Genomic DNA, 288358 nt, shown 5'->3' on the forward strand with positions numbered 1-288358 from the left:
ACTTCTGCTGGGTCGTGGCTGCTGAGTGAGAGGGATAATTTTTGTATGAGTCTATGCATTGTTATTTGTTAAAATCCTTCATAGTGTAACTTTAATCAAATGCTGCAAGTTCATAAACACAAAACACAAATCATGCTTTAGTTGTTATGAGCAGATATTGTATTGCAATAGACTGCAAAAACAACAACAACAACAACATATGAATCATTTCAGTAAACCTTCTGCAGATACATTTTGCATGGACAATGTGTGATTTAGAATTATAACATTTTTCTCTTTACATGTATTTGCTGTTGTAGATTAGCATAAATCAGGGCTGCCCAAAATGGGGCCTGCAGACCAAATTTGGTCTCCCATAAGGTTCAATTTTGACTGCCAGATATTTCTCGTGAAAGAAAACAACAAAGAACTTCATGAAAATTGTTGTTTATTTTCTTTTTTCTGTTGTTTATTTCTGTTTTGGATCCCTGCCTAATTATTAATTATTTTTGTGATCTGAGCATGGCAGGCTGTGACACCTTGTGCAGGAAGTTAGTCAATTAACAGAACTTGGGCTCCAAGTGACATTTTGCATTTTAATAATACAAAGCAACAGGTGTTTGTGAATGGCCCTTATCCCACCATTAAGTTTCAGTTTTGGCCCCTCAAGGAAAAACGTTTGGGCAAGTTTATTGCCTGGTATCAATGTAATATGTTAGGGTTAACTGTTTGACCCCTAACACATACAATCTTGTGCCTGAGCTTCAGCAACCATTTATAAATTAACTTTTTGCTTCAACAACAATAAACCAATGGGATGATTGACCCTGCCTGTGCAGCCCACACAGCAACACAGAAGCACAATTGTTCCAACAATTACAAAAGAGAACTGGAAGCTAAAAATACAGTATAGTTATCCACACATCCACTATATAACTATTACTTGTGTTAGTCAGAACACAGACTTTTCATCTGATAGAGGTCAGTATTTGCTTTGATGTGCAGTTTATGTCACATTACTTTTCCACGGCTCCTGGTGTCTTTATGGTTAATCAACACTGCACTCCTCGGTCAAATTAAAGCAGCATCAAAGTGTTTGAAGATCCAAACACCTACTTTATTTTTCTGGACAATCCTTTAAAGGCTTTTTGTTTTGTTGCTCACATAAGTATGTAATATCTCATTTAATTAGCAGTGTAAGCCCTCTGACAAACAGGCATATGGTCCTCGCTCTCCCACGGCCTTGGCCGAGGAATGAATATGCATATCCTGGGACCTGAGTAGCTTGTTACCCTGGAATGAATTCTACACAAGCCTAATCCCTGATCTATTATTTACCCCTTGACCAAACATGCAAGTGGGGCTTCCAGACGCTTGACTTGATAGAAATGACTGCCCAGGGATTCAGCTGCCTGCCTCCCTCAGCCCAGTGGAGGAACCAGGCTGAGCTGAGGCAGGCTGCAGTCACTCTGAGGAGCGCGGTATGTCTCTCTCTCTCTCTGCTCTCTCACACACACACACACACACACACACTCATGCACACAGACACAAACACACACACACGCACACACACACGCACATTCCTCCCTCCTTCAACTCTTCACTCTTGAGATGTCTCAGTCAAATGTTGAGCAAATCCTCATAAAAACAAGTGCACAATGAAACTTTAATGAGCGCGCCCACTTCTGAGGGATCTGAGGGACACAACTTAGGAAATCAGTGTCACATCCCTGCAGTGCACACACAAACCACACGCTATTTCCAACTCAAGTGTACTGGCGAGGTCAGAGAAAGTGAAAAGAGTGAAAGTTTGCCTAAAATGAAATGCACACTCCCTCAAAAGTTAAAAGACGACAGGAAATTCAGAAACATTTGAATTTATTTAGTATTATTTATTGATTTTCTTACAGTTGATATTGTTCAAAATACACACTTTATAGTGTACTAAAATACATATTGTTTTAATTACAGTATATCTGAGGAAAAATATCAGACTCATTGCTGCTTTTCATCACAGCTGTATTGCGCCTCTCTTTGCCGATTTCTTATCTTTCTGCTGAGTTTTTTTTCCCCGCACATTTATGTCGCACAGAGATGCGACTTTTCCTCCAGACAGAATATCGTTAATCAACTCATCTAGCACAGAAAGCCTGCGGACGCTCAGTCACTCGGGTTACAGTCACACACGGCGTGTAAAACACTGGTCTGAATTCACAGCAGCCACCTTCTCCTCAGCCCGGACCGTCCGCAGGCAGCTCTCCTCTCCTCGGCGCACTGCGCTGACTCTGCAGAAGGAAATCATCGGGGGAGTGTAAAGAAGAAGAAGGCGTTTTTTTTTGCGTTTTTCTCAGGGTAGGACAAGCTGTTACAACCCAGCTTCTGGCTGTCAGAGATCCCCACTGTCTCCTTGGCTTCTTCAGTTTACGCTTTGGGGAAAAAGAGAAGAGGGCACCGAGTGTCGTGGTCGTGCGTTCCTCCTCTCCGTGAGACCGACCGACGCGTCTCCAAACGTCTTGACGCGCGTTTTTCTCCAGCGAGGAGACGGAGGATAAAAAAAGAGCGACCGTTTCCTCGTGTTTGTACCCAAAACTGTTATTAAACGGCGATGATAACTTTGTGAAAAGGAAACACCGACAGCAGAATCACCTCAGACAGCAAACAGCAGCACTGAAGAGGAGAAAGTTCCCCACTTGAGGGCGAAATCAGACTTTTTTGAGGACGCCAAGTTTGAAAAGTGCCAGCAGCCCCGGGGTCTGTCAGATACAACATGCAGCAATGGTAAATATGCATTTTCTACTTGTGCTTACTTAACTTATTCAGATGAAACACACCACTTTCCAGAAATTATAGAAGTGGTAACTTTTTAAAAACTTCTCCGCCGCTGGCATGGCATCTAAACTCATCAGAGCAGATAAAAAGTTACAGCCAAGACTTCCTGAGCAATTCTTAAAGTTTTTACAGTTTAATAATTTCCACACTTGTTTCTGATTCATATGACTCATCTGCTTGATTTGTTCATATGTCTGTATTTAAAAGAAAATGAGTTTCTTCTGCTTATTTTGATCCTCTTCTTTGTTTTTCCTTCCATCTTTGTCTCATAAAATCAATAGTAAGCATTGTAACATTTGTGAGCCATAATCAGAAATGAAACTTAATATATGTGACATCCGAAGTAAGTTAGAGAAATATGACTTCACTCAATATAATTTTATAGTTTTCGTCACGCTATGAGTGTTTCTCAATTCCCTGCTCCCCACAGACGCATTAAAAACTTTTACTTGACGTCTTTAAGGGCAAATCGTTAACTCCAGGTACAGTGTAAAGACATTTTTAATTGTTTTGTTAATTGTTTAAATGGTATTTATGTCTTAAGGCACTTTTTGCTACCTGTACATTTGGGCCTTCATATTTACAAACTCATACAAACTAGTGTCTACTATAATTCAGTGTAATTTAGTGTCGTCAGGCAGCAAACACACGTTTAAACGGAGCTGATAAAAAACAAGTGTTATGGGTGTTTACTTATATAAATGTGAGCACACTTCATTTCATAGCTGGCAGCAACATTCCTCAAGTTATTTTTTAGGCCTAAAATCCTTCTGCTGAAAATCCTGCTTCACCTTTTCTGCAGAAAATAAAACATCATGCACCACAAGAAGGAATTTCTTGTGGTGCATGATGTTTTATTTTCTTCTGCAGCATTTTTATTGATTTCTCGAAATATTCCCTGTCTTGTTCCAGTTGATTTTCGGACAGTTTGTGGAAGTCTTTATCAGATATATTGGTCTGTTTGCTCCAGTGCAAAGAAAAGCTTTAGGTCATTTTAAATTGTTGCTTTTAATAATGCTACTAATTAGAGTTGAACAAGGCTGTAATCTGACAGTCAAGGCTTTTTTGTTTTTTGCTTAGCACACTTGCCTTTCAAGCTGCAATGATTAATCGATTAGTTGTCAAGTGTTAAATTAATCGACAACTATTCTGATAACAAATTAATTAGTTTGAGTAATTTTTTTAAATGAAAAATGTGCAAATTGTCTGATTCCAGCTTCTCAAATGTGAATAGTGTCTTGTTTCTTTAATCCTCTGTGAAGGTAAACTGAATATCTTTGTGTCGTGGACAAAACAAGACGTCTGAGGATGTCATCTTGGGCTTTGAGAAACACTTATCAACATTTTTTCACCATTTTCTCACATTTTATGGACCAAACAGCTAATCAATTACTGGAGAAAACGATCAACAGATTGATCAAAAATGAAAATATAGTTGAAGCCCGACTTGTCTATGCATCCCTGTGCTACAATAACTCTAAAAGGACAACTCGGGGCCAACCTGTGACAGTGAAACACAAGCAGAAGTACAGCGAGGCATTTCATGTCAGTGTAAGACATTTCAGCGTGGACGTATCTGACTGCTTCAGGAGAGACAGGCGAGAAGGAGGGAGAAGAGAAAAAGAGAAACAGCGAAAGAGAGATTGAGATGAATGGCCTCACTTAAAAGCAGCACAAAAGTACCTTCACACTTTCATCAGTGAGATGTGTGTAAGATTAATGTGTAGCGCAGTATTTTTGGCCTGGTCTGAGAAGTGTGTGTCAGGGATGTTTCATGAGCCTGAGCTGGTGCTGCTGCAACTCCAGTGAAGAATGCCAATTTACATTCCTGGAGTGTCATTTCATTACTTTTATCTCCATGCTGCTTTATCCCTGCCAGACCAGTCAGGGAACTGCGCAATTCAAATTTCCTTTACCGCACAAGTCACACAAGTTAACATGTTGGTATTCCTTCTGTCCATGTGTTTCAGTCCCTCTTGTGTGTCAGATAATTATACCGTTTTTGCATTTCCAGAGTTGCTGCAGGAAAAGACATAAACCAAAAAAATATCAGTCCCTCTAGGAAGTTGGAACAATTAAGGCAAATTCAACCAATCCCTGTGAATTCTGCATGACCTTGCAATTGTGTCCAATCCCCACAACTTTTCCACAAATTTGACTTGCTTCCTGTGAGTATCACCAATCACCTCAGTCCCCCGCACAAATGTCATACATGTACATCTGTATGAACTGACTCAATTGACTGAATTGATTAATTATTATTTTTGTGATATTCTTTTCTTCTGTCATAGTCACTGAAAAGAACACAAGATTTGCAATTTTTACTGACATTTATCAATGCTCTGTGCACCTCCATATTTTGTAATTTTTTGCTTGCTGTTTTAATTGAGTTTGAGCTCCAAAGATATTTTGCTTCTTTAAGGAATACAAACACAGGTGCACTTTTTTCATTTGCAAATAAAGCATATTTTGCAAGAATTGTTTTTCACAAAAAATATACGAAAATATGCAAAAAAGCAACTTTTATGATGTAATATTCACTTGCACCTGCGATTTAATTGCAAATATACTGAAAAACATTGCAACATGCATCAAGCTTTTTTAGAGCAGCTGCTGTGAAATCAGGTATTTTAAGCTGCAGCAATCCTAAAAAAGCCTGCAAAATCCTGAAGGGACTGAAATAGAGAGAAAAAACAATAAAACAGACATCAAAATAGGGCTGAGGGATAGAGACACACACAATATTTTTGACCAGATACCTCCATATCAGTACTTATATTGCACTAATATTGGGATTACTATTGGTGCTTTCATAAAATGTTAACACAACGTGATATTTGATAAATAATCATGAGTACTGTGGATGACTAAGTGAATAAAGGCAAATCATAAAACAGCGTGAACAGGCTGATAAGTTTAGAAAATCACCTTACTGTGATGCAGCCTTTAAAACCAGGAAAAGACAACACTTAAGCCATATCACAATGTAACAATTTCTAAAAACTAAGACAACGTCTCCATGTAATAATATCGATAAATATCAACATGTTTCTTAGCACTACATCAAAACTCCATAAAATAATGGAGAAAATGTGGAGGTAAATGTCCTCGTTATGCAGTGAGTAGACGCTCCGGTTCATTCTACAGCGCTGCTACGTGAGGTTAAAGAAAAAGTTAAAGTTGTCAGCGAGGCTGCAGCTAGGTCGTGATTCCTCTGGGTCTGTGGGAATCAGAGAGGGGAGAATGTGTGAGAGTGTGTGTGCGGGGTGGGAGCCACTGGTTAGTCGGTTCAATAATCTGCTGGACAGGTAGGCCTGTGACGCCCCCCTTAGAGAGGCTGCTAATGAAGAGAAAGGCTGCTTAGTGGTGCTCCGCTCTGACCCCACCAACCCTCCCTGTCCCCCCTGCTGGCTTCGTCTGATTACTGCTCACATCGAGAACTCTTTCCTCCTCTTCTCCCCTCAACTCCATCCTCTCTATTTGCTCCGGTTCTCTTACTTTCTCACTCCCAGCCTCTTTATTTGAAAAGAATGGGTGCTAAGTGTGTAAAGGATCTTCTGATAACTCATTTTTTGCATTTATATATTTTCTGCTCTGAGTTCTTGGTTCTTTCCATTTGTGCACTTAATTATTTTCATATTATGTGCAATTAATTTATGGACATAATAGCTATTTGACCTTAATGTTCAGGCCTATTTTAATTTTAGTCATGAAAAGGCTGCGCTCTTATGTTAAAGAGACAGTTCACATAGTTTTCCTCTTACCTGTTGTACTTTTATCCATCTACAGTAGATTTCTTTGGTGTGAGTTTCTGAGGTCTGGAGATATCAGTTCTGGAAATGTCTGCCTTCACTTGAATATAATGGAATCAGGTGACACTTGGCTTGTGGCGCTCAAAGCGCCAGAAATTTGCAGAAATCAAGACCTGGTCATTTCCAATACTCTGCCCCCTCTGACTACTGGTGGTACTGCTCTGTTTCATCCATATCCAAAAGGTTTCAAATAATGTGCGGAAAAATGGACGAAATTAATGATTAACGACTATGGACAGAGGGGTCCGTCCGTATCTGTATGTGTGTTTAACATTTAGCGTAAATGAGCCACTAATGTTTACATCCTGCACCGTCACAAGCCTCTCCTCCATGAGTGGATGCACGCTTACGTCTGTATGAGAAAGAGGGCAGTTCCAACTTGAAACTGCTCACAAGGTCTGTGCATTATTTTGAGTAACCAGAACATGACTTCTGGAAAAACACGTTGCTGTTGAGTGCCATCTGGCTCATCTAGTTTATATTGTCCTTCCAAATATAGTTTCTTAATATAATTCCAATATAGGCAGACATCTCCACAGCCAATATCTCAAAAACTAAGCAACTAACACCAAACCAATCTAGATGAATGAGCAGCATTATAAGTAGGAGGAAATGTATGCATTTATGATTTTGGGGTGAACTGTCCCTTTAAGATGTGTGTATGACTATTCACATCATCCACATGTTGAAATCATAGTATCTGTAGATTTTTATCCCTGTTATCATTTCTGAGAAACAAGTGATGCACCATGTTGAATATTTTGAATGCAACACTGTCAGCTGCCTTCAGTTTGATTGGTCAGTTGCGTCCATGTTGGAATTGAAACTTCAAAGAAATTGAGCTTGGTCTGAAAAAATAAAAGCTGCAGCATTGCTCAGTAAAACTCTGTTGATGTGAAAGCTTGCATTGGCTGGATACAGGTTTTTAAAACACCATTCAATTGCAAAATAATTGCGGGTTGGGAAAAAAAGTCTGGTGTGAAAAGGCCTTAATACATAAAAGGAAACACACTGAGGTTTCTGTGATGCCTCAACAACACAAAAGCAACATTCGTGCAGTGGTTTTATTTATCCAGGAGTGGGTCACTGCTGTACTGATATGGCTCTGTCCTCAGCCACAATAATCTCTTGAGTGATTGATAGTGTGTCTTGGCTGTGACAGAAAAGGTAATATTTTGAGAGGGGGGAGTGGGGTCATATACCTAGTGGTGGCTTGAGATGGAAATCTTTGAACAAGACACTGTAACCTAAGCTGCAGGCTGTAGCGACTAAACAGAGACACTGTGAAATGTTAAAACAAATTGGATCGCGGGACTCCTAATTTAATAAAGAGCACAGTGTGAGACATACTTGATTTAAAACAATATACATATAGTGGACATAATTACATTTTTGTACCTCAGCACACAAAGTGAGAAACTAAATCTTCACACACTTACAATCATGAAAACTCCAATTTCCTCCGAATACATTATGAGATTTGGTCTGTGATCCTGTGATTCTTGAGTCTTAAAAAAAGAGAAATAAACAGCAGACAGTAATGAATAGGGTTAACAGCTGTTATGACACGAGCATTTAAGATGTGTTTAGTCTTGTACTACCACACAGACTGATATCTCTAAGAGTTTTTAATCTGCTAAATGATAGTATTGTCTTGGTGGTGAGGAGGCAGATCACACTCGGAGATGGCAAGTTAATCAGATTAAAATCAGACTCTGCGCTACAAGCTGTGTTTAAACTGTAAGCTGATACTTGTACTTACATGTGTTCAATTTTTTGTGCCATTTTTTTTTCTACAGGCTTCATTTCACATGCTAGTCCAAACACTATTCCTTAAGGAAGGAATCAGGAAAACTTTGGTCTTAGTACATGAACACACCCAGTGTGTGCAGAAGCCACACACACTCCCTCGGTCTTTATTTGTTCAAAGTGAGAAATGATAGAACACATTTTGCAGCCTTTAGAAATACACCCTCTGCTGCATTTTTCTGTCTTCTGAGACGCAGCCATGATTCTTATGTTTTCAGCTGTAATTTGGGGTGGCCTTAATTAATTCTGTCCAGAACTAATTACCGGGAACTGTGTAACATAAACACTTCAGTGTCACTGGGTGGCAACTGTCCGATCGGGAGGGAAATTACATTTCACTTGTAATCCATACATTCTTCAGCAGGGCCAGAGTATAATTCATGTCGACGCTATAGAAATACCAGAGACGCCGGACCTGCGTAACGAACAGGAGTATAGTTGTAACCAAATGGCTCAGCTGGGAGGTATAGGGTTATGTGGTATAATTTATATTTTATAGCTCCCTCCTGCACTGACTGCACTCCAGAATAAAGTTGTTCGATTTTGTTCCATGAACAGTGAGTGAGAAAATCTGGGATTTCGCTTGTGATGGAAACTCCAGGCACCACTTTGTTCCTTGCTTTCTTCTTGTATTTTTTATTTTCCTGTTGAGTCTCATTTCTTGCTTTCAGATAAAAAGACACCAAACTGCTGCTGTTTCTATACATAGTATACTATATGTGGATGTTTGTATGAAATTTTTTTGTGGGTGTGTGCATTAGTGGCCCATGCCCCAGTGACTCAAAAGGCATGGAAAGATCTCCTCGGGCCATACAGAGTGATTTGATTAAAGGAGAATAATTTGCCCTAAAGGTGTCTTTTCTCTTCCCTCCAAAAAAGCTGGCGGAAGAAATCTGATATGACAAGATAAGTGGTGGCTCATGAAAAATTCCTGAGGACTGAGACGTAGCACGTTGACTTTGGAATTATTGCCCTGAATGTTTAGTTTTTTGCTCGTAACTGTGCCTGACAATGTTATTTTTACCTGAATAGCCTTTGAACTGATTCCTCGGGTTCTCAGTCCAGATTTCTCTCATTTAAAACCTGTTTATGTACCATCAAAAAGAAAGGACAAAGTCAACTTCACACTTCATTCCACACATTTTCTTCTTCATGCTTCTTTGACAGAACGCCAAAGAACTCCTTAATGGCATAGCACCACATGTACCGCAATGTCTGTTCAATAAGAAAAATGTTGATGGTTGCTTGAGGAACCATAACAGTAGTTTTGTATCTTACATAGGCTTCATACCTTTAACAGGGTCGGGAGGCTTGTCCATTACTGAATTTACATGTACTGGTTCGGCCAGTCAGGATAAGCTCTTCCTCCAACTCCTAGTGTTGGGCGATATGTTAAAATTTTGCAACTGGTCACCATCCCCCCAACAATTGGTGGTGTGTGTTTTTATGTGTGTGTGTGTGTGTGTGTGTGTGTGTGTGTGTGTGTGTGTGTGTGTGTAAGTTTTTGTGTGAGTTTGCTGCGTTATGTATGTTATGTACTATGGCTGGGTATTGTTTAAAAAGATATACCAATATCAGGACCCTTAAAGTGATATGGATACAAATGGATATGGATACTTCATTTGATACCCTCTTTCTCTGATTGGCTGCAAGTAAAACCATACAAATAGTTGATTTTTTTTCCAGATCTGGGTACAAAAAGAATTAAATGCAGGTATTGTACTGGAGAAGTCTCGATACTACTTGGTCGTAATGTATCGAATACCAATATCCAGCTCTATTATGTACATTTGTTAGGTCAAATAAATAAAATAAACTCATCAAGTGTCAAGAAAGGAGGGCTGCCCCCGACTAAAGATTTTTCTAATCAACCAGAAGTTGGTTGATTAGAAAATAGGCCACTAGTCACTTAATGTTCATGATATTAATGTAATTATTTAAATATATATTTTTGAGGCATAAAGGCAGCTGTCTATTAAATGCTCACAGCAAAAGTGGTAATAATTCTGAATGTGATAGAACCACCATCATGAAGACTGAATACTTTGTTAACTCAGTATCGCCTCACACAAGTCTCAAAACAAGGACATAAATAACTTTCAATCACACAAACAAATACTAGCAGGCTTATCAACGTGATAGATGATGCATGCTTACAAATTAACTCACAAAATGCTACTTCTCAACTGCTTCCCGTTTCCTGTGTCCACCTGTTGGAGTCCTGGTCGGAGCTGCTCTAACGTTAAATCACCTTGGTGCTATTTTCCCTGCTGTCAAACTGACCTTTGCCAGTCTCTAAAACTGTATTCCAGTCTAGTGTGACTGCTACCTGAGCTAACTAGCTACAGTACAGTGACTGTGGTGTTACAAGAGAAAAGATCCATGTTACGAAAAAATGGCAAGGCGTAGCTTGAGGTGTTTTTTTTTTTTCTTTTCTTTTTCTTTCTAACAGATAAATGAAAATTTGGTCCACTAAGACTCTTTGACTCCAACTCTATACTCAGTTTTGTCACTGCAGATGACGTTTAGACATTTGTCTAAAGCTCGACATGGGACCTTTTCTGGTCCAGGTTCTGAATACCATACATGCTTTGTGCTCTTCACTCCAAACCTTTATATCCGTGATTATAATAGGTGGTGTGACAACCCTGTCTTCTTGCAATTGCCTCTGAAAAGCAGCCTTTGGTGGGGGTTGTGAGGATTGTTATAAGATCAGTTTGCATTGCCTTGCTTGCTCCATCCTGCTGTAGTTGGTGCTTAAGGTCATAATTTTGTGTCCTGTTGATGTTACAGCCAAGAGTAAAACATCTGGGTTAGGCCTTTTTGAGACTTATATAGGGCTTTTCCATTGTCATTCTTGGCTGTGCTAAGTCAAGCCATGGCACGTTGATTTGCATTTCCATTACCAGTTATAACCATCTACAGCATTGGGCCAGAGCATGTCTGACAAGCCTCCAAGCGGGTTGCAGTGACGTCTCATAAACCACAGCCAACCCAAGATGACCTCTTTCTAACTGAATACCTGTGGTATGAAGTTTAATTTCTCATTTATACTTTTGGCAGTCTGCTTTATTTTGTGTATATAGGAGTTTTGGAAGGTTACTGCTGATGAAGGTATTTTAAAGCTTTTAAATAACACAGTAATGGGGGACTTTTATTGTGAATAATTTGTCAGAAATGAATTGTGTTTATCCACTGTTTTACACCCGCTCACTCAAGACAAGCGTGTCATCAGTATAAAGATACACCTCCTATCCTTGTTTTAATGAAAATGATAATCCCTGCTGTGCTGGGCCGATGCGCCGTGGCAAAACGAGTCAAACCAACCCAGCATATGCTTATGGAAAAGGGGCTACAGTCCATTACATAGAAACTCCTGTGTGAAAGAAAGTTTCACAGAGTTGTTGCAAGTTAGTTCATCGTGCGCAGGTGGGACCACCAAACCTTGCTACCATGTCTCTTAGTGAGTTGTTAACTTTGTGAATACCGAATACCATGGCCATTTAAACAGTCAGTACCAGGATGTATTGGTAAGTTTGTCCTGAATGAAAAGCATTAAATGAAAATTTCATCATGCTATTTTACAAGAGAGATTTGGCAAGCTTATAGAGCCCAGTAGTGCTCATAGAACAGTGAGCACAAGGGTTACAAGAGCAACAAGGATTATGATGTCTTACCTTTATTTTATCCCAACAAATTGCATAAACCGTACTTGAATTACAGCATACATATCTTTAAGGATACCATATAATTTTAGATTCTGCCGTCCAGTCGGTCATTAGTGATTTCAGTATAGTAGTAGAGGGGACTATTTCAAACTGAGTTGTCATTTACAGAGAATATTTTTTTCCCTGTTAAGTTACTATTGCTGATAACGAAGTTTTCCCCCAAGTCTTTCATTGCTGCTAAATGATGATTCAGTGTGCTCCAATACTCAAGATTTGATTGAGGGCTGGCAGGGTTAACCAAGTGAGCATGGGGACACTCCTGTAATTTCATAAATGCGTCACGCTTGAGCAATGTGAGGCTAGCTCAAATATTCTGAACATGAAATGACATTGTGTACTTAGTGGATGGCATCTTTCCCATTTGACTTCCATGAAGACACACCTTTTTCCAAAGTGAAGAATGGTAAAAATGAACAGACACTGTTCAATGAAGTCGTTACGAGAACAGAAATTTAACACAAATGACCCAAGGGAGATTTGAACCACTCAGAAATGTTCATGGAGAAATTTATGGCACTGTAGGTTATATTCTTTTACTGTTTCATTTTGTTATTACATAATAGACAGGGAATAGAGGTGTCTTAGCATTTCGTAATAAATCCAACCATTGTGAAACTTCATATATTCAATTTGTCATTTGTTCCCCAAAGTTATTAAATTTCATGGGTGGAACAGGAAAATTTCTATCACTCAAGATGCATTCAAGTGCTCAGTGACTGGGTTTGTTTCTGTTTGACACTTCTAGTGTACATTTTAAAGTCATATTCATGTTGTGATGCTTTATCAAAGGCAAAAGGTAACTGAGGACAGTTGTTTGGATTCTGTGTAAGAAAGTATACAGTATACAGGTAATAAATCAAAGTTTAATCTGCATGTTTTTGTATTACTTTCCCACTAGTCTGACTCACGGGAAGCAGACTATTAGAATAAGCCTGCCACTGGCCGGCTATTTCAATCTCCCATTTGCTATCTGTCTGTTACTGTTTTAAAAGTCCCTGTCGCTACCAGAAACAACAATAACAACAACTACCCAAACCAGCAACCTCCATGCTGAAAAGGGCAAGCTACCCAAACCCTAACCTGGTGGCTAACAGCATGAACATATACAAACTAGCAGCTGTTACCTTTTCTTTTGTCGGCATGTAGCCCCTTTAAAGTAAGGGCTCGCTTACCAATGTGCAAATGTTCCACCAAACCAAGTCATTCACTATTTCGTAAGGACACCTTCACTGCAGTCACAGTTGTCCTGGGCTTAGCACCACTCAAGACAATTGCGATTGGTTTAAAGAAATATAAATGAGACAAAGCATTTTTCGCCTTATTTCAGAACGATAATGGGTTTAGCCACACTTTCCCCAGCACCAGCATTGTACAAAAACAAAGTGCAGTGATAGGCCTTGCTATGCAAAACTACTTTCCAAATTACGGCATGTCTACAGAGGAGGTGTTTCAGTTGCTTAGATGCGGTGTAAATTTGGATAGCTGTACATGTAACTAGTTATTTGGCAAATAATATTACGTGGTTATGTAGCATGATAGGTCTTCCATAAGTTATGGGACTTTTTAACTTTTGTGGTACAGCAGTATGGTAATTTGAACACCACCGTGCCGATTTAGCACATGTTCCTGATATACAAAGGGGTTGACTGAGGAGAAAATGTGACCAAGTTGTAACCCTGCTGCACACTCACACCTGTATGAAGCCAGCTGGCCAGTCTATTGCAGGATCAAAGAGCACAGGGCATTTTTTCCTGGCTCACAGGTCCACTGGCCCTCTATAAAATCTCCTGTTAGTCTAAATAGCCAGGTGACTGCTGACAGACAGCATTAATTTAGATATTCCTCTGAATGATACCAAGAGCAGTTGCTTAGACTGTTGCTCTTTTTTAAAAATGAATTTCTCTAATTGTTATGATAAAACACCCTCAACAATCAAGCAGCAACATCATATTGAACACAGTATTAAACAGGTCTGGGCTATATAGTAGCTCTGACTATCAACTGAACAGGGAGTCTGTTAATCTTAGATATGACTTTTGAGATAGATGTTTCTTACCAGTTTTATATTTGTTTCTTGTCCTGTAGGAATGCAGCAGTCAACTTTATGGTCCACATCTGGTTTTTGTTGAGCTCTCAGGTTGGGGAGTTAGTATCTGAGCGTGGGTAACATTAATCTGTGTGTTCATATTGACGTAACCAATGTGTAAATCCCATATAAGTTGGGTCAAGAGGGAGCAGTAGTCACCTTGTGCTTTATCTGACAATTTATTCTAATCTGAACATATTGATAATGTTTGAGACACAGTTGTAACCTTGTGGGCTGAATGTATAATCTAGCCTTGATTACCAAGTCTTACTGCAGAGTCTGGACTCTTTATCCTTGTATGAATTATATCATTAATTTTGGATATGACTTTTAAAAAATCAGTTAAGTGCTTTGCGTGTGTGTTCAGTTACATTGTGAATATTCTCATGTATTTGTGTGCCCAAGGTTAAGGCTCCAACATCAGTCATTTCAGTAAATACCCCAAAATGACATTTGTTTAGGTTTAAGGAACAAAGCCCTAGTAAGCCATAATAATTATGATTCTCGTCAGTCGGAAGAAAAGGAGAAAGTTGGGTGAAGTTTTTATAGAGCCACATAAGGAGGAGGTTGTAGTGGTTTCCATGGGAGACTGATGTTCACTTCCTGTCTCCTACTGACAGTCAACATTGGTTTCTTTTAACCAAGACAAACCCAAACCACAGTGTAAGTACCAAGTACCCATTTTAACCCAAACCATGCTCCCTAACCCTAACCAACTTGTATTGGTGCCTAAACCTAACCAAACCTGAACCATACTGTCGTTGCATCATAAAAATATATTCTGGATTTTTGAAGGCATTAAGAACTGATGTCCTGCTGATCAGGGCGTCAGATCGGAGCACACTGATATATGTATGTATTGTTGATATCAAAACAATTCTTGGTAATGTAACAGATATGCAAATGTTATGCACTTGCTGAGAGCCAGGGAGGTCAACCTTTTGAAGCCTCTGGGAATTGGACTTGAAATAGTAAAAATATGCATGACATCAAAGTTTAGTTACTCATTAAGCATCTACAACAATCTGAATGAAAATACATGTTGATAATTACTGGTAGATCACATTTTGATTGATATCTCCCTTAATGGCACAAAGCTAAGCAATGCACTGCTATGGACAGAGTCAGCAGCTATCATATTGAAATCCACCAAACTTCTGTGACAAAAACGGTAATTGTGCGTGGTACCACAGGAGTTCCTGGAGTAACGCTGCCTCGACTGGATCCAAACTAATGTTACTTGCTGTGGATCAAGGCATCGGTAGACCAGCACCTCATATGCTCTGTGAGGTAAGGTTTTTGACAACTGCTTCAGTACCTCGTTGTTTGGTTGGCTTGGACTCAAAGACACAAATTAAATGGGAGCAGAGAGGTTTTTCTTGGACCCAGGCCACACGAGCCAGGCCACACGGGCTGCATGGTCACCAAACCTGCACTTTGGCGCCCATATTAACAGGCTAAAGGCAGCCACACAGCTCATGTGAGCATGTGGTTCAAAAATCATCATCATGTGGTCATCTGGAGCAACGCCTCCAGTTATCTTCATCCTCCATGCATCTGGCTAGCTCACCTGTACTTTCCACTCCTGTGTCTTTCTTTAGTGTCCATGTATGTTAATGTGGGACACGCTTGTGACCAATGTCCATGTTCTGGCTCCCACAGCACCAGTTTGCTGTCCTCTCACTCACCCTTGGTAGCCCTCCTTACAAAATCTTGATGGTGATGTACACAGTGAAAATAATCTGTTGATGGTTACTGTATATCAACATTAGCAACATGACACCTCTCACTATAATGTCAATCTGTGTCACAGACATGAAAAAAATCAGGTGAGGGGCAGCATTTTCCTGGTGCGCTCTCTTTTTCTTTCTTTCTTTTCTCTTTCTCTCTCCATCCTTCGCTTTCTCTTTGAACATGTGGATTAAATCACACTGTTTTCTGGTTACAACTCCTTTCTTCTTTTCACAACTCTTCTGAAAACTCAATGTAAAAAGATAGGGCTCCCAGTAGCAGCACCGCAGCAGAGATGCTGTATGTGTGGTACCACAGGCATGCGAGCTGCAGTTCAGTGAGGTAGCATCACTTACAGGTTTACGCAGCCAGTGTGGCCTGAGCGTGAGTGAGACACCTGATGTTGTGGATTTTTTAATGATTGGTTTGATTATTTCAAATTTGGGAAAAAAGTAAATTAAGACCCTGAATTACATAGTTAAGAAGGCTGTTGTGGCTTTGAGCATTTTAAACAGCAGAAACTGTTATTTAAGCTATATGACCACTACACACCTGCTACCAGCCAAAGACACCACAGATATACATCCATTTTCTTTGAGTCTCGACCTCAATGTGTGGCAGGAACACATGGATTAACTCTGTAGAACTGATTTGATGCAATCTAATAGAGACTTCCTCCTTCAGTCTGATGCCACATATTAAACCTGACCGTGACATTTACTTAACTCTATCAGTGTCTGAATCTACGTCACAGTCTCCAAGGGATATATGCAGCTTTAATTGATTATGCTTCATCTATTGACTCTACTGTGCCATGCGATGCATCACCACACACCTGGATGACATGCTAGAAGTCCTACCCTGTGATTGGTGGTGACAAAGTTGCTATTTACGGCGCTAATCATAGTAATTAAGCAGTCTAAGGATGATGGGATTTTGTGTGTTTGCTTGCATCTTAGTTCACTTTTCCTGTTTGAGGGAAATTTAATGCCTGTGAACTGTGTGCGAAGGCCACATCTGTATGAGTGTGTGTATGACTGCATCTGTGTGTGTTTTTGGAGCTGAGGGTTAATCTGCTGACAGGTAGTGTGTTAGGAGGGGGACAGTGGCGCTTTTGAGACAGACACAAGAGACGAGTCTCAGAGAGAGGCAGAGAGAAAGAGGGCCTCTTTCATGTGACTCCGCATTCCACCAAGGCACAGGCAGGCAGAGGCACAAGACGAGACATGCGTCCCCCCTCGTCACTCCCTCTGCCTCCTCCCTCGCTGCACCCGCTCCCCCGCCCCTCCCCATCCAGCCTCCACCCCTCCCCTCTGCCAGTGACCTTAACATTTATCAAAGAACCCCATGCTGGAATTCTTCTTCAGCATCTGTGTCCTGGTGGGGGAGTCAGACACACACACACACACACACACACACACACACACACACACACACACACACACACACACACACATAGGCGTTACTTTAAAAATGCTTTCTGATACAGTTATTAATTACCTGCTAAAACATGTAGTCAGTAAGCTAATCTTACTTACATCAATACCTAATATGCTGTTCCTTTTGTTTAACTTAATATAATGTTTTATGACTAATAGCAATAATTTCAAATGTACATCATCCCCACAGTCCCAAAATATTACAGCAGCAGCAGCAGCAGTAGTTGTAGTAGCATTCAAAGCTAGCTAGCTAACTGGATTTCTTTGAAGCTAATGATATCAGTTGGTCTTTGTTGCAAATGTTAGTGTCTGGTCTTTTGTAGCTAATGGTAGTGAGTGGTCTGTGTAGCTAATGTTAAATGTTGTTTTGTGTGGCTAACATAAGCATTTGGTCTGTATAGCTAACTTTAGCAGTTGGTCTGTGTCGCTAATGTTAGCGGTTGGTATGTGTAGCTAATGTCTTTGTCTGATGACGGTATTTTCACAGCTGAAGGCAGAACTGTCACCGTACTGAGATGTTAAACTATTCTGATTTAAAGACAAAATAATGTTGAAATTTCCACTTTGCACAAACTTTCTTTTACTAGGGGCCATAATGAATTGACTGTAAGATTAGCTAGTTTCACTGAGACCAGAGTAGTGTTGTGAGACTGGTGTTGTAATGTGTGTGCCATGTGCACGGAAGCATATCGTTTTTTATTTTAAATGTATTTTAAAATGTCTTGCTTATAGTCCCCCCCCCTTTTACTAAATGCATCTGTAATCTGATTACATATTTTCATCTGTAACTCTAAAGGAATAGAGTTCCCTTTTTTGTATCTTAATGATGTAATACTGTTACATGTCGTCTGTTACTCCCCAAGCCTGCACACATAACACACACATAAAAGTGCACACACACACACCGTGTCGCAGACCAATCTGTTTTGAATATTGTGGCACTGCGGAGGGGCTGTCCTTGTTGTTCCCTGAGCTGAGGAGGCTGGCCTCGAGACACTCACACACAGAGACATGGACACATGCTTGCACACACACACACACACACACACACTCTCCTCCTTCTTGTTTCTTTATTGTACCTCCTGTCACTTTGTCCTATTCATTTAACCTTTCATTAGAGCCAGCAGACAGCCCTGTGTGTGTCTGCACAGCTTCAGGAACAATGCCAAAAAAGCCCCACTGTCACAGTTATTAGATTCCTCTGGCCCCCTTTTACCCCGGCAACTCAATATTGAGAGAGGGAGGCAGGGTGAGGGTGGGAGGTGGAGAAGAGAAGAAAAGGGGGTGCCACCCAGCTCCTGTGGCGAAGGATCCTCTTGACTTGTCAAGGACATGTGCCACATGTTGATAGTAGACAGGTCTCAGACAGAACAAGGAAGGGAATGTGAGAGAGACAGAGAGAGGAGGAGAGGACAGGCGTGGTGTGACTGTCTTGTGCTGTGGCAGGCAGCACCCTGGAGGAGTTTGACTGAAAACACAAACAGTTTGTGGAGGAATTCTGTTTTTAATGGGCAGCCAGGAGGGGCAGTCCAGTCCCCAAGGAAGGACAGACAGACCGACCCCCCCACTCCCTCTCTCCAGCTTCTTCCTCCTCTGTCTGTCTCACTATGTCCTCTCTCCTGCAGACAGAGCCATGTGACGAAAATCATCGTTTTATGACCCTAGTTCAAAGTGCGTGTTGAGCTCTAAACTTAACTAAATGTTGACTAGCTGACTATCCTAATAGTAAAACAACACTCAGAAAACAGTCAGGATTGAGCACCAGTTATTAATTGATCGTATTAATATTGTCTGAAAAGAGAGACATTTTTATGTGTGTATGAAGAGCCACTTTAAGTCGTGTGACTTAAGTGACACTTTGTGGTGTGCATTATGAACAGTGCACATTATTCTTCAAGACATCACAACAACTTACTATACGCTTCACAATTGCAGACCAAACAGGAGTAAAAGAGTTGAAAATACTATAAACTCTGTGCAACACATTAGTTTAATACTCTATATTAAATTATTGTTAAATTGCACTGTCCCTGTCAAATAAAATATCAATACATTTTTTTAAAATCACAAAGCCTGTGGGTAAACAACATAGTTTACCCAAGCTTTATGATGGTTTTAGCAAATCTTAGTGCAGAGACACAACATCTATTGTTTCATTGTGAGAATTTTAGAAAGCAATATATGATGCAAAAGTTAACACTTATAATAATTAGAGGCATTTTCTTTGTGTATGAGGAGCTACATTTATGTGCTGGACCAGGGTCGCAGGGAAGTGGTGGACCAGACTGGGGATCACATCCTGATTCCCAACTGTGGTTAGGTTTAGGCAGCAAAATAACTTCAGTTACAAGGTTGTGAATAGGGATTGAAATTGATAAGATTTTATTGTAACTATGCCATTATCAATTCTGCTTACAGGTCTGATTCTTTTTCGATTACCTTATTGATTCCTGATCAGTCTTAGCTGAGCTCGCTGTAGCCTGTCTGTCATCATCTAAAATGGAACCAATGAGAGAAAGTTTGTATCACTTTTCTGGTCTTCCAAGGAGAAACTGGTGATTGGTCCGACATATCCCAGTCCACTGCTTAACTGGGACTCAGGCTGGACTACTCCCAAATGGGAGGGATCATGGATGCGCCGTGCATCGTCCCAAAATGATCATTGTTATTGCAAACCGCCGCTCAGCAGATCAGATTAATCCACTGTTCTCATGTGAACGTCCAGGTTCCATCTCCACATCTGTTGTCCTTCCTTAAAATGTAAAAAAATCCATTAAATAAATGCCAAAGTAACATGTGATGCACAAAATCCTGAATGCTGTGGCCTGTTGGCCAGGGGTGAAGGTTTGACCTGGCTGCTGTCCTTCAGTGTTATTTCCTTTCCTTTTCTTTTAAAAGTGTAACACCACCTGCCAAATGTCAGTGGCTTGTTGCTTTGTGGTTTGCACACAGCACTTCAGTCTGCGGCCCTTTTATGGATTAACTGGGGCGTTTCCATATGCTCCTTTCATGGCACGCACATCTAATTTAAGATTAAAAATGATTCATCGACATACTCAGATTGGTAAGAACTGATTTCACGTTTCATGAATTTTCGTATTTTCCTCACTACTTTGTTTAAGAATTAATATAAGAGAGAAAAAAGAGAAAACTTTCAAACTTTCATGAGGCACTGCAGACTGTCTGTATTCAAACCATGATTTTTCCCTGACTATAACCAAGCTCTGCAAGTACATAATTATTAAACATTTTAACAATGCTGTAGTCACTACAAGTGGATATTCAGTTGCAAGACTGGACATTTTGTATTGGATAACATCTCTGTGACTTGCCGGGTGTGTTAATTACAAACATTTCCTCATTATGTCAGTAGAAAGCTTGAATCAGATGACATTATTTATTTTGTTCAAAACTTATTTGCTGTGGCAAATTAGTTGTATATAAACATAATTTCTAGAAGGCCGGGCTGGAATGAAAGATATTCATCAACTTTCTGGTTTACTGTAATTTTTTATTTAACCTGGTTCAGGTAATTTTTCCCATCTCGAGGCCATCAATTTCACACATTCTATTTGCACAGCCTCTTCTAGATGAATTTGATCAAGTTTTGAACTCAAATTAAATTTTATGTAAAAATGTACCAAAAGTGCGTCCATTTCAGGTTAACGGTTGAAATTTGTACGTGTGGGTGAGGAAACCGTGCTGCGTCTGTGGAAACTCTCAGGAGAGCCCAGTGCAGTCCAGTGGAGCTTGGTGTTAAGGTCGGTCCAGCCCAGTCAGCAGACAGTGGACAGTGATGCTCCTCCAGTAATACATTAGCTGAAATGAATCAAGGCCTGGAGTGGAAAGGCATTGGTCACTCTGGTGGGGGGGCAATGAATCGCTCACCTGTCATTAGAGATTGAGCCAGTTGCACACACACACATGAACACACACACACACACACTTTCCCCCTGCCCTGAAGACAGAGGGCCAGAAACACAGCAACAGTCTGAACCCTGACCATCAGGCAGCAGTCTTGATGAAGTCCATCTCTCACTTCTGTCACCCCTCTGCTCCCCCTCTCCTCCCCCCTCTGAGGCCACCGCTCGCTCTGTGTGACTGACTCTTTATTATCCTCACCCCGTCACTTAGTTAGAGTGGTGACCAGCAGTCTGTCTCCCCTCTGTCCTCTCTGTCATCCCCTTTTCCCGCCCTCTTCCTCTGCCTGGAGGCTGTCGATCCACCTGTCTGCCCCACATCGCTCTAATTCTCTGATTGGACTCTCCCTTTCCTCTCTCAGGGCTATAATTGATGGTGGTGTTATTGTGTCCATTTCTCTGGCCCTAAAGCTGTTCCTCCAGGTCAGCACTACTCTACCATTTAAGACATGCTGGGAATGGGGAAGACAGTGAAAACCCCCTTTTTTTGGTCTCTGTGTGTGTGCATGTTCCAGTATGCGTGCAAAACCAGGGTTGTCCGTTTAAGCAATCAGAGTAAACCTGATTGGTTTTCAAACTGTTCTTCAAAATTCAAAACAATCTTGACATTCAGGTTTGAACTATTTTGTCATTTTGAAATATAAGGGACAATATTTCCACAGAACTCCATGTTCTTTCTCAAGTGTAGTGTTTGCCCTTGGCCGCCATAGAAATGCACACAGTGGCTGTGATTGTGTTCTTTGTTTGGTGGTCCTTTCTTGTAGCATATTTCAAACTGAATTTTAAACTATTTTGCAAAGTAATTACAGAGTGTGGTGTGAAGTAGTTGTCAAAGTAAGGGGGAAAAAAGACTCTACTTGTTAAGAAGTTTTAATTCTGATTCTTTATTATTTTCTTACTTGTCACAATAATCAAGGTCCTCTTGCTCAAAATTCATTTGTATTTTAATTTTTTCACTTCATGTTATCTCAATTGAAGCTATCTTGATGTGTAGTTCTTGAAAGGGAAGCTCTTGAAAGGTTAAGTAGGACTTCAGCCTGAATGATTTGGTACAAATGTATTCACATTTACCAACCCGACTTTTTTTCCATAGCTTCCTTTTGCGACGTATATCCAGATTCCAGTAGCAGTGCTTGGTAAAAGAAAAGATGTAGAGTTTGTTTTACTCAATAAGCTCTTTCTTTCTCTTTCTGTCTCTCTTTGTCCCTGTCTCTGTCTTTCTCTCTTCCTCGCCCTCTCTCTCTCACTCTAGCCCCCAGTCCCTCCCCAGCATGGGCCTTGTATTTATTACCCTCTAAGTAATCACTTTGCTTTCTCTTTTGATAGACTGTTATTGCTCTAACTAGCCGAGGTCCCTATAGGTATTTGGAGGCTTTCCAGTTTTATTAGACAAAGGCCTCATTATTCAAGGCCAGCATTAAGACTACCATTAGATCCATTTGCCCCCTAGTCACATGTATCCAGTTGCAGCCAATTCATATTATAGCCCCTGCACACTTAGTATTTACAACACAAACATACTCATTCCCTCTTGTCAAAGTTAAATATAGACGATATTGAGAAAGCGTTGCCACTTTGTGAAACGTAGCTGTGAAGCTGTGTCTCTGCTCGTCTCCACTTTAATAGAGTTTTTGCACACTTTTCATAAATGACACAGTCAACATCAACGTATGGAAACTTGTAACTTTTCAAATAACTTTAAATATAAAGTTTACACACACGTTTACACCACACAAATACCTGTCTAAATATGCAAAAGAAAAAAAGTTTCCTGTGACAATTATGTTATTTTTAAGAATGGTGGAAAAAAGATGGAAATAATGGTTTGAATAAAATTTCCGCTCCTTCACGCAGGAAGCAAACCCTGTTCTCCCATGTTTGACCCGTGCAACACAGACTCTGTCTCTCCTCATACTGCATTTGTCATTTTCTTACTATGTTTAACTTTAACCCAAACCGTGATCTATCCTAAACCTAACAAGTATTTTTGTCACGTAACCTTAACCAAGTAGTTGTGGTGCCTAAACCAAACTGAACCTAACCAAGTAGCTTTTATGCCAAGTGGGCACACTGGTGCACCAATGGACAAGCTCCATTCTAATCATGTTTTCAGCATGGGATTGGTGGTTGACATTTTAGAGGCTGCATTGCGAGGAGACATGCTGTTCATTTATATGGTGTGCTACTGAATGGAGCATGTCATAACCTAACATAGTGTTGATTAAAGACATGTTTTCCCTTTTTTAAACTAGCCCATTAGTGATCTCTTTACAACATTGAACATTTGATACTACTCACTGTGTAGTTACATCTGTATTCCACTTGGAAAGTGGAAACTAGCAAGTGTGGCTAATGGACAGCTCGCACTACATGCTTGAACAGTGCACATGCATGGCCTTACCAGTTAGTTTTTATTTTAGCACTGATATTAACAGAGTAGAGCAGCCACACATACTGCGGCCGCAGCCACGCTTCATCTAGAGATTCTGAGGCTTGCCTGTTTTTTCCACATGATGCGCGCACTTCTCAGCAAAAATACACAGTGAAAATGATCTATTGACAGTCACATCAATATTATATCAGCAAGATGACAACTATCACTACAGCTTCATTGTCTATATCTGTAGAATATGGCAGACATGAAAAAATGGATGAAGGGCCGTGTTTTTCTTTTTCTTTCTCGTTTTTCACTTTCTCTCTCCCTCCTCTTTCTGAACAAGGGTGGAAATCACTGATTGTCTTGTGTTTACAGCTTTTTTCTTCTCTTCAAAACTCTTTTGCAAACTCATTGTAGAAGGACAGGGCTTTCAGCAGCTGTCCTGCAACAGAAACGCTGACTGTGTGGACACCAAAGGCGTTTGAGCTGCAGGAGTTCAACAAGGTAGCTGTCACGCACAGCTGCACACATGTAGTGTGAAACAGCTGTAATTAGCTTCCACTCTGAAAGCCTAGCTTGCTACCATTAGCACTAATTCTCATTAGGTGCCATTTTTTTGGTCATGTTATATCAATGCCATATTTCCTGCAACATATATTTCTGAGAATTTCGAGGTATTGCATTTAAAAAGTTGTGGAACAGCAGAATTTTGAAAAAAAAGCTTTTCATGCTACTTTTTGCCTTTTTAGAAAAAAGGTTTTATGTGCTATAATAGGAGATGGAAACACATTTTTGGAAAAATTTCAGATGTGATGAACATTTCACACACAACAGATGAGCTGTTTCCACTAGGATAGTCTCCTTGTCGCTCCCATGTTTTTTTTTCAGTGTTTGACTGGTGATCCTTTAATTATGGCATCTCGTTGTAGCCTCTTCTTCTGCACTTCTATAATGGCTTTTCACCTGGAGAATTAGTGCAACATACTTCTTATCCTGGCGAAACAACTCCTAATAATTGCAGTAGTGGATGGAAACAAACCAGTTTAATCAAAAATTGGTTTAAATATCCTATACATTTGGATAGAAACATGGTTATTGGCAGCTTCCACACACACATATTGGAAGGAAGAGTGCTAGCTAACGTTAGTCACTCACTTTCATGGGTGGCCAACTTAAGTTGTTAAAAAACATTTTTAGTGCAGCACCGAATCAAATACTTGGAGCACCCTGGAGAACTTTAATGTTCAAGGTTTGTAGTGCAGTTTGATTGTATTGTATTGTAGTTACATGTGCTTGTATCATTTTGTCCATCACACTCATATTAAAAAGAGTAGGCTAAATAATAGAAGCACCTTCCTGAATGTAGCCACAGAGTTCAATAGCACCACAAACTACATCCTCTAAAATGATCATTAAGTTGAATCAACACCTCTCCAAACTAAAACTGAACATTAAAACCCTCATGAAGGGAGAATACTGCAGGATTCTTGTCAATAAAAAAAGCTGAAAAGCCCATACACTGAAGATCACACATAAGCATCAAACACTCATCAGTCTAAAGTTGAGAGCAGACTGACTGAACACATGTTGTGTTGGCTCTTTCATGGTCCACACAAGTTTCTATTGTGACTTCCTCTTCAGACAGGCAGCACACCCTCCACCCGGGGGATCCCAAACATAAACAAACAAACAGACGCTCAACTTGTGGCAGAGACGCAAAGAGATTTAAGGTGCCCCAGTTTTGATTTCTTCCATTTCTTTGTTGCAGCTTTTTAATTTCTTTGTAGCCACCTGTGTCTCCAATATGGTGCTCATCCCTCCTAATCGATGGCCCCTTATTGGGTTTCTGCGTTTGGTCAAATATCTCATCGCTCTCTGGCCCCTCAGGCAACAGGATCCAAACTAATAAGAAATCTCCTCAGTCTCTCGGGTTGGGTCTACAGATGAAAAAAATGATTAGTGCAGAGATAGTATGTATCTGTGACCGAAACCAGATTTTCAACAAGTTTGCCAAGTTAAAACTAAAGCTTCCAAGAAAGAAGTTGACATGTTGACTGGTCTTGAAGAGGATGTTAGCCCATGTGAACACTGAGCTGATCTAATTTGAAAGAATAGCTTTTCTTCCAGGATTTCTGTCCAAACAAAGGGGCTTTCACACAAACTAATGTGCTTTTCAAAAATGTTCTTGTAGAGTAGACTAATCTGAAAATGCTGGTGGTGTGGATGGCAAAAAAAAAAAAAAAAAAAAAGAAAAAACAGATCCGCACAACGAGACGTTCCTGATAGAATGATTTATCGTAGGATTTTTTTTCAAGCTCACAAACTGTCACTTCCTACTTAATTCCCCAAACACTAATGTATATCTATGAAGCCAGCTTTCTCTGGCTTCTAAGTGCTAATCATGAATGTCACTGTTGAATGTGTAAAATAGTAATTTTTATTAATGATCTAAGTACAGGACTGCAGGAATCACCTTAATTGACATTTATAAGCTACAAACAAATCACCATTATATTCTTGTTCAGTTGTCTGACAACAGTAACAGAAAGTACATAAGTTGTGTTTGGCTGGATCAGAACAGAAAATAAGTTAATTCAACTTTATTTATATAGCCTAAAATCACAAATGACAAATTTGCCTTTAAGGGTGGTGTTGACAGAGAGGAGGAAGCAACAGAACTCAGGTTTAACATCTTGACAGCAAGGAAACTGCTCTGTGACTCAATTTTTTTGCAGGATTTAATTTTTACAAGCAAGAAAGTTGGTAAGAAGAAGAAGAAGAAGCTATTTTCCTTTCATTGTATTTCAGTTTGGACTGAGAACTTTCTCAAAACATCCTGAAAACGCAAGCCACGATTTCAGTCCCACCCATAAAATCCTGAACACAAAACTGGTTAAAAAAAAACAAAAACAAACAAAAAACAGTTTTAAAAATGCTCTGACTCCAGAGTTCATATAGTTCGCAGTCTTTGCCAGCCCATTCTCATTCCCAACTTGTCACATACCAATGATTTGTCAACGCCCCTCGGCGACTCAGACAGACGTGCAAAGTACCTGCTAGTGGCTGAACGTGACCCACTGGGCTTTTCAAGTGGCGTCAGTGTAAACCCATCTGTGGCTATATAACATGCACCGGTTTTGACATAGAATAAAGAGGGACAAAAGTCTGCACATGGAGGAGGTGGGGTGAATGGATGGCTCAAACACGCACAAGACATTTACCCAGGAGACTGGAGGTCATGTCCCATGTGATACCAAAACAGTGTTAAAAGTTATACGTTACATCACGCTACAGTTGTCACATGACTTACATGTTGCAAGTCACTTCAGGTTCATCACTTTCATCATGTGCCTTTTGTCTTGCAAGCGACTTCACTGACATCTCAAGAAGAATCCTTTGTGCCTAAACCTAACCAAACTGCAGCCTTTTCACAGCGTTAAGCACATTTTAAAAAGCCGTTCTGCATGTGTCCAATACAGCTGCTGATGGTATGGGAGCTGGGATAGGAACGCGCTGTCTTTTCACATGTCTAATGTGTTTCGTCAAAAAATCTCTATTTTCTTCACACAGACTTTAGTGTCCCAGACTTGGAGCAATTTGGCTTCAGATGCTTTGGCCTCAGTGTGGTCGCAGACAGCCGTGTTCGTGTTTTTTGCAGCTACTGTTTTACAGGTGGCACTTCTGACTGTAGACTACCTGAAAAAGTTGACAGACCTGTGTGTTAATACTTGTGTAAAGAACACCAAGGACATGATATAGGTGGATACAATGATCTGTCTGAAGGTGCTGGTACTTTCCACCGACTAAATAGACTGTAGTCATCAGAACTACTGAACAAGTCTACCCTAAACTCTCGACTTTAACCTTGATCTAATCTTTTTTCAAACTCCTAAAATGAAACTCCTCAAGAGAACTTCCATAAAGAATAATGTCTGGTTAAGTGTCCTTACTCTTAAAGCCTCAAACTCACAAATATTCTCTCACAAAGACAGACACGCAGTAACACACACACACACACACACACACACACACGTACGCACACACAGACAGGCTCTCAGACACACAGCAGGAAATAAAAGGTCTGTTTAGAGGGAGAGAACAATGCATTAATGTACTACAGTAAGACAACATTTATAGTATCTGAACCTATTTTTATCTGCACAATACACATATCTCTCCTGTATGTATACAGATAAATAGAGTGTGTGTATGACCCAGAGAGAGAGAGAGAGAGAGAGAGAAAGAGAGAGGGAGGGGAGAGTGTGTGCAGAGCGAAAGGAGGAGAGAGAGTGCCACTTTGGAGTAAAGCTGTCATTACTCCGGCTGGCGCACTCCCTCATAAATACTGATAATGAGATGTTTTCAGCAGCCTAATCATTTGCCAATGTAGCAGTAGGTAATGTGAGAGGAACACTCTCTTTCTTCTACTTCTGTCTGCAGATGACACTCCAGTTTCTGTTTAGTCATTACCAAAGCTCGCCTTATAGAGTGGAACAATAGAAAAGAATGGATTTTCTTGTATTGCCCTGTGCTTACTGCAGAAAAAAAAAGAAAAAGAAAAAAGTTGTGCAGGAGCAACGCAACAACCAGAAAACTCTCCCTCTTGACAGTTTTTACAGGAAAAATGCAGTTGTAATTTACACTTCATCTCATACATTTTTCCTCGCCTAAGAAACTGCAGCTTTAGAGATTTGATCAAATACTTAAAACATTCAAGTCATTTTACCAACCCAGTTTAACTTTTGTTCATCTAGGAGAGCTTTACTGTGGAACCTCATGACACCAGTCCAGCAACAATCTGTGGCCTGTTTCATGCTGCAATTTGCAACGCTTTTTACTTTCAGTCATTTTGGCATGTTTCACTAATCAAACGCCAAACTTGTGACCAATCCATGAACCCTATTGGATTCGGAATCCATCTGCAATTTGTAATCGACAATCACACTGTAAAAATAAAACTTGATAGTACTCACAACTTCAACACAACTGTCTTCACTAAAATTTCAAATTCTGAATCAAACCCAAACTCTTAAGTGTTGAAATAAACAAATAAAAAGTTCACGGGGGGCTGGAGCCTATCCCAGCTGACATTGGGCGAGAGGCGGGGTTCACCCTGAACAAGTCACCAGTTCATCGCATAGAGACAGACAACCACTCACACTCACATTCACACCTACGGCCAATTTAGAGTCTACCTAGCATGCATGTCTTTGGACTGTGGGAGGAAGCTGGAGAACCTGAAGAGAACCCACGCAGACACAAGGAGAACATGCAAACTCCACACAGAAAGGCCCTGCCCCAGCCAGCTGGGGGATTTGAACTCAGGACCTTCTTGCTGTGAGGCGGCAGTGCTAACCACTGCTCCACCGTGCCGCCCGAGATAGTTTACCTTTTTCTTAATAAAAACCTTTGAGTTTCAGAAAAAAAACAAATTTGTGTTTCAAAAATTGTTGAGTAAATTCAATAAAGTTACAACAAATGGTTAATAAATGTACGATTTTAATGGCAACCATTATACACAAATAATGACAATTTGGCTTCACAGATCACTGTGAACAATTTTTGAAATATAGATTTGTTTTGGTTTATAAATCTCAAAGATTTAAGTTTATCTAAACAAGAACAGTTTGACTAAAAACTACAAAATTTAGTGAAGCGAGTTTTCTCAACTTGAAACGTGGACGCTCTGACTAGCAGCTTTACTGGACACGTTCAGACATGTTTGATCCACCAGAGTCAGAGGACACAGACAAGATGGTATGTTTTTTTTCTCCTGTGTCAGTTTGTTGGAACTGAAGTGAGCTGAAGTGAACTGCTGGGCTGATATATATTTATTATTTTCCTTTACATGGACGTCAAGAGACCAACGATGTCAGGCACATTTGTCACAGAGGAGAGAAATTTGAATATCTATGTAAAAACCTTGTCCTCCTTAAAGCACAAGCAATGTTGCATTCATTTTTTTGTTTGAGTGAGTGTCTCTGTGTATTCAGAGTGTCTGTCTCATCATTTGTACCAGCAGGTTGACTGTGTGATGTCCTAAAACAGTTTGGGAGTTTCCCTCTCCAGGATGGCCACATGAAGGGCCTCAAACAACCCCACTGCTCTTGCCCCCTGGCTCAGAGTGAAGTGAGATCTCTGGAGGCATACCCAGGAAAAAATAAACAAGAAAATGTCTTTGAAAAGCAGCCATTGACACTCCACTATATATATCTTTCCTATGGGCCATCACTCTAATGGATGTTCCCTAAGAAGCTCTATGAAAGCACTGTACGGCATGTCATCTTCCGCTGCCTATCTTCCACTGGCCATTAACCAGCATCCTTGATCATTTTAATAGTCCCTCCATACTGCCTCTCTCCGACTCCACAGTGATTGGACAAACACTGGTGTCCCTAGTGATACAAGAGGAATACATTGAGGAGCTATTGTGGTTTTCCACGGCCTCGCTGTGTATTGTTTACTGGGTCTGCTTGATTGCCCTCTGTCCAAATCAGAGGGTACAGGCAGGCAGGGCAGGGGTCTACAGGGACGCACTGTGTTGTGGACTGTCCCAACGTGCTAAGAATATTCACTCAACCCATGGCTCTGAGGGGGAACCCATCCATAGCTCAGTAAACACACACAAACACACACATAGTGGGAGTCATCCATTTGTGCACCAGGGACCATATGGCTGTGCATAAATGTTGGAGTGTGTGTTTGAGAGCGTGTGTGGTAGGAAGCCATGTCTGTCTCCACGTCACAGATAATTACCCCCTGTGTGACTTTGCTTTTCACAGTGGGGAAATACAGCAGACCCTCCTCATTGAAAGTGGCACGTACAGCTCCAACACGAACCATATGCTATTTAAAATGAACTACTAGCCAGATATGGGCAAAGTTTTAATATATACATACATATTTTCCTCTGGTCTCGCCTTTTCTTTGCTTTATTTTTTAATTACCCTTTTCATTTCTGACCATAGCTCTAGGTCACGTAGCTCATTGTTAGTGGCAGCCATTTCCATGAAAATAGAAAAAAGGGCTGATTTTCTCTATTGTAATCTTCACCCACCTCTGATTTTTATCTGTTAATCCCTCATAATTAAGCTAATTAGACACTCTATCTTTGTACAATTGCACCTCATTGGCCAGATAGTGGGAATATTCCAAGAGCAAGGTTACATCTCTGAGTTAGAATTCAATAAATGCTAAAAGCCAACGCAGTCATTCAAGCTTTAAATACTTGTAGTAGATGGAATTTTTTTTCTCTCTTTAATCTGCTGTGCAGTTATTTTCAGAGGCCGTGTGTGTGTGTGTGTGTGTGTGTGTGTTTTGAAGCTTCGTGGAATTCATCTTTCATGGTCGTGGTTTCAGAGCAGGTCTGGTCCTCAAGGCTGCCGTGGCTAACCTTGCTAACAAGGAGTGTAACATTAGCATGTCTTATCAGAGCAAAGCACAGTAAGCAAAATATGCGTTCTTTATAACAAAATGAAAGAAAAGGTAAGATTGAAGCAAGCTTAAACCATTTTGCCTTTTACAAAGCTGTGGTTTGACTTTATTAAAGAGGAAGATGGTCTATATTATGTTTTTTGACAGAGGAAAGATCAGAAATGTCGCTTTGTATCAGTGTTTATCTAGTTTTGACAGTGTGGTCTTTTGGATCAATTAACCCAAAAAAAGAGACAGCTAATGCTAGCATGACCCGCCCTCACCCTCCATTCTTGCAGCCAGTAGAAAAGCTGTTAATGACTCAGCAGTACATGAACAAAAAGTAATGTCAAGTGGGAATCACTGCTAATGTTAGACAGCTGAGCTAACTAGCTTCTGCTCTCTGAGTGGAATACAAACGTAACGGCACAGTGAGTCCTCTCAATGTCAAATGTTGTAAAGAGATGGATGTCTTAGATGCTAATATAATGAGATAACACATTACAAGCTGTGCAAGTGGTATGAAATGGTAGTCTATACATTTCCTGTCTCCTGATAAGAAGTGTTGGAAGTATTGTGAATGTCATGTGGATGGATGATGGATGAATGCAGTAAAAATGTATTTTGCCACTTATTTTTATCTGCTCGCTTAATTTGCTTAATAGCAAATCTGTGTCACTGTAACTCATGAGAGAGTGTTGCTGAGACAGAGACAGGTCTACAACAACAACGTTAATTTTCTCCTGATTTGTCTGTCTGAAAAATACATAGATATATAATGAGGAACCTGGATACGGCATCGCCTCTCAGCCTTGCTTCCAACCAGTTCCTACCAGTGGCCAACCGCAGTATTACAGCAAAAATTCCCTTGAAGCCTAAAAAAACATTTCCCCCCATAAGCCACCACTGTAAAAGAGACATCTTGAACTGCAAGCAAGGTCAGTAATGACTCTTTCGATGTTGAAGTTTTGATCTATCAAAGTTTTATAATTGTAAAACTCTCCTGGAGATGAGAAAAGTAATATGAAGACCTGTGATGTCATCACACTCATCAACTCTGCACATATTCAGTGGGCCACCGGAAGCTAGAAACGCCAGGTGAGCAATTCTTGTTGGATTGAACAGGTACCTTCTTAGCCTCCAGTATCCTGTACATAAAACATCAATGGAAACCCGTTGGAGTGACCAGACTCAGAACCTGCTGCTAGGGTCCTAAAGGGGTGAGATAATGGCAAAACCGATGTGACAGAGATACAGGAAATGACTCTAAAGTGTGTCGTCTTGGATTCTGAACCCTCTCTGGCGAAACATAAACAAAACTGAGTGTGGGAGCTGCAAATGACTCAGAAGGGTGATGTTAGTGTGCAGTACTGACTAGTGGGAATAACTGCTAATATTAGCAAGCTAGGAATCCACTGTCTAAGTGGATGCTAGTCTTCCTAGCCTGTTAGCTCCTAATTTCAGAGTGGACTTCAGAGAGTCCCCCCAAATCTTGAATGTTGTAAAGGGACAGATGGCTTACAATGATAGTAGTCCATAATCAATTCTATGTGAAATTATTTAAAAGGGGAAAAGACATCAACACTGAAATCTTAGGAAAGCCTACAGTGGCCTGAAAACTCAGATTTCAGATGAAGTTTCAAATGAAAGCATTCTTATGAGTATTATATTTTATTTCTGCCATATTCTGCCAGTAGATTCTTGTAAATCTTACACCCTGGAGAAAAGATACATGACAGTGACATGTAAGGAGCGACCATGATGCTGTCATGTGGTCCTGAAGCTGAGTGAAATAAGATTTGATTATCACAGAAAGATGTTAGGAGAATTCAATCTGTATGTTTGTTTGTGCGTGTAAAAGTTTTGACCCTGTCTCTGAGGGCTGCGGTGACTTGATGTTGTTTAGACTCATCTCTCTGCCTTTCTCCCCCTGGAGACCTGTCTTTGTAGCCATCCCAGCATCCTGTTCACTGCTCCGCTGCATCCATATCGCACTAATGATCATGGGAGTGGACAGCTGCTTAATGCAGTAGTGTCATCAGTGCTGCTTTCTGATAGCAGCTCCATTGCACTTGACGGGACTCAAATGTATCTGCTGCACACGAGCCCCCCACATTAAGCGGATCGACTAATGTGATTTTGGAACACCTCAGTAAAGGTGTATTAGATGTGTGCCATATCATAGCAGCAGTTTATGATTACACGACACATCACATTAAGAGTGCATGATTACAGACAGGGTTCTTATCATTTTTCACCGCTCGTAATGGTGTCAAAATTTCTATGTGTGGCTCTCTGGAATTACATTATGAACATGTCATAAATTATGATTATATTGTAGCAACAGTGGGGACCGTTCTGTTTATTTTTCCATCATCAGAAATAGGAATTTTCTCACAAAAGCTGCAGTTATTCCCTTTTCCTCCCTCCGCGCTTGACATACTCATGGTTTGGTGACTACTTGGCGACCCATCACGCACTCGAGGGGTGCCCTCTCGGCCAGTAATGGTCACCTGACCGCAGTGTATGCAGTTATCCAATCATGCGCTCTCTCTCTCTCTCTCTCACACTCCGCTGGAGCGCTCCTGTCCGGTGCAGCTAAAACAACAGCAGAGCAGTTGGAATAATACGACACAGTACAAGTTTCATAACAGTGTGGAAGGAAAGGTACGCCCGCTCAAGGTGAACATGTGGGATCTTAACATGTGGCTGTTTTGTGTGCCAAACATTTTTACTGTGTTCTAAACTTAACTTTAAAGGGTCACTTCACTCAAATCACCAAAACGTATTTCTCCTTTACCTCTGGTGATATCTGGTCATGCATATAGTTTTCAGCTTCAGTTTTATTATTATTCTGCAGGAGATTTGGCTTGCAGGCCGGCATTAAAAATACAGGTCACAGGAATACACTGATGACTGTTCTTCACAAAGGTTCTGGGCAGTATATCAGAAAAAAAAATCACAATATAATGTTTCATTTCAGTTGATATCAATAATTACTGATCATTTTAATGACCTATTTTTAATAAAGACCGGCACAAAAAAGGTTGAATTTAATTACTTCATCTATCAATGCACACAGGGCTTTATAGACTTTAAAAAAACTGCCATACTGCTGAGCTGAGTTGTCCTTTTTATTAACAATTTCCCCACCATCTGTACTCATTTTCTCAGTCTTCTTTGTGTTGTTTTATCATATATCAGTGGTGCAACTGAACAGCACACTTGTTAAATAACTTGCTGTTTGGGGGTCACTTGTTGCACACTCCATTATCAAGGGATATGATTGGCTGTTTATGAACCAGGGCACATTTCTTAGGGGCTTTCATAGCGGTTTGCATTCAGTGCATTTAAGCAAAATTACTGAACAATTTTCTTATTGCTGCTGATGAAGTGTATATCGCCGATGCATCACTGTTTTTTTACTGCCCAGGCTTAACTTAAGTAACTTTGTTGGAAACCTTGATCATCTTTGTCAGCCTGTTTTTATTTACCAGATGCAACCAAACCAAGCCACTATACAATAAGACAACAACAAAGCACTGTTAAAAATCATAAGAGCATCGTACACCTGAAAAAAAAAAAAAAAACATTCAAAGAACAAATACTGCCTGACCTTTTTACAGACAGTGTCAGTATTTGAGTCAAAACAAAACTTGTTATATATAAAAATAGTTTTATTTGCCTAAGCTTTAAGATATCTGTTGCCACCCCAATATTATGGCAAGATCTCACAGACCCTAAACACACAAGTCAGTGTCTGACAGCTTTGGTCAATAGAGACTGAGGAGAATCTCCATTTCCCACTTTCATTGCTAAAACTGCATGGACACAATGAAGAGTTTTTTAAAACCCTCCATTGCCAAACCAACCCAAAGTCTTTCAGGTGACTGTTCATATCAGGGCAGTGACATCATGAGTTTACTTTATGTAAAAATACAGAATCATGAAAGACCCCCTGCACACTGTCTAACTTGCAATATTAGAATTATATGCAACATTTGGGTTCATCAGAGAAAACAGTTTTTGACAATGAAAAGCCACCTTGAATACAGATGGCTATTTAAGATGGCTTCTCATTGTCACAAACCATTTGCCTGATGAAGGTCTAGTATGGAAATGCTGCAAATAAATGCAACTTTTTGGTCCTTTCGTCCCTCTCCTACACACCGTCACATCAAATAGATGTGCAAAGTGTACTTTTGCTCTGTGCAAAAGAAAGCGTCTTATTAAAACTATTGATGGTGCCTCTTATGGATTATCCAGCATGTGAGGGACACTATTTTTGGAAAGAGATGCTACTTTAAGGCAATTTTTCTGTGGTTCAAACAACAACAAAACAACAAAACAAAAACCCATCCAGCTCCATTATATTGGGGTAGCGGCAAAAATCTAAAAAACAGGGCAAACCCGAACCTCAACCACAAATACCTGCACTGTTACACAAGAGGTCAGTGAGAAAAAATATATATATACTGTAAATACTTTTAGTAATTTGGGTGAAGCTACCCTTTAAATCTGTCAGTGCCTAAATGGGAGAGATTATATGTATTTATGTGAAGAGATCAGGGGATGGACCACCACATCTCCTCACTCATCTCAGCTTTGTGTCTGTCTCTCGTTTATTGGTGCCTGTCTTTCCTTCTCTTCTCCTCTCTTTCCTTTCTCTCCGTCTCTCCTCCCATCCTCCCTTCTTACAGTTCATATTTCAGTTTGCTCCCAGGAGCTCGCAGGTCTGTGCCAGACGGAAATTCGCTGAGGCTGCAGGAGCCCCCTTGGAGGCCACATGGAGGAGGGACAGGAGGGGAACAATCAGGCCCAGTCCTCCCTCTCGTTCTCTCCCATGTACTTTTTCCTCCCATTCCCTCTTCTTTTTTTTTTTTTTTCCTTTTTTCTCCCTTACTCTCGTTTCCTCTCCCTGCCGTCTCTCGCTGTCTCCTCTGTATCCAGCCTGCCAGGCTACACAGGTCCTCAGGGTGACTTGCTCTTGGCTCGGGTCCCTCAGCACAGAGCCCTCTCCTCTCCTCCTTCACCCACTCCTCCTCCTTTTTGCTCCTGTCCCCCCCCCTCCTCCTCTCCCTCCACTCTCCTCCTTCCTTCTCCAGCTCTCTCCCCGGGGGGAAGACGGTGAGGCCATCCAGTCCTGAGCTGTCCATCAGCGAGGGTGTTTACTTGCAGCGTGACAGGCCGACACATCTGGAGCGCATATTCACTAGTGTTCACACTCTTTCTCCCTCTCACTCTTTGCTGGCCTTCCATATATCCCAATGCTGCCACCAGACACATTCCTCCGGCTCATTTCAGGGCCCTTTGTCGTCGTTATGGCGAGCCCACCTCTGACTTTCATAAACTCACTAGGAGCACGCACAAACACACACACGCAGACACGCACACACGGAGATTTGTTTTCATCCATTTTTCCTCTTTCTTTCACCCCTCCAGTGGTTTTTCAGTTGCATGACAGAAATTGGAGTTAACCACCAGCAGGGGTGGGCTGAGGGGGCGGGCAGAGCAGTGATGGGGATGGGGGGCAAAAGTCAGCCTTCTCTCATCCACTCTACCTCTTCCTCCTCTATCTGTATCCCTATCACTTTGTCGTCTCCTTTTCTTTTTTCCTCCTTTCAGTGAGTGCAAACTAATTACAGCAGCTCCTCCGCTTCTTTTTGGAAACCCATGACTACTGCTCTAATGAAGTGACACTCTTTCTTCATCCCGTGTCTCTCTCACTCATTCGTCTCCCACCCACCCACCCTGCATCCCACCCACCCGCCCACCCTGTCTGTTTTCCCAACATTCCTGTGCTGGTGTGTGACTGTGATGGCTTGTCATCTCGCAGGAATGTCCTGCTCTCCCACCTCGTCCCCCCGATTTGGCGTGAAGCATTTGCTCCTGGTTTCCGACTCTGCACATGTACACACACACACACACACACACACACTTGAAATGCTAGCTTTTAAAAAAAAAATGTGTTCATGCAGATGGTGTCCATTGGGCTGCATACCTACCCTTGGCGCATGGCCACAACAAGCACAGCCATTCTCAGATAGTCCCCAGCTTGTTTTTCAACTGTAGAAAGTGTGCACAAAGTTATTTTATCTTATGTTGCCTGTGGTAAAAAGAGCCATTTACTCTCCATGGTAAACCCGAGGAATTCTCTTGATTACACTGATGACCAAATACGGCCCACCAGAGCGGTTTTTAAGGAAAAACATTTGTTTCATGCAGCTTTATATGTGCACAATATATCCACAAAAACACAATTTGCAGCTCATAAACCAGAGCCAGGCAGCATCTTGCAGAATTAATTCTGAACAGCAAGATTGGCTAAGTCTAGCAAATGTTGAGAATTTAGTTTTTTTTTTAATACACTGCACATAGCTCCAGTTCTACATATATCAAATAGCAGAGGTGTGGACTTTGATGACTTCAGACTCAACTTAACAAAATCAAAACTTGCAACTCAACTTGGGCTTTCATGGTCTGGTCGCTGTTGCTAGCTTTCTGTTGTAAGGACTCCATCTTGTTTCTCTTTTGTGACCGAAACAACCTCGTCACGGAGCTCAGATGCCAGCGAGTAGTTTTTCATGCAAATGTAATTTTTTCAGTGAGTCAAACAAGGACTGCAGTTGTCCCAATTTCATAGTGCTGGCCACCTCTCTAGGCTGTGGGGCTTTGGTGCAGCCAGCAACTATTGTGTCTATTATCTGTGTAGAAGCTGACATTATTGGTTGCAACATAAAAAAAAAAAAAGTGCTTAATACTTTGAATATGTCATGTAAAGTATCCACTCAATAAATGTCACAAATTGTGCCAGTAAATCAAAGATGGTCACAACATCTCAACAGGTGAGGGAGCACATCTGCCATCTTTGCAAGTTTTTACTTAGAAGTTAACAAAATTACTTGTGATTTCACTTGGACTTGAACCTTTTGACTTAAAAATATTCAATACCTTCTCTCAAGCCCAAAGTTTAAAAAATATGTCATTTAAAAAGTGTGCCACAAATCAATTAATTGTTCTAATTAATGCCCTTAATTTTTTAGCAAGTTGACACTTAATTCCCCAGATCCACTTTGTTTCAACCAATCCACCAGCATCTAATCAAGTTTTAGGAGAGAACCATGGAGAAGTAATGTTTTGTTAGTGAGCTCCATACCAAACATAATCTTCTTCGCTTACAAAAACTATAAAAAAAAAAGTAACTACAAAATGCAAAACATGCAGGTAGAAAATTACAGACAGTGATGCAACAACTCCAACTTCATTCAACATTTGAAGTTGCCCAAAGAACGGTAAATCAATGCTATGTTGTTAAAATGGCATTGCATTATGACTTGTTTAGGACAAAGTTTAGGACTTGCGACTTGACTTGGAAATTGCCTGTTTTGATTTTGGACTATACACTGTGCGATTCTGTGTGATGATGAACGTGGAAGAAACGTGACAATATCATTGGATATGACTCCAAACTGATGGTCCTGTATTGCACAGCCATTCTCACGGTCTTTGATTAAAGAAAGCCTTTCACAACATTTTGACAGTGTCAGAAATTCATCAGAAACCGTCTCACAATATGACCACTGCTACAACCTCGTCATGACAGTATCCCCATTCTCCTCTTCTTCTTTGGATTGTTTTCTATACACATAAATATCTCTATTGCAAGGCCTCGATTCTTGCGTAGGTTCATTGTTAACCAGCAGCAGGAGAGATGACACATGCTGATGATGTTTTCTGGTATACTGATTGTGTCATAGCCTAGGATTCAGTAGGTGATGTTAATGTTTTACCCAAGCTTATTGTCACACAATGTGGCTTGCAGTTTACTAATCTCAGTCAGTACCATTAGGACTTGAGTGCAAAGACTTGAGATTTACGTGTGGCAAAACAATGACTTGATCCCGCCTTTGTCAAATAGAAGAGATTCTGTAATATGAAGCACATGTGACATTAAGACAAGTTTCAGCTAGTAGAGGGACACATAATGACTTTCCTCATTCAAGCATGTTTTATACTCTTCTGTCTACATATGGTAAGGACTTATCAGAGGCCTAATGGCACACAGAAACATGCTACACTCAATGACCCGAGGGAGCACTTTCAATGGAAGGCAATAAGGGATAATATTGCACGTACATTTCTATTTATGTGTGCGTGTGAGCGCACGCGACATAGTCTCCTGATTGGCATCATCCTCTGGAACAAGTCTGGCTCCTTCTAGATCCGGTTGACGTCTGTGCATGTGTGTGATTATTTGTGTGTGTGTGATTATTTGTCTGTGTGTGTGTGTGTGTGTGTGTGTGTGTGAGTGAATGTGTAGGAGATATCACCAGGCTCTCATGTTTATTCAGCTCAACGCCTGGATGACCAGGACTTATCCGCTGTCCTGATTACCCTGCCTGGCCTGCCACCATTAATCCTTCAGAGACCTCAGGCCCCTTAAACAGCCCTATCTTACACACACACACAGACACACACACACACACACACACACACGCAGAAACACACAGAAAAAGCCACACATGCATTCTCTGTATATACATCAAGGACACATTGTGTTACTCATATACATATACATGGAATTAAACTCTACTATTCTCACTTTTCTCCTTCTTTCCTGTTTTATCAGGGTTGTCCTCAGGGCAGAGTGTCTGCGTCTTTGTGTATGTGTGAGTTTGTGTGTACGCTCTGTCATTTGGGCCTCCAGGAACCTTCCAGGCATCTCTCTAGGTCCCTAGTCCCTTTAATTCCCATTGAATTGTATGTGTGTGCGCACGCACGCGCGCGCGTGTGTGTGTGTGTGTGTGAGGGAGAAGAGATTCAGTCTAATTTGTGCCACAGTATTTTCTTTATCAGCTCTTGTAAGTCTCTGTGAAGGCCCACATAATTATATTTTATGTTGAGTAAAAATCACTGTATTGTAGCTCTTTTCCCATAACAACCATATTTTTCTTAGGAGACACAAGGTTTTTCTGGTAAGGGGCCTGTTGGAGCAAACCAAGTGTACAAGCATGTGTCTGCTATTGTGTTATATGTGTGTGTGAGTTTGCATACATGTGTATTCAGGACACCAGGGTTCTTTTCAGCAATAGTCATCGGGCCAAGACATAATATTGACCATGGCTGTGTTCCCTTTTCTGGTTTTGCCCATAATAAATGATGCAGATTAGAAAAGTAGAAACACATTGGGCTGATAAGTAGCCTTTGGAGCTCGCCTGCCATGCCATTGAGAAGGAATGGTGGGAGGAAAGCAGGGAGGGGGCTCTCTTTTCTCACTTCGCCTCAATTTTAAAGTATTGCAGTGACTCAAGGGCAGAGACGCTGTGTGTGTCTGTGTGTGCGTGTGTGTGAAGTTTTAACTGTGGTCTGTGTACGTTTAGAGCGAGCGGGTGGTGAGGGTGTTTGGACTCTAAAGGAATGACGATGGTGTGTGTTGCCAAGTCCCATTTGAATATATACACAGTAGGGAACCCTCTCATTATAAACAGAAGCTCATACTCGTGGGTGTGCGTGCACATAAAAACACACATGCACCCGCGCAAAAACACACACAAAGGATGGGGACAAATCACTGGAACTACACTATGAGAAATAAGGGTTCCAAAGAGGTCTTCCCGAAGAGCTGAGGTTCTGTCCAGAACTTGTGAAGAACCCTTTGTTGAAGAAAGGGTTTCTTAAGGGTTCTTTGTCAGACTAAGAGCTCCATTAAGAACACCTTTCATCCAAGGAAACCCTTTTCAGAAGGAAGATTCTTCCAAAAATTACTGAAACCCTTGAAGGACTCTTTTATGCTTTTTCGCCTCTTTCATCCTGAAAAGTTGGTACCCAGTTGGAACCAAAAAATAACAGGTTTTACAAACCAAAATGTAACATTCAATAGTTTGTTGTGCATTGTAAAATATCATCTGTTGATGACATCTGTGATTACAGTGGTTCCGCTCAAAGCTAGGGCTGTGACGATAACCACATTTTGAGGCCTTCCATGGGATTGAGCTCATTACTGTCGTCATCACAAATGTTATTTTATCTCATGTTGAGATTAGTGCATTGATCTATTAATACCTCCATGGATCAGCGCTGTCACACACAAGACAGGAACACAGTGTCTGAACAGACTTAACCCAAGGCATCACAGGATTGCCAGAGGGTGGCTAACAACATGCTAACAACAACAACAATTATCACTGAAGACATTCAGTGTTGGATTTAATATTATGGATTTATATTACCACGTCTCAAAAAAAGATACTGCAGTTCAAGGCTACATTACAAAACTTCTTAATCTCACCAGACCTGACATTTGGCTTCACGTTAGCGTTTCCTGTTCAGTTTACTTCGGGGCTAATCCCCTTCACTTTTCCAGCAGTTAGGAAACAAAAGACGAAACTCTTCTGGATCTTGAGAAGCTGTGGCCTTTATTAATTGACACACTGTAACCTCTGCTGTACATTTGCTGCCAGACCGACAACTTTAATTTTCAGTTTCTGCAATGAGCGGCGCCATCACTCGCCTGCTGCTCGCTCTACCTCACTTACACGCCGCACACACATTATGCAATGACCTATTCCTTAGAGGAGCCGAGCCACTTTTCTGACAGTATGTGTCAATCAAGTGCAATAAAACCGGAAATATGTTGCTTTGTCACTGTGGTAAGAAAAAGTCCACACCATTACAGACCTGCTCAAAACTAGTGGAAACCCAAGCTGGTTCACTTGTCACTCAGTAGAACTCCCTGGGAGGGTACTTGTTAGCCCCCTTAGAGGGTGGAGAGGTTCTGGATAGAACCTTACAGAGAGATATAGCTGGTCACAGATGGATCTAGGCATAACCCTTCATGTTGGGTCCTAGGTAGAACTCTCTGAAAAAGGTTCCAATGAGGATCTTTGTAAAAAGGTTCTACCAGGAGCCAAACAGGGTTCTCCTGTAGGGCCAAGCCAAAACACCCTTGATGGCTCTAGTTAGCACCTTTATTTCTAAGAGTGTAGTACAGCTGGAATAAGAGCATGGCTAATTCATGTCTTCAGGAAACCAAAGCTAACACTGTAAACTCTGTGTGTGTGTGTGTGTGTGTGTGTGTGTGTGTGTGTGTGTGTGTGTGTGTGTGTGTGCGTGTGTGTGTGTATTTGTTTTAATGTGACTCTGCTTGCCATTTCATTAATGGTCTCCATGAGTAGAAACGCCTGTTGACACACAGTATTATCTGTTCACTCTTTGTCTCTTTCTACCTTAACACCTCATTCCCTTCTTTCTGTTTCATTTATATTGGGAGGGACCACTTGACCACCTGAGCAGACACACACGCACACACACACACACACACACACACACACACACACACACACACACACACACACACACACACATACACTTACACACTCAGACACAGTGAGTCGTCTCCTCTGACTCTTTCCCCTCCTCTGACATTGCTCCCTCACTCCCCTCCTGTCCCTGTCTTCTCCTTTTTCCCATAACAAATAACAGCGCAGAATTCCCCTCACTTCTCTCCTGGGGAATTTTCATTACCGCCCAGTCCCCCTGCCCAGAAGGACTCCCCGCCTTGAACTGTTCAACAGCTGTGGTGTGGACACTCTCTTCCAAAACAGGCCCACTGTTCACAAACACCCGCCGGACTCAGGGTGGGGACTCTGTGTCAACCTCCACAGCTCCAGAGACCGAGCTTCCCTCTCATGTGGCCCACCCCAGGGCCCCCTCGCCTGGGGAGAGAGAGGCCTGACGCTGGGCCCTCACCTCTCCTTGTGTTGGATTAAGAACAGCTTTCAGTGGGCCTGATGTGTACGGGAGAGGAAAGATAACAGACAACTTGGGTTTTATTTTTGAAGTTTTGGTCATCATTTTTGCCCATGTTCTGTCACTAAACTCCTCCCCCAAACAGGGCTTGTCCAATCACAGTTTAGCAAATGCAACTATGCACAACAAATCTGTAAAACTTTGGATTTCTCCTCATGTTGAAGAGGTGTGAAAAAGTGTAAGGAGAGTTACTGAACAGTGTGATTATCCGCTGATTTTCCGGCCTACGTGCAGCGTAAGCCTCAGTGTCTTAGCACAGGATCCATGAAACTCTGGCAAGATTTATATTCGTTGTTTCTTTATTGTGCACATTGTACAAACTAATTATGTTTTATAATGTGACAACGCTGTGGTTAAAATTGGTGTAGGTATAGTGACAGAAAACACTTGGTTAGGGATAGGAAAAGATCATGGTTTGGGTTAAAATCGTTTAAGATCTTTTGAAGGTCTGTGGTTTCCCTCAAGACACGACTCTTACATTTTTAAGACCACTTATAAGGCTACAAGATTCTTGTTTTAAAATGGGAAATGGTTTGTGGGAGAAATTAAGAAGTCAGACAGCCCTTTCAACTAACTCAAAGAGCATATGTTAGCTTAATTAGCTAGCAAACTACAGCTGAAAAAATCAGCTAGCTGCAATTATCATTTCTGTAAACTGACGGTGGGCACAAATGAGAAGCCTGATTTAGTCTTTCTTTTTGTCTTTCTTGTGTTTGCATTGTTTCAAAAACTTAATGAATGGATTTGAGATGAATGGTAAAACAGGAAGCTTGACAGGCCTAGCAAAAGTAACAAAGTGGGGTGGGGCTTAGGGTCAGTTACTGAAGTCTAGAAAAACAGGGAGGGCAAGCATAATGAGTGGTCAGGTTTTAACCCGGCCAAATCTTGGTTTTCAAACCTGAGGTTCGTTGTTTGCTGTGGTCTGATTCTGGGACTAATTGGATTGGATTGTTGAGTTTGCCCTTTGGTTTGTTTGTGTTCACATGGCAACACTGAAGAGTGGTCCAAAAATGGTAAACAAATGCCAAGCACAAGCAAGCTGTTATCTCATTGGTCAGAAATATTACCGAGAAGATTTGCCTCAAAATACATCCTCCTCTTCCTTTTTTCCTTCTTCATTGTGGAGCATGTGTGTCTTGTGTATTGTTTTTATGACATTTGTTAGGTAATATACCAGTGTTACTTAAATGAACAAAATATTCAGTTCATATCAGAATCCTGATGCATCTCATCAGAAGATGTGTCCCCTCAACAGTTTGCTGTTGGACACTGGCTTTGACGGGTGCATATAATCACACATTCACATGACAATTGTTCTTCAAACCGCACATTAGGTAACCTTGATTACGTTGTCTTTAATCATCAGGAAATGTGTGAGCCAGTTGTTTGGTATGTTAGGGTCAATTGAATTGTGACTGCAAACTTCTCCAGTTTGTGTGGAGGCAAGCCGAGACCATCCTCTCTAGGCGATATTGGCTCACTTGTTTTGCACCACATGCGAGTGCGTTTGCTGTGTTCGCATATGCCCAAACGAACCAAACCCTAGTGATTAAGTTGCTGAGTGCAATAATGCAATATAATTATCACTGATAGGGATGATGGGCAGATTCCAGATAACATAATACAGACCCAAGTCAATAAACCCGATAGATAGATAGATAGATAGATAGATAGATAGATAGATAGATAGATAGATAGATAGATAGATAGAGTCTCTGCCCTTAGCAAGAGTAAGGCGAGGTGCTGTAATCAAAGGCGATTACTCATCGCATGCTGTGACGCCCCACAGTCAAATGCAAAGCAGCTTAAATTAAAACACACTTCATTTGAATAGATGAAAACTACACGGGAGATGAGTCGCCTTGTATCCCCGCCTGGCGACATTTATTTCCGTCGGATCAGCACAACGTGATTTGCTGGCTGGAGGGGTTTTCATAGAGGTGGCAGTGTGTTTGTTGGCTTGTCTCAGAACTCTCTCTCTCTCTCTGTGTGTGTGTGTGTGTGTGTGTGTGTGTGTGTGTGTGTGTGTGTGTGTGTGTGTGTGTGTCTGTAGCTCCTATCTCAAGTCGTCTTTGGAAGAAGTTAGGAATACTTGGCAGCAATGACAGTGGAAGTCCCCAGCACTTGGCCACAGCTCTGCATGTGTGTGTATGTGTGTGTTTGTGTCCGTGCACGAAGGAAACGGCCCATTTGAATGTACTGGAGCTGAGATGGGATCAGTGTGTGGGAGGTATTTTGTTCATATACCAAAAATGAGATTATTAGGGAGCAGACAATGCTTGACCACAGCAGGAACACAGCATGTTCCCATCTTACATCAGTGTCACAGTTCATTTGTGTACTTTAAGGGATAGTTCACTGCAAAATGGAAATTCAGTCATTGTTTTAAACTTCTCTTCTCACTGCGTCAGTCAAATTTCACTGAAGCTTTAGGAAACAAAAATAAATGAAGACTAAGTTACATCCCACTATTCAACTTTCTCTAGAATTCTCTACAAAATATAAACATTCAAAGCAACCCAAAGAATAACACAATTACCAAGGAGGGATATTGAGAAACTAATACTGTCTTTTTTTTTTAAATCCTACAGTGTAACTGTTTGGCTGAACACACGTTTGGATTATGAGGTGTTTGATTCATTTTTATGTATTTTGGATCTGTGAAACGATACAGCCCTTATCTGATAGCTTTAGAAAAGCTTGAGAAAGAAGTGCAACATTTCACTCAAATTCCAGAAAATTCTCAAAAGATAAAGTTAAATGATGCATGTTTCTACCCACTGCTATTATGGAAATATTAAGAATCGGGTGTATTGAAATTAACAGCTAGAGGGACTAATTCTCCGGTTGGGTGCCATTAAACTATTGCAGAAGACACAGTGAGATGACATAATTAAAAGTACACCAGTCAAATCTCAAACTGTGTGAAATGGATGAATATATTGAATTTGTTTATTTCACATTGAAATTTGAGAAACGTTAGTGTCCTCATCACTGAAAACAGATCTGATGTTTCCATCTGCTACCAATTTTAGTCTTTTTTTAGTGACATGTTTGTAAACGCACCATTCAGGTCCCTGTTCAATGAACAACAGAGAGATGGATCAGAGAAATACAACATTATTTTCTGATTGTTTCACAGCAGTTACAACCAAAAGCGAAGAATAAATACACTCACACCTCTGCGCAAAGCTGAATTTTGTGTGAATGCAGCTGAATTGAATTTTTAATCCTGTCATTGTGTCCTCAGTCTGCTCCGCCTGTGTATGTGTGTGTGCATCTCTCTCTACAGCTCTCACAGACTGAGAGCAGAGGACAGAGACAGAGGCACCAATATAACCACTGGCTGCTACATTTTAGTCCTGACATCACAACCTGCTAGCTGAGACTGGCTGGGGGCTACACATCACGGCCAAACAGGCTGATGCACAGAAACGTCTTGAACACAGCAAAATATAATAAAATAATAAAATGCAGGCAAAGGGCAAGGTCTCTGCTGATACAAACGCCACCACGCACTCCTAGTGTGTTATAAGTGATGATTGAGATGCATTATTGTTATATGAGTCTACATTGTTTTATAAGAAGATCCTGCATTGTGTGCCTTTAAGTCACATGCTTAAAGTGCACTGGGATTTATTAGTTATGTCTGTTTCTATTGTTATTAGTCTCTTTTCCACCTCAGCCAATTGTTAAAACATTTGAAATATTTTGACTTTCTCTCAAATTTTGTTTCCACTCTTTATTTTAAAAATGAACAAATTGAAAAGCACATCAAAACAAGTGGACAGACACGCACTTACAGACTGACATATTATAATCATGATGCCTATAAAAGCAAACATTAGGCAATAGTGTGTGGAAGCCGGAGTCAGTTTGAAATTATAATAATAAACCTTTCTTAATTACACAGGTTATTTAGGAGAAATACTTTTAAAAAATGGTCAGTTTTTAGACCAGTACAATACTGCAGGTCTTTCTGAAGGATCAAGACAATTTTCTCAACCATATTTCTTCAAGAGTGCATCCTAAAACATACTTTTTTAGCATAGAGCTTTCCATTTGGACACAATCCTGTTTCTCTCAGCCCAGTTATCATTTGAGCGAATCAGTCTGAGGTGTCCGTGTACAGGACGCTCTCTGAAGCCAGTGGGAGGTGCAGCCGTGTAGTGAGGTGGTTTATTTGGCTAGGAGACACCTGGCCTGACTGGAGGAGCTCGAAACACTGTAAGGCTGCTGCTCCTGACCTCCCCCTCCTCCTCCCCCTCCTCCTCCTCCTCCTCCTCCTCCTCCTCCTCCTCCCTCTCTCTCCCTCTGTACTCTTCCCTTCTCTCCTGTGGACTGTTTTGCTGCTGTCCCCCCGTCTGTCCACATTCCATTCACCAGGATACCTCTCCATCCTGTCCCAGAGGAGTGTGTCCGTCTTTGTGTGTGTGTACGTGAGTGTGTGTGTGTGTGTGTGTCGAAGGAGGTGGCCTACAGGCCTTGCCTCTGGTCACTTTATTAAAGTGTGTTTTAATTTACTCCTGTGCTCCTGTGAGCCCCTGCATCCTGACACACACACACACACACACACACACACACACACACACACACACACACACACAGAGCAGCCCCTCCTGAGACATGGCTTATTAACTCCGCTCCTGTCTGTCAGAGAGTTGGTGGGGGGGCCGATACTTCCGAACCACATTCCTCAGTGTGGTTTTAAAATCCTTTTAATGCAGTCACATAGTGAGACACACACTGTCGCACAGACAGACAACACACAACTTAAACATACATATAGCCTCATGGCAGAGATAGAAGATAACTAAGTACAAATACTTTGTTACTGTATATAAGCAGATTTTTCAGGTATCTGTACTTTACTTGAGTAATTTATTACTTTTACTCCATATATTTTAACACAAAAATCTGTTGATTCCTTACATTTACAAAATTGGTGTGAAGGAACTAATTTTGCATCATTGCATGCTGCCTTCATAACATGAACACCAATTTCAACCTAAATGAGAAGCACAATTACACACAGAAAATAGGATTTCTTGGTCTATCCATTAAAGATATCACACACAGCATACAAAACAATACAAAAAAGACATAACAAGACAAACGACATAAGACAAAAACAACATAAAAAACGCAACAACACAAAAAAGACGTAACAAGACGAAAAAAAAGTACCAAGACGAAAAAGATGTAACAAGGCGAAAACAACATAAAAGACGAAACAATACAAAAAAGATACAACATGACGAAAAAGATGCAACAAGACAATAACTAACAATAAAATAAGTAACAAATCCAGAAAAGACATAACAAAACAAGCACAAAAAACCCATACAAGACAGAAACGACACGAATGACTTAACAAGACAAAAATAATGTAAGCGATGTAACATAAAAAGAAAGACGTAACAAGATGAAAAAAGACACAAATGACATAAAAGATGTGCTGAGATGAAAATTAAGTAAAAAACGTAAGAAGACGAAATAGACCAAAGAAAAGTTGAGGTTCAGTTTGCTTTGCACAGAAACAGCCAGTAGAAACGTCCTTCAGAGAGCTACTTTTTACTTATTACTTTTAAACTTTGACTACTTTTCATAATGTGTACTTTTTTACTTTTACTTTAGTAAAGAAGTTAAATCACTTCTTCTACTTTTACCAGAGTGTTTTTTCCACACAAGTACCTGTACTTAAGTAAAAAATGTGTGTACTTTTGCCACCTCCGCTTCATGGTGTTATGCACAGACACACATGAACCATAAACACACAGACATGTAGAGTTATATGACTCTCCATGGAGTCTTTGCCGGGTCAGACCTGCAGCTCAGCCAGCAGCAGCGGGGCTACATTTGTTATCCTAACAATTAACATGGTGATAATTGGCTAAATACCACTTAGCAATAATCACTATGTTTGGCAGCATAATTACTCCAAAATCAGATTTACTCAGCTTCAGAGGTTTAATAAAAAGCATATGGCCTCAGAGGACTTAGAAGAAACTGATCAAATAATTCTTTATTTTTTTTCAAGTATTTCGTGATTGACAAAGTTTCATCTTGACCTGCATATATCTACAGAACCGTATATCTCTATTTCCCATTTCTTCCATAATTTATGTGTCTCACAGCCCGCCCCCCGTACATTATTTCCTGAGTCTCTCCTCTGTCTCCGTATTAAATATGGAGGGAGGAGCTGGAGCCTGTCTCAAAGGAAGGCAGAGGAGTCATGTTGGGCTATCCTAAGGTCCTGGTGTGTGATGCTGGGGCCTCGGGCCCTCAACCTAGTCTCACAGCAGAGGCTTCAGGGAACAGCCAGAGGGGATTTTCTGTATACGTTTGCAGCTGTGTGCCTGTATGTGTGTGTGTGTGTGTGTGTGTGACAGTGTTCCTCTATCTACCAGTAGACCTAAGCAGCATAAAATAGGATGCGTGCGGTGCATGGTTTTATGTGTGTTTATCTGTGTATGCACATGAGTGTGTGTCACCATGGCGATGTGTGTGTCCTTCGCTGAATGTAGAGTGACTGAACGGGCCTGCTTTACATGTGTCACTTGTGAGTAGCTTGTGAAAAATGTATTAAGAGTGTGGAAGGAAGGGCCAGCTGGGGTAAGAAAGGACCGGGGGAGTGAGATAGAGGGGGGGAGGCAGGGAGTAAGGGGCACAGCTGTAGGGGATTAATGCCCAGAGTGGAGGAGCAGGAGCCGGAGCCCAGGAATGTTCCCCAGCGCCCCCTCAAGAGGGAGGGAGTGCAAGGAAAAGACAAGGGCACAGGCCTCAGATGTGTCCCGTACTGCACGATCTCTACGTATGGTTGTTGGGAGAAGAAGAGGAGGGGGCGGTATTTCATCCTTGTCAGTCTTATCCAGGGTCTTAATCTACCCCTGGCCACCTCCACCTCCACTTCCACCCACTCCTCCTCAGGCACTTTGGCAGCCCCAGTTCACAAGACTCCTCTCTCTGTGGCGTTCCTCCCTGCCTGCTTTCTGTGTCACATTCTTTGTCTTGTGAGCGCTGTGATTTATGGACGGACACAGGAAGCAGTGTGTGCGTGTAATTGCACGGTTACGGTCAAGAGTTAGGAGAGGGGCATCTATCAGACTTCCCCGAGCCTGTCACTAAAATATTGATCAATTTTTTCCTCTTATGATCGCTTTGCTGTGTTAACCGCAGCCTGAATGGCAGCTGAAAGCTATGAGGACCTTAAGAAATGATAAACAGAAATTTAACAGGGTAAATCCTCAAGCCAGAAAGTCTCTTTTGAAACTGTTGAGAGACTCATTGGAAGCCTTTAATTCGTGTGATCGTAAACTCAGAACTGTGTTCAGCAGAGGTGTGGACTCAAGTCATATGACTTGGACTCCAGTCAAACTCAAATCACAAGTTTGATGATTTCATGACATGAAAAAATCCCCAAAGACCGAAGAGTAAAAAGTATGTTATATAAAAGTGTGCCATGACTCAGTTCATTTTCTGAATCAGCTGACATTAACGCTATTCATTCTCAGCAAGTTGAACCTTAATTCCCCAGATCCACTTTGTTTGAACCAATCTGACAGCATCCAATCAAGTTGCAGGAGAGAACTATGAAGAACTAATGTAACATTACTGAACTCCTGTTAGAAAAAAAATGATACCATAGAGAATTTTGTTCATGTACAAAAACATGCAGAAAATTACAGAGGAACTGCAACAACTTATAACTCTGTTCAACATTTAAAGTAGGGTGAGGCGATATATGTAGTCTTACACCCCCCGTCTCAACTGGGAGATGTGAACCAGCCATGAGTTTGCTACATTATGTTCACTACATCCAATAAAAAAACAAAATCAACTGTAAAAATGTCAAGAAAGGAAATATTCTCACACCAATTTTTCCTATTAAACATATAAACACAAGTGAACACTTTCTAAATTCAAGTTTCTCTCTTTTACTGAACTAACACCTTATTGTCTTGTTAATGCATCATAAAACAAAAAAACTGTCTTGATTAGTATTTGGATCATTTTAATCATCACCAACTCTGGTTTGATCGAAATAAATCAATAATTCACAGAGATGTGAAAATCAGACTCTACAGGCTGCTTTCCTCTCACTCATACTTCGGCTCAGTGGGTGTGTACTGTGCTGCTAAATGAGCATTGAGGTCCCCCGGAGCAGCGGTGCCCATTAAACTAGCTATATAAAATTACAAAAAAAGACAACCGGCAAAGCTAGCCAATGGTAATAAATTTGTCCAGTCACACAACCCTGATTTGAAGTTGCACAAAGAATAATAAGAACAGAATCTGTTAAAAGGACAGATCACATTTGTTTGTGTGAGTTTGGAGCGCAGGTTTTGGAAATATTGGCTGTAGAGATATTGGCATCCTCTCCAGTATAATGGAACTAAATGGCACTGGGACTGTGGTGTTTCAAGCACCAAAAAATTCATAACCATGGTCTCTTTCCATAAATCATGAACCTGTTACTCAAGATAATCCACATAACTTGTTGTGAGCAGCATGTGGGAACTACTTTCTTTCTATTCTAAAGTAGTTACGGTAGATTTTACTGCAGAAAACTGGCAGTTCCTACGTGAAACTGCTCACAACAAAGTCCGTGGATTATCTTTAGCAACTGGGTCATGATTTTTGGAAAGAGACCATGTATTTTTTGTGGGCACCACAAGCTGAGTGCCACTGAGTCCCATTACATTTGAAAGGAGGTGGACATCTTTACAGCCGATATCTCCAAAGCTCCACAACTCACACCAAGAAAATCAAGATATTCAAAGGAAAAATATGGATTTTTGACTGTGGGGATTAACAATCCCTTTAAAATGACATTATTTTGGTGAAAAGTGAATTGTGATTTCTGAGTCAAAACTTTCAGTTTAGGACTTCAGACTTGACTTGGGATTTGTCAGTCTTGACTTGGGACTTGAGTGCAATGACATGGTCCTAACTCTGGTATTCAGTCAGGTCTGCATTTGAACTTTTCACTCCCACTTGGAGGACTTTGGTTTAGTTTATTGTGGTGTTGTGGCAGAATTGGTCTCCTCCTCTGTATCTGTGCCCTCCACCTTCTCTTATTCCCAGCAGTCCCCTCTTTGTTTCTTTGCGGACTCTAGAGCCGTCGTCACTCCATCCGAACTCCTGGTGTTGACAGTAGTCAGAGCGAACCCGCTCATTTCCCCGTGACGTGTTCAATGGGGCTGCACTGATCCCCACTGACGACTCTGAAGAGGTGACCGCGGCGATGGAATGGAGTGCCTGTCGTCGTGACGATAAACCTGTCCGTCCATCCTGCTGCTTGCTCACCCGTGTCTCTCTTCCTCCCATTTGGAAACCACTCCACCTGGTTCGGACAATTACCCCACGTCCACTCGTCTCGCCGTCGCTGCCTTAACTCGTCTTCCAGCCACTTAAGTTGTGATGGACTAAAAGGGATGCTTCAGCCACCGCCTGGCCCCGGCACTGTTATTAGACGCTCAGAGTTTTGTTGACAGCCCATAAAAAAATCTGTACCCTCTCATTGTGTGTCTGTATGTGTAAAAGTGTGCTAAAAACCATACTCCGCCTCAATGGAATTTACCACAACTGCTGGGTGTCAGTCCATTAATGTCTCTGCATGTGTTTAAGCCCTCTGGATCTGTCCTGTTGATAACCACTTCCCATTGAAATTATTCACACAACAGAAAGAGAAAGGGAAGCCTCTCTAAGTTGCCATCCCGCCCTGTACACCTTGTCCTGCCACCAAGTACAAGCTCAAACAGTCTGTCTGGAGCAGGGTGGGGTGAGACAGCAGCAGGCCAGCCAACCAGCCAGGAAGGAGCGTGGTCTAACAGGGATACAGGTCTCAACACATCACCTCCCAGTCAGTGACGCTAATGCTAACACTCAATCCTCGCTGCCTCCCAGGACCTGATACACTTCAGGTGCAGAGCACACACTTAAATTTAAACACGCACATTTACGTCAAGGAATATTCTTTCCAATGCGCACACACATAAACACAAAGTTATGCTTCCTCTCACTGTCATTAGCCATGAGAAGGACTTCAAACACCAGGTGATATCATAGCAGCCTGGGAACAAACAGCGCAGTTTCCTTAATCTTCACATGACTTCTCAGCACTTAGCCGATGCTTAATTGCCAGGGAAAGTTTTAACATCTGCTTTTATTCAATAGTCTTTATTGGCATGAGTCACCCTCTGTGCTACTGCCAGCCGCTCTCTACACCCAGCATCATGCATTAAAAAAACAGAGAAGGAAAAACAGGATTTAACCAAAATTCCTGCACACAGAACGACTGATAAATAAATAAGGTACAAGCCAGGCTTTCATGGGCACTTAGTCCTTGGAGGAGCGGGGTTTCATAATTCCAAGGCCATGAAAAAATCAGAGGATAACAAGGGGAGTAAAAGGCTGTGCTGCGATATTTACGGGGTAATCATTAGGGGGAAATGCAATTTGAAGTGGGAGGTTGGAATTTTGGGGTTTTCTTGTTGTTGCTCCTGCAGGGGTAATGCAGTGCTTCTCATATAACCTATTTCTACTAGTCTCACTAACATGTTATTTTTTATAATTATTTGGGGGCATTTTGCCTTTATTATATGGCAGACAGAAGAGTCCTGCATAAATCCAGTTTTGCAAACCCTCCTGCACCCACAGAGCTCAGTACTGGAACTGACCCGATATCCACAACTGTCTCTAAGTGAAATCTGGACCTGACCAGGACCGTTAATATCCCTTCATACGACCCACTGGGCAAATGGTGAAGAGGAATAACACATTCTGATGATCGATTATTGTAATTTAATTCATGCAAAAATTACAGAAATGCTTCAGCCTCTAAAATATGGAGATTTCTTGCTTTCCTTTGTTTATTATTATATTAAACTGAATATCATTGGTAGTCATCCCTTTGGACTTTGAAAAACTTTGAAAAACCGCAATGGACATTTTTCACAATTTTCCGACATTTATAGACAACATCAACATCAACTTTAGTCTTTGTTGTTATTTGATAACTGCTAATAAATAAAACAATTTGCACATGGGCAAGTAGATTTCTGACCCATATGCCCAATGGGGCAAGTGAAAAAAACAAACAAAAAAACATTAACCTTGAACTTTGTATGATTAAACACACATGCACAATCACTCACTTGTGTTCCTCCTGCAGCTGTAGACGTGTTTCCTCAGCGACCAGGTGTCTAGCTTGTGGCTATCAAAAGCCAATGATTTATATTAGTTTTTATAAGCAGCAAAGCCAATGACAATGTTATTCCCACACTAAATGTCTCCCAACCGTGCAACTTCGTTGAAGTGTTGTCAACAATTTAATATTCATCACCACTGGGTATTTTTGCCTTTATTTTGATGTGCTACCTAGCAGGTAGCCTACATTGCTAATGACAGAAAATGAAGAGGAGAGAGACAGGGAATGACAAGGAACAAAGGTCCCCGGCTGGACTTTAATCAGGGAACCAGGGATTCTTACAAATAAAATATATGAAAAGAGCTTCTATGATTTCCATACTTTCAGAGTTCTGCTGAAACCTTCCAAACTTCTCCTGTTCTTGCTTCATATTTAAATAAATTCAATGAAGTGTCCTCAATAACCTTATATAATCCAGCGCCACTTTAAGCAATTCCCCAAAATGTCTGAGTTTCAAACTGTGCAGAAGGCAGCAGCCTGCATGGCCTGATAAACTGTTAATGGTCTGAATGGGAATCAGTAATTACTGTCCCCCATGAAGCTGAAGATAAAATTGTCAGATTCTTTTCTTTAGACACAGTTGAGGGTCCTCTTTCAACTCTTTTTATGTTACTGATACAGGAGCTACACAGTCACTGAAACACTCAAACCTGTGGTTATCTAGAGTTAGTGACATTTTTCTTGTGTTTTCCTGTGTGTGTGTGTGTGTGTGTGTGTGTGTGTGTGTGAATCTGTTGCAGCAGTGGTCAAAGTAGAACCAGGATGTCACCATGACCTGGTCACTATGTGGGATCATGACTGAGGAAGGGAGGGAACATGGCAAGAGAAAGAGAGATTAAATCAGAGAGGTTTAAAGAGCGTATGTAGACACACAAAAAAGATCAAACAAAATATATAGAATGTAGTATATTAAAAAAACAGCCTGTTCTGTATGGTAGGCCTATCAGAGTTTAGTAATGTTACCAACTTTTTATCTAGTTACCCAACATACTGCTATCTTGCCAAGCACATAATCATCTTCCTAAAATGATTTTCTATTTAAACAGAAACATTCTGTTTGTAAAATGTGAACAAGTATGTAAGCTAAGCAGCCAAAGAGTGTTAGGTTTGAAGAAAATTAGTCTGAGGTTACATCATTCCAACACTAGTAATAAGACTGTAGTTCTGCACTGCAACATAAAAAGAATGCTGTGTCTTTATTTCGGCGTTCTTATGCGCGGATCATCAAACTGTGAGGATACGAGCCCTGTCTGGGATATGTAGCTTTGTGATACAAGTTATCACGTATAGCCATCAACAGCATATTAAGGACCCATTAAACAAGAGTTAAATCAAGCCAGCTGGAAACATTACAAAGTCGGCCAGAGACTTATGGAGCTAACATTAGCTCGATTAGCTAGCTAGCTACAGCCAAGCAGCAGCAGGGATGAAAAGTGAAGCCTATGCAGAAGTGCCAAAAGCTGCAGTTCCTTGAGTGGCCACTTGAGGCTGACAAGAGCGCGTCCATCCCCATAGACCCCCCCATATTAAAATGTCCAACTTTATAGCAGAAATAAACATGTTTACAGCCTGGTACAAAAATCAGTTTTGGTCTCTATAGCTACTCTACCCATTCATAACAAGTGTATGAGGGATGAATATTTATACTGTCCAAGGCTACAGCTGACACTTTTATCATGCATGATCAATGAGTAGCCTGATTTTAAATACCACTGTCTGAATTCTAGACCTTTTGTTTTAAAAAATTATTATAAATTTCAGCGGCTAAAATCCCCACAATCCCAAGTTATCAGGGACAAACTCATCTTTAAGATAACATACAGTTAACCATGACATTAATTGGAAGTCAGATCCATCTTGCCGAGAAATATCTGATACATCTGGCAAGCCTGTGATCTGACACTGAGCCAAGGAATTTGTACAGTGAAGAAAAAAAAACAGGGAAAGACTGATAAAGGGAAATGATCTGTGGGGAAAGGTGTTCAGAAAGAGGTAGGGGTGAAAGTGTATTTGGCTGAACAGAAAAAGGGACGAAAGGAGTAAATAGAGGAAAGTTCAAAAAAGAAAAAAAAAGACAGCAAATTGAAGGGTAAAACTGAGAAAAGGAAAAGAAGAAGGAGGAGGTGGAGGCTTTGGGTGGAGTGTTTTTAGGTGTCTTGCTGTAACAGCATGGGTCTCTCCCCTGACACCTCCACAACTTATCATCCCCGCATTCCTGCACAGGGACACTCCCCTGCCCACTGACACCGTGTGTGTGTGTGTGTGTGCCGTTTTAAGTGAAAGGGCACGTTGGCCTCTCTCTCCCAGGACATCTGGCTGCAGAAGAGTTTGTGTAAGACATGTTTATGTATGTGTGTGTGTGTCAGAGTGTGTGTGTGTGTGTGTGTGTGAGGGAGAAAGAAAGAAAGAAAGAAAGAAAGAAAGAAAGGAACACTGTATTGTAAGTGTGTCACAAGCACAATTTCCCCTCAGCACCTCAGTAGGGCCTTAGGTTGTGGCAGAGAGTACAGAAAACATCTCAGGGATTTCCTGCCATTCAAAACAGCCCCTGAGTCCCCTCTCCACTCCAACCTCACATTCTGTCCACCTCCTTGAAGCTCTTGAAGTGAGGGGTGTGGCTGCAGGCTCTCGTTAATTCATTAAGGCATCCAGTCTGTGTGTATGTGTGTGTGTGCGTGTGTGCGTGTGTCCAGAGGAAGCTCTTTGTGAACTTTACTGATTACTGCAGAAGTGATGTGTGTTGTTACAGCAGCTCAGTAGACAATGCAATGTTGTGCAATGACAAAGGTGAAACTACAGCTATCTCTGACAGTTTTTTGTTTTGTTTTTTTTGTCAGAGGAACAGTTACTTCTTCAAATAATAACTGGCTTTCTTAAAAAATAAAGTAATCAATGCTACTACCAAGCAAATAGAAAAAAAAAAACTTTGCCAAAGTTTTTAGATTAGATTTTTAGATTTTGTGATAATAATTTAGAATTTTCTATAAAAAGAACCTTCACTGAGTTGGGGATTATGTTGTTAAGAAATCTCTCAAAATCCCTCAGGTCTTTTTCCAGCTACTGAGCTTTTTGGATCTTAGTAAGTATAAAGTACACAGTCCAGCATTCAGATGAGGAAAATAAGAAAATTAGTAGATTTATGCATTGAAACTGAGAGCTGCAATTTTAATTACACTATTAAAGTTTTCTGGACAAGATGTAGGATACTGTCACAAGCAAATTTATTCAGGTGTAGCTTGTCCATGTCAAAGAAAAAATAAGGAAATCTTTGCTTATGTCTTCATGAATTATCTAAATTAGTTACTTTTTCTGTAAAGATAAATAAATAAATAAATAAATAAATAATTTGAAAAAACAACAAAAAAAACAAAACAAGGTAAGCTTGCTTAGAAGTAGACCTTTCTCTAACTGACCGACTTAACAAAAGAACTGTGGCAGAATCTCAGCAAAAGAAATTCATTTTTTTTCTTATTAATATATATATAATTAAACTTGCAAACACAATATTAGTCAGAAAAACATGAAATCTGGAAATCTCATTTTGAGGAAACATATTTTCTCAAAATCGTCTAGCCCAAGATTACACAAAAGGTTATCTATTTAGAGAAATGCGTAACAGAGTAACCACCCCAAAATGGTCCAAAGTTAGATTATATCAGGCAGCTCTATTAGTCTCCAGCGAGGAAACTCACTTAATTAACTCATACAGACAACAAACAATACAGACAGCGCACACACCAAATAAGTAACACCACAGCTGAAAGGTGCTATTGATCAAGTGTTATAAATCAAGAGTATGATTTATGTGAAAGTGTGTAAAGTCTTATACCTGCATGAAAGTTAAGGGGAATTTATTTTTAGGCATCTGTGACCCTGACAGCTGTGGTGTTTCACCTCCTCTCTCAGACACAGCCTCCTTATTGCCCCTGAGTGTGTACTGCTGTGTTTCTTTGAGACGCTGATTGCCGTCAACATGGTGATCGTACCGTCACCAGAGCCGGAGGGCACAAACGCTCCGATGGAACCGCTCACTGTTGGCACAACAGAGGGCCGGGGGCGGCTCTGTAAAGTTATCTCTTTGAGAGGAAAGCTTGTGTGTGTGTGTGTGTGTGTGTGTGTGTGTGTGTGTGTGTGGTTGTAGCTACAGGGAGTGTGTGTTGTTTTACGAGCGCTCCTTCTCATCTCACCCGCCTATAGCTTTGCTTTTAGACTGTGATTAATAGGAGCTTGAGGAGGCCATCAGAGAAATGCAACTTTGCACAACTATTAAATGTTTGCTGTGCTCGGCAGGAGTGAGCGCAAAACCTCTTCTACTGTAATGTGATCAGTTTGTGTAAAACATCACACAGTAATGTGTTTAAAGGGACAGTTCAGATTATTTGAAGCGGGGTTGTGCGAGCTACTTATGGTTAGTGTGTTGCCTACAGTGGATGCCAGTTAGCAGGACCCCAGTTTGTAGATGCAGAGACGAGCACCAGCATGGATGCTAAGCAATGAACTGGTGTTTACAGGGCCAGCAGCAAAATGTATTTTAGCCACTTAAAGCTACTACAGAGAGTTTGTTTTACTGGTCTCACTTTATTACCTCTGTACCTCTATATGACCTGCATAAGTTAAGAAGACCATCTGCTAGAAGATCAGGTATTTCTTTACAGTTGTCCTTAACGGCTGCCACTGGGTCAGATTCTTTTTCATTCTGATGAAACAAGCCTGTGTTTACATTTTTCCATGCAAAGTTACACTGAGTTGTGTGTTAGCCAGTTAAAAAGAAGCTGCAGGAGATTTTTCCTTTGGCTGTTTTATTTCTGATTTCATTTTTTATGATTATTACAGCGGAAACATTACCACTTTTGTCCACAGGGATCAACAAAATCAACAAAATATTTTTTTTTTCTTGTAGTAGTTTCAAAGAAAGTCCACCTAAAATAATCAGTATCCGTTTAAGTGTACGTTATGTTTATAATATTTTCACCACGTTACTTTGCTGTCAGAAAGCCTTTTCCGATAGCAAACTGCTGTTATATAAGTCAAATATCGCTCTCTACAAACCACCACACAGAACATGGGGGTTGCCGTTCTACCACTGCTTCCATCAATTCATTTGTCTGTATTATTGCTTGTATTGTGTGACTCTGGTGTTTTAAAAAGGCAGTTCAGATTCACAATGACTCAAACAAACTAACGGATCCGGGCAGCGGTAGACAAGCAACTCCTGAGTTTGGTTGGCTTGTAGAGAGCAATATTTGGCTTAAATAAAGCTGGTCTGATGGCAAGGTAAAGTGGTGAAGACATTGTAAATACAGCATACACTTACACTGATACTTTTTTTTTTTGGTGGACCTTCTTTTAAGTGGCTAAAATACCTTTTGTTGCTGCAGGAGCATACTGACCAGCATCTGCAGTAGGTAATACACTGACTAATAAGCACCTTATTCAACCCCACATTAAATAATCCAAACTATCCCTTGAAGCATGTAACATAAGTTGCATTAATATTTTTTAACTGTTTTGTGAACACGAGTTACGCTGGAATGTAGAAAGTTAGCCTCTTGTTCTTACATGAATATGTGAAAACAGACTGGAAGCTGCAGTAGAGCTGCTGGCACTTTGACTAATTTCTGGACATTGTCTTTTCTTACTCAACTCTGGTCTATCCTGTGTGTGTCTCTATGCATGATTTTGTATTTGCAAATGTGCATATGTTTGTGTATATATGAGTGTAAGTGAGTGTGTGTGTGTGTGTGTGTGTGTGTGTGTGTGTGTGTGTGTGTGTGTGTGTGCCAAGCCCTTGTGCCCTCCCCTGTCTCCACGCCTGGATGCTAACCGCTAGTGAAGGCTAGCCAATTATCCCCAATCAAGCTACCCTCTCTGGAACTGGCGCGAGAGGAAGCTCCCACTAGAGCTTATACTAGTCATTATGGGGCACATCCTGACATTAACTTTCTTCTTTTCCTCCTTGACTTCATCTCTCCTTATTCTTTTTCTTCTCTCTTCTCCTTCTTTCTTTCTTTCTTTCTTTGCTCTCTTTCTTCCTTCCTTCCTTGCTTTCTTTCTTTCTCTTTTTTCTCTCACTTTCTCCTAACTGAAGGCCTGATGCAGCCATTTCTGAAGCGAAGCAGCAATCAAACACACAAACTAAAAGCACATGGGTGCTAATTCATGCCTTGCTAATAATGCATTAAGGAAATTTGGAGTTGATGATGGAGGGAAGAAGCGGAGGCCATGCGTGACGTCATCTGCAAAAGAAGAATGTGTGTTTTCATGTGTCAACTTGGAGATGCAGAATGCCTGGTATTGCTTGAAAAAAATGTGTTTGTGTGTGTGTGTGTGTGTGTACCTACAGAGAATAGGGCAGGGAGGCAGGGAATTCTGGGAAATGTCACCCCCACACATACACACTTTTCTCCTCCCCACTAGAGATTGAGAGACAGATTGGACTGAAATCAACTCCTGTAATTTACCAACATAGAGACAGTGATTACCTCTCCTTTTGCCTTTTTTCTACCTATGTGGGAAGTAAATAAGTAGAAGTACTTAGTAAAGTAGATTTTTCAGGCATGTGCACTTTACTTTTGGACTTATTTTTCTGACAACCTTTTACTTTTGCTCAGAAAAAAAAACTTTTCGCTCTACATTTTAGCACCAATATCTCTACTTTCTACTATTTGGTTATTTTTATTTTTGCATTATAGCGTGCTGCCTTGGGACGCAACAAGGCAAAAATGACATAACAACACAAAAACAACGAAACACGACAAAACAACATAAAAGACTTAACAAGATGAAAATGTAATGAAAAGTAAGATGTAAAAGAAGTAATAAGGCCAAACTGATGTAAATAACAGAAGACAAAAATTATGTAACAAGACATAAACAATATAAAAGACATAATAAGGTGAAAACAACATAAAAGGTGTAACAACAAAAACAACATAAAAAACCCCCAAAACTATATAAAAGATGTAAAAAGATAAAAATGCTGTAGAAGACGTAACAAGACAAAAACAAACAACAAGATGAAAATGACAGCTGAGGGCAGCTGAGTGCATTTCATTTCACTTTTACTCGAGTATAGACGTTGAATCAGTACTTCTACTTTTACCAGTCCTTTTTTGCACAAGTATCTGTACTTCCACTTGAGTTAAGATTGTGTGTACTTTTGCCACCCCTGTTTTTTTCCCCACTCTTTTTGGTCTCTCAGACTTTCTAAAATCTTTGCTCCGGGACCTAATTTGCAGTCGTGTTCAGAGCTGCACATGTTTGATGTGAACTGTAGGGTGACATTGCCTTGTCTGCGCTCAGCCAGATCAGCAGGCAGCCGGAGAGAGACCAGGCGAGGTGTGGTGCCTGTAGGTGATCCACTTCATTCTGCTCCTGTCTTGTCGTGACAGGACCGGCATTAAATGGAAGTAGTCAATGACGGAGCAGTGACAGGCCCAACCCTCCCCCTGGGTGCATGTGTGTGTGTGTGTGTGTGTGTGTGTGTGTACAAGCCAGCATACAAGCTTCCATATGCATTTTTCTGTCTCTCATTGGGACAACTGAATGGCACTTGAATGGCACTTTTCCCCACCGCTCATCACGCGGTGGCCATGTTATTTTAATGACAGTTGTAGCAACGTATGTGCAATAAAATGCACTTTCATTTCATTTCCATATATAGTACTTATGTGTCAAAGAGCAGGGGACGTGTGCAAAGCTACACACTGGAGATCAGCTTATCAATCATCTCAATGATCACACCATTTTGACAATTTCCACCACATTTAAATGATATAGAGGGTTACATTTTTGCACCAATCAATGAAAAGGTGAGAGCCATCAACGCAGATGACAGCTGATAAAAACACTTCTGTTTCTATGTGTGCTGTTCAGATGCAGCTTCATACTGACTGTGTGTGTGTGTGTGTGTTGTGCCATGCAGCAAATGTTTGAAGATCAGCTTTTCTCTCAGTACTCTCTCAACTCTTGCACTCTGTCTCTATTTCAAGCCAATTAGGTGTGTCTTTTAGCCGAGATTTGGAGTATAAGTTGAACATCAGCTCCCTTCATCGTTGAAAGGCGCATCTCAAATTAGTGAGCACCACATACACCCCCCCCCCCCCCCCTCCTGCCTAGCCTATCACCATCTTTCCCTCCTTTGCTCCTGTGAAGACACAGAGGCCCCCGGGGCCCTGAAATGTCTCCACATGCTGGAAATTGAATCAAACGGCATCAATCAGGACACTCTTTTTCCTCCCCCTTTCACTCCTTCTTCCTCTCTTCTTTCTTTCCTTTTTTGTCTGTTTGGTGTCTCAGAGCAGTCTGCCAGGGTACATAAACAGCACCACTAGGAAGCACAATTGCATGCAAAGTAAAACGGCAACACTATGAAGCGTTTTTAAGGCTGCCGATGCTTTGAATTAGTGTTCGTTCATCTAAGTCATATTACAGGCAGCACTTGTTTAATTTTAAAGATCCCCTTTGCTCAAAAATATGTTTACTTTATGTTTATGTCCCCTAAAATGTCTGACTTTGTCACCAGAGAGATGTTTTCACATTCCTATAGTGAAGGGGGAATGTCTGTGCAGTTCCCTAAAATCTGAGATTCAAATGTACCCTGGGAAAGCTAGATTTTCTAAGTAACAAATATGAAGACCAATTACTGTAGGACAGGGAAAAAAACCCTAAAAACTCCAGCGCAGAGTGGACCATGCTCGCCAACCCTGAGATCTCAAAAAAGGGAGATTTTCTAAATGAGTTTCATAGACATTTGTTTTCTGCATTCTGATGACTTTTAAAGAATGAAAATAAAAACAAAACAAGTTCACATTTTTTTGCAGACAGGTGCTTGCAGATGGCCTTTAACTGACACTTATTAACACAATGGGATTAAAGCATTCAGCCTCACCTGATCCAATTTCAAGTTTGATTACAATAACAAAGAAAATGTATATTTTACAAATGTTTGAGGGTTAGGCTGCTCTTAGAAAAATCTGTCCCTTTCCTTTAAACCTTTAGTGCGAAGAAGCCAGAAATTTGCTTGAGCAGTTCTCTTTCTGTCTTTCACTCAGTGAGGATGATGAGGCGAGAGTACGGACATTATTCAGGAGAAATGGATGCAGCGAGCACGAGCAGCTCTCTTCTGTGTCATGTGCAGCTGTATTGTTGTCCAGGTGGAAACAGTAGACTTTTAGAGTCGTAGGACTTATACACGGTGTACAGTGCTGATAACAAAAGGAAAAGAAGGTGTGAAAATTGTAACTTTGGGAAAGGGCAAAGAAAAATGTGAATCTCCCTGGAAAACTGGCAGGGAAGGCTGGCAAGTATGAAGTAAACTTGTCAGTAAAGAGTTATCATTAGCTGTGTCAGCCACAGTCAGTTACAAGCTAACAAACAAAATAAACAAACAAAAGATGCTAACTACACTTAGCATTCTGATATGTCTCCTAGTCTCTGATTTTGGTGCACAACACACACCTCATATATTAGTCTGGGTCAGACTGAATCTGTCTGATGTTTTTTTTAAACGCTAGCCATCTTGATGTGCGCCTCTCTTTCACTGGTCAACCAAGTGCAAGCTTGTGCAAGGTTGTGGGTGGGGCGCAATACTCATCCAGAATGAGGCAGAAAGAGTAGTTGTGCTTCCTGCCCCCTTTTCGGATTGTTTTTTTTTTTTCACTTTTTGTGTGGGAAAACCATGTTAAACAAAATATTAATCATAGCAGAGTATTTTTACATACTTTAAAACATGTCTGGAGGGCAACTTTAAGTGTTCTTTCGGCCCAGTGTCTTACAAACGCCATCCCACTGACACACACACACACACACACACACACACGGTGATATTATTATCCTCCTCTTCTGTGGCTCTATGCTGTAAAATGAGTTTGCCCCAACTCCATTAAAACCCGCGCCAGCCTCTCCCCTGACGCTGCCGCCCTATTTGCATGTGCTAGTGAGCCACTCCACGGAACAAAGGATCTCCTCTCTTCCTCCTCTCCTCCTTCACTCCGTCCCACTGGAATGCGCGATAAGTGGGCAGATGACATTCACGGAGAAAGACTGCAATAAAGTGACTCTCCCTCCATCTCCTCCTCTCCCCCTTTCCTCTTCCTCTATCACTCCCTCATCTCTGTGCCACCCCGTCAGAGGCAGAAAGGGGATATTGCGAATGACACGGGCAAATCAGCAGTAAATGGGCGCTAATTTGATTGACATCTGGGCTGCTGTCACTGAGGCGGGCGAGGACAGGCCCAAGCCAGCAGACAGCGAGCGGCGTTTACCCAGTGCACAAAAAGCCAGCTTTCAACTAAATCATTTCTTGTCCGGTGGGCCCTGCCTCCTCGTCCCTGTCTCCCTTTCCTTCGCTCCTCCTGTAACTCCCTCCCCGCCTCCCGCCACCCACCGCCGACCGACTTGCCAGATTCTAATTGCGTGTGTCCTTCCTCTCAGTGCAATTTTCCCATTACCGCCACAAGAGCAGCCGCACAGCTCATCTGAAGCGAGGATGTCTCCGAAATATGTACCTCCAGGTTAACCCTTCGTTAGCTTTACAGCGCAGGCTGCATGGCGGAGAGGGACAGGGTGTTTGTTGTGCTTATGGTTTGGGCTTTGATAAAGAAACTGCATCAGAATGCATTTTTCACAGAAAACAGAGAAATTCCTCTATTTTTGTTTGTTTTATGCAGTTTAATTCATACACTGTAAATCATATTTAGCAGATTCACCTTAGAAACTTAGCAAGTTCCCCTGCGGCCTTAAATATGTGAGTTGACTGAATTTATTTAAAATGATTGGTTCTAAGTTGTCGAATGATCATGTTATGAAATTTAATTTGATGAGTTGAATGAAGTCACAGCAGTGCATTTTTTAACTTATAATGTCAAGTTAAAGGACTTTTAGTCTGAGCAACTCATGTTCAGGGACTGAATTCACAAAGCTTCCTTCTACAAAGAGTTGCATGAAATTCTGAGAAAAGTCTTTTTCTAAGATTTTCCCCTGAAAGTTAAAAGTAGATCCCGGTAAAGATACAAGTTATTCACTGGAACAGGGAAGGGGACTTTTAAGAGGCTTAAGAATTTCTTGAGCAAAGGAGAAAATGGCAGAAGGACAAAGAGGTTGGAGAAATATCCCGCAAATGCTGAAGGACAGTGAGACCACAGATTAAATCATGCAAAGATAATGTTTATGATCAATCTCAATACAGTGAAGCTCAAAATAATACCAATTATAATAATAACGATAAATGTATTTATATATCAGTTTTCTTAAAGATGTTACAAAGTGTTTTACAAAAGAAAAGAAAACCAGACTACACACCAAAAATACCAGCATGATAAATAAACATATAGCAAATCAATATCAGAACTATCTGTATGTGAAAAGGCTACTGTGCAAGTAGGCCTGTGCTTTCAAACATTTTGTAGACTAATTACAGCTTACAACTTATTCAACAGAAATGTTCTTAAATAGTCCTCATAAATAGAGATTCTAGCAGTTTCACTGTCCATCCCACGCCCATTATCTCTGAGAAAGCATTTTTGCTTGTTTTCTGTTTTGGATTAATCGCTTTCTTAAAAAGTTTGAGTCATACCTGGCAACGACACCTCCTCCCTAAAATACAAATTTCTGTCCCGTCCTTGCTCAGAGTTGCTCTGAAAGGCTTCCTAAATCACTCATCTAAGCAAGGGCTCCTTGCTAGATTTTTTAGGCTAAATTAGGAGGTCTCTGAGAATATTCTCAAAATGTCTGTGAATATAGCCCCTGGAGTGATCTGAAAATAAAAACTTTTGACTTATATTGACTTGAGGATAATAAAAATCTATGTATGTATATTAATGAGAAAACAGTTGACTCCACTAAGTTCCTTCATGCTGTTTCACAGTGTAGTTAATACTGGACTGCTATCCCTTGTAAACAATATAAATCAGTTGGAAATGTGCTAAAATAAAACTGACTTCTTTGTTTTCTTCTTTCCATGTGCTTCTGCTGCTGTGTCCTCATCCAAAGGTAAGTTACATTTCAGTAACTTCAACTGCAACTTTCTCAGAGCTCACCACTGTTACATCTCATGCTCGGTGTTGTGCAGCTAAAAGGTGCCAATGTGCATGTTGACTTACATGCCATACACACATTTCATCTCCAGTACCAATCAAAGCATGTTTAATTCAAAGTATCAAGTCTCTCTCTTCTCTTTCTCTGTTTCTTGCTTTATTTATGTGTGTGATGTTGGATTGTGCCAACAGCGATGCCCAGAGCAAACAGCAGAGGCACCCATGGCAATGAAATGCTAATAAGTGCTGTGTCATTTCAACACACGCAATTCTCTGTGGGTGTCTCGTGTGTGTGTGTGCATGCAAAGGCATGGGAATGTGTGTTTGTGTGAGTGTATGTGCATGGGTTCATGCATAAGCTGAATGCCATTGTGTGAGTAAAATAAAATACATAAAGTATAACACATACAGTACATTATTAATTTTCATCTGACACTGACACAAATACACAAAGGCCACATTTTTTAAAAACCAGTCCTCACTCAACATCAGGAGGTTTGTGTGGTTGCATTTGGCACTACTTTGTACTGGTGAGGAGTCATGTTCCTCAGACACAGTAAGTTTGTTTTCTCCTCGTCTATATCTGTTATATTATTTGGTGGCTTACATAAGTGAGAGGAAAGGCAATAGGAAATGTGTCACTGTAAATATACAGTAGCACGACGTAACAAATTCATCACGTTTCGTGTCATCCACATTGCATCTGACTGAAATGTATACTGTACACTTACAGTTCCCATGAAGTCAAAATCAGTGTTTAAATTTTTTTTTTTTTTAATCATTTATGCACTGCACTATGTATCGCCTATATGCCAGTATGTGGGCCAACAATGACAAAAAGTAAGCAAATGGAAAATAGTAAGAAAAAAAAAAAATCTTGATGACTCATCCTGCACAAAGGATCACATTTTCATCACTTTCTTTCTTTTGATGTTGCCAGAACATTTCTGGGGGCTGGGCCTCACTGTACAGAAGCACAACTTCGTAACTTAATTCACTGATTTGTTTGAAACTGGATCATATTTTATGGAGATAATGTTTTCTTGTTTTCCGTCTGATGTCCTCCATCTTACAGAGTTTCCTGATGTATCAGTAGCTTTACTTGTTAGTAAGGAAGATAACTCCTAACTGCTGCTAAGTGTAATTGTTGTGCACCATTAACAGGCAATACAACCAGGCTCAGCAGCCTCCCAGTGGACACTGACCAAACACAGCCTCTTAGACTGACAGGGACTACAGTACCGAGGTGGAGACATGGGTTTACTGATGGAGAGTTAGCTTTACTTGTTGCTAAAATAGCTGACCGCTAACTTCCGATAGCTCAGTTAGCTGTGCTGCTAGCTGACTCAGCCCTTAGGGTGCAAGATGCCAAAGTCATCAAGAAGACCACCTTATTACTGTATTCCCTGTCATCAAACGGGCCTCTGTTGGTCTGGGAGGCTGTTTGGTTCCAGTCCTGCTATTTTCAATGGCATCTCCCAGTCTGGGAAGAATGGGACCGTTCTCTGTTATATATTCATGGACTACTCTGCAAGATGTTTCATGGGAACTTTAAATCATTAGGGGCGCATCAGACTGATTAAAAATTACACAACTCCCTTTTATATAGTTTATTTTTGCTTGTTTGTTTAACTTTGATCATATATTCTTTAATAAATTAATAACAGTTTTCATTGGATTGTGGCAATAATATCAGCAAAGTGCTGACTCTTAACAGCAGCTGTTATTTGCAATAGCTTGTTTGCTTTCTCCCTCTGTTGGTCAAGTTCTTATAGAGCTGTCTGAAGGCAGCAGGTAATGTTTTCAGCATCTAATTTGACTGACATAATTTGTCAAAGTGCAATTATGCACACCAGCTCCACAGATTGAATCAAGCACAAGCACCGGCAGACCGATGCAGAATCACCACTGAAACTTGTGCAGAGAAGTTGGAACATTTTCCCAGCCAGTACGCTGTCAGTCATTAGGAGAGTTGAAGACATTCTAGTACTGCCATGAACATCGTTTTCTCAGGTACATGAAAAACCTAAAGACAATTAAAACTCCTCTCTCAGTTCTACATCACTGACCTTCCTCCCAACCACCTATTCGCACAAATCCACTGTCCACATCACACCTTCCCTCCAACAAATCTGGCAAAAGTAGAAACTGAAGCTTTTTTAATTGTCTGACATTTTTTAGAGACGTTACCTGAAACTAATGAAATCCAAATATTTGTAGATCATAAACAGGATGATTATAGTTTATATACATGGTTACAACACAATTTAATGTAACCTTAATAATCAGTGAGGAAAAAGGGAGCCACCATGTTTTCTGTGCATTACACTTGACTGTGCTTTATTCACAAAAACAGTTTCAAAGACTTGTGGTGGTATGAAAACTCCCTGACTTATTACCTTAGCTAATGGAAATAAAATGCTAATTGCCTGATGCACATTATTATATATAGGCCTGCTTAAATCTACAGTGTATATTTTATTTCTTACAGGGTGAGTCATGCTCACTAAGTTACCTGGATTTTAGATCTTTAAATGACTGATTTTAGATGTATTTGTTTTTGTGGACATACAAATGTCTTTCCAACATGACTTATTTGCTAATAATCGGATACTAGCTGTGTGAAGTACCACAGTATAAATGTTCGATGGAAATGGCAAAATGGCAACAACAACAACAAAAAAAACTTACTCAATTTCTCTAAAGAAAGAGAGAGATAATGTGCTTCATGGAAGATGGAAACATTTTTATGAATAAGTCCTGATGTAGCAAACAGTCATAATTACATAATAATACGTCCATGATTGCTTGACACAGATTTGATGTGACCTTCCTAATTAGCACATGAAACAAAGAGAAATTTTGTATTTGCATCTTGTTTTCTACATAGTTTTTGCCATCTGAGGTTTGACTAATGCTCTTTTAAATTATGTCATCTTGTTGAACCCTCTTCCTCTGAAATGGTATCATGGTTTTCCAACTGGAGGATCAACACCACCTACTGCTTTTGTCACCAACGCCTAAAATCGCATAGCAGTCGTGGATGGAAACAAGCACTCATTTGCTGATACATTTACGTGGAAACAACCCTGGAGAGATGACAGATGTGTACTAGTTTGCTATCACACTTTATTTTTATGTAGTAATACGGTACATGAGTTGTGTGTTCTTGAGAAGTGTGCAGGGAGGAATAGATGGGGACTTTATATATATATTTATATATGTGTATATATATACATGTATATACATATATATATATACATATATATATATATATATATATATATATACACACACATATATATACACACATATATATATGACACAAACACACAAGCCATTAAAGGAATAAAACCATGTTTTCGCTTTGTAAAAACTCTGCTGCTCAGCATATTGAATACTCTGGATTTTTTCATTTCACAAGAGCTGCAGGAGATAAATCGCGGATGTGAGCGGCACACGAGGAAACAGGGTTGTCCATTAGTCAGCTGCTGTGATCGTCTAAAGAAGCCACCCTTGGCCCTTAATGGCTTCTCGGCAATAATTGCTACACTACCTCGTCTGTTCCTTTTCACTATGACGTGACATGCTTTTGCTGCAGCCACTGCTGTACACGTCCACATCGTAGTTATAGTCAAAGCATCTCAGAGGAGCATTGTGCTTTATACATATTGCTCTAATAAAGAGGGTCCACGCAAAGATGGGACTCTGAAATGAAAGGCCTCTGTCTCTTTCCTGCCCTCTACCGCATTTCTTTAGCTCTCTCCTCACCCTCTCCTTTACTCTCTTGGCTGCGAGCTGTATTGATGCAGAAAGTTAGAGGCTCTCAGCGTGTGAAGGGCCACGTTTCTCATGTGTACTCTTCAGATAACACACAAGTGCACCTAATGGTTTGGATATGCTTGATGTTTTGGGGACTCTTCAGGTTTCTTGATAAAGTTCTGACCCTTGTGCCCATTGCCGCACAATGAAACAGCCTACTACTCCAGCAGGTTGTGTCACTATAAGAGTCATTATACTTGATGTGTATGTGTGTCTGTGTTTGTGTGTGCATGTGTGATAGAGAAAGACAGGAAGAGAGAAGGAGAGAGAGGGAGACAGGGATGAATGGAGAGTCTCACAGGTCCTCCAACTCAGCCCAGGTTAATGGAAACCATTATCACACACAGCCACTCTGTCTGTACAATCAGAGCTTCTCTCTCCGAGGGAGGCACTTTGTCACACACTCACGCACACACAAACACACACGCAGAATATATTTGTGCCATATTCTTCAGCCTTCCCTGCTTGTTTAGCTTCCTAATGTACAAGCTGTTCCTCAGCCTGTGCAGGAGAGGCTAATTGTTTTAGCATGTAGCTGCCACTCTTATTTTCAGCGCTAAGGAACACTAGGGGTCATTTTACTGAGATGAGTCAGAAACTGTTAGCTAGCAGGCCTGACTCAAATCTGCCCGCTTTCTCTTTTGTTCTGCTCAGCAGCCTTTTTTTCCAGCTTCCTGAACCTGGAAATGCTTTCATATCAAGCAGCAAATGTGGCCCAACAAACAGTTTTTTCTTTTTAAAAAAGAAAAGAAACAAACGGTGCAGTGACATAGATTTGCCTGCTACATTTGCTGCGAGGCACAAGGCAGCATCAAACATTTAACAGTATGTGAGACACACTTAAAAGAGCCCAACAGTTGTTTGCTGTGAAAAAAATTTGGACAGTTTTGTTCGTCTATATTCGTGCCACTGAGCAAAGGGTGTAAAATACGTAGAGTTCCTTTTGAAAGAGAAACACGCTATCCTCCCACAGTGGCTTGATTGCTGAAGGCACAGAGAGGTGAAATGTCATATCCAGTCTTTCTCTGTATTTGCCACATGCGAATATCTGCATGGCAGTGAATGCGTGTTTCACTGTATAAAGCCACAGTGAAACCAAGACTTCCACAAGTATTGTACAAAAATCTAAGTCAAAATCACACTTTTTTGAGCGGAATGAGCATTGCTCCCTGTTTGATGGCAACAGGAAAGAAATGACAGGAAATAAGCAGCTCAGTCTCACTACAAAGTGTGTAATAGACCCGCGAAAAGTGAAAAGTATACGCATGTATGAAGGTACAGATCCAGCAGGGCATGATAATGACAGTGGCACATGCTAAACATAGTATAAGGAGCAAAAAATTCTACATTGGCAAGAGGGATGCCAGGGGTGGACAGATGGGTAAAGCACAGGACTTCCACACAGGAGACTGAGGTTTGGTTCCTATGTGAGGCCAAAAGTCAATGTAGATGGTTGTCAGGAAGCCATGACGTTCTCCTAAACCAAACTGCAACCGTCACGTCACCCTTTCTCAGCAAAATTTATTTTGAAAGTCTAACAAACAAACAAATGTGACTAAATGTGAACCAACAGGTCTATAACACGCTTTGACGTGTTAGCAGGTTGAAATGAGGGAAGAAAGAGGAGGGGTGACATGGAACAAAAATTCACGGCTAGATTTCACCCTTCGCTGAGCCCCACCCTCCTGAGTTACTGTTTTTACGCCTGCTAAACAATTCCATCCTCGCACTACGTTTATGCGGTTTATGGTGATAACGGTGACAGATTTTCCATCAAAATTGGGAGTAACTGTTGAAACATGAGGTCTGTGATTCCTTAGAGAAGTAAACATGATGATGCCCGTGGATTTTGTCAGCTAAAATAATGACTCACAAGCAGATTTCTTAAGTGTAGCTGGCTGATCTAAGCTGCTGACTCGACTTGAGTCAGCTGAGAAGTCTCCAGCTGTGTTTTAATGTTTCCATCTGACACATTTTAAAACAAGAACTTTGTGAAAGTGTAAATGTAAAGTTACATAGCAGCTGCATACATGATAAAATCTTAATGCTAAAAGACTTGGGCTAAACCTAGCTTACATCTCGCTCGTATCGTAACCATATGTATCGCTCTTCTCAGAGCCTCCTGCACACCGCTACAACATGTAGAGAAATGGAAAGCTTGACAGCTCTAGTTACAGTCGCTAACCTGTGATTGGACAGGTACTGTTTGGAGGTGGGGGTTAGTGAAGGGTTAATTACATGGTCAGAATCTTCAACCTCAATAGGACACCCCAAAATGACACTTACATTTAACACAAATTCCTAAAAATCTGGTCTTACAGCACACCAGTATGATATACACTTCATTCCATTTTCCCAAAAATATATTGTAAAGTTAAAAAAAATGAAGCAGTAATTGTTTATTTAACATTTATGTTTTTAGAAGCCTATAATGAAACCCATTTGCTTGGGATGTGGGACTTACTGGCTAAATATCAGTACTGGCTAATATTCACCTTGTTGACTGCAGTTGGTCCACTGGCAAATAAGATGACATTCACTGCTGGCAATGGCCAATGTTTATCTGTTGTGTCACAATAATTTTGCACATTAATTTTTGGTTATATGCGGTTGGACTCAGACAACAGTAGTTAGCATTCCCAGCTGCTGTTTTGAAGAAGAAGTCACTGTCACACAAACTCTCGTGTGCTGAACAGGGTAACAGGTGTTGTGTTTTTTATAATGAAGATTTCCCTGGAGAAAAAGGAGGGGCTATTCAGTATCAGCCCAGAATTTCACAATCAGCACATCCCTGGCTTTTGCTATTCACCCAACATTGTGGAGGGTTTACTGTCACCATGTTGACAGACTGAATGCAGCTGAGAGACAAGCTATGAGCGAGGCTTACAGACACCAGCTGTAACCTACAGCTCCTGCCTAAGGCCCCCAGAAAGTAAAAAAAAAAAAACAATATATGCAGGGTTGTGGTAATTTGATTATTGGGAAAATATTGAGATTATGCACCACAAAAGAATAATATCAGCTGACATGAAGAGTGTCTTATGACAGGTCCTACTTTATTTTCTTTTCTTGAGGCCCTGTCTTGTCCTTGTGTAGCTCATTTTTACCCATTTGATATTGTTTCAATTTCCTTAAGTCCTTTGTGTTTAATCAAATTACTACACAGCAAAGGTAGGAAGGAGAGAGAGATGGGGGGTTAATTGGGCCCAGCAGCTAATTTTTGCCTCGGGGCCCCGTAGCAGGGTAATCTGGCCATGGCTATGAGAATGAAGTGGCAGCAGAGATTTTTGCTGAAAAGTTGGAAAGATGACATAAAAAAAAAGAGGGTGTTGGAAGACAACACTGATAAGGAGAAACAGTTATGATGATGTATAATACACAACCTGCCACTGCAAACATAAAAACTTTATTATACATCTCAGAGAATCGACAGGAAAAACTCAGTTTCACTCTTTTAAACTGATGAAAGAAAACCGCAATGACAAGTTACATAAGGACTTAAGCTCTCTGTAGCTGTGTGTGTGTGTGTGTGTGTGTGTGTGTGTGTGTGTGTGTGTGTGTATTGTTGAGTACATTCTTGTGCGATTCATTGTCCAGCTCCCTAACTGTAAGCAGCGTGTGTGTTTGTGTATGGACACATGCCACTGTCTCTGTGTTGATCCTGCCTCAATCAGAGAGGAGTTGACCCATCACAAAAGCCACAATACTGCACAGACACACACATACACACACACACACACACACACTGAGCAGTAACCCTACATTCCCCTGTAAACAGTTTACAGTGCCTTCTCTCTCCCTTATGCAGACACAAGCCAAAGCGTCAGTGTTGTGTTCAGCTAATCCTACTGTTTAGGCTTTGTTGGCGGCCTCTAGTTACGACTACGCCTGACCTGAGGGAAGAAGCGTATATGTGTGTGTGTTTGGTTATGTCACATACATTAAGGACCCCCTCTTTAGCTCCCCACCCTGCGCTCGTCTTCATCTATATCACTCTTATAGTTTGTTTGGGTTCTGTCTCTCCTCCTTTGCCCCTCCTCAACCCCATTTGTTTAGCTGAGCTTGTGCTTGTTTTCTTGTCGTTCTCCCCTTGATTGAGGTTGACCCAGCCATCTTCACAACCTCACAATACACACACACACATACACAGAGACGTGTGTGTATAGACACCGTGTGGTTTTGGCTTGCTTTGTGTAGCAACGGCCCAAGGTAGGAAATGCTGTTTAGATTAAGTGCGTTCTGATGTCCTCTCGAGCCGTGTTCCTGCTGGATCACGACCCGTTTGCACCACAAACCTCTCTAACACTACACGCGGAAACACCAGTGGTTTCGGGTTAGGCACAGGACAGTGGAGGTTTCTGTTTTACTAACCTCTCACCACATCCTCTGTGTGACTCTGTGACTTCGACTAAAGGGAAATGCATTATTTTGAGAAAAATGATGCACGTTTTTTTTTTTTTTTTGCGTCTATGCCACTGTTTAATTGTTCGTCCCTTCTTGTAGCTGTATTATTTTATTCCATACATGTAATTTTGTCTTTTTCAGTCTTTGTTTCCAGGTTGCACTGTAAACAGCTCAAATAAAAAGCTTGTTTTTATATACGTGCCGGTTTTGAACCAGATTTTTCATTTGATTTCCTTAGAGGTGCTCACGACTGCCAAACACTGAAGTCCAGCCAACTAGGGCACCTAAATAACAGCTATCAGAAATAAAGAGCTGACATCTGATGCCTGCTCAATGTTTTTATAGTGGAGAAAAGGAAAAATTTTTGTCCATAAAGTTGGTGTGGTCTCCTTGTTTTCTCCCACAATGCAGTCCTTAGCTGTGAATTTTTCCACTTAATCATCTCTGCTTGTAAAGGAGAAAAATATAGATATTTACTAATAGATTGGTTGAAATAATTGACTCTTCGTGTGGTTGTTTTATCCTGAATCTAAAAAATTGACTGCAATTTTTCAGCTAGTTGCCATATTTACTACGTCTTATTTTTTGTATCAAAATAAATCTTGTCAAGCACCAATTTGCATCAGATTATTGAACTTATTTCAAGAAAATGTGTCTTGATTTTTTTCAAATAAGACATTAAATCTATTTTTCAACTAGAGCTGACAAGAAGCAAGTGTGAAAAGTGGATTGCTTGGTTGTCACATTAGTATCCCTGACGTATAACAGAAAAATATATGTTTTTTCTTATTTGAGAAATCAGACCAACCATGGAGAGACAGAAAATATTAAATTGCAGCAGCAGAGAGTGAGATATCCTGACTTTTAGTCCCTGGTACTAGTCAAGGCTGTATCCTACACTTACTATAATGTATCAGACTTGTTACTGACTTGTTCCTGAAAACATGGAGCCCATTAACATGAATCCAACATATTATTAGTAAAGATAAACTGGCCCATTCTTAAGAAAACCCAAAACATTAAATTTATTCAACAGTGACAAGAGGCTACCCATGAATTCTCATGCAATCATGAGAATTAGCTAAACCACTACATCACTATTCATAACAGCAAACTTGTTCGCTATGCATTAATTAAATATATTTGCCAATTACCTGTATTGTTATCTCGAGTGTGCAGACACTCTTGTGTGGGTCTCTGCTCTATCTAAGGGGTCCATGGCCTGAAAAATGTTGAAGATGCCTGGCTTAGAAAATTCTGTTTGAAACAATTACATGAAGCATCACATAAAAGGACCCAGCTTGTATTTACAGCCATGTTTTCATTCATTTTGTAACAGAATGACACTAACCAAGTTTCAAGACCCTTTATCTTCCATTACTACAGTTTTGTTGTCTTTTTTTTAAACTTGTTTTAAGGTCAGATATTGTTACCTTGGTATTGTCAATGTTCTTTTAAATTACAGAATTAAGTTAAAAGTTTGTAAAACAGAATTTTCTGCAGCGAAGGTGAAAAAAGTTCAAGAGCAGATGATGCAAACAAAGAGAGAAAGACGACAGGAACAGAAAAAAAGAAAAGCATTAGAGAAATGAAAAGTTCTTTTGCTGGTGCACACGCTTTTGTGTGTGTGTGTGTGTGTGTGTGTGTGTGTGTGTGTGTTTTGAGGCTGTGTATGAAAAGTGATGTGATGAGATCAGCAAGAAGCTGCAGAGACACCCCCCCCCACCCACCCCACCCTTCTGTCTCAGTGGTCCCAGCATCATTACCGGCACCAGCGTGGTACACTGCCTTATCTACTGTGGCAACTGATACAGTGACAGCCACTTCTCCAAGAAACACACACACACACACACACACACACACACTCTGCTCACAGCACTCACCAATCTACAGCAGGTTTCCCCGTGGGTGCTCTTCAGCCTGCAGCGTGTGTGTGGTGGCAGAGTTATTTTATATATCTGTAATGTTTAATGTTTATGATCCGATAATGAAATATTATGTGACATCTGAGCTTCACTAAAGATCAAGTCAGGAGAGGGCAGTCAAGTCTTTCTGTCTGTTGTTTTGTAATTTACACACACACACACACACACACACACACAAAAACACACCTGCACAGCAGACACACATGCACACTTGTGTTCTGCCACTTCATTGGAAATCTTCAACTAACCCCACGTGCCTTTGATTTGTGAGCTCAGTCGATTCAGTCACACAGGCTCACAGTCATTTAAAATTACTGCTCAGGTGGGAACCATGGATGTACGTGTGTGTGTGTGTGTGTGTGTGTGTGTGTGTGTGTGTGTGTGTGTGTGTGTGTGTGTGTGTGTGTGTGTGCATGAGGCAGCCTTGTGACTTCATTCATTTTAGTGGCTGAAAACGTAGCCCACACCTGTTCAAAGTGCCATGCTAATGTTCCCGAGTGGCCTTAGTCACATTAACGCTTTGAACCTCAAACACACACACTCACCATCCATCTGCTTTTTAAACTCAAGTAGAACCCAGTAAAGTTAAGATTCATTTTTATGTAGTTGGCTCTTTTTCTGCTCAAGTTCAAGGCTCTGTGTTGCTATGTGCTTTTGCACCTGGTAAAATGGTTGTAACTGGTTTAAATGGCAAAACTGATTTCCTCTTTAAATTACTCCAATTCAAAATGTCTCCATCTCCTCTTACCTGCTCCTTCAGTCTCAAATGTCCTGTTAAATTATTATGTTTTATTTCTTTCTCTGTCTCCCTCATTCTCCCTCTTTTCTGTTTGTGTATGACATGATGTAAGTTGATTTATGATATATATGGAGAGCTGGGACATGGAGTTTTTTTCCCCCTTTGTTGTTGACATGAGAGGCAGTGCATGACAGTCTAATGTAGCCACAGCCACATGTGGTTACATATGCCTAATACTGTATGTTTGCTTTTGGCAGCGTAGCAGAGGATGACTATTGTTGCCCCTTTCAGACAGTCCTGTTAATGAGTGTGTGTGGGTTACTACCCCAAAGTTTGGCTCCGGGATGAGTGAAGTAATAATATTTTAAAAGTGACCCAAGGAAAAAGAGGGAAGGGAAACTGAGGCAAAACGCACAAACAAGTTTCTTTTTTATTAACAAATTAAGGTCAGAGAAAACACTGAATGAAGATTAATATAAAATACTAAAAACAATAAGCAAATTAACATTAAAGTCAGACAGTAGACACTAAGGAAGAGAAACACTGAGGAAGACACTAACTGAACAAACAAATAAACAACCCTCCACCAAAAGGGAAGAAGGTTGTCTCTACCAGGGAGGTTAAAACACAGAAAACTCAAAGACAAAAACTTTGAGAAGGGAACAAATTGGCCAAACCTGGCCGACACTAGCAGTGCACTAGCCACACACTAGCCTGCAACCACAGAACTAGACACGCAGACCTACATCTGCCAAATGGCCCACTGGCCCTGTCTTGCTGCTCTTTGCCTGCTTTTTAACACCAGACCTAATTAGTGATTGACTGCAGCTGCTGCCAATCACTGCAGCTGCAGGGAGGGGCGGGACAGTACCTGGATACAAGGAGCACAGGAAGACATACAGACTACTGTGGAGGAATTCTCAAAAAACAAGCAAACAAACAAAAGTTGTTTTTTATACCAAGGTAAAAATGCCTAATTATTAATTGTTTTTCATAGTCCTAGTGCGGTGAATGACACAGGGAAGGACAGATGATGTAAATGAAAAAAAAAAGATTATTGACAACTAAAATGACAACGAAACGTCTGTTCATTATACCCTGACGAATAAAGATGAGACGAAACAGTTGGCTCTGGTCAGGCGGACAATCTAATTAGATCATGGTAATTAATCTCAAAGCAATAATAAATCCAGCAAAGTGCATGACTTATCTTCAACAGCGGCCCGTCAGGTGGGCAGAAAAGAAAAGAAAGTGGAGAGACGAGTCTTTTAACATTCAAACCAAAAGTAAGAGTGTGTTGTTCCCAAATAAGATGGAGTGCTGTGTGGATTAAAGATGTGCCAAAAAACACAAAAGACACCTGAAAACGCACTCGCTGAGCTGAGCAGTAAAGAACAGTAAGATATCAGCTCTTTCTCAAAGATGACCTATGATTTCTCAAACAGACACACACTTCTTCAGTGAACATTTAACATAGTTCGGTATCAGTTTTAGCTCCTTGAGGTTTACACATTTTTACTGTTGATTTATTAAAACAGACTTCAGCAGTTATTAAGAATTATTAAGAATTGTTAAGAATTAGGTATGAATGTTTTCTGACAACACATTATTCTTTGTTTTGTGATAATCACATTAAAATCATTGGACTAGTGAAGACAACATTATTTGATTACGCACAGAATGATGCTTTTAATTATGCTTCTAAAACCTGGAGAATATTTAACATATTAATTGCCTTTTAAATCTTTTACAGTAAATATATTGATTTACACCTGCTGATGTGAACTGTTGCCTAGCAACAGCAGCTGAAGACAGATAAGCACCGGAAAGACAGATGTTGGAAAGAATTTAGGATTTGGTTCTACAGTAGGTGAGACTGGGAAAAGTGCAGCTTCACTGTTGGATGTACAGATGAGGACAAAATTATTAGGCCTCTTTTTTTTTGTTTTAAAGTATTTCGCAAGTGCTGTTAAAAAGAGCAAGGAATTTTTACATCCTAGTTTTATTTTGGATGCTTACAGTATTTTACCTTGCACACAGAAACAAAATTATTTCACACAAACCAAAAATTACCAGGGTCAAAATTATTAGCCCCCCTGATGCTAAATTGTGTATGCTTTTTGCTGGATAGCAGCTTGCAGTTGTTAGTTGTAGTTTTTAACAAGTCTCAGACACGTCTCCTGAAGATTCCCAGTCCGTTCTTCTTTGGCGAATCTCTCAAGCTCCTCCAGATTTGATGGTCTTCTGGCGTGGACCTTGGTCTTCAGTTCACCCGACAGATTTTCAATGAGATTCAAGTCAGGGCTTTGTGGAGGCCAGTCAGTAACGTTCACTTTCGTCTTCTGGAGGTAGTTCTTCACCAGGAGCGCCGTACGTTTTGAGTTGTTGTCGTGTTGGAAGACAAAGCGACAACCCAGACTCAGTTTTTCTGCTTGAGGTTTTCTTTCAAAACCTTCACATATTCTTCTTTCTTCATGATTTCTTCCACCCTGACGAGATTCCAAGGTCCAGACGCACTGAAGCATCCCCACAGCATAATACTCCAACCACCGTGTTTCACTGTGGGGACGGTGCTCTTTGGGTTATACGCCTCTTCCTTCTTTCTCCAAACATAAACAACGTCTGTATGGCCAAAGAGCTCTAGTTTCGTCTCATCTGACCGAAGGACACGCTTCCAGTATGCATAATCTTTCTCCAAGTTGTCCGTAGCATACTTCAGTCTGGCTTGAAGTTGTTTCTTCTGCAGAAGTGGAGTTTTTCTTGGTCTGCAACCTCATTGTCCATTCTTGTGCAGGGCTCTAGTGATTGTCTTCTTTGAGACTACAATTCCCGACTTGGCTAAGTCATTCACTAGTATCTTGGCAGTTGTTCTGGGGTCTTTAGACACATCTCTCACTAGTTTTCTTTCCAGAGTCTTTGAAATCTTCCGCTTCCTACCTCTGCCAGGTTTGTTCTGTACTGTGTGGCTCTGTTTGAATTTCTTGATGATACTTCTCACTCTGGTTCTTGACACTTGGAAACGCTGTGCTAACTTTGTATATCCTCCTGCTTTGTGAGCATCAACAATTCTTTTTCTCAAGTCTAAACTGATTTCTTTTGTTTTTGGCATCATGCTTTCTCAAGTGACAGCTCAAACCCTTACTGAAGTTTTTATACTGTGTGTAAATTGGAAGATAACCCTCAGTTTTAAAGCTTTGAGCTCTACAAAGTTAAAGCACATCATTGCACAACAGTGGTTTGTGCTATGGCTCAATAAAAAGGTCAGTTCTTAAGGGGGATAATAATATTGACCCTGGTAATTTTTGTTTTTCTGAAATAATTCTGTTATTGTGTGCAAACAGAAATAATTGATGCTTTCTAAAGAAAACTAGTATGTACGATTCTGTGTAAACACCTGTAAAGTCTTTTCCATTCTAATGTAATGTGATCTATCTGATTTAGAAAATAACTTAAAACAGATTAATGTGTAAGTAATTCTGCTATGATTTTGGCAAAGGAATTAGAAACTGGTAATTAATAGCTGTTTCTAAAAAGTTACCTCAGTTATCAAAGCCTATTAACCACAACAGGAACTTTAAATTGAACTTTATTATTATCATACTGAAAGAAATTTGGTTTGCAGGCCATTATTATGGATGATTAGGAAGGGAGAATGCAGACCAGTATTGGAGAGACGCTGACCATGAAAAAGTACAGGTTGTGGGAAAAAGTAGCCACAATAAAAAAAAAATAATAATGTCTCAATAATTTACCAGTGTTTCAACATGACAGTCTTTTTCAGGATATTGAAGGACCACATTAAACACACAGGACACAGAAATACACAGGTGACAATGAACAGAAATGTAAAGACAAGGACGGACAGAAGGGTGTATAAAAAATAAATAGCTAACACTGTTCTCTTAACCTGATTGACTCTGTAATACTTTAATTTCAGGATTATTTGGGGCCTTTTGTACTCCCTCATGCCGTTTCTGTGCCTCATCACCTCCTGCAGTAGCTTTGCAGCCTCTGGTTTTCTTTATGACAGATTTCATGAACACACGATTCGCTGGTTAAATAAATGCAAAAGTTTAGTGTACTTTCATGTATCGTAAATTACTGTTTTATTAATTTTCTTTAAATGGTAGATTTTTATGGATAAGTGTCTGCTTTTACATTTTGAACTGTGTGCACGTCCGTATGTGCGTGCGTGTGTGTGTGACCATGGACGGGACCTATATGGAAGCAATTACTGGCAGCGAGGGCCCTCAGACACCCACAGTGCCTCTCACTCTGGGCCAAGCGGAATGTATCTCCCTCCCTCCTCCTCCTCCTCTCCCCCTTTCTCTTTCTGTCTCTCCGTTTCTTTCCCTCTTTCTCCCTCTGTCTTTTTTACTACCTCTCTCTTTCTGCACCTCTCTTTCCCTCTTTCTTTCTCTCTCTGTGGACTAAATTACTTTCATATGAGCCCCAACAAAGGGGCAAGGTGAAACCCTCTTTCTGTTTTTTTTATTGGGAACAAAAACCCCGGACATATTTTAATTCACATCACACATTTCCAATTTGCGCAAACAAGCCCTGAAAATACCAGCGCTAATTAGACTAAACCTAGTGTGTGTGTGTATGTGTGTGTATGTGTGTGTGTGTGTGTGTGTGTGTGTGTGTGTGTGCTTACATGTGTGCATGCTCCATGAAAAGAGAGGCCATCTCCAGTTGCAGTACTGTACCCCCTCTGGGTGCTGCGCTGGTTAGTTAGTATGCGTAGCCAGATCCATGTAGGATATGAGTTTTTGGGGGGTCCCTGCATCATGTGGTTTGGGTAGAAGTGAGCTTCTACGGTGGCCGTGTGAGTGTGACTTCATTTTTTGAAGGTAAGCTTGGTTTTTCAGAATATCCTAATTTAGGATTTAATGCTTAATGAATGAATGAAATGTCTTTGCATATAGGGACATTTACAGGGATACAGTGATTTGTGAATTATAAACATTTATATGTATATATATATATATATATATATATATGTATATAAAACTAACCAGCGCTGAGTCTGTTAGCTTGATGATGCTAACACATAATGAATAATTATAATTGAATAATTCCCATTGATACACTAACAAAAATTAGCATCACAACCACAGTAATATTGTCTTAACAAACGGATACATTTTATTTCACATACTTAACATAAAGTGACATGTTTGCTTGTACATTTAGCCAAATATTTCCTCTGTGGAAACAAACTAATAGCTGCTGACTTCACTTTGCTAACACAATCTACTACTCTGACTTCAACACTCCACACTGCCCAGCTACAGCAACCTCAAAGGCTCAAAACTCAATATTCTGTTCATTTTGACCTCACATTTTATCTTACGTATTATTTTCTTATAGTACCAGATTTATAAGCAGGAACTGTTAAATGTAGAACCTTACTTCAAAAACTATTTTATTTACTGATTCTATATGCTTTAAAGAAATGATGTTGCTGGAGAAAAAAACTGAGAAAGACTGTCGTGATGTCTCAGCCCTATTTATCAACAATGGAATCAATTGGTAGCTTATTTTCAACCTGCTAATTTTAAGTGGGTCCTCCACTCTCCTGCCTCCCTGTCTGCCCACATCCATGTTCCATAAAAAGAGAGGCCATCTCCAGTTGCAGAACTGTACTCTCTTTGGGTGCTGCGCTGGTTAGTTAGTATGCATAGCCAGATCCATATAGGACATTCATTTTTGGGGGGTCCCTGCATCATGTGGTTTGGGTGGCGGCGAGCTTCTATGGTGTCCTCCACATCTACTGTCTGTGTGTGTGTGACTTTGTTTATGAAGGTAAGCTTGGTTTTTCAGGACATCCTAATTTAGAATTTAATGCTTGAAACACCAGAAGAAATTGAATTAGTGGTAAAGGATCCACTGAAAAAGCGAAAGCCACAGATAAACTGGCAGCGAGCAGTGACAGGATTGCAGTTGTCAGGGTCTGGCAAACCGTTGTCACCCCCTCTCTTGTTACAGTAAAGAAAAGCTCAATGGAGGAACACTGTCAGCCCTGCCAGCGGTCTCTCCTCTCCCCTCTGTCTGTGGGAACTGAGAAGTCGGCATTTGCCATGTGTATATCCCTCCAAACTGACTCTAAATGAGATAAATAAGTTCAGACTAAATTGGCAGCTTGCGTCCAAAGTGATTATTCTTCCCTTAATGTCTCCTCATTGGAATGGGAGAAGACTTGGCCTAAACGGGAATACCGCGGGGTGTGGCATGGCGGTCTTTTCCAACACAAAGAAGTGACGAGTGATGGCAGCCAGAGTTTACTTGTCAAGGTTTTTCAACACACACACACCAACACGAACTGCACATGCAGCCTTCTTCTCATGTGCTAACCCCCGTCCTCTTCAAACAGTTTGTCTCTCACTCCACACTCCTCCAAACTTGGCCCGTGACAGGGTCTTGCATTCCCTTCCCATGAGTACTAGCGTGGCTAGTCAGCAGAAGGACCCCAGATTGTGCTGGCTGCGTCGCCGCCTGCCTCGTTTGGGAGCGTGCCTGGACCCTCCGTCTCAGTAACCTTGGTTTGCCCCCTCTGTTTGTGAATTCCTGCCGCTCCAATAGGACCACACTGTCCCCAGCAAAATGCTTTCTGGCAGTGGGCAGCTGGACGGACCGGTGGGAAAGTGAAGTGAAAGCTCAGATTGTCTTTCAGGCAAATAAATAAGGAATGATTGTAGCATTTCACCTAAGTCATTTATGGACAAATATGGGGGGAAAAAAGTTGAGAGCTGGAGATTGTTTGTTATTAATAACACGCTGCCAGGTCAAGAGTCACGAAAAAGTGACGTTTAATGGTGAATAATCTGTCACAATGTTAAATACACATAATTACAAGTTACGAAAAAGACATCTTATCTTATCAGATCTCCAACACTTATCGCCTCGCTCTGATTAAGCTGAACTATGAGTTGTGATTGGTGACACAAGTCCCAGCGGAGGTTGCGATAGGTGTGTCGGATTTCATGCTGTGGTGGTGTTTTGTATCTGCCAACACCCAGACTCTGGAGTGTTTAGCCTTCGCTGTTCGTTCTGCTGTCTAAGGAATTTCACCAACTCAAGTAATTTTTAGTTGTGTCTCTACTTCTCTCCGGTTCTTTGTACTGTTCCTCTCCCTTTCACTCCATTTTGTTTAAAATCATAGTTATTTGCGGTGCGGCGCTGGATAGTTTGTGGTTTTCGGACCGGCTGTATTATTCCAGTATTAGGTATCTAGTCTTTCACCATAATGTTATAAGAGGCTTCCTTGGCTTAAAATATCAGATATCGTATAATGGTATAAACATCAGCATCCTCCCAGCAGTTCTCAAGGTCTCATTTCAATAGAGCCACAGTTTGGAGCTTTGATAACCTATTGAACATTACATTCATTGCTTCACACAACAGAGTCTGTCTACAGGTCTTAATGGGGAGCAATACTGCATATTGCATATAATACTCATATTGTAACTGTATTATTCTAAGGTGTCTAACATCTGGCAAAGGGACTTCTGATGAAAATAAAAATGAAAACAAGACTTTAGCACGAGTGCATTTACACGAGTGCATTATGCATTATGTTTGGATGTTGATTAATGTACATTGTCCATGTTCAAATAAAAAGGTAAATCAAATATATGAAAAAAAGTTGTATAAAGCCTGTCTTGGTTCCACAGGGAGCTGTGTGAAGTCTGATAAATTCTGAAAAACAGTCAGAGGACTACAGGTTTACAGAAATGATTGGTGGTTTGTATTATGTTTGTATAATGTAGGCGTGAACAGCACAGGGAATAAAAAAGACAAAATCTCTGATTCTGCTGCACTGATTCTTTTTTTAAATGGTCCATGTGTCCCCGACAGTTTTTTTTTTTTTTTTTTCAGTGAAATCAGATTTGGCCATTTAATAGGAAAATTTGACTATTTGTTCTGTTTTCAGTCCAGTGCCACACTAAACCCCTCTGTCAGCCTGCATGACTATGTTTTAACAGTAAGACAGATGTTGTAATGTGTTTCTTTATCATGTGTGACATCAGATTTTCACAAAAGAAGACAACGTAAAACTGTGTGTCGTCCTATAGTTCAGGTATAAAATCAGCGCACCATGGAGCTCGCAGACTGCAGCAGCGCTGTGGGTCCCGTGTCCCCTGCCCTCCTCAGTCCTCACTCATTGCACTTTTCTCCTCGCTACTTCATTCTGTGAATTCAGGGTTTATTTTAACCAAACCACAGTTGGTGAATCTTGAAACACTGGAAGACGAGTCAGGATGTTTTTGATGAGTTTTATATTGTTTCTGAAAGGTTTGAATGAAGCCAGTGACAATAAAATTATAGTTTTACAAAGGGACTGTTTAGTTTAGTGAGAGTAATAAAACAGCTGACTGTGGTTAGACAAAAGTTAAACCTTTATATAATGGTGTCAGACACTATCAGACAGAGTAACAGTCTGAGCCTGTCAGTGGCAAAAACAAGCACAAGCAAACAAGCAAGCATCACCTGCCCTGCACAGTCCATGGTGCCCTGCACCACCTGTCCTCTGTTTCTGTCACTCTTCTTTTCTTCCATCACAGTTAGTTTTGTGATTTAGAAACTTGGTTTGTAAGGTTTACAGTCTACCATGCTGTTTCACTGCTCTGTGTGCAATGACGCAACTAAAAAACAAGAGCTGTGGGGCTTTCTTTTTAAACAAATGTGCCACTTGACATAGAAATATATTAATGATTTCTCTTATTTATGAATTCTCCTTGAAATGTTCTCCCTGTACATTTTTGTACGCTTCTATCGTTTTTATCCTGTTAATAAAATACACACTGACTGATGAAAGAACAGAAAAGACTGCTCAAAACTCAAATCTCAGTCAGCTGAGCTTAATTATTAGTCTTGCCAGTGTGATGATTTATTATTTTTCTGAATTTTATATCATTGTATATTGAATATCATTTAATTTTTTCTATTTGAAATATAATATGTTTTCTGGAACATGTTTTAGTCAGGTGTAGTCCCTGGGCAGGTGTTTCCTTTTACCGGTGCAGGGACTTCAGATGGAAATTAACTGCAAGTGAAATCTGAAAGAAATCTTTTTTTTTCTCTCTATTTTAAGCTTTATGTATTTTCCCTGATATAAATAAATTTGATAAACAAAAGACTAAATGATTAATCAATTATTAGCAAATGACTGTCACATTAATCAATAATGAAAACAATCAGTAGACTATTTTCAACCTGCTAATTTTTCACCGGTTCATCTGTTCTCCTTACTGCCTGTCTGCCCACATCCATGTCGGTTCTTCCGCCTGTCTATCTGTTTGCTTGACGGTCCACTGTGTCACAGCGCTACTAATGGCCATTGCTGAGCCAGCCACTTTCTAAATGACACCCTCCTCCGCTCAATACAGCTGCCCTGCAGTTACACACTCACTCCTCTCCCCCTCTTTTTCTTTTCCTCCCTCCAGCCTCCACCACGACACAGTGGCTTCCCTCCCTTGTGTGAAAGCAAAGCAGTTTGTTGTCAATTTTCCTTCAATATTTCCCACTCAACATGCCTCTTGATGAAAGAACCTCGTCTTGTCCGACACACACAAACACACTCGTGCACTTTAATGCATCACATATCGGCGGGTGAATGACTGAGTGACGGTGTACGACTGGAGCATCTCCTCCCTGCTGGCAGCAGCGCCCTCACCAACAGGATGACTTGTCCATTCATCATTCATTCCTCTCCCACTTCTCCATCGTTTTCTCCCTCTTCACATCGCATCCCTTTCTCTCTTTTTAATCATCTTTATCTCGTTGTATATGTGTGTGTCTTTTTGTGTGCGTGTTAGCAGCAGAGGGAGGCATAGCATGTTTCCTCTATTGTAAGCTCTACTAAAGACATATGGAAGCCAAATTGAGTTTGGCCTTAGTTTGACTACAGCAGCCCTGCCAGACTGAATCCTGGATCAAAACATGCCTCATGATCACTCTCATTCTCCACACACATCAGCTCTCCAGCCTCTGCATACCCCAGGTGCCACTTGTGTTTCATGTACACTCTAAGAAATATGGGTTCCAAAGGGTTGAGGTTCTATCCAGAACAATGTGCCTCTGAAGAACCCTTTCAGGGTTAGTCAGAGATTCTTAGAGAGAGGCTAAGAGTTCCTTAAAGAACCCCTTTCGCCAGAATTCTTCTTGTAAGAAAGAGTGAAATCTTTGAAGAACTCTTTCATACCATATAAGGAAATAACTCTTGGTAGAACCCCCTAGGTTGGGTTCTAGATAAAATTTTTGGAATATAATAGGGTCTCAGTTGAACCCAGTGGGTGAGTTCTAGATAAAACCCCTGCGTTAAGAACCCTTTTCACCCAAAGAGCCCTTTTTGGAAAGAATCTTTGGTTCATTGTACCATAATATAAACGGGATCTCGGTAGATCCCTCTGGGTGGGTTCTACGTCAAACCCTTCAAATATAAATGGGTTCTTGGTAGAATTCCCTGGGTGGGTTCCCTTAGAAGGTGGAAAGAATCTGGATAGAACCCTCAGGGAGGGTTCTGGGTGGAACCATTGCACCACAGGATGGTTCTTCTTTGGAATCTCTAAAAGGAGTTCTGTGTGAAACCTCTCACAGATGGATCTAGGTATAACTCTTGGTGTTGGCTTCTAGGTTGGCTTCTCTGTAAAAGGTTCTACCAGGAACCAAAAAGGGTTTTTCCTGTGGGGACAAGCTAAAGAACCATTTAAAGTTCTACTTAGCACCATTACTTCTGAGAGTGTAGCTCAAATGACTTTATTATTTCTCAACCGGACAACAGTGGCACTTGACCGAATGTCTCTCCTCTGCAGTTTGTTCTCTTTCCTCTGACCACACGCGCTCACAGTTCATTGGTTAATCAGCCGGGGGTTCCAGCATCCTAAAAGATGGTGGTGGCAACATTTTGGCACTGGCAGCCCATAACTGGATTGCGGTAATTATTCATTGGGAGAGTGATGCCTTCCAGGGGCTGAAGATTGATTAGGTTTGATATGCGACTTAGTGTAATCTGTCTTTGACCAGGGCTCCTGTCCAAATTGGCAGGAATAATAAAAAGAGAGGAAGTTATTTTTAAAGAGGAGAGGAGAAAGGAGTGAGCAAATGAAGACTGAGGTGGGTGGACGAAGGGAAGAGAGAAAGATTGAGGCATATCCCATGTCGTGTCTCTCACGGTGCCCTTTGCCATACACAAACCATCAATCTGCAAACAACAACAGCGGGACAACAATTTTGTTTACTCTCAAGCTAAATAAAGCCGTTACAACCTTAAAATACAGCGCCTCTTATTGTCAGCATCATTGTGTACTTAGTTCAAAGTGTTAGTTTTCTAAGCACATTTGGGTTTTTTGTTTTTTTTTTTACGCCGTGCTTGTTTTGTCAGCCAGACCAATGCGATCCTCGGTTGTCTCATTTTCCACGACTAAAGTGTGTCTTCAGTTAATCCTCCAGTGTAAGCATGGCAGAACTTAAAAGGCTCTGATTAGGCTGTTGTGTCCCACAGGTTGGCTAGATATAAACTCGTGACACACTCACAGTGCCCATACGTACCCTGGAGACCTCTCTTTGTGTTAATTAAAGGAGTCTCAACTGCAATTAGCAGGCTTTACAATGAGCGTACCCACAGATAGACACGTACATGCACACACACGCACGCACACGCACACACATACTGAAAGAGACACATCCAAACTGTGAACGCATTTATGGGCCCACAAACACTCTTTACAGTTGCTTAAGTATCACTATGCCATCGCATTTTGCTGTTAGGTCAATGACACCAGATTGGCCGTGTTCTCTGCTGCTGGTCACTTTTAAGGTTGTTTTTAGAAGTGGCTTAAATGATCAAATTAAGGCTGAATATAGCAAAAAAAAAAAAATCTTAATTTGCCGTGTTACTGAGACCTAAAATCTTATTCTCTTGCAAACAGGTTAAACTACCAAAAAACCAGAAAAGACTGATGTGAAAAAATAGTTTTTGATCCTAATCTTAATCTTTTCTAGGATCACGTTTAATGTTCTTGATCCTTAAACAGGTCTGCCTTATTGTGTTGTTTTGAAACTGAACTTCTTGGAAACTTGGATTTTGTGTGTAAGATTTACAGGGATTTACTGGCAGAATAGGAATGGTATTTTTTCATTAGTGTATAATCACCTAAAAATACGAAAAGTCGTATTTTCATTGTTTTAGAACAAGCTGTTTATATCTACAGAGAGCACTGGTCCTCTTCCATGTTGTACCACCGTGTTTCTATTAGTTAGTTGTTAACTATTAAAGTAATCGCCAACTTCTGATAATTGACTAAATAAATTGACTCTAAATTTTCAGATTTCAGTTTCTCAAATGTGAATATGTTCTGACAGTAAACTGAATATCAACCTTTTCTGACAAGAAACCGCTGTTATATGAGCCAAATATTGCTGTCTCTACATCAACCAGACTCCACTGGCAAAACAATCATTTTACCTTGTGGAACACAGAAGTTGCTGGTCTGCTGCTGCTTTGATATTGTGTGACTTCAGTGTTTTTGAAGGTTAGTTTGGATTCACCAAAGTCACACAATAACACACGAATAAAAAAGAATCAATCGTGGCAGCAGCAGATCAGCAACGTCCGTCTTCTGCACAGCAAAATACAGTCTAGAATGATATTTGGCTTAAATACTGGTGGTACTTTTCTTGGTTTCCATGCTCCTCTCTGCTTCTCCAAACTTGGGGTGTGCTGATTGCCATCTACTGCAGGTAATACACTGACTGTGGGTAAGTGCTTCATACAACAGAACTTCGAATAATCCAAACCATCCCTTTAGAGATCTGTATTTTTTGTCTTTGTGTAATGAAAACGTGGTTGATATCCCATGTCTTGTGTCCTATTTGTGTGGGGAGGGATTATAACACCACTTCCCACTTGTGTAATTCTGCTATAACCCCACAAACTGAGCAGCTCTGTTCCTCTGCCTGTTTCGATGTAAACATAGATCCTGGGTCCATGGTGACCAAATGGCCCATCATCATGTCTCCTTATGTACCAAATTAGACCAGAGCTGTCCCAGTGTGCTTCAGCCTTGTCTACAGGAAATCAAGGGCAGGTGGAACTTAAGTGAATGAAGCCCCACTTTGGCACATTCTAGCTGGGGAGATGGTGGCAGAAGCAAGGCCCCCCATGGAGAAGACACACACACAGGTGCTGATGTTCACATGGGGGCACAAACTCACAGCAGATAGGTGCTGTCAACTCTGTGGCAATGCTGCTTAGCCACTTCACTCCCATATTTACTTATTTATTGGCAGCAATGGCTGTGATGACAGGGCCACTCACTCTCAGAAAGCCTCCCAGGCTCCACGACGTCCCTTCAAGCAGTAGCGTAAAAATTTTAAGAGCCCCGGGCCTGGTTTGATGATTTTGACGTGAGTTAGCGTGTAGTCGAGTTGTCGGGTGCATTCAGGGGGCTAACCGTTCTAATGCGTTTACCCGCTCGCCTCGTGAGTGTGTCTGTCTGTGTGTGTGTCTCAAAGCGAAGCGAAGTGTCACTTAATAATTTAGTCGTTGGGTTCGTCCCCCTCGCCATCCATCCATCCATTCACAGCCCTTTATGTCTTGCCTCTGGGAATGCTGCGGCCATCCCCCCTGCCTCTCGGGGAGTGATAGAACGAGCAGAGACAGGTGACAGAATCTGGCGTGGTGGTGTGTGAGGACAAAGTGGGAAAGATTGACTGCAAGGGAAAGAGAGGCCGACAGCAGAGTGAACATAAACGCTCAGAAAGAGACGAGAATTAAAGGAGCTGGAGGTGATTTACGAGCGACTGCGAGATAATGAACAGCAGCCACTATTTTGAATCTAAATTTTTACAATGCAGCTTCATTACACAGAGCCTCACGTCTAGTCTGTCATTAAATCTGTCTAACACTCTTACAAATAAGGGTTCTCCCTGAAGGGCCAAGGTTCTACATAGAACTATTTGCTTCTGAGGAGCCCTATTTTTGAAGAAAACCCATTATGAACCCTTTAAAGAACCCTTTTTTAGAATAAAGTTCTTCAAGGACAGTTGAAATACTTGAATATCTCTTTTGTTGGGGGCTCTTGCTAGAACTCTGTAGGTGGTTTCTAGCCAAACCCATAGAATATAGTTTCTCTGTAGAACCTCTTGTGTGTGCTCTAGATGAAATCCTTGGAATAGAAAAAGGTTTTCAGTAGAACCCCCTGGGTAGGTCATAGATAAAACCCTAGAAATATAAAAAGGTTCTTGGTAGAATGCTTTGGGGGTGTTCTAGATGAAGCTCTCAGTTCTCAGTAGGACCCCCTTGGGGGGCTCTTTTTTAGCACCCTTAGAAAATGGAAAGGATCTGGATAAAAACCCATTAGGTGGGTTCTTGATAAATGTAAAAGGGTTCTAAGCACAGCACCCTGAATGTGTTCTAGATAAAACCCTTGGAATAGGAAAAGTTTCTCGGTGGAATGCCCTTGGTGAGTTCTAGATAAAACACTTGGAATATAAAAGGGTTTTCACTAGAATCTCCACTGTGGGTTCAGGGTGTAACAATTACACCATGGAAGGGTTCTTTGTAGAACCTCTTGTGGAGGGTTCTGAGTGGACCCTTTCTGAGATGGTTCCAGATGGAACCTTTATAAAAGGTTCTACCAGGAACCAAAAAGGGTTCTAGTTGGTGCCTTTATTTCTAAGAGTGGATATATTAAAGCAATGCAACACAGACACGCAAAATGGAATATATGCCCAAACACACACACACTCATGAACACACACACAGCTGGGTTTCTGGCGTCTGTGCATGCCAGATGTAGACAGGAGATCTTTCTCTCTCTCATCACTGTTTTCAGACTAATAGGTTCTTGTTCTGCGTGGAAGTGGCTCTAAGGCGAGAGCGGGAACTCAAAGCCCGCACGCCAAACCTGTGGCTACGGCTGTAATAATCAAATAATGTAACTTGGCCACGTGTAAGAATGTGTGTTAATACACGAGAGCTTTCAACAAAGTCTCCCAATGCCAGTGGCCTCCTATATACTTTAATATGACTTGATGTTCACTTAACCCCCCCTCTTCCGCGTAATTGAAACCCGATGGTGGAATAATAATCGTTTCTTCATATTTTTTTCTGCATTCACTAAGCTGATTTTTTTTTTTTTTGTTCTTGCCGGGGCTGTGGGATAGTGTTCAATTACAAGAGGGTTTGGAGGAGGGGAGGGCATTGTGATGAGCACTGGGTTCACTGGAAGAGAAGCTAAAATGACTTTTTAATGCACCGATCGTTCGGTTGACGCAGACAACACGCTGAACTTGAAAAATAAAATATTACTTTTGAAGCTGAACTTTCTACTTTTCTGGACTTCATACACACAGATGAAAAAAGCTAAAGAAAAACAGATAAGAAAGATGTGGTGGGAGTATGAAATTGAAACTTTTTTTGTGATTGAAATTCTCCTTGCTCTGAAGTGAAGGCCCAAACCCAAACTTTGTTGCTTGTTTGCTAAGTGGTTTTACTACCACAGGATGATTTGTGTGACATTTATTTGGGAGTTTTTTTTGGCCAGGCACAGTCACAAGTGTTTGTGTGTTTGTCGTGTTGTTAGCGGTTATGTTCCTTGTCATGTGTGTGCCATAAATAAAGACTCCCCTGGCTAATGTAACCCACATGTTTTTGGTTCCCACCTCCCTCTCGGCTCAGCATTTGTTGTCTGGAGGAGGATTCAGATGGTACACAGGCTCTTTTGGACCACCTCTCCACTTTTGTGAGGTCATTGAATTTGTATTTTTTTTATATCAAAAGCAGCCGTGGACTTCCCTGTTACTCACAAAGGCTAACCGTTATAACGTGTGATTCCCATTACTTCACTACGTCACCACTTAGCAGACACACAGCTGCTTAGTGATGACCTCTCTTGAAACACTTGGACTCTCAGTCATACCCAGACATAAGCATCAGACTGGCAAATCCCTGTTTGTTGCATTTTTTCTCACAAATTATTAAATTCACATGTAGAATATAAAATGACCCTGACTATATGACGACTCCCAGTCTTCAGAAATGTTTGCTATCAGGAGAAGAGAGTCCTCATACTCCAAGCTTTTTCACTTGAAACACTTACATTAAAACAAAATGTACCTCTTATATTCATTTAGCTCACACTCTGCTGTCACACTCTTTGTAGTGGCCTGAATTTTTTCATTCTTCAGACTGTCTCTTTGAGCTCATCATTAAATTCTGTGACACCAGTAATTCTTGGCTGCCTGACAGATGAATCTGTGTCTTTTTGTTTGGTTTTTTTTTTCCAGGAAAGCTTTTGACCAGTTTTCAGCAATTTAGCTACAGTAAAATACGTTTTCTGTTAACACAATGAGGAAATGTACTGTGATGTATGATGTCCACTGACAATAGGGTAGGGTAGGAACAGATTACATGTAATCAGTATCATGTAATCAAAAGTGAGTAACTCTAATCAGCCCAAATTTCAGATTTGAAAAATGTGTAAATACATTATAATTACATTGTCAATGATTACTTGATTACATTTTGATTAGACCTCTTAAAATATGGCAATTTCTAAATTATGACACTTTTTTCATGATAACTAATGCTCTATTAGCTCTATTAAATAGCATGCCTGACATAGATTTTGAATTAATCCCAAAGTATTTAGATTAGGTTGCATTTTTTTGTAATACAATGGATTATGTTACTAATTACAAAAATTGCAATGTAATTTGTATTCAGTAACTGTCTTCATTTCAGAGTAATTTGTCCCAACTCTGACTGACGACGTATTTCATTTGTTTTCCGCCAAAATATCCAGTCTTACAATAAAACACCCACTTGTATTATGTGACTATCACATATAGCTTTTTCATGGCTGTGTTTAGGTACTGACACCACTTCATTAAAATTATGGAAGGATTACGCCTTGGTTTGATACAGAAAACTCTGCAGTGACTTGAAGTATGAGACAGTCCACTGCAGGGTCAAGGTCCTGTACTTTGCACCCCCACCAACGACCCTGACCAGAGGACTGCACAGGTCCTGGAACTGACCCCATACCCGCAATTATCTCACAGGTAAATCCAGACGCCCTCTACATCTCATGAACATAAGTTCCACGATCTGACACGTGACTTAAACACACTCCTGCAGCTGTTGTGTTTCCTTAGCGACAATGTGGGGTTTTTTTGTTTGTTTTTTTTGGCACTTTTTACAAGTAGCAAAGCCACTGACAGCTTTTTCTCATACTCTCTGATCATACCAAATTTCTCAACATCTGACTTGGTCTTCGATGACGTATTGTTTAGAATTCAGTATTCAGCACTGGCTATTTTGCCTTAATGTCATCCATTTTGATGTACTAGCTAGCTAGCAGCTAGCCAACATTGCTGTGAGATCAGTGACGTCCCATAATTTGGCCAGATGTGAATTTAGAGGTCAAGGTTTATGTTGTAGACTTAAACAATAAAAAAAATCCTTCCTGCTGCTTGTCCACATTTAGTTCAGTTTTACCTGTGCCCCTGAATTTCTATAAATATATTTTTTTCCCTGTTACACAACTTTTTCGCAGGTGACCAAGTGGGCACTCACAGATACCCAAGCTGGTACAGGACACCAACCCTGAACTGCACCTGTAATGCTTCATTCACTTTACAAAAAACTCCTCTCAGCATAATCCAGGCAACAATTCTGTCAGCTTCCACAACATACTTGTTAAAAATGTGATGACCAACTCTAAATAAACACTGAGAAAAGCCTTGAGGAGACTCACTAGCTTCACATCATTAAGACTACAAGACTACAACCCACAATGCAACACTCTCTAAAGGAGCAAGTGACAGCACTCTCTCTTTTAAAAAACAAAATACCTGAAGTCTGATTTTTGGGCCTGTGATAATATATTCCCATTTTTCTTCTGTTGTATTTCCTGTCACTATTAAAACAAACAGCAATCCTCAAGCAAACTGTTATGAAGGTCACCGTAACAACCACTGACATAAGCTCTCTTTTATCTGGGCCTCAGCGAGAGGAGAAAGTGTTTCAGTGAGTGTCAGAGGGAGCAGAAAGCTAAAAGAGGTAAAAACATATTAGTGAGGTCAGATGGGAAAAAAAAATCTGAGCGCGAGGGCAAGAGAAGAAGAGAGAAAAAAACAGAATAATGAGAGACAAGAAGTTTGCAAAGAGAAGAGAAGGACTTTGTCAAACTCTCAGTGCTGGTTTCGGTGGAGATCGGGTTGGTGATGGCGGTGGTGAGGGGGTGGGGGGTGGGGGGGCGTACAATGGGGGCGCTGGCAGGGTTGCCACGGCAGCGTTCCGGATGGGCAGGCGGTCTCCTCTCAGGGGGTGAGGGGGGACGTGGGGCTGTCAGGGAGCCTGGCAGGTAGAGACACAACGCCCTGTGACTGGGGGGGAGCACGGGTCAGTGAGAGAGGACAGGAGCGAGGGGATGGAGGCAGGCAGCGGAGGGGTGAGGTGGAGGCCTGTCTGATGAGGTGAGAAGAGGGAGAGGAGAAGGGGAGGGAGACATGAGGGAAGTAAATGAGGGTGGATGAGGAGAAGAGCCGGACATGATTAGAAGAGAATTATCCAAGTGTGAGTGTGGATGACGCTGGAGATTGTGGAGGAAATAACGGGGAGAACAGGCAGAAGGATGAGCTCAGGGTGCCCTGATGTACATGTCTGTGAAATGCCCCGAAACCAAGCAAGTCATGGAACTCAACATCTGCTTTGTCTGTTTCCTCCTCTTCTCCTCTTTCATCCTTTTCCCGCACAATATCCCCACACCTCTACCTTTACTGTGGAGTTGCATGGTAAAGGAGCAATATGTAACAACTGCGCCACAGACGGTGCATTAATTAGGTTGAAATTCTATTTAATATATATTCTATGGATGAAGTGAGTTGTTCTATACAATAACAAACAATCACAAGTTCTACACTGTAAGTTGATCAGCTTGTTATTACTGTCAGTTGTCTGTCAGTGTAAAGCTAAGCCTGTTATCCTGAAAACAAAAAACCCACTGCTCTGAAAAAAACACACTCTGGAGTTGGAGTTCAGTGACAGTCTTACTGGCTGCCAGACTCCATTATATTAATGAAATCTGCTCAATGTAACCATTATAAACATCTACACCTTCTAAAAGATTATTAATGATTTCTCATGACTCATAAATAAACACTCGCTCATTTGGCAAACATCTGGCATTAATTTGAACTAAAATTAATGTGAAATGTGCAAATAATAACAAAAGTTATGGATCAGATTAGAAATTTCAAAGGCAGACACTAGCTGTAGCACTGTTGTCAGAGAAGCAAGTATTTCAACCTAGCATGTTTCTGTCATTTCTGGTGACATATCGTGATATTTAATGATTTATTACAGTCAATTAGTCAGATTTCTCCTTTAAAACTACAGAACTTTTGCTACATTTACACCCAGTCTGTGTACTATTCCAGCATTTCTGAACCCCTGAAACAGATTGGATTGCATTTTAGTCAGGTTTAGATGGAAACAACAGACTTTTAAAAATAACATCATATATGTGGATTGGGTCTTATCAGTCACAATGTATACTTCCCTGATTTGACCCCTTTCTGGAAGAAAATAACAAAACCAGCCTAGTACCAGTGGTTAATTCAACATGGATAACAAATAACAGGCATTGCTGACCTTGTGGTCTATGTGTTACTTGCAGTAACAGTTCCACCACACTATTTGTCCATGCAAAGAAAACTTTGGCATTAATTTTTTGCTGCTGCTCTTCTTTGTTCATTGTGTTTTCTGATATTAAGCAACCAACTGTGGTCAATAATCTGCCCCCTGTTTACACCACAGGCGCGAGCCCAGCGTACATGAATGGTCACGTGATATCCATTTTCAGGTTTTGACTATTTCTGAAATGTGTGAAAGCACTCCTATGGACGGAGTTTGTTTTTGTTTTAAAACAGTTTCAAGTTTGTGTGAGTTAGCATGTAGAATGAAGGCAGTGCATCATCTTACAAAGCAGCTAACTAGGATCCTATAGGCTACACCAGAATTTAAACAATCATTATGATTTTCTCCTTGATGCCATGCGTGAGATTTTCTACTGAAGTCATTGTATAAATGAGGAATACAGTTACAGAACTCTGTTACAGTATTTTAAAGATGCACAAATGAACTTTTCCACCATTCTTCTCTATAGTAAAATTGTCTGCATCATAACCTCCATCTCCCATCGATGGCAGGAACCCAGTGAACGTGTTGTGGAGAACAGCCACTTAGTGTTTAAAGGACCAGTGTGCAGCATTATGTGGCATCTGGTGGCAAGGTTGCAGATTGCAGTCATCCGAATACCGCTTGTCTCAACCCTCCACTTCCAAACATGTAGTAGAAATTACAGTGACCATGAAACTCTGGGCTACTGTAGAAACATGATCAATGGCTCATCACAACAATTCTTATTTCCAGGTGATTTTACACTGATGAAAACATTATATATGATACATTTAGACATTAAAACAACTTATAAATATATACTTCATTCAACTTTGGCTGCAAAACCTGGCAGAAAAATTAGGGTAGCGTGCTCCACTATGGTTGGCGCAGACGCCCCATCCATTTTGAACATAATTGCTTCTCTTCCATGGAGGCTGCCACAGTACAGTACAGTAGTCCAGAAAAGACAGACAAACTTGGAGAGTTTTTCTTTTTTTGGGGGGGGATTTGGCATCCATAGCTAGCCTAGGAAGACTGAAGATTAGCTACCGGCAAAATTTAGAGGAAAAGGTGCCAAGCCATAGACCAAGGCTTTTAGTTGAAGAAACATGAAAACATACAAACTTTATATTTGGTGTATAGATTATATGGTTTTACAACTAGAGAATGTAAAAATCCCATTAGGCCTACAACAGTGACAAATGACAATTCAAATGTTTCTATTTCTTTCCGAAAAACTTTTGTCAAACCTGCAGGGAGCCACTGGAGAGGAGCAAAAGATCCTCACAGAGCTCCAGAACCCCAGGTTGCTGACCCTTTTCCTACATGCTTAGTTGGGGAGGGTGAGGGGAGGGTGAGGAAAGGTGTTTTCAAACTCTAAGTTAGCTGCAATGTGCCACTAAATCCTAGACACCGGTCCTTTGAGTAAAAGACTGATTTACTGATTTCTTTTCATGGGGACTTACAAGCTGCAAAAATATGTTTGGTTTCTTGCAGGCTGAAAACTTAGAAGCTTCTTGCTTCAGGAAAAACAACTACTTGATTAATCAATTACTTTCTCGACAAAAGTCACAGTTTCCAGCTTCCCAAATGTGAATATTTGCTGGTCTGCTTCTTCTTTTAAAAAAGTAAATTGAATGTCTTTTGGTTTTGATGGAAAATTTGAGAAGGCAACCTTGGAATCTTTCGCCATTTCCCGGCATTTTGTAAACCAAACGATGGTCCAAATGACCACGAAAATAATGAGTTGTAGCCCTAGCAATTTTTGGGTGACGAAGAGTCTGTTGTGTTATTGAGATAACCTATTAAAATATGTGTAAGTGTGAGTAGTGGGGTGAAAGTGCATGGCAGAAAATGTAAAGTGAGGGAAGCTGACAGTTCGCTGTTGGATTTACTGTAATTTGGTGAGAGAAAAAGTGGTCTGGTCAGCTCAGTGCCCGCAGGGTCAGAGGTGCTCATGTGCACTGGACATGTGTGTATGTATGTGTGTGTGTGTGTGTGTGTGTGTGTGTGTGTGTGTGTGTGTGTGTGTGTGTGTGTGTGTGCGTGCATGGCTCCACGTGTGCACCAGTCGTTGATAAAATTGTAGTTTTGTCTCCTGACCTTATGTGTGGAGTCTTCCCTTCTTGGAAAAACAAAACTAGCACATGGAGCACTTGATACATAACATGTGTCATTAGGTCATGAATTGCCAAATAGACATTAGCAGATTGTGCTCTCAGCCATTAACCTTTTGCCATTCCAAGTCACCGCAAATATGGTTGAAAATCGTAAATAACTCATAAGACTCGGAGAAGATGCTCCGCTGGCGTTTTTTTCTTCCTCTGATTTTTTCACAAAGGTGCACTTATTAGTGGAGGCCGGATTACAGTGATCAGTGACACAGACAATCATGTGGCTCTCTCTCATCTCTCGCAGACCTTTGGGTGCCCTCATCTGTGTCTCACGACGTCTTTCTTCCCTGTCTCTGTCTCTCCAGTTATCACAAGCGAAGGGCTGTTCCTGTCGGTGTCATATGATGTCTTGTGGCCCCGTAGTGGTTGCAGAACAGTGACAGTTCTATCCCTGTGCCATCTGATCGACACGCCATTCCTTGTCACATGCACACACACTGCCTGCCTGAGCGTGTGTGTGTGAGCATCCTTGTATGACTATAAATCAGGTCACAGACAGTACCAGCCCTCAGCCATGTGCTCCTGCTTATGTCCCTAGTTTACTGTACAAAGGCTGCACTCACTCTTTTGGAAATGCCACTTCCCACCGTGTTAAACCATGATTATCATTGTTTTGGTCTGTTTATTTGAAATAATTTAACCTCGCATGGATGAAAAAAAAGAGATTTCAATCCGGAAAAAAGTTTGGATTACAAAACAGCTGACAGGATGAACTCCTGCAGCACCCTGAAGTGAACTAGTGTTCTCTCACTGCATTCTAGAAGCAAAGAGACTCTCATCAACCTTTTTTTTTTTTTTACTGGCCTTAACCATTTATTCCTGCGGCAGATAATCACCGTCACTGCACAAATTATGTTGTTCCACTCTCCCCTCTCTCTGCCCTCTGCTTTTGTCCTTCCATTTGCCCTTATTTAAGTGTGTAAAAGGCCAATTTGAGTTTTGCTCAGTTGTGATTTCATGAATTCCATGAAAAATTATCCCACCATCCCTCCAAAATAACAGAAAACAGAAAAATAACACAAAAGACATGCACTGTAATAATGACTGGTGGATGCAGATGCAGAGGTCACAAACCTCTGCATCACTGTTGTTTCATACTCACTGTTTTTTCTCACTTTGCATAGAAAATGAAAAGTGTGGTGCTTTGGCTCTCAAGACTTGAGAGCGTAGAAAGGGGAATTGCCTCTCGAGGCTATTTTAACAATCAGGTGCTGTCGCACCCAATTTCTGGGCTATTTGACCCATTAGACGTCAGTGTTTGGGAAACAAACAGGTAGTGCTGAGAGGTTTGATGGGTATAATAATGTGGGCTTACTGATGGAGGGTGCCTTCTAAAAACACACTTGTAGCTTATGGTCGAAGGACAAAAAGTACAACAAGAGATCAAAAATATTTTAAGTCTCACTTTTGCTCTGTGTACTTCTTTTACTCTCTTTTACCCGATCTGGTCTGCAGGCATAAAATACTTTTTAAACTATTAATCTGTATTTCTAATTACAACCTGTGATTTACATAAAAAGATGTAACATTCATCCACAGCAAAATATATTAGCATATTATAGTTATAACACTGTACACAGAACACAGAACTAATGGTAATGTAAGATTAAATTCTATCCAAGTTTTCTGTCTAAAAAACAGTGTAAAAATATAAAAAGTCTGATAAAATGAAGTTAGAACAGGAGAATGCAAACAGAAAAAAGAAATAAGTGAATAAGTATAACAGTTAATAGAATGATGTAATTGCTACAGCTGTCAAAATACATTAAAGAAATTATATGACTTATAATATGTAAATACTACAGATATTCACTTTGTTGGCCTAGATCCACTGATCCAGATTTTACAATTTTCTAAGCCGATGCATCGTCAAGGAAAGAACCAAAGTAAGTAAAGAGAAGAAAGACTTCCTCAAATACTCACATTTTATCATTTCTGAGCCTGTTTTCAGGAATGCTAAATGAAAAATATTTTTACTTCATTCTTTCACAAAGACTCGAGTGACAGAGAAGCGTCAGAGATTCTCTCGGTAACATCAATATACAGACTACGAGTTGAATTGATCATTTAACATGCTGTGGATACTCACAAAGATATTTAAGTGTCGGTGTATCGAGCAGAGGACTTGACACCTGAAAGCTGCATCCATACAGCACAACTTCTACAGACAGATGTGTTGAGTAACTCAGTTAAGTTTTCCTCAGCTGTATGCATAACATGTCGTCTGTGTTTCATTTTATTTATAGTTTGTAAAATGTTATTCTATCTTATATTTCTTGTTTTTGCATATGTGGATCCCAAGTTGGATTCTATCAGTCTTTGTATTTTTGGTTTCCTTTTTTATCTTGTCAGTATTTGGACAAGTGTGTTTTTGTGCATGTTCATGCCAACATGAAGTCAACTCAATTATCTCTTCTAAAATTTGATCATGGACTAATGACATCTTTTATTAGCAATTCAACAGAGGCGGATGAAGTACTCAGATCTTTTACTTAAGTAAAAGTAGTAAAACTACAGTGCAGATATAATTTGTAATTTCACAAATTAAAGTCTTGAATTCAAAATTTTATTTTAATGAAAGAACAAAAGTACTAATGTCAAATTATAGTAAAGTAAATGTACTCAGCATGCAGCATTTTAGAATGATTTACAGCCTATTATAGTGGCAAAGAGGAAAAATATTGAATGAAAGTGATTTATGTTGGGGGAAAATAAATAAAAAGAGTTCCCTGATGCTATCATTCTAACTTGTATTTCAATAAAACTTAAATCTATTTTTATTAGTTGCTTCCAGATTATTGTTAATGATTACATATAATTGTGGGGTTTAGTTCTGAAGGTGGGCATAGCAGGAAAAGTTTGGCAACCATTAGCCTGTTATATTTCTGGCTTATAATTATTGATACATTAATGTTGCAGGTGGTAAATGTGGGGCTAATTTTAATGACATTATGTACTGCTAGTTTATCTTATCTTAAACATACATAATATAATATTTATATATTGATTACATGTTGTGTGTTTATTCTGAATCTGCAAAGCAACTAGAAACTTAAAATGTCTAATAAACACAGTAGAGTAAAAAGTACAATAATACCCTCTGAATTGTAGTGGAGTAGAATAGAATAGGGCTACAACTAACAATTATTTTCATTAATTAACCTGTCCATCATTTTCTCAATTAATCAATTAGTTGTAAAAGCCGTAAAATGCCAGAAAAATGTTGATCACTCTTTCCCAAAGCTGGGATGTCCTCAAATCTCATGCTTTGTCCACAACTCAAAGATATTTCTCGTTTACTTACCAAAGAAACCAGAAAATATTCACATTTGAGAAGCTTAAATCAGAGAATTTGGATATTTTTTTCTTAAAAGAAAATACTCAAAATGATTAATTGATTATCAAAATAGTTGATTAAATTAATAGTTGTCAACAACAATGGAAAGACTCAAGTAAAGCACAAGTACCTCAAAATTATACAGTATAAGTACAGTACTTGAGTAAGTGTTCTTAGTTACTTCACCGCTGCATTTCAGGGATGAAGGGTAACATATTCTTCCAGTTTTGTCTCAGCAAACGTGGGCTTTGCTCTGTAACTCTTCAATCCCTTTCTGACTGCTCGGGTTGTGGGATTGTGCCCCAGACTGAGCGCGTGAGTCGCTGGGGGATAAGGATGCTGTGGCAGAGCTTTAACCTCACGCACACACTCGTATTGATCCGTACAAGCCTCAGTGACTGTTGCTACAGAGCCGGCTGCACTCTGTCATACAGGGATCTCCCTGTCACTGGTCACTGCAACCCATCACACACACCAACATCCAACACACACACACACACATACCCATCAGCCTGTGAGCTAACACGCTGCCACCAATCCTGCCCTCACTCCCCCATCCCCTTTTTTCTTTCCCTCTTTCTCTACCTCACTTTTCCTCTAATGAGTTGCAACACTGATAACGAGCCTGATGATCTTCCATTGATTCGGCTATCACTTGCTTGTCTGGTAATTGATCCGTAGCTGAGCCTCTAGTTAATTATATGGGCTTCGACATGGACCCCTGCCCCGGAGGGAATTCTCAAGTCCTGCACAATAATAGTTTTAATAAAGGAGCCTGAGGATCTCCTGCATTCTTTTTTTCTACCCCTTTCCTGCTGCTTCCCAGCATTTTTCATCTTTCCATTTCCTCTTTCCTCCTTGTTTCCCTCCTAAAACTCTCCATCTCCTCCTTATTTTTACTTCTGTGTCTCCTCTTGTCATCACGGCTATTACCATCGGCAGAGCCGAGGGGGGAAGGAAGGGGAGAAAGATGTGGAGGGAGAGTGAGCAATATTGGCAGAGTCCACTCCTCCCTCCCACAAATAACAGCCATTAACCAGCCAGGTCAGAAGCTGAGCCACCAGTTTGACTTGAAACACTGAGTGCCACTCGACAAACCCACCGACTCGCACATTTACAGACGAGAGAGGAAGAGAGAGTAAAAAGGAACCTCGGCCGCTAAATTGTCACTTAATATAATTAGCCGGAGCCTCGTGCATTACGTTTTCAATCAGTTTTTAAGAGCAGGAGCGTGTGGGTACATGGACAGGAGGTGACACATTACGCCTTTAACGACAAAGCTGTGCGTGGCTTTCTGATGAGGCGCAGGCCACTATGCAAAAGATAAAGGAAGAAAGGGAAGGAGAGGACAAGAGGAAAGGGGAGAGTGTATTAAAAGAAAAAGATGTAGAAATGGAGGAAAAACATCACAGGAGACAAAAGCAAAAGGATTAAGATGTAGGAAGGAGGAAGGTGTAAATTGAGCTCGAGACAAAAGACACAATTGCACACACACTGTAGAAATCTCTTGCACATAACAGTAACGACCAGTGTGATAATCTCAGTAAAGGTTAACAGTATACTGCCATTAGTGCACCGTACAAAAGCCTTTTAACAGGGCGACCAAGCACCTGTCTGCAGCAATTTACCACAAAATCTGAAGTGACTTTATATATCAGAAGCCATTTAATGTAGAAGTTCTCCCTCTGTCCCTTCCTCTTTTGTTCCCTGGCAGCAGAAAGATCACAGTGACATCTCCCTCTCACTGCCGACCGAGGCACCTGGTCTGTCATTTCTCTAATGATGGTGGGGTGAAAAGACGGGGCGGAGGAGAGGAGATGGGAGATTTAAAGGGAAGAGGAGGAGGAGGAGGTTGGGGGGGATGTCTTCATTGTTTGAGATGTGTCCTACGCTGTGTCAAAGGAAGCATAGATCTCCTTCCTCTCTCTTTTTTTTGGTTTTATCCTCCTGTGTGTCTTTTTCTTCGTGTCTGCCTCCCTTTACTCCTCCATCGCTCATTTTATTCCCTTACCTTTGCTGCTGTGGGGACCAATTTGGCTAAAATGGAACCTCTTCCTCATTTTTTTCTTAATTAAAATCTGAGAGCCTCCTCCGCGGGTGGGGAGGGGTGGGGGGGTTTCTGTGTGTGTGTGAGTGTGTGTGTTCATGCGCATGCTGGTGGCAGATTGCCTGCGTTCCATTAGTCTTTCATTAGAGTGGGTGAAAATCAAACAAAGGCATGAGATTTTTGAAAGATATAACAAGTGTATTGATATTTTTTTGTTTATTTTTTCTTGTTTGTTTTACTGCTGCCCTACAAATCAGAAATAGAAGCACTTTCAGCTGTGATCAAAGAAGCTTTCTGTTGAATTCAATTGTGCATTTTCAATTTTTCAAAACAAAGAAACAAATATTTGGTAACAGTCTGCAACCGTGATGCTTTTCTCTTTTTTTAAAAGTTTTACCTTAAAAACTGAGCTCTTTGCTAAGCTATGTGTTTGTGTATTTATACGTGTGGATTTGGACATACATTACTCATGTTGTGAGGGCATATATCATTTACACGCTCACCCAATGCAAGTCCTTATGACATAAATCATTAAATTTTAGGGTGAAGACTTGAGTTAAGGTTAGGGCAAGGTTAGGTTTAAGTTAAGGTTAGGGCAAGGTTAGGATAAGGTTAGGTCTAGGTTCACATTAAGGTTAGGGTTAGGCAAGTAGTCGTTATGGATAGGGTTAGGTCTCCAGGAAATTAACATAAATCAGTGTAATGTCTTCTGAAGTGATGGAAACAAGATTTCCTGTGTGTGTGAATGTGAGTGTTTATATGTGTGTGTGTGTGTGTGTGTGTGTGTGTGTGGCGGGACAGTCTCTCAGGGGAACTTGCAAGAGTTGCTCTGAGATGTGCCGGCCACTCGCAGCGCAAATGGTAATAAGGCAGAGAGGGACAAACGCCTCCCCTCCACCTTCTTCTCCTCCTGCTCTGCGATGGCGCTTATGCCCCCACCTTCCTCCCCCTGAGCAGAGGAGGGGTGTGTGTGTGTGTGTGTGTGTGTGTGTGAGAGGAAGCGTGCAGCGCGATGTCATTGAACATCTCAGAGTGGAGCAGCACAGTTGACTCAGTTGAGCCTGCACCGGCCCCGACACACACACACGCTCGCTTTCCTCTTACACACACACACAGACACTGAGAGAGCCACCGTCTCTCTCTCTCTCTCTCACTCTCACTCTCACTCTCGCTCTCACACACACATACACACGCACACACGCACAGAGGCTCAGGCGCTCAGCTCAGTTCCTCAGCGGCTGCAGCGGAGTACAGAGGAGTCAGAGAGAGAGGAAAAGAGAGAGGACAGGCGGCGCGGCGCGGACGTCGAGAGAGGGACACAATCACAGAGAGGGAGAGAGAGAGAGAGAAAAAGAGAGAGAGAGGGAGAGAGAGAGGAGCGGGAGGCAGGGAGAGCTGGATAGCTGGTGGCTCACTCCCACACCTCATCTTCACTTTGCTGGGACAGGCACAGAATTGATGGTAAGAGACATTCATGCATTTTATTGGATCAACTCTTTGCTTTAAATGGAGCTTTTCAAAGGACTTTTACTTTGAAATTTAGATTTTTTTAAAACTAAAAAAACCCAACATTTTTGAATAGATTTTCTGTGCTTGTCATACATAATGTATTTACATTTCCCATTTAGCTGTTTGCTGTTTTTTGTTCATAATGTGATTTTTTATTTCTTAAGACTTGTTTTTACATTAGAAAAACTATATTAACTACAACTAGATAAACTACATAGATTACACAGAATTCCATAGATTGTTTTTATCTTTATGTGTGCATGTCTTTAGTGTTGACTCCTCTGATGGCAGGTTGTTCAACTTTTTCTTTCTTACTTTTTAAAAATTTTACTCCATACCTGAATGTGGGCATGCATGCATGAAACTAAACATGTGTTTCATTGTGTGTGTTTGTGTGCAAGTGTGTTTGAGTCCATGTCCAAGTTCAAAATGACTGACACATGGATTAAAGCAAAAAAAAAAACAAAAAACTGAGGCCATGGGCAACATCATGCACCCCTCCTTACTAACTCCCATAACCCCCCTCTTTTTTTCACCTTTTACTCAATTCCTGATCACCGTCTCATCAGCCCCCCTCCTCCTCACCTTCATCCTTCTCCTCATCCTTCCTCACCTCCGGTGCTCTGCTCATCTTGCCCTGTCCGAGACGAGGCCCCTGAGGAAATTCACTCTTTTCTCTCTCTTCTTGAGAATTAACTCCACACACACACTCCTCCGCCACACCAGGGCTGCCAAGAGAAACCTCACACACATCAACTCCCTCAACTCCCCTCTCACTGTTCAAGAAGCTGAAAAAAAAAGGCAACAAGACCCCAAAAGAACCCACCTTCACTGACTTTTTTTTTTCTCTTCTCTCCTCCTTCACACTCCCACATCCCTCCTGCCCTCCCTCCCTCTCTGTCTCTCCCTCTCTGTCTAAGTCCAAGGAGGCAGAGTTGGATGTGAGAAGCAGTGAGTGCGACACAGTCCCACAAGAGCCCAGCACAGACCCGGAGCCGCCCAGGCCACCTCCAGCTAAGGCTAACGGACCCACCGGCGTGGCTGGCGTTTGCACGAGCAGCATCATCCCCTCCAGTAGCCACAGTAGCAGCAGCAGCAGCACCACCACCAGCAGCGGCAGTAGAAGTGGTCTGGGTGGTGTTAGCATCGTTAGCAGCAGCAACGCTGAGGGAGCAGGCGAAAGCTCCATGCAGTTCAGCACCAGACCGCCTAGTGCTGAGCAGCCGGGCTTCATGGGGACATGGCAGCAGCAGAGCACTGACAGCAACCTCCTCTACAGAATGTCCCAGCAGGTACGTCAGCTCAGCCTCACCTCCTCATCCTCTCCATCGCTGCCTCCTCTCTCTTCTTTGAACATTTCCAGTCTCATACGAGGACCAAACTTTTATTTTCCTTCTCTTGGACATTTGCTATTGTGATCCTTACTACCTCTTGGTGTGTTTGTGAAAAACAGAGTGTTTGTTTGTGTGTCAGGAGGTGTGTGTGTGTAATTCAGGGGGTAAAGGGGGGTGGTTGCGGGCAGTGTTTTGTTTGTGATATTTCAAATTAAGAGTCTTCACTTGCAATTGCAATTTTGCAACTTTACTCCCACTTTTGGAACATATCAGATTAGATGTAATTGTCTGTGTGTCTTTATGTTTTTGTTTTGTTTTCATTCATGCTGCCTCTGTGTGTGTTCCTTTTAATTTGCCTAATTCAGTCATTTTCTGCTCTATAAAATAAGTAAAAATAACATATTTTGTATATGTGTAAAAAAAACAAAACAAAACATATTTTAAGGCAAAATTTGCACCACATCAGATAATTCACTTATTCCACAATTTGATGGATTATCCCTTGTCCGGACTCGTTACATACATGCTTAAGTCTGCGTAATTGGTGTGTGAGCGGTGTGGAGTTAAAAAGCAAAGCACTAGCAGTGTTTTGGTAACCTCAGTGCCGATAAAGACTCGGGAAGGGGGCACCCCTCTGGGACCGGCTAATTGACTTCATGTGGCCGAGGCAGGAAGCCCCTTGCGCGGCTTTAGAGCAGGAGAGGAGCCGCGAATGAGCGCAGGCAGGCTCGCCTGGAAAAGTCATGATGATAACGGCTGAGGAAAGCCCCACATTTCCTCCCGACATTTCTCGCCTGTTATCGTGGATGTTACACTGAATTTCTCTGTTGTTTAGCAGCTTTTCTTTTTTTTAAAAATTCTTTTCAAGCAGAAGTTAGAACAAGAGAGTTATTTTTAAGGATGAGGGAATTGGTGCTTTCGTCGGATAAATGTCAGGTAAGGAGAGGAAAGAGGAGTAAGAGTTGTGTGTGTTTGTGCGTGTGTGTGTGCGTCCGTTCGCGCGTACGTGTGTATGTGTGTGAGGGGGAGACAGTAAAGATAGAGGATGCTTGTTGGGTTGCAGTTAATCATAGCGGGACCTGCAGGCTCTCCGTACCATGCACACGCTGTTACGCACTCAGGCCACAGCGCTTCTTGCGCAACAGCCTCGCCGCGGCTCTGTCTGTGTTGAGAATGATGAGAAAGTTCTTCTGTCACCTTTACAGCCCGTACAGTTTAGATTTTTTTTTTTTAATCCCAGAGGTCCAATCGTGAAGGTGAAACTGATGTGTTTAGACTAAAACATCCCGATGTAACTTTTGGGAACCTTTTTGTCCCCTTTTCTCTAACCAAAGATTTACACATTTTGCCCGAAATTATTTTTCATGCACATCATAATTTTACAAGCCCCTGTACCTTAAATTCTCCTGCAGAAACGATCGTACAAACTATCGATAAGTGAATTGAAAGAGCCGTTGTCTTCTCTCCTCCTCTCCCGGTGTGAAGCAGGTGGATGCAGGGGCCCCTGCGCTCAGCATCTGCTGGGACCCCACGTTTGCATCCCCAATCCTTCTTACAAATGCGCACCGTTGTTTCAATATAATCAGCTGTGGGACTCGCTGTTATTTATCCTTCCTCGCACCACTTAGAAGACATCTTCCCATGTTTAGTAGGCATGACATAAATTCTCCGAAGGAAGCCTGTTCCTTGACAGACTCGCCTTCTTGGAATCTAACCGATAATGACTTTGTGTTTGCCGAGGCTGGCGCACCCTGGGGTGTTGGTTGGAGGAGAGAAATGCGTTATGGGCTCGTGTTTCAAAAAATCTCCCCTCTCTCTCTTCCTTAAAGATCAACTAGGTGACACGAGGGATGCGGTATTTTATCGTTGTTAGGCCAAATTATATTTTCATCTGATCGATAGAGACGCGCGGTGCGTTCTGGACAGATGCGGCTGTGGTGGTGTTGAGGAGCTGCTGGGCATCAGCAAGCCAAAACATCAGGCTACAATACCTTTGACATTCAGTATAAACCACACACACAAGAAAATTACTTTAGAAATGAGAAGATAACTCTCACACACGAATGTGGCCATTTTACTGCCAAAAATTGAAAAGACAAAAATGATCTGATTGTTTCCAGCAGGTGTCTGGTGATGTCGGTGCATAAACATCACTGAGCGATTAAGTACAGAAAGTAAAACAAAACAAAACAAAAAAATAACGAGGAAATTATGAATCGGGAGATGTGATGTAGAATTTTATTTTCCCTGTCTTTTGAAGGTGTTTATAGCACAATAAAGCCAGGAAAAGGAGCACACCTGCCTCCTTCAGCGTAAAGACATGAACTTAAACAGAACAGAAATCAATTTGAGAACGAATGTCACCACAGAATTTATTGATTTCCTTTTTGATTGACTCCTGTATTCAAGACATTTCCATATATTTAGGGTTTAATTCGGAGTTATTTCAGAATTAATAAATAAATTGATTTCCATATTCACTCAGATATTTGCAACATAATTAAACATTTCCCCTTAAAATATTTGGCTAGAGGTGATACTGATACAAATCTGAGAAATAAATGAAAAATAAATGTGAATTTAATATTTTTGTGATGTTTTATTAAGTTTGCACTTCTACGATTGCATAGTGGAAGTATATCTAAATGCAATCTTTTTTTTATTATTGCGTTTTAACGAAATTAGCAACAGTAGTGATTAAAGCACGTCTGTGAAGCGAATAATTCACACCTTTCATATGAGGCCTTAACAGGCTTTTAATCTTTGAAAAAACTTTTTTCTCCAGCAGATTCACAACCTCATAATCCACGCACCAGTGTCAACAGCAACAAACATGAACAGCAGCATGCAACTTAAATGAAATCAACGAACTGGATTCGATAAATACTGCCTATTTTTTCAGCTTCCTTAATCTTCAGAAATCGGCAAAAAATATATACAAAATACTACAAAAGAGAAGTCTTTCGTAATTGTTTTTATGGAAGGAAAAATGCAAACATTAATTAGGTGGTTGATTTATTTCCCATGCATGCAGACATTAACGCAGTGATAATATTTGGAGCCTTAATTGACCCGCTGCTGCTGCTGTACCATGCGTGCCTCTGAATATCGACCCCTGCAAGTTAAAAAGCCCGCAGTTAAGTGATACTACGAGCCTAATTGGTTCATCAGGGATAATTCCTGCACAATACAGCAGCCGTAGGCCGCGACTGTTTTTCTTTTTTTTCTTTTTATACATTTTCTCCTCCGCTTCAAGTCGGAGGAATGTGGGAGAAAATCTCGTAAAAGGTGCCATATAACCTCCACCTGAGGATCTGATGCTGCCACCCAGGCTCACAGACAGCGGAATAAAAAAAAAAAAGAAAAGAAAATCAGTGTATGTTTTCAATCTAAAACTATCTCTAAAATAGCCTCTTCCTTTTCTTTTTGCAAGGGTGCTGTAACGCGGCTTCCTTTGAAGTGCGACAGGTCGACTATGGGCCGAGACCTGGAAGAGGTACAGTGGCATTAACAGCTTCTGTCTGCTGCCTGCTTCATCTCACACCGAGAATCTGATATACACACACATAAATACAAGGCTTTATAATGTAGAAATTTACATTAGAAAAAATAAATGTAGAATTTGACAAATAATAATAATAATAGTAATAATAATAATGATAATAATAATAATAATAATAATCCTAAGAATAATAATAATGAAATGTAAAGTGTTTGCGTTCTTTAAATTTGACATGCATTTTGCCAGTTTGTAAATTTTTATTTTTATTTGAAATCCACAATCCTGCAGCATTTTCCTTTTCCTCATATCATGCATTTGCAAATTTAAAATCCTGACAAACTTGATCAAAATTAAACTAAAAACTGAGTGAAGGATAAGTGAAGAATTGAAATAAAATCAGTATTTTTATATTTTTTATAAGTAATGTAATTTTTCATTGCTTGACAAAAAAGAAAAAAATGTCAGTTTTTAATTGGAAAGCACCATACAGGCATTTTTGGGATTGATCATACAAATATACAGGTGTAAAAGTTATTTAAAAATAAAATTCCACCTTAAATATCTGCTTTAAATTTCTTACATTTCCATCTTTCTTTCCCTGTTTCTTTCTCTTTTCATGTCTTGCACCATATGTAAATGTTTTGTTTGGATTAACTTAACTTAACTTGATTTTTCCTAATATTCCATTTAATTCGTTAATGCAGTGCAGCCTGTTCAGTCCTGTCTGTGTGTGTTAAAAAGTGACTGCTGTTCTCTAAGGGCATGATGACAGACATATTTGTGGAATAACACGCTCTGCTTTGTTTTGTCTGCACTGGACAAACGAGGTTGATATTATCTTCCTCAGTGCAGATCACACAACGCGCTAATCTGCCCATTAACACACTGATACACTTACAGTGCTGAGCGCGCGTGTGTGTGTGCGTGTTTTTTACACAGTGGGGTACATACAGGCGTGCTGCATGTTGCATATGTGCTGCATATGCATTGCTTCTTCTTACCATTGTGTGGGACTGGGAGGTAGTGATTTGATGCATATGTGTGGAATTATCCACAGTCAGTGAATGTGTGTGTGTCGTTACACTCGACTGTTATTATTTCCATGTCTGTCTTTGATGGGTCGTTGCACACAAAGCATATGGATGCCTATACGCACATGTATCTGGTGTCAAGAAGTGCGTGTGCGCTCGGACACTGATGCATGTGCACGTGTGTGTCAAGGCGTTTATGTCTGTGCTTTTGCCATTTATTTTTCTGAGTGGGTGGCTAAATGCTCATATGCCAGTTGTGTGTGTGTGTGTGTGTGTGTTTGCGTGAGAGGGAGTGAGCGTGTGTGCAGTTTTGTGGGTGTATGTCCTCTCTCCCTCTGCGTGTGTTTCAGTGTGTTTCTGTGTGTTGGCTCCGGCTCCATGTGTGTGTGGGTGCGAGGTGAAGTGTCTCTTGGCTGGCCTTGGCTGGAGAGCTGGAGGAGAGCAGAGGTGAAAGAGGAGATTTGCAGAAAAGACACGCACCACTTCCCCCATTACTACTTTTTCTTTTTCCTCTTCTTCTACTACGTCTCTGTCTCTCACCGCTTCTTCTTCTTTTCCCCACACCTCAATCTCCCCCTTTTTTTTCTCTTCTTCTCAACTAACCTTCCTCACCTAAAACTCTATCTCCACCACCGGTCCTCCACTTGTAAAATCAGACTAGGGATGTATGATATGGTAAAAAAGTTATAATGCAATTATTTTGGCAGATATTGTGATACGATTCACGATTATTAGGAATGATAATTTTTAATTTAAGTCATGATGATGTGACACTTGTTAGAGTCTGCACCAAACAAACATGTTTTCTTACATCTGGAGAACAAGATTTGTAGGTCAGGGCGTCTCTACAGCAGTACACAGCCTCATTGTGATGCTGTTTTGTCACACATTTTACTTCTAACAAAAAAATGCAACTTTTGCAATTGAGATTTTGATAATATTAGAATTGACTGTGCAGCCCTATATCAGATTGTTTGATTTGACAGCTACTGTCTTTATAGAAAGGGCCCTTGAGATTGGACGACTGGGTGTTGCATGCATTTACAGGATTACCACTTATAAGAAGACACAAGAACAAGTGTCAGAGGGAGCATAATGTTTCCTCAATAAGGTGGTCTTGCACCTGATTGGACAACAGATCCCACCTACAGCACCTGTCTCTAACTGCAAACTTGTGGCTGCCTCTCTTTCACCCTTTAATGCAATTATTGCACTGCTACTGGCCACTTTAGAGGGTGCCAGATAACACGAGCAGCGCTGAGAGAGGCCACTGGTGGCACTCAGTTCACGAGTGTCTCTCTCAATCTTTGTGCATATGCAATAATGATGATGTGAGTGTGTCCTGAAGGCAGCATTATTTCTGCTGCGAGAGAGAGAGCACAGAAACGGGAGAGCAAGATTGAGTGGGAAGGTGGCTGCTGCAGCTACGTGTGTATATTTACTGTATACGTGTGTGTGTGTGGGTGTGTGTGTGAGTGTGTGTGTGCGCACTATTAAGAACCCATCGAGTTTGACGGAGTGGGAGGATGTACAAGGTCCCATTCATGCTGTGGTCCCCACTATATTTACTCAGGCACCAACCAGGGAGATATGACGTCCGCAACATTTTTACTGGCTTTCTTAAATCTTTTTTTTTTTCTTTTTGCTCTCATCACCAAGTATGTCCTTTCATTTCTATTGAAACATGAAGATACTTTAAAATAATTTATTTCCTTGTTATTGCCTTTCAATACGTGTTAAGTACACGTCTACAGTATAAGTTTAAGTGGATAAAATCCACATGCATGATTCTAATTCCACCATTTTTCTTTTGCTTTCTTGGAGTATTTCAATGTCAGACTGCTCAGGAAATCCATCAATACGGCTCCTCATGCAGACACCACTTTAAAAGCCTTCAAAAAATTCACTCTCATCTTTATATTATGTGCATGAGCTTGCCAAATAAATAAATAAATAAATAAATAAACAAATAAATAAATAAATTCTGCCCCTCACATGGTCATGATCATGTGTGTCCCGGGTCATACTGTAACCTCTGCAGCCGCGCAGCAATGCCCTGCAGGACCAGTGTTATGGTTAAAGCAGCGACCCTGACTCTATGCGTGTGAGACCCGGGGCAACCGGCGATCAATAAGCATCATGTGAGCATCACTCACGGGTTCCACGTCAGCTGTTTCCTGTTTTTTCCTGAGGAGACAGCCGCACCACCGCCATGGTGAATGCCCGAATAATGGGGAGGATACAGAAACATAGAGACGTTATCATGGAAGTCGAAAGGCTTTCTTTATCATATGTCTGGCAGGGTATGGTGTGTACTGTGCATTTTGTGTGCGTGTGTGTGTGCGTGTGTGCGTGTGTGTTGAGGAACGAAAGAAATGTAAAGCCATCTGCTCTGCTCTTATCACAGGGCTGAGTGGTGAAATCTACTATAGCTGAGTCTTTCCCAGGGACTTCTTTTAGGTCTGTGTGGGCATGTGTAAGTTGTTGTTCTTTATTTACAGTTATTATGAGAGTCGACGAATAATCAATAAAGTTCCGGTAATATGAATAGAAATCTCAGCATGTAGGAGATTCGTGGGGTATTTTAGGCTGCTGTGTTTTGTGACCAAAATATTTATTTTGGTTTTAAATAAATGTAGTGGTCAGTGTGGCTGCTGAATATATGATTTAATAAAGTCAAGCCTTTGGGTGGCATGTGATTAGACCCTCACTGCACTGGGAAAATCAGGTAGAATATTATAAACAGGGCTACAACTAAGGATGACTTTCATTATCAATTAATCTGCTGATTAATCAATTAATTGTTTAGCCAGTAAAAATGCAAAAAAAAAAAAAAAAAAAAATTGAAAAGGGCAAGTCACAATTTCCAAGTTGGCCAAAATTACATCTCTACGTTGCTCCTCCTGTATAACCAACTGTCCAAAAGCTAAAAACTCTTCATTTACGGTGATAAATAACAAAGAAAAGCAGCAAATCCTTACATTTAAGAAGCTGGAACAGCAAATGTTTGACATTTTTGCTTGAAAAATGACTCAAACAATTAATTGAATATCAAAATACTTCGCAAATAATTTTCTTTGGATTAATCGTTTAATCTACTGATTGCCTTCAATCAATTAATAGTTCAGAAAAATCCTTATCACAATTTCCCAGAGCCCAAAGTGACATCGTCAAATAGTGCCCTGTGTGTAACCAGCTGCCCAAAACCCAAAGATTCTTCAAAGTTCTCAAAATTATGAAGCTGGAACCAGAAAATATTTGACATATTTGCTTGAAAAAAAGACTCAAATGATTAATCAATTATCAAAATAGTTGGGCACTAATTTTCTTTTGATTGACTGATCTTTTGCAGAAATAGAAGACATATGTGTTTTGTGTTTTTTTTTAGTGTGATCATAAATATATATTAAGTATATGTATTTTCTCTAGTGTTTTTCCTTTTCTCCTGCTGATGGCTGTTTAAGCAATCAAACACCTTTTTTCACTCAGTTTTTCCTTTTTTCATTGTCTAAATTTCTTTCACGAGTGCAGTTAGTTATTTGTCTTTTGGGTAGTTTCCTGCAGTGGGAAGAAGTCGCCGGTGTGAAGAGGAAGTGTGTGTTTGAAGGGCCAGTCGCTCAGGATGTCACCACCCCGCCACTGGCTAATGAGGGGGACATAAGCAGGGCCAGGGCAGCAACACACACAAACACACACACACACACACACACACACACACACACACGGCAGGAATGCAGCAGCTGTCACCAAGGTCCAGGCAGTTATGAAAGGGTTGAAGTATAATTGTGTCTGCAAGTGTGTGTGTGTGTGTGTGTGTGTGTGTGTGTGTGTGTGTGTGTGTGTGTGTGTGTGTGTGAAGTGGCAGTACCAGGGGTCAGGGGGGTGTTGAGAGCTGGGAGGGGCCTGTGTTTGCTTCGGTGACCCACAGATTGCCACCAGCAGAGAGGATCATCACGTAATTGACTTAAGTGAGAAGTGAAAGAGACATTTTGTCGTATTTTAAGACACGTCTGGCCATATGGCAGAGACATTGTTGTGAGGGGCTGTTCTTTCCCGTCCTGCGTCCAGAGGAAGGTGACATTAGGTGTGACCTGTGCTAAGTGACAGGAACTTTGGGCATACTTTCACCGCGGCTTCTCCCTTTTCCTGTTATTCCTCAACTCCTGTTATTTTGTTTGCCTTGGAGCCGCGCCAGCGCAACGGGCAAAATCGACAGCCTACTATTTTTACATCCGTCTTTAAGGACCCCTGTCTGCCTCGCTCTGCCTGCCAATTTGCCCCATCAGCAGTGGCAGCAGCAGCGGAGAAGAAGAAGAAGAGGCTCTCAAGGCACCGAGCCTTTCATTTTTCTGTTGGCGGTGTGGCTAATGCTGTCATTGTTATTTGAAAAGCACTCAGGCTGAATTGCTATTATTATTGTTAAAACCATCATCATCATCATCAGGCTTATTTATGGTCATGGATAATTATGGTAATTTTGTTCAGGGCTCACAGTTGACTCTGTCTCTTCCCCCCTACTAATCTGACATGTACTGTTTGAGAGTGTGTGTATGTGTGTGTGTGTGTGTGTGTGTGTGTGTGTGTGTGTGTGTGTGTGTGTGTGTGTGTGTGTGCTGTACATTTTGCCGGTAAATTACCAAAGTTGTTGTGCAAAGAAAATGGTTTTCCGACAGTTCATATGTGAGGTGAGGAGAACTTGTTACCTCTCTTAATGCATACGTTGAACTCTGGGGCTTATGTGTGTGAGAGGAAGAAGAGGAGGAGGGAAGCTTTCCCCTCTCTCTATTTTCTGTTTCATTTCTTCCTCTCAAGTCTTTTTCGCTCCCGTGTTTTACCCTCCGTCTATCTCTGTTCTGTTCTGTCTCCAGCTCGCAGTGGAGATTTGATTGCTAGAGGCCCAGGGAGGTTTTTTTAGGGAGGTTCTGGAGAAGGGAGGCTAGTGGTACAGGCTTGTAGCCAATGTACACACACTCAAACACACACACACACACACACACACACAAAGATATTCAGTCCAACAGGCATAGATACCTGCTCTCACACACTCCTATTATGTCTTTTCTGTATACAGATTGTGTAAATTGCTTCCTTACAATGTTGTCATTTTAACCCCTCTGAAAAAGTCTTAACTCATTAGCTACTTTTCCTTGCGAGCAAAGTGTTAAAGCAACATGTGTAAGCATTTGTTTGTGCTCTCTGCTGACTTTGTAAAGATGTTTGCGCTGTTGGATTAATAACATTTAATGGCCACTGTTAAATGCAGCTGCCTTGGCATCCCACAGCTCGTGTTTTTCTGGCAAACCGAGACTCTGGGTGGCTTTTGTTTATGTGAGTATGTGGTGTTTGTGTGTGTGTGTATATGTATATACGCAGTGCAATGAAATGCCACAGTGTGCGTGGGCTGGATGTAGGGCTGAGTAACATATCGATATCGTGATAGGACACTAGATACATCTATCTATATCGTTATTACCAGAGTGTTACAGCTGCTCTATTATTTGTCTTTACACACTCAGTCATTATATCCACATTACTGATGATGATTTATTTCATTCTGTTAATATTTCGGAAAAAGCACCACAAGTCATTCCTACAATATGTTGGAATACTGAGGTAAAATATCATGATATTTGAACAGCCATACTTAATCTACAAAAATGCAGGAAATTCTGTAGGATCATCACATGTGTGCACTTTCTGAGAATGTAATATAATTATGTTATTATTAGATAAGTCTCAATATGATTTATAAACCATATCACCCAGCCCTAGCAGGATGGGAGAGACACTGTGTGTGATGTCCAGGGTTATACATATTGTTGTTGTACATATTGTTTAATTTATTAGCAGTTATCAAATAACAACAGAGGCCAAAGTTGATTGTTATGTTTAATTAAGGTCTGTAACTGAAAAATATCTATACTATATCTCTGAGGTGATGTCTTTAAATGTCTTGTTTTGGACTGACGACACCCAAAGATGTACAGTTTAATATGATAATGAACCCAGAAAAGCATTATTGCATGAAACATTACGTAAATGATTAATCAATTATCAAAACAATTAAAACGTTTAGTTCTTCTTTAGCCCTTGTGTGGCTGGGCACATGAGTTGCTAGATTTACTAGCCTGATGTGGTATTTTACTTGCTATCCTTATTGTTGAGTGCGGTTGTCACTGAGCATCATTTTTCCCTTAAATGTGACACACACACTGCTGAATTGAACCTGTATGCATGTGAGCCGATCACACATCAAGCAGCGTTTCTCTTCACTTTCTAGCAATCTATAACGTCAATTAACTCACAAATGATCTAATTAGCCTACCGCGATACACGTAAATTGGTCTGACCCCTATATCCGCGGCAACCAGCCCGGGATGGGAGGTCACCATGCATGACCTCTGACACCACACATTGTGGGACCTCTTGTGACATTCATTGTGCAATTGAACTGACGGCTTCAGCCCGTGAAAATAGGGGCAAAGTGAGAATTCTTGTAAAGAAAAAGCTCTGCTTTTCAGTGTGTATCAAAAGATTTTGTATTGTTGACACAAACACACACACACAAATACACACGTACACACACACGTATACACTTGCTCTCTCTATGTTGATGTTTTCTCTGTAAATGGCCTGAGCTGCCTCTTCCATTGTCGGGAAACACACTCAGCGATAAGTGCTTTGTTGGAGCACCGTCCACTGTGTGATGTGTGTGACTCTGACTGGCATTTAATATTTCATGGCATTTAATCCATTTGCTATGTTTCCTCCAAATACAGAAAAAAAATCTTCAGCTTTTGTTTCCTTTATCCAGTCCATTACTTCACAGCTTGTTGATCAGTTTAGATTTGTAAAGGCGGACAACGAGGGATTTATCACCTAGATTTACTGCTAGTTTTCTGCACCACCATTAAGCTAATAAATTTAGCATCTTGTTTGTGACTTAAACAGGGCCTTGTGAGGGCAAAGGTGATCCATTGCGCTACCAGATATATAACTCAATAACATAAATAATAAAAAACATCATAAGCAAACGGCTGTGAGATTTATTGCAGGAAAAAGAGAGCACTTAAAGAGCAGTCAAGTTCACAGGATGTAGCGGCAAAGAAAGATAGCGCATTATGACAAAGAAGAGGAAAGGGATCTGACAGCTTCGTGCATCAGTCAGAAGGTGAGGAGGAGGCTCTTCTTTGAGATCAATTGGTAATAGGCTGAAGTCACAGAGGCGATTAGAGGCGTCGACTTGCCTGTGTTGTAAATGCTGTCAGATCTGTTAAAGGAAGCCTAATACCTCTCAGGTTGAAAGCTGTAATAACATCAACTGTAACTGAATCCGCGGGGAAGTGCAAGTGAGACTGCAAGCATGTGTGCGTGCGTGAGTGGAAAAGGAGCGGGACGAAGGCGAAAGTGTGTGTCTAGGTGTGTGCGTGTGTTTGTGTGTATATGGCGTGGTATAAAGCAGCAGCAGCACGCATAAAGGCGAGAGCCGCGGGGTTGCTCCTGGCATTTTTTCGGCCACCAGATGCCTGTCACTGCTTTAAGAAAAAAAGAGCAGGGGATGAGGAGGGGAGAAGGACAAAGAGGAGGGAGGAAGGCGAAGGAGGAGGGGGGGGGTTACCGCTGTTCAAATCATGTCACGTAGCGCTAATTCATCCAGCCTCATTAGAGAGAGGGAAGGGACCAGAGGGCCTCTCTCAGGACAGGGCCCCGGCTCAAACACACACACGCAGCCACACGCAGATATATGCATACACACATTGTCTCAGTTTTTCTCCTTGCACATACTTACACACTCTTCCTCACACACACACACACAGACACGTAGACTTACATACACAGATGACACTGGCACATGGCGCAGTGCGGGGGCAGTTTGGGGAATAGAAAATTGCCTTCTCAGGAAGGCCCCGGCCAATTAAGGACCTGACCGTATTGAATGTCAAGTGTTAATTTGGGCTCCCCACCTCCTTTCCTTCCCTCCAACCCCCCACCCTCACCCTTCAATTTCCCAGCAGTGGAGGGGGTGGTGGTGGGGAGGGGGGGTTGTGTGTGCGTGTGTGTGTCCCAGAGATGAGCAAATACATGTCAAGCCAAAGTTGATTGCCTGCTCCGTATTATGTGTCGCAGGCAAGTGGCAAATGTGCTCCCTCCTTTTAGCCTTTCGCGGACCCCCTGAGGGACGCCGCGATGGAAGGAGGAGGAGAGAGGGAGGATTAACTGTACCACGGTGATAAGAATGGGGGGTTTTACACTGGGGAAGAAGGGAGAGAGAGGAGAGGAGGGAGGAGAGGAGGGGGGAAGTGAAGGGGACAGACAGGGAGAGAAGTAGAAAGAGGGCACAGGGTTTGTTTGATCTCATAGGACTGGGTGGTGACTTTGATAGTCTTTTAATTGCCTTCATTTTCGCAGAGGTGATCTCCCTGGCAGACGCTGTCAGAGAGTAAATAGTTTTAAATAGGGATTTAGTACATTTCTGAAAGTTTTGAGTGACACTTATTTGCCAAAAAGAGCTGTATTAAACAGAGATGGCAAAAGTACACACTTTAGCCATGTTTCAACCCAAAGTACCCAGAACTTTTAGTCTCAGAGAATATTTTTCAAGGAACTTAGAGTTTCCTTCAGCCCGTTACTGTATGCGTTTCCATGGCAGTCACGGTTGTCTAACCTGTGAAGATACAGCAAGTCATTCTACTGATGTATGAAATGGCTGTTTTTACATGCCATTTTTGCACATTTCCACGCAAAGTATCCAGAACTGTTAGTGCCAGGAACTGTTTTTCAAGAACTACAAGGTTCCTTCAGACTGGTGTAGTTCCCACCGGGGTCTGAAGACCCACAAAGATGTGGCAAATAATTAATTTTTGTGACAATTTTTGGGCAGCGACAGGACATTGTTGGTGCATTGGTTGTATTCTAAGTAGTTTGTGTCTGGAATCAAAAGAAGATATTATGATATTATGTAAAAAATAAAAGTAGAAGCACTGATTCAACATCTCTGCTCAAGTAAAAGTGAAAAAGTACAGGCTCAGAAAAGTACTCAAAGTATAAAAGAGAAAGGTAGTCCTCTTATGGGCATTTCCATTGACAGTGTGTTTCTGTGCAAAGCTAACCGAACATCACATTTTCTCCACGGTGGACTCTCCCTCCTTTGATTGTTTTGTCTTATGTTTTTTGTGTCATTTTCATCATGTCATGTATGTTGTGCACCAAGGAAACCTTTCCATGTGTTACTGTCCAAATCCATTTAGGTTGAAATCAGTATTGATGTTGGGAAGGTGGTGCACAATGATGAAAAAAAAATATTAATAATTTAATTCAATTTCAATTCAATTTAAAAGGGCACTTTCTTAGAGAACAGGTCTAGACTATATTCTTTATAAACCCAATAGTCACCACCAAGAGCAAGCACCGAGGTAACTGTGACGAGGAAAAAAATATCTTTTTAAACAGGCAGAAATTCCCCTTAAATGCAGTAAAACTGAAGTAACAATCTGTTTTGAAAATGTAAGGAGTTTAAAGTACAGATATCTGTGTTAAAATTAAAGGGGTAATAGTACACATTTGTCAGAAAAATAAATACTTAAATAAAGTACAGATACCTGAAAAGTCTACTTCACTATATTTGTACTTCATTGCTTCCCACGTCTGCCATTAACTTTATGAGAAACTTTAAATGATGTCAGCACCAACAGCTCTGTAGTACACTCCCAGCCGTTGGCACGGTCCAGGGGCAGACATGGTTGTTTGTGAGTTGGACTGATGGTAAATGCCCACCTCCTTACCTCCATGATCTAATAGACATCCACTTAGTCTTAATGGGCAGATTCCCTTTCTCCTCTCGTGATGACTGTTGCACTCTTTAAAGGTGGAATTGCCTGCTTGTCTTTCCTATCAACCGCCCCTCCACCACTACCACCACCCTCCTCCACCCCTCCTTTAGCCTCCGTATCTCATGTTCACTACCTCTCTCCCAGGATAGAGGGGAGTATTTCTAACAAAATAAATATTAATGCATCGCTCGCATTCACACCACAGCCAATTCTCCTGCTTTAGCCAGCCCTCTGGCTACATCTGTTAGTGAAAGGCCCTTTGTTTTGCATTAACGTTGGGTGTATTTTACGTGAGCATGTGTGACTGAGTTTATCTGTGTGTGTGTGTTTGTGTGTGTCCTGTGATAGTAGTGATGTTGTGAAATTGAATAGAGAGGGTGAGTATTGATCATTTCCCCCTGTGTGTTATTAGTGCCTGCTGCTGCTGACAAAGAGAGCAAGAGCCACCCGCACAAACACAAGCTGACACACGCTCCAACACACACACAGGCCATGTTTACTCAAGAAATACAGTATGTTATTTGCATGTTTTGACAACCGTAATAGATTGCATCAACAGGAAAAAAGTATACTTTCCTGCTACATAATATTTTATGGAAATATCAACATTATTGCCCAGAAGTCGTGGTGGAAACCTGTAAAATTACAGCTCCCGTAGTGTTATGACAGAATGGGTTATGTGTCACTGGCTTATATGCGTCAAGGGTCTTTTCAAATAGAGCCAATTTTTTGCCCCCTCAGCTCACACACACATTTACCTTCTATATTATTACAATCTGTTTTGTCAATCTGCTGTAAGTGATAACACGTTCTGAGTTCACAAAGGTCACGGTGAAGTGTAATTCAATCACTGATCACTGATATCCAAACAGCCATCCGTACAGGCCTCCGGGGCCAGAGGGGAGGGGGAGGGTGTTAAACCCCATTCTAAGTGCTCCGTCTCTGGGTAGATAGTGATGTCTGCGGGGCCTCTGGAGCTCCAGTGGTCAGTCAGGACTTAGAGCTCTGTCAAGCCCTAATTGATCACCCTGACCTGGGGAGCTGAGGACAAAGGAAGCGGGGTGTGGAAAGATGCAATAGATAAGGCTAAAGGGAAAAGAAAAGAAGAAATTGTGCGACCAGTGGCTTAATCTCTCTGGACTGGCCATTTTTCCCCTCTGGATGATAGATATAGTAGGCCTAGTCTGTGACACAGATGGATAATGCAGGCGTCTGGGGTGATAGAGTTATAAATTAACACATTACTGGACCTTAATGTGGACTACTGTGGACGACCACACACCAACATCATCAACCCTCCAGGCGGGCGCACACACACACACACACACACACACACACACACAAACACGCCTACAGTCTCACTGATGCGTCTAGCTGAGCTCAGGGTGCGGATTGTACTCCTCAAGTGGCATTGATTTGTTAAAGTGCTGAATTAGCAGGAGAAGTCCAGCTGCTGGCGCTTCTCTACTTTCTTTCTTTCTGTCTCTTTCCTTTTTTCTGTATTTTACAATTTCGCTGTTTTAACTTCTCCTCCCCTTTCACTCCTTCCGTGTTGCTTCACTCTGCTCGCTCAAATGCTGAATTTCCTTCTCTTTGCAGCACGTTCTCACTCCCATGTTATCAAATACTGACATTCTGTCATCCTCCTCTGTGACTCATACAAATGCACAAGGTTCCTGTAAGTGGCTGTTTGAGACACACCAGGCATAATATAAAAGAGCAAGAAAGTCCACATTTGGAGGAGGTGGAGTTGATGGATGGCTCAAGCAAACACAGGACTTTAACCCAGAAGACCAGAGTTCGTGCCCATATGAAACCAAAATGTTATTTTAAAGTTTTAAGGCACATAATGTTACGTGTGTCATGTACTTTCCTCATGTCATGCCCATCTCCTAGACATTACGCTTATATACAACTACTCTGCAACAACAAATGCACTTCACCGGAAATGTAATGCAACTGAAATATGTTTTCTATTAACATAACGAGGAAATATTGGCAAGTTGCAAAAATTTATTTCATTCTTCCAACACACTATCAAGTCATTGTGACTAAAACATTCTTCACAATCTAACAGTGACTTGAGATGTTTGATTTATTGATTAATATTTAACAGAAAAAAAAATCTTTTCGCAAGCCCTAACTAAATTGTTTTCATTGCCTAAACCTACCTGAAATGACTGTTTCCTTACCTTAACCAAATAATGTCTGTTGATGGAGTCTTGACACGAACTCTGGTGTTAAAATCTCAAATCTCTTTGTTCACCCGCCATTCACCACAACCACCTCCTTGTGAATCCAGTGTGTTATATACTGTTTCAAAAAATTTATCAATATACAAATGCAATTTCTAGGAGACAGGGTTGCTTATGTGACCTTCACCTTGAGACTTGCTTACAAAACATAATGTAACTTAACATCACATAGTGTCACGTGATGTAACGTGATGTAAAGTGACATAATGTGACATAACGTGAGGTGCTTAAAAAACCATACTTTCCTAAAAGAAACCAAGTTGATTTGTCTCCTAATGCTACCCAATCTGTGACTGTTTCACAACGTTAACCATGTTATAAAAGGGTTTCTGGCAGTGTTTCATACAACCACTAAAGGCTCATTTATGCCCCCTTTACGTACAAAAATAGACGTGTCCTTTTCAAACAATGTAACCATCAAAAGTTACAAGCCACCCTGAAGAAGAAGCAGAGTAAAACATTTCCGAAACGATTAATATGGTGACCCTGTGAGGTTGTAATAATATACTTGAGAAAGGGGCAAAAGTGGAGGCAGCATTATAGATGACAGTGGTCTCTGTGGCCATTAAATACATAGCGACATGCGGACGGAGGATTCTTTATACTTGCGTCCACTCTCTCTCTACAATAGACTTGCTCCCCTTTCACCCAACACACCTCTTGCTCGGTCACAAGCGTTCCTTCCAGCGACTTTACTCGCTTCGGTTGTCCTGGCAGATGCCTGTTTCTATTTTCCCCCCTCGTCTGTCTCCAGCTGGAAGGTCTCACCTAAAAGAACAGTTGGTTTTTCTCTCCTACTTCTTGTGGCCCACACAATACTGCCAGCCAAAACTGTTATGTCCCTGATTTTGAGACTGAAGGGGAAGTGGTCTGCGTGTGTGTGTGTGTGTGTGTGTGTGTGTGGCTGGGGATTGGTATTTAATAGCCAGACATACAGAAGAGCTAATATCCAGAGCAGCAGTAGCCTGCACATTGTAAGGCCACACACAGTGACAAGGTCCTGCTCGGCTCACTGTATTTAAAACTCACCCAACTCCTGCAGTGCAAAGCAATGGCTTACACATCTACACGCAAACCGCAGTGAATTCCACTGGTGTAAATGTCATTTAACAACAAATGAGTGCCTCTGGAAACTGAGCGCTGTACAGCAAGGGTCACTGGTCCCTCTGTCTGCTGAGTATGTAGTGCTGTGTTGTACTTGGGCTTATGAGTTGGACAGGCTGTCTGCTTTCTGAGTCCCAGTCAAGGCCGTGAGCCAAGAGGTGCAGATTTGTTAGTGTCTGCTCCATTATCACCCATCACTCTCATGGTTTGTTGTATGTGTGTGAGTGCGTGAGGAAGAAAAAGAGAGAAAGAGACTGTCCCCCTCTCTCCTGCACGCTGTGGTCCAGCCCAAACAGTTACCATCTGGTGACCAGTGACTGACCCTCTTCTCGTCTCACACACACATAGACGTATACACACACACACACACACACACACTGAGTGTCGGACCGCATCCAAGTGATGAGTGAGTGACCACCCGACTCCCCCGCTCCTCCCCTGCCGAGTGTCCGTCTCTGCCAGACCTCCCAGGTCCCTCCCCTCACTGCATATGATTGGTCGATGAAAGGTTGATGGGCGACTGATCTGTCCGCAGCGCCAATAAAATGCTCAATAAAGCAGCGATCCCGGCCCTGACAGGGCTAATAGAAAACGCCTTAAAGGAAAAAGCACCTAAACACACATAGTACACATGGGCCTACACACACACATCATTGTGGCCCAAAATAAGCACATATCTCCTCGCTAGTTTGAAACCACATTGCTGTTTTTGCTTTTCTTGTGTTTGCCTGATTTAGTAAGGCCCCCTCGTGCTACAGTCAGTGGCCTTTTTATTTTATTTCAATGTAATTTTAATATGCCATTTATATTTTGTTCAGTTTGGAGCCTGTTGCATCCATGTTGCTAAAACAATTAGTCAATCAAGTCAAGTTCTGCAGCTAATGGTTTAAAAAAATAACAAAAACAGTAGTTTGACAATGCCGTGAAGTAGGGTGGAATCATGGGACTTGTTGTCTTCACTGTTTAACAACCACAATTGCTGATGAAAACCTGAAATCTGAAAAGACTCAAGCAGAAATCTTGTTCTTGGATAAGATAATGTATTGGAGTTTCATTTACATTACGTTTAGGTACTTTCACTGACTTTGTTCCTCACTCCTGTTTTTTTGGACGTTATGGCAGCTACAGTAGGAAATTCACCAGCACCTCGAATAAATTATGGATTTCTCTAGGTCTGAAGATCACTGGAAACATTTGGGATTGGTTGGGATGTAAGTACACATCTCAACAAAATATATAACATATGTCTTGCAATTTTAGACATTTTAATATGGAAATGTTACATATTATAGCTTTAAATATTTTTCTTTTATGACAGTAAACCCAGTATCTTCAGGTTCTGGATGGTTGGTCAGATAAAATAAGACATTTGAACACAATAACTTGGGTTTTAGGATTTCATATTTTTGCTGACATTTATCTGACATTTTATGGACCAAATGATTAATCAATGAATTAAGAGAGTAAGTGACAAATTGACTGATAATCAGAGATGTTCCAATACCAGTTTTTCCTTCTTGAAACTGATTCTGATACCTTGTCTTTGCATACATACATGCATATACTACTAATCTTGTATAGATGTGATGTGATAAAACATGAACAAATACATGAAGAGAATGAACGTCAAAGACCATAACTTCATCATGGGAGGCAACAGGATCCTGTTTTATCAGATCAGTGCATAGACTACCATGATAGTGTGAGCATTTTAGGCAGTACTGAAGGTATTTTCCGATGATACTGGTGTCGATAGTGAAACAACTGTATCAGTAATAAATAGAATTGGTAGATGCAGCTCTATTCTACACCTCCAGTGCAGTGGAACTTAAAAAAACAAAAACAAACTTGGAACAGGGAGTGTGTTTGGTTGACAGGAAAGACCAGTCATGTGTTTTTTTGTGTAGTGAGGCACGACAAGAAAAAATGTGTGTGTGTGTTTGTTTGGGTGACAGAGGCGTGAGCACCAAGGTCAGAGGCAGAGAAGAAGTGACACATGCATCACAGGGTTGTGACATGCCAGGGTCATGACAAAGGTCACGCTGGCTGTCCAGAGAACACACACACACACACTCCTCTACTGTAGCTGCTCTCCTTGGTGTGTGTTTTTGTGTGTGAAAGTGTGTCATGGAGTGACCGTCCCTTCAAAGGAAAAAGGAAGCAGACACAAAGTCAACCTCCACTCCTCTTGGCCGGTGTTGCCGGTGTTGCCGGGGGGGTGGGGGACAAGGACTGAGCGGAGAGGCAGGTCACAGGCAGAGCCTTAATGGCACTGTGATGTTGTGAATACAGCTCTACACTTCAGGTTAAACGCAGAGAGAGGAAAAGCAGACGTGGCAAAAGTACACAAATTCTTTACTCAAGTAGAAGTGTGGAAAAAAGGCTCAGTAAAAGTAGAAGTACTGATTCAACTTCTTTACTCAAGAAAAAATGAAAGAGTACAAGCTCTAAAATGTACTCAAAGTATAAAGGTACAAGTATCCTCTTAAGAACATTTCTACTGGTTGTTTCTGTGCAAAGCTAACTGAACCTCACCCTAATTTCAATTTCTTCATGTTTTTCATCTTGTTACATCGTTTGGATAATTTCTTGTCTTGTTATGCCTTTTACATCACTTTTTGTCGTGCTACATCTTTTATGTAATTGACATTTTGTAACGTCTTTTATGACACTTTTATTTTGTTACATCTTTTATGTCATTTTCATCTTGTGCTTTTTTTTTTAACACGTTTTTTGTCTTGCTATATCATTTTAATCTTGTTACTTCTTTTGCATTCTTGTTATGAATTGTTACAGTTTTTCACCTAGTTACATCTCATCACATCTTATGTCTTTTGCTTTGCTTTCATTTTTTTTTTACTTCTGTCGTGTGTGATATGCACTGATGGATATACCAAGGAACTACGTTCTCTGAGTGTTACTGGAAGGCAGCACACAATGATGCAAAACAGAATTAATTAATAATTCCTCTCAAATGCATTACAACTGAAGTAACGGGCCTGGAGTAGAAAGTACAAACATCTGTGTTAAAACGTAGGGAGTAAAAGTCAAAAGTTGTCATAAAAATAAATACTCATCTAAAGTCCAGATACTGAGAAAAATCTACTTAAGTACTCAGTTACTTCCTATCTCTGTGAAAAAGAAAGGAGGTGGACGGTGACTTCATAAAAAAAAGACAGAGCGATGGAGAGAAACGGAGTGAAAGCACAAGTGGAGCATCTCAGCAAGAAAAACACTTAAAGTGAGGGATAGTGAGCAGGGATGGAGGGGAGGGGGGAACTGAAGGAGGGAGGGGGAGGAAGGGAGGCGTACGTCCCTCGCCTGAGGCTGATGCATTGTGACAGTCACTTAGAAGGATTTCACTTCCCCTAAACTGTGGCTTGCAGGAAGAAACACCATAAGTTGGGACAATTATGCGCTGAAGGAGATATGACGGGACACATGCAGAGTGAGCTGCAGAGGGAAGGAGGGGGGAAGGAAGTGAAGCAAGGGGGGTGTGAAGCAAAGACGTGCGTGTGTGTGTGTGTGTGTACACTCAGGAGAACACAATCATATCATCTGCTTGCATTTGGCAGATCTGTCTGTATATGTACAGTACATACATACGCTGTCCAAATACTGTGCGCGTGTGCGTTTGTGTGTGCCTGTGGGGGCCGGGGAGGGTGAACGCCATGTCAGGGAGGGCCGGCGTCTCGCTCCTCGTGGTACCGTATGTTACCACTCTGCCTCCCTCATTCCTTCGCCTCATGTCTGTAACTTAACCTGGTGACGGAGGGTAGGAGGGAGGAAAAAAATAGAAGAAGTTGGATTCAAATGGTGCCAAGAATGCTGCCCTATTTTTTTCTCTTCTTTGCTTGATTTGATTTCTTCCTGTGATTTTTCTTTTTGCATGCTAATAGTTCAGTCTTTCGTGTCACAGCGGCTGATAAGTGTCCCAAAAGTTCTTTTTGTTTTTTTTTTGCCACAGTACATTGTATTACCCCTGTGCCGCAAGCTGTGCCAAGAATGTCACTGTAATTTGAGTGTAAGTGGATTCCAAGAAATACACTTTTCCTGTTTCATTGAGTCGTTTTGCTTTCAGCGCTATTATGTCCTTCGTGCGAGTGAGGTGCTGCTGAAATTGTCTCTGTTTTTCTCTCTGGCTTGTGTCTTTCCTCATGCCACCTACAGTTACAGTTCACCTACAGTTCTCTTATTCCTGCTTCCATTTGTGTTTCTGTGTTGAGTTTGTGGATACAGTGTGGTAAATACTGACAACAGCAAAAAGAGCTTTCATTTTGAAAAATATACCACACTTGACCGTCCCGTGATGCAATCTATTCAAACATAAACAGATAGACGTGTCTCTCGTGCTCTGTCTTTGTCTCTATCCTCGTTTGTTTGTTTTTTATGTCTCCTAAATGTCTTTATTTCCTTGTGTTTTCACCAAACAAAACTGCAGATAAAAATCGATCAAACAAAGACTAATTTCATATGTAGCTATTCTGGTTGCCATATGGATGTAGACGAGGGATGTGCAATTAGTCATATTTTATTTTATGTATTTAGGACGTAGTTACATCTTTGGGATCTGCCCACTTTGTTAGCAGGAACAAGGCCTGTACATTGCTAAAATTCTGATTGATTTATAGTTTCCTGAAATGCAGGTTTGGTTTCACATAGTAACCACCTACAGTGGTTAGTCACCACTGTGATCGGACACGGATGTAGATATTTTGAAGATAAGGACTCTCTGTTCCCTACTGCAGCCACAAAGACAGAGTTTTCCCTGAAGTGATGTATAAACTAAGCTTCACTCTTCCGTCCTCACCACGTTCCCTCCCTGTCTCACTCCTTCCTCATCAGTATGGCAGTTGTATTTGCTGAGCTGGCTTTTGATAGACTTTCGTTTGGTTTGGTCATTGGAGATTTGGTATTAGCGCTCCCTCTCTTCTCTCCCTCTCTTTGCTTCTCCTCCTGTGGGTTTTATTCAGATGCACCGTCAGACTGTGCGGTGTGAGGGAGTGATGGAGGGATGGATGGATGGAGCGAGGGAGGAAAAGAGGGGGAGACCGGGACAGAGGTTGAGGGGGTATTAGACCCCTGAACACAGCTGGGACCCCAACTATCAAAGAGATGGTAATGACCGTCTGCTAGCATTAGAGAAGCTGGGATGAAAGAATGGCCAACAAACCCACAGAGAGAGGAGAGTTTGGCACTGCGTCGAGCCTGAGCACATAACCTCCACTGCCACCTCTGCCTGTGGTGTCCAGACGACTAATGAGGGAGATTAAATGTTGACAGATTTTAGTTTGCAAACCATTTAATGGTAAAAGGTACAGGAAAATAATCAAATAGGTTAGCAAAGACTCATAATTGGCAAAAGTAGTACTGTATGCATTCATATTTCATAGTAAAGGGAAAGCTTGGGTTTTTTGAAATGAGTATGTATAAGGTATTTATCCATAATCAGTGTATTAAGTACACTAGATGGTGGTTGGCAGGCTACAAGTTTTGAGAAGCAGCGGGAGCACTGGTGTAGGAAGCTAAGCAATGAACTGCTATGGACAGGGTCAGTCAGAAAAAACTACTTTAGCCACCTAAAAAGCAATATCTGTTTAAGTGTACACTATAATTAGAATATTTTCATTGCTCTACCATGTATTTTTTGGCACTCTGAGCATCATGTCGTCTAGCTCCATTTTATTCAAGAGAAGGCAGACATCTCTACATCCAATATCTCCAAAACTCAGTTATTCACACCAAAACAATCTAGATGGATCAATAGCACTACAGGTGAGAGAAAAATATGCATTTCTGAATGATTTTTGGGGTGAACTGACCCTTTAAAAAAAAAAAGTGTTTGAGCAGCACTCAATGGCTGGAAGTACATATATCACAACCGCAAAATTATCCCAACATTCTGTCATCATGTGGGTTTATTTATTTGTGTTTTATTTATTTATTTTGATGAGGCCAGGCAGAGGCTAAGCTGAACATGTGTTCCTTCTTAGCACGCAGTGACACAAATGTACACACACACAATGGCAATATGCTAACACTCTAACATTAAGCCAGCGCCCCCCAACAGTGCCTGACACACTGGGGGACCGGGAGGCAGCTTCGCTGGTAGCATGCTTTACTACTCTTTGATATGCACCAGTCATTAAAAATAGATGGCGAGCAATCATTACAGGCATCGGAATTAATCTAATTAGCCTAGCACACTAGGCCTCTCTGGTATGGGTGGAGGAGGGTGGGGGGCATTCTGCAAACAGAGCCACCCGGCCACAAATACAGTGTAAGCAGAGAGGGGCTAGGACGCTACAGGGGCTGAGGTGGAGGGGGGGGGATAATCCGCCTTGACTTATTAATACGCGCAAACAAGATTTAGCTCCTCAAAGCAAACAAATGAAGCAAGTGCTAAGAGGAGCGGGGGGGGGGAGGGAGGGAGCAACAGAGAGCGTCATGAAGAGAGAGCGCAAGATCGAGGGAGAGCAAGAAGAGATAAATTATTTAAGCCTGCGTGGACTGTATGGAGAGCTGCAGCTACCAGTGGTGAAAATGGACTTAAGGCCAGAAAAAATGTTCTTGGGTCCACGGCTGCATCTTTGCAAACAAATGACTTTTTTTTTTTCCAGTGGAGGTAAAGAGATCTGACTTTGCTTCAAACTGCTTTGGGAGAAGCTCCAGTGAGACGGATCATAATCTGCTGACGAGTAATCTCCTCTCAAACATACAAACGCACACTGCTTTCCCACTTAAATAGATCACCATAAGGGTCATTGTGGACAGACACGAGTCCTTTATTGACTCTATAGACGATGGAGTGCTTAGCCCACAACCCTTCTTGACCTCTGCCACGGGTAATGACTATTGCAAGTGGGTAAGGGTAATCGGCACTAAGGAGTGGGAAGAAGCCCTTCTTTTTTTACCTATTGGCTTCAGTTAAGAAGGGGCAGGTCCACCCCCTCGTGATTAAACATAAACATAACGACTTGCACAACTTCTGGGATCTTCTACCGTCTGTTTGTTTGCTTAAGAAAGTTCTTAGCAGGCGTTCAGACCAAAAATAGCACGGTGTTAAAAAAAAAAAGAGGTAAGGCACTGTGTAGGTGTGGATGTGTTGCTATGGGTACTGGAGAGAGAATGAAATGCAATCCAGGAAGTCCAGTTTGACTTTGAAGGCTTGCGAGATGCCAAAACATGGGCACTGATAAAAGCAGAGCTGATACAATTAATCAATTAGACAATTATTAAATTAACTGTCACAAATTCTGGTAATTGATTAATCGGATTGAGTCATTTTTTAAAAGAAAAAAATGTAACAATTCTCTGATTTCAGCCTCTAAAATATAAATGTTTTCTGGTGTCTTTACTCCTCCCTGACTCTGTCTTTGGGAAACATTGACATTTTTCATTATCTTCTGACATTTTATAGACCAAACAACTATTCAATCGATTAACCAAGAAAATAATCGACTGATTAATCGATTACGGATATAATTGTTTGTTGCAGCCCTAGATAATAGTTCTATATGTCAGTGTATTACCTACAGTAAATGGTGGTTGACACACTGCCATAAATAGCAGAACAGGTAGGAAGAAAAATAGGTATTTTTGATTTTGTGGGTACACTCTCCTTTTAAATTTTGGAGGGACTTGCAAATATAATAGACAACCAAGGTTAGGGTCATGCTGCAAAACAGATGCAGAACTAATTCAAAATCTGCATAAAGTAAACAGCATTGGTAACTTTCTTTTTGTTCTATTACTCCCATCTGATGTTTTTTTTTCTCTTCCAAAAATGTTTGCCCTGCTCCGTCTCACTTGTAGTAAATCAAAAAGCAAACCTTCCTCATAGTATGTCATCAAGCATTAAGCCACGGCTTACACCTTTCCATCCCCGAACATGTGTGTTCATCACTCCTCTTTATGCATTTGAGATGTTGCTCATCTTTAATAGATAGATCCAAGTCTCTTCCCTCTTTCTTTCACTCCTCTGTCTCTTGGCCCTGTAAAAGGCAGTATAAATATTTGAGAGGCAAGCGGTTCAAAAGTGGGGAGAAAAGGGGGCGTTTAGCGAAGCCATTTGGAAACACAAATCTGAAATGAGAGACTGTGAAGAGTAAAGGAGGAAGGGCGCGAGATCATGAGGCAAGAGGCAGGAGTCATTCAGAACAAGCCCTCCATGTACTTGTCTATCTCTCGTCTGATTTTCCTCTGCTGTTCCTCTCTCTCATGCTGAATAAATACGTACGACTCACACATACACACACGCGGGGTAGATTTCCATAAAATATTAAAGGAGGTGTTTCCTGTAATTATAGCACTGTTTGCCTCTGCCTCAAAGCCTGATCTGTAATTAAACAGGATTGCACACGCATATGCCAAAGTAAAGCACGCACCAACACACCTCCACGCCCCCAGACACACACACACACACACACACACACACACACACACACACACTGAGCGAGGTGCAGATTTGTGAGTAGATCGCTGTAATTCATACTCTCTCATAACACATGCTCAAATTTGTACACACACACACTCAATGGACTCATTCATAGACAAGTGCTCGTACACATCAAGGCCTGAGCAAACACACACCTTCCACCTCCTCTCTCTCTCTCTCTCACACACACACACACACACACACACACAAACACCCATCTTTACCTCATTCCCACAAGGGAAAAAGAAAATCAGGAGTCTGTAATATGCTATCTTTCCCAGACACCCTATTGTGATGTTATCTCCATAACTATCCATATATTGATCCATCTCCCTCCTTCCTCCTCTTTAATTCTCCCTCCATCTGCCCCGCTCCCTCCCACCCCTCACCCACCCAGCCCTTATCTAATCTGGCTATGCCACTAATGGCAGCCATTCCCAGCCATGAACAAGTGCCATAATGTGCTCTGGTAAGCCGTTATGATGTGAAATGACCCTATTGATTGGCTCGCATCCCCACTGACAAAAAAGAAGTGGCGGCAGTCACTTATTACTGTTAATGAGCTGTGGGATGGGCCCTAAGTGGCACGCCACACACTCACACTCGCACACAAACACCTGCATGTGCGCACAAATGCAGACTTGCGCACTTTGCATAATTGTGTAGGCATTACTCCTACCTGTCTGTGTCCCGCCACATTTGGGCTCGTTAGCGACGGGAGGTCCCACCGTGTGGGCGAGTGACGAGCTTTTAATGGCCGCCACTTGGCATTGTCATGTCGCGTTTTCGATGACTGTTGCATCTGTTTCTATTTTTGCGTCTGTTGTACGCACCTGGTGTGTCTGTAATGAACAAAGCAAAAGACTGCCACTTAGTCTGACGAATGATAGGAGCGTTTGCTTTTTGGGTAAAGCGTGTTTCAGCACAGAAGCCCAGATGTGAGCTGATGTGCGCAGTGTAATAGGAGCTGTAACAGCGGTGACTGTAATGATGGCCAAAACAAAACTGGGAGGTTTGGTTAGACACCAGTGTGTGGAGGCCACAGGCGTAGATCTGACTCTGTAGACGGAGGATGGGTGTGTATGCCAAGCGGCCTTATGAATGAGGGGAATCTTCTTGCTTATGTGTGTGTGTGTGTGCGTAATGCGGCCGCCGCGTGTTTTCCAAGCTGGCAGTGCCTCCTGGGGATAATCCATGGGACACATCCAATCAGCCGCGGTGCATGTGCGACACATGTTTTTTTATTCAATCTTCTTGTCTTTTCATCTTCCGCCACCACCAGAACGCTTCCTGCTATTTTCTTCCCAGCTCGGGACAAACGAATAACAGATGTGAGAGGTTGGAACGTACCCTCCCCTCCCTCCACCTCCCCCCCCTTCCCCTCCTCCGGTGCTGTGACTAGTCTGCGACAACCTTTGCACTCTCACTCTCTCCCCTCTCCCTTTTTCCCACTCTTTTGTTTCCCCGAAGCCTGCCCATCCCTCGTCCGCTATGTGGGGACATAAAGCTGCACCCATCTCCCACCCGCTCCCACTGGATGACTCTCTGTCTCATTCTGAGACCATTCTGCTGCTTTGTGTCTCTGTGTGCGACCTGGATAAATTTAGTGTACACATGCAGACAGCTCTTGGTCCTCAGAGTCCCTCCATGAATCAGTGATTTACTTAATTTACTGGAATAACAAGTCAGTGTGGATTGGAAGAATAACTGTGTCATACAGTTGTTTTGGCATTTCACTGGAACACATCATTTATTTCAGTGGAACTCAGAAAGGGAACAGACACAGGAAGTGCTGTGGAAAGAATAACACTTTGAGGAGAAGTGGAGTCACCTTAAAATCAAAATGTCATTTGTTTTTGTTTTTTTCAAATACATTGGATACCGCTTATCATGATCGCAACTGTCTGAGTCAAACTGATCACTATAAGTGGTTGTTACCAAAACTGTTTTTTATTTCTCATTCAGATAAGCATCTAATTGACATTTGTATATTTATTACATGAATATAAAGTAATGAAATGGACAGCCTCGCTATTAACTTAATTCTAGCGAGTGCACTATTACCTTTAGTTATTTAACTCGGAACACTACAAATGACATTCAATGAAAACCATGTTTCTTCCCTCGTTGTTCCAACTTCTAAAAACTCTGATATTCTATTTATCCTTTTACTGGGGATCCCCAACAACAAACCACAACTGTAGCCTACAAATTAAATTACTGTGCTGTATAATTCAAACACACTATGATACATTACAATACTGTATATAAAATATAGAAAATACAGGTTATTGTGGTTTTGCAGCTGCATCTCATTGATTTGTTTTTGGAAGTTTGTCAGGAGTTTTTCATGGAGAGAAACTTACTTTTTTTCCCCATCATGATTTCAACATGTACACAGAAACACTTCAGGTACTCAGTCAGTAGCAAACCGGTTACCACAGGGCAAAGTATCATGGGAGTGAAGTAAAACAAAAAGTACAGATAGCATTGTATTTTTTTCCCCAATGCGCTGTTACATTAGAAGTGTCACAATTTCAATATAAAATCAAAAATCAATTGAAATTAGCTTTTGATTTCAATAATCAAAATGAAAGGCAGAATCTGAGAGTCTCCTGGTATTTTTTTTTTCACTCTACCCCAATCTAATCTGGCGTGTGTCCGGAGTCACATCAACCGTTATATCAGATTAGATACCATGTTTTGAAAGAAAAATTTGAAAATGTAAATGACCGTTGTCAGGGCATAAAACCAACGATCTATTGATTTTTATAAATGAAGACTTGATAGTCCAACAAAATGCCATCAACCATAAAAATGTATTTATATTCAAACTGAAAAATCAAATTGAATCTTGACCTTAAAGTCAAAAGTCAAATTGAATCATGGATTTGGAGAATCGTGACACTCCTGACACACAAGGGAATTATTTAAAGAACATTTGTATAGGAAAGCTTTTTGATCTATATAAGCAGCTCATCACTAAGCATTTAGATATAGAAATAATACATTGTGGTATATAAGTAGAAATGTTTCAAAATCAGATTTTTTTAGTTTTCTCTCTGAAGTTTTAAACAGATCTTGTAGCTTATAGTGGGGTTTTCTTCTATGTGGCTCAAATGCTCTCATACAAATCAATCAAGAACTTTAGTAATTAAACGATAATTCAATACATTTGCTTATTTATTAGATCCTCAAACGTATGAATCAATGGCATATCAATGTTGCATACTTGAAAAGATTTATTTATGCAAGGCTGTGGCTGGAACAGAGGATATAGTGGGGTGTCTGGGAAGAGTCAATATTTTCATATGTAAGCCTGTGAAATTAATGACCTAATATCTGCAATGAGAAAGCTCGTTTTAAAGGCATAATCCTCTCGCTGTTTCTTGGGAAGACAAGAGCAACAGAATCAATGAAGGTTTAGGCTCTGGGAAATTATAACTGCATACACACACGCACATGCATGGACTCACACACACACACACACGCACTTTTCAAGCATTTTAAAGGTGTGTTTTCAAGCTCCTCCAGCACCTTGCAGCTGTTGTAAATGATATACACTTAGTTACATGTTATTATGCTATAAACAACCAAAATTAAGTTTCAAGATAGCAGAAAACACAACCACCTGGCATGCCTTATTTCTTTATCTAAAAAGCTAATTCTTCACTCAGATCACTCTTATTATGAAAGTAATGCAATTATGACTTCATGCAGTTTAAAACACAATATTAAAAAGTGTTTTCAAGGAATCCCATCACCTCTACAAACCCTGTTTATTCTCTCTGGTATGCCACTGCAAAACATAGAGTAGTACTTTTATTTGATCACACAAACCTGTGACATTAAGCACTATTAAATTGGTATTCATGTTCTTTGATTTGAGGTGATTACAGCTGATTAAATAAAATTTTACCTACAGCCTTCTTTCTGTGTGGAACAAAAAGCAGTGCACGACATTTGGCAGGTCTTAAAAGTAGCAATCAGTTACTGTATTAAATCCAAAGGCCAAATACGAGGTGAAACAGTACCTGCACTTTACATAGTGAAAACACATGTTGAAGGAGCGATTTCTAATTTTACTGTAATATACTCCAGTTCACAAAGTGTACACTCTGAGAATTCATTCTCAAGCTTATCAGTTACAATGCCAGGAAAGACACAGGCTCTTATGCATTCATAAAAGAGCGGTAGTTTCCTGCACACACACAGGCACACTCACACATGTAGAATTAAAATGCCATTACTTAGCCGGAACGGGGGAGCTCAACAAGACAGAGGAGACAGGGAAAGGGAGAAAAAGGGAGACCAAAATGGTACTTAATTCTTTCATTATCCAAATGAATGAAAATCACATCAATGCGTCAAGACAAGGCCGTGCATCTGTCTCAAAATTAGCTCACCGATTATGTGAGGAATCTAATGAAGGCAGCGGCTCGGTGTGGCGATAGCTCGCAGCCGTCAAAAAAGGCTTTTGATTCCATTTGGAGGAAAGACCTCTGAGGGCAGCCTGGTCCGGTGCCAGCTGACCTTCTTTATCTGACCTCTGACCCCCGTAGCAGCTCGGGAACTGAGCTGATAGCTGATTTGTTGGCTTGCCTTATAGCCCAGAGAAAGAGAAAGAAAGAGAGACAAAGTGTATGTGTGTGTATATATGTGTGTGTGTGTATGTGTGTGTGTTCTTGGAAATCTTGTTTTCACTGAACTTCTCAGTACTTGGTATACAGCAGATATTCATAACAATTACATGCTGGTTGGATGACTTGTTAACAGAGTTGCAGCCTTGCAGCACACTGACCCCGCTCTCACGCGATGTGACTGCCAACACAGTGTCTCTACACCATGTTTTAGTATCCATAGGAGGCCACAGCGGCTGAGGAAAACAGAAAGAATAGGATGGTAGGGGGCATGTAGAGGACAATCATTAGACTGCACAGAAGGAGGGATGAGGAGAGGCGGCTGGGTGTGAGAGGAAGAGCGCGGGAAGCTCAGCGGTCCCCGAGCATCTGGCAACGCGTCGCGGGGAGCCACGGTCGCTGTCATTAATAGTGATGAAATCATTTAAGCCATCAGGACTAAACGAGCCAGTTAAGAGACACTCAGCGCTACACTTCTGTCTCAAGACGGAGAGGCATCGCCTGCGTGCGCTGCTGGCATTGACACACAGACAGAGAGAATAGATGTGTGCGTGTGTGGAAGCTGACAGGGTGTAGAAACTACATTATCTATGTACACTCCTTTACTCAGAGGGTGGTTCCCTTGCCTTTCTATGGGATTAAACTTGTCCCACTTTTAAAATTATTTCAAATTATGCGGTTTTAATTTCAATTATGTGCTATGAGTTTGGGGAAACTTAATTAATTAAGAAATTTCTGTCAGTCTTTTGGAAAATTATTTTGTATAATGCTTTTTTTAAACAGCACCAGGCTGAGAATAGACACAGTATTCACACCTTTAGTTTAGTTATAAAGAGCGACAAATTCCTTGTAGAGAAGGGGTTTTGGTGATTAAATGAGAGAAACATGGGACTTTCCTGCAGGAAACCAGCATTTAATTCAAGTTTAGTCAAATCAGTGTTACTTTTTAATCTTCAAACTTAGTTGACCCATTATTTACGGTTTTGTTTTGTTTTTTTAATTATTACTATTGTAATTTACAGTCACAGTTTAATTAGGTTTAGACAACAAAACCAGCTTTAGGAAGCAAAACTACTTGGTTAGATTTAGGGTGTAAATAGCCACATTGGCTTTTTGCATCCCAGGTGCGAATAGTATTGTTGGCTACGGATACTTGGATGCTTGCTCTGCTGTGCTAGGCAAAATACACCCAAGTGTAAATAGGCATATTGCCTATTTACATACCCCAGATGCAAATAACATTAATGTCTATTTACACAGAGTGCTTGTTCTGTCATACCAGGCTATATACACCTGGTTTAAATAGCCACAGTGGCTATTCCACCATGTGTGCAAATAGCATTGTTGGCTACTGACACCTGGGTGATAATAATATCACAATTTTTTTTTAATTTAGTTTTTTATGTATCAAATTTATTGCCACATGTTACAATGATAAAAATCCAAGTATATAAGCTTGCAGAAAGTGTTTAGTTTTTGGCAACATCTGGCCACCAGGAATGGAAATACACAGTTGACAATGGACAGATACTGTAACTGTTAAAGCAGAAGAAGGTGAAGGAAAACATATATAAGTAACAATAATAACTTACACAATTCAGTGCAATCATTAAGAATAACACAAACTCAACGATCACTAAAGTTCAAATTCAGAACATGTAGTTTACATCATGCAGTTGTGCCACAACCTTTAAACTTTGTGGTGTGTGTGTGTGTATGTGTGTGTGTTTGAGTGTATGTGTGTATCTTGGTTAAATGGAGAACCATTGTGTTGACATGAGGACCACAGGGCTGAAAAGCATTACAAGCTCACCACTAAATGAGTACAACAGTAAATGTGGTCCTTTTTATATCAAGTTCCAGCCTCAGCAGCAGCTCTGCTGAAACAGTTTGAACAACAAACAGGTCAATTATGTAGTCCGGGCACTACCTGTACATTAACTCAGTGTTCTCCATTGCATGTGCATTATGTGCACTCTTTTTTTTGTCACCGCTGCAGTGAGGGGAACATAAGCTGTGTTTATGTCTCTGTATGATAAAAGTTGGTTGAATCAGGCAACAAACTGTGTTACTGGTGTTGCCACAATTTACAGGAGATGTGCCATCATTAGAGCTGTAGCGAGTGAAGAACCAAACCACTGGCTAAATCTGCCATGAAATACTAGACTGCTGCAATAAAACCTGAGCATCTGCACCAAACTGGAAACAGATGAACTCTGTCAAGGATACATTGTGCTTTTTTCTCCTCCTTGTTTCCTACTAGGCTGCGGGTCTTCTCTGGATGACTGGTGAGAATTGTGATTTTGTGCATAATTACATGTGCTGATGTGCGTGCACAGTGCGCAGCATATGCTGATCACGTGTGTGTGAGAGTGTGCACACTGGTGTACTCTTGACGGCCTTTGTGTGTATCATGTTATGGCCTACACAAGTACCGAGGCCACAAAGGAAATCCATTGCCAACAACAGCACAGCTACTGGCAAGGAGCCATACCACCCCAGAGGCTTATGGGATAGGGTTTACAACCAGAGACGAAGTGTAGGAGGGTGAAATCTGTAAGGGTCACCCCGTGTTATACTGCACAGTGTCCACTTATTCCTCAGTAAACTGTCGAATGCTTTCCTAGAATTCCATATTCCTCGCATTTCTTAATAATGACTGTTTTCTTCTGGTACATGTGGAGATAAAAAGGCTGCTCACTGCGCACTCAATGTACAAATCAAGCTATTAATACCGAGTATTACACTGATGTAGAGCAGAGTACTGGAGATTTATAGACTACATTAGGAGTCAGACGAGAACATTACGGTGCTTATTGTGAATTAGGGCATGGGCTTGCTGCCTTGTTTGCTCCTGGGGAGAGGTCGCGATATCCCGTTACTTCCTCAAACCCCTCACTCAGAGGGGACAAGTGTGCTTTTTCCATCTCAGTCCCAGACAACTTCTTTCCAGTGTGTTGGCTTTTCGTTATATAATGACATTCGATCGTTGGACGGCCATGCTGGATGGCTGGTTACACTGTACAGATGTACAATGGTGATTGGTTTATTGGCCTTATAAACATAATGATGTGGTACGTTTGCCTCTTTGGAAAAGCGCACTAAAGTAGCTGTAAGATGGCTGTTTTGTGCCTTTCTTACTCTCCTGGTGGCTGAGTTAGATGATGTGTTATGCTTGTGGTAATTCATCTGAGTCCGTGTTAATAGTCGACATTTTTCTAATGCAGGATTTGAACCCAGAGCCAGAAACTGCCACGCTCACCACTAAGCCACCCTCTCCTTTGTCTTGTCATCCTTTTCTTCTTCCCCTTCTCTCTAGCGAGCATCGACGCTGCCTTTTCGTCAGCGGCGGTGCTGTCTATTGACAGAGCAGTACATTCTAGACATATCTGGGGGATTAAGTTGCAAATTTAAGCAATGGGAAAATCAATGGGTTCCTCTTTTAATTCATGAGAAAGGCTGTCACTGTGAAAAAACAGTAGGGAGATGTGGCTGTTTGGATCACATCCATCCAGGGAGAAGCAGAAGAGGAGGAAGAGGAGGAGGAGAAGGAAAGACAGCATCCTTTAAATCTCTCCATCAAATGGGAGAAAGGCTGATGGTGGCTTGCCAGAGATAAAACCACCGGAGAAAAAAATAGATGCTTTGTTTCCACCTTTATCATTGGTCAATGCTGCCATTTGTTTGACTAACTGTTGAACATTTGAACGTGATAGAGCATTCATTTTTCTTTATCAGAAAGCAATGTACTCCGGTTTGGGAGCAGGAGTGTGTTTCTTGTATTTTAAGTGCAGAAACACGAGTAGTCAGCAGCGTTGGGAGAGGCTGCTGCAAAGGTTTTAAGTACTACCTGGACTCGAGGCCAATAAAAACAGATATCTGCCTGCACAGATGTAGATTTTCTTTGTTTTTTTTCATGTGAAGCTGAGAAGTCACCCAGCCCTTTAGTTTTCATCTGCATTCATCTTTCTGTTGTTTAAACTTTTGCTTACCAGAAAGCAGAGGTGAAAAAAGTACACACATTCTTTTCCCAACAGAAGTACAGATACTTGTGTAAAAAAAAGACTGGTAAAAATAGAAGTACTGATTACATTTTTTTTTTTTTTACTCAAGTAAAAGTGAACAAGTATGGGGTCTGAAATGAATAAAAGTAAAAAGTAGCTCGCTCAAAGACTTTTTTACGGCTGTTCTGAGCAAAGCTTACTGAACCTCACCTTTTCTATGCAGTCAAGTCTCCCTCTCTGTCTGTTTCATCTTGTTACATCTTTTACATTTTGTTGTTATGCCTGTCATATGTGAAATGTGCTGATGGACACACCAAAGAATCATCTTTTTTCTGTGTCCATTTAGGCTGAATTTAGGCCATTTGGGAAGGTGATGTGCAATGAAGCTGCCATAACCTATAATTCCCCTCAAATGTGTTAAAACTAAAGTAACAAGCCTGTTTAGAAAATGTAAGGAGTAAAAGTAAGAAGCTGTTGGAGAAATACTAAGTCCAGATACCTGAAAAAGTATTTGTACTTGTTACTTTCCACGTCTGCCAAAAAGTAAGAGTAAGTAAAAGTACAACAAGCTGTACAATTTGTATGAGAGGTGAGAGAAGAGAGGGATGTGAGAAAGGAAACGTTGCCATGATTGCAGAAAAACAGTTTTCTCAAACATTCCTGAACATTAGACATTCCTGGCGAACATTCAGTGAAGTCATCACATCCCTGCGTTTTACGACTCCTCTAAACAAGTCGCGTTCATCCCCAGGTTACATTCTGGTACTGTGTCTCCCCTGCTGACTTAAGGGAATTTGATCTTTTTTAATGAACAGCTCAATATCTAATTCATTAAAGTGGCTGTTTTATTTGATGCATTTTCCTTACTCCAGCTGAAGCAAACGGGAACAAGCCAGGGGATGAGGGGAGATGGCCTCCGTTCATTGATGGACGTACAGTCGCACACACACACACAAAGTGCTCCAAGTGTGTGCCTGCATGTGTCCCCCGGAGAGACTCGGGGGGCTGCGGTCGATTGTGGCTCCTCTCCACAGGGGCTGAGAGCGGGAGTTTTACTCGGTTTGACTGCTGAAGGACGGGAGCTGTAATTGGCCTTGTGCACACTCTCGCTCGTCATTAGAGGCAGGCCAAAGGGAGGGCTTAACAATCGGTGTGAGGCGCACTGCCAGTGCTTTCTCCTTTTCTCTAGGCGTCTATCTGGCAGTGAAGAAGCATAAGGAGGCAAGCTAGGCTCTAGTAGCTGAATTAAAAATGTCACCCATGACTCCGCTTTGCGTGCTTATGTGTTGTGATTGAGCAACACGTATAGTTTCCATTAACACTGTTAAGGGGTAGAGATCTCACAGTTTATAGGCCCCTGCTCTCACTTCAGTGACTGGCTGGGCTGGATGAGGAGGGTTGGGGAGAACTGTAAACACCTGTTGCTTCAGAGTCAATTGATGGACTCGTGCAGCGATCTTCATGTATCATTTCTTGGTTTTCACCTACTGACCCTTCCTAAGTCCCGCCCCTTCTTGCTCTGTGCTCCAATAACAGTTGAGTGAGCTTGACACCTGACAGAAACTCAAGTTTCTCCTTCCCTGTACTTTGATATGACACATTCTAGGTATTAATTTGTCAATTAAGCCATCAATTTAAATGAATCACCAACTATTTTGATTATTTATTAATCTCTTTCTTCCTTGCTTCTTTAGTCCTCTAATTGAACATCTTTGAGTTGTGAGCAAAAAAAAAAGACATTTAAGGACATTACCTTGGGCTCTTGCAAACAGTGATCACAATGTCATGGACCAAACATTTAATTGATTAATTGAAGAAATGATTCACACATTAATCAAAAACAAAAACAAACACTACTTGCAGCCCTGGTGCTACGCTTGTCTTTGTGCAAAAGAAAACTATATTTTGAAGATGGTTAAAAGATGTTGACAGTGGAATTGTAAAAAATAAAAAACATATAGTCCTATCTTAAGTTCACTAATGTTATGGTTGGTAGTGTTTTGATTACATTAACTACCAGATGTAACTAGCTAGCTAACAATTGACATAAATTAGCTAGTTAGTTTGCCTTTTACTAAGATTAGCTGTCACATGTTACTAGCTAGCTAAAAATGGATGTTTTGTTTTGATTTTTCTATTGGACGTTCTGCTAACATAGCTAACATAAGATGTAACATATGTGACTATTGCAGGTCCCCCAGCAACATCTTTTAATCATCCTCAAAATCTTTCTTTTCAATAAAAACAAACTCAGCACAAAGCAAGAACACTAAAGGAGAAAGTTGACCGAGGTCCTGAGGCGTACCAAGCTTGTGCCACTGCTACTCGTGCACAGAGTGAAAGGGAGGGTCAGTTCTGAAGAAAAGACTTATTAACTTTGAACGCTGACCCGGAGTGCTGAAACAGTTTCCACGCTTTATCCTGGCGTTCTGCATGTATCGTCACCACACTCTTGTATTTGGTCCAGCCAAAATACCAACACACTACTTGCCACCATTATTTAATATTCGTAGGTCCAGTCTCTATTTAAGTGCTCTGTAATTAGCAGCTCTTCTGTGGTCCACTCTGATAAAATATTTTATCTCTGCACAGATCACACTCATCCATCTCCAAGACACATGTACAGTAGATACAAGAGGCACAGAGGTATAACAGAAACACCCGTTGCATAATATAAAAAAACAGAGAATCTGATAAGCAGTAGGTTGCAGGCCCTAAAGAGAAAGAAAGTATATAGAAAAAAGGTGTATTAAAGTGAAACAGAGGGCCTTGGTGGAAATATGAAGGGGTCAGAATAAGAGCGGAAGGGGCTCCCTTGCGAGGGCCCGGGGGGGTGGCTAGGGATGTGTCAGGTGCATGAGCCGCGCTCTGCGCTGGGCAGTGTTGTTGTTACACCGAGGGCAGCGCCACAAGTCCGAAAGTATTGATTTCCCGCCTTGTCGAGAGGCAGAGAACTGTCATGTGGAGAGCACTGACCTTGGTACACACACTAAGACAACTATTCCCCCCGGCCCCCCACGGCACAGAGAGGAGAGAAGAGAGGAGCCGATGCAAGACACACAGCAGCGGCAAGCAAGCAACAAACAACAATGAGCTACCGAGTCTCCTGCGCAGGGGGGGTGGAGGAGGAGGAGGAGGAAGAGGAAAAAGAAAGAGGAGGTGAGCTTGAGAGGAAGAGAGAAAAGAGAGAGAGAGAGATTTCAGAAAAAAGTAGGAGCAGGAAGCAACAGAGAGAGAGAGAGAGAGAGGGGAGCTAACAGTCAAAGCCAGGGCCAGTTCCCCTGAGTTGTCAGTGGGCAGCCCAGTGTCTGGTTATCACGCTGTTTGAAATGACAATGGCTTGACTTGTATTTTCCTCCTGAGACCCAACTCAGATCTATAAGCCAGAGGGAGGGGAGGGAAGGAGGGAAGGAAGGAGGGAGGGGTGGGTTAGAGGAGCAGAGAAAAGAAAAGGCTAGTCATAAAAGGAGACGATAGAGGAGCGAGAGGGAGGTAAGAAATAGTATGAGAGAAAGCACGACAAAAAGAGAAGTGAGGGAGGGAGGGGGGCTGACGGAGTAAGAGATTGACTCCTTCTGTCTCTGTATCACTGCTGTAGTTGTAGCCTTTGACATCTACAGAGAGAGACAGAGAGGAAGGAAGAGAAAGACGGCAGCAGCAGCGCAGGCAGCAGCTCGAGTGAAATGTTTTTCATGTGGAAGCTCCATCAGGATTTGACAACAAAAAGGGCTCCCTGTCACCTGCAGCTACACGGCGGGGCTCATCCCCAGTCACTGTGGAGCGCAGCGCGCAGAGACAGACAGAGAAAACACAGCCTACAAAGAGCTCTCCTCGGGTTAGATCAGGGTGACAGACACTTAAGAGACCCAGCTTTAGTCACACATCTCTCGCCTCAGATCAGGGTGTTTTGCTAACAAGCTCAGCAGCAAGTTCCCCCTGCGCTTATGAATAAAGGCCACTTTCTTATGATGAAGAGTTCAGTGTAGAGTTGTGAGGGGAATCTATTCACAAAGTCTCTTTTTTCGGGGGGAATCTCAAAGAAGTGGAGCCCTAATTGAATTAGCTGGCTTATTAGTGTTTGACATTGTAAGCTTGGCTATAAGTAAGGAAGTGGGGACTTTGGGAAGTGGATTTAAAGAGCAGTGTTGGTTTTGGTTCTAATTTTACACTCTCCTGACACACATTATTCCCCTCAGCTGCAGTTAGGCCCAGATATGGTAATGCCTAATAATATGTGTGCAAGGGGGTTTAAGTGGTTTGCTCACCTCAATTGGCAAGCCTGGGAAGCACAGTGGTCTATAAACCTAGTGGCTAAAGCCTTGTCAGTGGTGGGTAGAGTACTGAAAATCTATACTGAAGTAAAAGTATAATTACTCCCATAAAAAATGAGTCAAGTCAAAGTGAAAATTACCATTTGAGAAAGTGAACAAAAAGCACCTGGTGAGTAAATTTAAGTACAATCTACTTTTTTTTTTTTTTTTTTTTAAGGCGATCCCCCAGAATATTTTGTTTTACGAATATGTAAACTATGAATATATCAAATAGAAACAGAGCTTCAGTTTTTGTAAACAAGAAACCATTTTTATTCTTGATTCTTTCATTTGTTTTTATCTACACTTACATGTTGATCATTGTCATCATAAAAACAAACATTTCAGCCAAAAATTTATGTTTCTATAAAATAGCATGAGTGATTTATATATGCCGGAAAATCTTGGTGTAGATAGTGTAAAGTTTTGCTCTGTCATCATCACATTGTGGTGAAAAGACAGGTGCTTAATTTTCTTTTCCACACAACTCAATCCTTGCATTTACAGCAGACTAAACGTAGTAAATAAATAGCAAATACAGCACAGCAAAAAGTGGATTGCTGGCTCAAAAATATTCTTGAGTAAAGAGTGAGAGTATAGTTTAAAAAAGGTACATGAAATGTACTTGTTCTTTTAATAAACAAGCACTCAAGCAGCAGAAAGTCATTAGACAAAAAATAGAGATACTGATACTCTTGTTCCAGTCAAAGAAAAGAATAAGCAACCTTCCTCATCCTCCACCCATCTTTGTCTGCTCACAATCCTCTTATTTCAACATATCTTCAAGGGAAATAAAAACAGAATAAGCACACCTTTGGCCATAATACTGTTTAGTGGCCTTGATGCTGAGGTTCGCCTCTGTTAGTCTGCCTTCATTTGGTCAAATCTAATTGCTAATTACACTTGCTTTCATTATCTCAGTGTATTAAATCCAAGGGCTTTACCAGTATTATCTTTACTCACTGAAAGAAAGAAAGAACCTTTGATCAAGATTAACCACATATACTCTCCTCCGGTCTTTGCAGAAACACACACACACACACACATACACACACATACACACACACACACACACACACACACACACACGAATGCACGTACTGCACAAACTTAATGAATCTGTTTCATCTGTCTTCTTGACTTTCTCTCGCTGTGTTGTCGATATTCACCTCCCCATGCCCTGAGAACACAATTTCTAAAAAGTACAACTTCATGCTTTTGGAGAAGTGTAAATAATAAATAATAAATGTTTAATAATAACATACACTCATACTGAATCTGTATTTATCATTGTTTCTTTCAGTCGATAGTAGTCTACTCTTGATGTGTCCTACACGGTCAGTAAAGTGTTAAAAATGACTGGGGCAGTGATTAACATCTTAATCTTTTGCCTCATGTTGATTGTCAGCTTCCTTTGGGAGCACAAAAGGAACCTTGTGGCTTTCACCACATCGCCACGAGTGCTCTGAAACACAAACATTGGCGTTTATTGCACCTCCCCAAAAATATAGTGGGACAACTGGCAGCAAAACAAATGAATAAATCTAAGCCTCCACAATTAGCCCTCGCTTGCTCTCAGTGGATGCATAATGGATCTCGCTGCACAAAACGATTACATGCCACTTGAGATAATGACAGATTGGGCTAAAAGGAGCTACTTTACCCACTCATTCAGCTCTCTTTGGGGGTATCGCGCCATTTGTGTCTGTGGTGAAAAGGGACATGCCAGTTGAGGCCTGCGGGCCCCTCTCAGCGTCCCCGGGTGCCAGAAGGCTGAATGCCAAGTGAATGCCCAGTCTGACACATGATAAACTTGGGGACAGGTGACCAAAGGGAAGCAGGCCGTTCCTCGCATTCCAGACGAAGTTTGCATGTAATGACATGCCAGCAAAGAAGCTACATGTCTCTGACACCTCTCATAAATCCAGCAGCAAAAAATAACACATTCACATTGGTGTCAACAGGTATGATGAGACGAGGGCGCATCAAGGCCGGACATTTTGACGATACGATGGCAACTCAGCTCAGAGAGGCTTCGTTGTACTCATTCCAACATCGAATTTGGCGTGTTCTCAACAGCTATCAAATGTAGTGCTGAGTTCAAATGCCTGTCTACTTCACAGAAACATCCACGGCAGAAGGTGGAGTTTGGAAGTCACATGGAAATACACTCTGAAGGCGAAATCCAAACAGTGTCAGCTCGAGGTTCAGATGAATTTAATAATCCAGTATAAAGAAGATTAGTTAGGACCAGACCTGGCACTGGTTTTATTGCAAAGACAAATACTAACACAAGTGTGAATAAGGACGTGAATGTGTGTATTTTTATTAGTGCAGCATTTCCCAAACTTAGGGTTGCAACTCAAAATTGATCACGGACCTGTTTTCACTGGGTCGCCAGTTTGCAGAATAAAATTCATACTGTACTCCTTTAAATGGAACATTTATTTCTAATTATTATAATACGTACAAATTAGTCATATTGTGGCAGACAAGACGGAATGAGAGACAGAGAGTAACTCTCAGCAACATCAACCCCTTAGTTTGTGATAACACAGGAGACAAGAACTCTAGTAAAAACAAAGAAGTAGCAAAATAAAGCTGGAGACAAGAAATTTAATGACCAGACTAATAGCAGCACAAAAATACTCAGTCCAGCACCAGGCATGATGGGAAATGTCGTCTGTCACTACAATATTTTCTATGAATCTTGTTTTGACACTCATATTTTCCTCCTGTTTGTTACTGCCTTACGCTGTTAATATAAATTCAGCACTTCCTGTATAATTTTCAAATTAAAAGCCCTCTAGCATTCCAGTGGACAGTGTAAGTTTGTTAGATGGTGGTGAAAAACGTAACATTACACTCAGCAATAGGCATATATGAACAAACACGTCGTGATATCTTGATACACAACAATTTGTGGTAGTATTTCATTTTGTGTTGTGTTTAAACCCCCGACTGCTAGATAGAAGTGTTCTTCACTGTTCTGCATAAAAAAGTAAACTTTGCAATATCTCGCAATATATTGTGAGATATTGAATAGTAACCCCTGTATCGTGATTCGCATTGCATTGAGAGAGTCTCGCCAATACACAGCTCTGATCAGCAAATTTGATTATTGTTGTGATGTACTTTTATAAGGAGATATAAACATTTCACATACATTTGAAATTTCCCGTTTGTTTAGTTCTGTATCAGTGTTATATAAATGTGGCAATTTTGAGACACATGAACAAAATCTGACCTGAGTTCACTGCGGCAACAGAAAGTCAGCATGAGCTTGGTGACAAACAAACTCATCATATTAGTTGGGAGAATGAACAAAGTTTTTTATGATTATTTTAAGTATATTGTTGGTTTCTAAGATCTATTCACAAGTGGCAGATGCTTTAAAAAAAGAGAGTAAGGAACATTATCACCCCAGCACACAATACAACAGCACTTCATTTCATTTCCATCCTTGTTTGTCTGTGTTTTTCTTTTTTTTTTTGCTCTGTTCTTGTATCTATCCCACGTATTCCCCACTGCCCATGACATACTGGAAATGCCTGGTTAAGTGCTGTTCTGACATTAGCTGAGTGTAGTCACAGCATTTGGCCTGGGGACAAATGCTAGAAAAGCCCTATAAATATGGATGCCACCCACCCCTCCTCTTCTCTGCTGCTCTCCCTCGGCTCCCTGATGAGCTTGCATGTGTCTGTGTGTGTGTGTGTGTGTGTGTGTGTGTCTGTGTGGCACGCCGTTTGCTCTGTCACACCATGTCCCCACTGTTTGTTTACTCACACTGACAGAGATACACTCGCTTGCCGCCGGTGCACACCACCTACGCCTGCTAACCAAGTGCCAAAGAGCTTGCTAATGCTCCAGCTCCTCCTGTAAATAATGCATCTGCCGATGCCAGGCAGCTAGCATAGCGCCGCCGCCCCAGCTGTCTGAACTATTTCATAGGCTGATGGGTCTGTTAGCCTACACGTCACTCTCAGTTCGCCTGTGTGCGTGTTAGCGAGTGTCGCTGTCGCCGGGCATCACACCCACAGAGCTCATCGCTGCGTGAAAATGATGCCAGTCAAGCCAGGCGTCTTCCTGTGTGCCCACCTCTGCCCCCGGCGCTGTGGCGGCCCTGTGGGTGCCCCGTGGCTGCCCTGATGCCAGCACGTGTGGAGTTGCAGGGAGGGTCCCCGTGGGGAGGAAGTGGGCCATTAGTACAGTCCTTGCCCCGGCGTTTTACTCCACTTCAGTACACATCACAGAGGGCCGCCCTCTCACTAACTAGCTAACACATGCTAATTAGTCTGGCGACAGAGCCAGTTCCTCCTTGCGTTGGGAGCATATGTGTAGCTCCAGAGCAAAGCTGGCTGAGAGGACCCGGCCAGGGACTGATGCTGCTTCATTAAGTTTTCTTTAATATGCTTCAAATAAATGTGGAACAGTAGCTTAGCGCTTCACGAGGCCTGAAAAATATGAATGATGGCGCCAGAGCTAAGTCTTATCTTAAAGGGATAGTTCAGATTATTTAATGATGTTGGATTTTTTTTAATGGGCTGTCTGAGGCCCTGAGAGAGTAGCTTTTGAGGCAAATATCACTCTGTTTAAATTCCATGGGTGAAATCAGTCATTTTACCTCGCAGACCGTGGAAATTTCTGGGTGACTGCAGTGAATTCACACTAAACTTTCAACACACAAGTTAAACAATAACACAAAGAAACTAACCAATCGAGGCAGAGATAGGTCAACAACTGGCATGTTCCACAAAGTAAGATTACTGACTTTGCCGGTGGAGAGAATGATATTTGGCTTCTTTAATGGCAGTTATACATCAGAAAAGGCTGTCTGACATCAAGGTGCTGGTGTCCCTCCCTGCTTCTGTAAACTCGGGGCAGTTTGACCGCCATCCACTGTGGGTGATACACTGACTATGACTACTATCCAAACTATCCCTTTAAAACTGAGGAGGGTTCACTGCTTCAATTCACTGCTTCAAACAGGCATCTCTCAGAAGTTTCTGTTTCTGACTTTCCTTACCTTCCAAATTAGCGTGGCGTGCCGTCTGCTCTCCAACCAACTCGCCTTTCCTGCAACGTCTTCATTTTCTGGAAACGAGAACAACCACAGGCTTAATGAAACTTAATGATGATAGTCATAACACAACAATAATCCAGTGGTCTGGAAAACTAATCAATGCGTCTTCTCTCCTTCCCCTAATGACCTGTGAAAACAAAGCAATAAAAAGGCGGCGTGTGTTTATTTTGGCCAAAGCAACAGGCTGATAAGAGCGGCTGGCTGATTAGCACCGAGCAAAGCTGAGACGGTCACAAAGATTAGGACACCACCACACAAAGCCAATGTCACCACGCGAGGTGAAGGTGCGTGCGTGTGCAACTTTCCTCTCCATGGAAAGTTTGCAGCTCATCTACTGAAATGTGTTCCCTGTACCACAGTAGGCTTGTTATCTATGTGTTAAAATGGATGAGGATTTCCTGTTTCGCATTCATACACTATGATTTTCCTGTTACTGTAACTCCAGTCAGTGGTGGTAGTTTGTCATCCCAGTAATGCAATGATAAACACATGTTGTTTCTCTTGTCTTCTGTGTGAAGTGGCTGACCGGCGTAGCTCTCGTTTTAGCATGCCTCTTGTCTTTTGGTCTTCGGTTGATTCCTCCCAGACTCTGGCCCTTCACCACAAATCATTGTGGTGCGCTGTGTGCAGCTTTGGGACACAAATGTGCCCCCAAACACTGTTCCTCAGATTCATCTTTTCCCTTTTCAGTCGGAAATACAAAACCAGGGGATAATCTTTTTTTTTTTTTAAAAAAAAGCTTGTGATTATTCCCACAGTTTTTTACAACATGATGGAAAGTGCTGGTTTGACTGACTACTTTTAATTAGCTAAGCACAAATAGGGAGAAGAAGGGAAAATAATATTTTGCTTTCAGGGTATAGAGGGAGTTAGGGAGTTATGAAAAAAAAAATGGGGGGTGGGGTGTTAGATGTGTCAGTGCATGTGTAAAAAAAAATAACACAAAACTTTATCAGTTTTGATCAGTAGCAGTCACATTTTTTTTCACTATTTTTTTGGGTTGAGTAACTGCATCTTGCCACTCTTTAGAGCTGCAACTAATGATTATTTTCCTCAGTGATTAATATATTTATTATGTTCTTCATGAATCGACCAGATTATAAAATAAAATAATTTAACTCTTACTATTTTGATAATCAATTTATTGTCAAAGTAATTTTAGCTGACAAGGCTGCTTTCATCCTCTCATATATGTTGATTCTGCGCTTCTTCATTTGTTATAATATTAAAGAAGATATCTTTGGGTTTTGGACTAACAAAAGAAGACATTTAAAGACATCACCTTGAACTCTGGAAACCTGGGATGTGCATTTTTCATTATTTTCTGACATTTTACAGATGTTGCAGCCCTAAAGAAAAACAAGCAGCTGGTTTGGTTCATAAAATGTCAGTAAATTGTGAAAATTTTTTAACACTGTTTCCCAAATACCAAAGTGAAGAATGTCTTGTTTTGTCCCCAACCCAAAGATTTTCAGTTTACTGTCACAGAATAATAAAAATAATATTTTAAAAAAAGCTGAAATCAGAGAATTCGGACATTTTTACAAAATCATTAGTTGATTATTAGAAAAGATGTCAATTCATTTAATAGTTGACAACTAACTGATCAATTGTTGCAGCTTTACCACTCACAGAACTGAGGGCCAGCCATCACACAATTTACATCAAATGATTATATGTACATGTGCTACACAAACACACAGAGGAAAAGACCACCTTCATACGGTTCTCTGGGGTCCAAACCAAATATAAATCATGCATACTGTATTAGGACACATGGAGCTTCAGAAATTCTCAAAATGATTTAACAAGCCCTGTAATAAATGTATTTCTTATTCCCTGGTCAGATCATATGAATTCCTAAACACACAACACATTTCACATGACAACATGGGAGATCAGTGTCAGGTGGATTACATGGAATGATGGGGTGATGTGTCTTTTTTTTTCTTCTCCTGCTTGCTGGAGAGCCTGGTGTCCTGATTAAAAATTTCAGCTCCACTGCCTTTCTAATTAATTAGCGAGGCCACTCAGAGGAGCGCTGTGGACCAATTAGTCTCTAGTAAGCCGATGATGCCTATCGCTACAGCATCACTGTACAGCTGTCGCTCCCCGCTCCGAGGACGGCTGGGGATGGACCCTCAGGTGCTCGCACAGGTTCAAACAGCACCGTGCGTGCATGCACACTACATCAGATGCATGCATACACACAGCACAGTGATAACAGTAGTGATAATATTAGGAAAAGAAGAAATATACAAAATGTGTATGTATGAAAAACACTGGACAAAGGATGAGAAATATATTTCAATCTCTCTGACCTCATCTGTCATTAGACAAAAATGATCATAAATAACAATATGCGTTTGACGTTCAATGAAAAACAAGTGTCTTAAGCTGGATTACATAGAAACAGCTCAGTATGTCTAAAGGAGTCTGTCAAGGGAGTTTACTGCAGACACTCATTTGAAAAATTTGTTGATTTTTAACTGATCAATCAACAGAAAATGAAATACACCACAATTTTTGCACTAAGCTAGCCATTTAGGTAACGTATTAAGTTAAAATAACATACATTTTTACTGTAGTTTGGCAGCAGATCGTAATGAAATGAACTGCTGAATGTTAGTCATTTAACAGAAAATAAATCCACAACACTTTTGACAATTCTAATCATTTAGATTTAGCTTATCAACATTTTCTAGTTACAGCTTCTGAAATACAACAATTTCCTCTTTTAAATAAATTCGATCTTTGTGGACTTTCGACTGTTGGTCAGACAAAATAATTAATTAATTAATAATCAATTTTTAAGACATGATTAAGCAACCAATAGACTATTTGAGAAAAAGGACAATTAATTCTACCAGAACTGAAAAAAGGTTGCAGCCATAATTTGAGACAGTAAAATACTGCAAATTTCAATCATTTCAAACCAAATATTGCACCTCTATTAAAAAAACTAAGTCGGTCCAGCTGGAAAACATGACAATACATCTAAAGAACTGTGGAGTAAAGACTGTATATACTGTAATAGCATGAATTTGCTTCTCCTTTCTGACGTACAGTAGTTGACACTGTGAGTTGCAAGGCAGTGAAACTCAGGACAAAAGCCACCTGGAGACACTGAAGCCTCTAAGTGTTTTCATCCTGATCCCCTTCATAGAGAAGCAGATGAAATAAGATGGTCTTATTTCTGTTTTACTAGGTCTTGATGGTGAACTCATCCTGCATGCTGACCACAGGGCTGGGTGGGTGGGTGGGTGGGGAGGCTGGAGGAGGAGGGTGGGGAGGTGTCTGCGTTTCTTCGGAGGGGTGGCAGAGTTTGCTGACTTTGTGAGAACGGACTAGTTATAAGACCGAGGAAGCTCATTTCCACTTCAAGGGGTCGTCTGAAACATGGCATCAGCAGGCCTTTCTGTTAGTTCTCGCTCCTGCTTGCTGCACACTCGCACATGTGTGTGTGTGTGTGTGTGTGCACTAATGCACATGTGCGCATGTACATACACACATCATCTGATCGTGTATGCCTCACATTCACAGATATTAATAATGTCTCCCCATCGCCTCCTGTGCCGAAGTCTAATGTTTATTCGTACTTGAGGAAAATGCGCTGATACAGATTTTTCTCCAAGACTGAAAAACAGCCAAAAGCTAACAAAAATGTGGAACTTCAAAGCCCCCCGTGGTGGTGGGTACACATTAATGAACACATCTCACACACGTAACGTCCTGCAAATAATTCTCTCTCAAGTTTAATTACAACGTGGAGTGTGGATTGGCATGTTTGAGCTTAAAAAAAAATGTGAGTGTTTGGGTGTGTTTGTGCAGTGCAGACACACACTAACACGAGTCCCTTTGAGAGCACAAACAGTCAATACTGTAGTGGCTGATTAGTATGAGAAGAGGGGTTGAATATTGGAGAAGGACTCTCAAGAGCCACCCGTGAAACATGGAGAGGATGTCAAAGCATTTTGTTCCCATCTCGTTCATTAGATCTAACGCAGGCTGGTGGACGCGCAGAGTGTTTTTAAGTTCACACACACACAAAGACAAAAAAGGCACACGCTGAAAACAACACTGCTGGAAACAGTTGTAGTTATTAGATCGGCGTGTCTGACATTTTGTCGACATAAGTAATTAATTTAGCCTTTCTATTGGGAAAGTCCAAAGAGCCCAATTAACATGGCTAATATTGCTGCATCGTGTAAAAACATCATTTTTTTAAATACAGAGGGAATATTCAAATGACTCGCCTTCATTATTCAAATGTATAAGCAAAGTCATCACTGGGGAAAGAGACAAGATGGGATTCACACTCGCAGGAACAAGAAAATGATAATCAATCTTTTATTTCTGCAAAGCAATCAAATATTCAGCATGTGTGCTGTTCCTTTATCTTTCCTTGTGTCATCTGAAATCTGAGCCTTTCTTACATTTGTCCTCATTATTCTTCACTGAAATTTAGAGGCTTATTTTGTGAGTGTATATTGACAAAATGCCATGTTGCAGTGATAATTATTTAATTCAACAGATTTGGAGTTCTTGGCAGCATGTTTGCATGAGCCTGGAAGCAGTTTGGTATTTAATTGAAATTATACAGTAAGTCAAAGCTTTAGAGGAAGAGGATTTTTTGACTTTTACAGTTGGTCCAGTACACATGCTCAGACAAGGAAGTCAGGCCAAGACTCGCTCGGTTGCCAAATCCCACGGCTTTGTAAGCAGCAGAAAGTGGAATCAGACAAATAATATTCTTAATTTAGAGAGTGAAGATGTAAAAGGTCAGACACAGCAATGAGGGATGTTTTACGCTTTATTTCAATCTGTTTTTATAGATTGCTATTGTGGTGCTGTGTTTTCTATTTTCACGGCTCATTCGGGTGTTTGTTTTCTGGCGAACTCGGGGGCCCCACTACTGCAAGGCTCGGGCTCTTGGCTCTACTCTCCCACTCGTATAGCTATAACAAAGTCAATATTACAAAGAGGTAACACATGTCGAGGTATGCTTCGGGCCTGCCCTAGTGCTGTGATCCTGGATCGGGACACACACTCAAACACACACATGCACACACACTGTGTAAAAGAATGCATGCCTTCAATAGGAGGCTGAAAAATGTACCCCACTTTTTTTCATCTCTTTGCAAATTTGTTCTCTGGTTAAAGCCGGTATTTTGGCGTGCACACATGTGAAATTGGTCATGTACATGTGTGTGTGGGAGTGTGAGCCCAAAGTACTTGTTGGTGTCTGTGCGTTCACATAAATTTCGAGTGTGTGTGTGTGTGAGGGCCAGTTTGTTTTGTTTTTCCCTTACTTCAGCACATCTGAGAGAGCTTTTCTGGAACTCCTGAGCCCTGTCCAAACAAAGATGGCCGAATGGTGAGGGATGGAGGGGAGGCGGATCAGGGCGTGCATGCGTGTGTGTGTCTATGTGTCTGTGAGTATGTGTGTTTGTGATTTTTCAAGTAAGCTGGGACCAGAAGGGCCTTGCGAAAAAACCAAGAGGAGGGAGAGAAAACCGAGCCCCTGAGAAAGGCAGCTGGAAACACGGAGACTTGCGGTCTTTCTCCCCCCCCTCCTCATCCTCTCCCCTGGTCCAGCTGCACTCAGATGTGTCTGCCTGGTCTCCCCCCGACCCCCCCACCCGTCTCACCCCTGCGCTCCCAAACTCAATGCCACTGCCAAGGAGAGGGAGAAAGAGCGAGGGAGAGTGTCGCAGCTGGTAATACTTACTGGCCATTTCACTGCGGTGAAGGCATGAGATTCATTAGGCCAGGGCCCGCGTGTTTTGTGCTGAGTACCGGCCGTGTTATTGTTAGGATGTGGTAAAATTATAAATATGGAGGGGTTGAGGGGGGATTTTGAGGGGGATCTAAGTGGAGGCGAGAGCGAGGTGGTGGTGGTGCTGGGGGGGAGGAGGAAGAGGAGAAACATGCCACTCATTAACTCCTCTGCCACAGTCTTGTTTCTCGTGATTGGGTGGCAATAAAAAAGTCTGTCACAATTTGTCAAAGTTAATGACTCAATGGCACAGCAGCTCTCAAGGGCTGGAAGACACGCTAACATATGTCGAATTAGTCAATAGCTTTATAATTGCAGAAATAAGGATTCCGGCTTTAGCCAAATGAAGCGGACTTACAGGGTCCTGGGAGGGAATTTGCAATTTGGTCAGGTCGATTGCAGAATGGCAATCATGGAGGCTTGGCACTGCTTTCCTCACGCAATTGTTGAGTTTCTTTCCTTCCTCTACTCCCTCCCTCCTACCTGTTTGAGCTGCAGAGGCATAGATATGATAGGCCCTAATAATGCATTTTCATTTTGCTATCCTAATGTTAGCTGCTTGCACGGTTGTAGACACCCTCTGATGGAAGTGATGATGCTGATGGAGGCCTCAACAATAAGAATTGCCTGCTTGCCCAGGGCAAATAAAATGCCATGGTAGGCTAGTAAATACAGCAAACAGGGCAAGTAAAATAATTAAAATGAATAAAAGTGAATATCCTTGGTTATGACAAATCAAGACATTTAAAACATCATCTTGGACTTTTAAAGACTGTGATTAACAGGACAATTAACTTTAATCTGTGTACTTATTTGAGAACTGCTAATAAAAAAGTCAATTTGTATGGCAACAAATAAAAATTGGCTTTGGACAAAGGGGGGGATCCCTGTGCTTGTCAGTCTCGACAGATATTTGTGCCTAAACTAGCAACCGTTTATGTGTCATCAAATAATAAAATAATCGAACACTTGACATCGGAAAACATCAACATACATATTACCCGAAAATCATCTTTGCATATCTGTCTAAGACAAAAGTATCAAAGAAAATAAGAAATTATTCATAGAATTGAAAAGTTTTTTTTACATAGTTTATTTATAGTTTGTATAGTTCATGTACAGTAAGCTTTTAATTTTGTTATATTTTCAAGTCATGTGAATCATCGATGTAATATATAAATCTAGGTAGAACCTGTCACTCAGCCTTGCCTCCAATTTTTTCCCAGTGGCCACTAGTGGTATTGCAGTGAAACATCCCCCTGCAGCCCAAAAGCATTTTCCCCATAAGCCACCATCATGAAAAATACGTCTGTCAAGTCTGTTGACAGGACACTCGAACTGCAAACAAGCTCAATTATGACTCTTTCTGTTATGAATTTTTGATCCATAGAGGTTTTACATTTGTAAAACTTGCCTCGAGCTGAGAAAAGCAATTTAAAAATCTGTGATGTCATCACAATGTAAAGTCTATGGGCTGAGTGGAAACTTGCAGGCGGGGCCAAGGGGAGATCCACTACTGGGCATTTTAGGTGAGCCACATATCCAGGAAATAAACCAGGGAGCTCAAAAGCTTTTTCTATTCTTATTGGACTGAATGGGTGGCATCTTTGCATTCTGTATCTAGTTCATTATAATACATCTACGGTTTGAACTTATTTTATCGAACGACTTCTTGAACACGGGGACAGTTCTTAGGCGGCAATCTGAATCAATTGCAAGAGCCAATGTTCTCTATGGGCGCCCACCGCCATGGGCCCCAGCATAACCACACAGCCTGCACTGGCTGTATTTATGGCCCTGCTGAGCTGCGCTGTGTCTTCTTTGTGACCTGTGACTCGGGAACAGTGTCTAGCCTCCACTTCAGCCCCTCTATCTGTGAACTTTGTAAGACAGATAAAGACTAAGACACCCAGATGGACTTTCCTTTGCTCTGCCGTCCCACCACACACACACACGCACACACACTTGGAGTCATGCAAAGACACTCCTCACTTCTACTGCCTCATTGTGTGGCTTTGGGAGTGACACACTTGTCATTGCAGTAATGTAGCCATTGGCTGAACACTCTGCCTGTCGCTCCCTCCCCTCTCTGGCTGTATCTCTGTCTTGTGTCCTATTTTTCTGTGTCATTTGCTGACTAAATACTAATAAAAGTCACAGCTTTTCCTTGGAGCATGATGGAACTTCCAAAGTGAATCAGAAGTAGAAGTCTTCTCACTATGCTGGCTAAGGTAAATGCTTGCACAAATCTGTTAATAACAACATTCTGGGGATATTTTATAATGTGGTGTTTTATAGACGCAACAAATACATAAGATGCAAGTAGATGTTGGTTGCAAATAATCTGAATAGGGCAATTATCCCCTGTTTCAGCATTGCTTATACATAGTTTTGTATTTCCACAGCTGTTGGGTGTGCAGGCCCAGGTGTTTACAAGTAAACCACCATGCTGACACACTGTTTGAACAAAACTCTGAGGAAAGAAACAAATATTATTGCCCAGTCGTGTGTCTTGAAAACCAGCCAATCCATCTCCAGTAGTGTTCGGTTTGGTTGAAAAAACACATACACATAATTTGGAGATTGCTTACACACAATTAGCGCAGGGTTTTTTACATTAAAAAATGGTCAAAGAAAATAAAGAGCTATTGGCGAGATTAAATCTAGGAGCTCTTCCAAGATTTCTCTGGCTGGGAGCTGGTTTGAGTAGGGGAATTCACTGAGAGAGTGTGTGTGTGTGTGTGTGTGTGTGTGTGTGTGTGTGTGTGTGTGTACATGTTTGCATGAGAGGGAATGTGGGAGAGTGTGTGGGCGCTTGCATGTGTGTGTAGTTCAGGAGGTAGAGTCCCACCCTGTAGACTAGTGTGATGACTAAATGTCAATTTGGGGGAGTCTCAGCAGTGTTGGCCTCCTGTCGCCACGCTGCTGTCAAGCCTGCGCTGTGTGTGTGTGTGTGTGTCCCGTCGCCCACGCCAACCAATGATTGCCATGGAGATGTCCCCTCACAGAGAGGGGTCGGCAATATGTCTGGGCTCTGACTAATACTTTCTGTTTGTGTTAGGGTGTAGATGGGGAGGGAAGCAAAGAGCAGACGATGTTGGTAATCTTCTCTCCTGACCCCCCTCCAACACCCCTGTCCCCCTTCTCCTTTTGACTCCCACTCTCCTTTCTCTTCTCCCCCCCCCTCCCCCCCCCCCTCCCTCTCGAACATGTGTCTGGTCGCACTGTGTGGTCATGTCACTCCCTCAAGTCTCCAGATAGAAACCTAGTGTGCTGTTGCAGTGCCGGCTGTCACTGTGATATTTGCATTCGGCGGGGGCGATCAGTGGGCCAGCGAGTGCAGGTGTCAAGCCTGACAGGGAGTTGTCCTTATCTGGTGCAGGTCTTTCCCTCTGATAGGCTGAAGGTCAAAGCAGATCTAGTATATATTGACGACAGTGTTTTGTTTTATTTTCTTTCCTTTTCCTGTCCACACAATGGCCAGTGATAAGAGACGCGTGTCTCTGAACAATGCAAGACTCAGTCTCTAACAACTCGCAGAGTGATTTCTGGCTCGTATTCGATTTTATTGCTGTAACAATTGGTTAATCAACACAAAATTAATGGACAATTTGGGTTATTGATTAATCTTTTAAGTCGTTTATCAAGCAAGATAAAAAAAAAAACACTTGCTGGTTTCATCTTCTCAAATATGAAGATGTCTTGTTTTTCTTTGTTTTATGTCCTTGGACATGTGTGTCAATGTGTTTGGTTTTTAGACTTTTGGAAAGACAAAAAAGTGAATAAAAGATGTCACCTTGGACTCTGGGAGTTTTACAATTCTGTAGACTAACTGATTAATCATTTGTAAAAAATAAAGCCAGACTTTTTAAGCTGATGATTCTCATAGTATATGAGGTTGAAAAAAATGCTAACAATATACTCCCCTCATTTAGAAAAGCGTAAAAGAGAATTGGTCTCCCTGCCTGATTTTAAAGCTCTTACAATTACAGTAGTGAATGAATCCATTGGTATTTGCCGCTGTGTGTCAGCAATCTAATTATTTAAACAAATTAATGTACATTTTATATGTGGGTTAAATTTAAGGGAAGAAAAAGAAGATATCCGCTTACACTTAAGTATGTAATATAACCAAACATTTTTGATAAAGATCAGTCAGATCCTTTGAATAAATATGATCACAGACACCCAAAGTGATGGAGAAGATATGCATATTTGCTGGAAAAATGTTAATAAAAAGATTCTTCAAAAAACAAACAAAAGATCTCTTAAATTAGGTTATTAAAGATTTATGATCAACATATGTACTCAGCAAGACATTTTATAGTTGAAAAATAAACTTTTATGTCTTCTCCAGTGAGCAAACTATGAACCACCACCACATATTTTTGGAATTTCTGTGCAGCAATTTGTTATTTATTGTCTGTACATAAACTTGCACCAAAAGTTGCGTCATACGAGAAAAAATTGGGAGTTCTGGCCTACAATCTTTTGCACAGCACTTTCTCAACCTCCCTACCTCCCCTCATCAGTTTTCCTCTGCCTCCTCCACCTTTGCTGCAACACCTCTTGCCCACCTTTCCGATACACCAGCTTGCCTGACTCCCCCCCTCAAACCCACCCCCTTGCTCCCTTGCTATCTAACTTCTCTTCCTCTTCACCAACGTTCCCCTTCGTTCTCTCTCTCTTTCTCTCCCTCCATTCACTCCCTGCCTCCCCGAGCACCCCGCTTTGAACCTGGCCTTGAATCTGTGCACCCAGAGGTCTGTCACTGGGCAGGTGGTTTGATCTCTGGCTGGGGAAATGCTTTGAGGAGAGCTGAGAGGGGCTTGGGGCCTGGACTGAGGGTCCTCTGCCTGGACCTGCTGTCTACACAAAAGATGGGAGAAACTGGTGCTCCCTTGATGCTCAGGTATTTGAACTGACAGTGTAGGCCAATGTGTGGTACAGCTCTCCATCTATACAGGCTGGACTGACTGAGAGCATGGCATATGATAGCCAGATCACAGGCTTGTGTTTCTGGTTCAGTATTGTGATATTATGCTCCCTCTCCCTCTCTGTTTCACAATATCAAAGCCAGCTGGGTCCTTTAGACGTCCACTTCATAAACAAGCATGACTGTCCAGAAGTACACGCACGACTATTTATCATGCGAGTGAGTCAGGCTCAAAGTTTCGTCATTGATCTGATTTGAAAATTTCTTGGGGTGGTGCTCATCGTGGGGAGATTTACTTTCTGTGACTGCGTCAAACCACACAGAGGAAGCAGGAATGTTGGAAGCAGCATTTACTTGAATTGTGTGATTGTTTGATACTGGACTAAAAACATGGGTGTTGTGTCTGTGTGTGTGTGAAGGAGTGCAGAGCGTGATTCACATGTGACAGCTGACAAAAAAATAAAGACAGGACTGGACTCTGGTCAAAGTTGAATCTGGAATGACAGTGGATGACAGATATCATCACTCACAATTCAACTGTTTAGATAGTTCAGTTATGAATTCCAGATTTATGTTCCTGAGTAGTGACTGTAATTTTATTGCTAGCAGACAACAGAACCACATTTCACAAATGCGCTCACTACAGCTGCCCCCAACTGAAGATCTTCCTAGTCGACTAGCTGTTACTTCAAGCCATTAGCAAGCTGCATGCGAATGTGTCAGAACGACCAGCGAGGAGACTGAATATTTTGTTATTTAAACAGAGAATAACGTCACACAAGTCTCACTACAAAATCATAAACAGTAGAGTACTTTGTGGACAGAGTCACTGAAACGTCATCCATTAGCTTGTGGACCACCGTTTTGAAGCCTTGAATTTAGCATTATGGGGGTCACCATTTTGGTTTTTGTAACTAAAACACAACCTCATATAATGTGTAATGATGACCTGCCTGGTCATGATATTTGTCTTATTGTCGCTAAACACTGGATGGATTTGCTGAGAATAAGTTGTCTATCAAATGGCAGCCCCACCCTAAGGCATACCCTAATTCATCATCTATTTTACTCTAAAAAGGACAGTAATTTACAAAATGAACATCATGCTGTATTGAAGCAGATATTTAACAAGCAATTGAGACCATAAACTCATTAGGAAGGTGTTTACTGAGGTAATAAATCAAGCGAGCGATTGGGTCATTTTCTTGCAAGACATACAATCAGACATCTTTTTGCAGTCAGCGGCGTTGGCCCCCTGCTGGTCATTAGAAATAATGTAGGTTTAAGGCACTTCACTTTTCTCACCCGGAAGGTCTATCCATTTATTCTACTGTCTGTGTTCAAAACATGGAAGTAAATAACTTCTGTAACTACAACAGTTACATCCTGGTTGGAGGCTCAGTACATCACCCTTGATACTGTATTCTTGCTCAACAAACTGGCCTCAATCAATCTCAGAGTCTGCGTCCCTGTCAAACATGACCACTAACTGAGTTAACTAGCTAATGGCAGCTACTTAGTTAGTAGCTGTGTGCCAGTGACTTAGGTGTTACGTGAGAAAAGGTCATATTGCAACAATCACCTGGTAGTTTTGTCCCCAGGTGCAAGGTGCAGCTCCTAAATGGAGTTTAAGATGTTTTTATTCTTCAGCAACTAACAGATAAATAAAATCTTGGTTGAGTCAAGTTTAGTCAACTATTAGGGCAGCCCCAGTGTTCACAAAAGGACAGATAGATGGAGGGCTGGAAACCATAAAAAACAGTAAGCCATGTCAAACTGTGAATTTATCTCTCAACAGTAATCTGATTACATGTAAATCAGACTTGATATTTTCTCCACTACATGTGTCACTTCCGCTCTGTTGGCTCCTGCAAGCTTCAAGTTATGATCCCTTCATTCTTTGGGTCAGCTGGACCTAATGCTGCTACATGAAGACAAAGTTGTGTTGCAGATGAAAGAAAGAAGACAGAGAGGCACTGCCAAACATCTGAAACTAGTGTGTCAGATTTGCACAGACACAATATGTTCACAGATGAATTTTATTGTTCTCCAGTTTTTGTTGCGTGTTTATTTACCTTGTTCATTTTATTTCCAAACTTAATTTTCAAATTTGGCCCTTTTCAACTTAAGTCTAAGTAGTTTACATTAAGTCACTTTAAAAAGGCTAAATCTAAACACTGTAATAGTTTTTTGTATACATTTGATCAGATTTGAAATTGACAATGGATCTCAAAATCTGTCAGTGCACAAACAGCATTAATTAAGAGTGCGTGCAAACAACAGACATGGCTGCTTCCATTTGTTTGACTTAAAGAAAGGAGAGGGAAAGAAAAGGAAGAAAAATAGAGAGGGATCCCAGGTCTTCGTATGAATACATGAAAACACATGCTTCTCTTCTCCTTCTGTAATCCACCGGGGACTCACGCCCCATTTGGTTCCCATTAGCATAGCTCTGGTCGCTCTGCCCCGTGTCAAAGCCCAGACGCACAGCTGCACAAAGGACAGGGACCTCTGGCTCTGTGACTGCCAGCCGCTGGGCTCAAAACCAGAACTGACATGGAGGACGGGCCTTACACTGTGGGGATTTCAGAGGAGGGAGGACACTAGACTTTGCTGTCGACTACAGTTTCCCCCCCTGCGCAGTATAGCGGTTTTACTCTGAAGTCAGTGCACAAGTGATTAATCGTTGTTTATTTTGTACCACTTTGTAAGGCAAGAAAGCTCTGTTTCAAGTCACATCCAATGTACAAAATCAAACAAGCAAAAATTAGCCTTGGCATGAGGTATTTGCTCCCCTGTATTTTGTGGCGTGCTGTGTCTGACTACAAAGACTTTCTTTATTCGGCATGTTTTATTTGTCACCTGTTTCCAATATGGACACTGTGAAGTCCTGATCTATCTGACGGAGCCAGGGCCCGTTTTATGACACGCAACGCTGCTGTGCCTCTTTTCCTACACACGTTGGCCGCACATTTTTGGCAGGAAATTGACAGCATTTCAGCAGCTAACTCATGGATGAGATAATATCTTGTGGGTGGAAGAGAGGACAAGATGCTCCCAGTGTTTTACAGTGACCCTAAGCAGAGACAAATTTAAATCTGAAGCTGCTGCTGCTGCGAAGACGAGGCACACACATATGCGCGCTGCACTGTACACACAGGGTTTTCATTTAAATCTCGGCTTTGCTTAACTCACCAAACAAGAAATGCGGTCTGTGGCTGTGTGTTGAACATGGTAAAGGTTTCAATTAAAGTAGGAGGAACAATACCCACCCAGCATCCAGCAGCTGTCTGGGCAGGCTTTCCATTGTACACTGTCAGGGGAGGATACAGAGAGGCTGAGAGGGACTAGTGGTGTTTTAGTGGTGTTTTCGATGGCATATGGTTACAGCGTCAGCCTTGAAAAATGACAGGGTAGTAATACAGTTGTACAGGATATTAGTTTAGGATCACCCTCAGTTCTATGGTTTCATAGGACTTGTAGTGGCCAAGGCACTGTCTTTGTTGATGCCTATTTATTAGGGTTTGGTACCAAACTCTGTATTTTTAGGAGTTCCGACCTAATTACCGAGTACTGATTCACATTAGATCAATCGGAGATCACATCTGGGTGTTAAGTTAGAATCTAGTGAGAAGGTAAGAGAATGAGACTACAGCTTGTTCAAGTCACAGAATGGAATGAGAAAACTGGGGCGATGGCGAGCAGAACACGGTTACAAGTGTGGTTAAACTTTTCAAAATACGATGCAGACAACAATCATGGCAATATTTATGACAGTGAAATGCAAAGCTGACAAGGGCACCATGTCTAACCAAATGTTAGGTTAGACGTAGTTCAAATGTGTAAGACACCTGACCCTACTACATATACGTCTTGGTTCAGGGTTAGACTCATTTGCACGTATCGGTACTGATCCTCGGCTGAGTCTTTCTCGGTCTGTTTAAAATTCTCCTGGACCCAACTACAAGAGTCCAGGCTGAAGCCATCTTGTTCCACAGCTCCTCTCCTCCTGCATTTCTTCAGTCCATCTGTCCCTCTAACAGTCTTTTAATTGAGAGTCCTCCCTGGTCTGATGCTGGCCATTGCTGACTGTCAGTGTTTATACAATTGGGCTGGGACAGGGACTGTGAGCCAAGCAAAACATCCATGAAACATCAAGCCTCCAGCTAAACAAAACCCAGCAGTGAGACACACACACTTGAGCCAGATAAGGGCTGAAAATGATGCTTTCTGAACGCTGCTAGGTTAAGTTGTTGACCATAGCGGTAACACGGCAGCTGTGAGAGAGTGTTGACTGTTGTCTGGGTCTAATTGCTACAGCATTGTGGGATTTTCTTCACTTGCTAACAGCTTTCACTTTTTAGCTGCTCATTTTTCTAGTGATTTACGAAGTCTCATACACACTGACACACACACACCCCTCTGTCCTTTTCCTCACCGTCGTCCTCTTTAGTTGCGAGCCAAAGAGGAAACCCTGGCGAGACGCTAGCACAGTGACTAATGCTGTGTATCTGGCCGGGCCTCAGATAACACAGCCTCCTCCCCCGGCCTGCTGTGACAAATATGTGCGAGTGTAGCGGTGGGATCCGGGCCCAAGCTTGTCCCTGACCCAGCCCAGGCCAGACGCAGGTTAAACCACGGCCAAATGCAACCCAGATCCATGCTGGCCACAGACGCAGAATAGTTTGGAGTACGTGAGAATCATGAGAAGAAGTCTTTATAATTTTGTCTTCCCTGACAAGCCACACGCAGACGAACTCACATCCTAGACGATGTTTTTTTTGATGGCCGTCCATGACACATCTGTCCGCTGCTTCTCTTAAAAATTCTGCAATCAGTGTGTAATCTTTTATTTTATTGCGCATGATCAATTTTGATGCTGTCATATCACAAACATCTCCTGTGTTACTCTTCTCTTACACATTCCTAACTGAATGTGGAACAATGCACAAATTAATCCCGAGAAATAGCAGGCACAGAACGTCCCCTCCCTTCCCTTTTCTCCCGTCAGTGCCTCCTTAGTTGAGGGGGCTTGCTGCTTTAATGCTTCTTAATGCTGCTGTCTGCTTAATGGGCCAGATATGAGAGGTGCTGCTAGCCAGCGTAATAAGTCAGTGATTAGAGGGCGCCTTGTCACAGCAGCAGCCTCGCAGACAGTGGCACGCTTTAATTGCCGTATTAGACGCCCCTTAACTATCTTGTCAGCTGTCAGACCCCGGCTCGTAAACAGAAGAGGTGCATTTGATATTTGCAATTGTTTATTTCCGTCTGCTGCTGTTAGCGCTGCCGCATGGAGAGGTAATTAAGAAAGGGTTGTGTTGTGTGACATCATCTGTGCTAAATTTGGGCGCTCAAAATGAGAGTTTGCAAAATCTTTACGCAAGAAGAGTTATATAAAAAGGAAAATCTTCTGTGGCAAAACACCTAAACTGGAATTCTCTCAAAAATCACTGTTTAAGGTGGGTGACTGACAAAGAAGTAGACAAAAGTAGTCAGTGAACAACATGATTAGTGCAGTAACTAAATATTATTTTTACTATTAATTAATCTGCTGATAATTTCATGATTATAGGTAGATTAACTGTACCTGGTCTATAAAATGTCAGTAGATAGCAATGATGGTAAATGTAATGTAATAAAAGTGCATTCACTCATGTACTATACTTAAGTTCTTAGTATTTTCTTTCCATGCCACTACATATCAGAGAGAAATATTCTACTTTTTTCTACACTACATTTATCTGACACCTTTAGTTACTTTACAAATAAGGATTTTCACACAAGACTAGAATTTATACAATATTTGTTTAAAGTTAAACTATCCAATAGTTTATACAAGTACAGCTGAAACTAAACAAGATGAAACCTAAATCTAATCAAGTACTATAACTTTGAATGCTACAGTATAATACAGTACATTTTCAATTTCAGTTCATATCCATTATTAATACAGTACATAGAACAGAGTATTTTTTTACAGTGTGGTATTGGTTCTTTTACTGAAGTGAAGGATCTGAATATTTTCTCCACCAAACTTCCAAGAGCTGAAAGTCAAGTATTCATATCACAAAATATTGAAGATTTTGTTGAACCAAGAATGTACTAACAAAAGCTGCTCACATTTGAGAGGTTTGAACCAGTAAATTGTTTAGCATTTTTTGCTTAGAAAATCACTTAAATAACTAAAAAAATCTCAAAATTGAATGGACCAAGGAATAAAGTTTTCATCTCTAAACATTATTGTTTGAATTTTAGATAGCCCTCTGTAGATGCAGATAGACAGTCAGAAAGGATTTGTTCTAATTTAAAGAAACAATGATTCTTATGAATGATTATACACATTTCAATGATCATACACTAATGAAAACATACTTATGCATATTATGTTCCATTTTTGCCATATTCTGCCAATAAAGCCCTGTAAATCTTGACCTAGTTTAGATTAAACAAGCATCCTTAACCATAAATTCAGATCTGTTAACAAGATTGCATGCTAGTGTGTGAGTATCTTACATTATGACAGCGAGTTGGCAGCAGGGTCGACTCTCTGAATCTATCCTATATCTGAAAGGTCACAGGTTTGACCCCAGCCAATGAATGTTCATGAACAGCCATGTCTGCTGCTGTATACGTGTCCTTGAGGGGAACGCTGAACTCGCTCGTTGCTCTGGATAAGAACATCAGCTCAGTGCATAATATATGTACACACTCCAGCTGACACATGGCGTATAATCCTCACAGTGTGTGAGGATTGCCGTGCCCGCACCTGGAGAGCTTAAAAATGGTGTAAAGTCATATAATCTCTGTCTCCTGTCTCGTTCAGTGTCAAACAGTGAGGTGACATGGTTAGAAGTGGCGTAATTTTGTGTTTAATCTTGGATTAGCCCGTGTTCACTTTGACACCTCCAGTTACTAATCTGGTTTACGACACCTTAGGGCGAGCAAGGGGGGATTCTGATAGATTTTATGGTCCCTTAGTAGATTATGAGTGAGCTGAGTTTTATATCCTGAATTACAGGATATTGGTCTAATCCACTGACTAGGTTATGTTATTTGCTTCTGTTAAACATCAGAATGTGCACTTGGGTCAATACTGGGATGTTTGTGTGTGCACATTTTCTGTCGTCAATGATTGTGCGCTGACCTCAGTCGTGTGACATGAAGGCTGATCTGTGCTGCAGATCCTCTTCTGTCTGGAAGTGCTGATTGACTGTTTCTGACATTGTGAAATATGGGTTGCTGGCTCAGACATGGACTCCAACCTACGACCCTTTGTGTGCACGTCTGTGTCACATCATTGTCACACCACCGCCGGCCTTATAAGAATAACAGTGAGACAATATGAGATAAGTGCAGATTGTAAATTCATAAAGTTTCAAGCACTGATAGTTGAGCTTTGGTGCGAGGACAAGCATTTTATTTGTCGTCGCCGTTTTCCTCTTCTCGTCTCTAGCAGGCACACAGGACTGCAACTAAGAATTATTTTTTATTTCTGATTGATCTGTTTATTATTATCTTTATTAAAGCCCAAGAGGACATCCTCATCATCTTGTCTTGTTTTGTCCACAACCCAAAAACATTAAATTTACTGCGATAGAGGATTAAAGATATCATAAAATATCCACTTTGAAGAAGCATAAATCAGGGAATTTTGACTTTTTTCCTTAAAAAAAAAATTAAGCAATTAATCAATTAGTTGGCGACTATTAAATTAATTAACTGTTGAAGAAACCTACATATAGCTCTAGGAATAATTCCTTCACATTTTGATCTGACATGTTTCCTTGTCATTGAATTGAATTTAGGATTTTCCTGTCAGGATAAACTGACAGCTCTCACCTTGTACACTACACCTAATTTCCCACTTCAAGCATTCCTGAAATTTTTGCTCCACAATTTTAGTGATTACAGATTTTTTTTCTTCACAGCCTAAAAAGTTAACATATAGAAAAAAAAGTCAAAAAAATTCAGCACTGACTCAACAGCATATGTGCCAAATGTAAAATACATGATCCTCATCATGTAGATTTGCTCTTTATTATGCCAAGTTTTAAAGTTTTTTTTTTTTCTAACATCAGCAGCCAACATACTTAAGATTACATGCTAATGTTAGGGAAATACAATATTAGATGTAAGAAAAGATAAGCGTGTGTTTTTAAGAGTGAAACTGTTCCAAGATTTTTTTTTCCCTGTACCAATCCTCCTACAGCTGCACATTCCCTTTAGGCAGTTAACATTGCAGAAGTGTTACTATCTTTATTCATCAATTCATCTTGATAATGTAAAAAAGTCTGATAAACAAAGTCCTGCCAATGCTTATTAAGATTCATGTTTCTCTTTTCTTTTTCTCTGTTTTCACTCCTTTCATTCTGTCTTCTTGTTTCACCACGTCAGTGGGAAATTTACGGCTCCCAGCTGCTGCACTCATTTGGATGATGATGAAGCTGTGTTCATTTGTGTGGATTTTATGTGTATATCATACATTTTCTCCTTGCTGTACAATCTCTTTATTGCTTTAAGAATGTGAAACATCTTACAAGATCAAATGACCTCCTGCAAAATGCGCCTGAATTTTTTTTTGTTCGAGGTTTTTAACAGCCCTTTTGTGAAGGCTTAAGCCTCTGCAGACGATGCATTGTGCTGTACCGAGTTGCCCTCGTCAAGTCTGGACACTTAACCTCTCACTACTAAAAGCTTTCCGGGGTCAGACTAAGTGCAGCTCCAGTGTTGAGTAATGGAGCCTCAGTCAAAACAAGTTACATTTCTGTGTTTTCAGGAAGGGAAGTCCTTTGTCGCTTCATGTGAACTCTGGGAAATAACCGTATAGAGAGGCAGATTCACACGCTGGAAAGAAATAGTATGTCTGAGAGTTATTCTTTGTGGCAGTGGCTGCAACTGCTGATATGTTTTGCCACATTTTTAAGTAACATGTAAGACAAAGTATTATGTTCAGTATGGGATGAGCTTGAGGGATTTGCTGTCCTGACAGAGCACGTAATAATTTGGACTCCTGCTTCTTTCTTGTATTTACGACTGCTAGTTGATAACTGTTCTTTCTCAGCCCTGTCATCTCTCCTTTGTACTCGAGCTGTCATTGACATGCATCTGTCTCCGTTCCTCTCCTGTGTCTCTGCAGGCCATTCGCTGCACACTGGTGAACTGCACATGTGAGTGTTTCCAGCCAGGGAAGATTCACCTACGGACATGTGACCAGTGCAAACACGGCTGGGTAGCTCATGGTAAGGAGATAAATTGTTACCGTGATGGGCGTATCTAAATATGATGAATATCAGCGCTTCCCAAACTTAGGGTTTCGCCCCCAAAATGGGTCACAGAATAAAACGGACCAGTTTTTATTGGGTTGACAATTAAAACAGTAAAATGCATGCCATATTTCCACAATTAGTGACATTGACCTCTATTTGATGGAGCTAATATGTCAAAATAAAGCAGGTAGTACAAAATTAGTGGGAATGAGAAAAGCTGCTCTCGGTGATGCCAACACTATAATGACATTCAGTTTAGTTTGTGAATGTGGATGTTAAAGCAATTCATGATTACTTTATATTATATCATTTATATTATTTTGTTAGTTTGGGTCCTGATAAGACACAAAATTTCTCTTTTGGGTTTCCAGCTGAAAAAGTTTGAGAACCCTGCTGTAAATAAAGATTTAGTTTCTGATCCTTATAAAACCTTGTCTCGCTGTGGAGAGAACAGAGGTCCTGACCTACAAATCTGTACTCTGTGTAGAAATTAGCACAGATGCCAGCAGCATGAATGCATCTCACATATTTCACAATTTTAATACATTTTATATTATTTTTTTATTTACTGCAGATAGTATCTTACCTCTATCTATGGTAGTGAATATAATAAAATACATTTTTTGCTCATTTTCATGGCAGAAGAAACTTTGTTTTTGTTTGCTTCTGTATTTTTTCTGTTGCTTTCAAAGTCTTGTTTTTGCACCTTAGATCAAAAAAAGGGGAAAAAAAAGAACACAACCAGAAGACAGATAGAGAAGCGAGAGACCACACGTTATGAGTTTTTCACGCGGGTATAAAAAAAAAAGGGAGAGGAGGGAAGAAAGTACAAAGAGAAGGAGGAGGGGAAAAAAGAAAAAAGAAAACACCTGTTTGGCTTGCGTCCGCACAAGAGTGGGCCACGGGCCCTTCAGCGGATCGCACAGGACCCCATTGACTATTTTTTAATCTCTCCCTCTGAACTGTCAGGCGCCCATCTCTCCTCTCCCCCACTTTTCATTTCATGTCGGCATTGGCAGGGACTCTGACAAGTAGTTCTTCATTTTTTATTATGTTCGTGTCTGGCTGCGCTGTGTTGTCAGGCAAAGCCCTCGTCAGCAGGAAAAAAGCCGTCCCAGGATCAGAGAGAGACCCAACCAGGTGTCACCCAGACAGGCAGGGAGAGGGGGGGAGGGAGAGGGGGTGTATGAGGTAAGGGAAGAGAGAGGGATCGAGACGGAGAGGGAGAAAGAGAGAGCTGACCAGGTGTCGCCCAGACAGCTAGGAGGAGGAGAGAGGGGTGACTGAGGTTGCGATAGAAGGGGCAATAACAAATCCACCTGGTGGATTTAGGACTTTTTCACCCTTTTTTGCAATTTAGGCAGCATAGAGGCTACACTAGCCTCTTAGTGAAGTTTGTTCAGTACTAGACACTACACACAATATAGTACATAAAAAGTACTTCCACCTACAAATCAACATGGCTGTTCTCCAAAAAAACATACTACTGGACATTATAGATGCAATGCTTAGTCAAAAGATCCAGTGGCTCTCAACCTAGGGGTCGGGACCCCAAAGGTGGGTCACAAGATAATTTCTGGCAGTCACCAGATGGTTGTTGAGAATAAAACAAAATAATTTAGCGTGATATTTGCACTTTGATAGTAAATGAAGAGTCTTCGAACTGATTGGACAAAAGAAGCTATTTGAAGACATGCGTAAAGAATCAGTAGATTAATCGATAATATAAATACAACTTAGTCGCAGCCCTAGCTCTACGTAACCTAAGAGACACTGCAGATACCAGTCGGTCCTGAGAAGAAAACTTTCTCCTCCTCTGCATGTTCTCTAGGTTAAAAAAACCCCTGTAATCTAGTTGCTACATTCTCCCAAAATGCACTTATTAGGCAACAATCAAAGATAACAGAGAAAAGGAGATCGCTGTTTCTAGTACACAGATAAAATATACAGCATTATCATTACTTATCATATACTATCAGATCTTCATCAAAGAAAGTTAACATGATCGTAAGCAGGGTAAGCACATTAATAATGCAGTAATTAACAGCATTTCTCATTTTTGTTGTTATGCTGCTATTATTACAAAAAACATTATCAGTTTAATATCAATTAATATTTGTTACAGTAGATTAATATCAATATATAAATACATTAAGCAGCACTTTCCTTTTTTTGGTTGATTGCACTGCCACTATCCACTTCTGCAACCAAACCTACATCCTTGTCTTCATAGCACATTAACCCGACCTACTCAACTGGAGCCAAATCTGGCCCTATGATGACCTCAGTTCAGCCCTTTGATCATTTATAACTATGACAAAAACTACATAATTGTGATTTTATTCAAATAATCTGCTAGCATTCTAAGTTTATGGGTGTTTACACCGTTTGAACATTACGATCATCATTTTATGAGTAGGCTAATTTGCCCATTCATTGGTATTGTCTGTTTTTAATCACAGAGACACTTATTGAAAAAAAACAAAACTAAAGCTGTTTACACAGAATCAAACTGAATTTAAAAAGATGTTAAATAGAACAATGTTTATTAAAACAACAAGCTTCTTCTAATCTAGGATTACAAAGGTGGACTGACAGATAGATAGATGTAACTTTATTGTCCTTATACAAGAAAATTGCCGCAGTCTGTACAGCGCGTTGTTTCACACATTTAAATTTGTAACTTTACAGGTCAGACACAGGAAATGTCAATGTCTGGCCCCTTGGCACTTATTTTTTTTTCAGATCTGGCCCTTTTAAAAACTTAATTGAATCGGGCTGACATAAACCACGTAAACTCATACCTGATGAGCCACAAACAGCAAAAATTAAGAGACAAAACAGGGTGGATGTAATGCAGGTTTGGTTCGGATGCAGATAGAGGAGGCAAATGAGAAGGGCAGCATAAATGTGAAAGAGCAAGAGATTAGATTAAATAGAAGTAATGACAGATAATTACATTAATGTCATTGCTTTTATCTGATTGATATCTGATTATCAGCTGGTGCTGACTGTGCAGTCGCCTCTGAAGGAAGATTTAAGATGAGAGAGAAACTTGACAGTCATTAACCATGGCCGTCTATGTCTGTGTGTGCGTTTTCTTTTCTCTCTATCGCCCTGTCACCTGCACCTCCACGCAGCTCTGGACAAGCTCAGCACCCAGCACCTGTACCACCCGACCCAGGTGGAGATCGTTCAGTCCAACGTGGTGTTCGACATCAGCAGCCTGATGCTGTACGGCACCCAGGCGGTACCCGTCAGGCTCAAGATCCTCCTCGACCGCCTCTTTTCCGTGCTGAAGCAGGAAGAGGTGCTGCACATCCTGCACGGCCTGGGCTGGACCCTCCGAGACTACGTCAGGGGCTACATACTGCAGGTCAGTGACCAACACGCATGCTACAGCACCAAAACACATGTAAAGCATCATATGCGTTTAGTGTAAATGTCAAGACAGGGCATTAGCCACACTTACTCTCTTGCTTACACACAAATGCATCCCTCCATATGCCTTTATATTTGCCTGCAATTTCTGGTGATTTTTTTGATGTGTCCACAGTGATCACTACCATTACTTTCCCACAAAGTGTATCTCCAAATTTCTCCAGCACTGCAGTTATTTTAAGAGGTATTGATCAAAAGCAGAATAGTGACAATCTAGGCCACTTCAGTCCCATTGCCCATCCATTTTCTTCACATTTTCCCTGCTGTTACTCCTACTTCAGTCTGCCCTCTTTTCCTGCCCTGTCAACACTATGCCCCTCTGCTGGAAAAAGGAAAGGGATTTAAAAAAAAAAAGTGGAGAAAAATGTCACGCCAGCAAACTATAAAACCACTGTAGTGTGTTTCCTCTCCCCATCCATCCTTCCCTCCACAACCCCCTCCCATATAATTGCAGTCAGACACATTTCTCAATCAAAGGTACAGAGGTTTTTGGTGTTGAAACCCAAACCAAAGTGTTCCTGAATGAATTAGTTAAGAGCAAGTGAACATGTGCATGTGGTTAACTGTGTGTGTATGCGTGTATATATGTGTGAGTGTTGTGTGCACATGTACTTATCTGTATGCGTATATGGTTTAGTGTTCCAAGAGTGTAAGTGGAACAGCATGGTGAGGAGAGGGTGGTTTGTATGTGGAAACAGCTTCTGTTAGTAAAGCGCTCACAGATCCAGTCCCTTTCTCTTAAAGTTTTTACAGAACACACACACACACGCACACACACAAAACAACAGTTGTATCGTAAACATAGGTTATCACAAGTTAAAAAAAAGGGGTGTGCAATTTTGAGACAGAAGAAAAATATATGTGAAGAATATAAATAAATATAATATCTGAAAATATGGGAGATTAAAGAAATATAATATCAACTCTCTCCGTTATTATCCATCATTATATTATGTTCTTAATTCAGTTCAGTAACATTACCATAGTTTGTTATTTTCTTAAATTTACAATATCTTCTTAATATTTCTAATTGAAATTAAAAAATAATGTTGAATAAATCTGTTAAGGATCTTTTTTCTTAATTGATTAATGGTTCAGTCTATTAACTGTCAAATAAATAGTATAAAATGCCCGTTAAAAGTCCAGATAGCTCCTAGTGACAACTTTAAATTAGGGCCAGACCCATACTGGATTTTTGGGACCTATGCCAACGCTGACACTGATATTAGGAGTAAAATTGTTCCAACATCAATATATCGGCTGAGATTCTCAACACAGAAACACACATTTTTTTGCAACAAGTGCTCAAAAATGGTTGACTTGTGACTTGTGAAAAAAATATGTTGGGAGTCAGGATATTTTACAGTTTAGCAATAAACATTATTGTCCAAAATGACAGCAGGGCACTGAAACAGAGGAAAATTTCTACAGCGTTTTTAAGAACTATGAATAAATCGAAATAAAAAGAAACATATAATATATGTATATTAAAATACTGCCTATAAAGCTAACAAGAAAATCTGTCTTACGTTCTGTTAAATAAAAGTTTTCACATTGGAAAACATATACCAATACCAATGTAGACTAATATAGCTGCCAATATCAGCCAATAATATCGGTCGGGCTCTATTTTAATTGTCCTGTTTTTGTCCAACCACGATGTCCAAAACCGCCAAAGTATTAATTTTAAAACAAAATGAAACACAAACAAGCATCAAATCTGCAGGGGATATCTGCCATTGGATGAGTTCAGTCTTTTAACTGGAACCACTGATTATCTAAATAGTTTAATTTTTTTTACTAATTGGTTAATCGACCAACTGTTCCAGTTCTAAAAAACATCCTCACCGTTTAATTTGAATATTTTCCCTGAGGAACCGAAGCAAAACAGTCCAGATCTGCGGTGTGAGAAAGCCTTGTTTTGAGTAACGGTTGGAGCACTGTGGTTCCCATAGTCGTAGCCTCTGTGTTTATATCAGCTGGTTCTAATAGTCAGCTGGTGGGAGCAGCACCGTTGCTCAACTGCTCAGCCTCATGTCACGCTACTGGCTAAATCCTCTAGATCTCCTCAGAAGGGCTTCAAAGGGGCCGCGGCCGCGGAGAAGCAGCCAGTCACTTAAGGACAGTAAGTAGTCATTGTACGGCCCTATTAGCCTGTAAGTAGCTATGAAATTCAATCATCTTCCCCGAGCCTCCGGGCAACGCTTTGTGTCAGGGGTGTGTTCCCCACCACTATGCTGCACTAAATGAGAGATAAAATGAGGAGAACAGTATTGCAGATGATAGGTAATAAGTTGTCTTTTTGATATTGATGTCAAGGGACATTATTTGATGATAAATTACTTTACCGCGATCCATGCAGTCAGGCTTTTCAAACGCTTGCTTGTACTGATTTAGGATTTGAATAAAAGTGTTTAGGCCACAAGAGTAATCATCTTAATTTCTATTTTAATGAGATATGCTATAAATCACTATAATTATGCACTATTTCTGAATTATGTCCTAATGAAGCCCCTCTTTACCATATATTTCACATTTTCTTTGAGAGTTTTGGTTAGCACGCTGTATGTACTTTAGCATATGGCTCTCTTTGTTTTTCTCCCCTCTATTTAAAGGCTGTGAATAGTGATTATTTTCACTTCTGACTAATCTCATTATTTTCTCACTTAATCGATTAGTTGTTTGACCTATACATTTTTTTAAAAAAAAAAAAAGGTGAAAGACTTGTCTTTATTTGTCCACAACCAAAAGATATTCAGATTACTATTATAGAAGACTAAAGAAACAGAAAACAAACAAAAAAATAAAAAATAAATAAAAATCACATTTAAGAAGCTGGGATCACAGAATTTTGACTTTTTTCTTTACAGAAACCACTCGAACTGCTAAACTGATCATAGAAAAAGTTGGCAATTAATTTCATAATTAATTTCAATAATCATTCACCTCTTACATTTCGTCCGCCAGCAACAGTGGTGGAAAGTGAAAATCTGTACACAAGTAGAAAAACTATTATGTTCCTGAAATAAGTAAAACTACTGGTGTTCAAACCTTCTAACCCTAACCCTTAAGTAAAAGTATAAAGTATTAGTTACTTTTTAACAGTTGATGTTTCATGTATTATCAGTAGCAGGCAATCAATCAAAGGGGTTTTCTGTTTCCCCAAACCTTCAGTCTGAATTACTCCTAACTCCGGTGCTGTCAGTGGTCATGGTCACCTCTCTGAAGCTGTGCCTGCTGCAGTCTTTTTTTTTTCATCCATATATCACGGTTTATATGCGCCTGTTTGGGATCAATTAGCCTTATTGGCAATAAAAAGGCAGAAGAAAGGTGTGGCTATTAATTCAAACTGCAGACCTGCTCAGTAGTAAATTAGGTTTCAAAAAATAGTGAAGTAGATTATATAGTGTAATAGATACTTAGAGTAAAGAGTAAAATTACAGACTTGAAAAAACACTCATAAAAGTACAAGTGCCCCCCCAAAAAAAACTTAATTACAGTAATGTGAACCATTCTAATTTGTTACTTCCACCACTGTTATTCAGTTAGTCACAATAACATGCAACAGTTTAGACTGTGTGTGTGTGTGTGTGTGTGTGTGTGTGTGTGTGTGTTTGGTGCACTGTGTTTACTGGGTGTCAGTGTGTATGGGTGTCAGTGATGCGCCAGAGGATTCAGGACACTGAGCTGACAGAATATACCTGCAGCTCCTCTGATGCCTGACCACTGAATGTATGCAGTGCAGGAGGAAGGAAAACACACACTTATATTCAAACAAATGCATAGAGGAAAAACTGAAAACACAGACTCAGCTTGGCATCAGTATTCTGCCTTCACCTACACATTCCCTTTCTATTTGTGACACTAACTTGAAGGAGCTAGCAAGCCTACGGAGCAATAACCGCACGCTTTTATTGGTAAAAATCATGTATTACACCCCCCTTCATGATGCCCTTCCCTCCTATTGTTAGTGCTATTATTTAGTGAAGTGAATTTCAGTGTTTGTGGCACCCACTGACCTGCCACCCATCTTAAGCAAAGGTAACCTTTAATCACTTTGCAGCCTCCTTATTAAAGTTGTCAAAAGTATCAAGGCTTTTTCGATACCACGTTTAAAATGATACAATCTCCATTAACTATCCATTTTATGGTATTAAAAATACCAAATCTATTAAAAACAATTATCTAAGTGCTCATTTAAGACCTCAGTTCAGTTCATTTTTTATTGCCCTGCATGAAATTTGGCTTGCAGCAAAACCAGATAGTGAGACTTTTTCTGCACCACTGTGTCCAGGTTGTTCATAAAAAACATAAAGAAAATAATTACCCTAGTTTTTTCCTTTCAGCCGTGGTATACACAGAGACATCAAGTATCATTTTTTTATACTAGCGTTGTATCAAAGTTTAAAATTCTGGCATCATTACAACTTTTGTACTTTTAATTGTCACTTTATATCGACTCCTTTGGTTTAATTCCCTTCTTATGAGACTATTTAAGATTAGAGCGGCAAGATTAATTGATTCATTTTCAACTATTAAATTCATCACCAACTATTCTGATAATTGATTATTCAGTTTGAGTGTTTCTTTCTTTTTTAGGAGAAAAGTCAGGATTTTCTGATTCCAGGTTCTGAAATGTGAATATTCCCTTGTTTCCTTATTCCTTAATGACAGTAAACCGAACATCTTTGGGTTGGGGACAAAACAAGGACATCATATTGGGCTTTGGGAAACACTGATCTTTTTTTTTTTTTTTTTTGCCATTTTCTTACATTTTATAAACCAAACAAATAATCAATTAATCGAAAATACTTGACAGATAAATTGACAATAAAAGTAGCTGTTAGTTGTAGCCCTGTGTTCGGTATCTTTCACACCTGCTCTTTTTCACACGTGGCAGGAATGAACCAACATTTAAACTGATGCAGAACAGCCAGGAAGGAACTCACGTTTGGTTCATTCATATCAGAAGCTTCAGCGTTGTCTCATCGCTGCCCGATGACATTTCCCTAACTACTGTCTAACTATCATCATTATTACCACTGTAATCCGGTTTAGATTATCCTGCAGAATAAACACTTATTTATAAATATGCCACCGTGGCTTTTTAGTTCTAATTTACAGAAGGAGTTAATTTATGTCAACAGCCATGATAGGCTTCGCCCTCCTGCGTCCTGTCTGACGTTCACTGCATAACAAAATGAATACATCGCAGAGGTGTGACTAAACATGCATACACTCTGCAATTTACCTTTGTAATAGGCTCCTTAAACTGAAGAAATTAATCAATATTATTAAAAGCTCAATGGCTTATCTGGTGGTAGGAATTTTGATTTGTAAAGGAGAAGAATTATACATGACATCAATAACCATTAAAATGAACTATTGTCTTTCTCTCCCTCCCCGTCTTTCATCCCTCTATAAACCATTTTGTAGCCTGACCTTCAGTCCACAAACCGCTCTCTTATAGCATTAACACACTTGTGCACCAGCAGAACCACACAGCCTGTTCCTATAATATTACCATAAATGTATGCGTGCAGGTTTATGTGTTAACGTGAACATAATGAGTTTAGATGTATTTAAGTTCCCAATAAACAGGTTCTTGCTGCCAGACAAACCAGAAGAGAATAATTCCCCTGTCATCACATTTTCAAGACTTTAAAAGTTATTTAATGACCTTTGCATGGTCCCATACCACAAGCTGGCTTGTGTTCTGTAAAATATCTCTAAAGTAGATTATCCTGAAAATTCACATAGCCAACTTTACTTTGTGAAAAAAAAAAATGTTTTGCTGGTTGGATCACTTTAGAGAGAAAAGAGGGATCTTCTGCTCCCACTGCTCCATCATCACAGCTCTCCATTACTTGTTGGGTAACAAAAAATTGTTATATGTTATTGTTGTAATTATAATACAATTTGAAAATGTGTAGTAAGATTACAGTTACATTGCCACAGGTTACTTAAGAACATCTTTAAAATATGGCAATTTTAAAATTATGAAACCTTTTTTCATGATGGGCCTCACCAAAGCTCTATTAACTCATTTAAAGTGGGTCTAAAAGACGTTACTCCTCTTCAAGTTTGTTAATGGGGACTTAACCAATATTTGTTTTAATGTTTTACTGATAATAGAGACTTTAATCTTTTTTATTTTGCATTATGTATATGTGTAGCAGGCATTTTTTGATTACATAATTGAAAGATGTTGATTTTGGAGACAGTATGGAGCTTTTTCTTATGATAACCAACGTTCTATCATGAAAAGTGATTCTAACAAATTATTTCTCTCAGGTTGCAGGTTTTGTTAATGACTTAATTAATATTTATTTTAATGATGACTTATACATAATGGAGTTTTTATTCCTTTTTAACTTCACTGAAAATGGAAGATGAACAACTTTCCTTTTGTGTTATTAGAGCAAAGTCCTTTGTCCTGTGGCCTTTAAATTAGAAAAATAGCAGAAACAAACACTTACAAAGACAACAGCATCCCACATGTTACATTTAATCTGTACATATAGAGTAGCTAAAAACAAAAATAACTAGTATTTGGATGTTGACGCCTCCTTAACTTGAAATGTCACAGTAAAACAGCCTTGGTTTAAGACTTAATACAATTCATTTCCTACATTATCTACAAGTCTTAAACGGGTTGTGTAAGTCTGAAAGCATGAAAATCATCTAAATTAAAGTTATAGTTTCCACCTGATAGTGACGACTGACACTTATATGAGCATCTCTGTGTGTGATATTTTTTTCTACCCTTCACCCCGCTTTATTTCTCTCCTATTTCTCCCCTGTCGCCTCTGACTTCAGGTTCAATCCAAGGCATTATGTGAACAAAACAGACACATTTATTCGTGGGCAGAATTCCTCTGCCCTTCACTTTGACAGGACTCTTTACCTTCCCCACTCCTCAACCCTTCATCCCTTTCTCCTCTCCCTCCCTCTAGTCATCCCTCTTTCCTCTCCCATGGTTGTTTCCAGACAGACCCACAGCCAATGTGCACCAGATGCCCCCCACCCCAAAACTCCACCCCATCCCTGCAAGCCTGTCACTGCTCACTCCTCTGTTCGATACAGACAGATGGAATTGCTATCAGTACTGGCTTCTCTCTCTGCCTGTCTCTGCCTCTGTCTCCCACACTCCACGCTGTCTATTTTGTCTTCCTCTTTCTTATCCCTTACCAAGTGAAAAATAAGTAGAGAGAATGAGTGGAAAGAGAAAAAGAGACACACACACACACAGCGTTTGCAGCCAACATATGGGCTGAAGCCCAGGGTTTTCCTGAGCGACATTCTCAGTAATGTTCTGTCCTTGTAGAACATTGGGCTGCCTCCACTTTTATGAGATGTGGTTTTCCTGACTCCACACGGCTTCCAGGAGACCCAGATGGAACCGCTAACAACCCCCACCACCGCCACGCAACCACACACACACACACGGACACACACTGTACACACACAAACAGTCTTAACCCCTAATTGCACACACACTCAGAGGAATGCTTATTCAAACTATCGGGCGCGCACACAGCCACAAAATCACCCTCCGCTTCTGCGATGGCCCTCTGACACAGGCTTTGTTTCAGTGGCAGATGCCTGAGCGGGAGGGTGTGTTTAAAGGGGCAGTTCATCCCAAAATCAAAAATACATATTTTCCCTAATACCTGTATTATTTATTCCTTTATATAGTTCTGGTGTGTGTTGCAGAGTTTTGGAGATATCAGCTATAGAGATGTCTGTCTTCTCTCCAGTCTAATGGGTCTAAATAGCACTCAGCTTGTGGTGCTTGAAGTGCCAAAAATAGATTTAAAAAATTCAACGCCAGTGTCTCCTTCCAGAAATCATGACCTGGTTACTCCAGATAATCCACAGACCTTGTTGGGAGGGATTTCATGTAGAAACTACTTCCTCTCTGCAATAGAACCGGAACTTTCTTTCTACTGGATCTCCATGGCTGATACATCCAAAACTTGGAAACTCACACTCAGACTATCGAGATCCATAAATAGCACTTACAGGTAATAGGAAAAATATGTATTTTTGATTTGGGAGTGAACTGTCCCTTTAAGGTTATTAATGCAAGAAAATAATCTCATATTTCTGGTTATTTTTATTTGGCAAATCTTTCTCTAATGAGCATTAAGAGTGGAGGTAGTTTCTTTTCTAGCGTTGCAGGAGGGCTGTGCTCTTACTTAAAAAAAACTTGTGACTGTAATGTTGTACATGTGTACTTACACATGTGGAATATGAGATGTAATTACATGGATTAGGGTGCAACAGCGTTTTGTGTAAGACAGGAAACCATTTCCAGTTGCAGGTGGGTCCTGAGGCCTTAGTGAAGGTACCACTCGGCTTCTCTATAGTGGTTTAGAAAGGTATTTATTGAGTTAGAGTCACATTTCAAAATTTCTGTCTTTTTTCTTTGACTCCCTCACTGCACCCCCCCCAGCCCCCTCCTCCCCCTTCTCTCCGTTCTCTGTCTCTCACTCTGTCAACTGTGAAGGGCACCATATCTCTTGATCCTCGCCTGAGAAACTTCCATTTTAGGTAGTCGGGCTCCGTGCAACAACATTTTTTGGACACAATCCCCTTCTCCAATCTCCTCCATACGGCACACTTGTAACCCCTATTTTCCTCCTGTCCTCCTCTCCTCCCTCTCCACCCTCCATCACCTCCCGGTGCCTCCCCTTTCTCTCAGAACCTGTTTTGTGTTATCACTACTTAATGCCTCACCCTGGGAGATGGACGGGGGAGAGAGCATTCTCCTAAGGTGGAAATTCTTACGTTCATATGGTTATGATTTGGTGGGGAGGTCAGGCTCGATTTTTGCTGGAAGGCTTACGGTTGGCTCTGTGCTGGCCGTGCTGGGCTCCAAGCACTTCAAAGAGGGCCGGTGTACTGAATCAAGGTGATTCTCACTCCCCCCTCCACCCTGCGCACACATACACACACACACTTGTCCTGCCCTGTGCTCTTAAGGGTGTCTTCTCCCTTCTTATTCTCGATCGCTCACTTCTAAGTAAGCTGGAGATAAAAGGATGTGATTTCAGATTAGAGGATCAGTCAGAGAGAGGTAGAGGAGCATTATCAGCACAGCAATAAAACCTTACCGTTTGATAACAATTTCATATTTTAAGAAAACACAGTATCATCAGCAATAAATATAAAATCCAGCATGCTTTAATATCATAATAAACAATGTAATGTTCGCAGAAATCGCGCTCCTTTTCACTGTCACTTTTTCACGGCTTCCAGAGCTCACAGCCAGCTCCTTACACAAGTCCTGCCCATGCCAAATCCTCAGTCCCTCACTTTTGAATCCTGAACCAGAGCCTCAAATGAATTCAAGCTGGAGAAGCAAGGTTACGAGCAGGTTACATTGTATGCAGGAATTTGGGAAATAATTCCCCTTATATTGGATTTGGATGTAGTCTGAATTTAACCATAGATTCAACAAGGCCTCACAAGCTGCTGCTGCAAGTTTAACACTGAGAAAGAAATAATAGTGATGAATAATGGTATGAAACTATAAATACTTATAACACCCTTTCACATGCTATCAAGTGGAGGTTGAGAAGAAAATAGCTCCCACAGAGAAAAAGTTAAATTATTTTTTTAGGGTTCATCTTTTCATTGCTCTAAATCTCCATGTCTTGAACTGTATGTGCTGATTTTCTGTTTCTTTGGCTCCACGGAGGCCTGAGGTGAAGTTTGGCTGACTGCACGTTACTGATCGTTTTTGTCAGATAGCTTTCAAGATGTTTAGGTAATATCATGACTGCAGAGAAAAGACTGAAGTACATGCTGTAACTGCTCGTGCATGACCATACATTTGTGTCTGTGTGTTGTGTATTCACATCTTTTAATCATACTGTCCTTTATCATCTTTTTTTATATAACATTTATACAACATCTTTATATTTTCTGTTAATTATATTCACTATTGATCTGTTGATCATTTTCTGAATTAATCGCTTCGTTGTTTGGGCCATAGAATGTCCAAAGAATAGTGAAAAATGTTGATTACTGTTTAATTGCCAACTATTTTGATAATCGATTAATTGTTTTGCATTTTTTAAGAAAAAATTATCAAATAAGCTGATTTAAGATTTTTAGATTTTCTGTTCTTTAAGTCCCTTGACTGGACATCTTTTGGGTGTGGGCAAAAAAAAAAAAGGAAATGTAAGGACATCACTAGGGCTGCAACTATCAATTATTTTCATTATTGATTAACCTGTTGATGATTTTCTTAACTAATCGATCAGTTGTTTGGTCTATTAAATGTCAGAAAATTAAGTAAAATGTTGATCACCATCTGCAAAAGCCCAAGGTGATGTCTAGAACTGCAATGATTAGTCAATCAGTTGATGAGTCGGCAAATATTAAATTAATTGCCAACTATTTTGATAATCTTTTCAAAGAAAAAAAATTAAGACTTTTCTGATCTCAGCTTCTGAAATGTGAATATGTTTAGATTTCTTTAATCCTCTATGAGAGTAAACTGAATATGATAGTGCTGTGGACAAAACAAGACATTTAAGGACGTCATATTGGGCTTTGGGAAATTTTACACCATTTTCTGATATTTTATGGACAAAACAACTAATTAATTAATCAAGCAAATGATCGACATATTAACTGTTAATGAAAAAAAATGTTAGTTGGTAGTTGTCTTTATCCTTAAATGTCTTGTTTCATCCACAACCAAAAGGTATTCAGTCAGGGGTCTAAATATACCAGAAAATATTCACATTTGAGAAGCTGAGAGGCCTTTCTTTAAAAATGTCTCAGAACGATAACTGATTATCAAAATAGTTGGCGAGTAATTTAATACTTAACAAGTAATCAATAAATAGACTAATCTTTGCAGCTCTAGGTCATTTTAACCATCTGACAAGTCAACTTTTGTGTAACGCTTCTACCACCTCCTCTACTGTCACCTCTGGGTCACTCCTGTGTCATCACCAGGGAGTTAAGTATGTTTTCTCAGTGTGTTTGCTCTGGTCTTAGCTGTTATGAAATACTGTGCTGTGCTGTCGTATTTGCTTTATCTTTATCCTTACATTGCTCTTTCAAAGTGAGACCACTGCTTTAGCAGCAACATTCAACACTGCGATGTGATTTTCCTTTCCTTCTGTTTCCCTGTCTTCAAATACTCGAATCAAACACTCACTGTGGTTCAACCGTTCTCCATCTGCCTTGTAAATATTTAGCGTCGCCTCCCTTTCTACTACCTGCATACGCACACAGTGTGCAGCGAAAGACAAGTATGATTTTTTCCTGCGAGTATGAACACTGTAGTTGAGTTGTTTGCTGATTAGAAACCTAATTTTTGACTTGAAAATTACATGCAGTCAGTGTCAGTTCATATACTGCAGTCAAGGATCATGGATGCTGCATCACAGAAAGTGATAAAGAGCCAATACACACGCCAATCTCTTCTCGAGAGACACTTGAGTAATTACACCACATTTGGAAATCCCTTTAATGCATCCATTACATGCTTGGTGGCCACATGTATATTTCAAAATGTTATTTTAACTCACGATGAGTGACCCCGTATTTGGTCAAATTTAAAGATGATGAATATTCCATGTCATAACGTATGGGAGTGAGAGGCGTGTGTGTGTGTATGCGCAGGGGGTGCTCTAATAAAATCTGATTGGGGAGTTAACATGCTGTGCAGGGCAAACATGGGAAGTGAAAATGATATGTTTAACATACATGGTCAGGTCTAGGGGCTCCCATGGGATCCGAGTAGGGGTTTGATCAAACTACACTCTGCTCAGCTACACACACACAGTATATGAGCGCCACCTTCTTACCCATTTCCCTCTCAAATCCCCATGATAAGGCTGACTTCAAAGCCTCGCAGCCAATCCTACAGCTTTATCCGAGATGCTGGTTTTATTCACCGGCTGCATCTCTTCCCATGGCCCCCACCACACCCCAGCACACACACACACAACCTCACTCACGTTCAATCTATATCTGAGAAAAACAGCTATCTCTGTCCAGCTCAGGGCGTCTCCAAAGTGAAGAAAACGAGCCACCACTGCTTTTCTTCTCCCCTCTAAGTTCCACTGGCATGTCATAATTAGAATAAAAAGGAATATTCTGCCTGTATTAATGGGGTGCCCTCTTCTCCTCATCCCCTCTGAACACCCTGCTCCTCCCTCCTCATCGCCTGCTCCATGTGATATGCATTACACTGATCAGTGTAATGGGATCTCTGGTTCTCTCACTACGCATTTGCCTTTCTCTTTTTACCCAGTGTCCGTGCCCCCCGGGAGAATTCCCTCAACAGGTCCTCGCTGCCGCCCTGGTGCGGCTGAAGCTCCCCACAAGAAGCTCTCATAGTCAGCCGCGTACCCCTAATTGAAACTGGAAATGTGCCAGCCTCCTTATCGGGAATTTTTATTTACCTCTGCCAGACTCTGCCCTCTTTATTTTTTCAGAGGGCCATGTTATAATTGCCTCCTCAAACAGAATCCCTCTCTTTCTGTCCGCATCCCTCACTCCATATATCCTTTTTCATAAGTTATAATATCCTGTCTCGCCTGCGCTGGGAGGAGGAAATGGCTTCTGAATTCTGAAGTGGCTTTTCACGGGAGGTTACAGGGGGTTTGTTGCTGCAGAGGGAAATTGAATTTTACTTCAAGGTCAGCGACACTAATGACAGTGTGGGAAGGTGTTGATCTCGTGTAGCACTGGTTTGTCTAACAGCACCCCACCGTATCGATCCGCACGGGAGATTCCAGTCCTGCATTGATTGTCACACTGAATTGTTTAGGAGTGTGGTGGAAATCACTAGTGTGGTATAAGTGGTGATTTGGGGCTGTAGTTGCTCACAGGGGTCAGTACTTATTAAGGCTGTCCAGAGTATTGATACTTCAATAATTTTTCAGTACTGTGTGTTTAAAATCATACAATATCCATTAATTATCATATTGAAAAGAATGGACACTACCATTAAAAAAAAATAAATAAATAAATAAAAATCTGGCTCGCATCATAGCAAAACCGGACAGTGTTCAGTGACTTTTTCTTTTTCTAAGTTTTATTTAATGTCTGTTGAACACTCTATTCTGACCGGTCAATTACCACATTCTGAAGTCTGTTATTTCTGAATAACAGACTGTTGCTAAGGATGCAGTTCTGATCAACTTTGGAAAAGCAATAAAAATCATTTTTAAGTCAAGTTAATAATATTTTTAAAGTAAGCAGCTATACAGGATAATGTATAGTGAGAGGGTAATTATCGAGAAATAAACCCATTCAGGGTGATTCAAGTGATTTTTTTTTCTTTTTTGCCATGGTATCAAAAGGGGTATTGAGTATTTTTTTAGGGCTGCAACAAATTAAGTTAAATTTCATTATCAATTAATCTGCCAAATGTTTTCTAGGTTAGCTAATCATTTACTCTAAAAAAAAAAAAAAAAAAGTATAAAAATTTACATCACAATTTCCCAGAGCTCAAACTCATGTCTTTAAATTGCTTCTGTTGACAAAACAGTGATTCAAAACCAAAACACTCTTCATTTACTGTCATTAATGACAAAGGAAATCAGCAAATCCTTACATCTAAAAAGCTGAAACAAAAATGACTGACATTACTTAATTTTCAAAATAGTTGGCATCAAATTTCCTTTTGATCAACTAATCATCGCAGCTCTAGGTTTTTATTTTAGTATTGTATATGTATTATGATTCTATGACTTTTCCAGAGCACTGATGAATGTTTGAAATCTCCCAAAAACAACCGAAATCAAGTGCGGATAATGAACAGTACCAACAGATACAGTAGATAAATGTCCTGAACTGCTCCCCCACATCATGACTGATGCTTAATATAGCAGTTGAAAGTACATGTAGACTCTAAATACCACTTGAGACACACACACTCACGCATACGATACCTTCCCAGGCTCAAAAAATACATCCACCCATACACATGGAGAGAAAGAGTGAGAATTTTAACCAATCACTTTCATGATTCACTGCTGCTTGTATGCAAGATGGTTAGTTATGGGTAGGTGCCCTGCGGTGTGAGTGAATGTGTGTCACTTCCCCCACAAATGGAAACATTTAGACACTGAAGTGTGTCCTGAGGTGAGAGCTGTAGAAGCTCTCACTCATAAAGTAGCAGGGAGGCAGCCTGTGGAGGAAATGAGCTAGGCAGACTGGTGGAGGGAGAGGAGCGTGACACACACTGAAGGACCTCACACACACATACACGGACACACACACACACACACACACACACACACGCTGGCGTACCACACACTGGTGACTGCTGTGGTTGTGCTTTGCACCGTGTCTATCGCTGTCTCGTTTTTCAGCAGTGGCTCCAGCTGTGTTTGACTTCCTGTGTTTCTACGTGATATTGTGGTGTCATTGGCATAAAGGACACAGCCCGCACTGTACCTCCATGTTGTGTGGTAGTGGTTAAAAGGTTCGCTGACCCCACCATGAACCAACACCAGCGCTGAGACACCTGTGGAAGTTCACCGCAGAATACAAAAAAAAGTGGAATGTCTGCTGAAACATAATGGAGCTTCTCAGTTTAGACTTAAAGGGATAATTCGGATTTTTTAAGTGGGGTTGTATGAGGTACTTATCCATAGTCTGTGTGTTACCTACAGTAGATGGCAGTTAGCATGTCCTCAGTTTGGAAAAGCAGCAGAAGTAGTGATGTAGGAAGCTGACCTTAAAAAAAGGTCTACCCCCCAAAAATCAGCATCAGTTTAAGTGTATGCTATATTCTGAATATTTTCAGTGCTTTACCAAGCCAACAAGCAGCCTTTTTACTGCTGTTATGTCAGTCAAATATCGCTCTCCCCAGAGCAACCAGACTCTTTAAGGAAAAACAAATTTTACCAGAACACAGGGGTTTCTTGTCTATGGCTGCTTCCTTCAGTTATAGTTATTGTGTAACTTCAATTAATCTGAACTAACCTTTTAAAACACAGAAGTCACACAATAACAAACAAAAAAAAACTATTGAAGCAGCAGTAGGCTGGCAATGCCTATGTTCTGCAAGGTAAAATTATTGTTTTTCCTTATAAAGTCCATAGGCTTTGTAAAGCTGATATTTGGCCTATATAACGGCAGGTGCCCTTTGGAAAATGCTCATTACAAATAATCCAAACTGTCCCTTTTAGCAACTCTTTATTTTAAATTCCACTTTTTTTTTTATCAACTTATAAACAAGTCAACACCTCGCCAGCTCACCAGCTTGTTGTAAAGCTCCATCTCTTCTGCTTCTGCTCCGTTTTTTTTTCCCTCCCCTCTTTCGTTTTCCCCCTGCTCCGACGTGTTGTGCATGAGTGCCTTTATTAAGCAGGATGACCTGTCATGCAGGTGTGAGGAGAAGGTGATGACTCCCCCCGCCCCTCCACACATCCACATTCTCCTCCTCTGTCTGTGGTCTGAAAAAGACACTGCCTCTCCTCTACCAATTGGTCTGGCTTCACTTCACCTCCGACAGGAGAGGGGAGGTGGACAGAAGGGGGTTGAGGAGAGAAGGCGGAGGTGATAAAGCCGCAGTCTTCTCCGAGAAGGACCCAAGAAACTTCAAAGTCAGTTGAATTCCGTCGTAGGTCAGCCCGTTTTTAATGGTGATTAGTATTAGCATGCGATCTGAGCTTAAAGACATTTTTTGTTTGTTTGTTTGTCTTCATCCCCGGCCATGCCAATAAACAATCAGTGCATTAAGTGGCGAGCAAATGGAATCAATTCATCCAGTTTTGCGCAGATGAGTGCAGAAAACGAGGCGTGAAGCAGCCGCTCTCTGTGTTTGGAGTGGCTAATTAGGAGCCCATTACAGGGCATCTCAGCATGGTGCTACCCTGATTGTTTATTAGAATTTCACTAAGGTGAAGGAGTGCAAGAGAGAGAGAGAAAGAAAAGGGGACTAATAGTAGTAATAAATGGATAATAAATGGATACCTAACAGAGAGACTCACACACACACTCGCACACATGCAGCCTCGGTGAATGCCAGCCCTTGGGCCTCCTACAAAAAGGGCTCTTGTAAAAGTGGCGAGAAAAAAAGAAAAATATCTACCAGCACTGTGCATATGCTTGGCTCCGTCCTCTTAAAGACTGTCTTATTAAATGGGTAAGTGGCTGAGTGCTGGGACCACCAAGTGCGCCGTGCTGTCACTGGCACACTGCTCGCTGTGGGCTGAGGGCTGCAGGCGTAGACAGGATATGATATAGGGTCACCAGAAATGATGGTTTAACACTCGATGATACATCAGTTCCCAGCATTCGTTTCTCAGCGCAAGTGGCATTTCTAAAGCTGTGTTTCCATCCAAAGTACCTGGAACTTTTAGTGCAAGGAAGTACTTTTCAAGGAACTAAAATGTTCCTTCAGCCCATTGTTGACTGCATTTCAACTGTGTTGGCTGTTTTTACACGTCATTTTTGCATGCATCTAGATAACAACAATGGCTCCATGTAAAGTGACAGATTAGCATCATTATTTGTGCTATGACCATCCCCAAGAACAAACCATCTGTTGTATGCTTTCTTCTGTAAGTCGATGTTGGTATGTCAAAGCACTAAGCATTACCAACAAACAAACTGGTTTGCAGCTTCAGATTTTTAAAAAATGGTGGCAGTTCAGCACTGCAAAGTTCTTGTACTTTCTGAAAGTACTACCACCCAAGCAGGGACTTTTGTGGGGTAAAATAATGTCCCCAGAATTTAATTTAGACCCTTGTCCCTGTGGCAGAAATGTACTGAGTTCCACCAAAGGTTCCAAGACCCTTGGGAGGGTTCATGCGGTGGAAACAGTCTAAGACTTCTCCAGTCCTGGATTTTGTTGTTGAAGATGCAGAGCTGAGTGCAACCTCCCACAACTCTACCTTGAAAGTGCGTGTGTGTTACTCTGTGTGTTGGAAGGCAAAGGCAGTAATCAACAAAGACAACAGAGCTTTCTGAAGAGGGAAGATCAATAGACCGCTACAGGTGACTGACCTCAGTGAGCACAGACGCATGCATGCAGGATAACCACACACACAAACACACACACATTCAGGCGTAGGCACATGCACCAGTAACTACTTGTGGCATGCTCTTCTCTGTGCTGTCTCCACCTAACCTCTGGTTTACACTGCATGTGTGTGTATGTGTGTGTACGCTCAAACAAGCATTACTCTCTCATCTTCAGGATCTAAGGCTCAGTGCCAACTGGTGCTTTGGTTCCAGGCACTGCCTTATCACCTCCCTAGCACACACACACACACACACACACACACACACACACACACACACACACGCATGCACGCACACATACTTGCATTCTTATTCACATGTGCACTTTAAACAACCTCATTGCGAGTGTTTGTGCGCAGGCACTCACGCACACTCATACATGATGATCTACCCTCCACATAAACAAAGATAAGAGCAGGAACGGTCAGCGCAAGGCCCCAAGAGGTACAAAGCTATTACTGGGAGACCACAGTCGCGTGGCTGTGTGTGTATGTGTGTGCAGTCACATTTGTGTTTATGCAGGGACAGTTGCAGGGCAGAACTCTTGGAGCAGCCGTGTGTGTCATGTGTGTCAACAGCATTTGCCAGCATTGCTGCACTAAGGCCACATTTGTACAGAATCAAGCATTGCGGTAATTCGTAGGTGTGCAGGGGTGTTTGTGCTTAGAACATAACCGCTGTGAAACAATTAGGAAGTAACGTTTTATTTCTCCGATTCACCAGCTTTCTTGCTATCAGCACTCCCTCATCTCATTTAGTTTCTAGCTTGCATGACCACAGCTGTTCGCTCTCTCAAACAAATGGACGCAAACCAAAGGAAGCTTCTTGGCATCACTATTCTGCAGCATACAATGCAAGTCAGACCCAGACATCAAAGCTGGTTGCACAAAATAAATGAAGTGAGGACACAACAGGGAGATTATCATTGTTTATCATATACTCCAACTGAATAGCGTTTGGTTTCAGAGATATTTTAGGCTGTGAAGCAGTCTGATTGCCAGCTTGTAACAGGCCAACACAGCATCGCAACACACTACCCCTGTTAAAAATGAATGAGATGACTGCCATTTTTGCTTTAACGCCTGATTCTGTCTGAATGTGCCCTAAGCTCTGCTAACTGTTTTACAGGAGACTGCCACTGGTAGCATGAGGTGTTAAACTCCTTGCTGACTTCCTGTCAAAGTCTTTGCCACCAGCCGTCACTGTGTAAAGACTCAGAAGTGATCTGACAATATAATCACAGCAAGTCACTGAACAATGTGCCAAAGGGCCCTGACAATTCGACAATGACTTTGTCAGTTGCAGTGTCTCACATCAAGCATCGAATCACACCTTTGTCAAGCAGTGCGGCCTGCTTAGGTATGGGGTGTGCTGCCTTTGTCTTGATCCCTGACAAAAATCCAGCCCATTGAGGTGACACAGTACAAAGCGTTTCCCCACTTTGCCAAGCTGACAAACCTAATTACCGTGGTAAAATTCCTGGGATCAGTCCTAGATCAAGTCTCCTTAGTACTGTGAGCTGCACACCCACTGTCCCTCAGGAAAGAAATTCCATTGATTTCCCAGATTCCCAGGTCTGAGCACAGAACATGTCTCAAAGCTTTGTAATTACTCACTGAAATTCCCATAGTGTTACCTCTAGAGTTATAGCAATTATAGGGTAGAAAATATATGTTTTGCCCGTTGAGTGAGGTGAAATCTCATTACCCATTTATTAGCTTTAAAAAACTTGAGGCAACAGAACAAACTGTTGTAAAAGTTTGCCAGTGGTGACAACTATGACTCAACTTGCCATTTATTAATGTTTCAGGAGGTTTTTACAGGTCCATATTCTGCACAAAAATCAACCTCTTTTCAACACAGCATGATCAGAAAGCTAAAAATAGACAGTTTGAGGCACTTTTCTCTGGCTGAGTGACAGAAGTTCGCCTTGGTGTAGCAGTGGAATGAATTCCTCAGCATTATGACCACATCAGTTCCTTCAGCTCTTTGAAATAAACGCAGGACAGAGTGTGTTGTTATCAGAGCGTAGGCCCAGCCACCTTCTCCCTTTATGGGCATGTTTCGCTAATCTTGCTACTGGCCTCTGCTTTTTAAGTCGAAACAGGTGTTGCACTTATAACGCAATCTTGTATTAGTGTGAGCACCTCAGCTCATACTCCTCCGAGGGCCATGTTTTCTTTGCAGATTCCTTGGCTACGAGGCCTACACCTTGTTTCATATGAGTTAGAGACTTGAGGACGAGAGTCATTAAAGCTATTTTGATAGGGGTGTAATTTTAAGATGGACTTGCTTGGGGTCATGTATAGTTGTTACAAGCCCTGTCGATGCTTCAAAAAGCAATGAGGGATTCATGTGCTGGCACTAAACCAGTCCAGATAAAAGTCACGTCCGCTGTGAGTCACAACTTATCATTTCTGTTTTTGCCATCCGCTGTGTGCGTGTTAGCAGGTAGGTGAGTTTTATTGTCTGCCTTAAAATAAAAGCGATATAAAGTAAAAATCAATCTGGCACAGGACCCAGCAAAGGTTTCTGCTTTGGTCCCCTCAGCCACCCTCCTCCCCGCCTTTTTGTTCCATTTTCATGTCTAAGGATAGAGAGATTAAAGGGAGGCCATGTCTTAACCCTGAAGAACTGCCATCACTCAAAGATGAGCAGTGCCAAGCTCCTCTCTCTCTGCTGCTCTCTTTCTCTGTCTCTCTAACTGTTGGATACACAACATCCCCTGGTGCTCTTTGGCCCTTCTCTTCATCCTCAACCCACTCACACACACATCACATCCATGATTTACTGTCATACACTCCTGTGTGTGCGTGTGTGCACACATGTGCTCTGTCTGCATGGCAGCGGCCACATCAAATACACTAAAGCAGCACTCCTCTGAGACATTACCCCATCCATTCTCATTCCCCCCATAGTGATTCCAATACAGAAAAAAGTCAACATTTCAAAACCTGAAAAAATTAATAAATAAAAGTAGAGGCAGACTACATCTGGCACAATGTCTGTACTTAAGGTTTCCAAGTATGTGTCTGGGGAGGAGATCTGGTGGGACGGAGCCCGAGTCGGCTTGGAAGCAGTAGAAAAGGATGTCACACTGGAAATTTATACGGTGCGGTTCAGGGAGCAACGGCTGTAAATTGACAAGTGATGCTTGTGAGCAGCGTTACCCGTCTGTTTCCCTTTCTCTCATCTTCTATCTTTTTTCCGCTCATCTTTTCTTCTCTTAGCGTAGCTGTTACTTCTTACATCTGTGCTCGCCCCAAGCATTATTGTTAACGGGTGAGAGATACAAAAACAAGCCAGAAGACTAAAAGGGGAAAAGGTAGCTGCGCACAGAGACGTGGGAGAAAATTACTTGTGCTCGCTTTGTAACATGAAATAGTGACAGACAAAAAAATGTACGACATCTGAAGCCAATATCTTTAATCTTTAAGCAATGTTTTGCTTGGATGAATGTGACCCTTAGGTCCTGTTTTGGCAGTGATGAGAGAGCATGAAATGAAAGGGAACTGTAATACAACTCTAACAATATAAATACAGCATCACCAGAAAAACCTGAAAATATCCGAAAACAGTGCTTTTTTTTTAAAATTGTATGCACTCTTACCAACATTAACTATAATCCCTGTCATTTCTTCCTGGAAAAATGTTTAATATGGCCCAGGCTATTAGCCACAGTACTGAGGCTGAGTATGTGTGTGTGTGTGCGCAGCTGTGAAGCTGTGTGCATGTGTGTGTATCTGTGCTATAGTTTGATCGGGTCATTCTACTGTATAAATGTCTCTAATGGCAGCACTCTTTTTAATAATGCAGGATCCTCTTTTCTCTATCCCTCCTCCCCATCACATCATGTTTGGAGTGACAGCCACATGAGCCACCATCCCCATCCCACCACTGTCCTCAGTAGGACACCAAGACACAGAGACAGAGAGAGAGAGAGTGGAAAGTGATTCACCAAATCTAGGATTTGATTTGCAATTTTTGCATTTACACCTTCAGTTTCTTGACAGAAAATGAAACAACTGTTATCATCGGTCTTGATTTATAAATGCACACTTCTAACCATGACTAATTTTAAAGACATTTACAGAAGAAAGCTATGAAAAAAAACATGTCAGAAAACTGTTCCTGTTGGACCATTATTTAATATTCACACCAGAACACTGCAACATCCCCATCTTTGTTTTATCTTGTACCCCTCTTCCTCCTCCTGTCTTTGGGTCTACTTTTGACTATCCCAAAAGGAAAAAAATAATAATACTAAATAAAAAATATTTTCTAAAATTCACAGTAAGCTTGATGCTCTATTTGGGGTAAAATGTGTACCAATTTAAAGAATAGTGCACAGACAGTATGGCTTCACAATCAAAATATTAAAATCACGATGTTATATCACTTCATGTGCACTATCCAAATGGCTTTTTTATGAAGGAAAACTGAGTGACAAAACAGCAATAAAATTAAGTACTTAAGTGCTGCAGAGATGTCCTGGCTTACAAATCTTGTTCTCCAGATGTAGGAAAACATGTTTGTTTGGATAGACCCCAACAAATATGTTTTTTTCCTTTTCAGTGAAAATAAAAACTATGATGCAAGAACAATAATTCCGGCTAATCGTGACTCATATCACAACTGCAATGTGTCAAAATAATCTCAATGTTTTTTTTTCACCATATTGTGTAGCCCTAAAAGAAAGCAATGAATAAATAAAAATATAACTACAAAACAATACAAATTGAGTTGTCGTCTAAACAACACACAATATGCCAGTGTTATGCCTGTCCATGTGCAGAGCATGTGTTGCAGGAGTCTGTGGACGACCACAGAACTGTAGTCGATGCCGCAATCTGACAAAGCAGTTGTAGCTTCAGTGGATATTTTTAATAATCGAAAATCACTTTATTTTTTCAATAAAAACATCAAAATCATTACTCTCTAAAGTGAATCCCTCTGAGAGGATGATTTGTCTTGGTGATACCGCCTCGCTGTACGAGTCAGCGCTCACGCTGCCTGGGCAATGTTCAGCAATGACATCTGGTAGACTGTGCTCTTCTCCCACCAGCACCGCCGCACGCCAATTGAGAACAGACAGATGCCAAGACCGCTGTGGCAGCTCTGTCTTGCTCCCTCTCTCACATTTTTTCTTCCCTCCCAGTGTACCAATTCTCTGTGATATGAGAAACATGCTGTCACATCTGGGCCTTACAGAGGGAAAGAGATGTGAAGGGAGAGATAATACGAGACAAAGATGGGTGGAAGGATCATCACGGCGCAGACGGAGCAACTCTCACACAGCCGCACACACGCACACACACACAGACACGTCATATGTCACAAGCCCAAACATCAATGTGGGTGCCGTGAGGATGATGCCCCTTCAGGGTGACAGTGTGATAAGAAGGGCGTATTATACTGTAGCACCAGTGCAGCATGGTGCGCGTTACTTGCTGCACCCCTGCCTCGTCTCTTCCGCCCCCCTCCCTCATTAACCTCAGCTCTGATTGCCCCCAGGACTCCCTTGTGCTAATTAGAGGGGGGAAATATGTCTACGATGCATGCACCCCTGTACAAACACACACAATTTTAGCGCGGCTGACAGAAAGCCTTCTGCGACTGTAGGTGTGAGAATGAAAGGCTCGTCTGCTATTGTGTTTCATCTACGTTCTGAATGTGTTGGCAACCGCAGGGTTAACCCCAGCAGGTGATGGTTAGCAGCGCTGTTGATTCCTTTTACACAGACAGCCTTCATCTCCGCAGTGCTCACCTCTTGATTTAACTGCGCTAAATCAAGAAGAAGAGAGCATTTTGTCTCAACATGACACAATTAGGACTGAACAGGAAATGTAAGTGTGAATTGATCATTTCAGTTTTTCCCCCCCTCATCAGTCACTTATTATAATGGATGTCAATATAATATTACAAGCAATTCTTAATGACAAATTTAATGGGAATATAATTAGATACTACAGTATAATTAAGGTAATTCACTCATATTTTGGTCGCACTTTATTTTACAGTAAATGAATGAGACATAACAAGCAGTACTTTGTATGAAATTAGACAAAAAAATTATACATACTTTATTAGATAGTATTTGACCCTTTATTATACCAATATTAGACTTTATTAGAGGATAATGAGGGACACATTACAACAGAACTGTACTGTAAACTTAAACAAAATCACGCCTCTGATACTTCAGACACACCTTTGGCTGGTCTCATACAGCTGGCAGAAAGACCAAGACCAATACCTGCTTCTTTGATGAAATTAGATTATCTGTCTGCAGTATTACAGGTCTGTGCAGTCACAAAAAGACAAAAAAAATCCTCTACCTCTATGATTTACACTCTAATAAAGTCTAATAAGGGTCTAACAGTGGGAAACAATACCCTTTAGTTTATAGTACAATTCTGTTGTAATGTGTCTCTAATTACCTCTAATAAAGTATAATAAGGGTCTAATACTGTCAAGCAAAGAACATATTTCTAGTGTTTGTCCACTTTAATATGAACTAAGTCTTGTTACGTCTTATTAGTATACTGTAAAATAAAGCGTGACCCATTTTTTTTAATAAGGATTGACCTCTCATCGGTACATGCTTAGGAGGATGCAGATTGACTGATTGCCAAGCTGAAGATTTCACATACTTGCAGACACACACACACGCACACACACACACACACACAAACACACACACACAAACACACACACACACACACACACACACACAATGACTGTTCCCAGCTCCATGGTGAATTAAAGCCTATTGACAGAGAAGCTGTGTGGCCTCTTCCATCACATACATTTCTAATAACACTCTGACATCTCCATTCAGGAGGCTTTTGTATTCTGGGGAGCAATTTGTGAATAAAGAAAGGCACCATTTTCTTTTTCTTTTCTTTTCTTTCTTTCTTTTTTTTTTTTTTTGGTTTTACATGCTGTTAGGGACAAGCCCGAGCAGACACAAACATGTTGTGGGAGTTGTACAGCAAATAGCCATTTGTACCTGGACTGGACCTGGGGAGAACTAGGGGAAGAAAGGGACGAAGAGTAGGGGGGTATAGATAGATGGGGGGGAGATGGAGAGCAAAAGAGAGAGTATTTAAGAGCACTTGAGTGCCAGCGTAGATGTAGTCACTTCTCCCAGTGGACAAAACCAGACCCCTCTGCACCATGGCATGATTTTTCACTTTAGCAAGCACCACTCAGTACTTCTCCTTCCTTCGGTCCCCCTCTCTCCATTCTCCTCTTCTCTCAGTCACTGCGTGCTTCAATGATTCCATCATTCCCTTTCATTCACTCAGACTACAAGGGGCACAAGTGCGCGCACACACAGACACATGCACTAACACATACAATTTGACCCATTTGCCCCCCTGCCATGGTAGTAAATAATTCCATTGTGAGGGCCATTAGTGAGCATCTCAAGGGTTAAGAGGGGAAATACACAGGCAGTCAGATGGGCGATTAGACAATAAGAAGATGAAATGTCTACTATTGTTTTGTTGCTTATTGTTTCACAGAGCTCACATTAGACCTGTGGCTAATTCATATGCTTAATGTCCTTTTATTTGCCCCGTTTTTTTTCTCTCAGGAGGCCACATACTGTAGAGATGAAGACATTTAACACACGCATGCACAGACATATACGCATTATTTGTAGCGCTACCTCTCTCACATGTGGCAGCGGGTTACTCTGCCAAAGTCTAATGATCAACAGACCCAGCTCCCATCGCTGTTTAGGATTCAACATCCCTTCAGACTTAAGGAAATGTAGGATGCAATTATGCAAAGTATAGAGAGGGCAGAGCCAAAAGTCTTCGGCTGTCCTCCTGCATTCCAACAGCAAAACTAAACTGTTTGTGTTAATGTCCCAGCCTGTGTGTGTGTGTGTTTGTGTGTATGAGTAGGGCTTAAAGCAATGCAGCTTGCCATCTGCACCTTACATGGCTACACCACCGTCTTGCTGGTGACATAGCCTTTTAAGAATTAGTGTCACCAAGCCAGGAACCTGACTCAGGAGACTGACTCTTAACACTGCAATGCACCCTAATTGTGTGTGCAGACGTGTGTCAGTGCATGTCTTGTATGTGTGGTGTGTGTTTAAATGTGTCTGTATCGCCACATAGCCTACAGTCAGTCCTGTATACGCATGAACCTGTGGACACACTAACGGGTCCTCTGAGCCTGAAGTTCAGCCACTGTCAGAGGGATCCTTGTATTTTTCCACAGGCATGTCAGAGGATTACACAGTCCCTCTGCTGTTTCGCTACAGACCCCCCCACCTCCTACAGTACACACACACTCACACACACACACATACATCAAAGCAGCTCAGCGTAGTGCCCAGCACTGAGCTAGGGGCACAGTGGCCTACTCACTCAGCAGGCCGCTGGCACACGCTCCACATCTGCCTGCAGGGATCGCCAATGGCAATCATGGTCTCTCTCTATGTGTGTGTGTGTGTGTGTGTGTGTTTGTTTATTGGAAAAACACAACATGTGTTTTTTGTTGGGTGTATATATGTGTGAAAAAGTGTTTACAACTGGTTATGTGACACATTTTAAGGTCGCACTGGTAAAGCGGGGGGGGGAGGGGGGGGGGGGGGGGGGGGGGTTCTGTTTTCGTTTTAAGTTCCAAACTGCTTCTATTTCATCTCCACTTCTTTTTAGTCTGTCCAAACTCCAGAAATTGGGAAAAAATTTAATCACATATCAGCTGGATTCAAAGATCAGGTTCCAATGTTTAGGAAAAAACAAACTACAAAAATGACCAATACTCTCATCCACTTAATTTTCATATTTTTCTTAAACGGGAAAATTAAGTTCCTTTCAGAAAGCTGTGCAGGCAAGATAATGAATGGGATCAGATATTTCCCAGTATTCCCACTTAATAATTATCAATCAAACACATGTTTTCAGTACCAATTTACCCAAACACAGGAGTAAAGCTGTAACTAGAATTTTAAATTTTGATACTAGGGATGAGTGAGTACCATTATCTTTATTTGTTCAACCAATTAAATTCTAGTTTCTATATCTGTATCTGTAATTAGGATGAGCAGGACCTAAAGTTTTTCACTTAAGCCTGAAATTGGTAAGAGTTGATCAGAAGTTGCCTTTATCTATTATTTATTAGAAAACTATTTGCAGAATAGCCTCAAAATTGAGCTTCAGATCAATGTTTCTATGTAAGAGAGGTTTGAGCAAGTATTCGACCGAAACAAATGTATAATATGAGTAATGCACTTAAAATTACAAGTATAAAGTATAATCAGTGTAAAATGTCTCAATATCCATACTTGTGATGAAGAGGAATCCTCATTAAATCATTGATGTGAAGCTCAATTCTAAGGCTGTTTTATAAATAGTTTTCTAATAAATAAGAAATATAGCAATGTCTGATCAATCCCTAACAATTTCAGGCTTAAATGAACAACTGCTACTAAACGTGGCCTACTGCTGGATTAAGCCCCACCCACTTTAAGAACAGATGCTGACACATTTTACTCTTGCTCAACCCTATTTAATACAATATTAGTATAAGATTCCCCATAACTCTTTTGATACCACAGCAAAAATAAAAAGAAGTCTTAGACACAGCATTAATATTTGCGAGTTAATATTTTGATACTTCTGACAACGTTATATAGCGTTAAATATTGAATGCTAAAAAGTGGTCTGAAATCACGCAAACGGGTAAATGCATATGGTATTGGGTAGCCATGTACAAGGGTTATAATGCAACATCAATTATTAAAGCACCTCAACACTTTGGCCGAGGGGAAGATATAGTGCGTGTGAATTATCCCTGATCAATATATAGAGTTTAGTCGTAACATGGTTCCTAATTACGCCCCCGTTTGACCACATGTTCACCTCTTCTCCCACCTTTCTGTTTTCTTCTCCTTCCAAGCGCTGCTCCCATCCCACTCTTCCTCTGTCAGCCGCTTTGGCCTACACACAGGGCACCTATACAAGTACAATACAAATCAATGGGTTCGCACATTAACACACAGACACACAGCAGACAAGGTAAGGGCTGCAAGACCTCTAACCCAAACAACTCCAGCCCTCCAGGCTGATCAATAGTCAGAAAAATAGCATTAACAGCCCATCGCACTCTTTCCATCTCTTTCATTCCTCACTAATCATTCCTTCAATGTTATCTCTCTCAGCCCTTCCCCTTTTCTCCTGTGGCAAAGAGGAAAGTTTATTTCCCAGAGCTCCTTAGAAATCCCAGAAGCCTGCATGCCCCCATCTCACCTCCAAGCCACAGCCAGACACCCTGTTAAAGGCTATTACTATCGTCAGCTCCCCCCTCCATCTCGACAAGACTCAGACAGAACCTGGACATTAGCTAATCTATACTTATTGCATCTGGGTTCCTCTCACAGCCTTGTAATTCATATGGAGAGACATATTAGCGCGACATATTAGGCTGGCAACAGGTCTACGAGGTGAGATGCTACACTGACACTAAATTGACTTAGCCGAAGCCTCGCGGGATGCTGTAGGGCACTGCTGCTAGCTGACGACTAGAGCTACAGTCTGCCTGTATTGAGTTTCTGTGATGGCTGTTTAGCTTGTAGTGCTACACAGGGCAGGCAGGGAGGGAGGGGGAATGGAAGGTGCTCCGGCTCACTGCGTTCACTGACAGGAACCCTGCAGACCACAAGGCTATAGGGATCAATAGCATTGCACTGCACAGCACTGCCAGACCAGGCCAGACCCAAACACAGGAAGATTGCATTACACATGGGCTTAAATCAGGACAAGCCTACAGCGTTATTAGCACAGCACAAACACGTTCAATTTGCACTTTAACGGATAGTTTGGATTATTTAATGTGAAGTTATTTGAGATGCCAGTCAGCATGCCCCCAGTTTAAAGATGCAGAGAGGAGTACCAGCAGGGAGGCTAAGCAATGTACTGTTGTGGACAGGGTCAGCTACAAAAGGTATTATAGCCACTTAAAAGAAAGTCCACCTAAAAAAAAATCAATATCAGTTTAAGTGTGTGCAGAATTTAGAATATTTTCACTACTTTGCCTTGCCATCAGACAACCTTTTCTGACTGGAAACCATTGTTATGTAAGCCAAATATCATTCTCTCCAAACCAACAAGACCCCATGGACAACATTAGTCATTTAACCTCACAGAACACAAGAGTTGCTAGTCAAGCGCTGCTTTGATTTGTTAGTTTGTTTGTGTTACTGTGTGACTTCAGTGTTTTAAAAGGACAATCCAGATTTACTGAAGTCACACAATAACACAAACAAACTAACCGATCGAGGCAGTGGTAGACCAGCAACTCCTGTGTTCTGAAAGGTAAAATTACTGAGTTCGCTCATGGAGCCTGATTTGTTTGGAGAATGTGATATTTGGCTTATATAACTGAGCTTTCCTGTCGGAAAAGGCTGTCTGACAGAGATGTAGAGCAGTGAAAATATTGTAAATATAGTGCACACTTAATCTGATATTCAGTTTCTTTTTGTAGGTGGGCCCTTTTTAGGTGACTGAAGTAAGTGTTTTTGCTGACCCTGTCCACAGCGGTGCATTGCTTAGATTCTTGCACTAGTGCTCCTGCCGCTTCCCCAAACTGGGAGCATGGCGACCTCCATCTATCATAATTAATACACTAACTATCAATAAGTACCTCAGACGACTCCACATCAAATCTTCCAAACTATCCCTATAAATTGAGAAAAGCATTTCATTTTCTAAATTATCACTTACACTGTTAACTCTAATTCCAAAGAAATACTATTGTACATTTGTGCAAACACAAATACACAATTAGTCTCAGAATGTAATAGACACACACACACACACACACACACACACACAGGTTATGTTTTTGTCTGGTGATCCTGGACCTGAGCCTCCAGGTGGCCCTGCATCCCTTCTCTGAACAAACAGAACAGCGGTCCGCTCCACTTCCCCCATGTCACTGGGGCCAAGTCCAGACATTGTGCGGCCCACCGGCCTGCTGACACGGCCACCCAGCCTGCCAGGGATTTGCCGCTAGGTCATAGAGTTGACATTTATTAAAGGAAGTTGCATGGTGAGTTACAGGGAGTTGACAGTCCTCTTGTCACGTCGCACTCCAGATTTCAGAAACCTGTGCAGCACACACCCCTCTCTGTTTCCAACAATAAAAGAAACAATGAAGCTGTTAAGCACTGTACGACCCTCCCAGGGCTCACTACAATGAGAATGACAGTGTTCATATCCCTACCTATAGTGCCACTAGAGATGCAGGGAATTACAACTTAAGACCCATTTAAAGAAGTGATCTCCTTGCGGGTATAAAAATTGAAAGTAAATAAATATTCAAATTTTGAAAAACAAATCACATGCAAGAGCAAAAGTCTATATGTTAAAATTACTCGAAGTGGGCAATGTGAGTGACTGTGAATGAATATTTGCAGGCCGCAAGGGGGAATGCAAAGTTTAGTGGACCGTGAGGAACAATGAAAATCTAAAAAAGAGAAGTCGAGTGAAATGGATTGAGTGTGTTGAGGACCAGATGTGCCGTGGATGGATCAAACATCTGCTGGCTCTGCAAGGCCTCAACGGTCTTGAATGACCCCCATCAGCCAACCTTTCTTACCATGCGTCCCTGTAAACCATTTATTCTTCACTATCTGCCCCCTCATATAGATTAAGAGTTGTTTTTACAACTGTTTGAAGAATGACTCAGCATTCAAAATAAAAGGTATTCCTTAGTTATTTTAATGGCATACGCTCACAAACATGAACAGGGATACAATTTTTTCTTTTTTTCAGTGCAGATTCTATTTTTTTTCTGTTATTGTTCTCGTTCCTGTGTGTTTTGATGGTCTAGAGCTTTTCTTGGTGTATAAGTTACAGTACAAAGAGGCAGCACCAGATGGTAATGGTGTTTATTTTTGCAGTAAGTAATCACCATCTTGGAACTTATGACAGTAGACAGGCCCAGGGACCTGGAACCATGCCCCGAGAGACCTGAGCACAACTTCCTGTTGTACCCACATGATCGCAGACACAATCACACACACTATCACACACACAAATACGTGCACACATAAACATGAACATCCTCTGGGCCGCCGGCGATGTGAAGCCCCTGGGCCACAGGGATAGATGTGTTCTGGCACATAGGTTGGAGTAGTGTAAATTACGCTGCAGCCACACTGGCACCCTCCGCCTCCAAGATGAATGAGCCAGCTTACATGCCAGGCAACAATTCCAGTGAGGCTGGAGGTTAAAAACAGGGATACTGCACTGTTTGTAATTTGGGACCATTTTACCGACTCAGTGCACTATTTCACTTTGATAAAAAAAAAAAAACACACACCACTGCACACCTCTTTGAGGAATTGCCTGGCCTTAGGTGTCATTTACAGTATTGTAATTAGTATTTTCTCCATAAGAAAACACTAAAAAAAAACAATTAAAGCCCATAAACACAATTTAAAATGTCTAATTCACAAGCCTGCTTAATTAATTACAGCTGCAGCTACGATACGATACGATACGATACGATACGATACGATACGATACGATACGATACGATACGGCCCCCAAAGGGAAATGTCTTGGACTCAGACGCTGCACATATTCAACAAAACACAACAAGCAAACAACATATAGATAAAAACACATTTTATATTATATAAGTAACAGAAAACTAATAACAGCTGATTTAAAAAGCAAAATGTTAAATTTGCATGGTAGGCTGCCGAGCCAACAACATCACCATCAGCAACTGCATAAATATTGGAGCACTTGTCCTGCAATCACTGATATCCTCCTGTAATTTCTAACAAATATAACATATTTTTAATATAATAAATATATACTTTCTAACATAACACACTGCAATAATGACTGATTTACAATCAAAGAGACTTAAGCGACACATTGCCAAACAATCGTCCAAATCGCTAGTCTGTATCATAGATTCCTAGTTAACATGACAGACACAGACTCCTCAGGGGCGCCCAGACCCCCTAGTGGCATTTCCTCCGAATGTGAGTCAGGCCGGCAGTGAAATACTGTCGGGGAAAGCAGCGGGGTGGAGGGAAGGTACCAGAGAGAGAGGCTCGAGTTAATGGTCTTGCATCTTCCTGGCAGCATGTCAATAATGGCTCTGATCACATTAAGTAAAGAGTCCATTAGCTTATTCTCTTTCCTCCTGCATGCTCCATAGCAAAAGCACAGGAGAAAGCTGAAAAGCTCCTCTAATGCAGTGTGGCTGCATGTTACAGACACCTCTATCTGTTCCCAGCCAGACCAAAACAAAATGACTCAGGAGGTTTACCTTCAGTACAATCCATTTATCCATTCACATCTATTTCCTTTTACAAAGTAGCGTGATGTGTGGATTATTTTGATTGCATCGAGATCAGTGCCATGTTCCAGGTGGTACAGAGGAAAAGTCATGAAAAATGTACACAAATTTTTGCAATCCGGTTTTCAACAACTTTATAAAGTGCAGTCACATGTTGGTTTTATGGGCTGGAGCCCTTATGTAAAGTTTTCAACAGCAATAAATACATTCACTTTTTTTAAGTTACTTAGCAAAGACTGTGCTCTGTGACCCATTAATAGCCAAGGGATATAATGTGATAAGAGGGCGGGCATTACACAAAAGAAGAACAGAAAAGACACAGTAGAAACATGCAACTACGTGGCCAAAGAGCAAATTGTGAGCATATGTTAATGCACCTTCTCTGCACCGGCCTCCTGCCAAAATAGTAATCAAGACAAAGGAGATGTGATATAAGAGGGAAAGAAAAGCAGGTTGTCAGCTCCACCCCCCATCTCTACCAACACACACACACACTGGACAGACAGACCATTTCTCAGCCGCCTCACTGCTCTCCATTGGCCCTGGAGGGGGCACAGCGGCCCCCACATCTGTCTCCCAGGCCCACGACAGACCTGGCTGCTGCACTCAGACCCAGCAGATCACACGAATCATCCTCAATTAATGTGAACCATCAGGCGTTCCCTCGCTGCTTCTATCACTCCACCCCTCTTCTCTGAGGCGTCCCCTCGAGCTCAGTGCTAGGCCCGCTGAGTTTTACGCATTGACTACGGCTACGGTTCCTTAGCACAGTTGGGTGAGGCAAGCCAACGTTATTGTGTATGCTTTGTGAAAACTGACAGGGAATCAATACATCAGTCCATACCCAGACGTTGCTCACATGTAAGCGCTGAGAGGCAGTTCTTCAGAGGTTCTGAACTCGGAGAACAGCCGACTTTGCTCTGCAGCGCGCCGGGGCCTGAAATGGCTTCCATGTGCCGCCCCATCTGCACCTCTGCTGGGCTGTGGCCAAAGGACTGTCCTTTCCACTTTTTTAAGATGCAGAGGGACAGCTTTCAAACAAAAAGGGTGGTGATGGTGGGGGTGGAGGTCAGGGGGGATTTGGATGAATCACAGGTTAGGAGACCTCTTTTTTTTTTTTCTTTTTTAAATGACAGGTTTGTTTTCAAAAACAGATAATGAAAAAAGACAAGTCAGTGGGAGAAGAAATGGAAACTGTTTACTAAAGGCCACCTGGAACGTGGGATGTGCCAGATTGTGACTCACCCGTCTGTGGTAAAGTCCTCTGTAATAGCCCCCCCTCCCTGACCTCCCCCCTCCCTCCCTATCCTTGCAGTCTGCAACTGCACTATAAATCTCACTCCAGTCGATTAGTGTGCCCTTAGCAACAACTAACACACAGTCATGAAATTTTAACCAAAGCCATGAGTTAAATCAGGTTGAGAGGTGAAGGCAGGGTATCTCGCGGCTTGTTGGCTGATCAGTGTGTCTGGCCCGGCGAATTAAGCCCTGTGGCCTCTTCACATTTACTCACAGCAGAGCCCAGCAAGCTGTCCTCTCTGGCAGTATTGAGCATAATATTGACCAAGGCAATGCCCTTTGCCTGGCTGTTAATTAAATGATAGAGCAGGAATCAAACTTGAATAAAACTGTTCCAAATTCTAATCAGGAATATGACCTGTATTTCCATGCCAGCAGTCTTTTAAAGTGATTAACATTATATGAAAAACAGGTGTTTGCAAGTCTAATTTCTGTGTCTATCTAGTGACATATGCTCTTCAACCAGACTTTGTTACATCAGTGCTAAAATTAGTGGCTGCCATCGTTCCTTGCTCATTTCCCATCAAAGTGTAACTCAAAATTGTTGCTTATTAAAACCAGAACATTTTCAGGAAGATATCAAGGCTCTCTCCTGATGTCCAAGATGGCACCAGTATCTGGTTCTTTGTGCAGTGCTCTACAGAGTGTTTCACACGGACAGTGTGGTAAAGTTCTTAATGAAACCTTTCTGTTTGGTAGAGCTGTAATGATCAGTTGGTTAATCAATTAGTCCATGGAAAGAAAATCTGTTGCCAACTATTTTGATAAGTGATAAATAATTTCAGTAATTTTTCAAGCAAAAAAGTAAACTTTTGCTGGTTCCAGCTTCTAAAATTGAGGAGTTTCTGCTTTACTTTGTCATGAGTCTTTGAATTTTGGACAGTAGAATTTTTCACATTTTTTTGACATTTGTACAAACAATTTATCATGAAAATGACCAGCAGACTAATCAATAATGAAAATACTAGCTGCAGTCTAAATTTTTGGTGGCTATTGGTTATATTTTACAATCTGATGCATTGGAAGATGGCTTTAAATGTATTACTCATGTTTTGTCCTGTACATATTTCATAAAGGTACATTCCCCCTAAGTGATGGCATTAATTGTGAAATGCCTGTCCCTGTAGTAAGCAACCACAAGGTGACATAATTGTGACTGACTGATCCACAGGAGCACTGCTCTGTCTGTATTTGATGACAGGATGGTATAATTTTACTGTTGCCATGTTAATTATACATTAGTGTCATCTTGTACATCAGCAGAACGTTGATGTACAGTAGATTATCATCTTGCTATAAAGATATATGTTAATGTTTCTGCAGTTTAGAAAACATCTGAGACTACAGATACACAAGGTCATGTCAATTCTTTTGATGTGCAGAGCATAAAGGAGGAATTTACAATGATCACAGAGTGCAAATTTCAACCTCTATGATTCTTACAAATGTCCTCCACCCACATCTGGACATAGCTACTGATTTCCCTGTGGTCCATCACAGGGGAAGAAGTAGAACTGGTTGTTCACATATGACCTCTGACCTGCCACTGGGGAGCCAATGGGGGAGCAGCCTGTGTCTTGGGAGCCCTTGCCCTCTGATGTGATGGCTCCAGGCAGTGGGCTTTGCGTGAACCCATCCCCCATGGCACCCCTCGCCACTAGATCCTCTGCATTATTCATACAGCCTGAGATGGGGTGGGGAGAGAAACAGAATATGGAAAAGGAAGCACCAAGGTTCAAGACCTTCTCAGATCACAAGGAACTTCTGCTTAACCTCCCTTGAAGTGGCGAACACAGGGATAGAGCCGTTTTTTTAAGGAACTGGATCTGAAAGCAGGACTAGAGATCAATGGGGATTCCCTCGAGGATTGGTGGAGATCGCATTCACTGCAAGGTGATTGGTGAATCAATGTGGTTCCCATGGTTCACTTTGCCATTGTGAGAACTGATCCTCCCGTTTGCAAGTGATACTGTTTTATGATCGGTGAAGTTTCTCCTTTGTTGAACCAGTGTACAGTAGTGTCGTCTTACACAAATTGTAAACAGCACACTGTGCCAATTAAGGATGCATGATATGGTAAAAAAAAAAAGAATAATAATAAGAATGTGATTATTTTGATAGATATTTCAATTGCAATATAACTCACAATTAGTGGAAATTAGTGATCATTCTTGCTTCAAGACTTTTATTTTCTCTGAAAAAAAAAAAAAAAAAAAAATCATGATGATGTGACATTTGTTGGGGTCCGTACCAAAACAAACATGTTTTCTTACACCTGGAGATTTGTTGGCCATGGCATCTCTGCAGCACTACACTACTTCATTATAATGCTCTTTTGTCACACATTTTACCTTAATCAAAAACATGCAGCTTCTGTGATTTGGTTATTACATTTGGCCATATTGCGATTTTGATAATATTTCCAAATATTTGTGAAGCCTTAGTTTCAGTTTATGTTAGGATTAAATGTAAATACCAGAGAAGATATTATGTATGACATAAGCTCTATGAGGGTCACAGATCTTTCATCTGATCTACTTTATAGACGCACCGATCAATACAATGTATTTATAGCTACTGTGTTCTTTTTTTTGGTGTGTGCCTAGCATGGCATCTCTCTCCATTGCTTTCTAAATACACTCAGTCATTGAGTATGATAGGTGATGATTAGTGAAAACTATAGACATGTTAAGCCGTTAATCCCTAATGCACACCATGCAACCTAACAACGTTGCACACTATGGCTCTTAATACAGCCGAGCACATAACCTGCTAATTGCATAATTGCCTGATTTGTTTTAACTGACAGTGGTGCCCCGGCCCATGACAAGGCCATCATTTGCTCATCCTCGTTGTCAGCAATTTGCAAGGTGGATACCCCACCACACACCCACTACACAACATCCAGAGCCACAGTATTAGAGACAGCCATGAATTAAGAATGCATTGCAGAGGCAGAGAGATGAATAAATACAGCCTTTGCTAGGTTAATTCTGAGAGACGTGGAGGCAGGCAGATAAAATAAACTAACAGCAGCAGGCTGTCCACCAGATAAAGTGGGTACTCCATCGTCTCTCTGCTGTAATTATTGGCTAATAGTCATTAACCTGGCAAACAGAGGTTTAGCTGTATTGTTTAAAGGACTCTGGGATGCATAATGACAGACTAATATGTCATAGCGCTGGGGGAGATGGGGGAGGGGTGGATTAATGAGATTTTACTGGAGGGAGTGTACAAGAAGAGGTGGGGCACGCCTGGAAAATATAGGGGAAAGAGGGCCACATTAAGCTAATTGGAAGATGAGTGCCTACTTGTAAAAGTGCTTCTAATGGCATATTTGTTTCTCTCACAGCATCACAAGGCTAATGCAGGGGAGTGGAGTTGTGAGACTTACTGTAGTAAGGACTACAGGGGCCATGTGTTTGTCTGCAAATGTGTGTCAGCTCATACTTTAGATCCTCGTTCGGATACAACACTTACACATTTCTTCTCATCTTTGATTGTTTGTGAATTGTTATGGGGGTTATCTGCGTTAAACATTTCGGTCTGCAGGGTTCGACATTAATGTTTCTTCACTTTTTGGTCAGGCAAGTGGGTCAGAAATCTACTTGTCCAATATCAATTTTCTACTTGCCCCAATACATATTTTTCTATTTATTAGCGGCAATTAAATAACAGCAAAGACTACAGTTTATTGTGATGTTTAATCGAGGGCTGCAAAGTCTATGATGAAAAATGATGTCTTTAAATGTCTTGTTTGTCAGACCATTAAGATATTCAGGTGAATATGATAACAACAGAGAAAAGAGGGAAATCTCTATATTTGAGAGGTTGAGAATAGCCTTTTCTGCTATTTTTGCAAGGAAAACTACTTCAGAGGCATAATATGCAACATTTAAAAAAATAAAAATAAAAAATAAAAAAAACAATGTATAGAAAAAATGTATCGACTCAGAAACATAATCCCTTTAAATCATCACTTATGACCCACTAGAAGTCTGTGCCCTTGTACCTTGTATTTCTCATTGTTTGCTTTGTTTGGGATGTTTTACCAACCTAAAACATCAGCATTTGCCATCCTGGGAATGCTACGGAGTCTACCTTCAATGAATAATCAATAACGAAATATTTTAATTCTTTTTTTATCACTTGCCCTAGTCTGGAAAGTACATTGCCAGCACAAAGTGATGTATTGCAAAATATAGTCGTTATAAATGAGGTACTGCAGTTGCTTTTAAGAAACAGCCATGTATTGAAAGGCTTATTGGCAGAAAAACCAGTAGGAGTTTCCACACGGACTGAACCTTAATCAAGTTTGTCCCCTCGCATCCTTTTCTAAAGCGATTTGCTCCATTTTTGTATTTGACCAGCCTCCAGAACTCAATTGACCAGTGAACGAGGAGTTCTTGGATAGCCTCCTCTCAGACAGGGTCCAGTGCATAGCAGAACTGCTGACCTGTTCTGACAGCTGGCTGGCCTTTTCTAACACTAATGGGTTGCAGTTTGGCCTGTGTCATTGTGTTTTGGCTTTTGTTTGACTTCATGAGTGGGGAAGTGGAGGCACAGGGTAGGACTAGTAAACGATGATTGATTCAGTCAGTGATTGAAACAGGGCTGGATAACAGCATGTGGGTTTGGAGAGCAACTTCAGTCAAGCCATCATGTTGATGTGTATAAACTTGCAAAGCTTTTCTAGTTTTATTTAATGATATTTTTTACAGTCTGAGATTAACCTGTAGAATTTCATTAATGGAACTGCCATTAAAATGACCTCCTTCTTTTTTTAAGCTTGTGGTTCTTTTGAATGTTATTTTAATCTCAAGTGGAGCAATTAGGAAATTGATATTCAGATGTCTCAAACAAGCTTAAATTGAATTAAGTGTGGCCTACCAGTGATCCCAAAAACACAAGCACTCTCTATTGCTATTTACTGCTTTTTAAACAGAGACACTGTTCATTAAAAAATAGGCTTTAATTGCATTTAGAATTTTTGCTTCTAATTAGAGTTTTAATTGTACAAATGAACGTCACAAACAAATCTTTTTTGTCACTAGAAATTATTAAAAGGCTGATCTACTTCTTTGAGCAACAATTTCTTAAGAAATGTGGTTGTATAACTATTTAAAGATTCACTTTCTAATTTGCTTTCATTTTTTTTGTTTCAATTAAATTGAATGGAAGTACTAATGCCCAGATGGCCATGCAGTATGAAATAATAGTGCCCAGGCTAGAATTTAAAGTCATACCTCCGGGCAAAAACTCCAGAGCACACACAGAATGAAAGTGTAAAATGTTTTTTAATGTATATTTAACAACAAATACCCCAGTGACTATTGATGTTTCGTCTCAGAAGAATCTATTTCTCCAGTATATCTGAGGGCATGATATAAAACCACTCACACTTTTATTTTCTGTTTTTCTGCTCCTCTTCCTCTGTGTCTCTCTCGTACTATCTCTCTTTCGCCGTCTCTCTTTAAACATTTATCTTCTGTTTTCTCCTTACAGGCCCTTTGTGCTTTGTGATGTTGGTTTTTACAGCTTTTTACTCGCCAGAGTTGCCATTTATCTTTTATAGATGCCAGCAGCTAGGAGCACATATGAAATGTTACCATTTCACTGTGACTAATTGTCATCGCTCGTGTTACTCCCTTGATGTCACTTGCGCCTGGTCCCTCAGGAACCTGTGTGTGAAAAGAAGTATTTACACTGTGTCTCTCTCTCTCCTCTATTTCTATCTTGTTCACGCAAACACTCACACCATCTTATATAACAGCAGCAGTGCGAGGAGTACTGGATGAAGATAATTTTGTTAAGAGATCTGTCATCAGTGCTGTGAGGCAGGGAGAGATGTGGGTTCATACAAGAGGACAAGAGCCCTGGGTCAAACATTCATTGCCTCAAACTCAGTAGCTCAACCACAAAGTCAATTCTCAGGCTTTGCCAAAATTCTTTTCCCAGAATCCCTTGCCATTTCTTGATGCTTGACAATGTTCACATTTGGAAGGAGTCTAAGCTTTTTATTTTTCAGCCGTTAATAGCACATCTCCGAAATATACTAGCCAAGTAAAGTGCTCTATTTGGAATGACGCCCGAGTCCCATCAGAGTCTTTGGTCTCTTAGGATGGAAACTTGTTTCTCACCATTCCCAAGCCTCCAAAAATACTGGAACTGGAGTTGAACAACGGTTGTTATAAATCATCTATTGTTAATATTTGTTATTTTATATTTCTGCCCCTTTAAAACTTAAATGAAAATGCATCATCAGTGGACAGCGTCCTAAACAATATGGTTGTTTGTAGTAAAGTATTTTGCATAAGGTGATTTTTAAGGTACACAACGTGTATCCTTTAAACTGTACAAACACGTTGATGTGATTAATATTTTAAGTATATATCTTTTAGACATCACAATCATAGAAGCACGATAAATATGCAGCCTGTCAAATGAAAGAAACACAAGCTCAATGCCAGTGTCAAGGCACTCAAACACAATCTTAAATAAACATGAGTTTTTCTCTTTGAATGTCCAAAGCCATTTCCCGATACACAGTGTAGCCGTCCCATCATCCCTCGAGCATTTTACTGCCTTCGAGACTGAAAACACACTGAGAAAAATGGCAGCTACCCAAGGTGCGATTAGTGGACTGCATTAATGGTTCTATTATTTCTGTTAGCTGTATTTCTCTGGCTCACACGATTTTGTAAATATCCCTGGATGCAGTTTGTGTACAGAGGGAGTCCCAGCAAGAGTTCACATCTTGTACAAAGCTGTTTTTGTCAGTCTCACAGATTAACATCCCAACAATGTTGGAAGTCGCAGAGACCTGCTAATCGCCCCACCTCAGTGCTTTTGATTCGTTTGCTTGAGACTCAATTAAACTCTTGCCTACTCTCATCTCTGTGTGATTAATGATCACATTCACAAGGCTGATTTATAGAGAAAATAAATGAGTGAGAAGTGGATGGGGTTTCGACAAAGCTCTGTTAGTTACTTGTCGCTCCAGGAGCCTCTGAATTTCATGAGCAGAAAAGCTTGCCCTTACAAACTAACCCCTGCTCTATTTTCTCCTTTGACCACACTGATTATGCACAATCAATAATGGTTTGTATTTTTGTCTTCTCTCTTGTCTCTTCTGGGGCATCTAGGATGCCGCAGGCAAGGTGCTGGACCGCTGGACCATCATGTCCCGAGAAGAGGAGATCATCACCCTGCAGCAGTTCCTGCGCTTTGGTGAAACCAAGTCCATTGTGGAGCTGATGGCCATTCAGGAGAAGGAAGGTCAGGCAGTTACAGTTCCCTCCTCCAAGACAGACTCCGGGATTAGGACATTCATTGAAAGCAACAACAGGACCCGCAGCCCCGGGCTCCTGACACATCTGGAAAACAGTAGCCCATCCAGCATTCATCATTTTGAGAATATCCCCAACAGCTTAGCCTTCCTCCTGCCCTTCCAATACATCAACCCAGTCTCTGCCCCCATGCTCGGCTTGCCTCCCAATGGCCTGCCTATGGAGCAGTCTGCTCTCCGGCTCCGGGAGCCCAGCCTGCCAAACCAAGGTGAACAGGTGGAGACCAGTGAGTCAGAGGTGTCCCTGTCACCCTTCCGTACAGGCCAGAGTCCAAGCCGTGGAGCCCTGGGATCCATGAACAACATTGAACCCAAGACAGAGCCCAACAACAGGGCCTCACCCATCTCGCCAACCCCCTCCACCCAGCAGGCTCAACAACAGCAGCAACAACAGACACAGCTCCAGCAGCAACAGCAGCAGGGCCAACAGCAATCCCAAAATCAACCTCAGCAATCCAACAGCTTGAGTGAACACCAGGTCCACCACCCCTTTGTAAAGGACGAGCACTCTAAAACCATCACACACGCTTCCTTTTCCTCCAAGATGCATCGGATGCGCCGCATGGGAGCTACTTCACGCAAAGGCCGTGTGTGTTGCAACTCATGTGGCAAAACCTTTTATGACAAAGGCACACTTAAGATACATTATAATGCTGTACACTTGAAGATTAAACACCGTTGCACCATTGAGGGCTGCAATATGGTCTTCAGCTCACTACGCAGCCGCAACCGCCACAGTGCCAATCCCAATCCACGGTTGCACATGCCCATGCTGCGCAATAACCGTGACAAGGACCTCATCCGTGCCAATTCAACCCCTGGTACACCTGTCATCTCAAGCACCAAGAACGGTGGCTTCACACTCACCAGCCCTGGAAGGCCACCACTGGGCTTCACTACTCCACCGGTAGACCCAATGCTTCAGTCACCCTTGCAAAGCCCACTGGTGTTCCCCTCCCTGAAGACAGTCCAACCAGTCCAGCCAGTGCCCCCATTCTATCGTACACTACTGTCCCCTGCGGACCTTGTCAGTCCTCCAGTGTCACTGCCCACCAGCCCCATCCTGCCCACCACCACCAACAGTACCACCCTGATGGACCAACAACAACAGATCCTGGCTGCTGCAGCTGTGGCTTCACACAATAGCATTCATGTGTCAGAGACAGGACACATGCCTCACCGCTTAAATACACATAGTGCCAATAACGACCTCACCACTGGCAGCATAGACCCCACACCCAAAAAGAAGCCTCGTAAATCTAGCATGCCAGTGAAGATTGAGAAGGAAGTAATTGATGTGGCAGATGAATATGAGGACAAAGATGATGATGATGATGACCTCCATCATAATCACCACCATCACCAGTCGTCCCTTCTTCACAACAATATCAAAATGAATGGTAATTGTAACAGCAACAACAACAGTGGTAACGGTACTGGGAACCACAGTGGTGGTAGTGGACAGCAGTCCCCTTCTCAGGATGAGATGAGCCCTGGCTTAGCTCTGAGAGGCATGATGAGACAGAGTGAAGACGAATGCCGGGAAGGGACTGGCAGTGACAGCAGGGGTGGAAATGATCTTCAAGGCTCTGGCGAGCTACGTTGTATGGACAGCTTCACTTCTGAGGACCAGGACCATGAGAGAGACTTTGAGAATGAGTCTGAAACTTCTGATTCCAAGATGTTCTACCGTGATGAGCTCATAGATGTGGACGAACAACAAAAACACATCAGGGGCGGAAGGGGTCTGGACAAGGAACAGGATGATGAAGGTGGGGAGGAAGCCCATTTGAGGAAGGAAATGGAAGGCAAGGGTCAGTCCTCACCCTCCCCTCCTCAGCCCCCTATTAAGATCAAGGAAGAACTCAACGATCCTACTTACGATATGTTCTGCATGGGCCAGTATGGCCTCTATAACGGAGGCATGGCTGCGGCTGCTGCCGCTGCTGCGAGCATGGCTGCTCTGCATGAGAGCTTCATCTCTTCAATGGGCTACGGTGCCAGCCCTCCCAAATTCCCATCTTCACAATCACCAGAAGGAGACCCATGCTCAAGTCCTGACCCCAAGATCTGCTATGTGTGTAAGAAGAGCTTCAAGAGCTCCTATAGCATGAAACTGCACTACAAGAATGTGCACCTCAAAGAGATGCATGTGTGCACTGTGGCTGGCTGCAACGCTGCCTTCCCTTCCAGGAGGAGCCGAGACAGGTTAGTGCTAGGACTTGGTAATGTAACCAATTTTATTTAAATGTAAATGCAACAGTCACAGGTAGGTTCAATGTAAATGTTTAATTCAATCTTCATCAAGTATTATAATACAAATTATAGCTTTACATAAAGTTTCACAATACACGTTTGTAAGGATGCAACAGAGCCGTGTTAAATGTTATAGCTTAATAGATATTAGCATTTTTATGAGAGATATGCCTGTTTCATTTCACGTTAATAAAACAAGATTTAGCTGCGGGATTTCATTACTATATGACATTTACCTGGATAGGCTATCACTTAACATCTGTTAGTTAATTCAACACTAAATTGATTCAGGGACATCTGCTCCTTGTCAAGTCAAAGTTCAGAAGAGTAGGGTGTCAGGATGAGAAACACACACACACTCAGACAAGCACTAGGCCTTATCCATCAACTCTACAGCTGCAGTGTGTTGTTTACCTGCCCTCAGTACCTCACCCTGTCACAGGGAGGTGAAGGCGCATATATTAACATAGACAGCGGTTTGTCAAACCACTGCATTTATTAGCGCATTAGGAGGTGAGGCTAGCCATACTCACCTGGGCTTGTTAGCACATATCAATCCCACACACTCACTCTGCAGAATACACTGCAGCAGCAGTGGCAGCAGGTTGATGCCATAACACATGCTGGAGGTACACAAGATCACTAGTGCCCTGGGCTAGCACAAGCTCCCCAAGGGGTTACAAACAGCAGTTATTTTGCATTATTGGAGTATTTCTAAGTGTTAAATCAACCAGCATTCAGTCATGCTTAGTATGAGTTTTTCTTTCATGAGCTTTTATGTATAGGTAGTAAAATATACATTATAATCGCTGTTATGAGAAAAATTGAATAGAAATCAAAATAACAGCTGTGTGTGAATTCACATTTCTGATTTGGCGACACAGAAAATTATAATCCCTTGCCAGTCATGTAAACAACGAAGGTCACTTGTCCAAGTTATCCAGTTGCTGGAGTGTACAATGGACGGAGTGTACAATGGCCCTTGACACAAATTGTAAATTCCCTCCCGCCATTCTAAAACACACAGCACTTCAAGTGTAACAAATATCTCTCATGCTCACACTCTCTCTCTTTAATAGAACGCTGTTGTTCTACATAACAGCCTTCTTCTGTTCTTTAAAGGCAATAGATATAAAACTTTACTGTATATTTATCTTGAAACATCTGTGACAAGTGACATTTTCTTTTAACTAAGGGGCATGTGGCCACATGCTGCATGTTTCCAATTGGTAGACAAATCTTTCTAGAGGGAGTTGTATATTTTTCCTCAGTGTTTTGTCTCTGCCCCCCCTCATGTCTTCCTCAATCCCTGCTACCTCTCTCTACCTAAACTTATCCTCCAAGTCTTTTATTACATTTATTATTTCGGTGGCATCTGTTCCTACCACTGTTTGTTCATTAGCAGCATTAAATAGAGCAGGTGAATCTGGGACTCCATCAGAATGGATGCGGTAAGGGAACAGGGGGAGCAGAACGCGAGACAAGTTAGCGTTAGTGAAGGTGCAACCCCGCTGCTCACCTGACACAGCTGTGCCGACAGCGGCAAGATGACAGCAAGTGTTATAATAGCATGCGTTGCCTCAGTGTGGTGTACTGCCACTGGTGAGTGTGTTAGCTCCCCTCTTTTGACAAAAAATAGAGAATGCCTAAGGCATGACAGGCCTGCTGTGTAACATGTGCATGCACATGAACACACACACAGATGCAAACACACAGGGATAAGCACAAATAGATAACAGAGAGAACTATTTGTATACACCTTATCTCTTTGTAATTAGTCTCCTACTGCTGTTAAACAGTTGCTGGATATAACAATTAACGGTCTTATCTGTGCTTCTAAATAGCCAGAAGAGAGATCCACTGTACATTAACAGGGGAATTTAATAGATATGTTCCAATACCATTTTTTTTCCTTCCTGATACCTGAACTCAGCTGATACTGAGTACCGATCTGATACCAATGCATTTTTAAGAATTGTTTTAAGGCTGTTAGCTGGTATATACTGTTTATAGTAGTATATAACAATTATATACCAACTCTGTATGAATGTGGGCTGTTTGCTATCATTGTTGTATGGCCTGACTCAGGTTAAACTCTTTTTAAAACATGAACAAATTCATACAGAGAATGAATGCCACAGAACAGTGATTCCCAAAGTGTGGGTAACAGTACTATAGATGAGAGGTCATTAAATGTAAATACATAAAACATATTTAAGTCTCAAAGTTTAAAATTACCATAAACTATTTACAATTATTTATATTTTTCAGAACTAATAAAAGAAAGCCATGGGTTTTAAATGATGTGTTTTTAATCTACTCTAACCTAGTTTAAGTGGTGCACCATATTTGGTGACCTAACACATTAACACCAGAAACTTGTGTTGGTCAGAGTTATGATTAAATTTTAGCATTGGCTGCAGAAGATTTTCAGATTTCAGATTGGGCTGTGACATTTTTAAGTTTGGCAATGGCTGCTAACATGACTTTGCCATACTGAGTTGAAAAATGGCATATGAGACATTGATGGGAAGTATCAGCGTCCAGTTTCAGGAGATAATAAATGACATATTATTGGATCGGTGCGTACTTGCGTATTTGTTGACACCAATACTGGCATCCGTTTCAGAGCAACCCTACAACTTAACAAGATAAAAGATTTCAGTGTTTTTTACTGGTGTTAAGGTGGATTCTGTGAAGTTTATTTCAGTCAGTTATGTAATTTAGTACCCTCATACTGGAATCGGCTGTCAGGACCCCATCATGGCTCACAGGAAACTAAATAAGGCTTCAAAAATGAGAAGAAAAAATTAATCATCAGAATGGAACGGGGAAAGGATGGTGTGGGGAGGCTGCATTTTCACAAATACGGAGCCAGGCGTTTGGTATCAAAGCCAAGGGTGAATGGAGTGCTTTAGAAAGGGTTCAAAGATTAGACCGTATTGCAGAGAGAAAAGATAACACCTCAACATGAACTCTTCTCTCTTCCTGTGTCAGCTCGGATGTGAATGTGTGTGCATGACAGTTTGACTCCATGATGAGAAAAACACCAGCATATAAATGCCATTCAAACACATAAAAGTGGTAGAACATATGGGAGATGGAGATAACTTTGTAGCAAGGAGGGACAATCGCTGCTGTGAACATAATGCATCTTTGATACAGTGCAGCTCTGGGTGGGTGAGACCTAAGCACACTATTGTTTCCATACTTTTTTCTGTGGGGGATAAATTCCTGATAGCATATGGGACATATTACTCTGCCGCTGGTTCAAACAGAGAACAAAACAACAGAAAGAAGGGCATCACATAGCCAAAGGAATCCTGGGGCTTTGAGTCAATACACACGCTGGGCTCTCATCAAATCTGTCCCTGGATAATCCTCTAATGACATAATGTAAGTTTGAGTATAATGGTGGCAATAAAATGGGAATATAATTTAGTTGTTTTCAGAAGAACATTTGCTCTGATAAGATTAAGAAACTGCAAATACAAAGATATTTGCACAAAATAATGTTTAGGACATTTATTACTAGTAAATCAGATGAGTCAAAATCCAATCTTTCTCCAAATTAGATATTTTTGCCAGCAACAATTAATAAGCAGCTCTTTCCTGTAGTTCACCTCATAAAGGATTGATAAAAACATCAATTCTACTTAACACTAAGTAATTCTGTTTTAAAAAAAGTAAGAAAAGAACCCTTAGAACAATAACCACATTGAATTTTAATAAGAGGAAGGTAAACCAGTGGTAATTTGTTGTTGTTTTTACAGCTGAATAATAAATGCTAAAGCAACATTATAGTACGCAGCCCTGTCTGGCTTTCTTTTCTCAGTACCTCCCAAACAGCTGTTGACATCCATCAATAGGGAAGTCCAAGTACCTCTGCATATCTGATTAGCCCATTGAACAAGTGAAAAGCCAAAGGCACGTAAACACACCAGACACTGGCATCAAAAGCTACCGTATCAAAGTGAAGAAGAAAACGGAGGAGAGGTCATTTGATCTACCGAGAAAAACAACCAAAAGCCAGTGACATTGTCAGTCGGACGCACTGAGAGAAAAGTATCACTGGTGTTTGTTCAGTTTGGATCTCTGCCCTCTTTCTCAGATTTTCTGCGCATACACACACTCAGGAATACAGGAAGGGAAAATTTAATGTGCCCTTGAGCAAGCATGTAATGTGTGTGTTTTTGAGTGTAGAACAGAGGAGTGTGTGCGTGTTTGTGTGGTTTTACAGAAGGGTGTTTTCTCCCAGCCTCCCAGCCGCCTGCTGCAAGGAGGTAAATGATTGCATATTTATTGTGGGGAGCAAGCAGCGTCGGCAGAAGTGTTGAAGAAGCTGCATGATTAACTGCTGGAAAGATGCGCGTACCAGTAATCATCACCATTATTGGCCTCGTTACTCATATTTTTTAAACGCGTTGACAAGACTTACTTATCTCATTTTTATCAGCCCACCCCGCTTCTCTTTTTTTAACCTTCACACCAAACATTTTAACCTGCTCCTGTGTTGCTATACAGCAAGTAGGTGTCCTCCCTTTTCCACAATCCCAAGGTGCAGCCACGCGCAGCCCGTGGTCCCTGCATGGGCCACTGCAAACGGGAGAGAGTGAAGGTTAATTATGTTAGAGAGTCTCTTTCCTCCCCTCTCCTTTCCTCTCTCTTCGTCTCCCTCGGTCCCCTCACGGCATGTGGGCCCGGGCTCCGCTGCTCCACAATCAACTCTCTGTTTGTCTCTTATAAACAAAGGGCACACGGCTCGTAGAAAGAATATGTTAGCAAAAGCCACTCATCCTAGTTCAGAATATCTTATGATTAAAAATACAGAAACTTACATCACTTTGGTTATCGTTGACAGTTTTCTTGTGATGTATTTTGTGGAGAATAAGAGGAATTATAATAACATACAGACATTCATGCAAGCACACTATCTTCAATAGAATTCTAGTTATAAAACTGCAAGAGATACATAAAATGTTTTTCATGTGATATTTAATGGCTATGATATGGATTTATTTGAAGATCCTCAAATAAAACTAATGAGTCTTTTTTCATTTGCCGAGTTGGCCAAGTGGTTTCAGAAATCTACTTGACCAAAACCAGTTTTTATTTGCTCCTGTACAAAAAGGCTTATTTATCAGCAGTTATCAAATAACAACAAAGACTTCTTTTAAATCTAGGCATATAAAATGTAAAAACAAATGTGAAAAATGTCCATCCCAATCCAAGGTGATGTCTTGAAATATCTTCTTATGGTTATCCAAATACCAAAGATATTCAGGATAATATGATAATATAGAAATGGAAAATCAAATTTCTGCCATTTTTGTGTGAAAAATTACTTTAATGATTAACAAATAATCAAAGCTGTTAGTGAAATTCTTTTGCTAGATTTACAAGGATTATCTCTTATCAGTTTTTTCTTGCCACAGTTGTCTTAGTGCTTGCTCTTGGTGGGAACAATTGGGTTATAAAGAACGCAGCTGAGACCTGCTTTACTTGAAAAGTTCCCTTTGTAATGATTTGGCTCTATAAAAACAAAATTAAATTGTATTAAATTATTGTGGTGTTAAAATGTGCAGAAAATGTTCAAAAAGTACTGATGCACACTGAAATCAATTCACCAAGTTTTATATTAAAAACTATTTGAAATGGCATCATGTTGTTTGCAGTGTCAATATTTTCAATGATGCAAAACAAACCCACATTGCTGCTGCTGCTGCGACTGTTTCTAACTTGATTGATTGTGAGTTTTTCAAAGCACGGTAATCAAACACAAATTTAATGATTAAAAATTTAAAATGGTACAAGTAACTGTCTTGAAATTTATTGTGGTTTATCGTGAAACCGGTAATTATTTCATCCTTATTGTAGCCTTTGCTGAACAGACTGCAGCAATGCAAAGCAGGCATAACAGTGACAAAGAGTGATAAATGCTACTTACACTCTTGTCCTCCCACTTACACCTAAAACCTCATAACACACCCCGAATGACAGAAAGACAAAGAACCACTCGTGTCAGTTTAATACCACTCAGCCTTCCATCTCATTTACACATTATGAGCCATTTAGACAACATACACACACACATATACACACACACTGACACAAAAACAAGGGCAAGGGCCATCAGATGAACCTAAAGATGATTAACGCCGGTTGGGACACAGGCACACACTCTCGCTCAACCTCCTCTGCACAGTCAAAAATGGGCTCTCTGGAGGCCTCCCCCATCTTTTGGGCAAAGATGAGACCGTCAAATTGGTTTGCCAGCCACATTACTGGCCAACAGGGAGGTAGAGATGGAGGAAGGAGGGGTGGGGATGGAGGGGCACACTAAGGAGTAGGATTTGGGGGAGGAAAAGATGGAGCGTACTGTAGTGGAGTGATGGAGGTGGAGGGATGGAGGGGAGCGGGAAATGGGGCAGAATGTCTAAATTTGATAAATGAAGGGATAAGTGCATTATGCCCACTGTGTGTGGATTCAGCTGACTTATTTTGATTATTTAGGCCAACACACAAGTTAAATAATAATGTTTATGCAAATGATCATAAACTGGGCTCTTTTTCTCCTCTTTAGCTCTTGAGATTAAATTATTTCCAAATGGTTAGAAATGATATCATAAAGTGACTTTTTCTTCCTTTTATTTTATTTTCATATATCTGTAAAATAAATTTAAAAAAGACTGATGGTAAATGTGAATATTTGTCATTAGATATCACTGTAATATTCTAACAATGTGGTGTGCATTTTGAATATTTAAAATGGCTACTGTAGTTGTAGCGCAGACTACTTACTGCATGATATTTAGCATGTTTGACTTTAATATCTAAACGTGAGATAGTCATGATTAATTTAGAGCTTATTAGCAGTGAGAAGGTGTTGTATAGAGATGGAGACATGTTGCAAAGGACCTGCCTACCTGAGCATCATCAACAGCATCCTGAACTTCAAGTTTAATTGAGCACATGTGGCCTTATTTGTCCTTAAAATTGCCCTTACATATTGATCGCTGATTATCAAGGCATATATCAGACTGTGTTAAAGCACTCTGGCCTCTCACGGCCAAGCATCCACACATGTATTTGACTAGACAGGGATACAGCGCCACAGACATTGAATCATGACTCCCATATTTTAGCCATAAGCTTACACCATATGGGTGCAACTGTACTATCAAAGGATAAAAAAGAACAAAGGATTTATACAGTCCTTTTGATCGAAGTCCCACTATATGGAAGTAGTATATTTTCTGTTTTTCACTCACGCACACACAAACAGACAAAAGCACGTGCAAACACACACGCATGCAGTGACAGCCATGGCCAATCGATTTGCCACGCTCTCTCTCCTCAATGCTGACGATGCTTGAGTGGACGGGCTCCTGGTTGCCTGGTTCACAGAAAAGGGTCCCTCAAATGAATGTATTTTTACCTCTTGCAGGACAATGTCGGATAGGGAAGTAAATAATTAAAGGAAAGGGACCCTTTTTGACTGCATCAACCCTGCCACTGCTGGTAAGCTCTACTATCCATTGTGACTCCATTTTTACCCGTCCTGCTAAGGATGACCGTTTTCTTTTCTTTTTTTTTTTTAATTTAATTTAATTTACACACATGTGCCCTCCCTGCATGGAAAAACCCCTCACATTAAAGGCACTGAGTGTTTTGCATATTATTCTTATTTGATGTAAGTGCTGACCTGACATTACGAGAGGAATGGGCCATGTGTATGTCGTATCTGACATCGGTCATTAGTCGCTTAAGTTTCCTTCTGTGTTATGCAGTTTTGTTGTGACATGTGTGCAGTGGGTCCCCTTGTTTTCCGACTTGGCAACTGTGAAATTGGAGCGAAAAAACAGCATTGAATTAGATTTTTCAAGCCCATTTCACCTTGCATCCCTTAGCATGGCTTTGTATGCTAACCAAAACCCTCACTAATCGTATCCTAGCTTACGCATGGCACTTGTTAGTTTCTTTCATCAGCCGTAGCACACTGTGTGATACAGTTTGCCTTGTGTTTGGGGAAAAATGCCTGTCTTAATTAAATCCAGGGCTACATAAAGACATGTTCATTGAGGTGCCCGATTAAGCCACCTCCAATAGGGAACCAATGCGATAATGCTGTCAGGGCCTAGTGCTAATATGCTATCCAGTTCCCCTCGATTATCACATTACCACAGCTCGAATCAATTGATAAACTCCCATTCAATATGGTGGAGTATTTAATTGAGTCAGAGTCTATTGGATTTGAGGGCTGTGCAGTGCAGACATGCTGACAGCGGTAAACACAAGCAGGATGCTCCCTCTCTGTGTGATCTTAGAGCACTTTTCTGAGGAGAGCTGCAGGGTGAATTTCTCTCTCTGTGTGACAGTCTGTGTACCACAACTGATAGTAAGAATAATTAGATACGTAGTGGCTCTTAGATATTGAAAAATTGTAGCCTGGTACCATTTAAGAGAAGTAACACAGCTTCACAATATGAAAAAAATAAATTATTGTAAGTACACTGTTTTGTATTTGAGAGGTAATCTACATTCCTCTTACTATGGCAGCATTCTGATCTACAACTCTGACTCTCCCCACCTTAGGCACAGCTCCAACATCAACCTGCACCGCAAACTGCTGACCAAAGAGCTGGACGACATTGTCCTGGACCCCCAACTCACGCCACTGCCCAAGGACCTGCGAGCCGAGATACTGGCCAAGATCTATGCCGGGCACCACATGGGTTTGGACCCTATGGCCAGGATGGGCATCGGAGGCGGCAGCCTCGGCCCCGGCGGCCTGAACCACAGTGTCCGTTCCCCCATGAGCACCGAGTATCCCCAACACCCTCTCAACCAAAACCTTAGAAACCACCACACCAACGGCTTCTCCCGAGGCCAGCCAGACGATTACATGGTGCTGGACCTGAGCACCACATCCAGTGTTCAATCCGGCAGCAGCGTCCACTCCTCACACGAGTCTGATGAGGGCAGCGATGAAGGCATCCTACTGGATGACCTGGAGGAGGAGGAGGGAGAAGAGGATGAGGAGGAGGGCAACAGCGAGGGGGAGGACTGCTCCCAGCGTGCCGAGGGGCGGGCTGAAGCGGGGCATCGGGACGAGACTGGCGAACTAAGAGGAGAGGGACATGGCGAGGGGTTTGAACCTTCCTCCTCGCCGTTCCTCCTTTCGTCCACCGGGGGCAGTAACTGTGGCGGTGGCGGGATCCTCTGCAACATCTGCCACAAAATGTACAGCAACAAAGGGACCCTGCGCGTGCACTACAAGACTGTGCACCTGCGCGAGATGCACAAGTGCAAAATCCCCGGTTGCAACATGGTGTTCAGCTCTGTGCGCAGCCGTAACCGACACTCTCAGAACCCCAACCTCCATAAAAACATGCCCTTCTCCACAATAATAGACTGAATAATGACTTGATACTCTACCCCGCTGTCAGTCTGCCCGCTCCTCCCTTCATTCCTCATCCTCATTCCTCCTCAAATTAGCTTTTAACCCCAGCCCAGGGCCATCAAATACAAGCTAAATGCCTGTATGCCTCCTGCCCGTCCTCTGTAAGTCATTGCAAGACATTTCAATGTCCCTCTATAAAATTAATTGACTCTAAATACGGTTTATTATTGTGACCTTTGACTTTTCCTTCTTTGGAAGAACAGGATGATGCTCTCGAGCATGGAGTTTGCTTTATAACAAAACTCCAGTTGTTTTTTTCATAAGCCCCTCCATCTTTTCCTTTCAAACGTCTCCCCCCACTTTTGTTTTTATGTCCGTCTCCAAAGAATCTATTCAAACTCTTATTTGTGACTTTGCCTGCAGAAATGATAGTATTGAGAAAAAAAAGAAAATCTTCTTGTTGTATTTGTGTAATGATAGCTTTTAAATGAACCCCCTTACAAAAAGCATGACAGCTTCATTTGTAAATAATGTCCCAAGAGGCTTTTGGTGTAAAAGAGTTGTGTTGATGGTTGTTTGCTTCTTTTCTCTCTCTCTCTCTCTCTCCCCCTCTCTCTCTCTCTTTCTCTCTCTTTATGGTTTTATGTTACAGTCCAGTACAATACTTCCAGCTATAGGCAAGACAGAGGTAGCATCTTACTAGCTTGACTCATTTATGTTAGCTTCAAAGACACGTTTTAAACTGAGTCCTAGGAAAAAAAGAATATCATGTGGCTTGTTTTATCTACTTGTTAGATATTCAGAGGTTGCCGGCATGCTTTTTTAGGCTCCTACACTGATATCATTCTCTGTATTTCTATTGATTTCTTTTTTTTTTTTGTCTGTTATGTTTATGAGCTTTAGTATACCAATTCAGTTTTTGCACTTTGCATCTATACAAGGGGATGTGTAATATTATTATAATGAGGACTTTTGCAATGGTAAGTTTAGGTGTTGTTTGGGGTCATTGATGGCTACAGTGCCAAGGGAAATGACAGTACCTTAAAAATACTTGTGCCAGTTTCTTTTTGCACGTGCTCAGAAATCATCCTGCCTCCCCGAACAAACAAAAAACCTGAGATCTTCCCCCATTACAAAACAATGTATTCCCAAGTGTCAAATCCAGGTGTGACTAAATATAAACTGCTGTTTCATAAACACAGAGGTGTTAAGTATTGGTGAAGTAAAGGAGTAATTTGTGTTTGGTTGCCAGTTATGATCACAAGCATAACTTCAGAGGTTTTGTGGGGTAATTTGTGTAAAGCATGACATTATTGTGACATTGTCAAACAAAGGCATCTTAATGAAATGGCTGTCCCATATTTTTTAAAAGGAATGAGAAAAAAGGTGAAAATTGTCCTTCAACTGTGACCAAAACAGAAGTGTTCAGAAAAAAAACCTTTCAGTCTGACATTGTACTTAAATCATGGCCCATATTGGATTAATATGATGCACTTGAGTCTTAAATCTTTTGCTGTGATATTTTCGGTATCGCTTTCCATTGCTGAATGTGGGCTACAAATGTATGAAAAATGTTGCCATTTTCCTGATTTTTAACATGTCCATGACTGTCTCACGGTACAAATATTTCCAGTAACTGGGCAAAAGTAGCCAAGGGAAGGGGTATTTATTAGTGGGTGATGTATCTTTTTGTCCATTATAAGAATATTTTTTGTAAAAAGACAACAAATAAGAGATTGTTCCTCAGTTTGACTTCTTTATCCATGTATCAGCGATGCCATGTGTTACTATACAAGGAGATCTTCTCTTACTTGACTGGTGCTACACACAGAGGGAAAAATATGCAGTGTTATGTGGTGTGCTGTACAGTATTCACAACACCCTACATCCATAACAGTGTTCAAGTTCCATTTGTTTCATACTTAAGCCATTTTGCAATATAGACATGACCTATTCTAGTGAAATATTTCATCCTTTTTTTTAAGACTCCACCTATATGACACATGCAGTTTCCAGTCCTCTCTTCTCAGAGATAAAGAGAGCGAGACAGAGAGCTGAGGCTGATGGAAAGGTTGCGGAGGTGGAAGGCTGACTAGGGAGGAAAGGATGACAGCAACGATCATTAAAAATGTGCTGCTTCTCCGTTACCTGGAGGCGTCCCTGCCATTCCAGCTTCTTCTGTCTAATAACTCACTTGTCACTTCGTTACACTGCCAGACGCCGAGGTTGCTGACAAGACTGTGACACTGACAGAAAGAGAAAAAGAAGGAGCGAGACTGCGCGCTCCGAACAATTCAATTTGACTCATTCAATTTAGCTGAATTCAATTCATCTATTCATTTTCTTCATGCATGTATTCTTATCCAGGGTCGCTGATAATTCAATTCAATTCAATTCCTTTTCTCTCGTTCCGTTTTTGCTCTTTGTCTGTCAGACCGCAGTCATTTAACAACCGCCTTACCCATTTCTTCAACCCGCCACTCACTTACCACCTCCACACCCCACAGCGCAGGTCCTACAGGGACACACACTAATAGTGTATGCTTAAGTTCACCGGACGGCCATGGCATAGGAAAAAGGGATGGGTAATTGCCTGTTTATCCCAAGTGAAGGGAAAATTGAGTACAGGAACCCCTGCCTTCTCCCAGGAGTGGGTTTCACTGAGGCGCTTGCTGCCTCATTCACTCATTCAATCCCCCCGGCCCTCGCTCTGGCAGAAATAAAAAAGTGCTACTCCAGGAACCCTGCTGACAGCTGTCTCTCTAACACACAACCATTCAAACACACACACACATACACACACAGAGTAGAGTGGCGCACACACTCACATATGCTTCCTACTTACAGGCCAGAAGGATGACAAGAACTAGATGACTTGTTAACCTCTAGTGATGGAGGAGACAGGGGCAGAGAAAAAATAGAGCGTATTCTCACCACAGGAAATGAAACCCTCCATCTACTATTAACATTAAAGCTGCTGCCACAATATAGAAGACTAACATTCCATTATGGAGAGTGGTGTGAGCGAGCACCGAGTCAGGCATGGAAGGTCAAAATCTTTTATTATTATATCATTTTAATATTTTAAAGGCATACTATGCAGGATTTTCATTAAAAAAACAATGCATAAAATGGAAATGCACAAAGACATCATTTGTATCCTTATATGTTAATGTACAACATTATCTGTACATTAAATCAGGCAAATGTATTATTTCCAAACTTAAAACGTAACTGTTGTGCTTACAAGCTTCAAGACAATTTATTATTGGTATATACTTAATTATGAAATATGTTTTCGCATCCTCATATTGTACTTTTCATCTATCTTGCTCGCTACTCTTATTTTTTTGACATTATATTTTGTGGTTATTACAGTGGAAACTTTCCTTCTAGAAGCTTTGACTAAACTAAGTTTTAGAAACTGTCTGAAGCTCACCACAATCTCCCCATTAACTGGGGGATATTGAAAAATCAGATATACAAATATATAAAAAATATCCTTCAGTTGCAGGGAGTAATCTTGGTCCATTAAATAAATGACTGATTAAGGGAGAGGCAAGCATTTTTAACTCTTGTGAGGTAATCGTGGAGCTGACTTTTTCTGAAGACTCTGTATAGAAGAAATATCCATTTCCATCCCATTATTTGTGCTTTCTCGAATAATGGAAATTCAGATTTAGGTGCATCCCTTGTATAGAATCATACAAATATAATCCCTGTCAATCACCATCTACGTGTGGTGGTGTCTGTTTCTGCAGAGAACCTGTCCTCTGCCTGTATTTTCTTATTTTCTCATTATTTAGCTGTGTTCGGGATGCTTTACTAACCTGAAGCATCGATATTTGACGACCTGCAAATGAGACTCAACAACCACAAACAGCAACTGACAAATCCTGCATATTCTGCCTTTAACATATGTAACAGATAATGATTCGAGACATTTTACCTAAAGAGGATAGTGACAAATTAAGAAAAAATCTATTAAAGAGACCATAAAAAAAACTCAGATTGATTTGAACTCTCCAGAATCAAGAGAGCTATACTGTACATACCAACGTATCAAAAGTCATCGTAATACAAATGTACTCTGGCCAATAACCTCAGCTTCTATGCCCTTCTTGATCTGAGAAAACCAAGTTTCCAGACTTGTTTTTGTAGACTCTAACAAATTCTTTATGTCCTTTTCCTTGCTGTCCATTTCTCAAGCAGCAGCTGCAGTGCATGACCTCTCTAGAAGTGTACTGAATATCATAGAAGAGATTCTCTCATAACACCCTTCTCCTACCTCCTACGGGCTGCTTCTGAGTCCTGCATGGCGATGGTCATGCCAGCAGAGCTCAGAGCTGGAAACAGAGCGAGAAAACATGCAAACGACTGTCCGGCACAGCCAGGCAGACAGACGGCGAGAGAGAAGAGGAGAGTGAAGGGAGGGATTGGGCTTAGAAAGTGGTCTGGCCGGAGCCTCGCGGCAGTCACTTAACAAGGCAGGGGAGAAAGCAAGGAACACAGGGAGGGGAGAGAGCAAGAGAGCACCAGGGCCAGGCCTCCCCAGGACTCATCGCCAGCTTCTTTCTTGATTGCCTGCTGGAGAGCGATCTAGCCACCCCTCACATTTCCACCCCTCTCCCCTCACACTCTCCTCTCCTCTGAGAAATGACCACCAATTTCCCCCCTCTCCACTGAGAAAGCCCCCAATCCAATCTTTGTCTTTTTTTTTTAACTCTTTTCCAACCACATGGGCTCAGGTGCATTCTGCTACCCAGTGACCGGGCTGTGGATCCACAGGAACACGTCACTTAGAGCACCTCTTTGGCCCAGACCACTGGAGTGTATCTTTAATATTTGATTAGACGAGCGTCAGGCATCAATTATTCTGTAATTCTACATAGCAGGCGCTGGGTGAAGGGGATGGCAAACGGTTGAAGCGGCTGACCTGTTAATCACTGTCCGTTTTGTTCATGTCACACTGAGTGAGTACAAAAGGTGCAAGTAGAGAGGATGAGGGGTGACACCACATGCAAATTTGTCCAGTTAATGTAGCTCATGAAACAAAGTGGGATTAAAATGTTTGATCACAAGAAATATGCAGATAGAAGAAAAACACACACATGCGTGGGTTTGTATAGATGCTTCAGTCTCATGTGTTATGTTCTTAAAATAAAAATACCCTCATTAATTTGAACTGGAACCTGTGAAATGTTAATGATCCTGAAAAAAAAAAGAAATACTGTAAATTCATATAATGTTTTCCATTGTGCCAATTATATTTTACAGTCTTAAAATATAAATAAGCTTGAAAACCTGGTGAATTTAGATTTTTTTTTTTTGTTTGTTTGTTTTCACACGTTTTTTGTGTATCCGATGCATTTGTGTCTGTGTCTTAAAAAGCCTGTGTTCTGGCACTGGCACTTGACAGCGTTGCATGGCTACATAGTCGCACTGCAAAGAACAACATTTTGGTGTCAAAATGGTGATTTGGAAGCCTCATAAATACTGTATGTTACCTAAACAGGTGTTTCCCATTTGCAGACAGGAGGAAAAAAATGGTCCTCTTTTTAAAAAGACTCTTGTTTCTTTTTTCTTTCTTTTTTTGCCTTTCTCGTATTTGTTTCTGTATCATAACTGTCTATGGTTTTTGCATAAAATGCATAAGGGTTTTGGGATGTAAATGGAATTTTATTCATATTTTGTCCAAATACCTCTTGTAATTTGTATCAGAATTCTTGTACAATTTTTATATTAAAGATTTATCAGTCACTGGCATCTTGTCATCACATTTTATTCAGATGCAAAGGACTAAAACTTAGAAATAATCTCTAAATTCAGGGCTGCACAATATGGTAAAAGAAACAGTCAGTTAATTAGTGGGAATGCTAACTTTTCATCAACATTTTCATTTTCACCAAAGAGAAATGACTAAAATCATGATGACATGACATTTGTTGGGGTGTGTACCAAACAAACATGTTTTCTTACATGTGGAGGATTTGTAGTTCAGGACACTTCTGCAGCACTACAGTACTTCCTTCTTTCCTTTTTTTTTAATCAGACATTTTTTCTTTAGTAAAAAATGTTATCTTCTGCAATTTGGAAATTACACTTGGCCATATTGCAGTTTAATAAAATTTAGATAAATTGTGCAGCCCTAACTAAACTGTGTTATTTTAAATATATTTTAAAAGTAAAGTAGCTTGAAAAAGCACCACCTCTATGATGTAGAAAAAAATGTACAGAGCTCCGAACCAACGTGTCAATCAAGCAACTTTAACAAGACACTGTGATTTCAGCAGGTTTTACTGGCCTCTTTAATTACCCTACGATAAAAATCACTGGGGAAAAGGCTATCTTGACCAATTAGTGGACGATTAGATTAATAGAGTTATTAAAAGATGTACTGGCATGAGGAGAAGGTGCTGCTGGTCTGAGCAAATTAGTAAGATGGTCACTGAAGGAAGGAAACAAAGGACAGCAGCACCTTTGTCTGATCACAGGCTGAAATTCAATTAAATGCACTTGTGAAGGCCCTATGATGTCAGGGAAAATATATATATTAAAAAGTACTCAAAACTGGCTTTTTTTAGTACAATTATGAAAAAGCACAGAAACATTATACAGGACTTTAATGGAATCAGTTTATCTTTACTCATTAACTTAACAAATTTATTTCAGTGCTGGAAGATCACAGGTAGACGGGTCGGTATTTATTTATTCATTCAAGTTAATTAAACTTGAATTTTATTTTCTAATGTGCATATTGTACAGAACTCTTTAAGTTAGCTCTCTAAAGAAACAAGGTGGTGTCAGGGTGACTGAAGAGTAGTTGATTCAGCTTAGTATATTACTCTTACCGAACATGTACAATAAACAAGTACACCTGAACTAATAGTTTATTGGACTGTCTTCGTCTACTTCAGTATAGCAGAAGTAGTTTAGTTACTAAAAATCAAATATACATAAACTGTGGTGATATACAATTAGTAGAAGAATGCGGAGTCAACAAAAGGGGGCAATACAATAAACTTATTTCACCACCGCAAACAGAAACACCCAGATGAGTACGAAGGGAGTCAAAAATCCAACGAGGAGAGGTCAACAGCTGTTCTAAGTTTTAAAACAAAAATATTTTTAAATGTTTTGACATGTCATCAAGAATATTGTTATTGCAGAATACCGTGAAATATAATGATTTTATTTTAGGGCCATATCACGCACCCCTATTTTACAGTGACCAGAAATGACTTTTAGAAATAAAAAAGCTCTTTCATTCCTCTATAATAGCTTTGGATGCTAGCAAACCATCAATATTTTCATTTGTAACTCCACATAAGGGTAAGAATATTAACATTTATGAATATTAACATCAGACGAAGAAAAAAATAGCAACAATGGAATAACGATGTGACACTGGAGACAAGAACTGACAGCGACAACAGACAAATGCGGGGTCGTTGTGCAAAAGCGACCTGTGCTGACATCATTTGCTGTGACTGGGGGTTAAATTACAAATTGATATGAGCTCCAGCAGGGATGTCATGTTTGCTCTGGTAACCAACAGGAACATAATGCCTCCTCCCTCCCCTCTGTGAAAGTGAAGGAGTGACACAGGCCTTATTGACCTTGAATTAGACACCATTCCTCTTTGTCACACACCAGTTCCTTGATCCCCTGTCATTGTTGATAACTGTACAACACACACACACACACACACACACACACACATTTCAGAATAATAGCGCTGGGTGGTATTGATTATATGCAGGGTTAGTAAAAGATACTCCCCCCACTTCTCACACATATCCTCAGCCACCCATCTTAAACACACACACACAGACACACACACACTGCCATCCACCAGGGAGGCGGTGGGCGCTGTCCGCCACCAGGCTGACCTCGCCACTACATAACAGAGCGTGTGCGTCTGACGGCGGCAGGCCATCGATTGGCCTGACAAACACACTGGCCCTCCGCTGACCTTTGAGAAGCAGAGCCCTTTGCTGTCGGAGAACACATGGAGACAAACAGACAGAGAGAGAGAGACAGCCAGGACGAGCTTTGTTGTGTCTGAACTGGAGAGGGTGCTGCCAGGGGTGGAGAGGTTGACAGGGCAAAGATGTCCATCAGTGCATCTGTCTGTCTGTCTGACCTTACAGTCTGCGTCCGTCAATGACATGCTGCTTCTGTTTTTTAATACAATTAAGTTTAAACGGTTCAGAATTAAATTTCCAAAGCATCTAAGCTAATTGCTAATTACAATAAGATAGCAGACTGGTTATTCAAGCATTGTAAATCTCTGCAGACCAGCACCTCACAGAGAAAAAAAAGAAAAAGACAAATCACTACGTCACATTCACCTTCACATTTATGGGCAAGTGCAATATATAGGACAAATAAATAGGACACAGTTTTCTTTTCTCGCCACATACAGCAGTGAGACTAAAGAGACTTAGACATGGCTGCATGTTACAGAGATTGTTTTAAAAATTCAAGTGAAAGTTAACAGTGCAAATTGAATATGCTGCAAATGTCTACACGTAGCATGTACCGTCTCCAGTCCAATGGACTTGCATGTCCTTTCACTGTGGAAGGAAGCAAGTGCTGTCAGAAAGAACCAATTCCAATGCAGACAGAGCATGCAAATGTTATGCCATATGGAGATGAAGAAGAATCAAGCTGTAGCGTGACAGTGTTAACTACACACCACCATACGCCATCATATGAGACCGTACAAATATACTCACAGTGTGTTAGGGATGTCACAAGAACCAATGCTTCAATACCAAGTTGATGCCAAAATTCTAAAAAATGTGAAGGTATTTGTTTTTCTATAGTACCATGGGTAACACAAGTACCTCAGATGCAATTCTTCCAGACCTGATGGGTCCTCGGTGCTTCTGCTTGAGGTGCTAAAATTAGTCTGTTGTATTACCCCTTTTTACTGTTAGTCTTCTTCCACTTCTTACATATTACAGTGGTTTGTTGTACATCTGATCTTTTGTAACTGAATCACTCCCACACTACTGAAGTCCTTCCCCTTTTTGAAACTAACTCCTCCACCAAAAATTTCCATTATCACAATATTAATTTATTATATTGCCATTATGACTCACAACAAATATGTCATGAAAAATATGACATGGCACCCCCCTTGACAGAATCTACAGATTATTAGCTAATGCTGTGTACTAACTAAGTGAAACTAACTACCCATTTTAAAGTTGTAGACGCACTACCTAAAGATTGACATTGTTTTTTCAGTACACTCTCTGCTGGTTAAAAGGGACTCTGCATTCCCAGGGATTTCTGACTTTTATAAAACACTATGTTAATGTTTTTTTTTTTCTCCCTTAAGAAAACAGCTTTCAAGTCGAGACACTCAGGGAAAATCACTGAAAAACAAGGAGCTTTGAGTATAAAAGTAACACAATATAATATGAGATTCTGCACGATTTGTTCTACAACATACAATATGTCAGTAAATCCCCCACGTTTTTATGAGTTTTAAAAAAGATGGTTGCCAACAAGTTGCCAAGTGGGACTATAGAGGTTGCTGGGACATTAAACATCATCATGCCGAACACTTCAGTCAGTAGTTGTGAAGTTTAAGTCATGCAACTGTGATACAGTTACTTTATAGCTTAACATTAGGCTATTACTCATGATGATTGCACTTACACAAAATTCATGAAATTGGTGGACAAAATCATCAACTTTTGTTTGCCACTGAGCTTATTTTCTGCACTAATCCATAATCCAATCAAAAAAAAAATCTGGTGTCTTTTTGCAGAGGGAAGCAGAGTGATACTAACTTCTGGGTTGACTGACAAAAATATGTCATGGCTGCAGGACTCTAGTGGCCATATCAACAGTACATATCAGTCAGTGAAGACAGTATGAAATAGTGACCATTGTAAAATCCAGCAGACAGTATTGCATTATTTTATTGTGTGTGCTCATGAAGATCAGTATGTGCTTCTTTATGATACTGTGAGTGAAAACAGGTTAATGATTGTGTGCAGGACATAAAGATACAGATAATACTGTAGGCAAACAATATATATCCTCAAATTCTTATATGTAAGTTGTTTTCTTCCAGCATTTGTCTTTCAAAAATGTACTCTCACACACACATCCACACAAATATCCCCACATGCCGTCCAGTCCCTGCACTGAAGGCAGAAATCAATTTTCATTGAGGACTAACTGATTGTAATTGCACACTATAATTAGAAGGTAAATTACCAGAATTTAGAAGGAAAGGGCAGAAAGATTTTATATGTCACTGCTATATCGCATAGCAGCTAAATTCAAATCTCCATATTCAATGTGACAGAGAACAGAGACATTTCTTTCAAATTTTTGAAGGACATGATATATAATTATACTAAAAGAGACTGGAGAGACTGTGAACAGAAGCACTTAAAAATGTTAGCGAATTGCTGAGGAAATGTGGAATTAAAGGGAATAAAATAGATGGTGACTCCTGAATTCTTATAAAAACTCATCTGTGGTAACATGAGCCTTGGCTGGGAAGGACTGCATACACGTATAAGACTTTTTACTGGGCCATATTGATTTGGTTCTACACCAGTGAGGCCTGCAATGCTGGCTAATGCTATTGACGAGCCATCAGTCTTGTCCAGAAGTGTGGAGGCATGCAGCTCTTTTTCCAAGACCAACCAAGGAAGGAGAGAGGAAGAGGAGAAGAGAAAGAGAGGGGAAAAACATCAATGGACAGTGATGGAGAGTGGGGAGGAGGGCGAAGATGCAAGCACAGCAGACAGATTCAGACCCCTGTCCATGGTTTGGGAACACTAAATTAGAAAAAAGACAAAAGGGATGAGAGAGGGAGAAACTGTAAACAGCTGCATCGATCCAACTAGTGTTGGGCAAATCAAACCATTACAGCCAGAGTCTCATGCCCCGGAGTTGAGGGAGATAGTGTGAATATCTATACACTTCCCTCGTGAAGAGAAAAGTTTGCACCAGTACACACTGGATGTCTTTTAGAATTGTTGGACTGACTAACTCTTTAGTCGGCTTCACCCGCTAAATAACAAGGTGGAAGTGCAGCAGGACAGGAAAGGGTTAACTCGAAAGAGGGTGGAAGGGAGGATGAAAAAAGCCCTCTGGCAACCCAGGGACAGAGGGAACGCTGAACTCATCACAAACCCCTCTCCTGGCGTCCGCCAGCACATAATGACCCCAACAAGACGGGAATCCCTTTTAATTAAAGTGAAGGGAGATCAGTTAAGCAGATGGTTGCCGACAAATATTAGGGGAAATAGAATGTTTAATGGTCTGTGCACTTATCGCAGGCTATTTTCCACACCCAGCCCCAAACTGATAAACAGGACAGAGCCTTGTTAATCAACCTTACAACCTTTAAAGCCCAAGATAAGAGAATAATTCGGGATCTTTGTAAATTAGCTTGAGATGTGGCTAAGACTCTGGCCCCTTGCGTTCTCAGGTCCAGACTGGCGAGGAGGGAGAAGAATTTCTATCAGTGTAATAGCCTTGCGCCATGGTGAAGAAGTTTGGGGGGAAAGTACTTTTTTCCAGGGGATAAAGATATTTTTTCTGGTATTTTTCCTGAGTTTTTATTCCCCTTGTGGTTTGACCCTCTTGCCACCACCCTACTGCGCTCTTATCAGTGACACAAGAGAGTCACCCGCCTCCGTGGAAATAATCTAAACAGAGAGGCGGGGAATCTGCAGCCTGAGCCGGTGGCCTGTGTGAGCAGGTTAACGGGCCCTCACCCCTCTGAGTCAGACACAGGTGGGGGTGGCCTGTGTTTATTTTGCAGATGATGGATTGAAGAGGAAGGGATTATCGACAACAGTAGCAGCCCTGTGAGAACAGTAGCAGGCACTATTTTGCTATTAAAGCCTCATACAGGAGAAGTTTTTCTTTAGATAGCAAACTGCAGCTACTTCAAAATGCAGGTGACTGAAAGCTCATGACAATTTGTTATTCTTAGTAGTTCCATCAGCTTATGTTAAGGGTTTAGTTAAAGCTTTGTTATCAATATTCTTTTTTTAATGTGTAGGACAAATCACTTGTCAAGTGCTTTCAGTTCCTCAAAAGAAAGAAACAGGTCTCTAATCATGTTAACCCAAAATTTAAACCTCAACCCAGACCCAGAACGCTTATGTGCAGTATTACTAGTCCAAAATCCCCTCAAAGGCAACAGATGCCTGCGACAGTCCCAGCTGTGGAAAAGTGGGGGTTTCTGATTGATGCCCAAGCGACCCTCAGACACACACACACAAAGTATTTTGGTATTAAAAAACCCACATTTCTAATTTAACAAAGTATCCTGTATCATATGTACATGTCTGAAATTTGTAACAAACCAAACAGCTTGAAAATTGGTGAAACATTCAGACAGTTATGATGATGATAACTGTGGATAGACCTCCTGTCTCAATAGACTTACATACATTAAGAGTGTCATTATCTGAGCCGTACATGCTGCCTGATTGGCGTTGCACAGGTGTAACTCTCAACAGAGATGAGAAGGAAGTGAGACAGCTCACTCACTAGCTACTTTCATCATCAGCTCTGGAAAAAAACAATGTGTATAATTCAGAATATTATTGATTAAGACTTTTTAAAAACAAGAATCAAAGTCTGGATGCAATGAAACACATCTTTCTTTTTTCCCTAGAATTGACAATGGAAGCATCTAACAAGAGAGCTATCTCACTTCTCATCTCTGTTGAGAGCTGCACATGCACAATACCTATCAGGCAGGAATTGTTTGGAAGTAGTGTTGGATATATAGACTCTACACAGCTGGTGACATGTTTTTTTTAATTGCATGGTAGTCTACAACTACCAAAGAGAATAATTTTGCACCATAGATTCACCTCACACACAAACACTTTATCTCACACATGTTGCAAAGCTGTATTGCATGGATGCAATGCAGCCATTTCATTTGCCACACAGCAAATGATTTTTGGAATTTTTGGGGCTGACACAGATATGAATGAGGAAAAACATTCCGATATCGATGTATCAGCTGATATACAGAATATAATAAACAGAATATAGATTATATACATGAGCACACATGTTTTTGCAATGATCCTTCAAAACTGCTTAACACTTGTGACAAAGATATGTAATGAAGGCGGGATATTTTATAGTCTAACAGTAAACTTTACTGTTCAAAATATCAGGGCACCGATTATCTTCTATTATTAACTCATTATTATAAATAACTATAAATAAAAAAAGAGAGCAAAGTATACACATAAGAACAATCTGAATCATGTTCTGTTAAAAAAGTGTTCATATTGGTGCATACTGGACAACATATATACCAATCTAGACCAGTGTAGCTCTGATAGGCCAATATCGTGACCATAATATCAGTTGACCGATATATCTGTAAGGCTCTACTTACTATCTTGCAAAATTTGGTCAAATATGGTGCAGATCCCTTTTTTATGTGATGAAATAGCAATGTTTAACCTCACTGTAGTGGGACATGACTGGCTGTTTTTAGTAAACCAAAGAAGTTTTAACAACAATATTTCATATGTACTATACCATCTGTATAGTATTTATGTCAATATATCAGAAACACACACATTTATTGTTTTGCTTTCATTTTATGCACGAAGTGAATTCATGTTAGGGCAGTAACTAAACAACATCATCCACTTATTGATTTTCCACAGACATCACTGATGTTATTTTTCAGCATAGATTGTTTTGTTCATTCGAGGTCTATATGTCATGACCATACTGATATAAACAATAAGATGCAAAAACCTGCAATGAACTTAGACAACTGACATTCACCTTAAGCTGTCCTCAGTGACTGTAGATTTTTTGCCAATGCAAATTTCCCTCCTAGTATATTTTACCTTTTCCTAAATGAAAAACACATTGGCTGAACTCAGCTCCACCTCCTCCCACCCCATCTTTTTTTTTTTTTAAATCACACACAGCAGAACCATACTTCATTTAGTCAGTGTTCACTTTTCTTTTTTTCACCAGTTAAGCTCTGTTGCTGTTCTAAGCTCTGTTGTTTCCTTCCTGGCCTCTTGGAAAAGGGACACCGGATTGAAGGTAATTACATAGAGAAATGCAGACATTTATCAGTGCTTGTGGTTTGGGACCTTAAATGGTCCTGCTGACAATTTTCCCTTACAGTAGGCCACTGTGGAGCTGGCAGGTTCTGTTCGGAGCCCCAACGCTGGGTTTGAAGGCTCAGAGTGCTGCCATATGTCGGACCTCGCTGGTGCCAGCAGCAAATGTGCTGAACAACGCGACTCAAACCATGAACTCCGTGCCTTGGCAGAGGGTGTGTGCACGGGCTACTTGCAGGAGCGAAGAAGTACGCAGTTAAATAAAAAAAAGATTGCATATTGAAGTATAAGTGTTTTTGTGTGTCTACCTGTCTGTTTGTCTGTCCAGTGTCAGATTGAGAACACATTTCATCTGCCTGTTTCTGCAACACACGCACACACATGCATACTCATATTAGTCTGAATATCCATGGAGAACATCCCAGATTGCAATGGGTCACACCTGGTTATGCTTCTTCGCTGTCTCCCCTCTCGCTCTACTCCCCGGTTCCCACACCGGCGGCATCTGGAACCTATTGGCGGCAGAGTCACACCGAGCCATAAAGCCCTCAAAGGCTCACAAACGCACTAGGGGTAGAACGTCAAACAATGTTGGCCCAACAGGCTGCCAACAGACACAATGCATCTTGAACCTGAACAAACCCCAGTGCTCATTTTTTATCCTGTCCGTCTCTCTGTATGTCTCTCTGAACTATTCCTCTCCTTCTCTCTCACAAACACCACCTGGGAATGAGTCGAGGGAGAATTTTTACATTTTTACCCCTAAATGGAATTGGTACTGATGCTGAGGGAGCTAAATGTGGCTCAGGCGACTGAGACCGTGGAGAAACATACACTGATGGGGCCAGAAACTTGCTGTCAAAATAACTTGTAACAGAAACACAACACTCCAGTGCATTCAGGTCTTTGTGTATTTAAACATGCACTGGCTACATTTATTTAACAGGATAGTTTGGATGATTTGTTTGAGGTACTTATTGATAGCCAGTGTATTACTTAGAGTAGACTGTGGTTGACATGCCCCCATGGAGAAGGAGCAGGAGTCCCTGGGTAGGAAGCTAAGCAATGTACTGCTGTGGAAAGGGTCAGCAGCTAAACATATTTTACCTAAAAAAAAATCAGTATCATTTTAAGTGTGTGCTATATAATATTTTCATCAACGTTACCTTTCTTACAGACCAATAGAAAACCACCAGTATATAAGCCAACTATTACTCTCTCAAAACCAACCATACTCCACTGGCAAAATCAGTCATTTTACCTCAAGAGCACAGCAGCTGCCGGTCTACCACTGCCTCGATCTATTAGTTTGTAGGGCTGCCCCGGCAAAAGATTTTCCTAGTTGACTAGTAGTGGTTAGTTAAAGACATTTGTCAACTAGCTGTCACACATTTATGACTTAATGTAATAATTCAAATATATATTTTTGGGACATGAAGTGAGCCATCTGTAAAACACTAACAGGAAAAGCAGTAATAATTCCGAATGTCTCAGAACAACCAGAGAGGAATCTGAAGAGTCATTATTCAAAACATGGGAATAAATTATTTCCAATCCCATAAACACAAATACTCGCCGACTTATCAACACGATGGATGATGTGTATTTACAAATGAACTCAGTACAAACTGGCTCCTCAGCTGGTTCATGCCTGCTGTCCCTGCCTGAACCTGCCATGTCTTAATTGTCTCCGGAGTCACAGTCCGGTACCATTTTACTATGACTAACAGATAAATGAAAACATGATCAGCAAAGACTCTTCTCGTTGCCTGACAGTTATTGTGTGACTTCTGTATTTTAGGAGGTTAGTTAAGGTTCACCAAAGTCACACAATAACATCAATAAACTACCAGATGAAGGCTGTGGTAGAGCAGCAACTCTTGTGTTCTGAAAGTTAAAATTACTGTTTTTGCCAAAGCAGTCTGGTTGAGCAAGATAAAGCAATATTTAGCTTATAGATGAGCCTCTTTTTAAGTGGCTTATGTTTTGCTCCTGTCTCCTGTCCATAGCAGTACATTGCTTAGCTTCCCTTCTCTCCTCTCTGGTTCTCCAAAATGGGGCGTGTCGACCTCATCTACTCTTAGTAATACACTGACTATTGATAAGTACCTTGTGCAACCCCACATGACATAATGCAAACTATCCCTTTTAGGTTTTAATCACATGTCCTTTTCAGCTCTGCCTTTCAGCATCACCAAAGGGTTAACGGTGGCGGGTGCCACCCGACAGATAATGTGATCTGTCCTGAGTAGGATCTCAGGAGCATGAGCGAAACCCATTGTCACACAGCCATCCTTTTTAGACATGAGAGGAGTGGGGGTGGGGGCCATTCTGTCACAGTCTTGTAATGCTCTTATCGATTCTCCATATCTGTTACGGAGGCTGGGAAGCACGTCCCAAATTCGATATGCTTTTAATAGGGGCCAAGTTCTCCAAACAACACAGCACCGATCAAAATGGAAAAAACAACTGAAAAGATGACAGAGCAAAGAACAAAGCCTCTGCAAGTGAGCAATTACACAAAACTGAAGTATGTTTCATGTAGTTTGTCTGGCAGTTCCCTTACACGTTTCATATATTGCCTTCTCTCTACTGCCCCCCCTGCCTTTTTTTTTTTATTTCCGTGGCCAAAAAAAAAAAAATGTTGGCCGGTATTTGAGCACAGAAATCTGCGTTGGAGCTCTTTCAAACCAGCATTTTATTGTTAACAAATGCTGCCTTTGATACTGGCTACAATAGGTGATACTTCACTGTTTGTTTGTGCTGGAGGTGAAAATGAGTTGCTAACATTTGGAAGGGAAAAGCTTGTGAAATGCAATGCAGAAATGGCACTCTTTAATGTCGTGCAGGAGCCGGCAATGTTTTTCCACTCATTAGGGGGACTTTGAAGTGTGTGTCTGAAACTTAAGCTTGGGAAATCTGACAGAGACAAGATTGCGGTGCACACTTTCTCCTCCAAGAACACCACGATTCAAGGTAACATATCCACATCCTATTAGTTTGTGGTAAACTTACCAATTGGATGCAGACAGACTGTGGTATTAGGCAGTACAGAATTCGATCATGTTGCCCATAGTATAAAATACAGTAGGTCTACATGGCGAGATACATACCGCTCTGTCAAATTTAATTTCACCTCATGACTATGACCACAACAGCATTATTGAAAGGAAGAAAAAGGTGGATTTTGTGTGAGAAGCTACATGAGTGCTTTGCCAGGCTCAAGTCCTAAGGAGTCCGGTGAGGGGTGGTGCAAAGTCTTGCCTCTTCACTGTCAGACCCCAGGGTGCTGTCTAAATTAACTGGGACGAGTGGATTGTTAGAGGGATGACCCTTTCCCTATTCACCCTTTTCTTCCTCAACACATACACACACTTCATCACACATACACACTCTGAACGTCAACCGCTAAGCCTCGATAAATCTGATAAGCCACCCCGGTGGCTTCTGTGGCCAATCCGCGCAGAGAACAACATGGTCGGTATCAGGCAGCTGCAAAGCCCTCGTCAAGCGGGACTCCAAAGTACTCTGAAGGGCCGTGCTCGCACCCCCGAAAGCTGGCCCTGTCTCTCAGCTCTCCCTTACACCACCCCGGCTCCCATCCTCTACCCCCATGCCTGGGTGATGTCATTATTGAAGTCTTTGGCGTGCTATCCGAGGAGTAAGTTACCATTGACAGGTTCAGAGCCTGGCCGGCTCACCCATGAGGATTCATGACTTTGAAGCTATTGGCCTTAAGCTGCAAATTATTCTTTTCAGGCTCTCTCTGCTCTACCTACAGCTTTAATCCACACACTCCTTCTCCTCAGTACACTAGAGCTCCACCAGGCAGCACCCACTTCACACACACACACACACACACACACACACACACACACACAGACATTACAGTTAGAGGCAGAGACATACAGACACACAAGGGGAGAGAGAGCGAAGGCAAACACATGCTCACTCACTTTCCTAGATATCTGGAAACACATACTTTATTGAATAGCCTCATTGCCCCCCTCCTCAGTACAGTAAAGTTAATAACACCAGCAGGGCAGAGGAGTACCAGGCTCCAGCAGCACCGGCAAAGATCCTCTTAGCCCCAGCCCATCCATTCCTCACTCCCTTCATCAGCACTTAGTGGACATCTGTGCAGTGCCAGCCCTCTCCATATGCCACGGCGGTCAGAAGACAAACGACCGTGTCAGTGCAGTGGCACGCCTGTATGTCTGATGCCACACAGGGGTGCAGGATGGGTGTGGTGAGGGACAGAGACAGGAAAGAAGGCCAAGGGCCAGTTAGGAATGGGCTGGGTGAGCAGAGCTGCCAGCGCACAGAGAACGGGGCAATAAGTTGTCTAAACTGTAGACACATGAAATACCAAAACTAAATAATGGCTTATGTGGTTAATAAGGCCTGTGTGGAAAACAAAGAAAACACCTAAAAGACTTACAGTCCACAGGCCATAGAGGTGGTTTTGCTTGTTATGGCCCATTAACTAAGCTTACGTGTTATATGACCACTTCCAAAAGCACACCGTAATTTTTTTTTTGATTAATTTTCTACCATCTGGGCAGCCATAGTTTTTCGTTCATTTTGCCATGGTGTTAAATAAGTTTGCCACCTATCCATCCATTTATCACTTCTGTTTATTCTGTGCAGGGTCACAGTGGGCTGGAGCCTCTTCCAGCATGCACTGGGCAGCCGTTGGTTTCCATTCATTATGCCATGTTGATAAAAATGAACTAGTACAGATTCAAGTTTCACATTATACGAGGAGTTTTTGACAGGTTATGAAGCAGTCTCAATTTAGTGAGACTTAGCAGTGAGCTTGTAGATGGTAAACATCTTGTCTCACACTCCCCTTCCAAGCGTGTAGGAGAACCTACAGTGGCTGTGAAACATGCTAAAAATGCACAAATTTTGTTTGTCAGTTCTGGGCTATCCTTGCCCCGAGGACCTGCGACCTCTGTAGATTCTTTCCAAAGTAACAAAAACACAACCATTCTCATTTTCTGGTGATTACACACTAATGAAAACATAACTGTGAATCTTACACAATATATCTAGCATATTCTGCCAGTTATTATTTTACAATATATATCCAAGCACCCCAACACCCTAGATTTTAGCACTGGTTTTCAAAAGATGATTGAAGACTAATGCTTTTTAATACAGCCCAACCAATCCTGGATATCTGAGGCCTGATACTGTTAGCCATATCTGGGAATTTAAAAATACATTTGTTTGTTTCAGGATACCTGGTGCTAATACCAGCAAAATTAGCTGATATATTGGCTTTATGGGTCTAGTTCATTGGCATATATAAAGATGGAGAACATGACAGCTCCCCAAAAGTGAAGCCAGTTCATCTTGATTGCACCCTGGGGGTTGGTCACAGTGCTGGCCATAAATTTTGGTCCCTTTATGTTAGCAGAGGGACATAGGCCAAACAGATTTAAAAAAATAAATAAATAAATCAAAGAACAGGTCAAACCAATTTTTCCCAAAGATGGTCACTGTCATTTTAAGTAGCTCTTATCACACTGATGTGTGTTCAAATGTTTATTTTTCTGATAAGTTTGGTTTCAATTAGTTATTTGATGCTATGATGCTGCAAACGTCATGATTGATAGCTGAGCTCTGCTTGCAATTGTGTCAGATGTTTGTATGGGTGGGAACTCGATATCTTCACTCGAATCCTGATCACTGTGATGAAGACTGGCTCCAAGTGATGTCACCAGTGCAAGATGTCACTTGTATGCAGGCTATTTTGGCTTCATTTTTGGACAGTGGGAGGAAGTGAAGATGTTGCGTCTTTAATTGCAGTCACTGGTCTAGTTCTACTGACTACTAAATTCATTTGCTTACTGTTTGTTCTGTAGATGGTATGGCGTTTATTGTCTGACAACACAGAACATGTAATCTAACGTTGGTGCATCAGTGAACGCATTAGTTTCCTCACTCACAACTAAGTTACAACACAAAGATAATTTTGTCTCAACAAAAAATAAAGGCCACAAATTGTTTACTGTAATGGGACAGCTGCCCCAAGTCTGTACGTTCATTTCTTGTATTGTCTTGTTTTTATTGAAAACCAATCAGTCTGCCTGCAAAGTAGGAACTAAATGTCGAATCATGAGGTGTGGCACTGCACTACTGATGTGAAACATCAGGGGCATTGCAATACTGCTGGCATGTTTCTTTAACATGAAAATGAACTTGAAGCCAAATCACACTCACAATCACAAAGTGATTTGAGAGAGAATAATGTGGAGCTGACAACACTACAGTACATTTGGTAGCCTCCAGTATACAGTGCAGACTGGTCAGCATACTTTTACACTAAATCAGCAAAGTTGTCTGAATGATTTCATAGTTCAAAAAATGACCAACATTCTTTCCGCTTCAAAATGAAGGTGATGAAACGAATGTGACTGAGAGGTGACTATAATAATTCAGAAACACATAAGGTTAAACTTGTCATACTTGAATCCCAAGGCTTGAGTTTCAAGCGTAATGCTATGACTCACATATCACCCCCATGCTCGTGCTCCAAAAACAAAAATGTGTGTCCAGCCCAGGCTGAGGAGAGAAGGATTGGAGGTGGGGGGATAAGAGATGAGAGAAGGTGTGTGTAGAAAAGTAGGGGAGGAATAGCAGTATTCCCTGGGTAACGGGCTCTGGCGAAGGAACTGAGAGGTGTTTTGGCTTGTGTTGCATTCGGGGAGAGTGCAGCGTCTCCCAGAAGGAGGCTATAAAAAGACAAAGGAGGCAGGAGGCCATGTGGAGAGACTGTTGAAAGGGAGCAAACACCCACTCTATAATCCCACCACTGCCACCATCACCACCACTGGGGAAGGGAAAGAAACGCACACTGAGATTGAGATCACATAAATGCTACACTAAATTGCTATTAAAAACTCAGGAACAGACATACGCATTCACACGAATACAGTATGAGCTGAAGTTCAAGTTTAAACTTTACTGGTCCTAGAGGCCAATTGGTTGTGCAGCATGTATTAAACACAGCACCACATCAAATACACGAAGGCCTTCGCACAACGGACATGTTTTTTTCATGCATTAATTTGCCCGTAAACAATATTTTTTGAACCAGTATCTAGCCAAAGCAAGCCTTCACATCAACAATGGAATTTCAGCATTGTGGTATTGCAGCTTTTTTCCAACAGACATCTTGAAAAACATCCTGAAGTGGCTGTGGTACAGTTTCAATTTCTTCTCCCTTTCTAAATATTGGGTGTACCCTGGTATGTTGTTTTTTTTCCTTCTTTTTTATTAAGTTAAAGGAGTACCATCTTTTTCAGTCCATCGTTTTTGTAATGGTGTGATTTCTTTTTCTTTTTTGAAGCTTAATAATTTACTTATTTATTTACTATAGTCGGGCACGTCAAAATACGCCTCTGAAATTTTTGCAATTTCATATTGTTTATTTGTGTTGCCTTAAGGCCTTAAGGCTATAATATGTAACAATTCTGCATTAAAATGTCTAAAAACAGTGGACATATGTTATATATTTTATTGAGCTGTCAACTTACATTATCCTAAATGTTTCCAACAATATTCAAATGTAGAGAAATCCATAATCTCTTCAAGGTAAGGGTGTGTTTCTTACTAGCTGTTGCTATCTAGCTGCCAGTGCACATGAATAAAGTTAAGGTGAATAAAACTTTAATATTACCTCGTGTGAACATGATTTCGGTCTGAGTCACATCAGATAGATTTTCATTAGCTATGGTGGTTGTTGAAAAGTGAAGATAATAACCCACATGATCCCTCAATACCTCACAATGTCATCAGAATGTGTCTTTTGTTATAGTTTGAATGTAAGTGAGACTCTTTGCAGCAGAACTTCAATTTCATTCATTCAAGACTGACAGCCACAACAAACAACAGACAGACATCTACCAATGTAAGACACTGATGGAGAGCTTTAGGCAAGCAGCATTAAACAAATGTAGTTCCATGTGCACACAGCTGGAACTGAACAGTCATTAGTGCCAGTTACATATGTAAAAGATGAAAATAGAGATCAATATCTCAGAGGGGAACTGGAGATATGACTACACGCAGTGGTCTCAAGAGGCAACAAGGCTTGAATGCACGTACACAAAACGAAAGACAGCCTCAGGCCTTAAGTCACAACTGACAGTTCGATAGACACAAATACAAATATCCAAAAACAAATACATACAGAACACATGGTTTCACAGAGGGAGTGTTGAACATGCTCTCCTCTTGCCTATCCCCAAATATCTTAACCATGAGGTAAAGTTGGACGTCTTTTGTGAACAACAGGCATAAAATGTATGTCTGAATTCCTGACGCAACACGAATCAAAATCAAATGAATCCAAAGCCCTTCCCTGCTTTTGTTTTACTCCTGTCTTGGCCTCCGTGGCAAACATGTTCAGTCAAAACATGGGAGCCTGATTTGAGTGAAGGGGATGAGACATGAGAAACAGAGAGGAGAGGGAAAAAAAGGACAAAGAAAAAAAGAGAGGATGTGCCACATCCAATTGTGAATATTTACGTGTAAAATGTGCTCTGCAGTTCTTTCCCCTAGCAGGTCCATGGGAATGCAATGCTCTGGCCCTTTGCCTGGGTAAATGTGTTCCCTATGTGTGGGCTCTCTATCCCTCTGTGTTGTCTTCACCAGAAAGGGGAGCAACTGGGCAAGGTGCAAGAGAAAGGTGCCTCTGGTTAAAGAGCTTTTTTTTTCCACACTGACACATATGGTCGAGGAGAGAAAGAGAACGAAAAAGGGAGGCAGTGATGGGGTGGAGCGATACAGAAAAGCCATGGCTCTGTGGTTGAACCTGAGTGTGGGAGGTCCAGAAATCCCCCCTCCCCACCACCTCCACCACTACTATTAAATACCTTTGGAACATCCCGACTGGCTTTTAAACAGAGCTGCAGAGGGTAACTGGTGGATATGGGGGAAACTAAGCATGCCCAGAAGGGGGGGATGTTGTGAATCGCTGGGTGTCCATGACCTGGCACTGCTCTAGCCCTCCAGCTCATTGTTCTGGGCCCAAGAAATCCTTTATAAGCCCATTAGAGTGTGAATTTTACCAATCAAATTGGAGTGTCTAGCACTAACAAATGCTAGCATTGGATTTTATTGCTGTTCAAGCCCTCCTGGTGCAGGCCTTATGGACTATGTGGTCAAGCTGTTAGCCATTACATTGACAGGCATGCACACCTTCCTACATCTGGCCTTCTGCAGCTCAAACACAGCAAGCCAATTACATGTTGTTGTTCTTTTTGACATATAATGTTTTTCGTAATCAGATAATTGCTCTACCCTTCAAACTCCCCCATATACATGTTTTTTCTCTCTGTGCACGTGTGTTGCTGCTGAAATACTGTGCCAAAACCACTTCGTCAAAACATGTTAGGAGGAGGGGAGAGGGGATTTTAAGTGCACTGTATTTGAGCAACATGTCTTTCAGGACAGTATTCGCAAGGACTATAAGTGAATCGATGAAAGATGGGGAAAAAATAATTACTGGAAACCTTCAACTCAAAATTTTACACGGTTCCACTTTCACAAGTGTGCACACATGCAGAGGAGATTTCCTGAGACATGTTCTCTAGGACAAGAATCTGTCAGTCTCTAAATACTTGCATGTGAAAATGGCCACAAAGTATGCTGAATGTGTCAAAACCTTGATGAAGGGAGGAGATCTCCTGATTGAGTCATGTGGTTGCATATTATCCCTCAAATCAAGCAGCATGTGTGCTCTGCACTCACATCTGCACAGCACTCAAGTCTACAGCACACCACAAGGCTCTGCCATTTAGCCGAAAATACTTCGCACCCTCTTAAGGATATAAACATTATTGTTGGAGGACGTATAAATGAAATGTAATCTAATGGTCAGGGTGAAACCATGATCTGTCTTTAACAACAGACCTTCCTTTTTCCTGGATTTTTTACTGTCTGAAACATTATGCATTTAAAGGGAATATTTGCAGAAACCTCAGGAATCTGCCCTTCTATGATTAAGACATTTCCATAAAACTACAAGCAGTCGTGCCATGTCTGTATGGGTGCAGCTGAAAGGTTTATTCAGAAATACCGAGTTTTTAGGGATGGACGAAAAACTCAAAACAGCACACTGTCACGATATTTTGCACGGCAAGAATGTATCAAACATGGACATCAAGTATCCATCTTTTGTTATATAAATAAATACTGCAGATGTGAATGAAACTTTTCCGTACTTTATACATAAAATCAGCTGCTTTTTAGCTTTTTCCTATTGAGGTCAGCAGAGGTCACAGTCAGCAGGATTGGTAGGTTTTTATGACTGCTGGTCTGTTTACATGACAAACACATTTTGCTACAATAAACATGATTGAAGTGAAATGAACAGACTGAAAATATATCCTATTAGATAAAACAGATGTTAACAAAGCTGTCTTTAGAGTACATCTGCAGTGGAAAAAAGGTAATGTATTTGTATAAAACTGCAAAATATTTAAAATTGCAATAATATTGTATTGTGACTTAAAAGCAAAATATGTAAAATCCTACCATTCAAAAAAGGGTTCTGCAGTCTAAATTCAAAATATTGGAGTGAGTTGTTTCCCACCACCCCCTCCTCCCCAGTAAGGATGGGTATTGTTAGGATTTTATCAGTCCTACTGCTCTTATCAACTCCACTCATCGATTTGGTACTTTCATGACAAAATCATGTTTTTTTTGTTTTGTTGTTTTTTTTTGTTTCTTTTGTTAATGAATACATTTATGACAAAATTCAAATTAAATATTTTAGATATAAGTAAATGCGGCAACAATAGTAATGTTTACAACAAGAAAGTCACAATATAAACTTGATGGAAATATTGAGAGTAAAATAAGTCATGACATTAGTAACAAGCGTAGCTGCCGTCAACTTGAGTCTTTGAGTTTACTTCATGTGGATCATTTCATTGTCTCCACCGCAGCATCTGTGCTCTTGTGCTACAGACTTTGCTACGTGTGCATTTGTATGTGTGTTAAGCCAAAATGTTAATTATGTCATTCATTCAATTCAGTCGTAGTGCCTGTTCAATACCTGGGTTTCGATACCCCTCTCTATTTCCCAGACTCAAAGCTCAGGCAGGTTGCCTGCAGGTACACTGAATCTATGTAAGCGCACAATTGAATGCAATACTACACTTTGACAATGACAAGTGACAGTTAGTCCTACACTGTAAGTTGATCAACTGTTTATAATGCTGTCAATTGTCTGTCAATGTAAAAATAGGCATGTTATCCTGAAAACAAAATCCCACTGCTCCTAAAATACACAGTCTGGAGTTGGAGTTCAGTTACTGCCTGCTTTACGAATTTCAAGATTCTGTTAACACATTGCTCAGTTCAACCATTATAATATCTTCCTTCTGGAAGGTTATTAATGATTTCTCATGACTCATAAACACACACTTACTAATTCAGTGAACATTTAAAATAATTCAGAATTAATTTTAGCTTCATGGACAGTCAATGAATGTGAAACGGACAGTGTGCAGAATCACACACGCCAAAACAAAAGCAGACATTCCTCACCGGAATGGAAATTTCAAAGGAGAACAAACTGGCTATAGTAGTGTTCATGTTTCTGATGACATATCATGGTCATTTTATGATTTAGTACAGTATATATATTACATATTTCTCCTTTAAATATTGTGATAATATCGTATCAGTGCAATGTCCAAATTGCTTATGCTGGATTTTTTTTGATAAAACAAAATCTGTGCCAAAACAGCATCATAATGTAAAGTACAGTAGTGCTGCAGAGATGACATGGCCTACAAATCTTGTTTTCTAGATGTAAGAAAATGTGTTTTGTACAGACCACAACAAATGTCAGTGAAAATGAAAACTGTCATGCAAAAATGATCATTTCCACAATATGATTTTTATATTACAAAAATTTATACAAAAGCAACTTAAATCTGATCCCTCTATATTTCATATGCACATCTTCTGCTTTAGAGAAGTCCTCTCATTAGGAGCAATTGCCATCTGCACATAGAGCTACCCAGTGGCTGGGATAATTGTACGGCTAATTGTCATGTGGTGTCTGCTGGTTGCCAAGAATAGACAGTGCCATGTGGCCCGGTGTCTTGGGGTTTGTTTCTGGCCTTGATAACTTGATAGGGAGGATGGGAGGGCATTGGTCTCCCAGAATTGAATTAAACAGTAAATAATGTTTGTGTTTTTGTCACGATTTCCTGTTTGTTAGTAGTCCCATTAGGGGTTTATCGTGGAGCGTTTTCTGTCTCACACACCCTACTGCTTGGTCTCTCTTTGCACTCTCTCTCTCATACACACACACGCAGAGGAAGAAACAGTGTCTATTTTATGCTCTACAGATGAAACACATTAGCGAATGCATGGCAAGGGACACTGAGGGAGGGGCAAAAAAGCCCTCTTCAGTTCCAACGACATCAGCATTTTTTCGCAAATTTGCAATTAGTCTTAAGGGCCAGTGTAAATTAGGTCTCCTGACAAATGAGCTACCGGGACGGGACATGAAGTTTCAATAAATCTGAGAGGCTGCTCAGGGCATTGGTGTCCTCTTACTCTACAGCATCAAGAGAGAGTCCCAACAGACAGCAGGAGGAGATCCACGGAATAAGCCCAGAGAGCAGCACTCACCACAGGGATCCATACGCCTGAGCTCCTGCCTCTCCCCTCTCAGAGCTCCGCGAGGGAGACTACTCCGTAGGAAAGAAAAGTATTTCATGATGGGAGATGTGAGAAGGGGATGGGGCTCGAAAGCCCTGATAAGGGGCCTCTAATGCGGGTAAACTAGCACTGGTGTCTGTGTCTACACTCATAACTTCATGGATGAGACCACTTTACGCTGAGACACTGAGAGTGAGAGTGCCGTGGTCCCATTCAGGGGAGTCTAGAGTTGCGTCTCATCAGTGTTTAAACATATTAGAGCGGGGCCTGTGCTGTTGCTGATTTGATCTGCAGCCTCGGTGGAAAGACGTAAAATATAAGGTTTAACTTTTTAAAGACTGTGCAGTTCTCCTGCATGGTTATTGATGATGCATCAACTTACACATTTGGCCATTGCACGGGAGGGCTTCTGGACAAGTATGACAGTTAATGGAGTTGGCTGAGGAAGCCTGAGCAAGGATCAGGTTCAAATGGATTCCTTGTTACTGTCCATTTAATCCAATTGGACAAAATAACACGCCACAATAAAGTGCTGCTTAAGGTCGAGAAATGCGTTTAAAGGGGAGGCAAACTGATGACAAAGCGAGGGAATGTAGGATGGGACTGTGAATAGCATTAAAGCCCCATTTGTCTGCATTACCTGTATGGAGGGGAAACTTCCACGAGAAGGAACCGTGATGGGAGAGAACAATAATGTGGTGGCAGGAGGGACTGCTTACTAGGTTACACGCAGATGTAGCCCAAGATTGAATTGCCAACAATTGGGATACTTGGAAAGTACAGATTGAGACATCTGCCTCATGTTACAGCATGATGCGTACAGTATCACATTATGTGACCATGTACTGGCTATTTGATCGGTTTCATGGTGCTGGATCAGGAGCTGCAGCCGTGTCTTCAGCATTGGAACTACTTAACAACAACATGCTAGTGGTTTTGCCAAGCATTTTCACTGACACCACATCTAATTAACTCCTCAGAATAGTCTATCATTCAGTGTGTTTAATTCACCTCAATTCAGCACAGTTCAGTTCAGTTCAATCACTACTGCTTCATTTCCCAAGTGCACAGTAAAATGAAAAATTGGCCATTTTGGTCACTTGGCTTTGCCCCACACACTCTGCCTCTGTTTGCACAATTGCTTAGATGGTTTGGCATATTAAGTGCCATCCCACTTCACTTTCTGGGTAATGAAAGTGAGCTATAAAACCTTCTAACAATGGGTCTAGTGCTTTCTTATGATACCCCACCACCCTTAAACTTGGGATGTTCCTGACAACTTATTTCCCTGTTGATCAAATGCAAATTTTAATTAGACTAGTTGACTAGTCAAACAGTAAGAAAACAGTAAGGAAGCAGTTAAAATTGAATACAATTTATTGATTGATAGTGTTAAATGTTGTCCGAAAAAATACGAAGAGCCATTTGAAACCATTAATCACAGTCTACAATTGCCAAATCATAATTTATATGCTGGTGAAATGTTTGTCACTTTGCACCATGCAATACGAACTTTGCACATTAACCTAGATAAAATGACAACAACTCACTAAATGCTTCAGGCTTTTCAGACTGAAAAGGATCACAGTTTCTGCGAGGAAAAACAACATTGTTTACCTGGAGCTGATGTTAGCTGTCGGCCTGCCACACAGTGTGGCTAACTTACACACTGCTCCAGTCGAGTGGTTATATGCCAGTTTATTCTGGCACAGCCTACATTTAACCTCATTTTCATTTTCTATGTCAAAACGCTGTTAAACCACACTGATAATAATTTTTTCTGGAGAGTGAGAGGAGCTTTTGTTGAATTCACAATGCTAAGTTTTGATGTTTTGTCACCACTAGGCTACAGAAACACTTAACTGCTACATTAATTGTGGTCAGTTATTGGTTTGATTAATTAATTATTTGATTTACAGTCTAATAATGTGGGTTTGTATTGATTACTGATGGTGGCTGATCAGGCTAATTTGTTCATATAATTGTATCAACATTTTGTCTTCATTAGGGCTGGGTACTGTTTAAAAAATTACCACACCAGTGCCAATACCAGAACCCTTAAAGTTATACAGATACCAACAGAGGACCACTTGCAGTGAATGGCTGTGAGCAAAACCATATAAATAGTCACTTTTTTCTAGATCTGGGTGACAAAAATTGAGTGCAGGTATTATTTGACAGAAGAACTTTCAATACTGTTTGGTATTGGCTTATTTCAATCAATACCTTAAAGCAGTGACTCCTAAACTGGGGGCAGGCCCCTCTAGGGGGACGCAAAGACACCGCAGAATGGGGGCCTTGAAGACCAGGTGAGAAATATAGAGTGAAATAAAATTAAATGAATATGATTTATGTAGGGAAAATAAAAATGGGAGTTTAATGAGTTTAACTGTGCTGACCTTTATTTCACTAAAATTAAACTTAAATCGGTTTTTAATAAGTTGCTTCCCCACTTGCTGTTAATGATTGTGGGGTGGGGTGGCCTGACCTTTTTTCAGCTTCTGAAGGGGGGTATGCCAAAAAAAAGTTTGGGAATCACTGCCTTAAAGGTACTGACTAACAGTATCCAGCGTTAGTCTTCATACAATGTGATTTTCACTTATTGTTATTGCACCGTTGGTTTGGGCCTTGGTGCCTTACAATTTGGCTGCCATGCCCAAATAAATTTGTATTTATCAAAGGGTTAGGGTTATCATAAGGATTGTCTCTGTATTCCATAATGAATACTGCAACAAAACAATATAGTGTGACAATGCAGTAGCAGATTGTGTCACATTCAGAGCAAAACTGGGACAAGTTAAGATCTGTATCTGAACAACGGGAAGCAACAAGGGAGGCAGGTGGTGGGATGAGAGGAAACACGGGGACAATATGTTGAATCAAAGATAAGTGTGTTCTTCCTCCCCAGAGAAAACTATCTGCAGCCCTGCACTTCTTGGCTGCTGCTGAGCGGGTTGTGTTTTGCAGCCACTATTGACACAAAGTAAAGCTGATAATTAAATTACATGTGTTGTGGCAGTCCTGAGATACTCTGAATCATTAGCACATGTAGGGGGAGGAAGGAGGCAGTTGTGAGACAGCGTGCATGCTCAGATCAAGTTTGAAGCTTCGCATGTTTCTATCGTGGGCTACGTAATAAAGCTTAACGACAAACAAACCGTTAATGATGGTGGTGTAAAACAGAAAGGAAGCCGGTGATTCCAGTAAGCCTGGCCACTGACTGGACTTGGTCCCACACCTCATTTTCAGGGGGGAGAAATAAAAGAGGGATGGGAAAACATCAAGACTTTTCCAGTTTGGCGTCTGCCCATCCATTATAACTATAAAGGCTTTCACACAATTCCTTTGATGCGCATCACTGATACGTGCTTCAGGGGCTTGTACTGCTTGCATGGGAACAGTCTATCTAAGTGACAGCTCCACAAGCTCTCTACAAACACACGCACCCCCCGCACACGTGCATTCACACACATACATACACACTGAGCAAGGCAGCTGCTTAAAACTATTACATCTTGTTTAGTGTGTAGATAGAAAAATGTTTCCAGATAATAAATGTCTCCACTGGATCTGTATGATGCCATGTCCCCTTAACTTACAAAAGACATTTAAATGCAACTAACAGTCCATTTCTGCAGCACATTAACCTGCAGTTTAGGGATGAAATCTCTCTCTATCTCCCTCTCTGACTCCCGGCTCACCAGTCCAGTCCCTGTCCTAATTGAGTCAGCTCTCCTCTGCTGCTTGGACCTTATCGTATCACGCTTTCTAATTGACCTGCGCTGCTTCATAAGACAATGCGCCAGGAGCTTGACAAAAGTTATTAATTTTCACTTTGTCCAAGGCTCTGTCCCAATTAGGTCCCCTGGCTGGGGCCGACAGGGCGGCTAACGTGATTACAGGACAAGCTTATTAGTCTGCAGCAGCATGGAGGAGCAGGAGGAAGACCCTAAATGAGAACACACAATATAGTGGGTGATTACTAGAAGTCAGCAGCATACTGGGATTGTTGTATTCTGATCTAATACATGCATACATACTCATCATATTCAGTAATTTTAAATATATTCTGGTAATGAAATTAGAGATAAATAATCTAGAATATCTCAATAAAAAGAACATGAAATTAAAGTTACAGGACAAATCATAGATCCTTCACTAAAGCGTCCATATTCCTCAGTCTACCCTGTCCTTTCCAAGGGTACGCAGCTCTAACTGTGAACTAGACAGCATTACGGCAGAAGTCACAGTGAGTCTGGGGATTGGTTAAGGAGAAACCATGCGAGTCGGCGCTCAGTGAAAGTTCACCAGATGCCAGGAGCAATGGCATCACTCCAGTCCTGACTCCCAGCCAAGTCACTCTCAACTGGGAAGTGAGTGGACAAGCTTAAAGGGAACCAATCGGGCCAAATTAAGTATAATTGCCCCAAGTCCATCACAGTTTGGTGTGAAGCTTCTACTTTTGTTTTCTCCAACATCTCAAACTAGGCTTACTGCAGTAGTAGGTGTTACTGGTGTTGCAACGTGCGCACATACGCCACTTGCATCTAAGCAGAATATCAATGTATAATCTGATAACGAACACTACAATTATAAACAGAGAGTGTCTTCACCACACAGTAGTAAGAGAGATGTTGCACAGAGTAGCAGGAATCACATGTTAAAAGCAAAGATAGAAACAAAGATGCTAACTAGAACCATAAAGAGTCCTTCAGCTTCTCCCCATAGGCGAACCCTATTTGTTTCCTGATAGAACCTTTTATAAAGGCTCCACTTGGAACCCTTTCAGAAAGTTCTACCCTGAATCCAACATGCTTGGCAACACTTTCTCTGTGCTCCAAAGCCCAGAGTACCACACTATTTGGTATGCCAGAAAAAATGTAGCATGTCCCAGTACGTAGTATGTCAAATGCAGTATGCCAAAAATACCAGGACAACAAGCAAGCCAGCATGCGTTTCTGGCTATTCAGACCCACACCCATATTCTGACTCTGTGATGAATGTATAAGCAAAAAGGTCAAAGTTCAAGGTGCCATGTTGATGAGGAAGTATTATGTCCCAATACTGTATACATACTGCATGCAATAGTACATACTTTGTATGGGCAGCTGCTGTACAAACTGAAAGTAAAAAGATAAAGCATGCAATCTGGAATGCAGGGCTACAACCATCTGTGAGAGGTTTCACACAAAATCCGCTATGAGGTTCTACAGAGAACACTTCTTTGGTGCAATGGAGCCCTTCAACACTCTAACAAAACCCACCCAGAGTTTTACCAAGCATCTTTTTATATTCCAAGGGTTTTATCTAGAACCCACCCGGGGGTTCTAATATATTGGTGCAATAAACCATTGATGAAAGAGTTCTTCAAGGATTTCAACAATCCTTGAAAAACTCTGTCTTCCAAAAAGGGTTCTTGATGAAATCCTTAGTCCTTCAAAGAACCCTTCACAAACCCTTTCTTCAGAGGTAAATAGTTCTAGGTAGAACCATTTCTAGGAAGAACACTAGGAAATCAATTTTCCTAGAGTGTAGGCTAAACACAGCTTGACATAAATGTGATTGATAGCTAGATATGATCATACAGACTGAAATACATTACCATGAAGGTGTTAGACTGATGTTAATTTGTCAAAACTAAGGCTAACTTGGCAAAACAAAACAAAACAAAAAAAAGATTAAAAACACTGAAGAAAATGGTGGCCCTTACTGTTCTGTTGTGATCTACTTGATACACTTAATCATGTGTGGCATCTGTTTCAGCATGACATGTGATATAGAACAACAGATTTCAGCAAATTTTGGTTCCTCAAACCTCCTGAAAAGTAGCTGATGCTACTTCCAGAGAAAGTCACAACAGCAGCATGTATTCTGATCCCCCTTTCAAGTTTAGTTACTGTGCTGTCATGTTCAATCAAACACTGTTCTGAGGATTAAGATGGGAGAGATTTGAAGCCAGCTTGTTGAAAAGAGGGCAAAAAAAGGAGTAATTCTTTAGATGGCGACTTCAATAGCCCTGAGTGCAAAATTACTACCGCACTACCATGCCCGTGGGGGCCGTTTTAATGACAGCTCACAGAGATTGGCTTCACCCACCACGATTAAGGTTACCCTTCATGATCAGAGGCAGAGCAATACAAACAGTTAGTCCAGGAAAACAAGTGAGAGGTTTCACACAAAGACACCTGCCCACTCAGCAACTCCTTGTACAGTTTCAGCCATGGGGCCTCGCCTGTAGCTACCTGGCTAACAAGTCCAAAGTCCTGTGGATGATAGGAGAGTGACAGCAGCCTGGCAAGCTACCTCTCTCTGATTAATATTTCATCTTGGAACTTTGGCCCTAAGATGTATCAGACTTGTCTGAGTCTTAGATGACTTAGTGCTGAGACTACAAAAGTAGGGACTTCAACACTATTTAAAATCTGTCTCATGCAACTTTTTCTGACAGCATGTCAAATGTTTTTCGCCAACAAAGAAAACTGCTTTTGCTGTTGTGGTTTGTCACTGTTTTAGCTCATTTTCATATTATTTTTATTTAACTATATGCATTTAAAATGTAACATTTTACAGGTATGTTCAAAATATAGCATGAAAAGAACCAGTGTGTAGGATTTAGTGGCATCTAGCTGTTAGCTTACAGAGTGCAAACACCTTGTCTCACTCACTCCTTCCAAGCATGGAGTACAGGGGTGTCAAACTCAATTTCATCCTGGGCTGCATCAGCATTACTTAAAGGGCTAGTTGTAGATATAAACCACGTTATCTTAGATAATTGCCTCTGCCCTCCATTATTACAGGTATGGGAGACACCAATACCACTTCAGACCAAGTACAATCAAAGTACTTACGTTTGGGTACTTGCCGATAACCAGTATCGATATGAGCGCTTAATTATTCCATTGCAGTTCTTACAATGGCTTTGAACAACATATTTCATTTTAATTTTATGTTCTTAACTTTCTAAATTTAACAAATTGTTGTTGCTGTTTCTCACTGCTAGCATTAGCAAACTACTTGAACTAGAGCTGCAATGAAGCAATGCAATTGGCTAAGTGATTATTAATCAACGGTTAAATCAATCACCAGCAATTATCATGTTTGATTGATTGTTTTGAGCAATTTTTGTGGTATCAGGTGTGGTGTTATTATATTCCACTTCTGCCATATTCTGTCAATATATCTTACAAACAAGAGAGATAGCACTACATACACCATTTCAAATTTGTGTGGAAATTTAGACAAAAAGGAAATTTCATTGTAGATTCTGTGGCATCTGGCAAATTAATGTTGCATTCTGTCCTTTGCTCATCCATCACTGGTGGTTTACTGGCAGAACTCTGGGGGTAAATATTTCTCTTATCAGATTTTCCTGGCAAGCACGCCTGGTATATAGCACAATTTATCATATCCACTTACAGCACAATATAATGAGGCATAATAAACATAGCCAACCTTCATTTGATTATTTTCATTTTGTGGAAAAATACATTTCTGAGGGTTTGAAAAAAATGTCCTGTGCAGGGACCCTGTAGTGAGAACCGAGTCTGTTTAGTGTCCTGGCCCAGTTTGAATGAAATATGATTAAATGAGTGTGAAATCAAAAGCACTGACACATGCCAGGGTTCTGCAGTGTGTATGCCATCACTCGGTGGTCTCTCATTGTGTTTCTCGTTTGGAGACGCGGGACATGTCTTGGTGAAGTGGTTTATTAAAATATTTACCCATGCTGCTCTGTCACTTGGAGAAAATGAGAAGACGAGGATGCACAATCAATAAGCAGCAAAGGCAAAGTCCAATTATGTAAAAGTGTAAATTATAGATTTGGTGTGATGCCAAGGACATGGACACTCTATTGCTCTCTTGCTTATACACACTCTCCTCCTCTCTCTTTCGCATGCACACACAGAAGCAACCAAGAAGAAAATATGAAATTCTAATGTTTTGAGCCACAAGCTATTTCAAGTGCAGTGTGACTACATAGTGTACATGTGAGACCATATTCAAATTTGGACTCCTCAGCATCGGGGCGCACATTTTTGCTGAAGGTTTATGAAAAATGCATCTATTAATTCATTATTTCGATTGAACCTGTATTATAAAACCCGACACTGAAACACAACAGTGATTCTGTCTGCCTCAAGTTTCTATTTCCATAATTTAATTGAGGTCACAAAAGCAGCTTTGAAGAAAAGTCAAAAGTTATGGGGCACAAGCTTTGCCACATGTTTGCATTGACCTTTAATTTTGTGAAATATGTGTTACACAATCCTCAGCTTCTATGGGTCAACCTCAGTGATTATTCATAGCGAAAAACTAGCAGCTGTTGACTCTGACAGCCACATTCCTCTCTAGCCTCCTGCGTTTCAATTTGTCTTACAGCAAAAAGCCCTTCCGTTTTTAAATACCAAGCAGGGCTTTTTCCCACACAGGTCCTGCTGAGGTGAAGAATCCCACTCCTGCCACCACAACAGCAGATACGCCAGGGTCTTCTAAGAGGTTAAAACATTCTGCCGATGTTGGAGGAGGAGAGATGAAGAGAAGGGGGAGGGAGGAGAAGAGGGTCTCTCTGACAGTCAGAAAACAGTCCCTCACAGCGTTCGCCCCAGCCTCTGCTGCAAAAACAACACTTGAATTCCTAACAGCGAGTGCCAGGTGGTCACAAGATGAATTCATCAGGGCAATGCATAACGCAAAAGGCAGAGATTATCACATTGCAGCAGCCCTAGGGCCATGGCAGCGCAGGCTGATTGGAGACATAGAAGGAGGCCCAGGAGAGGCGCTGGTCTTCCCTCTGGCCAGCGGAGAGGTGTCGGTCCACTCCTGGGAGACATGGAGGAGTAAGGGAGAGAGGAGGGAGGGGGTGGGTGGTTCAGAGTGATGGTTCACCTCGCTACAGGCAGCCCTCCCATTGGGGCAGGAGCAGGCTAGGAGAGGCCTGAAGGCCACACACACACAGAAATACACACTTGCATTCTGCTTTTCAAAAGACACAAACACACAATGATCTTTTCTACCAGATCCTTGGCAACATTTTTTCTTGTCATGGGACTTGCAGTCCCAACAAGATAAGGGTTAATATCAAACAAGAGTGCTCGTATGCTTTGCCACCGTAACCCTGCATTGCTGAATAGTTAAGTCTGAGTAGCTGTACTGGTAACTCTGTGTGTGTGTATGGTGTGTGTGGTGTGTGTGTGTGTGCTTTTCAAAGGTGATGGAAATCAAGAATCATCCACGCTGTCCAACAACACAATGTAAAAACAGATACTACTGTCATTCAGGAGCTCATCAAAATGGCCTTGTGGGAGATATGTAAAACCTGAGGGGCATCAACACTGAATATTTGTGTAAACTGTGTCAGTGTGAGGGCAATATATTCACTTAGCTGCAAGAAAGAAGAAAGAGTCAAACTCTTTGCACATTCAACATATCAAATACATGACAGTCCATGATTAATGGTTGCATTTCAGTCATTTTACATTAACATTACATGATCTGTACATTTCTTGATTGGCATGACATTACCAGCACACAGGAACAGTATCTCAGACCAACTCTGTGGAAATTATTGCAAAATGTAATATGTCCAGTATGAGCAGGGCTGTGTGATATGGTAAAAATTCATATTGCATTATTTTCACAGAAATTGTAATTGCAATAAGACTCACAATTAATGAGAATAGTAATTTGTGTATCATAATTTTAATTTTCACTGGAAAAGAAAACTATCAATATCATGATGATGTGACATTTGTTGGGGTCTGTATCAAACAAACATGTTTTCTTACATTTATAAAACAAGGCATCTCTGCAGTTCAACAGTAATTCATTCGGATGCTGCTCTGTCACACATTTTTCTGCACTTGGTCATATTGCGATTTCAATAATATTTCAAGTAACTATTTCTCTTAACATCAATCACTATTAACTGTTAACTGTGACACTGCAGGTCACTGCTCCAGTCTGACTATATGGATCAAGAGAGAAACAAACACAAAATTCATCAATGCTCCAATAAATCTTTTTACTTCTGTTGACAATCATGACAGAAAACAAATCTAAATGTCAAAAAGAAGAAAAACAGAAGAACTACCACATGAATTAACCTGAAAAAAAAATAAAAATAAAAATACACAGGTACAAAAGAGCATTTGAGATACCAGTGTATGTAAGGTAAAAAGAACAGCTTTTCCATTATTGTGTCTTTGAGCAAGACACCAGACCCCAAATTACCCATTAAGATGTGTATGCAGAAAAATGTATTTCATGGATATGTGTCCATTATATGAATCAAATGTAATGTTTACAGCAAAAATGTTAAAGGACGAATTTGATGAGATGCAAAAAAAGAACTGAATTATTAAAGTAGAAAGAAATCCAAATATCATATTTACAAATCTGCACCCTACTGTGCTTCCCCAAATATATGTGGAGAATAAGCAATGTATCCAATTATCAATTTGTTAAGAAATATGAGACACTTCTGTCACTGTAGGCATACAACAAATTTATGTTTGGTAATGCTTAGAGACCAGCAGCAATAAAAATTAAGATAAAATGAGATAAATATGATGAGGTACCATGCTCTATGTACAAAATGTTTATGTATGACTACAGGACTACAAGGACTACAATCCATCATGGCATCCATAAAAAGGACTACAAAACCCATAGTCAGAAGGACACTCAGGACAAGGGTTGCTGCACAGCTGAACCAGATGAGTTGATTGCCCTGGGGAGGGTGCAGAGACTGCAGTGAGCACAGTGTGTGTGAAGGACAGACAGCTCTGAGGCAAACAGTCCTTTGGTTTTGTTAGAAAGAAGACAGTTAACTTCAGTTTTGAATTAAATACCTGTTTTGGTTCTGTTTATCTTCTGAGAATAAGTTGTCCTGTTATGAGAAGACTCAATACACTGAATTAAAATTGGAAAGCAAAGCCTGGCTGCTCCAAGAGAAAATCTTCTGACCGCTCAAGACATCACTACACATATACACACATATATAGGAGCAAAAATTATGATTTTGAAACTGCCTTTTATTTTGATGAATTATACATAAATATAATTAAATACTGAGAGAGGAGAGGGACTCGTTGTAAACTATTGGAGTTGTGGTAATGAACTGTTGTTGACAATCAGCTGAGTGAGGCAGCTGAGTATTTGCATTGTAGTAACCGTATCAGCTGGAATATAAGAGCTGAGCTGTCATGAAGTCAGGGTTCTTTGGTTTGCAGCCACACATTGTTTTTAGATTGCTGACAGTAAATATATGTTGCTTTGTATCACTTGAATATCAACCGTCATGTCTTGTTAGAACAACTGATTTGTTTGTGGGAAAGAAGAAAATTGTCGCATAATGATGTTGCACAAATTCTAGGTGCATTCCAAAAGACAAAACGGGAGCAAACACGTTGCTCTTTTAGTATATTTGCTAGATAAAGGCACTAATTCTGAATCAGTTTTTTATTTGGTTATGGCATCTTTGAAATTACTTTGACAACATAAGTTTTTGTAAAAAAGTCAGGAAATGGATAAGGATAATTATCAGTTAAGTAAGAAGAAATGGTTGTTATTTGAAGCTATGGTTGTGGCTTTAATTTTAATATGAAAGAAAACTTGTGATATGATGACAACACTTGAAGGAGTGTTTTGAGCTGTAAAAAAAATATACATATATACACATATATGTGTGTGTGTGTATACATGTGTGTATACATCAGTGTATACATACATATATATATACATATATATACATATTAGGGATGTAACGATTCACTCTTGCATCTGATGCATCAGACTTTAAAGTGTAAGACATGAGTGCATCGGTTCAGACGGCCTGTATCGGTAAAAAGCTGAACATTAATTGGAAACAAATCAATGCAGCACTAGCATATCAATACATCTTATTAGGACGCGCATATGTTTCATTTTTGACATCAGGGAGCCGCCACTGTAACTTTCCTCTGTTTTCTTTCTCCTCTCTCGCTGGACACCTGCTGCCGTGCTCACACAAAACAAGCGCTCCCTCCTCCCTCTCCTGTGTCTCCCTTTCATTTGCTCTAAAACAAGCCATGCTGAAAACAGCAACAGAAGTGACATTGTACCGCGTCGCACAACCAAACTTTCAGAACACGCGTATGTAGAATAAGTTTGGGTTTTATAAGAAAGATGAGAAACGCTGCTGCAAATCATTTATGCAAAATGATTCTGACAGCAGAGAACAGAGCCACGAGTCTGAGCCACAGAGACGTCATGTCACTGTGAGAGCAGGTAACACAGAACATCACTGTTCCTCCACACTGATCAGAACCACAGCACTCTTCATATGAAACAGAGCAGCACATCATCTTACTGCAAAAATACTAATATTTTAAACAGTTTTCAAGTTTGTTCACAGATTCTCATTTAGGCTACAGCATCTCATTTACACATGAGAGTCATAATAAAATCTTAACACCACTGTAATGTCTCCTTCTTTCTGTCTCTACTGTTAATATATTTAGTAAAACTATCAGGATTTCTTTTTGCAACTAACAGCACCCAATAAATTTAGCATTAATTGAATCAAAATATAAAGATTCACATTATCTTGTATTGCATCATATAATATCGGATCTTGACTGAGCTGAATCGAATCGAACTAAATCGTTGCCCATTTAAAAATTTGAAGATATATTGCCTTGTTGAACATGTATCGAGATATGAATCAAATCGTCTCAGTCAGTGAGATACACATCCCTATACACAAAGTTTTTTTTTTTTATTTTGTTTTTAAGATTTGGACAGGTGAGTCTCCAACTGGTTAATTTCTATATAATGAACGGTAATCTAGTAGATGTTTTAAATGAGAGAAATTCAACACAACTTGAGCAGAATATTTATGTTCAAGACCCTATCAGTGAGGACTGACTAATAGTCATCGCATTACAATTACAGGAGTTACTCTGCGGAATAACTAATGACAAAATGAAAACATGTTCAACATTAATTAAGATTAAACAAGTGTTTAAAAACAAAATACTGACTGCATATGAAACAGATAATCAGAGAGGGGAACTAGAACAGTAACACTTGGGGACAGGATGGGTAGGTTTTGATTTGTGTTGTTTACTTTATTCTGCTTATTTGCTCCCTTGTATTATGAATGTTTGATTGAGTTGTGTATGATGAAAATTCGGGCAAAAAGCTGGAATACTGAAGCATTTCACAAAATGTATTAATGAAATACAAAAAAGGGATAGGACATGATAAGTACTCACTTTTTCCTGTTCCTTTTCAGACATGAATTACTTATTTCTGCTGAAAGTTTGCTGTTAAGTTAAGCCTGTTTATTTCTAATTCTGTTTTTCTTTTTTTAACATATTTGAAATCAAATCAAATTTGTGTGTACATGAAAGATCACTCGATACAGATGATAGAGTTACCAGGTTAGAATCACAACATGAGGAATGACCCCTACACAATAGTCTAATTACAATAAGGGTTCAGCCTACAAAGAGGAGTATGATTTTAGGAGTATTTATGAGTTTTTATTTTTTGTTTACAGGAACCTGTTCAATTGAGGTCATTAAATCCCACGCCATATGTTAACAGCAACATGCACAATAGTAAATAAATCAATGTGCCGAGTAGGGCTGAATGCTATGGTAAACATATTGTGATTATTTTGATTTTTTTTTTTTAAATGTTGCAATATTGTGATTGCGATATTATCCACAATTAGTGGTAATTAATGATCATTTTTGCATCACAATTTTAATTTTCACTGACAAAACACTTCAAAATCACTATGATGTGACATTTGTTGGGGTCTGTACCAAAGAAACATGTTTTCTTACATCAGATTTGTAGCACACAGCATCTCAACAGCATTACAGCACTTCATTAAAATTCTGTTTCATCACACACTTTTCCTTGATCAAAAAAAAAAAAATTGCAGTTTCTGTGATTTGGATATTGCACTTGGCCATATTGTGATTTTGATAACATTTCGATTAAGTGTCAAGTACCTCACATGTTTTTAACAAGCTCCTAATGGATGGATGCAGATTTTAAAAAATAAATACAGATCTAAGTGACTGACCTTTTTTAGAACAACAATCAAATCCACCAGTAATTTGTATGTCACTGCCATGCATTTCCACCCTGTGTTGTTCACTTTTCTGTCAGTGTTTCTTTCTCTTTGCTTATTCTACATAAATTATTGACTGGCTAATTTGGTCTGCTGGCCCTGTGAGACACTGCAGCATCGGCATGACAGCTTTATCTATTAGACTGAGCCCAATGACAGCCTTGTTCCGGCTGCGTGTGTGTGTTCCTGTTTGCGTGTGCATGTGTGTGTGCCTGTTCATGCATGTACGTGTCTGTGTGTGTGTGTGTGTGTGTGTGTGTCATATGTCTGTGTGTCAGTGTTGAGAGTGGGGTTGGGGAGGGGGTGTGGGGGTCAGGCTCATTCTCAGTTGCATTAGCACAGGAGCAGGACTGGGACACATCAACATCTTAATCAATATGCGAGAGTCAATTACTGAGGAAGCGCGTGCTTAAGCAAGATCTGATTATTGGGTTCATGTTCAGTCCACCAAATGGACCGAATCAATGCGATGCGATATGTGCTATATACACCCCGCCACTCTCATCCCTCCTTCTTTCGCCTCCTGTCACCTCACCCCGTTGCTCCCTCTCCTCCCGCTGTCCCCCACCTTCTCACATTCCTCATGGACACTTGAGGAAAGGAAGGGAAGGCTGATCAAAGTGACAAAGAGGAAGGATTTATGCTCTGGTGCGGCAACTAACAGGACCGCACTGAACTTGTCCAGACAGCACGAGTGTATTAAGATGAAAAGGCTGGAGGAGCTTCAAGCCCTCAACGAACCTTTAAATAAGTCATATTTGGGCATGATTTATGAAGATATAAGAGGGTAAAAAAACAGTATCATCTTGGAGGGTATCTGAATGTGCTCGCTACACTCTGCTAAGCCAAAACACACTCTATGGCGAGTTAAACTGGCTTTCATGAGCCCTGTTTTTGTGTTGTGGAGACACGCTACGAACTTAATCATGCTTTTTATGCATTGTCTCAACCGTGGATTTGAATTTGTCGGTTTCTGGTGCTCGCTGCTGATTTTTTGAGGGAGTGTAGCGGGTTCTGTTGCTTTTCATCATGTCATTCCAGCACTGTGTAATGATATCTAACATTCTGCACCTCTTCTCCACCACCCCAGTTCAATAACGAGTGAAACGCTACAGCAGAGATCTGCCTTTCACTAGAGTATTTTCAAGGGCTTTGTCTTTGTGTTTTAGATATCGGTGGGTGTGTTTTTTTTTTTTTTGCCTCTTTCCAACATTTGGCTGTCATATTTGCTTTTATTGAGGATTCCGTTTGGTGTGCTGTTCCTGTCTATAGCCCGTCAACTTATCAACATGGATCACACAGTGGGTTCTGCCGCGCTCCCTCACAGAAGAAACCCCCGCCACACCTTGGGCCCCTCCTTGGCCCTGGAACCCCACCTTGCTGTCGGACCATTTCTTTATTTACTTGCCTGAAAAATTACACCTGGAACACGGAGGACACAACAAAGGAAGAGAGGCAGGAAAAAGAGGGCGATGAGAAGCCGGGTGGTACGGAGAGGACCAACAAGGCAAGAAATCAATAGCCCACAGATTTTTAACTAAGGGTTTTTTTTCCTCTCACTCTCTGTCTTTTTTTATCTCGTAAGCTGCCAAACATCACCAGTGAAACTTGCACGAGGCAGTCGTTGCCAGAGGGTGAATCATAGCAATATTGATTTGATTATGTAAAAGCTCGGTGGAACCTCAAGCCAGATGCAGAAATAACTCCTCACCTAGGTCCTGCGGGAGAGTACACACACTGGTTTGGAGGAGAAAAAGAGAAAGACCGAGAGAGAGAAAGACAGAGAGGAGAGAATGAGAAGAGAAAAAAATATTGTTGAGGATAAAAGCATAATTACTTCCCTCACAGCTAAAATACATTTTTTCTTATTTTCCGAGTAGCTCTTTCCTTTTGTGGCCCCCTGCCTCCCATTTCTCCAGCCTTACTGGATGATAATTAACACTGCTCTACTGTACTGAATTAGGAGCTGACAGTTATGAACTCTGCAGAAGAATAGGCAGCTACCTAGGAGCGTGCTACTCTACTTGATCAGATCTGTGTGTCGGTGTGTGTGTGTGTGTGTGTTATCAGACAGCAACACAGCAGATAGAAAAGAAGGCAGAAGAAAAGGCAGAGCGTGCCTGGATTCTGATCTATGGCACCCTCTTCTGGACCCACTATCTCTGAGTATTCTCTCCACATGAAGAGAGCACAACAAAACTTGATGGCCTGCATTGCTTTTATTCACCAGTAAATACTCTTCATATAGGAATTAGAAGTAAAGAACATTTCTCTTCCTCTTTATTGATAAAAAATATGGTTAAATGTTCACACACGTAATCTTATATGATGTGCAGCGTGATCGTCCAGTATTACAAGAATTTTGTAATTGTGACAATTAGGGTTGCCACTAACAATTATTTTTATTCATTAGATTAGATTAGAATATTTTTTACGATTGATGGTTTAGTCTATAAAATGTCAAAAAAAAAAAAAAAAAAAAGTGAAAAATGCTCATCACAATTTCCCAGAACTCAAAAACGTCTTCAAATTGCATCCAAAACTCAAAAATATTTTTTATTTACTATCATGAATGACAAAAAAAAATAAGCAGATCCTCACATTTAAGAACATCGAACTTGCAAATGCCTTACATTTTTGCTTAAAAAAATTACTGGAATGATTAATCAGTAATAAAAACAGCTGTCAATTAGGCTGCGACTAACAATTATTTTAACTGCTGATTAATCTGTTGCTTATTTTCTTGATTAATCGATTAGTTGTTTGGTTTATTACTGTTTCCTAAAGCCCATTGTGACATCTTAAAATATCTTCTTTTGTCCACAACCTAAAAATATTCAGTTTACTGTCACAGAGAAGCTAGGGCCCGCACTCAGGATTATTTTCATTGTCAAATAATCTGCAGATTATTCTTTTAATTAATTGATTAGTTTTTGTTCGGTCTGTAACATGTCAGAAAATAATGAAAAATGTTGATCAGTGTTTCCCAAAGCCCAAAATTAAATCTGAAAATGTCTTATTTTGTCAATAACCCAAAGATATTCAATTTACTGTCAGAGAGGGGTAAAAAAACAAAGATATTAATCGTTGACAATTAAGTTAATGATCAACTAATAGTAGATTAATTGATTCATAGTTGCAGCTCTAAAAGAAACCAGAGAATATTCACATTTAAGAAGCTGGAATCAGAGAATTTGGACTTGTTTTCTTTAAATTATGACAGCTTGATCAAATTTTAAAATAGCTGGTGATTAATTTAACAGCTGACAACTAATTGATTAATCAGTGCTACTCTAGTTTGCAGCTAACTTTCTTTCAATCGACTAATTGATAAATCAAGTAATCTTTGCAGCTTGAAAGCAAAAAAACAAAGGAAGAAAAAACAAGAAGACAATTTCTAGTTTTGCAACTTGTAGCAATCATCTTCTAAAATCACAAATAGAGTTGTGAAGGGCTCCCAGAGATGAAGAAACTCCTGTATAGGATTTAGCGACTGATCATTTAGCAGAGCCAGTTTAGACCCAAAGCGCTCCTGGGTAGGCACTAATTGGGCCACCTTCTTCTACGGTGCATTACAGAAGCCACTGATCCAGGGGTCTGTCTTTAACTGCCCTAAATTATGATTCCACCTCAGTGAATCTCCTCCCCATCGAATGACTGGAACATTGTGGTCAGCTCTCATAATTGGCCCGGGCTGGTATCTCATGTAAAATACTAATCAGATCACATGAGTGGTGGGAGTGTCTTCAAAAGGGAGATGGGGTTTCACAGAATCTATTTGAGCGTGTGATTAGGTGGGTATAAAATGGGCCAGAATAACAGATCTCATTAGAACGAACTGTATGCCTACCCTCGCTTTTTCTTCTTTCTTCCCTTCCTGAGTATTTTGCTTGTCTGGACTTCCTGTGAATTTTAAAAGGCATCTGCGCTTGTTGGTACAGTAATGCAAAGCAGATCAGGTCTGAAATGCTATTGTGCCCTGTTCTCCTGTGCTCTCTGCCGGACTCGTACAGTACAAGATAAAAATGAGGCACAAGCACGAAAGATGGGAATAATAACTGTCTCTCTACTCAGATTTAATTGATATTTTAAAAATGTGATGAACTGATTATTTCAGACTTTTTTCATGGGCTGATTTTAACATTGAATCTCCTGGACTTTATTTTAATGAATCATTGAAATTACATCTTCTCTACAGTTTTACACAAAACCCTCTTCACTCAAGGCCAAAACTTTAAAAAAAAAAACATGAATTGAACAAAACAGCAAGATATTTTGTTAAAGCAAGGAAGGATAATTTTGTTAGAGGTTTGGCCTATTTTGCTTTACAAAAACTACACCGTAAAAATAAACTTTTTTTTTTTAATAATAACTTAAACTTTAACTTAAATAGTGTCCAATTTGTAATTATTCAAAACAAATACACTGTTCTAGTTAAATATACTTGATATGTATTTGATTGTGCTAGAGAAAATTTGTTTTTAGTGTTTCATTATAGTGAAAGGAAGCATCCATGACTTATCTTAAAGTGTATTAACGACACAAAGCAAGTTTTTACCATATAAGTTTTCTCAAAACTATAAAACAGATGGGTCTCAGGATAATTTTAACCCTCACACAATGCATGCTGGGAGGTTTGCTAATATACTGTGCATGTTTCTTTAGAAACTTAATTTAATGACTTGGATGAACTCTGAACAGTATATTCAATTTAACTCATCATTTCAAGTCAAAAGACTTCAAGTTTGAAGAACTTGTGTTTGTAACTTTGTAAGAAATTTAATTTAATTAACTTGAATAAATAAAACTCACATATTTATGAGAAAGTAATGAGAAAGATTAGTTCATTCCACTAAATACTTGTATGTTTTTTTACATTGTGTAAACAGAAATTTGATTTTGGTTTCTTCTGTAACATCTTTGCAGGGTCTCTTTATTCTACAAATATTGTAGTCCAACGTGCTACTTAGTTTTAAAAGAAAATTGGAAAAGCAACCAGTAATTTAAAGTGAGTTTGTCACCAATTGAATTTCTAGCTCATTCTGGATGATTAGGTATTAATGTGATTTAGTGTGAAGGAATGCATGGTTTCATACCTAACTGGCATTGACTGGTTTAAGAGTAAACATCAATTCCAGATGCACATAATCATATTACTGGGCTAATCAGCATCGATTTTTACTCGGATCAGGACACTAGAAAAGGTTGCATGCAGATAAAATAAAAAAGGATTTTAACCATGAGAAGCAGCGTACACAGGGAATCTGAAGGACAGATTGCACTTGAGGTTTGAAGTTTAGAAATAAAAAAATTTGTTCCTTTGTTCAAACTGATAATAGTGCCCAAAATCCCTTCTCACCAGCTAAAAAAATCTAATTTATCTATTACTGTATCCAGGTAACTTTATATAGAGAGGAATCCTCCTGTAGCAGAGACTCTTTTCTATTATAATAACATTGGAGCTCTTAATTAAGGTCTGTTTCAGTGAGAAGCCCTCACTCCTGTAAGCCCCCTCGTCAGAATAAGGATAATTCCCATTCATTTGGAGGATCTCTTAATGATCACTCCCACACTGGACTCAACCTCCAAATAATACCATGCCTCAATCAGCATATTCCACAATCAATTCTGAATGGATTTCCTTTGCTGCTGATTACTTTAATAACTTCAACATATCTATTAGCAAATGTGCATGTGAATCTTTGTGATGATTATCATTTAGCTATGAAAGGGGAGGGGTGTAATTTAATTAGGGTCCAATATTGCTTTGTACAATTATGGTCCAGCGATACATGTTCCTTTTTATTATCTAAATTGTTGTTTCAATACAGTCAAATATTGTGAGAGGAAAAAAAGGAATAAAATTACTTAGATTATAATGTCAGATGAAGTTGTTTTTGCTGCTTTGCCCACAAAGGAAAGACCACTGTAATGTGCTATGTGAACCAATCTCTAATTACATCAGTGGTGCTCCTAAGATTTGAGCTCCGCGAGGGTTCGCACACTCCGCTGGGTACAAACTCTTCTAATGAGTTGCAAGCACAGGATATAGACATATTTTACAAGGAACCGGAACCTTGGAGGAAGGAATTTGTTGGATATAATCCCACCCATCTTAGATTTGTTTCAAGCTTTGAATGCCTGTGTGACATACTAACTGGAAAAGGCTTCTTAGAGTTCAAATTCACTACAGCTGCAATGATTAGTCAATTAATCGATTAGTTGATAAAAAGAAAATAGTTGACAGCTATTTTGCTAATAGAGTAATTGTTTCAAACATTTTCAAAAGCAAAAATGTCAAACATTTCCTGGTTTCAGCTTCTTAAATCTAAGGATTGCTGCTTTTCTTTGTCATTCATGATAGTAAATGAAGAGTCTTTGGGTTGTGGACTGTTGGTTGGACAAAAGAAGCAATTTGAAGACGGCACTTTGGGCTCTGGGAAATTGTGAGCATTCTTCCACATTTCTTTGACATTTTACAAATGAATCAATTAATCATAAAGAAAAACAGATTAATTAATAATGAAAATAATCATTACTTGCAGCCTTAAACTTTACTGTTTCAAAATGAAAACTTAATAATTCAAAGTTAGGTTGTTTTATGTATAGATGTTTACAGCAACACTTTATATGATATTCTACTATCAAAGTAACAGGAATATAAATCAGTGCTAATTTAGTATTACCAAATTTGATCATTATTGGTGTAATATTGAAATGCCTTAAAACCTTAAAGCTACTACAGGGAGTTTTAAAGTGGTTATTAAACGGTCTCAATTAAATACCGATGCCTCTATATGACTTGCACAAGCAAACAAGACCATTCACGAGAAGATTTAGCATTTGTATGTAGTTATTCTAAATGGCTGCCACCATGTCAGATTTTCCGTGAAATCAGATGAAATAAGTCTATGTTTACATGTTGACCAGACAAAGTTACAGTAAGTCATACCTTAGTCACTTAAAAAGAAACTGGAGATTTTTTATTTGGATCATTTTATTCTTTGAGTTATATTTTGTAGTCACTATGGTGGAAACAAGGGCTTCCAAAATCAACAAAACAATTTGAGTTCCTTGTTGTAACTTTAACAAAAAAACAAAACAAAACAAACAAAAAAACCCAGTGTGGGTTTAAATAACATGAGGCATGACTTAAAAATTATTACATCCCACTGAAGTCTTCATAATCTGCAACAGAGGTCCCACGATATGATATTATCATTTTACTTAAGTCACAATACGATATTATAGCAACTTAACATATTTTGTAATATGCATATGAGTACTGTGATACCATAAACTAAGATTTATTGGAATTTACTACTTTATTCCAAATGCAAATTATGTCCCTTAGCTGAAAACATCGCCATCATCTGTTTTATCTAATAATCTAATTATTATTATTATCATTATTATTAATAAATCTAATTTTCATCTACCCCTAACCTGTATACTGTATTTTTTTTCCTGTATGGTCAGCATGCATCATTGAAAGTTAACAGTTTAGCTAACACATATCTTTACAGCATGGTGTGACACCAAAAGGGCCTGAAAAAATGAGCAATTAAAGCATTTCAACAACTTTATCCTTTTCTGACGAAACCTGACATTGATCTTTTATGTCATTGTTACTGTCTGAATATTCAGAGGGGCTGAGAAAGAGATAATATAGGTTAAAATATGATCCACCAGCGCCATCACATTTGAAGAAACATGCCAAATAATGAGAAAAGGACAGTTACTGAGGACTTCACTCAACATTCACGCATCAGCCCCACCACATACAAACACAGCAGCTACATTTGTCATCCCTGCTGACAGAAGCAACTGGAAAGTGTCATAAAATGTGCATTTGTCATGGCACATACTGATTTGTCAGGAGACCATCATTCATAGTTCATAATGCTCTCCCTCTCTCTGCCTATCCAGCCACGTTAATGTTGTTTAAATGCCCAGCGGAGCTGCACTACACCAGATAGCATCCATCTCCACCAATCAGTCAATCAGTACCTGGGAGAGCCCCATGAGAGCCTCTGGATTAGGCCAGTTAGGGTGCTCTCTGCTCTGGTTAGTGGATTAAGCCCTTCTCTCAAAAGGCTCAATAGAGCAAGCCACACAAGAAAAGGTAGCATAGCTGAAAACTAGTATTTCCTCTGAAACGTATTTGTGGCTTGTGGTCCCAAATGTGTTCTTAATTCCTAGGACACATGTAATTGTTGTACTGTTGGCTGAATGTGGTCTGGTACTGTGTGGAGCGAGTCTGTGTTTTGTTACACTTCATCACAGAAAAACTGGGAGATATAATCTGGGTAACAGTTAAGGACACATAAATATTCACAATGCTTTATAACAATAATCATAACACATTATGAAGCATTTTATAATGACTTATGAGGTCAAGAATCAGTTAATGAACAGCTGGGAGAAAGACACTATAAACATTATTCTAATGTATGAGACTGTACTTATAGCATTGTATAATTATATTGTAATCACTTAGAAATATTCATACTGCTTTATAACAATAATAACACATTACAGCATTTTATAAGATTTACAAAAGTCATAACAGTTGAAAAGCTGGGAGGAGTAAGTTAAGTAACAGTGTTTATGACACCAATGTCTATGATGCACTTTATAAATATATGCATAATGGTTTTATAGCAATGTATGATATTTAGATATAAATATTCATAATGCTTCATAACAATTATCATAATACACTATAAAGCATTTTATAATGACCTATTAGGTCAACATTCATAACAGCTGAAAAGCTGGGAGATATAAGTTGGGTAACAATTTTTAATGATGCCCATGTCTATAATGTGTTCTTAACACACCTATAATGCATTATACTGTATTTAAAACACTGTATAATTATAGATATAACCACTCACAAATATTCATAATGCTTTATAACAATAATCGTAACTCATTACAAAGCATTTAAGGATGCTTTAGAAGAGTCAGAATCATAAGAGTTCAGGATTTCTGGTCACTCACTGGCAGTTTTTTTTTCCAAGGATCATAGTTCTCATAGTTGTAATACATCGTAACCATTTATAATGCTTTTTACTCACTGTTACAATGCAGGTGACTATTATACATATTGTGTGTGTATATATATATACACACACATATATATATATATATATATATACTATATATATATATATATATATATATATATATATATATATATATATATATATATACACACATATATATATATATATATATATACACATATATATATATTTAGTATACACTGCTATTAGCAGTATATGTATGTTTATAATGCATTATAGACAAGAGTATTGCCACAAGTAGCACTGCTCTTGGACATGTGGAATTCCAATTATTCTCTATAAATCATACAAATAAACCATAGAAAGTACAAATATTCTGGTCTGACCCTTCAACCTGAACTGTTATCATTTCTGATCCAGAGATCTTTATCGTATCAACTTACAATTTACCCTGTGTGCTGCACTTAACTGTTTAATAAACAATTCATGTCTAGCTCCGAAGAAAGAAAGACACTAAAAAAAAGACTTGCCTCTCTTTAAAGGGTCAGTGAATGAACACATTCAGACTATCATACTGTACCCCACTGAAATTAGTGCCAATTAAGTGTATAACATTTTGAAGAACCTTACTGTCTACTGCTCCTATTGCTATGAGCTTCGTGGAGACTAGCAGGAGCAGAGGGTTTAAGATAGGACGCATCATTCTGTTGGGGAAACTCATGGGGTCATTGAAGGTACACAGCCCCCCCCCCCCCACACACACACACACGCATACAAGCATTCAGAAATTAAAAAACACTGCAAGGAAAAACAAGCAAACGCTGCAATTAAAGGCCAATCCTCCTCATATAAAGCAAAATAAAAGCACTGTACAAATGGCAATAAACTGTGGATAATGACCTCAGGATGCCAAAGTAATATTTTTTCCCCCCTTTTTAATTGTAGTTGTATTCGCCCTCACCGTTTCATGTTATGGGGTCGGGCTGTTTAAACTTTTCACAGCTGTGTGGAAGGGAAGGGGACAGCATCCTGAGGCGCTTTCAGGCCCTGGTGAGGGGAGTCGCTGTGCCAGCTCCCAAGACTTGGATTCATTAGCCGCTTTAGCAGTGCAAACATTACCTTAAATGGTGAGGCCATGTGCTGGCAAGGACCCACTCTCGCCTTGTTTCAATTACATGGAATCAAACATTGCAGGTATGCTAGGCACAGGGTCTTTATTGAAAGAAGGAAAGGGAGGGAGAAAGTGGTTTACAAAGCCCTTGCCCTCCCTCGCCCGTGAAAGCCGGCCTTGTTTTATTTGAAAACTATTGTAAAACAAAAGAAAGTGGTAGTTTGGCAAACAGTCGTGTTTTCAGTAACAATGTGATTTCTTTTCTTTTATCTTTAACAAAGCTGTGCTAACTATTATATGCAGAATTTTATAGTGAGGTTCCTTTGATTTTATGTGACTTGTCAGCCTTGTTAAAATGTCTGAAAAGATTAGTGTTGGATTATATGTGTCACTCCCCACATGAATGTGTTTCATTATGAACCTTGGACTGATCCTCAATATGCAGAGCAGCATACCGCCTGTTTGCATTGTTCGTGGGACTCCTGGAGTGCCCACAGCTGGTGCCAAAACAAGGCCTTGTACCTCATTGCCCCTACACCACTAAACAGCTCTAATGTGCTCACACATCTACTAGGAGTCTTTACAGGTAATGAGGTCACTGCATTGGAAAGGGATCATGAACACATTTCTGTAATGCGACCCAACTGGAGGGAATTAGACGGTATGGCAAAGTCAGTACAGTGAAAAACAAGAAAACTCACACTCACATAGAGGGTAAGGTGCAAAGCTGAGGAGTTCAGAAAATATAAAAATGGCAGCCAGGTTTATGATAAGGTGGTGAGACCACTACAGCACATACAGTTAACAATGCTATGTGTTTGTAAAGCCAATCTAATGCAACACCCTGAAACACAAAACACCCTGTTGGTCTGAAATGAGCAGAGGTAACTGATTTATGCCCTATGTAGCAAGATGAAATAAATAAAAGGTAATTAATTCTCACTACATTAACTTGGACTGTCTTCTGAATGAACTACTCCATGAACAGGGTCTGACAATAATGGCTGCCCAAATGCCCGGGGCAACTGAAAATAACCGTCAGGCAAGCAAAACCTGCCCAGACATGCCCGATCGGGCAAGCACCGACTAGGATAATTTTTTCCTCTCTCGTTTCTGTTACTACAGAGCCCCAGAGTGGCCAGTTACAGCGCTGCCTCCATTGGCTGAACGTTTCTGCTAACGTGCAGACATCACATGTTCATTCAAATATCATGGCGGAAGGCTCGTAGCCAAAGTTAGTTAAATTAGCTCATGAGACAGAAAAGAGACACAGAACGATTCTCCCTTCATGGAAAGAAATATATTCATGAATGGAGTGTGATGCTACAATACTGGCTATGTACTGCACTGTCTGCAGAGAGTTCCCGGGTAAAACCGAAAAAAATTGATAATTTTTCTGTGGTAATGTCAGTGTTAAACAGGCGGCTCACCTGTTCAGAGAGGGCACAGAGGGTGTAACCAGTAGAGTTGGGCGATATGTTAAAATTTTCCAAATGTCAGCCCATCCAATGGTGATTGGCGATATCTTTGTCCTCCCTAGTCTGATTCTGCAGGCTGTTTTCCTCTCACTCGTCACCCAGCTCAGCACTCTCATGGTCGGCTGAGTGGGTGTGAACTGCGCCACACAAATGCAGAGCAGAGGCTGTAACTCTGCAGACAATTACATTAGCAGAATAAAATGACAAATATCGCTATAAAATTCATCCAAAAAAGCAATCAGCAATGGATTCAGCCCATCATCGACAAACGATATATTCATCCAATCACCCAACCCTAGTAACCCGTACTGTTTAACTACTGTGAAATAGCACTTAAACTTTTGACTGATCTGACTGCACTGATCTGTACCAATTCCCGGTTAAATATAATGTTGAGTTGAGTTTGAAGTTTATTGAACATGTTAAAATAATACAAACAAAATTAAAACAAGCTATAAAAAAGAAAAAAGACAAACAGACAAATAATTAACATAAATAATATTGTTCATGTTCAATAAGGGTAAGAGGAAGGTTAAAAAAAAAACTTTTCTGGTCCTACCCCCTCTGTTCTTTACAGTTTCTTCATCTCTTTTATCCCTTCTTTGTTGGCTATAATATAGCTAATAAATACTGCTCTCTGAAGACATAAGTGTTGTCTAGTGATTTATATAGTCAACAGGCAATGGATTTTAGTTAGAAATAAGTTGTGAGCAAAAGTATTCATCAAGAACCTCCTAGGCAAATAGGAATTTAGATGGGGCAAGTAGATTTGAGAAGTACTTGCCCTGCACGGAAAGTAGGAAAAAACCTTAACATTAACTTCTCTGTTGCGTGAACCTGCATCACCTGCAATGTTTAGACCCAGTAAAGAAACCGTGACTTTATGCCAACTTCACAAAACATTCATAACGTACACAGATGAGCATTTACCTTTTTCAAATAGCACATTGCCTCAACTTTAAAGAAAGGGCTTAAAAGAGGACTGAAAAGTTTGTACTCTCCGAAGCAAACACATTAAAATCAGTGTGCACTTTTGTGTGGCTGAGGCAAAAAAAAAAAATGGCCCAAAAGTTTTAATTCACTCATTAGGCTTAGGGAAGCAGTGGCCATTTGTTTTGGTTAGTGGTTGTCAAAACAAAATAACATTTCAGGCAATTAGATGAGCCTTTAACCACATATCAGGGCATCATTGTTATGAATACTGACTGACTAGTGGTCGTCCCTTGCTGAGACACTGATATTAGGTATTAATTCAGATTGGCTTTTCCAAAAAGACTATTTTAAACCCCTTTTACACTGGACAAAAAAAACACTAACATTGATTAATTTTTGGCATTTATTCCACAGGTCAAATCACTCTGCAGAGGTCACAGGTATTTAACAGCTCCAGTCTACATTGATGGAAACATGGCATCCATGTGGGCATGCTCATTTTCATCCCTTTTCCGGTGGATGCAATAAAGGCTTACTGCCTCCATCAGTAACTTCAAGGGATGTTCCTGGAGACTAATTTCCGTGTCGATTAAACGCAAGTTTTAATTTAGACTCGTCGACTAGTCTAACAGTAAGAAAACACTCAGAACAATTTATTAATTGATCATCTTAAACATTGCTCAAACAAATACTGCCTGTATTAAGAGTCATTTGAAGCCATTAATCACAGTCTACAATATCAAAAATCATATTTTAAATCCAGCTGAAATGTGTGAAACTTTACACCGTGCAATACGAACATTGCACATTATCCTTCAAAACATGACAACAACTCAATAAACACTTCAGGGTGGCGACATTTAATTATATAGACAACTTAACACGCACATCCCTAGTAACTTCGAGTATTTTGCCCCATTTCCCTACATCTGCTTGCTTGGCATGACTCGATTTGACTCAGTGCTTCAGCCCAGCATGGCAGAACTTTGCATCTCCATTACAACAGGGCTACCTGCTTGAAGGTGTGTTTAACTCATACACTCCCAGGACATCTGCAGACCCTGATGTATTTTATTTCAGAGTGACAGGCTGTTTACTTACCATTTACTGGCTCCAAACTAATTAACATCATGTTAGAGAAGCAGCACGAATCACCTCCAGCCTCAGAGGACAGAAGAGTGGAGTGGACAAAAAGTTAATTTTTGATGACGGTGTGTGGATTTTCCTCCACCTGACTGCTTTCTTAACGAACATCTGCCAATATCGGTTCAAACTCAATGATGGATAAATACCAGCTGTTGCAACCCAACTTCAGACCGGAAAGCTCTAATTTTTTCGAGCAATTGTCGAATAGCATCCTGCGAATATCGAATAAAATTTTGGTTTGAAATGCTCATCTATAACTTAACACAACTCCACACAGTCAAAAAAGCAAATATCTGAGATTATAAACCGCGACACAGACAAACTAATCAAAGCACAGACATTCAGATAGAAACTACAAAAGCCCTGAGGGAAGAGCACAGAGACATGTAAAATTGTCTCTGTCTGGTCTCCATGAGTTGAGTCTTGCCTTTCCAGCGCACATCAGAAAAAACACAGAAAGTCAAACGCATTTACTAGCAATGAGAAAGGGGTCAATCGTCTATTTATAGCAGGTTTAGACACATCAAAAAACGTTAATAATTGCACTCATTTTGGTGTAAAAATTGGAGGTTTCTTCTGGCTGTGGACAGAATATGACAACAGACTTACAAAAGACACAAGCTTACTTTAATGTGGATGTCACAGCAGTGCTATAAAGACTAGAAAAAGAGAGAGGAAGTAAAATCTGGCAGCAGTGATGAAGAGTCACATTTGTGATTGCCTGCAATGCAGTCATTCTCTGTCCCACATTATATTCAAACGTGTTAATTTTATGTGAGCAAAGTATGGCTATGACACTGTTATAAAAGTTTATAGAGTGTCTTGTCAGCTCTTTAGCAACATCACTTATACCTCACCATGCCATCCAAAATCAATACAATATTTTTCTCCCAATAAATAATGTAGGCCTGAAAAAGGTCCAAATGCACGCATCGACAGTTGGCTGCAATTAGGGGGCGGCGGCAGCAGTAACTGATGACAGTCCCTCCCTCCCTCCGGCTCACACGGGATCAGCAGAAAATGAAGACGCGGAGACCACTTTGTCACCGGCTGAGGGTGGACCTGGAAATGACTCCTAATGGAAAAAGGGCTCCCTGAGCCGCCACTGCATCTGCTGCTCCAAGCACTTTCTCCGGGCCGATGGGCCAGCCCCAACCAGTTTCCAGCTCCCTTTATCTAAGCCTTTAATATGCTCTGGTCAGCCAGCAGCGACCGCAAGCTGAGGTCAGGAGGCATCGGTGGCTGAGTGTGCATGTGTGTCTAGTCTTCACATATGTGTGTTGTGAGAGTGGGTAACTATTGATACCAGACAACCAGTTTGGTGTATATAATAAAGGTACACTGTTGTGATGTCAACACCAAACAACAGTTGAAAAAAAGGAGGCACAAGATGGAAGATAAAATAAACCTGAATAAAATACTGGCCATGCTTCAGTGCCTGTGAGCCTGCAATGCACATTACACAAAAGAAAACAAAGGAAAGACAACTTTGTTTCCTTATATCTTTACTACTAGTGAAATGTAAAGTTTGGTATGTGGACAGTGATGTGCCAGAAAAATGTTATTATCTAAATCTAAATGTTATTATCTGGGGTTTATCCTGCTTACAGTGGACTTTGTCCAGTCTGTCTATCAAGCTCACCTTAGCATTCAGATTCAAATCCGTCAATTTAAAGATCAACTTTATTGTATAATACATATTATAACATACAGTGAGATTTGGTCTGCATTCTCTCTAAATGTAGGGGACCAATTCCAGTCCACTTTTCAACAGTCATCATGCTAACATGCCAACGTTTGAGTGCAAGTTAACAAATGGGACTGTTCGATAACAGAGCAGTGGTGTGTCTTTGGTTTAGATTAATAGAATTTCCTCCTCACACTATACAGCTGGGTGTAATGGTGGTTCCATTTGAAGTGGGAAGTCAGAATTTCCAAGTTCTCAGTTGGAAATTTCAACTGGGCCGGCCGATGAAGTCAGATTTCCAACTCAAAAAGTCGAAGGAACCTCATGAGCACCTACTTCAAGATCCATGATGGCTGCTTTGCATAGTTGCAGCTGGTTATGAGCACTTTTGTCTTTTGTGTTTCATTAAATCAGGCACACACCCAACTTCTACCTGTGGACACATTATTATGGTGTTTGTCTGCACAAAATATTATGTAATGTGTTGTTATCAAGCACAATGTGGTCAACTCCAGTGTGATGCCATTCCAAGTTCCAACTTACAACTTCCAAAGTAAATGGAACACATCATAATGAATATGATCTATGTGTGTGTGTTATGGATATTTATAGTGTTTAAACAGGACACTCATTGACTGTCTATATAGTATTATACTGGGAATGACATAATAAACTTAATTTTTGCATATACAAATGCTGCTCTTTTAGCCAGCCCATATGTACACACCACAACAGGCTGGCATGTTAGCCTGCTGTGTTGGCTTTTGTACAACTGAGTTTGACAGGAAATCAATCATTAGTTTTATATCAGTATCCTGTAAAATGTAAAAGGTAAAAAAAAATGCCTTACTGGTGGCATGTATAGTCAATGATCAACAAAATTACATCCTCTGTAGACCACAAATGTTTGTACCATATTTCATGATACTCCATTGGGACATCTTAATCTGAACCAACAGACCGACCAATGTACCAGTCATCAAACCTTCATTGCCATCCCTAGAGCCATGCCACTAGCGTGGCTAAAAATGAAGGTACTGCTGGATAAAATGCTCCTGCCACTTGGGATGCTGTGTATACTTTTTTAGTTTTCAAGACATTTTATCTAACTCCTGTGGCTCCCAAGCATATTACTCTCCAAGGACTTTTTTAGCTCTTCAATTACTTCAGGAAATTCAGCGAGAGATAAAAGTAAGTACCAAAGCAGTCAGAGATTACGAGCCGTACTTGCAGCACCATACACACTACATTCTGGGACTGAGTTTCTAAACAACAACTGCTCTGAGGGGGTGACAGAGACAGTAGAATAGAGCCTCCCTTTGTGTCACTGTGCCCTGGCCTGCAGGTGTCTCCAAGTGATGGAGAGGGCTCTGGGAAACATTTATATCTCAAATCCACTTTATCGACCGTGCCCCTGTCAGAGCGGAGCTAGCGGTGGTGGTGGTGGGGGGGGTTGGAGGAGAGCAAGTGGCTCTTAGCACACACGCTGACACTGAAGGAGCCTCCAGCACTCACTCTTCAGCTGTGAGTCTGGAACTCTTTATGGTGATTGTTTTATCAGCGTTCCTGTCCGTCCCCTGGGAGGCTGGGGCCCGAGGAGGATGACCCTCATTTTCTGAAAGCAAAGTGTTCAGTATTGATCAGCAGGAATGAGCAGCCCGTGACATGGGTTAATTTACTGGACCCAGGAAGGTTCATTGTTTCCTGTCATTCCTGAACTCATCGCACTGACCTTTACCGCCCTGTCCTGCCACGCACTGTGTGTGTGCACACATGGACTTGTGCACACACACATACACAACTTCAAATGCATACTGCTCAAATGACTCCACTGCTCACTGCCTAACCACAGAAAGAGAAAAAGTGAGACAGACACATCGACAAACACATGGGGAGATAAAGACAAAGAGCAACGACCCCTTCAGCTGTACAAAAGTACCCTAGAAATCAAGAAAGTTTCACGTTGTTTTCTAAAAAACTGCTTACCACAATGCTACAATGGGAAAACAAACTCACTATCATCAGGCATTAACTGCATCTGTCAGTAAATGGTTAATGATGCTGATGGTTTATAAATCGATGAGATTCAAGTCACAAATTCGAAACTATCATAGACTTAACACACCTTTATTATGAAACATTTTTTAGGCGTAAATGTATTCCACAGATAATTCACAGAATATGTCATTCATTCAATCCACTACAAACTGAAAAGGGCTCAATATCTGAACATCTTTAAGACAAGATATAATCAATACTCAGTTCATAACCTGTGCCAACAGTATTGAGAATGACAGGGGTCAAAGGTGAATGTCTGTGGGTGAAAAGGCCAGTTTAGTTACATCCAAAGGTCAAAGCCTTAATGTGAGGCTCAATTGCAAAACTTATTAGGGGCATGGCCTAACAACCAAACTACACAGTGTGGGGTTATATCAGTCCGTGTAATTCAAAATAAATACAAACAATAGAAAAGAGGGAATAAAATTTGATGAATAGCCCTAAAGCTATAATTTTGTCACAAATATGAAAATGTTGAGCTTTTTTCAGAAACCTAATTTAATTTTATACTAATTTGTATTCCTGCCACATAACCTTTAAACTGTGTGTATATGAACAGTATAACAGCAGCATTACTTTAGGGAATCTTCTGTATATTAGTATGCACAGAGCATTTTTCAAACTGTTTTGGGCCAAACAGGGTTTTCAGTCAAAGCTACCCACTACTGGAATGGTTTACTTATTGAATTCAGAGAGAACACTAATTGCCAAACCTTGCCTAAATGTAAGACAAGGCTTATAAAGCAAACCAAACTTTCAATTTTGAATAATCTTGGAACCTCATTTCTTGCACTGCCTTTACATAAATACCTGATCATGAGAGCTATTCTGAAATCAGTTAATTGTTTTATGTTGAGCAAAAATACCAAATATTAATAAAAAATGTTAGAATATAACACCTTACTTCTTAGTTAAGATTTGCTTCTTTTCCTTGATCGTAAACTAAACATATTTCAAATTTGAACGGTTGATCAGACAAAACTAAGGCAAAACAATTTGTTGACATTATCTTGAGCATCATAATTCATTTTAACAGGGATTTTTCATCATTTCCTTACATCTTATGGACCAAATGATTAATCAGTGAGAGGGTATTCTGGAGGTTAAAAAAATAATGAAAATAATTATTAGTTGCAGCCCATATACTGTATACACAGTTAAATTCACTCTACTGTACTGTATCATTTACTCTATCATGGCCAAGGGGAAAAAGTAAGCACATTTTGATTGCATACATAGGATGCACGGTACTGAAAGTCAGAATGATGAAAAAAAAACAGCAATGAATTTAGGATAACAATTCATATATGCAAAACAGTAAAATACAAACGGCTTCAGCATAAAAGGTAACACTCAAGAGGTGTCTCTCAATCCAGATTTTCCAGGCTCGTGCTTGCCATGTTTGGTTAGCACAGTGGTTTGCTTTATTTATTTTGCCCACTTTATGCAGGATTCTCGCAGCTCAGGATGGAGATTGGGAAGTAATAAATCCATGAGGTGTCATCTTGCTCCCCTCCCCTTTGCCTGGCATCTGCGAGTGCTACGCCACTTCTGATTAGTGCCGCCTTTCCCTCCCAGAAAGCCAGCAGACAGGAACAAACTGATTACTGCCCATCTTCAGGGGATTGGAGACACCTACCAGGAGGATTACATTAACATATTAACGGACGCCCCTCACCTGCAACCCTCCTAATATCACTTCCATGCTCCTTTATTTTTTGGGGAGGGGGTGTGTGTATTTCATCTTCAGATAGAGAGCAAATAAATAAAGAAGGATAGTGATTCCCTCTCTCTCCGAGGGTGCGCGATCTGTCATTGATGATAGGTGAAGAGGAGAGGGGCGCCTTTGAAGTTTTTCGACATAAAAGGCGCAAATAAACGCAAACACATCCTTTCAGCTACTCACATGAAATTAGGACCTGCTGAAGACGGGGGTAGGAAGCTGGCCTCCGCAGCCACACCTAATCACTCTGACGGCAGCAAAGACTTCAGTCTCTGCTCTACTGGGAACGTCGGAATTAAGAATGAGAAAAAAAAGTCAAAAAAGGAGTGCTTTAATCTGCCTCAGCTACTTTTCCACTGTTTTTAACAATGTTCTGTTGAAACGAAACAACAAACAACGAGCAGAAAAAGGGAAAAGTTTTGCCGCCCTCTGAAATAAATATGAGGAAACTTTGAGTTGGTTGACAGAAGTGTGGATGAAGTTGACTCTGGCTGTGATATCCTCAGTCTTTGATATTTTCACTGTGGAAAAATCATAGCATGAGCCTATGAATCAATTACAAGGGTGGACGGGATAGTCCCTCCTATGAACTACCTCAGAGTACAGAGTAACAGCACAGACAGTGATAGTTATCAGAACTGTAAGTGTGAGGGGGCTCTTTTCACATTATTATTTGAAGCACTGCTCCAGACAAAATGAGCTAACTGCCAAAGGAGATAAAGGGATTTAGAGATTCAAAAGAATAGAGATTTAAAAATTAATGGTGGAAAGGATTTGCCTTCATGTTTCTACAACTTGTAAGCGGAACATGACTTATAAAGAGTCAAGGAGACAAACTGCTTTTTAGAATAAAGTGATGGTGAAAGGGAAAAAACAAGCAGTGAATATTTAATGGGCACCACAGCCTCTTCACAAACAAATCAATATGGTGATAGTAAACATAAGGAGACTCATACTGTGGCATGCAGGCTGAGAAAGGGGGGAGGACAGGTGTCAGCGGGCCCAGCCACAGAGTTTAGGTTTATCTTGACATTTCTGAAGGTTAAAAGATTGTAACTGTCTATCTGTGTCAATCACTTTGCTCAAAGGTCACAGCTAGTCTATTTTTCATTAATTATACCCTCAGATGTCTTCAGAATGCACAGACACCTAACAATCCCAACTCCCTAAACAACGGCAGCTGAAAGGTTGTAAGAGAAGAATACATACATAAATGTATAATTCAACATTTACACTGAAAGCCTGGTCACATCTGATTTCAGGCAATGATTTATATTTGCATCTCTGCAATTAAAAACTATATCCTTGCCCAAACCGAGATTTTATTTTATTATCCCCACCAAGGAGGTTATGTTTTTGTTTCAGTTTGTTTGTTTGCTGGTTTGCTCGTCTGTCTGTAAGCAGGATTACGGAAAAATTACTGGCCTGATTTTCATAGAACCTGGTGGGAGGATGCTGCACGGGCCAAGGAAAAACTCATCAAATTTTGGAGCAGATACGAGATGTGAGACAGGCTATTTGTTCCGTGTGCACAAACCCATCGTAATGAATGAATGGTGTGCTGAGACTAAACATACAACAAAACATAACAGTCAAACATCACTGTAGTACCAAATACAGCAGGTGTGCAATGAATCAGCAATGTCTAAATGATCCCTTCGGTTTTTTCCAAGTCAACATAACCAAAATAGACACTTTAAAGGATATTATGGGCTAGCATAACATGCACATGATTGTTAATCTATTCTTACAATCCATTACCTTTAATGCTACATTCCCAATTTGTTGTGGATTAAACGTCTGTACAGATTCTCTTTGTTTG

At 40.8% G+C, this 288358-nt stretch overlaps 1 protein-coding gene across 4 annotated transcripts; it reads left to right on the top strand.

The window, feature by feature from the left end:
- The first annotated feature begins 1936 nt into the window (after nt 1-1936).
- bnc2 (basonuclin zinc finger protein 2) lies at nt 1937-228173 on the top strand. Of its 4 annotated transcripts, XM_084715212.1 has the most exons (8): nt 105393-105777; nt 106746-107117; nt 110593-110655; nt 171207-171309; nt 174477-174712; nt 214578-216988; nt 224484-224557; nt 225632-225767. In XM_084715212.1, the coding sequence occupies exons 1-7, from the start codon at nt 105775-105777 to the stop codon at nt 224512-224514; spliced, it is 3219 nt and encodes a 1072-aa protein (XP_084571338.1). In that variant the 5' UTR covers nt 105393-105774; the 3' UTR covers nt 224515-224557; nt 225632-225767. The 4 variants fall into 4 exon arrangements, with proteins under 4 accessions (XP_084571334.1, XP_084571338.1, XP_084571335.1 ...); XM_084715208.1 differs by lacking the exons at nt 105393-105777; nt 224484-224557 and adding an exon at nt 1937-2757 and having other exon boundaries at nt 225632-228173; XM_084715211.1 differs by lacking the exon at nt 224484-224557 and having other exon boundaries at nt 105577-105777; nt 225632-228173.
- The last annotated feature ends 60185 nt before the right edge of the window (nt 228174-288358 follow it).

The sequence above is a fragment of the Lutjanus erythropterus genome, chromosome 3, assembly GCF_056507025.1.
Source record: "Lutjanus erythropterus isolate fLutEry1 chromosome 3, fLutEry1.hap2, whole genome shotgun sequence".
NCBI lineage: Eukaryota > Metazoa > Chordata > Actinopteri > Lutjaniformes > Lutjanidae > Lutjanus > Lutjanus erythropterus.

What these genes read in the sequence shown, in the direction of transcription:
- bnc2 (XM_084715208.1), top strand. An exon ending in TGGGCCGAGACCTGGAAGAG is followed by an intron (nt 110,656 to 171,206) that starts GTACAGTGGCAT and finishes GTGTCTCTGCAG; the next exon opens with GCCATTCGCTGCACACTGGT. An exon ending in TCCAGGAGGAGCCGAGACAG is followed by an intron (nt 216,989 to 225,631) that starts GTTAGTGCTAGG and finishes TCCCCACCTTAG; the next exon opens with GCACAGCTCCAACATCAACC.